At 43.6% G+C, this 288,358-nt stretch overlaps 4 protein-coding genes and 1 non-coding gene across 8 annotated transcripts; 3 read left to right on the top strand and 2 right to left on the bottom strand.

Annotated features, from left to right (window-relative positions):
• The first annotated feature begins 122,610 nt into the window (after positions 1–122,610).
• Positions 122,611–155,727, top strand: KRAS (KRas proto-oncogene, GTPase). Of its 2 annotated transcripts, XM_089663598.1 has the most exons (6): positions 122,611–122,740; positions 138,814–138,936; positions 140,707–140,885; positions 142,764–142,923; positions 148,364–148,486; positions 150,244–150,419. In XM_089663598.1, exons 2-5 carry the CDS (start codon positions 138,826–138,828, stop codon positions 148,481–148,483), a joined length of 570 nt encoding a protein of 189 aa, XP_089519724.1. In that variant the 5' UTR covers positions 122,611–122,740; positions 138,814–138,825; the 3' UTR covers positions 148,484–148,486; positions 150,244–150,419. The 2 variants fall into 2 exon arrangements, with proteins under 2 accessions (XP_089519724.1, XP_089519725.1); XM_089663599.1 differs by lacking the exon at positions 148,364–148,486 and having other exon boundaries at positions 150,244–155,727.
• A 9,385-nt stretch (positions 155,728–165,112) lies between these two features.
• ETFRF1 (electron transfer flavoprotein regulatory factor 1) lies at positions 165,113–170,304 on the bottom strand. The gene is made up of 3 exons (XM_089663597.1): positions 170,236–170,304; positions 165,718–165,817; positions 165,113–165,641 (listed from the first exon to the last, which is right to left on the bottom strand). The coding sequence occupies exons 2-3, from the start codon at positions 165,760–165,762 to the stop codon at positions 165,426–165,428; spliced, it is 261 nt and encodes an 86-aa protein (XP_089519723.1). The 5' UTR covers positions 165,763–165,817; positions 170,236–170,304; the 3' UTR covers positions 165,113–165,425.
• A 13-nt stretch (positions 170,305–170,317) lies between these two features.
• On the top strand, positions 170,318–204,767 carry DNAI7 (dynein axonemal intermediate chain 7). Of its 3 annotated transcripts, none has more exons than XM_089663594.1 (15): positions 170,318–170,362; positions 179,421–179,526; positions 180,134–180,225; positions 180,860–180,964; positions 183,832–183,969; positions 184,674–184,820; positions 185,457–185,560; positions 186,422–186,713; positions 189,867–189,984; positions 192,596–192,759; positions 196,163–196,349; positions 197,222–197,436; positions 198,758–198,922; positions 201,094–201,207; positions 204,454–204,767. In XM_089663594.1, exons 1-15 carry the CDS (start codon positions 170,321–170,323, stop codon positions 204,721–204,723), a joined length of 2,259 nt encoding a protein of 752 aa, XP_089519720.1. In that variant the 5' UTR covers positions 170,318–170,320; the 3' UTR covers positions 204,724–204,767. The 3 variants fall into 3 exon arrangements, with proteins under 3 accessions (XP_089519720.1, XP_089519722.1, XP_089519721.1); XM_089663595.1 differs by lacking the exon at positions 170,318–170,362 and adding an exon at positions 176,235–176,343; XM_089663596.1 differs by lacking the exon at positions 180,860–180,964.
• On the top strand, positions 202,376–202,672 carry LOC149434602 (signal recognition particle RNA). The gene has a single exon (XR_016308649.1).
• Positions 204,715–273,311, bottom strand: IRAG2 (inositol 1,4,5-triphosphate receptor associated 2; the record flags this gene model as incomplete). Its single annotated transcript, XM_089663592.1, has 21 exons — positions 204,715–205,285; positions 208,145–208,240; positions 211,948–212,049; positions 215,002–215,057; positions 215,473–215,538; positions 215,636–215,673; positions 217,356–217,500; positions 220,286–220,420; positions 224,664–224,804; positions 226,171–226,198; positions 226,321–226,375; positions 228,942–228,993; positions 231,393–231,451; positions 233,528–233,632; positions 240,264–240,292; positions 240,382–240,422; positions 252,993–253,071; positions 264,108–264,264; positions 271,832–271,934; positions 272,196–272,285; positions 273,271–273,311. Coding segments are annotated over 21 exons (1,862 nt in total), but the record flags the coding sequence as incomplete, so codon positions are not given.
• Between the last annotated feature and the right edge of the window lie 15,047 nt (positions 273,312–288,358).

Below are 288,358 nucleotides of genomic sequence, written 5' to 3'. Positions count from 1 at the left end.
AATTTTAAAATTTTTTTTTTACATTTTTATTTTATTTTTTGATATTATTATTTATGTTTTTTTTACATGCTGTCACCCTAGCTGTACAGTGCCACCATGGTGACACTGTACTACTTGGGGGTGATGAAGATTTTTTTTTTTAACACTAATTGCTTTTACACCCAGAAATGCTGTAAAAGCAATCATTTCTCCTTCTCTCTGGCTGCATTCTTGCAGCCATTGAGAAATACTGTGTGAGCTGTGATTGGTCACAGTTTGTCACATGGTACAAGACTGTCATGAATAGCCTTGTACCATGTGACCTCTGTGATCATTCACAGATTTCACACGTAGTAAGCAATGATGTCAGAAGTGACATCTTGCTTACTACTCTGCATGTGATCACTGATTGGCCAATCAGTGATCACATGTTCGGGACCTCGCACAGAGGTCCCGTATGATGATCGGTGTTCCACTGTGTCCAGAGGACACAGCGGGCACTGGATCACGATGCTGCGCGTTCCCAGGGAGCATGCACAGTCCAAAATGGCGGGCACCATTTATAAACGGCAACGCACCCCTGGACTGCCACCGTCCGGCCATTTATATACAGCGGCCAGACGGCAAGTGGTTAAAATCATTTTTATCACAAAATAAATTTTATTACAAAAATGAAAAATGGCATGCAAGAAGGAATGTCAATATACATACATGTTAATAAAGATTTTATAGATTAAATTGATTATTATTATATATGATGGCACAGTGTAAAACTGGCTATATTCTGAGCAAATTGTGCCGGTTCCTGATGAACTGGTAATAATTCGCTCAGTGAGTGGCCCTGCCAGCTCCACTCCATTCAACAAAAGTTAATTGTTGAATCGACTTTTGTCAAAAGAGTCTGCTGGAAAACTTTCAAATGAACAGTGCTGTATAACATGTATGAAGGAATACGTTAGATTTCTTTTGTTTAAAGAATATGTAAACACAACACTTCAAAATCCTGATATGTGCCTGCTGTACCATGTACTTGTATGAAAAAGTATCCTTTTCTCTTTGTTTTGCTTCCTTTGTGTGAAATCCCTGGTGTTCCTACCAGTCCCTCTGCTTTCCTATTAGAAAATGATCACACTAGGCATAAGAGCAAAGCATGGTCGGTTGCATAGCTGTGCTGGGAATCTCAGTCTGCTCTTCTCCAATGATCAGGTCTGTTCTGACACCAGCTTCTCCCCTGCACAACCATTCACTGGGAAGATCAGTGTGCTGCTGCTTCTCCACCCTTACCTCTCTATGCAGATGAGAACAGAAGTTATGTGAGGACTTTAACTTATGAAAAAGGGGGAAAGGTATTTATATTGTTATTTATATCTATACACAAATGTTTTACCTTTAATTTCTAGTTTAAACTGAATGGGTTGTAGTATAAAGGTGAGGGTTCACATATACCTTAACTAGCAGACTGAACAGAATAACTTTAACAGTGTATGACAAGCGTAAAGTAGAAATAAAGGCAAATAGTTTTTTTTATTTTGGATAGAGTAAGGGAGGGTTATAACCCTGTCAGTTTTATGCTTGCCATCTGTGTTCTATTGGGGAAATTTCCCTTCACTTCCTTTCCCATAGCCAAAAGAGGAATTGAGAAGAAAATCGTCCAAATTGAAGGAACCACAGGCTCTCACCAGGGTCACTGAAACTAGAGTCCCCATTGGAAGGTTTCCCCTCTGTTCCTGTTCTGGGGACAACAGAAAATTTAGGTTTTCCTATTACTTTCACTTTTGATGATAACAGTATAGATAACAAATAGAGAGGGGGAATCTCCCTAATCAGGACACAGAGCAATAAAACCTGACTGATGTTCTAATTCCTCTCCACTATATCCAAAAAGGTTATGCCTTTAGTTACATTTTAAGTAATTCATTTGGATATGCTCTTTATACGGAGCATATTCATATACTATATACTAGGGGGTATATTTAAAAAAAATTTTCAGTGAACCTGCATGAACATTCTTTTTCTATGATTTTGGCAAAAACAAAGTTTTTTGAACTATTTTCTTTTCTGAACTAATGTTTTTTTTTTAAGTGATACTAAACATACACAGTTTCATTTACATTATCCCTTCTCTGTCTGTATATGGATGATGGAACTGTAATTGTTTTAATTAAAAAAAAAATCAAATTACCTTTTTTCCTAATCGATATACAGATGTCACAAGACCCATAACTAAAGTCAAAACTTTTTTTGTCCTTTTTTTTTGACAGAGTGGAGAGGAATTAGGACAACTGTCAGTTTTGTATTGCTGTCTGTGACCCCCCATCAGGGAGATTCACCCTCTCTGTTTGTCCAGTTTATCATTATCATTGAAAGTAAAAGAAAATCCCAAATTTTGAATTGTCCCAGAACAGTAATAAAGATAGAGAGGAAAAGGGGATACTAGTTCTGGTGAAAACCAGGGACTCCCTCATTTTGAAGAGATTTCCTTTCACTTCCTGTTTTGGTTAGGGGACAGGAAAATCTTCCCAATGGGACACAGATTCAAACTGAAAAATGAAAAAAAAATTTTGCTCTTAGTTCTAGTTTAACTCATTATTATGAAAACTGTTATCTAGAGTTCTCAATAATCAAAATATCCCATCCATGTGGGCAAGTGCAATGGGTAAATCCAGCATGTACTATGTGCTCACAACACATGAATGATTTTTCAGATGTAGCACCCAGACGGGATTGGTTTAGCGATTTAATCCCAGGTTCTGATCTCTTAAGTGTACAAGCAGCCAGGCACAAAGTATTTTTGTCTAGGGGTATCAAATTCCATTCAATTCTCAGACAGTGACCAGGAAGGATCTGTTCTTTTTTTTTTTTGTTTTATTTTATTGGCAGAACTGGGATGGGGATTGGAAAAAGCTTTGGGATGCCCAGAACTAGAGAACTTGCTGAGTACACTACTTTAAAACAAAGGGGACACTATTTTGAAACAAAGGAGCAACGCAAGGCAGTGTTTTCCACCACAAAAGGGTCACAACAGCTTTCAGAACAGGGGGGATTCCCCTAAGGCGCAGCCCTGGCAGCTAGGTCTGGAACAGTCCCTCTATCCAGAGGGGTGCACAAGCAACAGTCAATGTCTCAGGATTCTCTGTGGCCTACTCACTATGATCCTTGTCACAAGATATCCCATAAAGATCCTCTCTGAATGCTGCTTTGATGTTCCTGAAACTTCAAAAGATGAATCTTCTGCTTCTTGATGAGCTAGAGACGTGGGGTTTCTTTAGGTCTCTCCTAAGTCTAAGAAGGTTTGACAGTACTTTTAGGCTAGGTCAAGCTGGTAAAGGACCCTACTGCTCTCTGCTCTCACCCTTATATACCACTCTGAGCCCTCTAGTGGCCACTTTCCTCAACCAGGTATTGGCTGAGTCTGTATACAGGGCCAGCTCAGACTCTGAAAGACAGGGAGAGACAGGCTAGCCTGCAGCTGCAGAACTCAGAGTAAGCAAAACACAATTATGTCTCTACTTCTAACAGCAGAGCAAAAAACTAAATTTGCCTCACTTCTAGCACCTAAACTAAGAGGGTGCTACACAGATACAGGGTGACACTTTTCTTGATGTTATGGCAGTCTAAAACTAGCATATAATGTTGTCAGGGCTGGGCTCCTGCTACTTAACGAGCAGCTCTTTTCTTTCAGTGCTCAGAAGCTGCTCAGCTGTCATTTAATTACTAGCACTCGTTGTCTTCACAGTGACTCACCTGGATGCCATTACCTGCCTCATTAGTCCAGCCTACAGCCAGCCCTTTTTGTTATTTTAGCAGCTTAACTTATTTCCTCCTTGCCCTTGCATGGTCTGTGATCTCCAGCGTGTTCCTGCATTTGTTCCTGTGTACAACTCGGTCTGGCTGACTCCTCTTCTGATTCCTGTTCCTGACTTTTGCTCCTAAATACACTGAATTCTAATTTCCTGACCCTAGCTCATCTGATTACCCGCTCTGGCATTGAAACCTTGGCTTCTCTTTTGACTACGTTCCTGAGCTGTGTTATTTTTGCTGTTTCATTAAAGGTGTGATTTTAACTGCACTGTCTCCACCTGGTTTATGGTTCCTGATAAATGTGCATTCACATCACATGGGCAGTTAGAAGAATACAAAAAAGCACTACTTTGAATGTAATGTTCTGATGTATCACATATGTCCACAGTACATTGCTGGAATGTAAAGCAGCACCTTTCTTAAAAACTCTTTTTGCAATGTGAACAAAATCACCATATGGCAGGCACTCCTACTATGTCATAGAAAACAGCCTGCCAGTATTATTTATTTATTTATTTCAGATACTTATATAGCGCCGTCAATTTATGCAGTGCTTTACATATATATTGTACATTCACATCAGTCCCTAACCCTCAAGGGGTGTGCAATCTAAGGTCCCTAACTCACATACATACACATACTAGTATGGTATACTTTATTCAAATTACAATATTATAATTATTGAGTGTCTACTAAAGAGATTAGAATTCTTAGTCTCACACCCTGTGCCACACACCCATCCAGTGCAACACAGTAAAATCTCAACTGACCAATAATTAATCATCATTCACAGGATAGATATAAACACATTCCAGTGAGCTCATAAGGCATCTCTCTTGGGTATGATGTGTGACAACTACAGATACACATCCACAGTATGTAATTAGTCAAAAACACACATACCATTCTATCCACAGGCACAAACCTATACTCTGTCAGGAGTTTTGCTTTCACAATATATACAGTTATATAGACCTTGTATGGGAAGCAGATGATAATCTCCTACCATGGAGAGAAATACTAATATGTCTATGCCAAAACAAAGGGGTAGATTTACTTAAACTGGTGCACTCAGAATCTGGTGCAGCTGTGCATGGTAGGCAATTAGCTTCTAACTTCAGCTTGTTCAATTAATCTTTGGTTTCTCTGCAGAGTTGCACCAGAATTTGCACTCTCCAGTTTTAGTAAATAACCCCCAAAGTCTCACAGTTAGTTTCTCTAGACCATCCTTTTCCAACCTTTTCAACACAGAGGAACCCTTAAAATAACTTTCCGGTCTCAGGGAACTCCTGATAAAATCACTATATCTACAATTTAGGAAGCATTAGTGATATGGTCAGTGGGAAGGATGCTTCTTAGACGTGTGGTCACTGGGAAGAATTAACCTCTTATGCGTAGCTAAAAAGATCAATGGTGTCTGTGGGAATTTATCTGAGAGGCAGAAATTGCCATAAATTTATGACCGCTGACAGGTTAAGTGACTAACATTGATTATCTTGTTATTCTGAAAGTCATGAGTAATATTAGGCAGTAAACATGTTGTTCCTGAAGTTGATGTGTTGAAAGCAGAAAAAATGGGTACTGCAGTTTGTTGTGTGGGGCTGTGTATGGGGTTGTGTAACACAAAAGTGTCTACAATGGGCACTTGAGCATTAGAACTGGACCACAGAGCAATGGAAGAAGGTAGCTTGTTCTGATGAATCACTTTTTCTTCTACATCATGTGGATGGCTGGGTGCATGTGCATCACTTACCTGGGGAAGAGATGGCATCAGGATGTGATATGGGAAGAAGGCAAGCCAGGCTTTGCTTTGGGCAATGTCCTGCTGGGAAACCTTGGTCCTGCCATTCATGTGAGTGTTACTTTGACATATACCACCTACCTAAACATTGTTGCTGACTGTAATGGACCGCCTGGCACTCCAACTGGGTGCCTCCATCAAACAGTGCCTCCAGCCCTCCAAATCCTTCCAGCAGACTCTGTTTACACACTTCTAAAATTGGGGCAGTCACCACATGAACAATAAAAACAAATATTACACATTGGGGGGTAAACATCCCACAATGGTTAGGTAACCAGGTAAAGTTGACATAAGACTAATCACATCCTTTAGGAATCTCCAGGAGGATTAGCAAACAGACTGAAGCAATAGGCTACTCAATTAACAATGGTAATTCACACCCAGGAGGCACACAATGGAGAAATTACTTGTAGCACCCTCCTAGATAGGTGCTAGGATGTAGATAGTTGAGTATTGCATAATATGGTCTTCTGTTTAACAGGAGATTGTTGGTGAAATTTAGTGGCTCTCCCTGTTTAACAGAAAAGCTACAATTGTTTCGCTAGTTCATCCTGTGTGGCTCACAGTGCTGCCGCATCTGGATAAAAGTTAATATGTATCCAGGTAACCAAAGAAGGTTCTGGGTGGATAGCATGAACCATGCAGATGAGCAGTATGAATATGGATGTAGCTCCAGCCAATTACAGGGAGTAGTGTCTGTAACAGGGAGTAGTGCCTCTATGCATGCTGGGTGCTGGTATTTGCATTCAGTGAACACATGGGATCAGGGTTCTTCTTCCTCTTCTCCTGAGAAGAAAGTTCCAGCCAGGGTTGAAGTGGTTGCCTCCCTGGCTCATGCTGCCAGGAGGCCTCAGGTGGGTGACCTGAGGGTCCAAACGCTGATACCCAGGGTGCTTCTGAGATCTGACTGAGTGGGATGTCTACAGATCCTGTTTGGTATCTCAAAGGGAGGTGACCTGCAGCAGGGACCTTGTGAGTACAGACCGTTCAAAATGGATCCTGGGACTTAGGCCGTCTAACTCCCCTCGGGACCTATATAGCCAGCTGCTGGGTGTAAGCTAGAGGGAACACTGGCTGGTGTCCCGAAGAGCAACTACCACTTAGTTTCTATGTTGCTACAGAAGAACTTTGCTCCATTCTTGTAAAGTCTGCTACACTGTTATACTAAGAGAATCCACAGATCCACTTAGAGAAAGCTGTCCTCAATTGTGAATAGTTCAATTCGGAGTATCCCACTATATCCCTTCTCTATCCCAGTTCAACAAAATAAAAACAACAAAAACTACAACCCCTAGGCTGATCATTGGAGTAACAAGTAGTGCACACCCTGCTACAGGAAATACTGTGTGTTTGGCTGTGGGTGATGATTTGTGGAAAGCCTGGGCCTGGGCAAATTACCAGTGGCTCCTGCAGGGGTAGCACTACATACACAATGGGAACAAGACACTTCACACCCAGACAGGATAGGCAAACACAGGTACACATTATAACAGTAAACACATAATACCTTAAGGCCCCGGTCACATCGGGTGTGACTTGGCATGCGATTTGCATGCCCTGCGACTTGCAAATTGTATGCCAAGTTGCAACCTATTGTCCGCTATCAGAGAAGTCATATTGGTGCGGTTCCGACTTGGTTGGAGCCGCAGCGATTTCTAAAGTAGTGCATGCACTGCTTTTGTTGCGATTTGTATAGACATCTGTGTCAGATGTCTTACAAATTGCAATGAAATCGGCAGGCCACCTGATTTTGCGACTTCACTGTATTTCAAAATAAGCTTTGACGTGACCGTGGTGTTATAAACAGATTACACATAACAGCAGGAAACCTCAGCATCAGGTTGTTTTTAGCCAATTATAATCTTCTGCTTTGAATCTAGAAGGGGGTTGAAACAGTCAATGCTGGTTTGGGCTGTTGATTCTATACACCAACATATCACAAAGGCCCCAAATCTGCATCGGGGTCCTCCAGTTCTCATAGTTTGTAGGTTTCGGGGAGACTTGGACTTGAAGCCAAAGTAAAACTACTTAAAAGTTTTCCCCAGGCACACACCTCCTAAAGAGCAGTGCACCCTCAAATGCCAGGGCCCATAGTCAGTAGGCAAGAGGCTACCCTGCAGTCCCCTCCAAAAGCCCCTGTCCCTTTGGGTCTGTCACACTGACCAAGTACACCCGGTATTCTCTAATGGACTTGGCCTCTTTCAGAAAAATAATGTGCCCTGCCATACTGCAAAAATGGTTCAAGAATGATTTGAGGAACACAATAATGAGTTCAAGATGTTGACTTGACCTCCAAATTCTACACAACTCAATCCAATCGAGCATCTGTGGAATGTTCTGGAAAAACAAGTCTGATCCATGGAGGCCCCACCTTGCAACTTACAGGACTTAAAGGATCTGCTACTGATTGCTTGGTGCCAGATACCACAACATGCCTTCAGAGGTCTAGCGGAGTCCATGCCTTGATGGGTCAGGGTTGTTTTGGCAGCAAATGGCGGCTTTACTCAATATTAGTTAGTGGTCATAAAGTTATGGCTGATCGGTGTATATTTTAATGTATACAAAAACTATTTTTTGTAATCTAAACTTCCTCTCCAGTCCCACCCAGGGGTGTATTTACCACAAGGCAAACAAGGCATTTGCCTAGGGCGGCATTTTTCAGGGGGGGCAGCACTGCCCCTTGGAAGAAGGGATGGAAGAAGGGACTCACGTGGCATGGGGACCTGCTAGGTTCCGAGAGAGGCTGCGGGTTCATGACGGTGTATGCACAGCCCGACTCTCGTTCCCGGGGATTTCCGGAGCTGTGAAGGTGAGTGTCTTTCTCTCTCTCTCGCCATGGGGAATGGTGGCTGGTGCATGGGAGGCAGTGTTAGTGGGAGGCAGGAGTGTTGTTGGTCAATGTCAGGCTCTCTCTGCGGGGGGTGACGATTTTTGTGTTGCCTAGGGCAGCACAAAACCTAAATACACCACTGGCCCCATCATGGAACAACTATTCATACCCCAATACTAAACAGGGTTCAAAATAAACTGACCATATCAGTCTGCTTTCATTCTACAAGAGCAACTTACAATATCAATTGGTCCTCCCCGTCACAGTGGGGGATGTAATTGAAATCCATAAATTATGTATTACCTTAAATACAAAATTAAAAGCTATGAGAGACCACAAATTATAGGTATTGATGTTATATAGACGTTGATATAACCTCTGCCGAACCATTACTTGGGTCTAGCGCACGTAGTAGGCCCCACACTCCCATTAAATGATATAGATAACTTGTTGGGTATTATATGTGACAGGCATCCTATTCTGCAGATAACTTTATATGTGCCCCCTTTTGCATGAAAGAGCAATAATCACAGCAACCACATTTCTTACCACCTCTACGGGTTGTTTTCCCATCATCCATCATCACGCTTCACTCACTTGGCTTTTTTTAGGCGAATAGGTGCAGATACTCCACTCTTCCTCCAAGTAACCCCTTGTCTCTGCCCCATACCCACCGCTGAACACTATCTCATGTCTCTGCCCCTACCCACCTCCCAGTGCCACCTTCTTTAGAAAATACACAGCCAAGTATCATTTTGTGTTGCTAGATAATTTGTATGGAATTTGTTAATGATAACCATATATTTAGTAAAAATAGATCCCATACAACCAAGAATAATAGATCCCCAAAGCAACAAATGATCCTCAGAAGCAACAACAGATCCTCCACAGCAATAATAGACACCACCAGAAACAACACTCCCTCCTGCCAGCAATAATTGACCCCCAAAAAACAAAAAAAAAACACCTAGTAATAAGCCCCCCCCACCACCAGCAACAATAGATCCCCAGCAGCCAGCGTCAATAGATCCTGAATCAGCCAGCAACAAAAGAACCTCCTCAACAGTAAATCCCCAGCAGCAATACTACATACCCCAGCAACAATAGACCCCCCAGTAGCCAGCATCAACAGACTCTCCAGCATACCCAAGCAGCCCCTTTTAAACATGTGCATTTAGTGCTGGAGGTGCTGGAACTGCATACAACTGTGTTCCCACTAAAAAAAAGACCTGCTTTTAACTAAAAGATCCTTCCAAGTGGTGACACATACATGTTACCTTGGGGTGCCTATCTACAAATATCCCTGCCTCACGTTTGCAGTGGCACATACTGTATATGCATGATATTCAATCTCAGAATCTAATCCTTCTGCTTCATTTTATTTTCAAAAAATAATGTTTCATGTGGGTTTTCTTTGGTTTTATTATAGGCCTTAGCCAGACTCTTCTTGTTGTGTCTTCGAGATATAAGCTTTTTACATAGGCTTTGAGCCTCATGTTCAAAATTTCTATAATCCGAACAGCTTCTAGCAGCCCATAGGTACTGTTAGACTAGTATTCACTCTATCAGAGGATGAAAACTATCTACCGCTAAAAGACTATTAAAGGTAGTAGGTTTTCTGTACAGCGTTGTCTTAACTATACCCTGTTCAGTGATTTTGATAGCCAAAGCTAAAAAAAACAGCTTATGGGCATTCATTGTACACAAGTTCTGATCATTTTCATTTGGGATCTGGACAAATTGTTTCAGCTACCCTTCTGAACCAGTTCAAAAGGCAAATAAATCATCGCTGTATCTGTGCCAGGTAAGAACCAGACACAGATATTACACCAGTCTATCATCAGGAAAAATATTCCATTTCTAGTCCTCTAGTTATAGGTTCACATAAGAAGGGGCACACTTAGTGCCCATTGCTAAACCCTGTATCTGCAGGCAATGGGAGCAAAAAAAGTTATTAGAAATAGATCTATTATCTGTGGTACTTTTCATGGAAGAACTGTATTTGCAGAGTTTATAGTGAAAGGTACAGTACATCAATCACAAAGAGTCAGCATGCGGTGGTGGGTAGATTGTTAATTGTATTTAAATTTACATGCTTTTAGTAATGTAAGAAATATACTCTTTTATACCATTCCCACAGTTTTCTTTTTCCAGTAATTGGTAGGATAAGTGAAAAATTATATTGATAGAGTTTCAAGCTAAGATAAATTATCTTTCCTAACAGACTCCATGGCAATATATGTATGGGTTAGTCCCGCCCTCTCTTTTCCTATAGGACTCCACTCCCATAAATCTTTGCTCCTCGCCAGAGGCCTTGTTCCTTTTTTGTCCTCCTATGGACCTAGTGCAAGTCTTACCTGGTTCCCGCATACAAGATGGTCCGCGACCAAGGTCTGGCTAGCCTCTCCGGGAGATGTGAGGTGACATACCACTTGTCAGTTCCACGGGTTCCCAGCTAAAGGAGGGGTATTGCACGCGGCGGATGGGTACTGTGCCTGGAGTAGCGGGGCAGGCGTCCCCTCATCAAATTCCAGTGTTCCCCAGCTAATAGCGGGGTGGAAATAGACAAGCTGGAGTCGGTGACTGGAAAAGCTCAGGTGTGTCAATGCCAGGCGAGCGGCAATTGGGCTGGATAGCCTGCTAATAGCGGGTGGCCATGTAGCGCCCTGATCGGACGAAGTGGTCTCCAAGTCAGGCGGTCATGGCTGTGTGCATTTGGTAAGCAGTGCCCTTGCCCATGTTCGGGTCTCATTTTTGCTCTTTTTTGTCTTTATCTTTCCCTGGTACCAGTGGGTGCCTGGAGCGCAATGCTGTGCTTCCTGGTCCAGAGCGGTCTCCGGCATACTGTGCATGTGCAAGTCAGCCTCGGAACGGGGTTTGGCGCATGCGCAGTACGGTGGCGGCGACGTCACAGCTTTGGCAGCAAATTTAAACAGCTGTCAGAGCTGTTTTGTTTGGGAAATCCTGTGGCTGAATGCAGCAGCTTCCCCAAGTGCTGTGGTCCACTGTGAAGATCCATACCTGTCCCGCCTGCCCTCCCTGGTGGTCTGCTGGGATTTTGCAGGTCACTGTTTTTTGTTTTTTTTTACAGCTTGGTTGCCTTCGCAGCTGACCTGGCATGAATGTGTCACCGCCACCTTGTGGCCAGCTCTGATCCCTCACTGGCGCTTTTCTGTGGCTTTTTTAACTATCCCTCGTTCTGTGTCTTTTGTTTTCTATCTTTCTCTCAGCCCTTCTAGGTCTAATCGCCACTATACAGCACATGATGACGGAAGTGCGTTCAGGTCTTGGCGCCATCATTCGAACTCTAAATCTGGACACCACAGGTCTCCTTCCAGCTCCAGGCGTCATCAGAGAACCTCTCGCTCCTCCTCCTCCAGGCATCACGTTAAGAAGCACTGCAGCTGCTCCAATAGGAAAATTTGCTGGGGGTGCGATTCTCAGGTTCCTGACGATAGGTCATTATGTGACTCCTGTTTTGCACGGGTGACCGGCAAGAGAGAAAGCGCCAACCAACAGGTAGAGGCTTTGGTCAGACAGGTCGTTCAAGAGTCCCTGAAAGAAATTGGGATCAGTCACACCCGCAGCCCATCGGTCGAGGTGTGCTCCCCTTCCAAAGATCCCCAAGAGGAATTGGAGCCTTCACAACCTAGCCACCTGTCAGCTGGAGCCTCAGATAGTGAGGCGGAGAGTGAAGATCCATGTGTGGGCTTCGCTTTTTGCCTTGGTCTCGCCCTTAGTCAAAGCGATCAAAGATGCCCTGAAGTGGGAAGAAGCCGTGGAGTCTCCCCCTAAACACAGGAAATTCTCTAAACATCTAAGGAAGGATCGTCCAAACTTTCCATTCTTGGAGTGGAGCAATGTCGATAAGAGGGCATCCTTGCTGAATAAAACAGCCAAGCTTTATCCGTTCAAATCAGAGGATGTCAAACATCTAGAATTGGCCCCTCTGGTAGATGCAGCCTTGATGAGACTAGCCAAGCACGTTACCCTCCCTCTTGAAGATTAGGTGTCCTTCAATGACAACCTGGAAAGGAGAATCAATTCTGATCTCAAGCGAATCTACACTATGGCTGGGATGGCTTGCCTTAGCAGCCTTGCCTAAAGCTATGGAAGTGTGGTCGGATAACGTGGATGCAGTCCTCAGAGGACTTCTGGAAGAGGTGGCCAGGAATTCAGGTATTCGGGATCTGAGGTTGGCAGCTGCCTTTCAGGGGGAGGCCTCGTTCGACCTTACCCATCTGCTGGCTTGTGTTATGCTGTCCTCGGTGACAGCCAATCGTACATTGTGGCTTCAGCCCTGGTTGGCTAATTCAGCCTCTAAGCAGGCATGGTGCAAGATCCCCTTTGAGGGTTCCTCCCTGTTTGAGAACAAACTGCACAGCACTATAGCACGGGGTATAGGCGGGAGGTCCGGTTTCCTGCCCCAGGATCGGCGTCTGCTAGGCCAGAAGAGTGCTCAGCCCGGAAGTTAACGAGCTAGGGATGCACACCTCTACAAGCTCTACAAGCGTGAATTCAAGAGAAGCTGGAGGAGAAGCTGATCACCTTTTCAGAAATCCTCCAAGGGCTCGACCTCTGGAAGTCATGAGGCCACCACATCCTTTTCAAATTGGGCCCACTCAGGCAGGCCAGGTGGGGGCATGCCTTCGCCACTTTCGGCATGTCTGGGTGGCTTCAATCCAGGATGCCTGGGCTGTCAACATGGTATCTTTACGGCATGCTTGGGCGTTCAAGAGCCCTCCTCATTTCAGGTTCACCCCTTCCACATTCTGAAGAAATGAGGGAAATTCTGCTGTCTTATGTGGACTCTCTGCTTGCGCAGGGAGCTATTGTGCTGGTTCCGGAGGGTGAAGAATTTCACGGCATGTACTCGCCCCTTTTTGGTCCAAAAAAGAAACGGGGCCTTGAGGCTGGTCATTTATCTCCCACATCTAAATTCATTTAGCAGGAAGTCAAAATTCAAGATGGAGACGCTGTTCACAATTCAACAAGCAATTCAGCCAGGTGACTGGCTCCTGTCTATAGATCTGAAAGACGCCTACTTTCATGTGCCCATTGCAAGAGATTTTCAGAGATTCCTCTGTGGACCATCGACATCTCCAGTTCGTGTGTCTCCCTTTTGGGCTTTCGACGTCGCCTCGGGTGTTTTCAAAAGTCTTGTTGGCGGTCGTGGCCCTGATCACAACCAGAGGCATTTGCCTGCACCACTACCTAGACGACCTGCTACTACTATCCCAGGACAGAATACAGCAACTACAGCACAGGGCCCACGTCATCTTGACCCTTCTCGAGTTCGGGTGCTTGCTGAGTATGGAGTAGAGCCCACACAGACTCTAATATCCTTGGGGCTCATTTCCCTGCCCGTGGACAAGATTCCGGTGATCCAGAGCTGAATACTACCTGCCCTGTCTTCCTCACACCTTCAGGCCATCCAATGCCTGAAGATCATTGGCACCATGGTGTCCACAGCGCCGATGGTGAAGTGGACACAGTGGAGAATGCGACCCTTCCAGAATGGCTTTCTTCAACAATTGATTCCAGGCAGCATGGGCCAAGTAATTTACAGTACATATCTCCCTCCATGAAGGAGAGCCTTCCTTGGTGGCTGCAGCGGAAGAACCTGCTCAATTGCCATTCAATTGCCCCATCTCCTGGGCCACAATCACTACAGATGCCAGCAACTACGGATGGGGTGCTCTCTGCCAGTCAGAGATAGCTCAGGGCAGATGGAGCTTTCCCTCTCACAGGTTGGGGTCGAACGTCCTGGAATTACGAGCTGCGCACTGTGCCCTACAGGACTTCCAGCACCTAACACAGGGAAAATCTGTCCTCCTGAGGTCTGACAATACGACGGCAGTGTTCTACATAAGGAGACAAGGAGGGACCCACAGTCTGTCCCTCTTGCGAGAGGTAGAGCCAATCATGGTTCGGGCTCAGATAAACCTGTCAAACATATCAGCAGTATACGTCCCCGGAGTCCAAAACTCGCAAGCAGCCTTCCTTTTCAGGGTTCAATTGAACACCAACAAGTGGTCTCTCAACACAGAAGTTTTCAAGTGGATATTGACCCTTGGGATCAGTCCGGAAGTTGACTTGTTTGCCTCCACATGCAACAGCAAAGTGGAGATGTTCTACACCAGGAATCACTGTCCCCAGGCCTTTTGGGTAGATGCTCTGACAGATCAGTGGGGGTTTTGCACAGCCTATGCATTTCCCCTGGCCCCTGCCATCTTCAGGTTTCTTCAGAGGTTCAGAGCAGAAGCAGTGGAGGTAGTGGCTGTAATTCTATACTGGCCAAACAGGCCATGGTTTCTGGCGCAGTTCAGCTCTCGGGATCTGGTTCCTCTCCCTCTCAGGCCAGACCTGCTGTTGCAGGGGGCCATTTTTCACCCTTGCCCAGCTTCTTCTAATGGTCTGGTTCTTGAGAGGGGAAGGTTGGAGGCCTTAGGCTGTCCTACTGAAGTTTTCCCTACCCTGAGGAATGCCAGAAGACCAAGTACCAACAGGGTCTATGGAAGAGTCTGGTCTAAGTTCGTAGACTATATCTCGACCGTGGATGGATCCTTTTGTAATCCGAGGGTTCAGGATGTCCTGGGATTCCTGCAGTTAGGCCTGGACCTGCCCCTGTTGGTCAGCACCCTCAGGGTTCAAGTGTCAGCCATTTTGACCTTCACTGGAGTATCATGGGCCGACCATTCTCTGGTTTAGCAATTCTTCAAAGGGGTAGTAAGGTTGAGGGCCCATAGTTCCAAAAATGGGTCTTGCCGCTTGTCCTCGACTTCTTCTCTGGAGGTGTGCCAGAGTCAACTGGGCCTCCCATACTGAGGGAGCTCTCCATGAAGGTGGCTTTTCTGGTGGCAGTTACATTGACAAAAAGAGTCTCCGAAATCTGGAACCTTGGCTGTTTTTGACATTCTTCCCGGATCGAGTGGTCCTCATCCCTATGCTAGGTTCTAATCCTAAAGTGACCTCAGTCTTCCACGAGAACCAAGAGATTATCCTGTCAGCATTTGGAGCCTCGGGAGTCAATGACGCTCACCACCTGGATGTAGGTGAGACCTTAAGGCTATACTTGCGGGTCACAGCATCCTTCTGCAGGTTAGACTGTCTATTCATCCTTTTCCATGGGAAGAGTAAAGGAGAGTAGAGGTCAATCGTGGCCTGGATCGTCCAGGCAATTCAAATGGCCTACAGAGCTAAGGACTTGGTGCCTCCAGAGGTGGTGACGCACACTCAACCAGAAGTGTGGCTATGTCCTTTGCAGCTTCCCGGCATGTCGCCCCTGAGATGATCTGCAGAGCTGCCTCATAGTCCTCAATCAACACTTTTATGGCTCATTACTGTGTAGAGCCTGCCTCCTTATCCTCTGTTAATTTTGGTTTGAAAGTCCTGTCAGTTGACAGGGGAAATGAAAGTCTTTGTTTGAGTATCTGCCCACCTGTGTGTGTATGGCTAGTTATTTCCCATACGTATGCTACCATGGAGTCTTGTCAGGAAAACTGAAAATTTCCTATCAAATACTCACCATAATTTTCCTTAGCTGATGAACTCCATGGCAGCAAGAGTACCCTCCCAATGCCATGAGTAGGCTAGTTTTTGAACACGGCCACTGGCGAGGAGCAAAGATTTATGGGAGTGGGGTCCTATAGGAGCAGAGAGGGTGGGACTAACCCATATGTTTGGGTACCATTCATTTCTGAATGCCATGGAGTCCATCAGGAAAGGAAAATTATGGTAAGTATTTGATAGCCAATTTTCCATTGTTGTAGTCACATAAGTATTTTTTTAAATATAAAACATATATAAAGGTTAGATAGAAACATGTATAAAGGTTAGAAAAAACAAATATAATGCTTCAATAAAAAACCGCAAAGGTTTGGTTTCCTTTATCGGCATAGCTTTTATCATGGCACCACCTGCTGAGATCCCCCATTTAGTACACATTTGCTGTGCTACCCTATATGTACTTATCAGAAAAATAAACAAACCCCCCAAGACAAAGTTCATCCACACAAACATACTTTATAGTGGAGTTCATCCCATCAACATCACAGACTGTGCATAACAGACTTTACCCTGGTAAATTCTCAGCTCATACATAGAAGTGCTAACTAGCATTACTGCTCCGCCCTGCTAACATGTCTTGACAATTTCTGTTGCATCGGTGACACCCTTTATTTAATTTTATGGGTGGACAAAGCCTCTATAGCAGAATAATGCAACCACGTCCACTGCTGTGAATTTTTGACTGTCAGCCATTCAGCAGAGATAATTGTATTCTGCGGGTGGGGAAGGCTTCCCACACTCCCCGCCGGCAGAACAGAATAGTGCTGCAGGAGGTATTCCCCAATCAATATTGAGGCTCCATACATACTACCTTTTTTTTATGCAAAGAAATGCTGTATAAAAACACTGGTAATAGCAGCGTTTTATTAGTAATAGTAGCGTTTTATCAGCGTTTTTACAGTACATGTAGAGGGGAAAAAAAGCTAGAAAAAAGCTGTTAAAATCATTTTAGTACCATTTAGGAGCGTTTTAGCATTTTTTCTGCTGTAAAAACGCTCCACAAAACTCTGAAGCCTGAATTTATTGATGAGAGAATCAAGCAATGTTCTTTCCTTCAACCAGGGCCGTCTTTAATATTGACGGGACCCTGCGCAAACATTTTCTTGAGCCACCCCCCATGAAATTTTGCTCTCCACCTGCTCTGAGACATACAATAAATAGCAGCTAAATTCAAAATCAGTTTATTCCAGCAGATCAGGCCAGTACTGATTGCCAGACGTTACAACATATTATTGCGGCTGACTCGTTGATAGAGGTTACAGCACACATTACAGCTAACTGATTAGTTGCTAGAGGTTACAGCACATGATTTCTGCTTGCTGATTGGTTGCTAGAGGTTATTGCACATCCTTACTGCTCACTGATTGGTTGCTAGAGGTTACTGCACATCATTACTGGTCACTGATTGGTTGCTAAACATTACTGCACATTACTACTGCTCACTGATTTGTTGTTAGAGGTTGCTGCACATCATTACTGCTCACCCATTGGTTGCTAGAGGTTGCTGTACATCATTACTGCTCACCTATTGGTTGCTAGTGGTTACTGCACATCCTTACCATTCACTGATTGTTTACTAGAGGTTACAGCACTTAATAACATCCCACTGATTATTTGCTGAAGGTTACAGCACATCATCTCCTCACTGCCTGCACACCATGGACCGAGAAGATTAGGGGACCTACCAATAGACAGAAAACTCCTAGGACTCCTGGGATCAGTAGCACTGCTGGGGGAGAGTTGATGGGATTAGCAACAGTGGTGGGGAGGATGGGTTAATTGGCAGTGCTGAGGGGATGGGATAAGTGACAGTGCTGATGAGGGGATGAGATCAATGGCAGTGGTTGGGAGGACAGGATCAATGGCATTGCTTGGGGTGGATGGGATCAGTGGCAGTGCTGGATGGGGATGGGAGGTGACATTTCTACACTGATGACCAATGTTAGGGAGGATTAAAACTGATGACCAATGTAATGGGGAATTTGCACTGACCACCAATGTAAGGAAGAATTTACACTGACATCCAATGTAATGGGGGGTTTTACACCAACAACCAATAAATTTCTACATTGGCCACCAATGTAAGGGGGAATTTACACTGACCACCAGCAGAGGCATTGGTGAGATGGAACCTTTGGGGGGGGGGCATAATATACATATAAATGGTGTTGCTGTTTACATACCAATGCCCCATTGTGGCCACTATTTACATATGAATGCTGCTGTTATTTACATGTGAATGCTATCACTGTCTGCACATGTGAGCCATCTTTCCATGGCAATAGGACAGAGGAGGGCAGCATAAATGATTGGGATATCGGACACAGCCTGCGACAAAGACGTCCAGGGACAATGGAATGTAAACCAGTACAATTGGCAAGTATGGGACAGCTGCTCATGGTAGCTGCCACTTTTGCCCCTCCTTAAAGACGGTCCTGCCTTCAACCTGGGGGTTAAAGTGTTACTAAACCCAGGACCCTGTATTTACTAAATCAGGTCTACCACAGTACATAGAACCCAGAAATGCAATTACTGTAGCAAATATAAACTGCTAAATACCTTTTCTCATCAGCAGTATATAGCATTCCCCAGTCTTGTGATTTCTATCAGTGTCCAGTTAAGCACTAGTTAAAGCCTGTAGGAGGAGTTTTCATTCTGCCCTGACTGTGACAGTGCTCATTGACCCTGTGGTGATTACATGCACCCTCCCAAAGAAAAAAAAACTACTTAGCAATGCACACTAAGCTGAGCATGTGCAGAGTGACTCCTAGAGCTCTGTACTATCAGCAGATGGATTGAGGACAGTAGAAGAAGGGAAGGATCAGAGAAATCAGGATCAAACAGCCTTTTTTTTTTTACAAAATACAGAGGATTAACCCCTTAGGTTCCACAGTAAGTATAATAGGCAGGCTTTACTGTATATACAGACTGATTTTTACTTTTGGGGGTTTATTAACACTCTAGGGACAGAAAATTGCAAAATATATGGCCTACCTTAGCCAAGTTAGGTCTAATCGGTAGCTCCATAGCTTAACTGCCTGCAAATACATCGAGTTTGCAGAACTCAGATGGCTAAACCTCTCTCCTGTTATGAAGTATGTGTCAATTCCAGAGTTGATCATTCCTGCACATCACTGCCACCTACTGGATCTTTGTTTTGTTTGTACTGCAGCAAGACTATGCAGCAAGTGAGGTCAAATCTCTAAGGCTATGCATGATCAGGTTCTGTCTGATTCTGGTCTGTTGTACCAGCCTGTCCTATCCTCCTGACTTTCTGGGTTTGTACACAGAACTCATACCTGTCTGAACCATTCAATTTGCCTGCCCCTGTCTGGTCATCTGTCTGCTGCCTGTAATGCTCAGAGCACCCGTCTGGAAATCACATCACTTTGAGGTCTGCCTGTTTGTTGGCTGTTTCTGCTGGACCTTTCAGGAGTTGAACTTTAGGACATGGAGTTAGCGGCATAACATATGCACCAGGATAGCAGTTCTGACGAAGCTCTGGGGTGCACTTAAGAGTAAGGTCCCTTTCAGATGGGGCAGACCCATTAGCGGATCCACCTGCTCAGTGGGGAATCTCTCCGCTGATTCCTGCTGAGCAGGCAGATGACAGGTCCGTGTCCACTCCGCTGCTGCAAAGTGGACACAGACACTGCCTGCTGTCTTCTATGGGGCGGTCGGATGGAAACGGACCGCCTGTCCATTTCCACCCAACTGCCATCTGATCCGATCCACCAGACAGATGGGGAACGGATCCCCATCCATCTGTTTTTGGCATACAGGATCGGATCAGATGCCGTCTGTTGTCAGCGGACACTTGTCCACTGACACCCATAGGTCCATAGAAGTCTACGGATGGTCCGATCGGGTCCGCCTGAAAAACGGACCATCAGTGTGAAATGGGCCTAAGGCGGCCCATAGATGCTTTGATTTTCTTCTCTTCCACCACAGGTGAAAGGAAAGAGAATTGCTCGATCCCCCCAATAACACAGTCAGCACGGGGAGCCTTCCCGGGCCGGCAAAACATGATTATTGTTAGCAGCTATCTAATTTGACAGGCTGGTTGTACCTAGGTCAACTGATGGATCGATGTGGTTACAATCAGCCTGCCCATACATGGATTGAATCTCGGGCAGTGCCTGCTGAACCAGCCAAATTTCGATCCATGTATGGCCGGCTTAAGACTTCACCCACAATCAAAGAGTCCACGAATCATGACACGCCCAATGCAGTAAAAGGCTGCCTAGCTATTCAAGAGGTGCGTTGTGTCTGTAAAGCCCCATCTATCATTCCTCTTAATGACCAGTGAGCTAAACAAAATAATGCTGACCACACACAGGCAGACTGTGGCTCCAAATGCCTCAGTGCGGACAATAGTGATGGATAATTGTAAAAGTTAGTGGAATCAGGCATGGACACTAAGGGGTTTATTTACTAAAGCTGGAGAGTGCAAAATCAGACTCACTTCTGCATAGAAACCAATCAGCTTCCAGGTTTCATTGCCAAAGCTTCACTGAACAAGCTGAGGTTAGAAGCTGATTGGTTTCTATGCAGAAGGGAGTCTGATTTTGGACTCTCCAGCTTTAGTAAATAAACCCCCAAGCATCAGGCTCCATTCACACTAGGGCAGTTCAAATTGCAGGTGGAATCACCGCAATTCTGCTTGTGATTTGAAAATGCGCTGTGAAAGTGTAAAAACGGACGATCCTGTGCTCGGGTGGCATTCATTTTTGAATGAAAATGAATGGCTTGCATTTCCTAAAGACACAGGACATTTTTGCCATGATCATGGCGAGTTTTTCCACGTGGCAAGCGTGCCGCAATCACGGAAAGTCGCGGGACGTGAGACGCCTAAAAACGGTTCCGGAACCTTTTTTGGGCATGGCGCATAGTGTGAATGGAGCCTTAGTATAAAGTGGGGCACAACATGGGGTCGAGGGGAGCCACAAAAACACCAACATCAGATACACATGAACGTGTACTTACTTATTTTTTTTACTTTTAGATGGAGGAGCAAAGGGTAAGAATTTGACAAGTTCTATAGCTAGTTGCCTCAGGCTTCTCAAAAGTGGTGAACTACTTGATTTCAATGTTTGGGAAAAAATAGTGTCTGGAGGGGGAGAGGTATGACTGACCTGTTGTTTGGTCACAAAGTATTCTTGGTAGCATTATGTGGAAGACATTTAAAAAAAAGAAGTCCTTTTACAATCACTTTCTTCACCTTCTGGGGACCCATTCATGACAGAGAGTAAATACCACCATGTGTTCTCTGCATGACTCTGCAGTGTTATTCAGATGACACTCTATAGGACACTTCAGACTGCTTTTTTTTAATGAGTCATACAAAACAGGTACAGTTTGGAGTGTTTACTACACAGGGCACTGCATTGTATGGCTCATTTATAAATGCAGACTGTGGTGTGGAGCCTGTGGTGTCCTATAGAGTGTCTTCTGCATAACACTGCAGAGTCATGCAGAGAACACATGGTGATATTTACTCCCCATTATGAATGGGTCCCTAGGATTAAAGTGATTGTAGAGGAAACTTTTAGCACAGAGTGGTTTTAGCACAGAGCAGCCTCAATCCTCCTCTTCTGGGGTCCTCCACCTGAACTTCTGGCTTCTCCCTCTTTCCAGGTGTCCCCATAGCAAGCCGCTTGCTATAGGGGCACTTATGCTGGCTCAATCCTGAGCCAGCTGTGTGTGTCCACTGACACACACAGCATGGCTCAGCCACACTCCCTCCTTGCAGGCTGTGACTGACAGCAACGGGTGCCAATGGCTCCCACTGCTGCCTCCATGTCCAACAAGGAGGGAGAGAGATGAGAGAGCTGCTGCTCTTGGGCACAGTGCTGGATTGAGATTGGGCTCAGGTAAGTATAAGGGGGGCTGGGGGAGAGGGAGCTGATCACAGAAGGTTTTTACCTTAAAGTGGTTGTAAAGGCTCAAGGTTTTTTTACCTTCATGCATTCTATGCATGAAGGTAATAAACCTTCTGTGCGCAGAGGTGCCCCCAGCCCCCTCAATACTTACCTGAGCCCCATCGCGATCCATCAATGTGCATAACAGCTTCGGCTGTCACAGGTCTGTGCCTCCTCATTGGCTGAGACAGCAAGTGAGAGCCATTGGCTCCCGCTGCTGTCAATAACAGCCAGTCAGCCAATGAAGAGAGAGGGGGGTGGGGCCAAGCTATGGCTCCATGTGCGAATGGACACATGGAGCAGCGGGTGCCCCTATAGCAAGCTGCTTGCTGTGGGGGCACCCGACAAACAGGAGGAGCCAGGAGAGCCTGTGGGGGACCCGAGAAGAGGAGGATCCAGGTTGCTCTGTGCAAAACCACTACACACAGCAGGTAAGTATAACATGTTTTTTATTTAAAAAAAAAAAAACCTTTAACCACTTACTGCCCGGCTATAGCAGAAATACTGCTACAGGGCGGCACAGGTGCGCAAAATCACGTATAGATTTGACTTTGCAATTCCGGGTAGGGGCATGCGTAAGCTGCGTGCATGCTCTACCCGCGCTGCCGATCGCAGCCCCAGGTGTCAATCACCGGGTCTCGAATGGTGATTGCCGAGGATCACCAACGAGGAGGAGGGCTGCTTTATTTACCAACAGTCCTCCTCCCTGTCAGTTTGGGCACACTGCTCTGGATGGCTGAGCAGAGCCATCCAGAGCAGTGTGCTTATAGTGAAGCACACACCTCCGCCCCTTAGTAAACCACTCCCAGCACACAGTTAACCCTTTGAAGAAAAAAATTCCAGTATCTATACCGCCATTTGTAAATGCTATAAATTTTTTTATATTTTTTTATTGGACATGTTTAACCACTTCCGCGCCACCCTATAGTAGCAATACTGCTACAGGGAGGCACGGGTGAGCGAAATCACGTATATATACGTGATTCGCGCCCCTCCCAGATAGCGTCAGATTGCCCATCAGTACACCAGTAATCACATATAACCCCTTGATTGCCAGGAACATGCTCACATACACAATAAACCTCCATTACTAGTATAGTGTCTGAACTGATCAATATCTTTGATCAGATCAGCACTATACCAGCATTCACATTAGTATAGTGTCCCCAAAAACACAGCATTAGCGGGGTCAGCCAGCACCTGCGTTTAGCCCCTATGCTTACCCCCCCCTTCTCCCCCAGCAAGTGCAGTGCCAGTAGGTCACTGTCACTTGATACATTGCTCACAAAACCGCAATGTTCACAGAATCAGGCCTGATCTCTGTTAGCAGTTCCTGGTAAATGTTTTTGTAGCGGTTCAAGCAAGGTTCAAGTAGCGGTTCAAGCCAGGTGCTCCGTGGCAAGTCCCACAAGTGCAGTACAAGCTGGTGTGGTAGTGAACACAAGTATTCTCCCACAGCCACCAAGAATTCGCACACAGGCCCGTTGAGCCCCTAGTATCCTTCCAGATGTGCTTGCAAATCCCGATTGGTAGCCCACAAATTGTGCAGCACTCGTACTTCCCCCATTCACTACCCAACCCGGAATTCAGGTGGAAATAGCAAATTTAACTACTCCCCTTGATTTTGTGGAGCTGTTTTTCACGGAAGATCTGTACGCATTGATTTTGGATCAAAGAAATTTATATGCACAACAGTTTATCACCGCCAACCCAAATTCAAACCTTGCCAGACAATTTGCATAGAAACCCATTATGGTTTCCGAATTTAAAGTTTTTTTGGGCCTAACCCTCAACATGGGCATTACTAAAAATAAGAATTGCTGTTTTATTGGTCCACAGACCCGATTCATCCTATGCCCGTGTTCTCTGCTGCCATGGCCAGGTAAAAAAGAATAAGATACAGAAGATATGAAGAATAAAAGCGCTAAAGGAAGTGGGCTTAAAGGGTCCCAAACGGGTACGATTAAAAAATATACGTCCCAGGGAAATGTGACTCCAGAAAGGTCCCAAGGTGGAAGTGAAAAAGGGGAGATGGAAATTAGCCTGGAAAACAGCCCTAGACTATCGTTGGGACTGAACAGTAGCAGCCAACAAATGATTGAAAACATAGAGAGGAAAGATATGGAAAGTGATTTACAAGTACCGAATTAAAAAAAAATGGCAGAAATGTTTAAAAATCTGGAAAAAGCTATAAAGCAAGAAATGACAAATATACGGAAGGATTTGGAGCATTTGTTACTGGGAATGGAGGATACGGAGGGAAAAGTTAAAAATCAGGTTCAAAATATTTCAGATTTAGAAAAAAAGATAATTACTATTGGGAAAACTCAGAAAAAAATGCTGTATAAGATGGAAGTACAAGAGAACAGGGATAGGAGAAGCAACCTTAGGATACGAGGAATCCCAGAAATCTTTAAAGGGGAAGAACTGCATGAATTCGTTTGTATAATTTTAAACTCCATAATGGACAGACCTGAAACAGAGTTAGTTAAATTGGATGGAGTTTTTAGAACAGGAAAGTTTTACCAAGGAAACGAGAAGGAAAAACCAAGAGATATAATTGTTCAATTGTACAAGTATGGGGATAAGGAAGAGATTTGGAGAAAGATCAAAGGAAGAACAATTATTAAGTATGGAGAAGTAAACATTCAGATTTTTGTGGATCTATCACCTGAGACTATGTGGAGAAGGAGATCTTTGAAACCCTTGTTAGAATAGATGAGAGAACGGAATGTACACTATAGATGGGGCACTCCAGCGTGTCTAATTGGATGGAAGAATGGAGTTACAGCTTATTTGAGATATCCTGAGGACTTGTGAGACTTCTGTGATAGACTAGATTTGCATAGAATAGAGATTACTGGGTGGGAAGAAGAGGGAGCAATAGGAGTTGAGGGAAAGGAGGATTGGCAGACTGTTAGGAGGGGGAAGTAAGGAGGAGTGGGGGATGTGAGTGTTTTTTTTTTCTCTCTCTCCCCTCTCTACCTCTTCCTTCCTATGGCGTTTCCTTTGGAGATCCGTTTTTAAGGGCACTGTGAAAATTTATAGGGCTAAATAGATAGATGGAGGGTAATTGGGGAGGTTGGAAGGAGGGAGAGCCGTTCATGGGCGGAGTTGAGCCCTAAGGTTTAAATCAAAAGTGGGTATGGGACCACAAATGATTAGTAGGCAAATTAGAGGCCTAAAAATGGGTTGTGTAGTAAAAGAGCAGGTATTGGGAGGGGGGTGGGAGGGAATGGTCTGGGAAATGAGTAGCAGGGTAATGAGGGGGTGGATATTGGGAGGGGGATGGGAAGGGAGTAACAGGGGAGGGTGGGTAGGAGGGAATGGGGAGGGAGTATTAAAGTTAACACTCTGCATATGGAAGGGAAGTATAAGGGAATTGAGGGTGGAAAAGAGGAAATTGAGTAGAAAAAAAGAGATACAAGAAGTATGGAAGATTTACGGTTTATAACATATAATGTAAATAAGTTGAATTGTCCTGGGAAGAGATTTAAGCTATTCAAAGAGTTGCAACATAGAGAAGCTTCGGTGGTCTTTTTGCAGGAGACATATCTTGAGATTAAGTCAAATATCAAGTTGAATTCTAGAAACTACCCAACATGGTTTTACACAGATTCCCCAATTAAGAGAGCTAAGGGAGTAGCAATAGGGTTTGCAAAAAACATAAGGCTGGAGCTGGAGGAGAGAGAAATAGATCCTGAGGGGAGATTTTTGTTTTTGAAAGGTAGATTGCAAGAGATGGAATGTACAATTGCGAATATTTATTGCCCAAATAAGAGAACGGAGTTATATCTGAAAGGTGTTTTGAGAAAACTGATGGCTTTCAAAAAGAGACGTTTGATAGTGGCAGGGGACTTGAATTTCTGTATGGATCCACAAATGGATACAACCTCTTCTGTACAGCAAGAGGGAGGTAGGTCTCTGAGAACTTTAAAGAAGGTGATGCATGAGTGCCAACTGGTGGATATTTGGAGAATAATACATGGAAAAGAAAGAGACTATACCTTCTGCTCTAATGTACATGAGATGTACTCAAGATTGGACTATATATTGGTTGACCATCAACTTATTGAGCTGGTGGCTAAAGTAGAAATAGAGGCAATGTCTCTTTCAGATCTTGCCCCTGTTACAATGAAATTGGGGTGGGGGAGGCGGATGACAAGTGGTATAGCATGGAAGTTGAATGAGGCTCTTCTCCTGGATCAGGAGATTGATCAGAAGATTAGGGAAGAGATTGAAAGATTTTTTCAGGAGAATGAGACAGGGGAAGTGTCGGTGGCTACAGTATGGGAGTCCCATAAGGCCTACACAAGAGGTATATTGATTGCATCTGGGGCAAAAAAGAAAAGGGAGAGAAGAGGGAAACTTACTGGGCTGTTAAAAGAAATATTTGACCTGGAGCAGATACATAAAAATAGAATAACAAAAGAGACAAGACAGAAGATAACAAAAAAGAAAGAAGAACTAGAGATACTGATGGAAGAGGAGAGGAGAAGAGTTTTTAATAAAGTGGCAAGTGAGAGGTATAGATGGGGAGATAGACCAGGAAAATATTTAATGAGAACCTTGAGGAAAAAGAAAAACAGGAATTATATAGAAAAAATAAGAAACTCCAAGGGAGAAACAGTTTATTCTACTAAAGAGATTGCCAAGGTGTTTAAAGAATATTATAGCAAGCTGTATAATATTATTTCTCAGGATTCAGTAAATAAAAGTGGAAATGCGAGTAGAGAAAAAAGAAGGGTATATCTAAAAAATACAGGACTATCGATGCTAAGTGAAGATCAATTGAATTCCCTTGATTTAGAAATTACGCAAGAGAAAATAAAAATAGCATTAAAAAGTACAGAGACGGGGAAAAGCCCAGGCCCAGATGGTTATACTGTGAGTCTGTGAGGTACTATAAAAAATATAGTGAATTGTTAATACCTAAATTGAAGAAATATATGAATGCCCTGGGTGGGGAGATGGAGATGAGGTGAGAATCTTTGAAGGCCCATGTGGTGCTTATTCAAAAGGAAAGGAAAGATGCTTCTCAGTGCTCTAGTTATAGACCAATCTCACTTTTGAACATAGACACTAAGTTATATGCAAAGGTTTTATCAAATAGGTTGAAAAATTTAATGCCAGAATGGATCCAGGGGGACCAGGTGGGATTTGTACCAGGGAGGGAGGGTAGAGACAATGGGTTGAGAACTCTGTTGCTTATCCAGAAAGCTAGGAAGGGAAAACTCCGGCGGTGGTGCTTTCAATCGATGCTGAAAAGGCATTCGATACAGTAGATTGGAGCTTTATGATGGACACCCTGGAGACTCTAGGATTGGGAGTTAGAATGAGAGAGTGGATAGGAAAATTGTATTGAGAGCCCTCCGCAGTTATTTTGATTAATGGAGAGAGGTCGGAACCTATTGGGATGTCAAATGGAACAAGACAGGGATGCCCACTGTCCCCATTGTAGTATGTATTATCATTGAAACCTTTACTGGCAACAATTAGGAAATATATGGACATAAAAGGAATACAGATAGGAGGAATTGAACATAAAGTGGCAGCCTTTGCGGACGACCTGCTGTTCTATGTGGGAAATCCTAGGATAACACTCCCAAATTTAATGAAGAGCTTAAAGGATTATGGGGAGCTATCAAATTTGAAAATCAACCCAACAAAAACTGAGATCTTAAATGTAAATCTCCCAAATAGTGAAAAAGAAAAGATACAAAAAGAATTCCCTTTTATATGGAAAGATAGAGAGATAAAATATCTAGGGGTTAAACTCACTGCTTCATAATCGAACTTGTATAAATCAAATTATATCTCACTTTTAAACGAGATTAAGGAGGAACTAAAGAAATTGGGAGGAGGTAACCTGTCTTGGATAGGGCGCATAAACCTAATAAAAATGGTAATTGTACCTAAAATCCTATATAAATTCCAGATGATCCCAATGAAACTCCCGGCGGTCTTTTTCAAGGTAATTAAAAAGATGTTAACAAGATATATATGGAAAAATAAAAAACCTAGAGTATCTTATGATTTGATGAGTAGAAATAAAGAGAAGGGAGGATTGGGAGTGCCAGATTTTAAGAGGTATTATAGAGCAGTAGTTCTAGCAAGAATTTATGACTGGACACACAATCCAGAGGGGAAAAGATGGGTCAAGATTGAAAATGAATTAAGCGGAGATAACTTGAGTAAAATCATATGGGTACCAGCACTATATATTGGATTAAAAGATACCATGAGTGTTTATACATTAATGTTTTAAAGGTTTGGGATAAACTGCACAAGCTTATGAAATGGGATTTTAATTCACAATTAATGTCACTGAGGAACACGGAGTATTTCCCTCCAGGTAGGGAGGAGAGCACAGGAAAATGGTTTAAAAAGGAGGATATTCAACTGAGGGATATTATGGAAGGGCAGGAATTGAGAACACTTAAGGATTTGAAAAAGGACAAAACGGAGCTTTTCATTATGATAGACGAGTGGAAATATCACCAATTGAAACACTTTGTTGGGAGTCTTCCGAAACCGTTGAGATTGAGAAAGGATTGGAATTTGTTTGAGAGGTTGTTGGAATCACGTGGAGATGGGAAACGGGGCACGGCAAACGTTTATAAGATTCTCACTGAGTTAGACACACACACACAAAGCCAATGTACATAGTAAAATGGGAAAGGGATTTGGGAATAGAGATAGATGAAGACAAACAGAGGAAATATATAGACTAACACATTAGAATGTAAGCATGAGAGAGGTGGAGGTAAACTATGTGTTTAACAAGATGGCACATTGTGCCGAATGTTGAATACAAGATGAGTGGGGAGAATACACCAGAGTGTTGGCGGGGGTGTGGAAAGATAGGTACATTATATCACATATGGTGGGAGTGCTCAAAGATTCAAGGTTTTTGGGAGATAATGGTTCATTTAATTGGGATAATCTCTGGGATAAAGATAGGATTGGATCCAGAGTTGTGTCTATTACATAGTACAGAGCTATCAGTGAACAAATACAAGGATTTGGGTATATGGTACTATCTGAATGCGGCAAAGGGTCTGATACCTAAGTTTTGGCATAGCTCAGAGGTGCCGAGAGAAGTGGATTGGGTGGAAAGAGTGAACCAGATATGTAGGATGGAGAAGACAAGATGGGGTTATATTACAGGAGGTGGGGAAAATGGGAAGATTTTGCGCCCAAGGTGAAATATATGAAGTAGTAGAGTGGGATATGTGAATGTAACCCTTACATAGGATAAGATGTAATGGAGAAATGCAGAGTTGGTGGTTTTAGTTGTGGGGGGGGGGTGGGTTTTCAGGGTGGGTGGGGGTATTAGATAGGTGGGGGGGGTAATGGGAATAAAGATAGAAAGGGATATAATTGATGGTTTTGTATGTTATATGAGAGTAATGATGGAAAATGTATTTTATATGGAAAATGAATAAATATTTAGATTAAAAAAAAAAAGAAAGGGGAAAAAAGCCTGCTTAAGAATTGAGGATGTAATTCAGGTGGAGCACCGACTTTTTTATTCTGACAGCAACAGGGTCTTGCTCTCAGAATGTACATAAGTCAGTGTGGGCAACGCTGTTGGATGAGATTTTTCATACGCCGTTAACAAAAGAGCATATATGCTGAAGCATGGGGGCCTGGGGTGGCCAGTGGGTGGATGGCCCCTATGCTTCGGCATATATATTTTATAAAAATTTTTGGCACATTAGAAGTGGGTGGATGTGGGCATACCACACACTTTTTCTGGCAGAGATTTCTTCTCTTTTTTTCATTCAGCCCACATAAAAAAAAAGAACACAGCATATACACCCAACAAGGACCAGCGATGTACTGGTACATCACTGGACTGGCACCATTAGAAGTGGGTGGATGCAGGACGGTATATTCTAACGGTGGACATACCACACACTTCTTCCGGCAGAGATTCCTTCTCTTTTTTTCATTCAGCCCACATAAAAAAAAGAACATAGCATATACACCCAACAAGGGCCAGCGACGTACTGGTACATCACTGGACTTTGAGTGGTTATACCAGGATGATGCCTGCAGCTGCAGGCATCATCCTGGAATCCTTTTTTTTAGCCATCGATCGGCTTTCATGTAAAAGCAATCCTAGTAGCTAATTAGCTGCACGATTGCTTTTGCAGATAGCAGGAGAAGATGCCCCCCTCCTCCACTGCCTTCCACGGCCTTCTCGGGCAGTCCCATGCCATCGGGGGAACCTGAGAATGCAGCCGGTGTTTCTGCCAGCTGACCATAGAGCTGATTGGAGACCAATCATCTCTATAGTTTAAGAAATCGGAAGCTAGGAGCATTTAATCACTTCAGTTTTGCAGGATATAAACAGCGCCATTTGTAAATAGTGAATCTCACACCTGTAGCAAATATGGACGTGGACGTCCATGTTGCTAAAGATCCTCCATCTTGTGTCATTCTCACTCCAAATCAGTCCCCCCCTCCCTTCCTGTTGAATGGCATGTGGTCTGGTGTGGCTGAGTTCAGGAGTGCATCGGGCACAGCTGGATGGATACACTTCATGGTTGTAAACCCAATTAGTTGATTCCAGTGTGTATGGCAGACTCTTGCTCTGAGCTGCTCGTAAAGCTATAAACCCGTCAGTCACTGGACTTGAAAGCATTCCGGAATAGCAGTAAAACCTTACATCCCATTTGAAACCACTTTTTCATACACTTTCATAATTTCCCGTAGGAAAAACGTACATTGAAACAAAACATATATTCAGACAGATCAGTTTAATGCGAGTCACCTGATACCTTACATCCCTAGAATACGTCTACCCGAGAGCAGAAAGAGATATCTCCTTAATCGTCCCAAGCAAATATGTCATATTTGGTGTCTGGACATTCAGAATATCATTCTGCATATTATCCTACCAGTGGATAGGATGCTACATGTACCTATGGAAGGTGATTGACCATGGTATAACTTGGGAGGGATTTTTGATACTAGCCTGGGTATCCGCCTAAATCTCCCTCCCCAAATGAGGCAATTGGCCCTTGGCTTCCGTAGACACCCCCTGCTGGTGGACTAGAAAAGAGGCTGTCAGGCCTGAGAGAGATAAGATGATAAGACTCTCCCTTGTAACATCAGGAACCAACTTTGGGAGAAAAGGCACCCTTTTGTTCAGGACACTTGAATCTGCTTAAACCAGGACTTCTGGCAAGTACTCTACCTAAACTTATTTCTGTTATCTCTCTGTTGTGTTATTGCTCTCTGTATTTATATATATACTGTATATATTGGCTACATCTTTTTCTGTAAATATTTTTATTGCACCATTTTGACCTTTTTAGTAATAAATTCTATTTTCTGAAAAGCGTTGAACTGTTTCTAAAGCTCTTTAAAACTAAGAATCCCTGTCACTGAAGAGCGCTACTGTGTGTTTTAAACTTCTGCATACATCTGCCTGCGGTGACAGTGTGTATACAGACGCTTACGCAAACATCATAGTGTTACTGCTAAGATTGGCGAGTTTCCTCCTTCTCCGCACAAAAAGACGGTGGTGGCAGTGTGAAGGGTTAATTGCGTAATTAACCTGACCCAGTAAGAATCGCTCTCAGGCTGCGGCACATAGATTGTGGTCCAGTGAGCTGGAAAATCTTTGTGCAGGGTGCAGCTGAACGTGGCATTGTTACGCACGTGACAGCGCGGTTTTAGATTGGCTAGTCCTTCGGTCACAAGTTGGTGAGAAGGGCTGGGGTCTGACGCTGCGCCCGTCACAACACAGATCTTGGTGAGATTAGATAATGTAAGGGCAGAGGAGATATCTAGAGTCTGATAGACCCCAGATTTAAAAAAAAGGACTATGACAATGCCGATTGAAGTTATAGGGGATATTTGCATTCCTTGTGATAGCATTAAAAGTGATTAAAAAAAAATTAAATTAAAGTTGACCCTGTGCCAGTATGTAAACAGCGGTTGCACGATGCATGTGAGGTATCGCCACAAACGTCAGATCAAGGGCAGTAATTCTAACACTAGACCTCCTCTGTAAATCTAAAATGGTAGCTTGTAAAGACTTTTAAAGCGTTGCCTATGGATATTAAAAATGTATGCAGTTTGTTGCCATTGCACGGGGCATGTGCAGTTTTAAAGCATGTCATGTTTGGTATCTATTTCGTCAGCATACCGTCATCTTTTATATTGTACCAAATAATTGGCCAATATATTGTGTTTTGTACATTAAAAGTAAAAAAAGTGTATTTTTTGCAAAATATTTGTGTTTGAAAAATCGTTGCGCGAGTACTATGTGACATAAAAAATTACAGAACCCACCAGTTTATTCACTAGGGTGTTCTTTAAAAAAATATATAATGTTTGGGGGTTCAAAGTAATTTTCTAGCAAAAAATACAGATTTTTTTCATGTGAACAAAAAGTGTCAGAAAAAGCTTGGTTTTCAGATGGTTAGAAGAATGAGTGATGTGTGGCATAAACTACTAATGCTGGGCATAAAATGACCCCACCCACCCCTTCAAAATTACCCCTTTTTGGAAAGTAGACACCCCTAACTATTTGCTGAGAGGCAAGTTGAGTCAATAGAAGAATTTATTTTTTTATCACAGGTTTTTGGAAAATGACAAAAAAATATATTTTTTTTTACACAAAATCGTCACTTAAATAATTTATTGCTCACACATGCCATGGGTGTATGTGGAAATACTCCCCAAAATACATTCTGCTACTTCTCCCGAGTATGGGGGTACCACATGTGAGAGACGTTTTGGCAGTCTAGCCAAGTACAGGACCCCAAAATCCAATAAGCATCTTCAGGCTTTTAAAGGGCTTTATTTCCTCATTAATTACACTTCCTGACTACCTATCACAGTTTCAGAGGCCCTGAAATGCCAGGATAGCACCAAACCCCCCAATGTGACCCCTTTTTGGAAAGTAGACACCCCAAGGAATTTGATAAGAAGCATGGTGAGTATTTTGCAGATCTCATTTGTTTCCACGTTTTTTAAAATTAAGAAAGAAAACAAGAACATATTTTTTCTTTTCTTTTTTTATATTTCAAAGCCTTGTGAGAAAAAAATTAGATCTGCAAAATACTCGCCATGCCTCTTCTTAAATTCCTTGGGGTGTCTACTTTCCAAAAAGGGGTCATTTGGGGGGGTTTGGTGCTATCCTGGCATTTCCGGGCCTCTGAAACTGTGATAGGAAGTGAAATGAGGAAGTTACGCACCTTCAGGCTTTCAAAGTGGTCATTAGATTTCAGGCTCCTGTATGTGGCTAGGCTACCAAAAAGCCTTACACATGTGGTATCCCCATACTCAGTAGAAGTAGCAGAATGTATTTTGGGGTGTAATTCCACATATACCTATGGCTTGTGTGAGCAATATATTATTTAAGTGACAACTTAGTGTAAAAAAAATGTTTTTGTCATTTTCCAGAAATGTGTGGAAAAAAAAAATCTTCCATGTAATCTATATGCCTCTCAGCAGATAGCTTAGGGTGTCTACATTCCAAAAAGGGGTCATTTGGGGGTGTTTGTACTATCCTGGTATTTTAGCACCTCAAGAAATGTGATGGACAGTCAGAAAGTAAAAGCTGCGTAAATCCATTATCTATACCATAGTTTGTAGACGCTATAACTTTCACATTAAGCAATCAATATACACTTATTGGGAGTTTTATTACCAAAAACATGAAGCAAGAATACATTCTGGCCTAAATTTATGACGAAAGTTGAGTTTTTGGGATATTTTTATGACAGAGATGAGAAAATATTGTTTTTTTTTTCAAAATTTCAGTCTTTTATTGTTTATAACGAATAAAATAAAAAATGCACAGGTGATCAAATACCACCAAAAAAAAGCTCTATTTGTGTGAAAAAAGGACATAAATTTCATTTGGGTACAGCATTGCATGACCACGCAGTTGCCAATTAAACTAGCGCAGCGCTGTATAGCAAAAAATGGTGTAAATTGCAGTATCTATACCATAGTTTGTAGACGCTATAACTTTCACACAAAGCAATAAATATACACTTATTGGGATTTTTTCTACCAAAAAAAGGTAGCAGAATACATTTTGGCCTAAATTTCTGACTAACTTTAAGTTTACTATATATTTTTTATATTAAGTAAAAAATATCTTTGTTTTCAACATTTTTGGTCTTTTTTGTTTATAGCGCAAAAAATAAAAAGCACACAGGTGATCAAATACCACCAAAAGAAAGGTTTGTGTGAAAAAAGGACATAAATTTTGTTTGGGTACAGCATTGCATGACCGCCCAATTACCAGTTGAAATAGTGCAGTGCTGAATAGAAATGTACTTGCCAAAATAAAAAAATGACATATATAATGCAGTCTGTCCGTTGTATTAATACAATAGACTTTGTTTTTCCAAGTCCCCCTGTGACATAGTGTTATTACCTGTTGATCCTGTCAGTAGATCCATTATTTTTTCGCTTCCTGTAAGAGAGTGACAGCGCTGTTTTTCTGTGGTTAGTGCACAGCAGCGTTTTCAATCTGCGGAAAAAGTAGTCCTACATGGACATTTACTGTTAAATGGGCTTGAAGTAAGAAACCAATTAAAGCCCAAATCTAACTATCACTTTTTACGCTGTTAGAGCAACAGTTTGTTTTAGAAAAAACATTAAAACCACATGAATAAAAGCTGACCATTGTAAGACCCTAGGCAGTGTTATATGGTTTTTCCCTACCCCTGTAATTGTTGTTTTTGCCAGATAGCTTAGCCAGCATGTACAAGTGGAGAAATATAAAGGTAAAGACATTCATATACTGTACTGAATACTACATTCAGCAGTAAAAATTCTGTACAGGTTCAAGAATAATTTTTCTTCCCTATAGTGGACATTTTAGATGGATGAGGAGAGATGGTTGGTAAGAGACTCAGCCTGGGTTCACACTGATGCGGTGCAGAATTTCGATTTCCGCACCGCATCATAATCGCACCCTGTTCATATGAACCACTGTGTGTGTGTCTTTAAGGTTAACAGTTAACATCGTGTGATGTGCAGAATCGGATTAAAAAAGGGTGCGGATATGGTTTGCGATTTAAGCCATACAAAATGTATGGCTCAAAGTGCACCACACAGAAATCGCATGTGTTTTGCACAGGAATATGGTGCGGTTCATGTATGAATCACAAAAGTCCTTGATACTACAGCTAATGATATCCACACATAACAGAACCCAGAGCCTATGAGATCCTGTGAATGACAAGGGACCAGGACAGACAAAGAAGCAGGGAGCAGGATGGCGGCTGCAGAGGATGACTCTGCCAAGCAGCTGCTGACTGATTTCTAGCGGTCTTATGAGTGGCCCCTAGAAGTGATTTCCCCTAACAAGTGTTTGGTTGCATTATTTTACCTCCTTTTACAGCTGTACAATAAACTCAGTTTGCAGTGTTCAAATGGTTAAAGGTTCAAAACAGAACCATTTCTTTTTAACATAGGTTGTCATTTTTCTTGCGTTGGATGTGAGTTTTTAGCAGGCCTTTTCCAACATCGTTGGACCCTGTGTTACACTGAACATTCAAATGCACACATACAAGACAAACACACATATACGCATAGCAATAGAGAAGGAAATATTAATCAATAAAGGTGAGAGCTTGAAGTACTACATGAAGGTGTTTATTTATTAGTTTATTCATTTATTTAAATGAAGCTGTTCTTTATGCTTTGTGCCTTGTTTATATTCGTCTCATTCTTTCAGAACATTCTTTCCTTTCCTGCTCTCACTTGTCTGTACATGGAAAGATAAATAAAGATGAAAAATTAGTAATTGGGAAGATAAGGCACATCCCCTTTGTCACCAAATGCCTCCCAGGTCCAGACAGCCCAAGTGCTAGTGCAACCTACTACCTCCCAGCCCCTAACCACTATTGTCACCTATAACCACCCAGCACCCAACCACTATTGTTACTAGAGATGAGCGAATTATTCAAAAATTCGATTCGGCTGATTCGCCGAATTCGCGGAATAAATTCAATTCGAGGCGAATATATTCGCTGCGAATTTAACTTATAAAAAGGGTGTTTCTAGGCTTCAGAGAGCCTTTATATTAGTGCAGAACACTGTACCTTTAATTTAAATGCCCTTGGAGTCTGCTGGGGAAGAGAACTAATACTGTCAGTCAGTATGACATGCAGATGAGTGCCGTCGATCTTAGAATCACCGCACACTTCACTCATTTGGGCAGTCACGGCGCCAAAACCAGAGTGTGGAGCCACAGTGTGGCGGTGGAGGCAGCAGCAATGTGAGGCCATACAGCACCCTATGACAAAATGGAACCCACCAGCAGTGTGAGGAGACCTGAAAGTGGCACATGGCAGAGTGTGGCGATGGAGACAGTAGCAATGGGAGGCCGTACAGGGACCCATGACACACTCTGGACCTGGCAGCAGCATGAGGAGGCGGTACAGGGGCCCATGACAAATTACAGGCCTGGCAGCAGCAGTGGGCGGGCGGTGGATGCAGCAGTATTCGGAAGCCAAACACAGGCCTCGGTTAAAAAGCGGAAGCCGTCAGCAGCGTGAGCAGACGACAGAGACACATGGCGCAGGGTGGCGGTGGAGGCAGCAGTATTCGGAAGCCATACACAGGCCTAGGTTAAAAAGCGGAAGCCGTCAGCAGCGTGAGCAGACGACAGAGACACATGGCGCAGGGTGGCGGTGGAGGCAGCAGTATTCGGAAGCCATACACAGGCCTCGGTTAAAAAGCGGAAGCCGTCAGCAGCGTGAGCAGACGACAGAGGCACATGGCGCAGGGTGGCGGTGGAGGCAGCAGCAATGGAAGGCCATACAGCACCCTATGACAAAATGGAACCCACCAGCAGTGTGAGGAGACCTGAAAGTGGCACATGGCAGAGTGTGGCGATGGAGACAGCAGCAATGGGAGGCCGTACAGGGACCCATGACACACTCTGGACCTGGCAGCAGCATGAGGAGGCGGTACAGGGGCCCATGACAGATTACGGGCCTGGCAGCAGTAGTGGGCGGGCGGTGGATGCAGCAGTATTCCGTCAGCAGCGTGAGCAGACGACAGAGGCACATGGCGCAGGGTGGCGGTGGAGGCAGCAGTATTCGGAAGCCATACACAGGCCTAGGTTAAAAAGCGGAAGCCGTCAGCAGCGTGAGCAGACGACAGAGACACATGGCGCAGGGTGGCGGTGGAGGCAGCAGTATTCGGAAGCCATACACAGGCCTAGGTTAAAAAGCGGAAGCCGTCAGCAGCGTGAGCAGACGACAGAGACACATGGCGCAGGGTGGCGGTGGAGGCAGCAGTATTCGGAAGCCATACACAGGCATAGGTTAAAAAGCGGAAGCCGTCAGCAGCGTGAGCAGACGACAGAGACACATGGCGCAGGGTGGCGGTGGATGCAACAGTATTCGGAAGCCAAACACAGGCCTCGGTTAAAAAGCGGAAGCCGTCAGCAGCGTGAGCAGACGACAGAGGCACATGGCGCAGGGTGGCGGTGGAGGCAGCAGCAATGGAAGGCCATACAGCACCCTATGACAAAATGGAACCCACCAGCAGTGTGAGGAGACCTGAAAGTGGCACATGGCAGAGTGTGGCGATGGAGACAGCAGCAATGGGAGGCCGTACAGGGACCCATGACACACTCTGGACCTGGCAGCAGCATGAGGAGGCGGTACAGGGGCCCATGACAGATTACGGGCCTGGCAGCAGCAGTGGGCGGGCGGTGGATGCAGCAGTATTCCGTCAGCAGCGTGAGCAGACGACAGAGGCACATGGCGCAGGGTGGCGGTGGAGGCAGCAGTATTCGGAAGCCATACACAGGCCTAGGTTAAAAAGCGGAAGCCGTCAGCAGCGTGAGCAGACGACAGAGACACATGGCGCAGGGTGGCGGTGGAGGCAGCAGTATTCGGAAGCCATACACAGGCCTAGGTTAAAAAGCGGAAGCCGTCAGCAGCGTGAGCAGACGATAGAGACACATGGCGCAGGGTGGCGGTGGATGCAGCAGTATTCGGAAGCCAAACACAGGCCTCGGTTAAAAAGCGGAAGCCGTCAGCAGCGTGAGCAGACGACAGAGACACATGGCGCAGGGTGGCGGTGGAGGCAGCAGTATTCGGAAGCCATACACAGGCCTAGGTTAAAAAGCGGAAGCCGTCAGCAGCGTGAGCAGACGATAGAGACACATGGCGCAGGGTGGCGGTGGATGCAGCAGTATTCGGAAGCCAAACACAGGCCTCGGTTAAAAAGCGGAAGCCGTCAGCAGCGTGAGCAGACGACAGAGGCATATGGCGCAGGGTGGCGGTGGAGGCAGCAGTATTCGGAAGCCATACACAGGCCTAGGTTAAAAAGCGGAAGCCGTCAGCAGCGTGAGCAGACAACAGAGACACATGGCGCAGGGTGGCGGTGGATGCATCAGTATTCGGAAGCCAAACACAGGCCTCGGTTAAAAAGCGGAAGCCGTCAGCAGCGTGAGCAGACGACAGAGGCACATGGCGCAGGGTGGCGGTGGAGGCAGCAGCAATGGAAGGCCATACAGCACCCTATGACAAAATGGAACCCACCAGCAGTGTGAGGAGACCTGAAAGTGGCACATGGCAGAGTGTGGCGATGGAGACAGCAGCAATGGGAGGCCGTACAGGGACCCATGACACACTCTGGACCTGGCAGCAGCATGAGGAGGCGGTACAGGGGCCCATGACAGATTACGGGCCTGGCAGCAGCAGTGGGCGGGCAGTGGATGCAGCAGTATTCGGAAGCCAAACACAGGCCTCGGTTAAAAAGCGGAAGCCGTCAGCAGCGTGAGCAGACGACAGAGGCACATGGCGCAGGGTGGCGGTGGAGGCAGCAGTATTCGGAAGCCATACACAGGCCTAGGTTAAAAAGCGGAAGCCGTCAGCAGCGTGAGCAGACGACAGAGACACATGGCGCAGGGTGGCGGTGGAGGCAGCAGTATTCGGAAGCCATACACAGGCCTAGGTTAAAAAGCGGAAGCCGTCAGCAGCGTGAGCAGACGACAGAGACACATGGCGCAGGGTGGCGGTGGAGGCAGCAGTATTCGGAAGCCATACACAGGCCTAGGTTAAAAAGCGGAAGCCGTCAGCAGCGTGAGCAGACGACAGAGACACATGGCGCAGGGTGGCGGTGGAGGCAGCAGTATTCGGAAGCCATACACAGGCCTAGGTTAAAAAGCGGAAGCCGTCAGCAGCGTGAGCAGATGACAGAGACACATGGCGCAGGGTGGCGGTGGAGGCAGCATTATTCGGAAGCCAAACACAGGCCTCGGTTAAAAAGCGGAAGCCGTCAGCAGCGTGAGCAGACAACAGAGACACATGGCGCAGGGTGGCGGTGGATGCAGCAGTATTCGGAAGCCAAACACAGGCCTCGGTTAAAAAGCGGAAGCCGTCAGCAGCGTGAGCAGACGACAGAGGCATATGGCGCAGAGTGGCGGTGGAGGCAGCAGTATTCGGAAGCCATACACAGGCCTAGGTTAAAAAGCGGAAGCCGTCAGCAGCGTGAGCAGACGATAGAGACACATGGCGCAGGGTGGCAGTGGATGCAGCAGTATTCGGAAGCCAAACACAGGCCTCGGTTAAAAAGCGGAAGCCGTCAGCAGCGTGAGCAGACGACAGAGACACATGGCGCAGGGTGGCGGTGGAGGCAGCAGTATTCGGAAGCCATACACAGGCCTAGGTTAAAAAGCGGAAGCCGTCAGCAGCGTGAGCAGACGATAGAGACACATGGCGCAGGGTGGCGGTGGATGCAGCAGTATTCGGAAGCCAAACACAGGCCTCGGTTAAAAAGCGGAAGCCGTCAGCAGCGTGAGCAGACGACAGAGGCATATGGCGCAGGGTGGCGGTGGAGGCAGCAGTATTCGGAAGCCATACACAGGCCTAGGTTAAAAAGCGGAAGCCGTCAGCAGCGTGAGCAGACAACAGAGACACATGGCGCAGGGTGGCGGTGGATGCAGCAGTATTCGGAAGCCAAACACAGGCCTCGGTTAAAAAGCGGAAGCCGTCAGCAGCGTGAGCAGACGACAGAGGCACATGGCGCAGGGTGGCGGTGGAGGCAGCAGCAATGGAAGGCCATACAGCACCCTATGACAAAATGGAACCCACCAGCAGTGTGAGGAGACCTGAAAGTGGCACATGGCAGAGTGTGGCGATGGAGACAGCAGCAATGGGAGGCCGTACAGGGACCCATGACACACTCTGGACCTGGCAGCAGCATGAGGAGGCGGTACAGGGGCCCATGACAGATTACGGGCCTGGCAGCAGCAGTGGGCGGGCGGTGGATGCAGCAGTATTCGGAAGCCAAACACAGGCCTCGGTTAAAAAGCGGAAGCCGTCAGCAGCGTGAGCAGACGACAGAGGCACATGGCGCAGGGTGGCGGTGGAGGCAGCAGTATTCGGAAGCCATACACAGGCCTAGGTTAAAAAGCGGAAGCCGTCAGCAGCGTGAGCAGACGACAGAGACACATGGCGCAGGGTGGCGGTGGAGGCAGCAGTATTCGGAAGCCATACACAGGCCTAGGTTAAAAAGCGGAAGCCGTCAGCAGCGTGAGCAGACGACAGAGACACATGGCGCAGGGTGGCGGTGGAGGCAGCAGTATTCGGAAGCCATACACAGGCCTAGGTTAAAAAGCGGAAGCCGTCAGCAGCGTGAGCAGACGACAGAGACACATGGCGCAGGGTGGCGGTGGAGGCAGCAGTATTCGGAAGCCAAACACAGGCCTCGGTTAAAAAGCGGAAGCCGTCAGCAGCGTGAGCAGACAACAGAGACACATGGCGCAGGGTGGCGGTGGATGCAGCAGTATTCGGAAGCCAAACACAGGCCTCGGTTAAAAAGCGGAAGCCGCCAGCAGCGTGAGCAGACGACAGAGGCATATGGCGCAGGGTGGCGGTGGAGGCAGCAGTATTCGGAAGCCATACACAGGCCTAGGTTAAAAAGCGGAAGCCGTCAGCAGCGTGAGCAGACGATAGAGACACATGGCGCAGGGTGGCGGTGGATGCAGCAGTATTCGGAAGCCATACACAGGCCTAGGTTAAAAAGCGGAAGCCGTCAGCAGCGTGAGCAGACGATAGAGACACATGGCGCAGGGTGGCGGTGGATGCAGCAGTATTCGGAAGCCAAACACAGGCCTCGGTTAAAAAGCGGAAGCCGTCAGCAGCGTGAGCAGACGACAGAGGCACATGGCGCAGGGTGGCGGTGGAGGCAGCAGCAATGGAAGGCCATACAGCACCCTATCACAAAATGGAACCCACCAACAGTGTAAGGAGACCTGAAAGTGGCACATGGCGCAGGGTGGCGGTGGAGGCAGCAGTATTCGGAAGCCATACACAGGCCTAGGTTAAAAAGCGGAAGCCGTCAGCAGCGTGAGCAGACGACAGAGACACATGGCGCAGGGTGGCGGTGGAGGCAGCAGTATTCGGAAGCCATACACAGGCCTAGGTTAAAAAGCGGAAGCCGTCAGCAGCGTGAGCAGACGACAGAGACACATGGCGCAGGGTGGCGGTGGAGGCAGCAGTATTCGGAAGCCATACACAGGCCTAGGTTAAAAAGCGGAAGCCGTCAGCAGCGTGAGCAGACGACAGAGACACATGGCGCAGGGTGGCGGTGGAGGCAGCAGTATTCGGAAGCCAAACACAGGCCTCGGTTAAAAAGCGGAAGCCGTCAGCAGCGTGAACAGACGACAGAGGCATATGGCGCAGGGTGGCGGTGGAGGCAGCAGTATTCGGAAGCCATACACAGGCCTAGGTTAAAAAGCGGAAGCCGTCAGTAGCGTGAGCAGACGATAGAGACACATGGCGCAGGGTGGCGGTGGATGCAGCAGTATTCGGAAGCCAAACACAGGCCTCGGTTAAAAAGCGGAAGCCGTCAGCAGCGTGAGCAGACGACAGAGGCACATGGCGCAGGGTGGCGGTGGAGGCAGCAGCAATGGAAGGCCATACAGCACCCTATCACAAAATGGAACCCACCAACAGTGTAAGGAGACCTGAAAGTGGCACATGGCGCAGGGTGGCGGTGGAGGCAGCAGTATTCGGAAGACATACACAGGACTAGGTTAAAAAGCGGAAGCCGTCAGCAGCGTGAGCAGACGACAGAGGCACATGGCGCAGGGTGGCGGTGGATGCAGCAGTATTCGGAAGCCAAACACAGGCCTCGGTTAAAAAGCGGAAGCTGTCAGCAGCGTGAGCAGACGACAGGCACATGGCGCAGGGTGGCGGTGGAGGCAGCAGCAATGGGAGGCCATACAGCACCCTATGACAAAATGGAACCCACCAGCAGTGTGAGGAGACCTGAAAGTGGCACATGGCAGAGTGTGGCGATGGAGACAGCAGCAATGGGAGGCCGTACAGGGACCCATGACACACTCTGGACCTGGCAGCAGCATGAGGAGGCGGTACAGGGGCCCATGACAGATTACGGGCCTGGCAGCAGCATGAGGAGTCGGTACGGGGGCCCATGGCAGATTACGGGCCTGGCAGCAGCATGAGGAGGCGGTACAGGGGCCCATGGCAGAGTGGCGGAGCGTAAGCAGCTAAAATTGAAGGCCATACAGAGGCCTATGTTAAAAAGTCCCCCCAGCAGCAGCGTGGGGAGACGACTATCAAGAGTCCAAAGGCAGAGTGGCGGAGCAGAAGCAGCTTCACTTGAAGGCCATACACAGGCCTAGGTTTAAAAGTCCCTCACAGTCAATTCCAATAACGAACTCTACTCCTCCGTGCAATCTACTTACGAGACCCTGGGCAGGTCTGGGTCCAAGTTGTGGTAGAGACTGGTGTTGTTCAGCCATGCTTGAGCGAGTAATAACAGGTCTGTGCTGCCCTTTGGTGTCTGGCTTAATGCGCACAACACTGAACGTCCCAGCGTTTGTCAACGATTTGCCGTTAAGTGATGCAAACCCGCTAAACCACGTTCATGAGGAGCCGGTACAGGGGGCCATGAATCAGTATGGACCTGGCAGCAGCGTGAGCAGACGACAGAGGCACATGGTGCAGGGTGGCGGTGTAGGCAGCATTATTCTGAAGCCATACACAGGCCTAGGTTAAAAAGCGGAAGCCGTCAGCAGCGTGAGCAGACGACAGAGACACATGGCGCAGGGTGGCGGTGGATGCAGCAGTATTCGGAAGCCAAACACAGGCCTCGGTTAAAAAGCGGAAGCCGTCAGCAGCGTGAGCAGACGACAGAGGCACATGGCGCAGGGTGGCGGTGGAGGCAGCAGCAATGGAAGGCCATACAGCACCCTATCACAAAATGGAACCCACAAACAGTGTAAGGAGACCTGAAAGTGGCACATGGCAGAGTCTGGCGATGAAGTCAGCAGCAATGGGAGGCCGTACAGGGACCCATGACACACTCTGGACCTGGCAGCAGCAAGAGGAGGCGGTACAGCATTTGTTCCAGGACGTGCAACAGAGGAATGACGTCGTTCATCCCATAGTCCTGCCGACTCACGAATAGCGTGGCCTCCTCAAAGGGCCTGAGCAAGCGGCAGGTGTCACGCATGAGCTGCCAATGGCTGACATCTAAGTTACACAGGGGAGTACCTTTATCCGCTTGTAACATCAGGAAATCGGTGATGGCCTTTCGCTGTTCGTAAAGGCGGTCTAACATATGTAGGGTTGAATTCCACCTTGTTGCAACGTCGCAGATCAGGCGATGCTGTGGAATTCCGTTCTGCCGCTGCAGCTCAAGGAGGGTGTGCTTTGCGGTGTAGGAATGGCTGAAATGCATGCAAAGTTTACGTGACATTTTAAGGATGTCTTGCAGTGGGATGGTGGATTTTAGGAACCGCTTGACAACCAGATTGAACATGGCGCATGGCACAACCTTCCTTGACGCAGAGCAGACACCATGTTCTTTCCGTTGTCGGTCAACATGGTTCCGATTTTCAGTTTGCGCGGAGACAGCCATCTGTCGATTTCTCTGTTCATTACACTCAGAAGTTCCTCCCCTGTGTGACTACGTTCGCCAAGGCATACCAGGTGCAGCACAGCGTGACACCGTTGCGCCCTGCACATGTGATATGCCGGTCGGGTAATGGGACTTGGCACGGGGGTGGCGGCTGAGGACACGGCGGAAGAAGAGGTGGTAGAGGCGGACATCTTTGCTGGACCAAGGACGTGCAAACGTGGATGCAAAAGGGGCGTGACCTGTCCAAGTTGCTGGTGCGGCCGTGCCGGCACCACGTTCACCCAGTGGGCCGTAAATGACATGTACTGTCCCTGACCGTAGTTACAGCTCCACACGTCGGCGCTGCCGTGCACTTTGGCAGAGACCGACATGCTCAAAGACTGGCCCACCATCTCTTCTACATGTGAATGCAGGGCTGGCACTGCCTTTTTGGCAAAGAAATGCCGGCTTGGCACTCTCCACCGCGGCTCGGCACAAGCCATCATTTCTCGGAAAGGTGCTGAGTCCACCACTTGGAAAGGGAGGGACTGCAGCACCAGCAACTTGGACAGGAGGACGTTCAGCTTTTGCACCGTCGGGTGCGTGCTCGCAAACTGTTGTCTCTTGGAAACGGATTCCAAGAAAGACTGCTGACGGAATCCGTGAAGAGGAGTAGCAGGAGAAGGAGCATCTGAACGAGCGGAAGATGCCAACAAGCGACAACTCCCCTCAGCAGAGGTGTTGGAGCCTTGACTGGCTGATAGAGGGCGATTGATGTCGGGTGACGGAGCAAGTAACGGAGCGGGTGATGGAGCGGGGGCTGGGGCAGGCAGAACCGCCGTATCTTTATCACGGTTTTCCCAGGCCACCGAATGGCGACACTGCATATGCTGACGCAACGCTGTAGTCCCAACATGGGCCCCCTGGCCAAGCTTGACTTTCTGGCCACATAGTCGACATACGGCTACGTTTACTTCCTCGGGCGGCTTGACGAAAAATTGCCACACCGCCGAGTAGGAAACTTTGCCCCCGCTACTCCTCACTGGCTGACTGCTACTTCCTCCGTGCACACCGGCACCACTACTGGCGGTGGTGGTAGGCTGCAGTGGAGCTGGTGCTCTACTCCGTGGCCGTTTGCCTCCACTGACACTGCTGCGACCCTGCTGCCTCCTGGGCAACCCACCGACTGTTTTGCTCGCTGGCAAGCTGGCACCCTCTTCTCCTGATGATGCGGAAGCAATAGCCTGATGACGACGAGGCTGCCAAGTGCGATCAGCCTCATCATCATCAATTAGGGTCTCCGCGTCACTACTAGCCCCCTCGGCTGCGTGTGGGTCAGGAGACAGACCTGTCTCTAGACCGGCTACCGAGCCACTCTCCTCGCCAGTACTTCTTCGCCTGGCTGCTGAAGAGGCGGATGTCTCCCCCCGTTCCTGACCGCCCTCTGTTAGCTCTTCCTCACTGTACAGTGGGGCTGAGCCCACAGCATGCGATACTTCGCTTGGTGAGGGAACACCAAAGGACAGGGGCAGGTAGAGGACACGTGATTTCAGTGGGCTTGCTCCCGGGCCATGCCAACTAACGGTTGTGTCTGACGTACCCACCGACCGTTGGCTGTAGGTGTCAGAGGTGACCTGGGAAGAGGAAGATGACCGAGTCAACCAATCGATGACGGCAGGGTTGTCGGTGGAGACACGACCGCTGGATGACACCGGGAGCACTGGCCTCTGGCTGCGACTAGTGCTGCCTCGACCCCTTCCTCTGCTGCCACGTCTGCTCGCTCCTAAAACATTGCCTCCTCTGCCACTCCTCTGCGTGTTGTCTGACATACTCTTTAATTCAATAGTGGTTGTGAAGCAGAAAGTAACGATTCTGTGTCCCTGAGTAACAATTCTGTGTCCCCGAGTAATGATTCTGTGTCCCTGAGTAACGATTCTGTGTCCCCGAGTAACGATTCTGTGTCCCCGAGTAACGATTCTGTGTCCCCGAGTAACGATTCTGTGTCCCTGAGTAACGATTCTGTGTCCCTCAGTAACGATTCTGTGTCCCCGAGTAACGATTCTGTGTCCCTGAGTAACAATTCTGTGTCCCTGAGTAACGATTCTGTGTCCCTGAGTAACGATTCTGTGTCCCTCAGTAACGATTCTGTGTCCCTGAGTAACGATTCTGTGTCCCTGAGTAACGATTCTGTGTCCCTCAGTAACGATTCTGTGTCCCTGAGTAACGATTCTGTGTCCCTCAGTAACGATTCTGTGTCCCTGAGTAACGATTCTGTGTCCCTGAGTAACGATTCTGTGTCCCTGAGTAACGATTCTGTGTCTCTGAGTAATGATTCTGTGTCCCTGAGTAACGATTCTGTGTCCCTGAGTAACGATTCTGTGTCCCTGAGTAACAATTCTGTGTCTGTCCCTGAGTAACAATTCTGTGTCCCTGAGTAACGATTCTGTGTCCCTGAGTAACGATTCTGTGTCCCTCAGTAACGATTCTGTGTCCCTCAGTAACGATTCTGTGTCCCTGAGTAACGATTCTGTGTCCCTGAGTAACAATTCTGTGTCCCTGAGTAACGATTCTGTGTCCCTGAGTAACGATTCTGTGTCCCTCAGTAACGATTCTGTGTCCCTGAGTAACGATTCTGTGTCCCTGAGTAACGATTCTGTGTCTCTGAGTAACGATTCTGTGTCCCTGAGTAACGATTCTGTGTCCCTGAGTAACGATTCTGTGTCTGTCCCTGAGTAACGATTCTGTGTCCCTGAGTAACAATTCTGTGTCCCTGAGTAATGATTCTGTGTCCCTCAGTAACGATTCTGTGTCCCTCAATAACGATTCTGTGTCCCTGAGTAACGATTCTGTGTCCCTGAGTAACGATTCTGTATCCCTGAGTAACGATTCTGTGTCCCTGAGTAACGATTCTGTGTCCCTCAGTAACGATTCTGTGTCCCTGAGTAACGATTCTGTGTCCCTGAGTAACGATTCTGTGTCCCTGAGTAACGATTCTGTGTCCCTCAGTAACGATTCTGTGTCCCTGAGTAACAATTCTGTGTCCCTGAGTAACGATTCTGTGTCCCTGAGTAACGATTCTGTGTCCCTGAGTAACAATTTTGTGTCCCTGAGTAACAATTTTGTGTCCCTGAGTAACGATTCTGTGTCCCTGAGTAACAATTCTGTGTCCCTGAGTAACGATTCTGTGTCCCTGAGTAACGATTCTGTGTCCCTGAGTAACAATTCTGTGTCCCTGAGTAACGATTCTGTGTCCCTGAGTAACGATTCTGTGTCCCTGAGTAACAATTCTGTGTTCCTGAGTAACAATTCTGTGTCTGTCCCTGAGTAACGATTCTGTGTCCCTGAGTAACAATTCTGTGTCCCTGAGTAACGATTCTGTGTCCCTGAGTAACGATTCTGTGTCCCTGAGTAACAATTCTGTGTCCCTGAGTAACAATTCTGTGTCCCTCAGTAACAATTCTGTGTCCCTGAGTAACGATTCTGTGTCCCTGAGTAACGATTCTGTGTCCCTGAGTAACGATTCTGTGTCCCTCAGTAACAATTCTGTGTCCCTGAGTAACGATTCTGTGTCCCTGAGTAACGATTCTGTGTCCCTGAGTAACGATTCTGTGTCCCTGAGTAACAATTCTGTGTCCCTGAGTAACAATTCTGTGTCCCTGAGTAACAATTCTGTGTCTGTCCCTGAGTAACGATTCTGTGTCCCTGAGTAACAATTCTGTGTCCCTGAGTAACGATTCTGTGTCCCTGAGTAACGATTCTGTGTCCCTCAGTAACAATTCTGTGTCCCTCAGTAACAATTCTGTGTCCCTGAGTAACAATTCTGTGTCCCTGAGTAACGATTCTGTGTCCCTGAGTAACGATTCTGTGTCCCTGAGTAACAATTCTGTGTCCCTGAGTAACAATTCTGTGTCTGTCCCTGAGTAACGATTCTGTGTCCCTGAGTAACAATTCTGTGTCCCTGAGTAACAATTCTGTGTCCCTGAGTAACGATTCTGTGTCCCTGAGTAACGATTCTGTGGCCCTAAAGTCTCTGTGGCCGTAACTCTGTCCCTAATACAGACAGTTCTGTCTCTCTTGAATGACCGGAGGCTAATGGAGAATTCTAAGATGGCCGCGATTTATAGCTCCACCATTACACAGTGCTGGCTGGCTGGCTGCTGATTGGCTAATGCGATCACATGTCATGAATGAATGCATTATAGGTCAGCGCGCCTTGTCTGCGCGCCTTCCCAGAGATCCCCGCTCCGTCGCCACACATGTCGCCGCCATTTTTGGGAAAATTCGATTCGTGCATCCGAAGTTTGCTAATTTTCGGATTCGGCGCGAATCGAATTTTTCCTAATCTTCGAAACGAATTCCACTTCGCCATGTTCGATTCGCTCATCTCTAATTGTTACCTTTTACTTTCCAGCCTCCTACCACTATTTTTATTTAGTGGTTCAGAACCTCCAAGCTCTTTTGTAGAAAAATTACCTTCCAGCCTCCCACCAGTATTGTATCCTATCACCTCCCACTATACCTTCATAATTGTCATCTTCCCTTTCAGCCTCCGACTGCTATCACTATCTATTTCTTCCCTGCTTCCAACCACTATTGTCACCTATTACCTCCCAGTCCTCACAGTCATATTAGTTAATTATTACCTCCCAGCAGAGCTGTTGTTAGAAACCATGGGGCCCCATACATCCAACCTGACAGGCCCCCTCCTAAAATGTTTACTATGTCTCAGTTATGAATGAACACAGGGAGTGATCATTACTGATCACTCATTGTGTTCATTCAGGAAAGAGGGGCTGGTAAATGTGCCATATTTCCCCCACTCTCTATTCTGAAGGATCCTATTGTGTGCTTGCAGCTGCCAGTGGGAAGGAGAGGATGTAAGCCAGCAGCACTGTGGGAGTGGGGGCACACAGGGGGATCTAGTCAGGAGGGGGAAATGTATGGTGCACAGGGAGGGTGATGGGTGCAGCAGAGGGAGCAATTACTGGAACCAATCCCGTATATGGCTCTCCCTGCAGCAGCTGAAAGCCAGCGGGAGAGAGAACAAAGCCAGTTTTCAGCTGTTGCAGAGAGAGCTATACAGGAGATCTGTTCAAGTAATTTGATTCACCCAGGCAGGGTGATGGCCTGGGTCCCGTACAGGAGGACTGGTGATACCCCCTTATTCACAGCCCTGCCTTCCAGATTCTGACCACCATTGTCATCTATTACTGCCTAGTCTTTGACTGCTATTGTTATCTGTTACTTTCCAAGTTCTAACCACCATTGTCATCTATTATCCAAAAGCCTCCGACCACTCTTGCCAACTAGGAACACTTTACTTTTGTATACACCATCTCTTAAAGGGACACTATCAAGAGCACTCCAAGGCAAGGTTTTGTCCCCCAACGAGCTGATCAGCAGAGGGTTTAGTACATGGGGACTACTGACTGTAGAATGTTGCTGAGCTAACCACCTATAGGTTCTCAAGGGTGCTAAGAACAGACGTCCAGCAGCAGGTATGGTCAAATACTCATAGCTACATTTAGGAAACTGAGACTAGACTATATATGATTTGAACAAGTTTAATATATGATTTGAGCAGTGAAATATTACCAACCCAATCACCAGTAAAAAGAATACACAGCAAACATGAAAATATAAGAGAATCATAAACCCAGTGACAAATTACCTAACTAGCAATGTGAATAACAGCCTAACTAGCAAACTGCACACACTATATTGCCAAAGGTATTTGGGTGCCTGCCTTTACATGCACATGAACTTTAATGGCATCCCAGTCTTAGTCTGTAGGATTCAATATTGAGTTGGCCCACCCTTTGCAGCTATAACAGCTTCAACTCTTCTGGGAAGGCTGTCCACAAGGTTTAGGAGTGTGTCTATGGGAATGTTTGACCATTCTTCCAGAAGCACATTTGTGAGGTCAGGCACTGATGTTGGATGAGAAGGCCTGGCTCACAGTCTTCGCTCTAATTCATCCCAAAGGTGTTCTATCGGGTTGAGGTCAGGACTCTGTGCAGGACAGTCAAGTTCCTCCACCCCAAACTCGCTCATCCATGTCTTTATGTACCTTGCTTTGTGCACTGTTCTGCAGTCATTTTGGAACAGGAAGGGGCCATCCCCAAACTGTTCCCCATAACTGAAAGCATGAAATTGTCCAAAATGTCTTGGTATGCTGACGCCTTAAGAGCTCCCTTCACTGAAACTAAGGGGCCAAGCCCAACCCCTGAAAAACAACCCCACACCATAATCCCCCTCCACCAAACTTTACACTTGTCACAATGCAGTCAGGCAAGTACCGTTCTCCTGGCAACTGCCAAACCCAGACACGTCCATCAGATTGCCAGACAGAGGTGTGATTTGTCACTCCAGAGAAGGCGTCTCCACTGCTCTAGAGTTCAGTGGTGGCGTGCTTTACACCACTGCATCTGATGCTTTGCATTGCACTTAGTGATGTAAGGCTTGGATGCAGCTGCTCGGCCATGGAAACCTATTCCATGAAGCTCTCTACACACTGTTGTTGTGCTAATCTGAAGGCCACATGAAGTTTGGAGGTGTTTAGCTGTTGACTCTGCAGACAGTTGTCGATTTCTCGGCACTGTGCACTTCAGCATGCTCTGTCATTTTACGTGGCCTATTAGTGGCTGGGTTGCTGTTATTCCCAGTTGCTTCCACTTTGTTATAATACCGCTAACGGTGGAATATTTAGTAGTATGGAAATTTCATGGATGGACTTATTGCACAGGTGCCTAGGTGCTTGATTTTATACACCTGTGGCCATGGAGGTGATTGTAACACCTAAATCCATTGATTTGGAGGGGTGTCCCAATACTTTTGGCAATACAGTATATATACAAAATAGAGAACATGGATCAAAAGTGCAAAACTGCAGGTGTAAGGAACAGTTAAGAAGGGGGAACCAAGACTGGGATCAGGAACAAGGGGAACAGGTAAGGGATAAAAGTACAAGGCAAGAGCAGGTTCAGGCAAGAATCAAGTATCTGGCTGGCAGGGAAAACATTGAAGCACAAGGGAATAGTAGAGGAAGAACTAAACACCCACTGGTGGACACTGGAACTACAGCCTTCTGCTCTGGGAACCACAGTGCCACCAGCAGGTAATCCAGGTTCTCGCATAGGTCCTCTTCACCTCTCCCTTAGTTAGGTTACCCTGTGTGTATGTTTTGCTGTGTATGGCGGTATATATACATCCAGGTGTCTGCATATATATCCTCAGTCCAGCCAGGTGTGTCAGAGAGTACAGAGCTCTTAGCAGGGCTTTGGACACAAGAACAGAGGACCTGACACATCAATTGGCTCCGTCAGGGGTACCTACTGTGCAATATCTCACCTTATTTGGTGTCCATACTAAGGGAGAAGGAGGGGAAATCAAACGCAAACAACATACTGTATATATTAAAAAAGAAAATCAGCGCAACTATGTATACAAATTCATACCAATGCAAATGATAGTGAATAAATAAATACATTTTAAACACCAATATTATAATGCAAGCTGAACACTTGTTAGTGAATTGCACCTCACCCTAACATAAACTAATAAAAATAAAATTGCAGCGCAACATAAGCACGTCTACCTCAATTAGTGCAAAAAAAAATATATAACCAAAGTCCAAAATGTGAACATCCAATTGAATCTCTGTGACACATGCACATCCATGTGTCACTTTGGTGTGTTCACTTCTTCAGTTTTTCCTTACGCAATCAGTGCACCTCCACCACACCAGGTGAAAAACCTGCTCACCTCCAATATCTCATTTTGAGCCCATCTCATTCAAAATAAAGCAGCACATCTGGTCCCAAAATCCACTTCTTATCCAGGTGATATCCCTCTACTGAAGAAGCCCATATGTGGGGGCAATGCGTCTAGGGAGGAGGAGCCGATCTCTGTCACGATAGTCCGCTGCCATCTTGCTAGCAGATTGGTGAGCAATTGGATCATTGGAGTTATATGCTGATTTTACATGAGGATTATGTAAATGTGATTAACTCTGGGGATAAAACAAAGTTTCAAACGGAGAGCACCATGTTCTGGCCTTTTCATTACATGGTACACACATCCATCAATCTCTGAGCATAAGCTGAGGAGAAGAGGGATATCATCTGACTAAGAAGTGGATTTTGGGACCAGACGAACTGTTGTGGTGGAGGTGCACTGATTGTGTAAGGAAGAAGTGAACACATCTGTTACACGTGGATGTGCATGTGTCACGGAGATTCAATTGGATGTTCACATTTTGGACTTTGGTTATATATTTTTTTGCACTAATTCAGTTGATATGTTGTTTTTAGGTAGATGTGCTTATGTTGCACTGCACTTTTATTTTTATTAACATTCTGTATATCGTGGTTCTCATATTTTTAATTTCTGAATACAAGTTTTGTGTAATTTACAGTGATTCTAAAGGCTTTTTTAAAAATAACAAACAGTTTGCTAGCCTCGGTCCTGGTCAATGATTGCCGGCCAAGACTCGCTGATCGTCAAAGAGCATGACAGGACAGAGCTCTGAATGTAAACAACACAGAGCTCTGTCCTGTCAGTGGGGATGTGCCTGTTTTTGATTCCCTGAAAAGCAGGGAATAAACACCGGCACATCCCTTAGTGAAATCAAAACACAGTAAATGCACCAAGCACTGCTAGGCACACAGTTAACCCCTTTGATTCCACCTAGATGTTAACCCCTTCAAAGCCAGTGTCATCAGTACAGTGTCAGTATATATTACAGTATTAGCTTTGATCACTGTATTAGTGTCACTGGTTCCCACAAAGGGTCAAAAGTGTCAGTTAGTGTCAGATTGCCTGCCATACTATAACAGTCCTGCTAAAGGTTGCTAATCAGCGCCATTACTAGTATAAAAAAAAATAACAATTCCAGTATATATACCATAGTTTGTAGATGCTATAACTTTGGTGCAAACTAGAGATGAGCGAAGTATTCAAAAATTCGATTCGGCTGATTCGGCGAATTCGAGGAATAAATTCGATTCAAGGCGAATATATTCGCTGCGAATTTAACTTATAAAAAGGGTGTTTCTAGGCTTCAGAGAGCCTTTATATTAGTGCAGAACACTGTACCTTTAATTGAAATGCCCTTGGAGTCTGCTGGGGAAGAGAAATAATACTGTCAGTCAGTATGACATGCAGATGAGTGCCGTCGATCTTAGAATCACCGCACACTTCACTCATTTGGGCAGTCACGGGGCCAAAACCAGAGTGTGGAGCCACAGTGTGGCGGTGGAGGCAGCAGCAATGGGAGGCCATACAGCACCCTATGACAAAATGGAACCCACCAGCAGTGTGAGGAGACCTGAAAGTGGCACATGGCAGAGTGTGGCGATGGAGACAGCAGCAATGGGAGGCCGTACAGGGACCCATGACACACTCTGGACCTGGCAGCAGCATGAGGAGGCGGTACAGGGGCCCATGACAGATTATGGGCCTGGCAGCAGCATGAGGAGTCGGTACGGGGGCCCATGGCAATTACGGGCCTGGCAGCAGCAATGGGAGGCCCGTAATCTGCCAGCACCCTATGACAAAATGGAACCCACCAGCAGTGTGAGGAGACCTGAAAGTGGCACATGGCAGAGTGTGGCGATGGAGACAGCAGCAATGGGAGGCCGTACAGGGACCCATGAGACACTCTGGACCTGGCAGCAGCATGAGGAGTTGGTACGGGGGCCCATGGCAGATTACGGGCCTGGCAGCAGCAATGGGAGGCCCGTAATCTGCCAGCCCCCTATGACAAAATGGAACCCACCAGCAGTGTGAGGAGACCTGAAAGTGGCACATGGCAGAGTGTGGCGATGGAGACAGCAGCAATGGGAGGCCGTACAGGGACCCATGAGACACTCTGGACCTGGCAGCAGCATGAGGAGGCGGTACGGGGGCCCATGGCAGATTACGGGCCTGGCAGCAGCAATGGGAGGCCCGTAATCTGCCAGCACCCTATGACAAAATGGAACCCACCAGCAGTGTGAGGAGACCTGAAAGTGGCACATGGCAGAGTGTGGCGATGGAGACAGCAGCAATGGGAGGCCGTACAGGGACCCATGAGACACTCTGGACCTGGCAGCAGCATGAGGAGGCGGTACGGGGGCCCATGGCAGATTACGGGCCTGGCAGCAGCAATGGGAGGCCCGTAATCTGCCAGCACCCTATGACAAAATGGAACCCACCAGCAGTGTGAGGAGACCTGAAAGTGGCACATGGCAGAGTGTGGCGATGGAGACAGCAGCAATGGGAGGCCGTACAGGGACCCATGAGACACTCTGGACCTGGCAGCAGCATGAGGAGTCGGTACGGGGGCCCATGGCAGATTACGGGCCTGGCAGCAGCAATGGGAGGCCCGTAATCTGCCAGCACCCTATGACAAAATGGAACCCACCAGCAGTGTGAGGAGACCTGAAAGTGGCACATGGCAGAGTGTGGCGATGGAGACAGCAGCAATGGGAGGCCGTACAGGGACCCATGACACACTTTGGACCTGGCAGCAGCATGAGGAGGCGGTACAGGGGCCCATGACAGATTAGGGGCCTGGCAGCAGCATGAGGAGGCGGTACGGGGGCCCATGGCAGATTACGGGCCTGGCAGCAGCATTGGGAGGCCATACAGCACCCTATGACAAAATGGAACCCACCAGCAGTGTGAGGAGACCTAAAAGTGGCATATGGCAGAGTGTGGCAATGGAGACAGCAGCAATTGGAGGCCGTACAGGGACCCATGACACACTCTGGACCTGGCAGCAGTAAGAGGAGGCGGTACAGGGGCCCATGGCAGAGTGGCGAAGCGTAAGCAGCTTAAATTGAAGGCCATACAGAAGCCTATGTTAAAAATAATAACATGTTTGGGGCATGATTCATGGCGGATTTAGTCAGTTGTGTCAGGAACTGGTGGTTTGAAATCCAGACTAATCCACGCCTGATTCATTTTCACAAACGTGAGTCTCTCCACACTTTGGGTGGACAGTCGTGTCCTCCGCGGAGTTACAATACCTCCTGCCGCACTAAACACGCGCTCCGATGCCACGCTACTGGCCGGGCATGACAGCCTTTCAAGGGCAAATTCAGCTAGTTGGGGCCAAAGGTCAAGTTTCGTTGCCCAGTAGTCAAGGGGATTGTCTACCTCGGTTGGCAGGGTGCTGTCCAAGTAGGCCCAAGCCTGTTGTTTGAGGTCCTGCTCCAGGTCCACCTGATGCTGCTGCTGCTGCGGCTGGTTAGTAGTTTCCTCACTGCGCTGGTGAAGAAAGCTACTCATCATCGACTGCAGACTGAGGCAGCCGCTGTTGGTGGAGCTGCCACTGCTCCTACCACCCCACCCCTCCCCTGCTGCCATGGCAGCGGAACGCGAGCAACAGGGCCCACAGTGTCTGAGGATGGACGTTGGCGCAGAAAGGCAGAGACCAACTGACTACATAGGTGGTTTTTATAGTACTTTATTTTGGCCTCCCTCTCAGCAGGTGTGAAAAAGGCCACCATTTTTGAACGGTAGCGAGGGTCCAACAAGGTGGACAGCCAAAAGTCATCCCTCTGTCTGATGGTTATTATTCGGCTGTCGCTACGCAAGCAACCGAGCATGCTATGGGCCATTTGTGCAAAGGAATGCGAGGGACTCCCTGCCTCCATCTCCACAGCATACTGCCACGGTGCGTCTGGGTCCTCTGTCTCCTCCTCCTCCTCTACCAGATGCTCCTGCTCCTCCACTCCTGTCCGCTGAGTGGAAAAACCACCCATTTCACTCAATAATTCCTGAGCACCAATGTCCTCCTCTACCTCCTCCTCTTCTTCCTGTCCTGCCCCCACAGGGGTCATGTGGCGTTGAGATCTGTGCGCCACGTCTACCGCACCCTGACCAGCCATTGTTAACAGCATTTGTTCCAGGACGTGCAACAGAGGAATGACGTCGTTCATCCCATAGTCCTGCCGACTCACGAATAGCGTGGCCTCCTCAAAGGGCCTGAGCAAGCAGCAGGTGTCACGCATGAGCTGCCAATGGCTGACATCTAAGTTACACAGGGGAGTACCTTTATCCGCTTGTAACATCAGGAAATCGGTGATGGCCTTTCGCTGTTCGTAAAGGCGGTTAAAATATGTAGGGTTGAATTCCACCTTGTTGCAACGTCACAGCATGAGGAGTCGGTACGGGGGCCCATGGCAGATTACGGGCCTGGCAGCAGCAATGGGAGGCCCGTAATCTGCCAGCACCCTATGACAAAATGGAACCCACCAGCAGTGTGAGGAGACCTGAAAGTGGCACATGGCAGAGTGTGGCGATGGAGACAGCAGCAATGGGAGGCCGTACAGGGACCCATGACAGATTACGGGCCTGGCAGCAGCATGAGGAGGCGGTACAGGGGCCCATGACAGATTACGGGCCTGGCAGCAGCAATGGGAGGCCCGTAATCTGCCAGCACCCTATGACAAAATGGAACCCACCAGCAGTGTGAGGAGACCTGAAAGTGGCACATGGCAGAGTGTGGCGATGGAGACAGCAGCAATGGGAGGCCGTACAGGGACCCATGACAGATTACGGGCCTGGCAGCAGCATGAGGAGGCGGTACAGGGGCCCATGACAGATTACGGGCCTGGCAGCAGCAATGGGAGGCCCGTAATCTGCCAGCCCCCTATGACAAAATGGAACCCACCAGCAGTGTGAGGAGACCTGAAAGTGGCACATGGCAGAGTGTGGCGATGGAGACAGCAGCAATGGGAGGCCGTACAGGGACCCATGACACACTCTGGACCTGGCAGCAGCATAAGGAGGCGGTACAGGGGCCCATGGCAGATTACGGGCCTGGCAGCAGCAATGGGAGGCCTGTAATCTGCCAGCACCCTATGACAAAATGGAACCCACCAGCAGTGTGAGGAGACCTGAAAGTGGCACATGGCAGAGTGTGGCGATGGAGACAGCAGCAATGGGAGGCCGTACAGGGACCCATGACAGATTACGGGCCTGGTAGCAGCATGAGGAGGCGGTACAGGGGCCCATGACAGATTACGGGCCTGGCAGCAGCAATGGGAGGCCCGTAATCTGCCAGCACCCTATGACAAAATGGAACCCACCAGCAGTGTGAGGAGACCTGAAAGTGGCACATGGCAGAGTGTGGCGATGGAGACAGCAGCAATGGGAGGCCGTACAGGGACCCATGACACACTCTGGACCTGGCAGCAGCATAAGGAGGCGGTACAGGGGCCCATGGCAGATTACGGGCCTGGCAGCAGCAATGGGAGGCCTGTAATCTGCCAGCACCCTATGACAAAATGGAACCCACCAGCAGTGTGAGGAGACCTGAAAGTGGCACATGGCAGAGTGTGGCGATGGAGACAGCAGCAATGGGAGGCCGTACAGGGACCCATGACAGATTACGGGCCTGGTAGCAGCATGAGGAGGCGGTACGGGGGCCCATGGCAGATTACGGGCCTGGCAGCAGCAATGGGAGGCCCGTAATCTGCCAGCACCCTATGACAAAATGGAACCCACCAGCAGTGTGAGGAGACCTGAAAGTGGCACATGGCAGAGTGTGGCGATGGAGACAGCAGCAATGGGAGGCCGTACAGGGACCCATGAGACACTCTGGACCTGGCAGCAGCATGAGGAGTCGGTACGGGGGCCATGGCAGATTACGGGCCTGGCAGCAGCAATGGGAGGCCCGTAATCTGCCAGCACCCTATGACAAAATGGAACCCACCAGCAGTGTGAGGAGACCTGAAAGTGGCACATTGCAGAGTGTGGCGATGGAGACAGCAGCAATGGGAGGCCGTACAGGGACCCATGACAGATTACGGGCCTGGCAGCAGCATGAGGAGGCAGTACAGGGGCCCATGACAGATTACGGGCCTGGCAGCAGCAATGGGAGGCGCGTAATCTGCCAGCACCCTATGACAAAATGGAACCCACCAGCAGTGTGAGACCTGAAAGTGGCACATGGCAGAGTGTGGCGATGAAGACAGCAGCAATGGGAGGCCGTACAGGGACCCATGACACACTCTGGACCAGGCAGCAGCATGAGGAGGCGGTACAGGGGCCCATGGCAGATTACGGGCCTGGCAGCAGCAATGGGGGGCCCGTAACCTGCCAGCACCCTATGACAAAATGGAACCCACCAGCAGTGTGAGGAGACCTGAAAGTGGCACATTGCAGAGTGTGGCGATGGAGACAGCAGCAATGGGAGGCCGTACAGGGACCCATGACAGATTACGGGCCTGGCAGCAGCATGAGGAGGCGGTACAGGGGCCCATGACAGATTACGGGCCTGGCAGCAGCAATGGGAGGCCCGTAATCTGCCAGCCCCCTATGACAAAATGGAACCCACCAGCAGTGTGAGGAGACCTGAAAGTGGCACATGGCAGAGTGTGGCGATGGAGACAGCAGCAATGGGAGGCCGTACAGGGACCCATGAGACACTCTGGACCTGGCAGCAGCATGAGGAGTCGGTACAGGGGCCCATGGCAGATTACGGGCCTGGCAGCAGCAATGGGAGGCCCGTAATCTTCCAGCACCCTATGACAAAATGGAACCCACCAGCAGTGTGAGGAGACCTGAAAGTGGCACATGGCAGAGTGTGGCGATGGAGACAGCAGCAATGGGAGGCCGTACAGGGACCCATGACACACTCTGGACCTGGCAGCAGCATGAGGAGGCGGTACTGGGGCCCATGGCAGATTACGGGCCTGGCAGCAGCAATGGGAGGCCCGTAATCTGCCAGCACCCTATGACAAAATGGAACCCACCAGCAGTGTGAGGAGACCTGAAAGTGGCACATGGCAGAGTGTGGCGATGGAGACAGCAGCAATGGGAGGCCGTACAGGGACCCATGAGACACTCTGGACCTGGCAGCAGCATGAGGAGTCGGTACGGGGGCCCATGGCAGATTACGGGCCTGGCAGCAGCAATGGGAGGCCCGTAATCTGCCAGCACCCTATGACAAAATGGAACCCACCAGCAGTGTGAGGAGACCTGAAAGTGGCACATGGCAGAGTGTGGCGATGGAGACAGCAGCAATGGGAGGCCGTACAGGGACCCATGACAGATTACGGGCCTGGCAGCAGCATGAGGAGGCGGTACAGGGGCCCATGACAGATTACGGGCCTGGCAGCAGCAATGGGAGGCCCGTAATCTGCCAGCACCCTATGACAAAATGGAACCCACCAGCAGTGTGAGGAGACCTGAAAGTGGCACATGGCAGAGTGTGGCGATGGAGACAGCAGCAATGGGAGGCCGTACAGGGACCCATGACAGATTACGGGCCTGGCAGCAGCATGAGGAGGCGGTACAGGGGCCCATGACAGATTACGGGCCTGGCAGCAGCAATGGGAGGCCCGTAATCTGCCAGCACCCTATGACAAAATGGAACCCACCAGCAGTGTGAGGAGACCTGAAAGTGGCACATGGCAGAGTGTGGCGATGGAGACAGCAGCAATGGGAGGCCGTACAGGGACCCATGAGACACTCTGGACCTGGCAGCAGCATGAGGAGGCGGTACAGGGGCCCATGGCAGATTACGGGCCTGGCAGATGACGACGAGGCTGCCAAGTGCGATCAGCCTCATCATCATCAATTAGGGTCTCCGCCTCACTACTAGCCCCCTCGGCTGCGTGTGGGTCAGGAGACAGACCTGTCTCTAGACCGGCAACCGAGCCACTCTCCTCGCCAGTACTTCTTCGCCTGGCTGCTGAAGAGGCGGATGTCTCCCCCCGTTCCTGACCGCCCTCTGTTAGCTCTTCCTCACTGTACAGTGGGGATGAGCCCACAGCATGTGATACTTCGCTTGGTGAGGGAACACCAAAGGACAGGGGCAGGTAGAGGACACGTGATTTCAGTGGGCTTGCTCCCGGGCCATGCCAACTAACGGTTGTGTCTGACAAACCCACCGACCGTTGGCTGTAGGTGTCAGAGGTGACCTGGGAAGAGGAAGACGACCGAGCCAACCAATCGATGACGGCAGGGTTGTCGGTGGAGACACGACCGCTGGATGACACCGGGAGCACTGGCCTCTGGCTGCGACTAGTGCTGCCTCGACCCCTTCCACTGCTGCCACGTCTGCTCGCTCCTGAAACATTGCCTCCTCTGCCACTCCTCTGCGTGTTGTCTGACCTACTCTTTAATTCAACGATTCTGTGTCCCTGAGTAACGATTCTGTGTCCCTGAGTAACAATTCTGTGTCTGTCCCTGAGTAACAATTCTGTGTCCCTGAGTAACAGTTCTGTGTCCCTGAGTAACAATTCTGTGTCCCTGAGTAACAGTTCTGTGTCCCTGAGTAACAATTCTGTGTCCCTGAGTAACAATTCTGTGTCCCTCAGTAACAATTCTGTGTCCATGAGTAACAATTCTGTGTCTGTCCCTGAGTAACAATTCTGTGTCCCTGAGTAACAGTTCTGTGTCCCTGAGTAACAATTCTGTGTCCCTGAGTAACAATTCTGTGTCCCTCAGTAACAATTCTGTGTCCCTCAGTAACAATTCTGTGTCTGTCCCTGAGTAACAATTCTGTGTCCCTCAGTAACAATTCTGTGTCCCTCAGTAACAATTCTGTGTCTGTCCCTGAGTAACAATTCTGTGTCCCCGAGTAACAGTTCTGTGTCCCTGAGTAACAATTCTGTGTCCCTGAGTAACAGTTCTGTGTCCCTGAGTAACAATTCTGTGTCCCTGAGTAACAATTCTGTGTCCCTCAGTAACAATTCTGTGTCCCTCAGTAACAATTCTGTGTCCCTCAGTAACAATTCTGTGTCTGTCCCTGAGTAACAATTCTGTGTCCCTGAGTAACAGTTCTGTGTCCCTGAGTAACAATTCTGTGTCCCTGAGTAACAGTTCTGTGTCCCTCAGTAACAATTATGTGTCCCTCAGTAACAATTCTGTGTCCCTGAGTAACAATTCTGTGTCCCTCAGTAACAATTCTGTGTCCCTCAGTAACAATTCTGTGTCTGTCCCTGAGTAACAATTCTGTGTCCCTCAGTAACAATTCTGTGTCCCTCAGTAACAATTCTGTGTCCCTCAGTAACAATTCTGTGTCTGTCCCTGAGTAACAATTCTGTGTCCCTGAGTAACAGTTCTGTGTCCCTGAGTAACAATTCTGTGTCCCTGAGTAACAATTCTGTGTCCCTCAGTAACAATTCTGTGTCCCTCAGTAACAATTATGTGTCTTTCCCTGAGTAACAATTCTGTGTCCCTGAGTAACAGTTCTGTGTCCCTGAGTAACAATTCTGTGTCCCTGAGTAACAGTTCTGTGTCCCTGAGTAACAATTCTGTGTCCCTCAGTAACAATTCTGTGTCCCTCAGTAACAATTCTGTGTCTGTCCCTGAGTAACAATTCTGTGTTCCTCAGTAACAATTCTGTGTCCCTCAGTAACAATTCTGTGTCTGTCCCTGAGTAACAATTCTGTGTCCCTGAGTAACAGTTCTGTGTCCCTGAGTAACAATTCTGTGTCCCTGAGAAACAGTTCTGTATCCCTGAGTAACAATTCCGTGTCCCTGAGTAACAATTCTGTGTCCCTCAGTAACAATTCTGTGTCCCTCAGTAACAATTCTGTGTCTGTCCCTGAGTAACAATTCTGTGTCCCTGAGTATCAGTTCTGTGTCCCTGAGTAACAATTCTGTGTCACTGAGTAACAGTTCTGTGTCCCTGAGTAACAATTCTGTGTCCCTCAGTAACAATTCTGTGTCCCTGAGTAACAATTCTGTGTCCCTCAGTAACAATTCTGTGTCCCTCAGTAACAATTCTGTGTCTGTCCCTGAGTAACAATTCTGTGTCCCTCAGTAACAATTCTGTGTCCCTGAGTAACAGTTCTGTGTCCCTGAGTAACAATTCTGTGCCCCTGAGTAACAATTCTGTGTCCCTCAGTAACAATTCTGTGTCCCTCAGTAACAATTCTGTGTCTGTCTCTGAGTAACAATTCTGTGTCCCTCAGTAACAATTCTGTGTCCCTGAGTAACAGTTCTGTGTCCCTGAGTAACAATTCTGTGTCCCTGAGTAACAATTCTGTGTCCCTCAGTAACAATTCTGTGTCCCTCAGTAACAATTCTGTGTCCCTCAGTAACAATTCTGTGTCTGTCCCTGAGTAACAATTCTGTGTCCCTCAGTAACAATTCTGTGTCCCTCAGTAACAATTCTGTGTCCCTCAGTAACAATTCTGTGTCTGTCCCTGAGTAACAATTCTGTGTCCCTGAGTAACAGTTCTGTGTCCCTGAGTAACAATTCTGTTTCCCTCAGTAACAATTCTGTGTCCCTCAGTAACAATTCTGTGTCTTTCCCTGAGTAACAATTCTGTGTCCCTCAGTAACAATTCTGTGTCCCTCAGTAACAATTCTGTGTCTGTCCCTGAGTAACAATTCTGTGTCCCTGAGTAACAGTTCTGTGTCCCTGAGTAACAATTCTGTGTCCCTCAGTAACAGTTCTGTGTCCCTGAGTAACAATTCTGTGTCCCTGAGTAACAATTCTGCGTCCCTCAGTAACAATTCTGTGTCCCTCAGTAACAATTCTGTGTCTGTTCCTGAGTAACAATTCTGTGTTCCTCAGTAACAATTCTGTGTCCCTCAGTAACAATTCTGTGTCCCTCAGTAACAATTCTGTGTCTGTCCCTGAGTAACAATTCTGTGTCCCTCAGTAACAATTCTGTGTCCCTCAGTAACAATTCTGTGTCCCTCAGTAACAATTCTGTGTCTGTCCCTGAGTAACAATTCTGTGTCCCTGAGTAACAGTTCTGTGTCCCTGAGTAACAATTCTGTGTCCCTGAGTAACAGTTCTGTGTCCCTGAGTAACAATTCTGTGTCCCTCAGTAACAATTCTGTGTCCCTCAGTAACAATTCTGTGTCCCTCAGTAACAATTCTGTGTCCCTCAGTAACAATTCTGTGTCCCTCAGTAACAATTCTGTGTCTGTCCCTGAGTAACAGTTCTGTGTCCCTGAGTAACAATTCTGTGTCCCTGAGTAACAGTTCTGTGTCCCTGAGTAACAATTCTGTGTCCCTCAGTAACAATTCTGTGTCCCTCAGTAACAATTCTGTGTCTGTCCCTGAGTAACAATTCTGTGTCCCTGAGTAACAATTCTGTGTCCCTCAGTAACAATTCTGTGTCTGTCCCTGAGTAACAATTCTGTGTCCCTGAGTAACAGTTCTGTGTCCCTGAGTAAGAATTCTGTGTCCCTGAGTAACAATTCTGTGTCCCTAAGTAACGATTCTGTGGCCCTAAAGTCTCTTTGGCCCTAACTCTGTCCCTAATACAGAGAGGTCTGTCTCTCTTGAATGACCGGAGGCTAATGGAGAATTCTAAGATGGCCGCAATTTATAGCTCGACCATTACACAGTGCTGGCTGGCTGGCTGCTGATTGGCTAATGAGATCACATGTCATGAATTAATGCATTATGGGTCAGCGCGCCTTGTCTGCGCGCCTTCCCAGAGATCCCCGCTCCGTCGCCACACATGTCGCCGCCATTTTTGGAAAATTTCAATTCGCGCATCCGAAGTCTGCTAATTTTCGGATTCGGCCGAATCGAATTTTTCCTAATCTTCGAAATGAATTCCACTTCGCCAAGTTCGATTCGCTCATCTCTAGTGCAAACCAATCAATATACACTTATTGGGATCTTTTGTAACCAAAAATATGTAGCAGAATACATTTTGTCCTAAATTTATGAAGAAATTTGTTTTTTTTTTAAAACTTTTTATTGGATATATTTTACAGCAGAAAGTAAAAAATATTGGTGTTTTTTTCAAAATTTTGGGTCTTTTTTTCATTGATATAAAATATAAAAAACCCAGTGGTGATCAAATACCACCAAAAGAAAGCTCTTTGTGTGAAAAAAAGTTACATAAATTTCATTTGGGTACAGTGTTGCATGACCACGCAATTGTCAGTAAAGTATAGCAGTACCGAATAGCAAAAAATGGCCTGGTCAGGAAGGGGGTAAAATCATCCGGAGGGCAAGTGTTTAAGGGGGGATCTATTGGGAGCTTCAATGGAAAGGTGTTGCATTAAGAGAATGCATTATGATAAAAAAAAAAAAAAAGAAAACCTTTACTTTTAGGACCCCTTTAAATATGTTTATTATGGCATTTTTGTCCTTGTCACAGCTGGTGGTTATCCCCTTTGCAGGCTTAGCTGGAAGGTGGCTGCTGGAGTGAGTGTAAAGTCTGTAACTAGAGATGGTGCAATCTTATGTTGGAGCATTTACCTTGTCAGGTACTAAGTCAAGAATAGAACTGGTGGCAGGAACTCAAGTAACTCCTGGGACTGACCTTGGCAGTCGGGGGCTGAATTGGCTCCTGATCAAAATTGGCCACCCAGCAGCGCAAACGTGATTCTGGATTTGGTCATGTTCTTCTTTGTTTACTTGTTCATTATTTACATGTTGTTTCAAGCTGTGGCCGATACCTAATATAAGTATCAATCCAGTCGAAAATAAATATTTTTATTGTTTTTGTTATTAAAAATGGAAATGTTTATGTAAAGTGAACACTGGATCAGTTGTGAAGTCTTAAATTATTGCTAAACCCAGGACCCTGCATTCACTTGGTTTCACACAGTACACAGAAGGTGGAAGTGCAATTTATTTTAATAAACATAAACTGCTAAATACCTTTTCTCATCAGCAGTTAGAGCAGTCTTGTGACTTCTATCAGTGCTCAGCCAAGCCCTGAGTAAAGCTTGTAGGAGGAATTTTCATTTTGCTCTAGGTGGATGCAGAACCCCTGACCTCTGTCTGGAAAGTGCTGATTGGTCCAGTGCTGATCACATGCACTCTCCTAAGAAAAAAAACCTCTCTACCAATACACACCAAACTGAGCATATGCAGAGTGACTCCACACGATATGTCTTATCAGGAGATAAGAGACGGATACTGGAAGAAGCGGAGGATCAGAGAAGTCGGGATCAAACAGCGGTTTTACACAATGCAGAGGATTAACCTCTTAGGTTCCACAGTGAGTATAATAAGCATGATTTACTGCATATACAGACTGATTTTACTGTTGTGGGTTTAGTAACATTTTAATTCATATTCTCTATATCCTCCATGGCATTACATTTGACTGGAAGAGTCTGTAAGCAGGAGTAGAAAGAGTTATGTTTTGTTCCTGTAGTGGTATTTACCTGTGTCCTCCCCTCCTGATTTGGTTCCTCCCTCTTCATGTCCTATGTTGTACTGATACTGTATAATGTAGGTGCAGGTGGGAGTGCAGATGTGAAGAAATGACAACAGGACAATTTAGATGTAGCTGGGCTGTTCTGTGCATGTTCTCCATCATAAGTCAAGAGATGTACCATGGATTTATATACTAGTCGGTTAAATGGTAGTTTCAAACCCTTAATGTTTAACCATAGTTTCCCCCTCTTGGGTACTAGAAATTTGAACTATTCTGTTTTGCCAGTGTTTGAAATAGTAAAGTACATTTATTTTACATTGTCTCATTATTGTGCGGTGTGAAGATGCACAAGTAAGGGCCCTATGGGCACAACTGATGAAGAATTAAGAAAAGGAAATAGGAATTGAAGCTGTGGTGGCTCGGTAATGGATGGGCAGGTAAGAGATGGTTGCAATCATGGGGTAGTCCACATGGTTCCGGGTGCATCCTCTTGTGTGGCTGGGCTACTGTAACTTAGTCACAGCATAGTGCTAGTCCCAGCATGTAACCCTGGAGTAGCAAAGTCTTGCAATTGTAGTTGTGTCAGTTCCTGTTCTTGCCCTAGGGATCTTGCTTGTGGATCTATTTGTGTCAGAGCTGGTGGAAGGTGTCAAAATTTAACCTGCAGTTTCCTGCTTGTGAAATCTTACCTCCTTGTTGCAGTGCTTTTTCTAGTCTGATTCCCTCTACATGTGTAGGTAGGTGTACTTACCTTTTGGGCGTTGCCTGCTCTTCTGTGGGCTTTTATTTTCTTCCCTTCCATCACTTCGTGGCCTGCCTCCTAGTTTGCTTTCCTATATAAGACATGCTCATTGTAGGTCGCATTGCCTTAGCATCTTCACAGTTGTGTGAGCTCCCATTCACTTGTTATGTGTGTATCCTGTGCCTGACTACCCGTGTATTGACCCCGGCTTCGTTTACCTTCTGTGCTTGTTCGCTGCCTGCCCTGACCTTGGTTTGTCTCCTGGATATCCTTTTGTCTCCTGCCTTTTGTACTCTGTACATGCATATGATTTACGAATCCTCAACTGGACGTACCTGGGGGGCCACAACCCTTTTGGGGCTCTTGTGAAGAATCAGGCTGGGGTTTAGACTCCGCACTCTGCGGAACCCTGAGTTGGCAATCTACAAGGGCTCACTACCACAGACTCTTGACAGTTTGCCCAGGTCCTGAGCTCCTCAGACACCACAGCATCTTCTGGTACAACTTCAGTGTTTGGCGCAGAGAGTTGATGTCCAGCAGGCCTTTCAAGGATGGATTACACAGTGTCTGCAGGAGCTTTCCTGCCATTTGAATCAGTTGCAGGTGGTGTCCACATCCTCATCCTCTGTTCTGGCTCCTGTTCCGGTTCCTGCCACTCCGACTTTTCTCGTGATCCTAAAGCTTGTCGGGGCTTCATCAATCAGTTCACTTTGAGTTAGCGGGCCAACATTTTCCTACTATCATTCCAAAGTGGCGTATATGATATCACTCCTTTCTGGAGATGCGCTGGCATGGGCCTCGCCACTGTGGGAGCATCAGGATCCTACTGTTTCCAGTCTCTCTACCTCCATGCAAGCTTTCCACAAAACCTTTGATGATCCAGGCAGGTCCTCATCCTTCTGGAGCTCTTCTTCGGCTTTGTCAAGGAAACATGACTGTTGGTCAATATGCAGTTCAGTTTTACACCTTGGCTTCAGATCTGGCATGGAATAATGAGGCCCTTACTGCAACTTTTTGGCAGGGTCTAGCAGATCGTATTAAGGATGTACTAGCTGGCAGAACCATACCCACCACCCTGGTTAACTTGATCACCCCTAGTGTCCAAATTCGATGTCCGCTTCTAGGAATGGGATCTGGAAAGAGCTGGTTCACTTCTAGGTCGTTTAGCTTCTGTTGTCCAGAAAGTTCCTGAACAACCCAGTCTCTACATTTTTATCAGTATCTGAAGAACATATGCAATTAGGCCAGACATGCCTCACACCAGAAGAGTGGTCGCGGCGCCTGAGACTTGGCCTATGTCTTTACTGCAGTTCTGATGGTCAAATAATAAAGTCCTGTCCTGTCTGTCCGGGAAAATCTTGGGTCTAGGTTGCTCGATTTATCATGCCCTTCTCCCTTCTTTGGGCCCTGAACTCGTATCAAGTGTCTGCATATGTGGACTCTGGGGCTGCTGGGAACTTCATGGAGCAGTCTTTGGCAGCTGAATTGGGCACTGCTCTCATTTCCTTGGCAATGCCTCTATCAGTATCTGCAGCTGATCTATCTTGGCCCCGGGACCCCTATGGTTACGAGCTACCTCCATCATTATGCATGTTGGTGTTCTCCATCAGGAGAAAATCTCCTTCCTGGTCCTCCCTTAGCCTTTTAGTCCCATTACTCTTAGACTTCCATGGTTGCAGAACACTCACCCTATCTGGATTGGAACTCTGGCCAAGTGTTGTCTTGGGGGTCGCAGTGCCACCAGACTTGTCTCCATAAGGTTTGCCATCAGACATGTCTCTATAAGGCTGTCAAAGACATTTCTGTGTACCTGTGGCAGAAGTCAGCACCTCTCCAATGCTTCCTTGACATTATCAGGCTTTCAAAGACATTTTTTTTGTAAAAAAGCTGCTGACAGTTTGCCTCCACAGCACTCGCTACGATTGCGCAATTGACCTCCAACCTGGAACTACAATGTCCCAAGGTCGAGTCTATTCTCTTTCCATCCCTGAGACTCAAGCCATGTCTGAGTATGTCTGGGAAAATCTGCAGAAAGGATTTATCCGTAAGTCCAATTCTACTGCTAGGGCTGGCTTCTTTGTGGAGAAAATGGATGATAAGCTCCGGCCCTGCATTGATTATAGAGGTCTCAATGCCATCACCATTAAGAATTGGTACCTGTTACTCTTGATTTCTGAATTTTTTGACAGGCTACAATTTTCTCCAACTTTCACAAAGTTAGACCTCCGAGGAGCATACAATCTGATTAGGATCCAAGAGGGTAATGAATGAAAAACAGCTTTTAACACCAGAGACGGGCATTAGGAATACCTTGTAATGCCCTTTGACTTGTGGAATGCCCCAGTCGTCTTTCAGAACTTTGTTCATGCCATTTTTTTCTCATTTCTTATACGTATGTGTCATTGTGTATCTGGATGACATACTCATCTTTTCTCAGATTTGGACTCTCATCATCAGCATGCATGTACAGTTCCTCTACATCTTCAGGGACCACTGCCTGTATGCAAAGTTGGAGAAGTGAGTCTTCGAGCAAACCCAGGTTCCTTTCCTAGGTTACATTGTCATGGATAAAGGCCTGCTTACGGATCCAGCCAAACTTCTGGCCATCTCAAGCTGGCCCCAGTCTTCTGGCCTAAGAGCTACGCAGCACTTCTTGGGGTTCACCAATGTCTATCACCAGTTCATTCCTGATTATTCCTCTTTGGTGACCCCAATCACTTATTTGACCCACAAGGGTGCTAATGCCAGAACCTGGCCTCCTGAGGCAGTTGAGGCTTTTCAGAAGCTCAAAATGGCCTTTTTGTCTGCATCTATTCTCATACGTCCAGACATTCTCCAGCCTTTCTTCTTGGCAGTAGATGCTTCATCCTTGGGAATGGGGGCCATTCTTCCCCAAATTCATGATAGTAAGCTCTGTCCTTGTGCCTTCTTCTCTAAGAAGTTTTCAGATATGAAAAGAAATTACACCATCAGGGATTGGTAACTCTTGGCTATCAAACTGCATCCTGATCATAAGAACCTCCAGTATCTGCAATCCGCCCAATGTTTGAATCCCAGACAAGCACAATGGGGTCTCTCCTTTGCCAGGTTTAATGTTTACATCACATTCCAGCCGGTTCTAAAAATGCCTGTGCTAATGCCTTGTCCAGATCTTTTGACACTGCTGACTGAGTGGCCGATTTACTAAGAATAAGGTGAAGCAACAGACGCTAAACATTCAAGCTCACCCAATTAAAACAATTAAGACCTTGCAGTGACGAACGGAAAAGTGTCATTGCCTAGGCGAAGTTCTATTAAGAAATGTTAGATCAGAATGGTCGTGGTTGCAGAATCAATGACGGACATAGTTTCTAGGTGGCGCACAGGCTTTGATCGCGTTTATTTGAATGCAAGAATAAAGGTTTTGCAGGCTCTTTTTTAATGTGTTTTTGTGTGTATATTTTGCTGCTATTATTGTTTCCTCTATTAATTATCTTTCCTTTAAAAAAAAATATGATCTGCAAACTAATGCATTTCCCAATGAATGTTACGAGTAATACATACTATTTTCTAATGTCAAAAATCTTCCAAATTATATGCCATATAATTTTAATGTCTAATTAGAATTTCAAATTTTAATTATATATCTTCATTCTTTAATCATGGTACTGCTGTACATTCCAGCTAAAACTCTGGTTGTTACAGTAGCTTAGTGTTTTGCACTCCTGCCTGTAGCATTTGGGTTATGAGATCTAATCCCAGCCATGGCAGCACCTTTATGGAGTTTGCATGCTTTCTCTGTGCATGTGTCGGTTTCTGCTAACACTCCAAAGACATGTTGGTATGTTAATTGGCCCTAATATATGTATGAATGTCAGTTTGTGGCCTTAGACTGTAAACTCCTTGAGGTTACAGACTGGGCTCTATAAGTGCCAGGAATAATTATTATTAAATTAAGAATTTGGCTACTTATTAGAAAGTGGAGAGGGAGTAGAATAGCTTACTGGTGTATGCTTGTTTCTGTGCCACCTGTGTAGTTAGGAATAACAATAACTTCTTCTATGGAATACCTTGAACCTCTGCTAAGTACCTCAATGCGTATAGTAATCGGACACGTTTTCTACTGATAATACACTAATTATTAGTAATGCTTTGATTGAAGCAAGCATACAATAACCCATTATTTCTATAAGTTTAGTATTATAAAGCATCACTAATTCTCATTTTATGAATATACCCAACTATTCAGTTTCCAGATCTGTGTGCCCAGATGGGACAATCAGAGTGGCTATTCCATGGACAAGGTACAAATTTTATTTATGGCTAAGCTATGCTGAGCTGCATTAGTAAATACATTGTAATGGGCAGATGTATCTTTACACAAACCAAATGAGCTCAGGTATCCAAAAGTGAATTTTCCTTCATATCAAACCTAAATTATGTACTGTACGGGCCTGGCCCATTCTAAATGAATGCACTATTCGGGTAGGTCTTCCTATTACAGAGTTTAGCTACATGTTGAGGAAATTGCACAGAGCATTGAACAGATTGTATAGTTCATGACCATCTTAAGTCTAGGAAATAGAATAAAGAGGTGACATGACACTTTTTTGGGGGGGTGAAAATGTCTTAGACAAATCACAGGCAAATACAGGGCCTGATATGAAGACAAGATTTTGAGGGAGTCTGCAAGTTCACAATTGCTTGAAAACCAAAAAAAAAAAAGGCTCCACTCTTCGTCGGAACACACAGCTCAACGACATTTGAAAAATACGGAGACTCCAATATCCGTTGCAAGTTCTTTCAGAAATGAGAAGCAATTATGCACCTCCACCAGCAGCATATACTAGAGGGATGGAAAAGTTGCATTGCTACTTCCAAACCATCTCTGGCATGCCAGAGTGTTTATGCAGGTCCTTGATGCCAGTTCTTGCCCGATGCCACAAAATATTCACTTTTCACAAACAAAGGCGAGTAGAGGACATGAAGGTGGCTTTCTACCAGCTTAAACCGCAAGCAGAAACACTCCTGTAAAATGAGAGCAAAGAATAAGTGACATTTCATCATGACAATCACTTCTGTGATGCCAGACAGCTCATCACAACAGGCTTCCCAGAGTACGTGCCCTGCCTTACACCCAAGATGTTAGTTGGCTGAAAAAATACATAGCAGAGGTTCTTTTTCTTCTTAAATATACAGGTGGCACAGACAACAGCAAATAATAGCCAGCTGTTCTACTCTGTAAGGGATTTCCGGCAAGACAAATCGCGATCGGAAATACGCATAGGAATTCCCGGAGAAGAATTACGGGTTGTGCGCATGCGCGCAGAAATGCGTGATCGAGCACACGCACGCGCATGGCGAAGATTGGCACCAGATGGCCTATTTAAAGAGTGTCTCTGCCCATGTTGAGTGCTGACTGGTCTTCAGCTCCCACGTGTCCTGCTTGTTCCTGTGTGATTCCTTTGTTGCTGACCTGGCTTGTTCCTCACCTGACTCTGATTGCTCTACTGATTGATACTGGTTCCTGACTTCGGCTCTGCTCCTGACCTTGGCTTTCCTTCTGATTCTGTAACGTGCTGCCCGACTGTTGATGAGCCTGGCTATTCCCATGACACTGCTCCTGTCTCTTACCCTCACGACCTGCCTTGCTCTGGTGCACGCCTGGCAATCTACAAGACCCGCTCTGCTTGTTACTACTGTGCCTGAATCAGAAGATCATCAGTCTTCCAGAGTCATCATCTGCAAGAGCTGCAAACAACAACTACTGGCGCTCTTGTCCCCCTGGTCCCAAGACTCCCTCTGTTCCTACTCCAGTGGGGTCAGGGCTAGTGACACAAGTGAGGCTGACCTCGTCATTTCAGTCTCCCATCAGGTACGTGACATACTCCCTCTCCACTCTCTTGCAAAAAGCCACAGCAGTTAGTCATTTAATGTGTTATTGGCATGGCCAACTTGTCATTTTGACTACACACTGGATAGAAGGCCAACCACACCTGTTAGATCTTTCTTAACATCTGTGTCCATGTGAGGGAGAGCCCTCAAAGTTGACATTTAGTACTGTTGGAAAGCAATTATGTTCTTCAGACATTTATGGATTTTTACTGTCTAATTATCAAAGAGCCATCTGGCCTGCATCTTGAAACACCAAGCAAATCAGTTGACATAGCAGGGTGTTGCAAATGGGAAGTCATCTCCGGAAGGATGTTCTCACATAGGCCCCCCAGTGCAATTTCTGGAGGTAGAGGAGCATGAGCCCACACCTCCTAGTGGTGTACAAATTCAAAATGGCTGATTTCCTGACTTCTAACAACATCAAAGGCAGGCAGATGTGGGCTGTGATGCTGACCTGGGTCAAGAAGATTCATGGCAATATAGTGGTGCACCCTAGTGGAGACAATGACACACTTTCTGGAGGGTTCAGGGTAGCACATTACTTGCTGGGGATTGGAAATTACGCCACCTTATAATTTATGGATAGTAACTCATTGGACAGAGAACAATATGGGCTGAGTCAAGAGCATTGAATGTGTGTTGCTTTTGAGTGGTATAAATGTAATTGCCAGTCATGGCTCCTTCCCCTTTTCCATCCAGAGACCAGCCAGACACTTACCTTAGAGGACAAACTTACGTAACGTATAAGCTTTGCTCTATTATTTCTATATGCTCTGTAATATTTTTGACTTTCTTTGTAAATAAATAAGACCTTAATTCCTTGATCATTGTGTTTATTTTTATTATTATTATAGCTAATATTGTGCTATCTAACTGTCAGAGCTCAGATACTAGCTAATTATAGGGACCGACAAGATAGTACAGCTGAGAACAGAGGAAATGTGATCACATATAGAATATCGAACCTAAATTTATTTCTAATGTTTATTTCTATCTAGACACAACTGATTTCCTTTTCCTTTATATTTACACTGAACAGCATTTGTACAATGTGAATATAAAAGCGCTTTAGGGCATTAAGTCAGTGTTGGAATAGAGGGACCTTACTTGTCTCTTTTCACCATTTTCTGATGATGTGTTGCATATATGTGTCCTCTTGATTTTGTTTTAGGGCCTAGAGTACGCATATCTGTGGCCTTATTTAAACATTTGGCAATGCTGAGAGGGCGCTCCCAGCACAGTCCCCAGTGGGGCATGGAAAGCGCTAGATATATGCGTGCAAATGGGAGCTTTATGATCATGTGATTGCTGTGACAGCCAAGCACAGCAAGTCAAGAATGGCATTTATGACCTGTATAAACACCCTGGACACAGTTGGTTGACTTATACCCACAATAATGCCAGAGGTGGTTTGGAAGCTGCCCCAACCCCAAGTTATACAGTTGTCAGCAATTTTACCATCCCATGCCTGCGGCCTGTGGTGGGAGCAATTTTTGCCTCTATGAGCTCATAGAGGTGCATAATTGCTGCTTGTCCTAAATGAAACCTGCAATGGACATTAAAGTCCTGCATATTTTCCAAGTGTGCACGTGGTACAAAAAGCCGTGGCTGGCGGGAGCGGGCAATAGGAGCAGCAGCAGCAGCTTGGTTATATATATATATTATATATGCCTCCTCTTCTTGCTCTGCCACTTCACAAAAGGCTTAAATAAACACAGTGAGCCCCAAAAAGAGTGCCTCCGCCTCATCAGATATGTTTTCCAGAAGTGCGGGTGCAAACACAAATATATACATCTCGCAATCACGCACGCATGAATGCCAATGGCGATTTAAATATAAATAGGACGCATATGGCTTCCCCACAAATTTTCCCTCCTAGAACAAATCTTACCCGTATCACCCTAGAATCCCCCCTCCCAGCACAAATCTTCCCTCATCTTCCCTTCCAGCAGAAGTCCCCCATCCTCATTTCCAGCACAATTCCCCACAACCCCCCCCCCAGTACATATCACCCCCCATCATCCCTTATAACCCCCCTCAAATAACCCTTTCCCCTCCTAGAACAAATGCTCCCCTCTCAAAATCAACCCCCCACGAAAAAAGCCCACCTCCCAGCTCAAGTCTCCCCTCCTAGCTCCCCCCCACAATCTCCCCACAGGATAAATACCCCCCCCAAAAAATTTTTTTTAATTTTTACTTCTAGAACAAATCTCCCCCCCCTCCACATATCACCTCCCCCCAACCCTCCTCCTACCACTAAGCCACTTCTCCCTCCCCCTCCTAGCACAAATACTGTCCTCTCCAGCACAAACATATGCTTCTCCGCCTCCCTCCCCCCTCCAGTTGTGTACCCAGTTAAATCCCCCCTCCCTCACACACAGACCTCACATACAATGCTGCTGCAGATGTCTGTGGGATGTCAAAAGCATATTCCCCCAGGCTCCTCCTCAACTGTGAGGTGACAAGAAGAGGAGGAGCCTTGGGGAAGCTGCTTTTAAAATTTGACAGTCAGGCGGCAGGGAGAGGTGCGGGGGTGTGAGATAGCGGCCATGGAGACTCACAACAGAGATGTAGTGCCTGTCAATCTCCCCTCGGGTTCTTCCTCCTGTCACTGCCGCACTCCTTGACCTGAATTTTCACATCAGACTGAGCAGGATTTGCTTACTGGGCCCCATCACCTCCCAGCAAAGAATGTGGGTAGGGGGTGGGTAAGCAATCCCTGCTCAGTCCGATATGACAATCAGGATCGAGGAGCACGGCAGTAACAGGAGGAAGAACCAGGAGGGGAGATAGAGTCCAGCACCCAGACTGTATCAGCAGCAGCTCTTCACGGGTGCCCCCACCCTTCACATATTTATTTCTGAAGACATCTTGTGACACAAGAGGTTCTTGCAAATTGTGTGTCAGGGGCTCCTGACTGAAGTTCTTATAGTTCTAACTTGTTGCTAGAGAGCAAACCCTATATTCTCCAATTTCCCTTCCCCTTCTATTCTTGCAAATTGAAGAGGTATGCATCTGGGGATTGTTGCTATCTTTAGGAGAAAAGGACTTCCAGTATGTAGACCTCTCCTATCCAACACCCAGATCTACAACCTGGAGGGGGTAAACCCCTGATGCTTAGAGGACTCTTTGTTTTTTGACCTCCAGTCAAGTTTATGTGGGCTGCTGTTGTGGTGAAAGGACAGCTGCTCCCTTCTGTTCTACTCAAGTGCAGCAGAAAAGACTTCATATTGAAAGCTCTCCAGTTGTTTCATGTTTCAAGCTCAAGTGTTAAAGGAACTGCAACCTAAAGGGGTAACTCTGTAGTTCTAAATCCCTTCCTTTACTTTCCTGTGACAAGGAGGAAGGGTACTTTGGTTCATGCCTGGACATGCCATACTAAAGTGAGTTCTAAGGTGAGTCATTGCTGTGAAGCCGGGCAATGGCTCACCACAAGAAGAAATTGTGCTCAAAGGAAAAGAAACCATTGTGAAGTCCTGGATCTTCAACTAGCAAACTGAACTGTTGCCCAGTGTAGGGGATAGCCTTTGTTCCTCTTTAGGAGATTTCTCTTGAATTGTTGCCTTTGGGCCAGGTGATGGCTCATCAGCAGAGACTCCTACAGAAAGTCACTTCCAAACAGCAGGGGAAGGATCTCTTGCCAAGTTCTTCATTTGAAAGGACACTTTGTGAAGATTTTTGTTATGGAAGATCTTTGATGTGAAGTTATTGTGCCCAGTCGGGGGTGGGGAGATCCCTTGCTGAGCGTGGGCGGTTATTCCTGGTACCACATGAAAACGTGTTCTGCATGAAGGGAGACCTCAGCTCCCAATCTTCTGTGTGAGGGCAATGGACTTTGGTCCTTTGAAAAAGGACTTTAAAGTGGATAAGTCTATTTTTCAAGACATGCCTAGATAGCTAAGATTAGTTACGATGTCTACTTCTGTTTTCTATCAGGGATTTGGGAGACCACGTGTCAAGAGTTGCCCTTAAGGGGCAATCATTGGTACTGTCAGCTACGGGAATGTTAGAGCAGATTTGATAGGTGCATTATAGGTGGGAAGCTCGCCTCTTAGTGAAAGGATGTTCCCACACTTAGCCTGTAGGATAGGATGTGTAATGTGTACATATCTTTTCTCTTTTCTCTTCCTGCAGGACTGCAAGGAACTACTCTGCCTTGGCTGAGGCTTTTCACTGTAACACATTGTACATTGCTGATACTAAATATATTAGATACTGTAGGATATACCTATATTTTGGCGGGGGGTGCACATAAAAGATGCAATCAGTAGGGTTCTACCTAAAGACACTTGTGAATATGTTTTAAACTATGTATATACTTGTACAGCAGATATTTTATTTTCGCACTGCTAATTTATTTGCCCTTATTGGGTTTGTACATATGTTACTTCCCTTTTCCACCTCCAAGTTTGTGGGATATCCCACCTAGATTTTTGTACAAAAGTTTTGTAGGGACGGCTGCCCAGGCCAGTGCAGAAATGGCCTGTTTTGGCAAGGGGTGAGTGCAGTACCCTCCTAGTTAGGTGCTAGAATGTGTATAGTTAGGTTAAGCATAGCTGTGTTTCTCTGCTTACCAGAGAGGCTGCCAGGTAAATTCAGTGTGGTATTCTGCTTAACACAGTGCTTTGATTTATTAGTTAGGTCTGGTCATGCTGCTCCTGGGTTGTTGGAGTTTGTCTGAGTTCTGCCCACCTTCAGGAAGCTATGAGAGCCTTCTAGAACATATGTAGGGGCTAGGAAAATGAACAGCATGAATATGGATACAGCCCTGGCCAATTGCAGGGGAAAGCATTGCATAGTAGGAGTGGTATTTATATTCTGGGAGCACATGGGTTCAGCATCTTTACCGGGAGTGGATTGCACTAGCCAGGCTGGAGGCAGGCTGCCTTGCCTGGCACATGCTGCCATGAGGCCTCAAGTGGGTCAACCTGAGGGCCTGATGCTAGAGAGAGACCCTGGTTTTGTAGGAAGCTGACTAAGGGGAGTTGTCTGCCAAGGCTCTGTCTGGTAACACTGGAGGGTTTTGCTTGAAAGATTGGAAGGAGCCAAGTACTCTATCCTTGGGCCTTGTATTGACATTGAGGAACTTGGGGATGCTGTGCACTTGCTACCTCCCCTGGGGTCTGGAAAAAGGGAACACTGGCTAGTGTTCTGAAGAGATTGTCCAAGTGCTACTACTGCAAAGAACTTTGCTCAGCTATGTTACCTTTAAGCTGTCGCAGTCTGTCGTAACTGGCTTATACTTGAGGAGCTCAGCCCTGTAACTGCTACTACTGCTAAAGGGACATTGCTCACTCATAAACTACTTGATGCTATATGTGACAAAGGGAAGTCGGCAATCTACTGTCAGCCAAGACAGTAGATAGCCGACAGGGTCTGACAATGGGTCCAAGGATTTCATCCCGATACCTAATGGCAGTCAGGGCCTCAGGTCACCCTCATGAAGTCTGTTTCTTATTGGTCAGAGACATTCACACCAGTGGCCTGCTGGAGGTCATTTTGTAGGGCTCTGGCAGTGCTCATCCTGTTCCTCCTTGCACAAAGGAGCAGATACTGTTCCTGTTGATGGGTTAAGGACCTACTATGGCCCTGTCCAGCTCTCCTAGAGTAACTGCCTGTCTCCTGGAATCTCCTCCATGCTCTTGAGACTGTGCTGGGAGACACAGCAAACCTTCTGGCAATGGCATGTATTAATGTGCCATCCTAGAGAAGTTGGACTGCGTGTGCAATGTCTGCAGGGTCCAGGTATCGCCTCATGCTACTAGTAGTAGCACTGACCCTAGCCAAATGCAAAACTAGTGAAAAACAGTCAGAAAAGATGAGTAGGGAAAAAATGTCAGTAGCCTCCACCTGTAAAACCATTCCTGTTTTGGGGGTCATCTTATTGTTACCCATCTAGTGCACCTGTTGTTAATTTCATTAACACTAAAGCAACTGAAACTGATTAACAACCCCCTCTGTTACATAACTAACCAGATCAATATCCCAGGAGTTTAATTGACTTGATGTTATACTCTGATTAAAAATTGTTCCTTTAATTTTGTTTGAGCAGCGTATTTTACAGCTGTACTTATCGATATTTTCTTTATTTTGTTTTTACTTTATTTTATATAGTACAGACACTTTTCCACAGTGCTCTATCAGTTCATATCAGTATCTGCACCAGCCAAGCTTACACTCTAATGTCCCACCACAGTCACACTATTATTATTACACATTTTTATAGCTCTAGAAACATTTATAATCTGCAGTGTTGTATTGAGGATGCTGAGCCAGTCACACTAGTCTCTGCACCAGAGGAGCAGAGAAGAGGGATGACGGCATAGTGGTTATTGAGGGGGTGCAGGCACCAATATTGGTTGGAAAAGGGGTGGTGCAGTGGGATAATGTGAGATAAGAGGTGCTGGCAGGCTCAGGAGGCTGCCAGAAGGGGGGCTGCAGGTTTAGTAGGTTACGAGAGAAGAAGGCTACAGGAACAGTCAGTGGTGAGAGAAGGGGGTGAAGGTGCAGTAGGTGGTGAGAGGATGACTTTAGGTGCTGCAGATATTGAGAAAACGGGTTGCAAGCATGTTGGGTGCTTATAAAACAAATGCTGCAGTAGCAACGTGTGGTGAGAGAAGTGTGGTTACAGGAATGGGTGGGGTGTGGTGGTGAGAAAAGAGGGTACAGACACGGTGAGTGGTGACAGAAGTGGGGCTGCAGATGCAATTTGTGGAGAGAAAAGGGGGTGTAGGTGCATTAGATGGTGAGAGAAGTGAGGCTGCAGGTGCAGTAGGTGTTGAGAGGAGGGTTGTACTAATCATACACCAATATCAAACACTTATAACCACCACAAAAACATGAATATTGCCTGACTCTAACTGTTTGCAATAATGAGTGCTTCAGTGTTAAAATAATCTGGTAAACAATGAAAAATAATGTGATAAACAGTAAAAACTGTGTAAATAAATATGTACTTCAAACAATGTCCATTTCATTAAAATCTTTCGAAAATCCAGTGCTCTTAAAATAGTGCTCTTTCAAAAAAAAAAAAGTGCTCCGGACTACAAGACACCTCCTCCAAGCACCACTTTGTGCTCCCACATGCTCACATCCAAATTTTGCACTCCCCAGAACTCTGTGGGCCCCTTAAATTAATAAGCACTGCTGAATCACCAAATAGGCAAAGTAGGCCTATGGGCCCTACGCCTTTTAACCACCTCCCGTCTGGCCACTGTCTGGCCACCCTTCTGGCCACTATATTTATATATACATCCAGACAGAAGCAGCACCAATGCGGGTGGACGTACTCATATGTCCTCCCACATTGGCTGCTCTTGTGCACTTGTGCAAGTGATCATAGTGTAAAAAATCCTAATTACCTCACTATAATAACACTGTACTGCTCTGGTGATGGTATGTAAAAATTGTTAAAAACATTTGCCCAATTATAATTTTTATTTATTTATTATTACATACTGTCACCAGTCAGTGTCCTAAATTACCACCACACTAGTCCCAGTGTTCCTGATCACTGCCACAACAGTTGCAGTGTCCCTGATCCCCGCTACACCAGTCGCAGTGACCCTGATCACTGCCATACCAGTTACAATGTCCCTGATCACCACTACACCAGTCCTAGTGCCCCTGATCACTGCCATACCAATACCAGTATCCCTGATCACTGACACACCAGCACCAGTGTCTCGGATCCCTGCCACACCAGTTACAGTGTCCCTGATCATTATTAGATGCATAATTTATGCCCCTAGATAGCCTGAAAGTGCTTCTTTGATTCTCTCTATGTTGCTAGGCTGTGAAAAAGTCTCACACATATGGTATTGCCATACTCAGGAGGAGTAACAGAATGTTTTTTGGTTGTATTTCTAAGCATACCTGTGCTGTGTGTTAGAAAATCATATTAATTGACAACTTGTGGAAAAAAAATACATGTTCATTTTCTTTCTGGCATTTTCCAAAAACTTGTGGCAAAAAATGATATAATCAAAAGGCTCACAATGCCTTTCCGAAAATACCTTGGAGGGTTTGCTTTCCGAGATGGGGTAATTTTGTGGGTGCTTCTACTATCCTGGTGCTCCAGAGCATCAGTAAATGTGATAGGTAGTCAGAAAATGAGATGTGCAATTTATGCCACTAGAATGCCTGAAGATGCTTCTTGGATCTTGGGACCCTTTATACGGCTAGGCTGTGAAAAAGTCTCACGCATGTAGTATCCCCATACTCAGGAGGTGTAGCAGAGTATGTTTCGGGGTATCATTGTAAGTATGCCTATGCTCTGTGTGAAAAATAACTTGTTAAATTGACGACTTTGTGAAAACAAATATTTCACTTCTTAATTTTCAAAAAAAGTGTGAGAAAAAAAATTATGTGTTCCAACCATGTTCATGTTGTCCCAGGTTTAAGTCCAGGCTCCTTCTGGGGGATTCCACTGACTGAGATGGTTGTGTGTGCAGGGAGGGGGTCTACCATCTGAATGGCATGGAGGTGTCCACTAGAAGGACCTAGCTATGTTTATTGAATGTGCCATCTTTTATTAACAATTGCTATATGGGGATGTCTCTTTGCTATATGGGGCAGTCTCTTTTCTGGATTGGGGTGTCTCTTTGCTGAATATATGGGGTGTCTCTTAGCTGGATCAGTCTTTTTGCTGAATATATATGGGAATATCTCTTTACTAGATTGGGACATCTGTTTGCTGGATTGGGCAATCTCTTTGCTGAATATATGCAGCAGTCTCTTTGCTGAATATATGGGGATGTCTCTTTGCCGGATTGGGTTGTGTCTTTGCTGCATTGGGATGTCTCTATGCTAATTATATGGGTATGTCTCTTTTCTGAATTGGGATGTCTCTTTGTTGAATATATGGGTATGTCTCTTTGCTGAATATATTGTTTTGTGCCTTTGCTGGATTGGAATGTCTGTTTGCTGAATATACAGTATGGGCTGTCTCTTTGCTGAATATATGGGGGTGTCTCTTAGCTGGATTGGGCAGTCTCTTTGCTGAATATATGGGTATGTATCTTTTCTGGATTGGGATGTCTCTTTGCTGAATATTTGGGGATGTCCCTTTGCTGGATTGGAATGTCTGTTTGCTGAATATATAGGGTTGCTCTTTGCTGGACTGGGATGTCTCTTTGCTGAATATATGGGGATGTCTCTTTGCTGGATTGGGCTATCTCTTTGCTGAATATATGGGGATGTCTCTTTGCTAAATTGGGTAATCTCTTGCTGGAATGGGTGATCTCTTTGCTGAATATATGGGTTAGTCTCTTTTGCTGAATATATGGGGATGTCTCTTTGCTGGATTGGGCCATATCTTTGCTGGATATATGGGGATGCAAGAATTGATGACTTGGAATACATTTTTTATTTTCATATATTTAGTTGTAAGAGTGTTAAAATAAAAGTGGATGCACTGAAGGCCCAGGCCTAAAGCTGTGTAAGGGGCCCCAAAATTTCTGATGGCTGCCCTGCCAGTGTTGAAGTGGTTAAGGGCTCTTCGACAACAGATCAAAATAGTATTGATTTGATCTTGAAAACAAATTCCAAAATAGTTATCTTAAAGTGTTTACAAAAGTTAGAAAAAAATGAAACAATTAAAAAAAATGAAGACTTTACATTAAAGACTCTCTAGACACTTAGGCAATCCTTTAGCATAAAGAACGCTTATGCAAGTGCACTTATGCCATTTTAAGGCTGGTACTGCTGAGCCTGTACCGGGCTCCACCCATCCAGCAGTTTATGAAAGGAAAAAACAAACCACCACAGTGCACAACAAGACTCAGCAATGGTAATTTGTCCCAGGATAATAGAGAAAATAGTAGAATGGAGTAAGTTTTAGGGTCCTGCAGCTTCCTATTGACAGGTCCGGGTCAATCCAAACCAGAAGGGATAGGAGTGTGGGAGCCCAATTAAAACTCACAATAGTAGTTTCCCTCCTTTCTCAAACCTGCCCCATACAGTAGCAAGGGATTAATATAGGATCGGAAGCGGTCTGTGTCCAACCGATATCGGGAGTCTACAGTGACACAGCTGCTTGATAGAATATAACCACAGCTAATTTCAAAATGTCCTAACTGGAGTACTGTTAACATTCTGGGCTAAACTGAAAAAAGAGTGTACAGAACAAGCAGAAGGATTAATCCTTTGTAGTACAGTATATGCACATGAATAGACTTGTTGATTTTCCCATTCATCATATCTGGAGTACCAGTGAGAAAAAATAAATGGTTAATGAATAGACAATTGACTAATAATAAAATAGAAGACAAAGGATATATTAACACCATAGTATTGAGTTGCAACTCTGTACATAAAATACATAATTTCATATGTGTAATTCATTAACTTCCCAAAAGTTGTTAGTATGTTAAAAAAACATGAAATTGATCAACAAATAATTGTTCATGAACTATTAAATATCATAGGAATAAATAACCCTATTTCAAAATGTGTATATCTCAGTTTACCTATATATGTATAAATAATTTAATTCAATAAAAATATACATATATCAATGTTTCTCTTTTCTTATTAAATAGAAGATGTATTATTTTAAAAACATATATTTTACTGGGTTCATATATATTTCACCAAATTTATGAAATAACACACCTTTTTATCAACCTGCATGGATCTACCTGATTTATGTGTAATGTCCAATTTGTTGTATACTAACCCTGCAACATGTATATCCTAACTAGATGATTAAGACATTTATTATCTAAATATTCAATATTCATTTAGTGGCTGATGCAATTCTATTCTATTCTCCAGAATCTTCCTAAAATCAATGAAGGTTGTATAACAGGAGTGGACTGACCATTTGAGCACTCGGGCACTGGCCGAGGGCTCAGGGTCAGTAGGGGGCCCCATGAAGTGCCCCTGGCACCTTTTTTTTATAGGCTTTTTTAGGTGTGCTTTGAGTGTGGGCAAGGACACGGGACCCATGATCCCCTATTGCCCGGGGACCCCATGAGTTGTCAGTTCGCCCCTGTTGTATAAGCAAATGAAATGTGTGTTGTAGTACCTTATTATTCCTTATTATACACTAGGGTGGGTAATATTCATATACTACTGTCCCTTAATACAGCAACCCACTGTGTGTACATGTGTATATTCATATACACATGTACACAGAGGTCCACATAAACACGCAATGCAAATAGTATATCAAATGGTGTCTGCAAGCCACATAGACTAAGGATTCCATTTTTTCACCTGCTTTCTGGTAAAATCTCTTCTTCTTCCTGTTTTTCATTGTTCTTCCTATTCTTCGCTGTGCTGTGTCGTGTTTTGTGTTCTGCAAAAATGAGTGGTGATGAGACAGCATGTTTTGTAGCAGCAGGCACTGTTACGTCATATTTCCTTTATCAAAAAGAGAGGAAAGTAGGCTACGGAGATACTGGATCCATCCGTTAATCGCTAAACGAAAAAAGAGAGGCCAGTTCTGGTTTATGTACAGTGACCTACGTGCTCACGAAGAAAACTTTTTTTGAGTACACCAGAATGTCCATGAAAAGGTAAGTCCATCTTTTGAGTATTACTTTTGAATCGTGATTGTTATCTTTGTTGTTTTTTTTATGTCCACTGAACCCCCCCCCCTTTTTTTTTCTCACAGTTTGTTACTGGGTTTAGTCAGTAGTCATTTGGAGTGAATGGATATATAGTTCTGTAATATTATACCTTCTGTCGAATGACTAATCATCACACTAAGGTAATTCATATTTTTTTTTTTGTTTGTTTTTTTGTTAGAAGTTGCTCATTTTGTATAGCCATAAAATAAACACCAAACACACTTCTCCAACATAATACAAAACTTTACTTTTGTAACTTTGCAAAGTTCTCAAAAGAGATAAATCTCCTCTTTTTCAATTAAGCTCAGTGGTAGATGCATTTGCCAGTGAGTTCACACCAGTCAGGAACTATTTTTCAGGGCTTGGTAGCCCACTTTTATTAAAAGGAAAACAGGAAAAGTTCATACAATATAGGTTTCCCACACAGGGGTATCCACCATCAATGCAAAAGAAAAAGATTCAGCCTCCTGGCTGTCTTTAGCAGCACCGCTGCTCAGGCTTTATGCCTCAGTCCTCTTGACCATTCACATACAAAACGCTATACCTTGGTTAGCACCCTTTCACAGCATTCCTGCTTCTCCAGCCCACAGGCTTGGGCCTTCTGTCTGCTCTGTCAGACTACTCTGTGCCACCATGCACACTTGTGGCTGCTCCCTTGCACCCACATGGACTCCTCGGGAGGGTGGAGCCCAGAACCCTGGTCCTGACTCTAGAAGAGACACACACACACCTGCCCAATCAGTCTCCTGGCCATTCCCAAAACCTGGTGCCAGGATTAGAGATTTCCTCCCACCCAGATCATTATGAAATCTCCAAGCTCCAGGCCCCAAACAGAGTTTTGCAAAGAAACGAGAAAACTAAAAACAGTCTCCTCCCACTTAAACAAGCACCCTGGTGTCCCTCAATCTGCCTTGTTGAGAATCCTGGTGAAATATCCTTTTTACATCATGACAGATCACCACACTGTCACAATACATATATATATATACAAAAATATATATTTTTTTTAACTAATAAAAAATATTGGGCTCAGCATTTGCAATACATGTTAAACTTCTCCTTTATGAAAACAGTAAGCATGGATTTAAGAGTATGCCTTCCAGTCCTGTTCACACTATAAATAATGAGCCATCACATGTGGGCACAATGTGGTGCTGACAGATGAGGAGGGGGCAGAATGCAGTGTTGGCAGATGAGATGGGTTGAAAGAATGACGTGGTTGGAGGAATAGAAGTGCCGATGTATCTGATGGTACCTACTGTCACGACCCGCGGTCGCCGCCACCAACAGGCGACAATCGCACAGCCGCGACTAACAGTAATACGTCACGCCCACGGCGTCAGACCCCAGACCTTCTCACCAAACTCGTGACCGAAGGGCCGGCCGATCCAAAACCGCGGTGTGACGCGCGTAACAAGGCCCCACCCAGCTGCACCCTACACAGCGATTGCCCAGCTAATGGACTACAATCGGTGCCTGCAGCCTGGATGCGCTTGTTACTGGGTCAGGTTAGTTACGCAACTAACCCTTCTACTGCCACCACCACTTTTATTGGAGACTGGGAAACTCCCGTTATCAAATATACACTATAATGATTGAAATATTGATCTCTATAGCACGGCCCGCAGACCTGCTATACAGAAATATAACCACAGTAGCGTCTCTTCAAAGGCAGGGATTCGTGAATTGCAAGTAAGCGCTTAGAAACAGTTTAACACTTTCAGAAAGAAAGATTTATTACTAAAAGCGTTGGATGCAAAATAAATATGTACAAAGAGATATCACAAAAATATATATATATGTATATATAGACACAGCAAACATAGAATAGCGAGAAAATACAGGGTAAGTTACTTGCCTTGCCTGGTTTTAGCAAATTCAAGTTGTGAGCAGAAAGCTTCTTTGATCTCCCCTTGTTACGATGTTGCTCGGAGATCCCTGTGTGTGTGTGACAAACTCTAACTCTCTTAAAAGGGTTCCTCTCAGGGGCAGGGAGGGGGCTCTGACTACACGTTTTGGGAGTAGTCATTGGGGAACTCTAAACTAACTACAACTCATCCCCCATGATATGAAACATACAGTGCAGTTTTCTTATCTTGATTAAGATGGGGGAGGAAATACACTTACAACCTTTATGACTGCTGGACGCAGGATGTCTTAACCTGGTTGACCCACACCATTTGCCAGGAGATAAAGTCTGCCTACAGGAATGCAGGGGGGATGTGAGGATTCCAGGAAGACCTCAAATACACAGACAGAACACGAAAACGAGGGTTGAGGGGGAACTCCGCTCCAATTCTGATGAGCAAGTTTGCCACACCTCCCCCTTAAGTGGTTGCCAAGGAGTGAGCTACAAGTTCTCTCCTGACGCAACCGACATCTGTCCAGAGGTTCCTCTTGGGACGTCGTGGTACTGCTGTACGGCGGGAGAACCGAAGTCCGTCTGAACCGGAAGCCGTTCTCCCCAGCAGCACTGCTGGGCCGACCAAGTGAGTGGTCACGGGTGGGTACCAGTCGGCTGTGGACATCCGAATCCCGTGGCAACTGCCGGGGTGCCCACCTGTCCACAAAACACTTTGGCTCAGGGGTGTCCTTTGCTAACATATTAATATGTAGCTTCTTATCAAGGTAGAGAAGAAGATTTCCCTCTCCTACCTTCTTCCTCAGGCTTAGGACTACATCTGGCCTGAAGGTAGTAGCGTCCGTGTGTACCGGAACCGGACAGGCGAATTCTGGGCCTCGCCTCCCAGTGGTGTCCACAGGTACCTTCATCCAAGATGGACAGTCCTTGTTACCTGCTAGCATCCAGGACACCGGTTCCTCCAGTTTCCTGTCTGCCAGGTCAGTCACAGGCCCAGCTGAGCCATGATCATCGCATCCAGGCGTCTTACCGTAGCCAGCTGTACCTGCGACTGACGTAACCTGCTTCTTGGCCTGGGGAGCAGACCAGGCCTCAACTGCCTCGGTCTCCCCATGCCCAGACCTCTGGGGGTCTCTTCTTACTGATGGGTTCCTAAACTGAACCACTGACATGCCCCTCTGACAGTTACCCTTCTGGGCTGTCGGACTGGGCACAGGCGGTTTGTTCCCGCCTAGTGACAGGGGCGCAAGTGGCTCTTCCCAGACAGGGCTGAGCACCGCGAGGCCCCTACAGTGGACAACGGCACCCAGGTCCACTGTGCATTGCGGGCCACTCCTGACCGCAGGAGTGGCTGTCAGTGCCTTCTCAACCCCAACTAGCTTTCCCAAGAATTCAGGCAAGCCACATGGGGTAGTGAAGGCTGGCTCGTCTGGAGCTTGCTGGGTTAGAGATGGTGGCCCAGGCTCCTTGCTCAGGCCCATGATGGCAAAACAGTAGGCACCTTCCGGATGCTCCATTGCCTCATGGCTCCTGGGCATGGGGTAGGCCACAAACCCAGGGCTGGTGTTCAGTTTCCCAAGGCTCTCAGAAAGCCTGGTCATCGTATCCTGCCGGAGGACCGCGACCACTAGGACTGCCCAGACTCTAGCTGATCCCTGGATTCCTGACTGTGCCATTCCCTTTGCCTCTGTGGCCCAATCAGCCGGCACCTTCTGAATCCAGACACCATCTATCAGAGGCCTGGGGAGCTGCTCCGGCCCCCGAGTGCTAGGGGAGGGTGATTGGGTCTGGGCCCGGAGGCCCTCTCTCTGTAACCCAAGCATCAACCTTCCTTCCACTCGTAATCCAGACCTGCTGCCTCTGACGTCTGTCTGTCTGCCTGTGAACACACCTTGACCAGTGAGATTAACTGACAGGCTTTCAGACTCCCAGCCCCCACTGACTAGGCCAGTCATTCTAGCCTCTTTGCTCTTTTGTTTACTCTCCCCAGCAGGGGGGCTCACACCTAGCCCTGGACTAAAATTTCCATCTGAATGGCTTTCCAGAGCAGTCTTCCCTGTGGGACTACAAAGCTCATTTAGCTTATCTCTGAAGGTCCTTTGAAACTCACTTTTCAGGGCTGCCTGAAGTGTGAAACTGCAAGTCCCAGCCAGCTTACCTCTGAAGGTCCTTTGGGACTCACTTTTCAGGGCTGCCTGAAGTGGGGAACTACAAGTCCCAGCCAGCTGTGGTGTGCCTTCTTTAGCAGGGCAACTCACAGCTGGCGGGCCTCTGAAGCTCCGCTGGGAGTCGCTTTTCAGTGCTGCCTGAGGCGTGGGACTACAAGTCTCAGCCAGCTGCCTAGTCCTATGCAAGGCCAACGGCTGGGCACTTATCAAGGCACAATCTTCTGAGCCTGGGCAAGGGACAGACCTATCCAGACAATCCCCTTGCTCAGCCTCCAGAGACTGTACCTCAGCCCCCAACACTGAAAACGCATCCTTTGTTTCACCACAAATCTCATTGTTAGCATTACCAACATTGCCGTCAACAATACAAACATTATCAATGACATTACCATCAATGCTACTGATATTATCCATGACATTCCTATCAATGCTACTGATATTATCCATGACATTCCTATCAATGCTACTGATATTATCCATGACATTCCTATCAATGCTACTGATATTATCCATGACATTCCTATCAATGCTACTGATATTATTACTGACATTCCAGACTGTATTCCCAATGTTACTAACATTAGTAAGATCACCCTCAGTGTCACCACAACGATCCTCAACAGTCATGTTCATAATATCAGGGACACATGAGTCCAATACCTCCCCAGGCCAGGGGATTTCTTCTGGTTCTCCAGCTAATGGAGACTCCTGCAGCCCCACACCATTCCCAGCCCCCTCCCTCTGTCCATCCACCGGTGGCCCAGACATTACCCCAATATCTGTCCACAGTTCCTTGGCTTGTCCAGAGAGTTCCAGGGGGCCCTTCCGGGTCTTCTCGGCAGGGGCGTAATATGAAACAAGAGTGCCTAGGTCAGCACCCAACAAAACAGGGGTGGGCAGTTTATCCGAGACCCCCACCTCCCTCATCCCCCTCCCCGCACCCCAATCTAGGAATACCTTTGCACAGGGTGTGCGTGAACGGGTCCCCCCAACTCCTGTGAGGGTCAGGAACTTTCCTGGGATGAGGTTCTGTGGCTCAATCAGCTCTGGTCGGATCAAAGTGACGTCTGCCCCGGTGTCCCGGAAACCAGTTGCAGACCGGTTGCCCACGGTAACGGGCTGCAAGTTGGCGGGGTTTACCCGCATCTTCCTGCGAACGAACAGCACAGAAGAAGAGTTGCTGGCCGGCTGGCCAGATGATGTCATCTGCTTCTGCTCAGGACACTGCGTCCTGAGATGTCCGGCTTTCCCACAGGTGAAACATCTGCGGGTGTCAGGCAGGAATGGCTTGGCTCCAAGCGCTGCAGGGTTGGGCGGAGGTGAAGCTTGACTCACCGAAGTAGGAGAGGTTGCTAGGGACGACTTCCCCCCTTTCCAGCTGTTTGGAGGAGCCTTGCGAGGTTCAGGCACTCGCGTGTGGACGAAGGTATCTGCCAGGTCTGCTGCAGCTGTAGTAGATGCTGGCTCCCTCTCCAAGACGAACTGTCTGACGTCTGCTGGACAAAGGTGCAGGAGTTGATCTCTGATCATGAGATCCTCCAAAGATTCATAAGAATCAACTTTCAGTCCCTTAGTCCACTGTCGGAATGTGGTGCGTAAGCGACTTGCCACATCCGTGTAAGAGTCCCCAGGTCCTTTCTGCATGGACCTGAACCGCTTGCGGTACACTTCCGGGGTCATCTGGTACTTCCGGATAATGGCATCTTTTAAACGTTCATAGTCATCATCTTGCCCCTCTGGCAATTCAACAAACGCTTCCAGGGCCTTGCCTTGTAGCCCTGGTGTCAGGTACCGAACCCATTGAGCTTGGGGCACATGGTACTGACGGCACGTTTTTTCAAAGGACAGTAAGTATGTATCAATGTCACTATCCTTTTCCATCACTGGAAACTTGGCTGCGCCCACGGAAAGAGTGGCATCCCTGTGATCTAGGGACCCGAGGTTCTGACCCGATCGCTGCTGGAGCCTTGCCATCTCCAACTCATGCCGACGATCAGCTTCCCTCTGCACCGCCTCTCTCTCAGCTTGCCGTTCCGCAGTTTCTCTGTCAGCCGCTGCTTGGCGCTCTGCAGTTTCTCTGTCAGCCTGGCGTTCCATGAACCGCAGGTATGCCTCCAGATCTGTCTCCATGAGGCGTTTCAAGGCCTCCTGCATCTGAGAAGAGTCTCTGCTAGTTCCAGGCACCACGGTGTTAGCGCTCTCAGGCGGTGGTGTGACGTTAACCTTTGGTGATCCTCCAGTGTCAGTCTCTGTATGCCCATCCTGTGAGGCTGTCTCTGAGCCACTGGCAATGTGGGTAACGGGAACCCCTCCATGTTCAGGTTCCCCCGAGTTCTGATTTGCTCGGATATCATACTCCACAAGATCACTAACCAAATCTTCACGAGTTTTGCGACCGACGTCCAATCCTCGTGAGGCACATTCAACTTTCAAATCAGCTTTGCTCATTTTCTCGTAATCTGCTTCACCAGGCATAATTGCAAGCAAAGATAGAAGAGAAAGTAGGAAAAGAAAATAGCTGTTGCTATGTGTCTCTCTATACACACATATATAATAAAATATGCACCGCTTGTTTTCTAAGGACTGTTTCCACAAAGGTTACAATCCTTCAGTGCAGAGCCAATTTTTAACACTGCACTGAAGCTCTTACTGCAATTATCCCACGTACGCTGCCAACAATATGTCACGACCCGCGGTCGCCGCCACCAACAGGCGACAATCGCACAGCCGCGACTAACAGTAATACGTCACGCCCACGGCGTCAGACCCCAGACCTTCTCACCAAACTCGTGACCGAAGGGCCGGCCGATCCAAAACCGCGGTGTGACGCGCGTAACAAGGCCCCACCCAGCTGCACCCTACACAGCGATTGCCCAGCTAATGGACTACAATCGGTGCCTGCAGCCTGGATGCGCTTGTTACTGGGTCAGGTTAGTTACGCAACTAACCCTTCTACTGCCACCACCACTTTTATTGGAGACTGGGAAACTCCCGTTATCAAATATACACTATAATGATTGAAATATTGATCTCTATAGCACGGCCCGCAGACCTGCTATACAGAAATATAACCACAGTAGCGTCTCTTCAAAGGCAGGGATTCGTGAATTGCAAGTAAGCGCTTAGAAACAGTTTAACACTTTCAGAAAGAAAGATTTATTACTAAAAGCGTTGGATGCAAAATAAATATGTACAAAGAGATATCACAAAAATATATATATATGTATATATAGACACAGCAAACATAGAATAGCGAGAAAATACAGGGTAAGTTACTTGCCTTGCCTGGTTTTAGCAAATTCAAGTTGTGAGCAGAAAGCTTCTTTGATCTCCCCTTGTTAAGATGTTGCTCGGAGATCCCTGTGTGTGTGTGACAAACTCTAACTCTCTTAAAAGGGTTCCTCTCAGGGGCAGGGAGGGGGCTCTGACTACACGTTTTGGGAGTAGTCATTGGGGAACTCTAAACTAACTACAACTCATCCCCCATGATATGAAACATACAGTGCAGTTTTCTTATCTTGATTAAGATGGGGGAGGAAATACACTTACAACCTTTATGACTGCTGGACGCAGGATGTCTTAACCTGGTTGACCCACACCATTTGCCAGGAGATAAAGTCTGCCTACAGGAATGCAGGGGGGATGTGAGGATTCCAGGAAGACCTCAAATACACAGACAGAACACGAAAACGAGGGTTGAGGGGGAACTCCGCTCCAATTCTGATGAGCAAGTTTGCCACACCTACCAACATATATGTCTATATGTCCATAAAACCTTCCAGACACCTTGCATTTGGGACTGCACTTGGGACCTGTTAGTGTCCATAATGTCTGGCATACGGTTAAATTCCGGGTCAGAGGTCCTCGTTGCACATGTGCTTTCACTAAGAGATACATGGTGATGAATGGGTGGTGTGGACTCTTTGTCTGCTACAGGTGTCACAGAAGTAGAGCTGGCTGGAGTCAGCATTTGGCTCTCATGAGGTTCTTGGATTCGAATTTTCATTTTCAGTAGGATCCTCGCAGCAGCTTTCCATACTGAGGTTAAAAGCGGATTGGTTTCTATGCAGAAGTGATTTTGCACACTCCAGTTTTGATAAATAAACACCAGGGAGTCTAATTATAGCCATGTAAATGTTGCCCATGGCCTAGTGGTAGTAAACTATTCTCAACCCTTTCATTATTCCACAAAGATAGTTTTTATGTACTTTCTGTAATCCTGACATCACATGTGTTATTGGACTGTGCTAAAAACGCTCCTGCTGCAGCAGACCAGCAAATTTTTTGCTACCAGCAGGTTAGGCAACAACTGTAGAGCTTACATCTAAGCTGAAGTATTGGAGAGAAAACAATTAAATAACGAGACAAATAATTGTACTTGACCAGTGAAATTATTCAGGTGTTTTTTTGTTTTTTTTAAAGTTATCTTTATTCATATTTTAAAATTTTTGCACAAATTAACAAAAGAATATTAAATACAAATTCTGATGGAGAGGAAGCAGGCAGTAAGCATACCATACAGCACTTGCAATTTACATATTGAGAGAGAAAGAAAACCTCATTTGTGAGTGGTCATATTTCCCATCAAAAAAAAAAAGAAAAACAAGGAAACAAAAAAGAAACAAACAACTCAGAAAAAAAAATTGACAGATTAACAAAGAAAGTTGCACATCATATCATATAGTCAATGGGAGGCCTACAATCCCAATTTGAGACATAGCATACAGGGATATGTATAAAGGAAGGCCAAACTCGAGACTGGAAACCTCAACTCCATCCCAGATTAGCACATATCGGGCTCATGATAATAGAAGTGAACTTCGCATGTTCAAGGGTCTATCTGAGTCTCCTAGATTGTAAGCTCGAAGGAGCAGGGCCCTCGAACCCTCGTGTATCACATTGTATTGTTATTGTACTGTCGCATGTACTGTCTCCCATTGTAATGTACAGCGCTGAGCGAACTATTGGCGCTTTATAAATACTGTATAATAATAATAATAATAATAATACTGTGAATATAAATTTTTTTGTAAGAACTTACTATTTTCATTAATTTAATGACATATGTACAGATGATAGCTTACCTCCCCAAAGCCACAACTGGCCGAAGTAACTCTAACTCTTTAGCATGGACATAATGTGCTGGTGCACATGTTGCAGATCAACTCCAAAACTCTTTCAGTAGACGTTGTTGTCGAGTGTAGGCATCCCAAAGACTCTTCCACTTGCTTTTCAGAAGCTTCACTGATGAAAAACAAAAAATAAAAGTTTTTCGTAGTACCTTGCAACTGGACAATCATTGGTCAATCTACACTACGCCTTTTGAGTAGGAAAATCTACAGAAAGTTACATAGTGCATGACACCTGCTCTGCTTTTTGGTATGTGTTGAAGGATGTTGTTATGAAAAAATCTACAACAGATGAATGGTCACAGATCTCTGAGGTTTTCTGGCAAAGCTGCAATTTCCCAAATTGTGTTGGAGAGATTGATGGGAAACACATCAGGATCATAAAGCCAATGGCAAGCATAAACCAATACTTCAATTACAAGGAAAATTTGTTTTAATGGCAGTGGCTGATGATACTTATTGCTTTTGTTATATTGATATTGGATCATATGGCAGCAGCTCTGACTGAAGAATTTTTGGCCATTCTTCATTTGAACAGGTGCTGTGTACAATTAGGCTGGACCTTCCTGAAAACTGTCCACTCCCAGGAATGAATGGACTTCCTCTACCCAGTGTATTTGTAGAGAATGAGGCTTTAGCCTTGGGTGCGCACCTGCTACGACCCTATTCTGATCACAATCTAAATGTACAGCAGAGAGTGTTCAATTTTTGGCTAACAAGAGTTTATGAATATGCATTTGGAAGTTTGTCTAACAAATGGTGGCTTCTGCACACTCCCATCATCTTGAAAATGCAAAATACAATCTGTGCTGTTAAAGTTGCATGTGCCCTGCACAACTTTGTAAGGCGGTGCAATAGATTCCTGTGTTGTGTGTTAATACACAATATGGAAAGAGCTCATTAGACTGGGATTTGGGGAAGCAGACAAGGTACACATATCAGGGATCAATTTGCTTCCTACTTTCTGTCTCCAACAGGACAGGCCTCATGGCAGCTTGAAGCAATAGAATAATTGTACATTTTTACAAACACGTAAAGTTTTACCCTGTATTTTCTGGTTAATTAAACTATATTCTAAGCTGTATTTAATAATTTAAAAGAATTTATTGATAACAAGTCTCAAATTTTTAGATCATCCATATAATATCCAGTGCAAGGGGTCACAGAGTGCCCTCCTGTATTTGTGACATGCTGACACCTATCAGCTAGTGTCCCCCCATGTAACCTTGCTATCCCTCTTACTGGCAGCTGCTTCAGGGCACAGCAGGAGGAGAGGGATGGTGGGTATTGTACATAAGTGATAATATATATATATATATATATATATATATATATATATGTATATTCTTATATACAGTGGATATAAAAAGCCTACACACCCCTGTTAAAATGTCATGATTCTATGTACAAAAATGAAACTAAGATAAATCATTTCAGAACTTTTCCCATCTTTAATGTAACCTATAAGCTGTACAACTCAATTGAAAAACAAACTGAAGTCTTTTAGGGGGGGAAGTAAACATAAAAAACTAAAATAATGTGGTTGCATAAAGGTGCACACACCTTCCTATCGCTGGGGATGTAGCTGTGTTCAGAATTAAGCAATCACATTCAAAATCATGTTAAATAGGAGTCAGTACACACCTGCTATCATTTAAAGTAACTCTGAGAGGGGCGCATGCGCGGCCGGCTTCAGTGACGGATACGCACTAGCCCTGCTCCGTCCTGCCGCCAGATATCACACCGGCACACACAAACCCCGGGAGATTCGAAGAGTACCAGTGTACTCATGAAGGGCACCCGATCCTCCAGCACGATGACCCGGCGCCGAAAAACCCCGGGAATACCGGGAAAACTTACCCACTTCTTCCCTGCAGTGAATGCAGGGATCCAAGATCAGCAGCAGACATAGAGGGACAGGAGACAGCACAAGCACATAAGGATCCGAGGCTGCAGTATCCCTTATACCCAGGGGACCCTGGTGAGCAATCTCCCCCTCTATCACCCACAACTAGCAGCCCAGCAAAATCCAAGCCTAGGCTAGACTCAGGCCACCAATCTCCTAGTTCCCAGACCTATATACAAACAGGGGCCCTCATAAACCCTGATGTACCTGTGATAGAGGCCTTCCCGGCTACAGACCAACCGCTAACGGAGCTATGCATGAAGAGTATGCTAATGTCACTCCGCCAGACCCTTCATAATGATATGGCATCCTCATTAGCACAAATTTCCACTGCAATGCATCAGCAAGAAAATAGAATACAACATATTGAAACCAATATTAGTGATATCATTTCAGCCCATAATGATCTGATTGACGCTCATACAGAACATTCCACAGAGATTGATCAAATTAAACTGAAACTAGCTGATCTAGAAGACCACTCGAGGCGGAATAATATCAAATTTAGAGGCATTCCCGAAAACGTCAGCAATGAGGAACTAATACCATATATACACCAATATATGAGAATCGCGATACCCACAATATCTGAAGGAGAATTGGCTATTGACAGAGCACACCGACTCCCTAAACCCTCCTTTCTACCTGCCTCTGTCCCACGAGACGTCCTAGCTCGAATACATTTTTACCACGTTAAGGAGAAAGTCATGATGCAGTCCAGGAGCATGTCTAATCTCCCGCCATCTCATGCTAACCTTCGTCTATATGCAGATCTCTCCAAGCTTACACTGCTTAATCGCAAAAAATTGATCAATATAACCAAAGCCCTAAGAAACCATGGCATAGCGTATCAGTGGGGATTCCCCACAAAATTGACCATAAGACAACATGGCAAAATTCATACAATTAAAAATATGGAAGAAGGCCTAGAACTACTCAAAAGCTGGAAAATAATTCCCGAGGTTTCACAACAATACCAACCAACTCATGCTCAACCTATGGAACAAACATGAATATCCAAAATACACAGCAAATCACAACTCCAAACCAAAGTTGTGAATCTATTCTTCAATAATCTGGCATTCGGCCACAGATGAGAAGATTGTTCTTTCATACGTTCTCCAGGTTTGGCCTATGTTCCGGTCTAAACCTGAATAAGTCCTCTAGTTCGGCAGTAGCAGGTCCGGCTACTCAGGTTTCTTGCTTTCCTTGCAAGGCTATTTTTTACCTTTCCACCCCACATCCTCTTTCCTCCTCCATGTCACCAGTCGACATACAACAACCTCCAAAGCACAATCAATCGCTGCCTACTAATACAGCTTCAAGAATATATCCTGGATCTATTATAAATACCTTCACAACTTTAAACATCACACAGATCAAGAATGACAAACCAACTGACCTACCACCATGATTAACATTACATCTCTAAACGCCCGCGGTCTGAACTCTCCATTCAAACGATCGATGCTCCACAAAGAACTCAAAAAACTTCATCCAGATATCATCTTTGTTCAAGAATCCCACTTCGCTACAAATAAGGCCCCCAAGCTTCAACTTACTCACTTTCTCACTTTCCACATATTTTTATGGCCACCAACCCCAAAAAAAAAAACGGAGTAATTACGGCTATAAAAGACTCTATCCAATTTCGTTTTATCTCAGAATCTGTGGACCCCCTGGGCCGTTTCCACATACTTGTTTGCCAACTTAATGACCTTTACTACACCTTGGTGAATGTGTACGGTCCTAACAAACGCCAGATTAATTTTTTCAACAAAATAATAAAGAACATCAACTCTATAAAGAAAGGAAGACTCATAATGGGAGGAGACTTCAATATAATTGGAAACCCGAAATTAGACTCTTCATCTTCCAATAAATCTCTCAAACCAGCCTTCAACCAATTTCTACACAACAATGGCTTTTACGACATATGGCGGTGCCAACACAGCATGGAAAAGGACTACTCATACTACTCCCCAGCCCACCGATCATACTCTCGGATCGACTACTTCCTGACAGATAAATGGTCACTGCAGCACGTAACCTTCTCAAGTATTGGAACTATAACCTGGTCTGACCATGCTCCTGTCACCATATCACTGGACGACAATCAACGATCGATACTCCCACCCATATGGAGGCTGAACTCAATGATACTAAAGACCCCAGAACACCAAAAATTTTTATTAGATGCACACAAAGTATTTTTTGACACCAATAATACCCCAGATGTATCTATGACCACAATTTGGTTAGCATACAAAGCTTATATGAGAGGTATTCTCATTCAATTAAATTCCCGAATTAAAAAGCAGAGATCACAACAAATCGACCAACTACTCACATCCATCAAAAGAAATGAGGAGATAAACAAAAAAAACCCGACACCCTCCGTAACCGATAAAATATCATCAGACAGAGGTAAGCTCCGTACAATTTTACTCCACCACTACGATCTAAACCTACAACGATCGAAAGCCAAATTTTATGCATCTAGTAACAAAGCGAGCTCACTACTATCTAAAACAATTAAACAAAAAAGACTCAAAAATAAGATCCCCACACTCCAGCACCCACACACACATACACTCCTTACAAACCCACGAGATATGGCTGACGCCTTCGCGTCATACTACCAATCCTTATATAATCTTAAAGACGACTCCAAGATTACACAACCCACAATAGAAACAATCCAACAGTTTCTAGACTCTACTAATTTACCACGTCTAAATGAAACTCAACTTACTGCATTATCAATGCCAATTTGCCACACAGAAATAGAAAAGACCATTAAAACACTTCCGTTAAACAAATCACCAGGCTCGGACGGCTTCACTAATGAATTTTATAGAACATTTGCCACAAGCCTTTCACCTCATCTATCTAACATATACAACCAGGCTGCCTTAACAGGATCATTCCCTGATGAAATGTTACAATCAATTATCACAACAATACCTAAACCACAAAAAGACACTCAGTTGGTCCAAAATTATAGACCAATCTCTCTATTAAATACAGACATTAAACTCTATGCTAAAATACTTGCCCAAAGACTATTACCATACCTCCCCATACTAATCAACCCTGATCAAGTAGGTTTCGTCCCTAATAGACAAGCACCAGACGCAACAAGACGCTTAATATCTCTGCTTCATAATCTCGAGTTAGATACACAGCCATCACTTCTACTTTCATTAGACGCAGAAAAAGCATTCGACCGCATTCATTGGTTATTTATGAAATTAGCCCTCCAAAAATTTGGGATCACAGGCTGGATATTATCTGCAATTCTTTCCTTATACTCCAACCCTTCTGCCAAAGTATTAACTAATGGTATATTATCTTCCCCTTTTTCAATATCTAATGGCACTAGACAAGGTTGTCCATTATCCCCATTATCTTTATATTAACCATAGAACCCCTAGCATCTAAACTAAGAGATGACAAAAGGTTTACTGGGATCACCCATCTAAGTACAGAACACAAAATCAGCCTTTACGCAGACGATATCATACTGATGATCACTAACCCCCTCTTATCACTTCAAACAATATATAACCACCTCAACGAATTTTCACAAGTCTCCTACTATAAACTCAATGCAAACAAATCCTCCATTTTAAATCTTTATTCATCTCCACAGACCAAAAAAAAGATAACCGAACAATACCCCTTTATATGGGAAGACCACAACATTCCTTACCTAGGCATAAAACTCACATCTACCACCTCACACCTATTTGAAGCTAATTACACCCCATTATTGGAATCAATTCCTCAAGAACTAAAACACCTACGTACCTCCACCTTATCAACGCTAGGAAGAATAGCGTCGTTAAAAATGTGCATTCTACCTAAAATACTATACCTATTCCGGACTCTTCCCATCCCAATTCCTGATTCCTTCCTCTCTAAACTCCAATCCATATTCACAAAATTCACATGGAACTCCAAGAAACCGAGATGCACAACAACCCTTCTAATCAGACCCCCATCTAAAGGAGGAGCAGGCCTTCAACACCTAAAATCTTACTACCACGCAACGCTTCTAGACCAAACTTTTTTCTGGTGGCATCCCACGAGCGAAAAAATATGGTCCAACATGGAAACTCTCACACACCCACCATACTCATTTAGCACGTTCCTTTTCTTACCTAATAAAACCCGACCACACACAGAATCTAACCACCCTTGCATTAAAGCTTCTTTACAAGCCTGGTCTACTCTCCTATCCTACGAATACCCCAACAATGAAACTAACACAATATCTACACCTATCTCCATACTACAACTCTTCACCCCTGAATTAAACCTTAAAACATGGACAGACCGACACATCACACATATACACCAATTATATACGAACCTAACACTACACCACTTTTCCACTCTTCAAAGACAGTTCTCTCTCCCTGACAATGAAATATACACCTATATTAGAATTACACACCTTCTGCGAAAGACAACACTCCCTCTGAAGATTAGACTACCAATCCCTATATACATTTTTTACGATAAACAAGCCTATCCTAAAAAAGGAATCTCACTGTTCTATGAGGCCCTTACCAATTCACAGTTCACTCCGTCTACTTCCTCTCTTCATAACTGGGAAAAAATTTTACAACAATCTACATCACAGTCTACATGGTTAAAAACGTTTGTTATTACATATAAAGCTTCCAAATGCACTACCCATTGGGAGACATATTTAAAAGTACTACATCAATGGTATTTAACGCCTACCAAATTAGCCCTCTATTACCCCCAAAGCTCTCCCTTATGCTGGAGACAATGCGGGGAACTTGGTACCACTTTTCATGTGTTGTGGTCATGCAAATCTCTCAGATCCTATTGGATCAAAGTTTTCAAACTTATATCCACAATAGCAGAATACCCAGTGACACCAGTTCCCTCTTTGGCTCTCCTCCATTTAGGAATTGATAGCCTCCCATACAATTCACGTACCATTATCATCCATATCCTCACAATAGCTAAAAATAACATCACTAAACTATGGAAATCTAATACAGCTCCCTCTTTTTCAAACCTCATCACTGAACTTAACTGGCATGGAGAGATGGAAAAAAGAACATCGATCCAAAATTTTTCACCCTATAAATTTCAAAATCATTGGTCCAGATGGCTCAAAAATCCTAACTGCTCAATATCTTGCTGACAAGATACCCCCACATTATTCTTACAAAGCGAGACTGGCATTTTCCTTCCTTTCCCCTTCTCCCCTCCCCCTCATACTTTCAATACCCTACTACCCTCCAATTTACTTGTTCAATCAACTGATTCACATAGAATGAGAATACCTCGTAAGATACCTTCATTAACTATATTTTCTACCGTTTTTTTTTTTTGGAATATACACACGTATTACCCTATAGAGGGGTGAATAGACATCTTATGACGAATGTAATACTCTGCTATCTCTCTATGTGAATGCTCATATATGTCTAAACAGTTTGTAATTGTCTTGAAAATGTTTCAATAAAAATATTTGAACATAAAGTAACTCTGATTCACCCCAAATAAAATTCAGCTGTTCTAGTAGGTCTTTCCTGACATTTTCTTAGTCACATCCTACAGCTAAAGCCATGGTCCACAGAGAGCTTCCAAAGCATCAGAGGGATCTCATTGTTAGTAGGTATCAGTGAGGAGAAGGATACAAAAGAATTTCCAAGGCATTAGATATACCATGGAACACAGTGAAGACAGTCATCATCAAGTGGAGAAAATATGGCGTAACAGTGACATTACCAAGAACTGGACGTTTCTCCAAAATTGATGTAAAGACGAGAAGAAAACTGGTCTGGGAGGCTGCCAAGAGGCCTACAGCAACATTAAAGTACTTCAGGAATATCTGGCAAGTACTAGCTGTGTGGTATATGTGACAACAATCTCCCGTATTATTCATTTGTCTGGGCTATGGGGTAGAGTGGCAAGATGGAAGCCTTTTCTTACAAAGAAAAACATCCAAGCCCGGCTAAATTTTGCAAAAAAAATCTGAAGTCTCCCAAAAGCCTGTGGGAAAACGTGTTATGGTCTGATGAAACCAAGGTTGCACTTTTTGGCCATAATTCCAAAAGATATGTTTGGAGCAAAAACAACACTGCACATCACCAAAAGAACACCATACCCACAGTGAAGCATGGTGGTGGCATTATGCTGTGGGGCTGTTTTTCTTCAGCTGGAACTGGGGCCTTAGTCAAGGTAGAGGGAATTATGAACAGTTCCAAATACCAGTCAATATTGGCACAAAACCTTCAGGCTTCTGCAAGAAAGCTGAACATGAAGAGGAACTTCATCTTCCAGCATAACAATGACCCAAAGCATACATCCAAATCAACAAAGGAATGGTTTCACCTGAAGAAGAATAAAGTTTTCAAATGACCCAGCCAGAGTCCAGACCTGAATCTGATCGAAAATCTGTGGGGTGATCTGAAGAGTGCTGTGCACAGGAGATGCCCTCGTAATCTGACAGATTTGGACTGTTTTTGCAAGGAAGAGTGGGCAAATATTGCCAAGTCAAGATATGCCATGCTGATAGACTCATCCCCAAAAAGACTGAGTGATGGAATAAAATCAAAAGGTGCTTCAACAAAGTATTAGTTTAAGGGTGTGCACACTTACCGTATTTTTTGCCGTATAAGACGCACCTGACCATAAGACGCACCTAGGTTTTAGAGGCAGAAAACAGGGGAAAAAAAATTCTGAACTAATGGACTGCAGACACAGTACAGGAGATGACCAGAGACTGCGGACAGCACAGGGATGACCAGAGACTGCGGATAGCACAGGGATGATCAGAGACTGCGGACAGTACAGGAGATGACCAGAGACTGTGGACAGCACAGGGATGACCAGAGACTGCGCACAGCACAGGGATGACCAGAGACTGCGGACAGTACAGGAGATGACCAGAGACTGCGGACAGCACAGGGATGACCAGAGACTGCGGACAGCACAGGGATGACCAGAGACTGCGGACAGCACAGGGATGACCAGAGACTGCGGACAGTACAGATGACTGCTGACCTTTGGGGAGGTAGGGAGCGGGTACCTGAATTTGACAGGTACCCGCTCTTACTTCCGCAGAGTTTTTGTTTGATCTTACCTGTTCCTCGATCCAGCCGCGCGCTGTCTTCCCGGCTTCTGTAATGGCGCTCGGCATGACAGCCGGGTGCCCAGTGCGCATGAGCGAGAAGCACTTGCGCTTTGTGATTGGTCCGGCGGCTTCTGGGATCTGAGCGGCCGGCCCGGTATTCTGACACGGCTGCGGTGGAAATACCGGACCGGCAGCTCCATATTCGCCCCATAAGACGCACTGACATTTCCCCCCCAGTTTTGGGGAAGAAAAAGTGCGTCTTATACGGCGAAAAATACGGTATGCAACCATATTATTTTAGTTTTTTATTTTTACTTTCCTCCACCTAAAATATTTCAGTTTGTTTTTCAACTGAGTTGTACAGTTTATAGGTTACACTAAAGGTGGAAAAAGTTCTGAAATGATTTATCTTTATCTCATTTTTTTACATCACAGAAACCTGACATTTTAACAGGGGTGTGTAGACTTTTTATATTCACTGTATATGCACACTGCTGAAAAAAATTAAAGGAATACTTTGAAAACACTTCAGATCTCAATAGGGAAAAATAGAATGCTGGATATCTATACTAATATGGACTGGGTAATGTGTTAGGAATGTAACGATGCCCCATCGTTTGATGGAAATGAAAATTATCAACCTACAGAGGACTGAATTCAAAGACCCTGAAAATCAAAGTGAAAAACTGATGCAGCAGGCGAGTCCATTTTGCTGAAATTTCATTGCAGCAACTCAAAATGGTATTTAGTAGTTTGTATGGCCCCCAAGTGCTAGTATGCATGCCTGACAACATCGGGGCATGCTCCTAATGAGACGACGGATGGTGTCCAGGGGTATTTCCTCACAAATCTAGACCAGGGCATCATAAGCTCCTGGACAATCTGCTTCCCCAGACCATCACTGACCCACCACCAAAACAGTCATGCTGAACAATGTTACAGGGAGCATAACGTTCTCCATGGCTTCTCCAGACCCTTTCACATCTGTCACATGTGCTCAGGGTGAACCTGCTCTCATCTGTAAAAAGCACAGGGCACCAGTGGCGGACCTGCCAATTCTGGTGTTCAATGGCATATGCCAGTTTAGCTCTATATTGCGTGCGGGGCAGTAAGCACAGGGCCCACTAGAAGGAGTCGAGCCCTCAGGCCACCCTCATGAAGTCTGTTTCTGATTGATTGGTCAGAGACATTCACACCAGTGGCCTGCTGGAGGTCATATTGTAGGGCTCTGGCAGTGCTGTGAAAAAGTATTTGCCCCCTTCCTGATTTTTTTTTGCATGTCACACTTAAATGACTCAGCTCATCAAATTTTAATATTACACAAAGATAACCTAAGTAAATCCAAAATGTAGTTGTTAAATGATGATTTCATTTATTTAGGGAAAAAAGCTGTCCAAACTTGCCTGCCCCATCTGAAAAAAGTAATTGCCCCTTAAACTTAATAACTGGTTGTGTCACCTTTAGTGGCGGCAACAACTGCAATCAAGCATTTGCGATAACTGGCAGTGAGTCTTTCATATCTCTGTTAAGGAATTTTGGCCCACTCTAAAGCTAATTGTTTTAATTCAGCCACATTGGAGGGTTTTCGAGCATGAACGGCCTTGTTTAAGGTCATGCTACAGTATCTCAATTGGATTTAAGTCTGGAACTTCGACTAGGCCTCTCCAAAACTTTAATTTTGTTTTTGTTGAGCCATTCAGAAGTGGACATTCTGGGGTTTTTTTTTCGGATCATTGTCCTGTTGAATAACCCAAGTGTGCTTGAGCTTGAGGTCACGAACTGATGACAGGAAATTCTTCAGGATTTTCTGGTACAATGCAGAATTCATGGTTCCATCAATTATAGCAAGTCATCAAACTAATATTTTATTTATATTAGAGTTGAAGGTGAGCATGGTAAAGAAGCACAAAGTAATAGGTGTGCATTTAATAACAGTTATCACTCTTAGTAACTATAAGCAAAGGTCTACACATACAGTAAAAATCTCAATCAGTTCTGGATGTCCTGCTATGTCCTTCTATTCAGAATTTAACCAAGGGCCTCAACTCTGAGATGATTCTGTCCTCTGTGAGCATAGGAAAACTAATAATAGTTAGGCTAGCTCACTTGGGCTCTCAGAAGCGGATGCCAAAATTCAAGCCTGAGGTAAGGAAAGAGCTCTTTAGTTAAGAAGGCTAATGTCCCTTTACTGCCGTGAAAGATCTTCTGTGCGCTCGTTGGGGACCAGTTGGTGCACTATAGGAACTCAGATCGCGTTGCTTGCAATAGGTGGAAGTCCCTCAAGGGATTGATGCAAGCACAAGTACTTCCCCTTTAAGCAGTATTTAACTTGTGCAATGCTCCTTTAAAGTGGTAATAAACTCTTTTTTAATACTTTTACCAACAGGTAAGCTTATAATTAAGCCTACCTGTAGGTAAAATTAATATGCCAGCTCTCAAAAGGGTGAATATCCAAAACAGTGCACGTTTAGGAGATATTTTCTCTTTTTGAGAGAGCATGAACTCTGAAGGACCGCCATACCCGTTCCTTCAGAGCACTGTGCCCTAGCCTAGGACTCCCGCACACGAGCAGGAGTGACGTAATCATAGCTTGAGCACTCAGATGACTGGAGCTCGCAAATCCCGAAGACTGGGTGAAGATGGAAGCCCTGTCAGCAGTGACAGCGTGCTGCTGGAGGGCTTCATTTTAAGGTAAGTCCTTCACAATGTGCTAGTATGCGAGTCATACTAGCACATTATGACATTACCTTGCAGGGGATTTTTTTTTTTTTTTTTTACCCGGTTTACTACCCTTTAACACACAAAAGGATATGCAGGTTTTAAGCAAGAGGTTTAATGGGTGGGCAGAGGCACTTGTTGGTAATGGTTAATTCCTCTCCAGGCTGCAGTAGCAAATAGCAACAGTGACAAGTGTCCCTTGATGAATATGAGTCAATTACACATGAAGCAGTGGTGTGGCTTGGCCTGCAGAGGGCAAACACTGCAGTAGGCTCTGATGAGTGGATTATGCTGAAGATATGTTTGCTAATAGGCCGGGTGAACTGGGCCTCAACATATGTAAGCTGTGAACAATGTCAGTAACTAGATAAAGAATGACTGATTTGAGAAAATGTCTGGGTCACTTACTGTATTTGGCTGGAGCATGGGAGTCTCTCACTCCACATGGTCCTGGGCGGTCTATCTGTGGATGGGGGCCCCTAGCGGTCCGTCGGTCCTTCCTACAGAGCTCAGTCCTGACACAGCGCTCCGTATCACCGGCCAACAGAGGAGTTCTCCAGACGGGCTGGCGATGTCAGCGGTCAGCTATTCCTCTCCTTTTCTCCACTCTCACACTCTGTGCTCCAGTATTCCGCACAGCACTCTCCTCACACCTGCCACCCAACTCTCCCAGCACTTCCTGTCCTCCCGGTTCCCAGACTTCTGTATATATGTGCCTCCGCCCACACACCAGCTCCTCTGGGAACTGTTCTTTAATTCTCCCAGCAAAGTCCTGCGGTTCAGCATACAAAATCCATCAAGCTTTTCACCAGAGTGTGTGCCACTGAGTTGCAGGACACTGCCACCTTGTGTCTCTTTTAACATCCTGTAATCTGAATTATAGCACGGTTTTACATTTTGTCTCATCAATCCACAGAATATTTGCCCAAAAGTCTTGGGTATAATCAAGATGTTTTTTGGCAAATGTGAGACAAGCCTTTGTGCTCTTTTTGGTCAGCAGTGTTTTTTGCCATTTTTACCTAGTCTCTTTCTTTTTGTTGTATCATGAACACTGACCCTAAGGGCTCAATTACACTTGCTTTGACTTCAACACACATTAAAGCACCTACCACTTCAACATGCTTTTTTATGTGTTTTTGATGCTTTGGCGATGCTTTGATGATGCTTTTTTGAAGTTTTAATACAGCTTGGCAAATGCCCTGTGCGTGTGTTGATTTTCTATTTGTTTTAAAGGGGCCCAGCAGAACCCCAGCTCATTAGTACCCCCAGTCAGCAGATCACCCGCTCATTAGTACCTCTGTTCAGCAGTCTCCAGCTCATTGATACCCTCATTCAGCAGATCCCCAGCTTATTAGTACCCTTGTTCAGCAGATCACCTGCTCAGTAGTACTCTCGGCTCTGTTGATCCCCCGTTCAGTAGTAACCTCCAGCTCTGCTGATCCCCCATTCAGTAGTAACCCTCAGCTATGCTGATTCTCTCGTTTGCTGTTCCTCCTCCCTCTTTGGCCCCTACTCAGCTCCCGATATATTGCTCCCATGCTGCACAGCACATGTGACATTGTTAGTTTCTCCTGCTCCAGTCCTCCAGCTCTGCTGATTCTCTGCCGCTCAGTCCTCTCTCTCTGGTCCCCACTCACCTTCTGCTATAGCATTCCCATGTTGCACATCATGTGTGCTGTCTGCTCCTCTTTGGTCCAGACCCTGCTCACCTTCCTGCTGCACATCAGATGTGACATCGACATCAGCCACTTCCAGAATATATAAACATGAACTGTAAGTGACTGCCAATGATGTCTTTCTGAGAGCTAGCTATTGTCGTTCAATATCAGAAACACTCTAAAATCTCAAGGAAAGCCTTCCCAGAAATGGAGGCTGTTATAGCCACAAAGCAGGGGGTAGGGATCAGTGGCTACATGCCTCTGATTTGAAAAGAGATGTCTAAAAAGCTCATCTAGGTATTATGGTCAGGTGTCTACAAACCTTTAACTATATAGTGTATGAGCAAGAAATATATGTTAAGTTGCTTCTGAAAGCATAACCAGTGAAAAGGGAGGCAGAATATACAGACAAAATAGCCCTTTATATAATATATATATAAATTGCATTTACAGTGAAGGAAATAAGTATTTGATCCCCTGCTGATTTTGAATGTTTGCCCACTCACAAAGAAATGATCAGTCTAAAAATCGAATGTTAGGTGTATTGTAACACTGAGAGAATAGCAACAATAGGGAGTGCGCATGCGCGGCCGGCGGGACGGACATGTCCTGTTGAGGCTTCGTCTCCCCGTCGGGTGACAGCGCCGCCAAGCAGTGGGTCCCGGCCCGCAACATACCCCAGGGGGACCCGAACACAGCGGCAACCATCCCAGGGTCCGATCCGCCCTGGTCTGCGGCGGATCTCCTGCAGCGGGTCGGAGATATCCGACGGGACACGTGCCCCTGCGGCGAGCTCCGTACGGGCCCGCCCACCGCACTGAACCTGGGCAGCAGAGAGTAAGAAAAGGGGGGCTGAGAATACTATAACAGCCCCCCCCCCCTGACTGACGAGCAGCAAAATGGTTAAGGGGCACCCCGGCACCAGGTCCCCCCTTCTACCAAGTCAATCAAGGAGGCCCTGGCAAAGGCCTCCACAAAGATGGCCACCGCCTCAGCACATGGAAGCAAGAAGGTGACAAATACATATGCAGCCCTACAGGATCCGCAGCCCAGCCATCCCTGCACGTCTGAGGGTGAGTCTGACACTGAAACTGATGTCCCTGCACAAGCCCTGACGCCTGACCTTACACCCCCAGACCTGCTGACCCGCTTTGAAATAATGCTACACAAAGCTTTGAAGCAAACCTCGGACCGCATCACTGCTACACTTTCTAAGGAAATCCGTGAACTAGGGCAACGCACTGCAGACCTAGAGCAGAGAATAGATGGTCTTGATGCCACGCTTCAGACACATACGGATGACCTTGACCTTCTGCGCGACGAAAACGCAACACTATTAACACGACTGGAGGACTTTGAAAACAGGGCACGACGCTCCAATCTGCGTATTCGTGGCCTCCCAGAAACGATAGTCGATCTCCAATCAACAGTAACAGCTCTGTTCCAAGAGCTTGCCCCAGCTATCCCAATCGAAAGATTAGAATTGGATAGAGTACACAGGGCGTTAGCATTGCGACGCACGGATGGTCCACCACGTGACATTATAGCCAAGCTCCACTTTTTTCGCACCAAGGAGCAACTCCTACAAGCCGCCCGTAACGCAGAATCTCTACAGTTCTAAGGTCATTCATACCAGCTATTCCAGGATCTATGCCCCACAACAATCACCGAGCGCAGGGCTATGAAACCTCACCTACAAGTGCTCCAACAACACGCTATACCATATAGGTGGAGCTTCCCCTTTGCAGTGCGATTGAGATATCAATCCCGGGATTACACTTGTAAGACTCCAGAAGACCTACTAGACACCCTGCGGATCTTACAACTGCATTCCTCAGCGACACCTTCAGAAAGTGCCAAGCGGAGGTCCACATCCTGCTCGCCGCGGAAGTCCCTTCCCACACGTGCCACTGAAGGCCCACTCAACCTCCACAAACGAGGCCGTTTTTCATCTCCGGGTCTATCTACACAAGATACCATGGACTGAACGGTGTCTCATGTCTATCCTTCTTCTCTCCACTTTATTGTGGCCATATACACCAAACGGTGTACTCCTTTGACTGTCATTACTGTTATTGAGATTAATACCGTTGATATCCTCTCTCCCTCTACCTGTTAAATTTTGGTTGCCCCATTACCTGGGAATTGTTCGGCTCCCCCCCCCCCCTTGGGGCCCCACTTTAGGTTAGTTTGTTTGAGAGCCTAAGCTCTGACGGCATGCGACGCCACACTCCTTCCCCTGTGATGTCTCACTGATACTGCTTATGCCGTCTGAGTTCGGGATAGCGTGATCTTCATGAATGTATTTTCTTTATGTACCTGTTTTTTTTCTACCGGGACCTCGCCACCTTTTATCAATCAAGTTGCTGTCATCCTCACGGACCGTGTACCTGCACACTCCAACCTAGCCCCTGTGTTATTGGTTATTTAATAACGCTTGGGCTACTATTGTTCCCTAGCCCACCCTGACTCAGGGTGTCCTTGGGAACCCATCTTTTAGGCCTTAAATGGCCTCTTACACCCCTTCTTTCCTGTTTCCTCTCCTGTATCGTACCCCTCCTCCCTCCCTCCAACATGACTTCAAGACTCTGCACAACGCACTCCACAATGCCCTCATCCCCCATCAGGCTCCACCTTGGGAGGTAGTGACATACTATCCTAACCATTATGCGCTTTCCTCATGGGTTCGTTAAATATCCTTACCCTGAACGTGCAGGGCCTCAATATTCCACAGAAACGTACTAAGGCCTTCCGAACCTTTGCTACGCTTAAAGCTCACGTGGTTTTTCTACAGGAAACACACTTCACTCCTAACTCCACTCCTAAGTTTTTTGGCCCCCGATATCCTCAGGTCTATACAGCCTCTGCCGCCACCAAACGCAGGGGGGTACTGATAGCCTTTCATCGCACAACACCCTTCACACTAGGCACCGAAATTAAAGACCCAGAGGGTCGTTACCTCCTGTTAGTTGGGCAACTCTTAGATATAGATGTCACCATTGCTGCATACTATGCCCCAAACCAAGACCCTTTACCATTCCTTTCCCACATACTCTCGACTATAGACCACCATAAGCGCGGAACTTTAATTGTTAGCGGAGACTGTAATAGTGTAGTATATCCCTTCCTCGATAAATCCCCTCAACCATCTTCTGCCCCTGCCTCTAAACAAACTTTCCAAGCAATTCTACACCGTTACTCCTTGATAGATACATGGCGAGAACTCAACCCGGTGAAACGCCAATACACCTTTTATTCTCACCCCCACCAGTCATTCTCCAGGATAGATCATATTTTCCTTACCACCGCCTCTACCCCCCGGCTCCTGACTTCTGAAATAATTCCGATACCTTGGTCTGATCATTGTGCTGTATTCACGGCTATGACCTCCTTGGCCCCATCCCCCGCTGAGCCCTCTTGGATTATTAATGATAACCTGCTTGCAAACCCAGCTCACTGTCTAGAAATCGAAGCAGCCCTTAAAGACTACTTTTCTCTTAACCAATCACCTGATATTTCTCCTCTCCTGTTATGGGAAGCGCATAAACCGGTTCTGCGAGGGTTTTGCATTAGCAAAGCATCCTTCTTAAATAAAAGCAAAAGGCAGCAACGTCTCACACTAGAGCAAACCTATGATCGTTCCCATCAATCCTTCCAGGCGGCTCCAACGCCTGCCAATCGTGAGACCCTGGAGCGTTCTAGATTGGCTCTAGATCTTTTTCTCACAGATCAAGCTGAACTCTCGCTCCGACGATCTAGACACAAATATTACACCAAGGCGAATAAACCCAATACATTCCTGGCCCTCTCACTTCGTAGGCTTGACCAACTCACTAGACCTGTCCGGTTACGCACCTCTTCTGGCAACCTCACTAGTAACCCAGAACGCATTCTACAGATTTTCCATAAACACCTGTCACAGCTTTATTCCTCTTCTACACCTTTTGACCCCACGCAAGCAGATGCCCTTCTAACCCCCATTTCCTTCCCGAAACTTTCTGAGTGCCAGTTGGAGGCACTTGAGCGACCCATTTCCCTAGCCGAAACCTTAGATGCTATTAAAAATTTAAAACTACGTAAGCGCCCGGGACCAGATGGCTTCTCAGCCACGTATTACAAAAAATTTGCTCACCTCCTTACACCTATCCTCACTAATGCCTTTAACGCTCTACTGTCTGGCCACGTTTTTACTCATGATACAGTACAAGCGAACATTTCAATGATCCCAAAGCCGAATTCTGATGATACGCAGTGGTCCAATTATAGGCCAATCTCTCTCCTCAACATTGACGTTAAACTGTTAGCTAAAATCCTCTCTTCACGTCTTAACCTATGTATTGGCTCTCTAATTCTTAACGATCAAGTGGGCTTTATTCCAACTAGGCAAGCGGGAGATAACATCAGACGTGCATCTCTTTTGGCTAACTTAGCTAGGTCTCTCAATATTCCCGCCTGTTTCCTGTCCCTAGATATCCGGAAGGCATTTGATACAGTCTCATGGCCATATCTCAGCTATATATTGAGTCGTTGGGGTTTTGGCCCACATTTCTTAACCTGGATCTTCTCGTTATATCGAGAGCCCTCGGCCAGAATTAGGTATCTGGGACACAGGTCGGCTCAGTTCCCGATTTCCAGAGGCACGAGACAAGGCTGCCCTCTGTCCCCTTTGCTCTTTGCCCTGGCTATAGAGCCTCTGGCCCTCTTAATTAGAGCTAACCCGGATATTAGGGGACTTGAGATAGGAGGCACGCATCATAAGTTATGTCTCTTCGCGGATGACGTCTTGCTCTTTCTCTCATCCCCATTGACTTCCACTCCTTCTCTACTCCGGCTTCTCGAGGCGTTTGGCTCGCTCTCTGGCTTACTAATAAACCCTAATAAATCAACAGCACTCAATATCTCTCTCCCCCCTTTAGAGTTGACGCACCTAAAGCAGATTCTACCATTCCCTTGGTCGCGCTGTCATATCCCATTCTTGGGTATTAAACTGACCCCTAAGTTATCAGACCTTTACGCAGCTAACTATCTTCCGATGCTAAACCATCTTTCTGCCCTTTTGACCAAATGGTCTTCCTTACCCCTCGCTTGGCTAGGCAGAATAGCAGTTATCAAGATGTCAATCCTCCCAAAAATTCTATATCTATTTAGAGTCCTTCCAGTCCCCCCTCACTACCTCCGTACACTACAGTGTCGCATTTTTTCCTATGTATGGGGTAATACTCGTCCTCGTATACCTCGCTCCACCCTATACCGTCCTAAGCTCAAAGGTGGTCTAGGCCTACCTGACATCAGCAAATACTATCAAGCAGCGCATTTAGCCCAATTACCTAAGTACCATGCAACCTTTGAAATCCCTCAATGGGTTGCACTTGAATCGATAGAATGTGACCCCTTATCTACAGCTAACTTACTCTGGTTGAGGCCTATAGACCGCCGCTCTATAACCAACCCCATCACCTCTCACTTTTTATCCCTATGGGATAAACTGAAAACCCGATATCCCCTCCAATCGCTACAAAATCCTCTGCTCTCGTTTTTACGAAACCCAGCTTTTCCCCCGACTTGGCAGATGCCCCTTTTATTCAAAGCCTGGTCCTCTTCTAATTTGCTCCGCACGCATCATTTCTTGCAGAGGAATAAGTTTAAAACCTTTGCCTCGCTGCGGGAAACACATGGCCTCCCAGCTTCCAAGATATTCCGATACTTACAGCTACAACACTTTTATGCTCCCTACGCTACCACAACAAATCGGTCAGATGCTATGTTTGTCTTCGAACGAGCATGCTACAAAGACCCCCATAGACGTGGGCTTATTTCTTGCTTATATTCACTCTTCACTACTTCGATTACCACGTCCCCCCCTCTGTATACCCATAAGTGGGAAGTGGATTTGGGCAGGAAACTCGACCCATCTGACTGGGATCACATTTGGGCTAACACAAAATCATCTTCGCAGAACATTGTAGCATTGGAAACGAATTATAAAGTTTTAACCTGCTGGTACAATAAATTCAAAAGAAATGCATGTCTAACAAATTGTGCACTGGTTTGCATGTTCATGAGGGAAATAAGTATTTGATCCCGTATCATTCAGCAGGATTTCTGGCTACCAGGTGTCTTTCATACAGGTAACAAGCTGAGATTAGAAGCAGTCTCTTAAAGGGAGTGCTGCTAATCTCATTTTGTTACCTCTATAAAAGACACCTGTCCACAGCAGCAATCAAACAATCAGATTCCAAACTCTCCACCATGGCAAAGACCAAAGAGCTGTCCAAGGATGTCAGGGACAAGATTGTAGACCTACAGAAGGCTGGACTGGGCTACCAAACTAGCTTGATGAGAAGGTGATAACAGTTGGTGCAATCATTCGCAAATGGAAGAAACACAAAACAACTGTCAGTCTCCCTAGGTCTGGTGCCCCATCTCACCTCGTGGAGTGTCAATGATCATGACAACAGTGAGGAATCATCCCAGAACTACACGTGAGGATCTTGTTAATGATCTCCAGGCAGCTGGGACCACAGTCACCAAGAAAACAATTGGTAAGACACTACGCAGACAAGGATTGAAATCCTGCAGTGCCCGCAAGGTCCCTCTGCTTCAGAAAGCACATGTCCAGGCCCATCTGAAGTTTGCCACTGAACATCTGAATGATGCAGTGGAGGACTGGTTGAAAGTGTTGTGGTCAGATGAGACCAAAATCGAGCTCTTTGGCATCAACTCAACTCGTTGTGTTTGGAGGAAGAATTCTGCTTATGACCCCAAGAGCACCATCCCAACTGTCAAACATGGTGGTGGAAGCATTCTGCTTTGGGGGTGTTTTTCTGCTAAGAGGACAGGACAACTACACCGCATCAAAGGGACGATGGACAGGGCAATGTACCATCAAATCTTGGGTGAGAACCTTCTTCCCTCAACCAGGGCATTGAAAATGGGTCGTGGATGGGTGTTCCAGCATGACAATGACCTAAAACACATGGCCAAGGCAACAAAGGTGTCAGGAATGGACTCACCAATAGTGGTGGGACTCACCTGCCTTGTGGGTTGCAGTACCAGGACTGGCCAGCGGGTGCTCTCAGAAACCAGAGGCTCACTCCTGCAGTCAGCCAAAACACCTGAGGCTGATTGCAGGAGGTGCATATAAGGAATGGCCAGACTTGCAATTAGGGCCTTGGTGTAATGTTTTCCCAAGAGCCCCTGTACCTGCATCCTGTCGGCTTCCTGTCTGATCCTGCTTGATCCCTGACTCTGATTGAACTCTGCCTGTCCTGACCTCTACTATTCCTGACCACTCTCCAGTCTGCTCCTTTGGTACCTTGTCTGCCTGATTGTTCCTGACCCGGCCTGTCTGACTACGCTCTGCCTGCTCCTTTGTACCTCGCCTGCCCGTTTGCTACCTACCCGGCCTGCACGACTAAGCTTAGTATTTTTCTTTTGTTATCTGTTGGGGGTTTTGGTTTGGTTTGTTTGCACTGTATTTATGTTTAGTCTTGCACTGCATTTATGTATTGTTTAGTCTTAAATAAATTATATTGTTTATACTATATCTGAAGCCTGCGTTTCCCTGTGTCAGTCCACACACCTCTGGTCATACCCGGAGCCCTGACAAAAGGAGTGGCTTTAGAAGAAGCACATTAATGTCCTGGAGTGGCCTAGCCATGTCTCCAGACCTTAATCCGATTGAAAATCTGTGGAGGAAGCTGAAAGTTTGAGTTGCCAAATGTCAGCCACCAAACCTTAATGACTTGGAAAGGATCTGCCAAGATGAGTGGGCCAAAATCCCTCCTGAGATGTGTGCAAACCTGGCGGCCAACTACAGGAAACGTCTGACCTCTGTGATTGCCAACAAGGGATTTGTCAGCAAGTACTAAGTCATGTTTTGTGAGGGGGATCAAATATTTATTTCCCTCATGAACATGAAAATCAGTGCATAACTTGTTAGACATGCATTTCTTTTGAATTTGTTGTTGCTATTCTGTCTCTCAGTGTTACAATACACCCACCATTCAATTTTTAGACTGATCATTTCTTTGTGAGTGGGCAAACATTCAAAATCAGCAGGGGATCAAATACTTATTTCCTTCACTGTAAATACAATATATTATTTTCCTCAGTAGTACATATATTTTAAAATGAAAACTCCATCAGTGGCTCCATTAGCTTTAAATCTGGATGGAAAGGTACCCTTTTTTGTTTCCCAGTGCTTCCTGGAATATCTCATACCTGCAATACCTTCCAAAAAAAAAGCAAAAGCTAACGCTAAATAAAAGCCTCTCAAAAGCTGCAGGTGCTGCAAGGGAGCTTTGTCATAGACTTCTATGAAGGCTTTGGAGATGCTTTGAAGCACCAAGAAAGTGACATAGGGTATAATTTTTGAAGCAAAGCAAAAGACACGTGTAAACAGGATTGTAAGTTAACCATTTTATTTAGTGACAGGCAGGGCCGGTGCTAGACTATTTTGCGCCCTAGGCAAGACCAGCTACTTGCACCCCCCAAAATCAAAACTTCACCTGTAGTTCTACTTCACCCCTGCTAGCACACATCCCCTTTCCGCTCAAATTTTCCACCCTAGCACAAATCCTCTCCCCAAAATCCCCCCTCCTAGCATAAAGCCCCCTAAATCCCTCCTAGCACAACTCCCTCCAAATTATCTTTGCCAGCACAAATCCTTCCTCCCCACCCAAATCCCCCCTCCTAGCACAACCCCTTCCAATCCCATCTCTTAGCACAACTCCCCAATCCCCCCAACACAAATTCTTCCCAATCCCACTCTCCTAGCACAAATTCCGCCCAATCCCCGCTCCTAGCACAAATTTCCCCCTCAAATCCCCCTCCTACTAGCACCACCCACCCCAATCTTCTCTCCTAGCACAAATCCATCCCCCATTCCTTCCTCCTAGCACAACCCCCCAATCCCCTCTCCTAGCAAAAATGCCCCCAATCCCCTCTCCTAGTGCAAAGCCCCCCTTCCAACACAAATCCCCCCATCCCCTCTCCTAAAACAAATCCCCTCAATCTCCCCTTCTAGCACAAATCCCCCCCCAATCGCCCCTCCTAGTACAAATCCCCCCCAATCCCCCCTCCCAGCACCAATTCTCTTCCTTCGATCCCCCCACCTAGAGCAAATTCCCCCAAATATCTCCTTTAGCTAAACCCACTCCCAGCATAAAATCCTCTCAACCTACCCCCCCCCCAAATCTCCCTCTTACTCCTAGCACATATCCCCCTATTCCTTCTCCTCGCACAAATCCCCCTCACCATCATTCCCATTACCTGTCCCAGAACAATTAGCCTCCATCCCCCTCCTGCACAGACCACTCATCTCAGCACAAATGATTGTTGCCCCCGTCTTCATTGTGTACCCCTGGCCTGTAAGCTCCACCCCAGCACCCCCCTAGATCCGGCCATGGTGGAGAGTAGGGAAACCAGTAGCCTACCAGTGGCTCTCACCATGATTTGCTGGAGTCACAAAGCCTTTGTAACGCTTTCCAGATCTGATGCATGTCAATTGCTTAATTTCTCATCTGTTCTTAAACAATTGAGTACTGTCCGTGATACTTTTTTTATTTGCACTAACATACAATTTTGAGGATAAGCTTTCGGGGAATGTCCCCTTCTTCAAGGTCCAAGCAGTACTATACAAATACAAATCACAAAGTTTCAGCAGAATATTAGAAGGGATAAAAAAAAAAAAAAAAAAAAAGAGGCTAGAGATAAGAGACAGCAAAACCAAGGGGGGAGGGAATACTACATTCACACAGAGGCAGTCATGCTTGAGGTGATAAAACTGTTGGATAATGATTGTGGAATCCCATGTCCAAATTCAGGCCGTTATCTCTTGTGTCAAATAGAATTATCATTCTTAGTTCAAAAGTTTTATTTCCTGAAAGGATTTGAAATTTCCTTTAAGAACTAAAATATTGAAGTCTCCCATTGTGTGGCCTGGTTGTGCGAAATGGTGTACCACAGGTGTGCAGAGGTCATCTTCTTTATGTTCCTTGATGGTATGTCTGTGCAAATTCATCCTTGTTTGCAACCTCTGTCCTGTTTCGCCAACATAAGATCCTTTGCTGCATTTTCTGCACTGGATAAGGTACACAACATTACTGGAGGTGCAGCTGTATGATCCGGAGATATTGAAGATCCCTTTTGAGTGTCTGACACTTTTTGATGGATTGATTTGGTTGCACAGCTTGCAGCGTTTTCTATTGCAGGGTTTGCTTCCATTATTTGTGACATAATCAGAAGGAAGTTTCCTACTGATTAGTTTATTTCTGAGGTTGGGGGGTTGTCTGAAGGCTAGTATTGGTGGTTGCTGGAATATTTCTTTCAGAGTTCCATCCTCTGTTATGATGGGTTGTAAATCTTTGATTATTTTCCTTATCCCTTCTAGTGCTGGGTTGTATGCAGTGGTGTATTTAGGTTTTGTTCTGCCCTAGGCAACACAAAAATTGGTGCCCCCCCCCCTGCAGAAAGAGCCTGACATTGACCAAGAGCACTCCTGCCCTCCACCCGAGCCTTCTACTACCACTGCCCCCCATACACCAGCCACCATCCTCCATGGTGAGAGAGAGAAAGACACTCACCTTCATAGCTCCGAACATCCCCAGGAACGAGAGTCAGGCTGTGCATATACCATCATGAAACCCTCAGCATCTCTCGGAACCCACCAGGTCCCCATGCTGCATGTGTCCCTTCTTCCAAGGGGCAGTGCTGCCCCCCCCTGAAAAATGTCACCCTAGGCAAATGCCTTGTTTGCCTTGTGGTAAATACACCCCTGGTTGTATGTGGTTACTAGAGGTACACAGTTGTTTGTTTTTTTCTCTTTATACTGAAGTAGGTTTTCCCTTCATGTTCTCAAGGCTGTGTGTATGCTGGTGTTGATAGTTTTGTCCTTGTAACCTTTCTTATGGAAGGCGTCTGCTAGTGTCATCATGTGTCATCATGTGGACAGAAGGTGAAGAAAACCTAAAACAATTTTACTCATTTCATCCATCAATCAAACTAAAAATGGAATACTCAAACACACACGTCAACTTCCTAGACACCACAGTATACATCAGGGATGATATGCTTCACAACTCAATATACAGGAAACCTACTGACAGATGCAACTACCTCCACAGTTCCAGCTTCCACCCCCAACACACGAAACGTGTCATCATACACAGTCAGGCCATTAGATACCACCAAATATGTTCTGACCCAAGAGACAGAGATAAACATCTCGGGACACTAGCAGACTCCTTCCATAAGAAAGGTTACAAGGACAAAACTATCAACACCAGCATAAACACAGCCTTGAGAACACGAAGGGAAAACCTACTTCAGTACAAAGAGAAAAAAAACAAACAACCGTGTACCTCTAGTAACCACACACAACCCAGCACTAGAAGGGATAAGAAACATAATCAAAGATTTACAACCCATCATAACAGAGGATGGAACTCTGAAAGAAATATTCCAGCAACCACCAATACTAGCTTTCAGACAACCCCCCGAACTCAGAAATAAACTAATCAGTAGGAAACTTCCTTCTGATCAAGATGTCACAAATAATGGAAGCACACCCTGCAATAAGAACGCTGCAAACTGTGCAACCAAATCAATCCATCAAAAAGTGTCAGACACTCAAAAGGGATCTTCAATATCTCTGGATCATACAGCTCCACCTCCAGTAATGTTGTGTACCTTATCCAGTGCAGAAAATGCAGCAAAGGATCTTATGTTGGCGAAACAGGACAGAAGTTGCAAACAAGGATGAATTTGCGCAGACATACCATCAAGAAACATAAAGAAGATGACCTTTGCACACCTGTGGGACACTATTTCGCACAACCAGGCCACACAATGGGAGACCTCAATATTTTAGTTCTTAAAGGAAATTTCAAATCCATTCAGGAAAGAAAAACTTCTGAACTAAGAATGATAATTCTTTTTGACACAAGAGATAATGACCTGAATTTGGACATGGGATTCCTCAATCACTATCCAACAGTTTTATCACCTCAAGCATGACTGCCTCTGTGTGAGTGTAGTATCCCCCCCTCCCCCCTCGCTTTTGCTGTCTCTTTTCTCTAGCCTCTTTTTTCATCCCTTCTAATATTCTGCTGAAACTTTGTGATTTGTATTTGTATAGTACTGCTTGGACCTTGAAGAAGGGGACATACCCCGAAAGCTTGTCCTCGAAATTGTATGTTAGTGCAAATAAAAAAAGTATCATGGACAGTACTCAATTGTTTCTGTCGCAAGTGCACTAATAAGGCTACAATCACCTCATCTGTTCTTGAAATTCTTTAGCTCGCAGCATGATGTATTCCTTTTTGAGATTTTTTAGCATGCTTCATTTTGTCAGACAGCTTCTATTTAGGTGATATCTTGATTCAACGTCCCATCATTCTGCTGTTTTCAGAAAAAGAAATGAGGCCTTTAAAGAACAGAATACAGTCCCTACAGTCAAACATGGTGGAGGTTCACTGATGTTTTGGGGTTGCTCTGCTGCTTCAGGCACTGGATGTCTTGATCGTGTACATAGCATTATAAAATCTGAAGACTACCAAAGAATTTTGGGGTGCAATTAAGGGCCCAGTGTCAGAAAGTTGGGTCTCTGTCAGAGGTCAAGGGTTATACAGCAGGACAATGACCCAAAGCACTTTTCAAAAAGCACCCAGAAATGGTTCCAGACAAAGTGCTTGAGAGTACTGGATCGGCCAGCAATGAGTACAGATCTCAACCCCATAGAGTGTCTGTGGAGAGATCTCAAAACAGCAGTTTGGAAAAGGAACCCTTCCAATCCGAGAGACCTGGAGCAGTTGGCGAAAGATGAGTGGTACAAAATTCCAGTAGAGATGTTTAAGAAACTCATTAATGGTTACAGGAAGCGACTGATTTCAGTTCAGGGGAGTAAGCTACCAAATAATAAATTGAGGGTGCCAATAATTTTGTCCAGTCCATTTCTGGGAGTTTTGCAAGAAATGTGTCAGCTTTGGCTTTTTGTTTCTCCACTTTTTTGTCATATCATTACAAACAAAAGAAATAAACATGAGAATACATAAACATTTGTAATTGCAACAATTTTTTGGGTGAAGTGGAGCATTACCTGACAGAAATGCAGGGGTGCCAATAATTTTGGCCGGGTTCCACCTCCTCTTGGGTCCCCTGCTAGTGCTCCAGGTCCCTCCCCCCCACGCTCAGTTCCCTTTAGAGCCAGAACAAGCTGCTTGCTCTGGCGGCACTCGTGTGTGCTCACTCACGAGCCACCTCTTTGTGTCTATGAGACACAGAAAGCATGGCTTGACCCCACCCTCTGCTCCCTCCTATCTGGCTGTGATTGACAGCAGCTCCCACTGCTGTGTCTCAGCCAATGAGGAGGCAGAGACCCAGGAGAGCTTCTGCTAAAAACCTCATTGTGTTATGTTTTCCTGAATTACATTTCGCCCTATTGTGCTGCCCAATGGGAGGTAAATTGTTAAGACAATCTAGCTTTACTTTTTATTCAAATCCACCTCATTATATCTGTTATTCTTAAACTTTTGAATGAGAACCTTACACTGGTTAAGATAATCTTCCTCCTTGGAATAGATATTTTTGAGTTGATGGAATTGGCTCTTGGGTATGTTGCATACACAATTAGGATGATGACAGCTGTTGGCATGAATATATGAATTGCCAGCAGATTGTTTAAAATGTTTTTTTAGGAGTAATAATGGGATCAGTGCGACCCAATCCAGATCTAATAATACTAGAGACTCCAGGTCATGAACATTACTAAATGATAAACACAAGGGATTATTGTTGTAATAGTCCACAAAGGATGACATAGAAGAGGAACTGTCCTACATGACTATAATGTAATATAACCATAAAAAAATTATACGAATATGGGCTATTGTTCCAAATGAATGATTGCTCCCAAAAACCCATAGTTATATTTGCGTAGCACATCACAAAACTTGCACCCATAGCTGTATCCCGGGTTTGAAGATAATATTCCCCAACAAACATGAAATATTTGTGTTCCAGGCAAAACCAGGTTGCGTCCAGAACAAACCGAGCCTTTGTGTGATGTAATCAACTATCTGAATTTAGGAAATATTCTAACGCTCTGAGGCTCAGTTTTTGGAGGATGGATGTGTATAATTAATTTACATCCAGTGATAACCTGCTTTATCCATCTACCCAGGAGTAATATTTGAGGGTGTCCAGCAAATGGAGCGAGTCTCTGATGTAGGCTGCTGGACAACCAACGGTTGTAAAAAAACATCAATATATTGGGAAAGAACAGGTTGGGAGGACCTGGAGGTGGCACCCATTCTGCCCATGGCTGCCTCTACGCACTCACTCAGGAGTCATCAACCAGCTTCCCAGGATGGACCTGTTGAAATCTACATTCTGATCCAGCAGGATTCCGACCTCATACAGCTACAGTGTTACCTGTCATGATGGCACAGGCCATCCTGTGAGAATGCCAGAAGCTGTCCGACACAGTAAGCGCAATCTTGAGGCAGTGGGATTGTCTCATCCTGGGACAATATACTGTACTGACAGGCACGTATCACCACTGAACAGAGGGACATTCTGCAAGTTGTGGTCCCCTAGTCACATATCCTCAAGGTATGTCAAGTGCTACATGCCTCATGAGGGCACTTTTGGCCAATCGAACCAAAGCTTTGGTCAGAAGGTATTTTTTTTTGCCCACAACTCACAGAGTAGGTGCAACGGGCTTGACAGGAGTGTGCAGTCTGGGCCGTGCATAAAGATTCTCCCAAAAAGACTACCCCAATAGCTATGACTCCAAAGTTCAGAACCCTTTGAACTGGTATGATAGTCTTTCTGATGGTACTAGTTCCTCTTCCAGGTTCTGCTATGCTCAGTCTTTGTGGACCATTTCACTAAGTTCACTGTGGTAGTGCCCACCATAGGCAAGACAGCCCCAACTACGGCCAAACTGTTTTGGAAGCATATGGTCAAGTTGCATGCCGCTTAAGTGGTATTCGAAAGTTGCATACCACACCGTACCACCCTCAGGGCAATGGGGCCTGTGAGCGCTTCAACTGCACCTTGCTGGGAATGTTACGGACTCTCAAAAAGGGCCACAGAGACCGCTGGCATCAGCATGTAGGGGCTATGGTTTGAACCTACAACATGGTACATAAAGCCATGGGCCATACTCTGTGCTTCTTAATGTTCTGATGTTAGGGCCAGTTACCTGTAGATCTCCTGCTGATCTCCCCAGAAGACCCCACTTCCTCCATGTCCAGTATGTGGGTGTAAGAGCATTGGGACCAGCTACAGCAAGCCAAGCAGTTGATTCTGGGCTGACATAAGGACCTAACTGATGATGCTGTCATAGATGAACTGCTGTTGCAACCGGGGGACCAGGTGGCCGCAGACAGAAAGGTCAATGACCCTGCGGATATTCCTCCTGTACTGGAAGTCCTGTTTGAATGGTACCTGCTTCCCATTGAACCTGGGCCTCCATCAATTGTTGACTCTGGAGGGAAGAACACCTTTGACTGACCTACGGACATTCCTGAGACTCTGGTCCTAGTGACTGCTAGTCCTGCTGACTCCTTGGACTCTTAAGAGGACTCAGCTGCCTTCTCGAGTGAAGGGGGTGTAGCTGACCTGGTGGACCCCCAACCACCCAAAGCTCTGGAGTCACAAGCAGAACATGAATGTTCCAAAGGTGATCCCATGGACGACGAGGTCTGCAGCCCAGTGTGATCCAACCATGGACAACTCCCTGCCAAATACTCTGATTATGCTGTTTGAAATGCTACTGTTATTACTGTAATTATGTTTCATGCAGTTATGTGTTTTTCTTTACTATGTTGCAATGTTGAAGACAGCATCTGTCAAAGAAGGAGGAATGTAGGCAGCTGTAGTCTGTATTCTCCACTGCAGGTGGTGCTTGCCTGCAGTTGCAATGCAGTTGGGGGAGGAAATTGAGGGGAACTTGGTTTTTCTCTGATTTCCTTGGTCACAGGAGAGCCGCTACTGATTGGATGCAGATGCTCCATGTGACTTTGGCAGCCATCTTGGGTCAGGCACAGTCTACGTAAGACTCTGGCTCACATGTTTGGAATGCTTTTGGTGAGTGGCTAGTGAAGGGATCTCAGGGACAGTGTTTAGAAACAGGGAAAGGTTCCAGAGTAGGGACAGTGCAGGGACTAAGTCTACCTCTCCAGGAAGCCCACCGATTTGGGTGTGGACTGGCCAGGCCGCATTCTGCTGCTCCTGGCAGACGCATCTTCCATTCTTCATTCTGCTGCTCAGAGTTGTGACTCCAGATGGGTGTGCCCCCCCCATGGGTGTGCCCCCCCCCTTCCGGGAATGTTTATACTTGCTGAACTGTTCTACACTAGACTGCTATTGTGGACTCAGTGTTCACAACGCTGCACCCAGCTCACAGGCCGATCACCTGTTCTGTCATACTCTCACTGGTTACAGGTCCTCTTTACATTTCAATGTATCCTCAACTCCAAGTCAGCTCCTTTCTTCACTACAAAGTATTTTTACTGGTGACATGTTCGTTTTAGGTCCCCTGAGAAGTGACACTGTAATTGGTTACTATCAGGGGCGAACTATTTGCAAACTCGGGGTCAGTAGGGGGCCCCATGAGACGCCCCTGGTACCTTTTTCATAGGCTTTTTTGAGTTTGGCCAAAGACACAGGGGCCCCATGATCCCCTATTGCCCAGGGGCCCCATGAGTTGTCAGTCCGCCCCTAGTTACTATGGCCAATACCAGCTCTTCCCACAGGCGGTTTTCGTCCCTTTCAGTTCTTAGTGCTCGCGCCCGCCTCACCTCGCAAACGCCCTCGGCGCGCTCTCGTACCTGGTAGAGTGCAAGTGCACGCTCCCTCCCGGCACTACTAGAAGGCGTGGCTCGCAGCTCAGCAGGAGGGGACGCCGAAGCGGAGAGGAGTGGCATTCGGAGCAGAGCGCACTCCCGTCGGCCAATGGCCGGATCGGATTGGCAGTGACGTCAGGCAGAGCAGCCGGAGTATTTATAGATCGTATTTAAAGAGCCCCTGGGAGTCTCCGGAGCGGCCTGAGTGCGGCCTGCAGCGGAGAGGAATGCAGCTGTGACTGGCTGGGCCGGAGAAGTAGACGGTGAGTGGCCGGTGTAGGGGACTTATCCGGGGAAAACAGTGTGTCGGGTCACTGGGGTGCTTCATTACTGTAGTGCGAGGGGCCCCTGTGTTACTGCAGGGTATGCTCGGAGGCTTCGTGGCCCCCCTGAAGAGTACAGAGATCTGTTTGTGTGGGGGGCGCACAGGTTTATGAAGGCAGGTATGGGGACCCTTACGTGTTCTCTGCTTTGGAGTCTGTGAATGGAGGGGGGTATTGGATTTCTGAATTCCAACAGGGTTCCCTGTGGACTGCTTAGCTCCCATGGGAGCATGGTATGGGGGTGGATTGGGGGCCCCTGGGAGCATGGTGTGGTGGTGAAATGGGGCTCCTGGGAGCCTGGTGTGGAAGGTGGAGCCTCTGGGAGTACAGTGTGGGGTGGGAAGGGAACCCAGTAAATCATGAGTTGCCTAGAAGTCTCCTGTGGAATTGGCAGTTCTGTTTGGGACCCTCTTTTCTGTTTGGGGGGGTGGGTCCTAGAGGATCCCAGAAAGGCTTCTGGTGTTGCAGTGGGTGGAACCCTCTAGGGCCCATGATGTGAGGGTAATAAGGGCCTGATGGCTTGTGCTATCTGGCCCCTGGCTTTGAGGGGCCCTGATATTTTCCTGGAGGATCCTTATGTTGGTCCTGTGCTACATGGAGTCAGTGTGAGGATGATGTGGGAGGATGGGGGCCCCTGTAGCTAGCTGCTAACCTTTCCAGTGAGGGCAATAATTTGGGGTTAACCACCCAACTTCAGGCACTGGTTGTTCTGTATGGGCAAATCTGGCTCGTTGCACTGTGTACAAATCTGATAAATGGGCCAATGGTCAGTCAGACTGGTAGGGAGATTATTACGAAACTGTATGGGGGATGTTTTCAATAATGTCGTAGCTGACCCATGGAAACAGTTGCCATCAAATCGGCAGTTAACATTGGGATTGGAAATTGATTGTGTTTAGACTGGAGACACTCCTCCAGTCATCACCAGTAATGGTTGAAACTGATTTTCCTTTGTGATTCAGTTTTCTGCTATAGAAAGGTGGAGGTTGACTCGCTTACCCCTGACAGCTGAATGTAAACAAGTATTGTCTACTTAACCCCTACCACCCCCCAATCCATACAAGGTCCTTCGGACTTGCTATAGATTTTAATAGAAACCCAATGCCAAAATTTGCAAAAAAAAAAAAATGGAGTGGGGTCCCCCTTTTAAAATCCATACCAGACCCTTATCTGAGCAGGCCTCCCCCCCCCCCCCCCCCACCATCCAGCATTCAGTCATGTTGATGAGGAGGGGACCAATTCCCTACAATCCTGGCCAGTGCTGGTGCGAGGGAATGACTTATCAGGATCTGGAAGCCCCCTTTTTTTCCTGCCCCCTTCCATGTAAATGAGTATGGGGTATAGTCACAAAAAGTGGTAAAAGGGGGTTTAAACACCAGTTTTTGACAAGTCCTTTTATTAAACAACAAATAAACTCCCCCCCCCCCCCCCCCCCCAAAGAGGCAATGTCAATCATGGTGAATGCCGGTCGCTTGCCTCCAATAAAAGAGCTCCGTGTCTGATGGAGGTGCGTCCAGCTGACAGCTCTTAAAGCAGAGTTCTACTTGCCCTGTCAAAAATTAAGTCCACAGCTTCAAAAACTAGCTGCTAACTTTGAAAAAACAGCCACTTACCTGTCCCTTGGTCCTGCGGTGTTCCCCGCAGCCCGTTTCACTGGCTGTCCTGTATTCCAAGAGGCTGGCATCTTCAGTGTGGGCACCTGGCTGTGACAGCTTGTGGCTTCACAGCCGGGTACCAACTATGCATGCGTGAGTAGCGCTGCACTTCATGAATGGTCCTGTAGTCTTCTCGGACCTGTCACATGTCCCAAAAGACTACAGGGATGGACGGAGGATACCTTCTTATCACCTAGGCAATCAAAGTGGGAGCGGGTACCTGTCAAATTTGGGTACCCGTTTCCCCTGCCCCCCAAAGGTGCCAATCCTTAATGGGGAGCAGTCCTTAAATCGGAACGTCCCCTTTTGGGTTGAGCTCTGCTTTAAATAACTAAGGGGTGGGGCTACACCCTGCCCCCTTGTGATGTCATCAACTGAGGCATGCTGGGTCAATGACGTCACCAGGGTGCGGCCTTCTGGTCTGGGCTGCATGCTCCGATAAGGGTCTGGTATGAATTTTGGGCTGGACCCCACGCCACTTTTTAGTTTTTTGGTATGGGGTTCTCCTAAAATCCATACTAGAACCAAAGGTCCTGGTATGAATTAGAGGGTACCCCCCCTTTCACCTCTTGTCTTTAGCTGGCAGTTTGTTTACATTCAATTGTCAGTGGGGAACCCTGCTGGCAGCTGATGACTCCTCTGTTAATGGTGAGGCAGCTGGGTTGTCAACGTGCTCCTTGACAACCAGCTATTCACTGGTCAAGGACTCCTGTGGCCTCTGCTTTAAAAAATAAAAAAAAAACTGTTTGGGTTTAGGGGCATTCAAAGTCTTTTTCCTCTGGCAAAACTCTCCCAAAAACTATACAAAAACCAATATATTTATATTTTTTTCTGTTCTAAACGCTTAGGCTTGAAAAAACGCTTCTAGCCTAAAATGGTGTGCATGAACATGTAGGATAACACTCCTTAACTTCTATAAGCAGAAAAGTAAATGCCAATAACAGTTTCTAGGAGCAGAGTATAATGCTAGTGTGCATGGAGCCTCAGGCTGCATTCACGCTTGAGCCATTTGTAGCTTGAAGCTCAATGCTCCATAAATGCTCTATCCTACAAAAAAAATTGTTCTCTGTGGTGCCTGTTCGTTCAATCAGGTGTGAACAGGTACCATAGAGAACAATATATTTTTTTTTTTTCCCAAGTTTGAGCATCTTTGGAGCTTCAAGCTACAGTTTGCTCAAGTGTGAATGCAGCCATAACATCAAGATTCTCAGACCTTGCCCAGGCATGACAAAACTTCTGATGTGTATTGTCCAAAGTCTGCTGAGTGCTGGTCTTGGTGGCTCCATTAATTCTTTAAATCCTTTTGTATTGTTTGGTATTAAATATTTATTTTTTAATAGGTTTAAAAATAACTTTTGTTATCTGCATACCATTGTCCACAATGATTCCATTACTAAAGCTTCACAGGACTGCTGGGACCTGTTCACACTCATGTGCCATAATGCTAGTGGACACATGTTAAGGAGCGCATTGAAATCGATGGAAACACATGGTATGAGGCATACTGGTGCATGTAAACACAAGTGCTGCAATTCACTTTAACCACTTGCCCTCCTGAAGATTTACCCTCCTTCATGACCAGGCCACTTTTTGCATTACGGAGCTGTTACTTTGATAATTGCGCGGTCATGCAATTATCTTTTTGGGTTTTTTTTGGTGGTATTTGATCGCCTCTGCGGTTTTATTTTTTACGCTATAAGCAAAAAAGACCGACAATTTTGAGATTAACAATATTTTGGACTTTTGCTATTATACATGTCCAGTAAAAAAAATTTAAATCAAATTTCATCATAAATTTAGGCCAAAATGTATTCTGCAACATGTCTTTGCTATAAAAAAATTCCAAAACGTGTAAATTAATTGGTTTATGTGAAAATGATAGCGTTTACCAATGGCAGTATAGATAATGGGATTTTTTTTTTTGTCTACTAGTAATGGCAGCCATCAGCGACTTTTAGTGGGATTGTGGGGGGCATTCCGGCCCTTGGGGGGGAACTAACTTGGTGTCTGACATCCTCAGTGACACCAATACAGTGATCAGTGCTAAAAATAAAGTGCTGACACTGTACTAATGGCACTGGGCAGGAAGGGGTTAATGTGAGGTGCAATCAAAGGGTTTACTGTGTGCTGTTTTACTAGGGGTGTGTTCTTCACTGTAAGCACACTGCTTGGGATGGCTGTACTGTGCAGTCATCTCAAGCAGTGTGCTCAAGCTGACAGGGAGGAAGATTGTTTGTAAACAAAACCATCTTCCTCTCCATTGGAGATGTTCGGTAATCACCGGGCACTGGTGGGTAATTACCGGCCGGGACCTGGTGATTGATATCCATGGCGGCGCGGGTAGGGTTCGCGTGCCCCTAACTGGAAATGCAAAATCACGTGTGTGTGTGTATACATGTGATTTTGTGCACAGGTGCTGCCCTGTAGCTGTATATCTGCTATAGGGTGGTCCTTAAGTGGTTAAAGGTGTAGCTCATCTTTGTGACCATGTTTCACGTAATGCACAAATTTAGGGTGTTGCATGAAACCTGGTATTGTTGCCCCATTGAGTTCACCTGTTAGACAAATAATAAATGCACTTTTTATTTTTTACAGTGCATTTATTTTGTCTACAGGAGCCTGGAAAGCATTGTACCAGCAATCAGATAACTGATGCTATGCAGGTCTTCTGCAGACCTGTCCGAATGTTAGCCGTATGGGATTTACAAGCAAGCAGATATTCTGACTGATATTCAGCAAACTACCAGTGTTGGCTTTGGGATACTGATTCATGGGACAATCCAGTTGCTTACCCACTTGCATGAAGAAAATGCAAGCAATTTGCAGAGTGTAGGGTTTTCTATGCACTGATTATTTGGGATTTTTTTTCTCCCCCTTAAGTGTGTGGCTATTATTGGAGGATATTTGCACTACTAGAGTGCTACATTGACAGATTGGGGAAATGATGCTTTCTTCCAGGGGATCTCAGGTTATTTCCACATCTACTGCAATTTTATAATTTGACCTATTCACCAGATGTTCAATCATGTCCTAATGTGTACGGCATTCCCAGCAATTGTAAGCTTCACTAATCAAAGTTCTTGAGTCTTAGGCTGGCTATACATTATACTGTTTTCTTCAGATTTTTGCTTTAGATTTACCAAAAACCATATAATAGGAGGTCAAACCTAAAAAACACTTTCAGTTGTATCCAATTAGTCAGGCCCTTGCACTACACAGTTGAAGGTAAATCTAAAGGAAATTGGACAGAAAATTGTATAGTGTATGGCCAGTCCACAATGACCCATATAAACTGGTAATCTTCAGAACTAGACAGGGGGGAAAAAAATGAACCATTCCCTCTGTATGAGGTTTGGCTTTAGAAATGGACAGTACTTTGGCAATACCGCTAGAATTCTGTGACCAGTGCTGCAGTATTCAGATTCCAATTGGCTGCTGTCTCCTCATTAAGCTCGGATTCATCAGATTTTTGTGGTGTTCAGGAACCAGTCAGTCCATTGTGAGAATCGGCAAATGCTTCCTAGTTATTAAGGAAAATATTGCGTCTATGCAAACTGTTATATACGGTTATACTATATTTTCCCCTAAAAAAGGGGGGGGTTGAGGAAATGTCTGTGCGTCTTATGGACCTGCTGCTCAGCTCTTTGTACACAGGAACCTGCTCCTCCGTCCTACCTGTTCCGCGGTCCAGCGGTGTCCTGCTTCCATGGGCTGTCTTCTCTCCTTGGCACTGGCATCTTCAATGTAAGCTCCTGGCTGTGACAGCTTGTGGCTTCACAACTTGGTGCCCACTGTGCATGCGCGAGAAGCACTTTGCTTTGTGAATGGCCCCGCAGTCTTTTGGGATTTGTCACGTGTTCCACAAGACTATGGGGAGGGGGGGGGATAGAGGACAACTCCACAGAAGTGGGAGTGGGTTCAGGTACCTACCCCCAAAGGTCCACACTCTCTGGTTGTCTTCTCCTGTAGTGTGTCCGCAATCATTGCTTCAGAACTTTTTTTTTTTTCCTGGTTTTCCTCCTCAGGTGCGTCTTATGGAGCAAAAAATACGGTATTAGATGCATTGGCTGCCTTTAGTTTGAGATTTGTCCACTCCTGCTTTAGTTTTCCAAAAGAGCATGTATCTTTCATTTAGGAAAGATTAAGGGAACTCTTGGTTTGATGGCTGAAGTTATGAAATGTGTTGTAGAAGACGTTCAAGGAAAACCAGTTGCAATACCTTTTTGGAATTGGGCTTTGTGGAAAAATTGGCTTCTATCAGATCTTCCCACAATTCTCTACCTGTTCATGTAATTAGCTGATTTTCCTAGAGCATGACATCTAATAGCCTTTAATACCATCCAATAACGTAGCATAATATGCTGTGCACCCAAAGATATGCTGAGGGAGCATAAACTCAGACTAATAGCATGATTATATGAATGCTGACCCTCCTCCTTGGCTCTGGCTTAGATTGCAGCACGTGCACTCAGCATCTGCAGGCAAGAACTTGCAGTAAAGTTTGCTAAAATCCCTGCTATGTAGAAGTGTGACCCAACAGGGCTTTTTCACAAGAAAACTGAAGTTTTTTTTTGTTTTTTTGTGTATATGGGTTTTGCCTAAAGGCTTTGTAGTACTGATTGTTTGCAGTCTGATGTAGGCTGCTTATGTACATAGGCCTGTTTCACTCTTTCCACTCTGTAGAATGCATCAGTGAGCCGGTGTAACAGGTTACCACACCCTGTGCACCTGTCTGGCACTGCTCTGTAGTAAGCTGGAGGTGCATGTGTCTTGCCTATTGGTGGGCCAGGCTGTTCCACTCTCTCCTTGTGTCTGCTGCAACAAGGCAATCTGACTTAATGCTCATGAATTACAGGCTTGTATTTTGCATAGCAATGCTTCATGAGTCGGGTCAGTCTTGGGGATTAGTATGTATAGAATCCAAAAACGTGGTCAGTATTTGGTACCAAAAGGGGCCGGACAGCAAAGTAATGGTAGCAAAGGTAGTCTGTCAGTCCCTTTAAATCCCAGGCCCTTTAAATCAGCAGGAAGGTGCACAAATCATAAACTTGTGTGCTTGGATGTACCAGGTAATAGACATTGCACTTCCACCAGTGGCAGGGGCTCTCCCCTTTTGTATGGTGTGTGTGACAATGTCGTCAACCATGAGCTGCTTCCTGGAAATTATGTTAAACTTTTGGTGTGGTGGTGTGTTTTTTTTTTTTTTTTTTTTCCTCTCTCCTTCAGCTGTCGTAAGATCTCCAGTCACCCCCTCTGCACACTGTCATCCCGTAATGCACATGTTTCCTAAACTGTTAAAGCTGTGGAAATTGTAAATGTTTGCACAGGGATCTCTGGCGTGTTGAGTAATCTCAGCAGACTAGCTTACACTGGTCTGTGTATACATTGTGGTCGTGACAGTGTAACTGACTCTCCACATTCCTCTGAACTGCACATGACCCTATGGGTGGAAAATGTATCTTGTGCATTGTTTGTTGGGGAATCCTGGAGGTGGATGTTGCGTAGACTGCAAGTAATGTGTATGGTTTTGTTTGTTGTGCAAAATTCTGTTTTTAATAGGAGTTTGGCTTCACGGTATGCAGTGCTAAGTTGTCTGGGGTTTTTTTTTGTGTTCATTAACCTAAAGGAGTATATTTATAAAGTGGTGATTGTCGCCATCGCCAAACTTTCACTGTAGGTGAGCGAAGCCCTGTAATTAAACATGTGTGCATGAGGAAGATTCACCTATAGTAAATGTTTGGCAAATGTCACAACCACTGTATACTCGTGTGTCTCTGTCCCAACGCACTTTGCCAAAGTACGTTAGAACCATGAGATTCATGTTAACATGTGCTTCAGAGCAATTTGGGTATGGTAGGTTAACAAAGCATAGCAATGCACTGTACATTGCACAGATATGAACCTAGACTTAGTGTAACTATTTATATTCAATATAAAACTATGGTATATTTGTACACTGATTCTCAGCCAGTGGTGTGGTCCCCCCCCCCCCCCTTCCCCCGGATATGAAGAAATACTTGTATGTCAATACGGTGTTTAAAGTGTTTCTAAACCACACCAGTAAAATCAGTCTGTATATGCAGTAAAGCATGCTTGTTATACTTACTGTGGAACCTAAGAGGTTAATCGTCTGCATTGTGTAAAAAGGATGTCTGATGCTTCCCTTCCACATTCCAGAGTCTCCAATCTATCTGCTGATAGAACAGAGCCTTGGGGTTAAGCTGCACATGCTCCATTTGGTGTGTATTGCTAGGTTTTTTGTTTTTTTTTCCCATTGGTTGAGTGCATGTGATCAGCAATGTCCAGACAGGGCTGGAGTGTTTGTAAAGGCATGAATGTTTACCTTCATCCATTCTATGCATGAAGATTTACAAACCTTTTAGTGTGTAGTTCCCCTCTCAGCTTCTCAATACTTACCCTATCCAGATCCAGCAGCAGTAGCTGCTGGATTCTGATAGAGCAGCAGTTCTCCCAGGTCTTTCCATCCTAGTTGGCTGCGACAATCAATCACAGCCAGCAAGGAGGAGGTGGGGGGAGCAGAGCTGGACTCCAGACACGGCTGCTTGGGAGCAAGCACACATTGCCCCCAGAGTAAGCAGCTTGCTCTGGGGGTACTCTGCAGGGGGTAGGGGCCAGAAGTGCCAGCAGGGACCTGAGAATAGAATTAAGGCTGCTCTGTGTAAAATCATTGCACAGAGTTGGCAAGTATGACATCACGTTATGTGTTTTTGTAATTAAAAAAACCCCCCAAAAACCATTTTAGTATCCCTTTTTTAAGTTGACCATATTTGTGTGGTGGAGGAATAGCATCCTAACCCAACACCTCACCCCTGCTAGGACGTTGTTTTCTGATAGCAGGCCTCTTTGCTTTCAGAATACATTCTAGTGGTCAGCTTCCTCTGAATTGATATGGCCAAAAACACGCAGTTTGGTCTTCTATGGCCAGTTTAGTGAATGCATGAAGCGGGTCTGTTATCTATTTTCAGCATTTGAAGAAAACACTGGATTAGTGTAGTAGTGGTACAGTACATGCAAAGGGTTACTTGAGAGAAAAGGGATTCTCATGAGCTGGTTCTAAATCTACGTAGTCTTATCAGCTTAAAGCCAAAATGTATCGACGTGTCCCTCTCCTGTACCCATGCAAGGCAAAGGGGTGCATAAAGTATATGTAAATCCTGACAAAGAGCAATCCTGTTTGCTCCCCTTTAGGTCTGTTTAAATATACCTTGTGTAGAAGGGTTTTGGTAGATCTGTTCAATACGTGCAAAAATACCTGTTCTTTTTAGAAGTCTTGTGAGCTGATAACCCTGAAGAAAATGTAGATCTCAAACATTTTTAACTCTGATTTGTTGACCTTCCCCCTAGATTATTAGGTAGTATAGATTGTAAGAATTATTTAGACATAATTGTCTAATCTGTACCCTAATTAATCTTCAATTTTTTACCTTATTTCTTGAATTTCTCCTGAAGAAAAAAATAGCCGTGCACTTTCTGGTATGTGAAGGTGCCTAGGCATTCCTGTTCTTGTAGCCAAAATCAAAGTAAAATTTGTCAGGACAGTACAGATTCTCTTCCCCCCGTGACCCTTTTTGGAAAGTAGACAGTGCAAGGTATTTAAAGGCATAGTGAGGGGTTTTTTGTTTTTAACACGTTGATTGTTTATAGCAGTAATTTCAACTGCTATAAGCAAGTTTTTTACTAAATGAAATCGATTCATTCAGTTTGGTTAGCTGTGATTGGCCAAAACTAATCGCATGGTACAGATGGGTTTTGATTGGCCCTGTCTATACCATGTGATCACAGCTAACACAATTGTAACAATGAATGGCATGAATAAAAGCCCCTTGTTTTACAATTATCATGTGAACTGCTGTGATTGGTCACAATAGCTGTTCGGCCATGGAAACCCATTCCATGAAGCTTTCTGCGCACTGCTGTGCTAATCTGAAGGCCACACGAAGTTTAAAGGTCTTTAACTATTGACTCCACAGACAGTTGGTGACTTCTGTGTGCTTCAGCATGCACGCTGACCCCGCTCTGTCATTTTACGTGGCCTACCACTTCGTGGCTGAGTTGCTGTTCCCAGTTGCTTCCACTTTGTTATAATACCACTACCAGTTGACCGTGGAATATTTAGTAGCAAGGAGATTTCATTGATGGACTTATTACACAGGTGGCAACCTATCACAGTACCACGCTTGTATTCACTGAACTCCTGAGAGCGACCCATTCTTTCATAAATGTTAGGCTGGCCATACATTATACAATTATCTTCCAATTTTCTGCCCAATTTCCTTTAGATTTACCTTCAACTGTGTAGTGCAAGGGCCTGCCTAACTGGATACAACTGAAAGTGTTTAGGTTTGTCCTATTATATGGTTTTTGGTCAATCTAAACCAAAAATCTGCAGATAATTGTATAATGTATGGCCAGCCTTAGAAGCAGTCTGCATGCCTAGGGGCTTGATTTTATACACCTGTAGCAATGGAGGTGATTGGAACACCAGAATCCAATGAACTGGAGGGCTGTCCCAATACTTTTGGCAATACAGTGTATGCATCTCCTATCTCAAATTAAAAAAATAAATAAAATACATTTTTTTCTTCACCTATACATATTAACTACATTATACACCGAACTTTGAGGGGTTTTTTTTAAACGGAATAATTAAAACAATTGGCCAACTAACCGATTATGAAAATAATTAATTTCAGCTCTTAGCCACAGCTACTGTAAAGATTTTCTCCACAAATCTCATCCTTCTATTGACACTTTTGTAGGTTACACTTTTTGAGCTCCAAGTTTGTTGGGTGGTTGCAGATTGAATAGCTGCAGATCCCTAGAATTATGTGTTGCTATATCTAGCATTGAGACTGGTTGTACAGAGTAAAATTATGCTTCTGGTGCCAATAATCTGCCAAGCCCCCCTCCCATAGGCCTGTGATGTGCCAAGCACATAAGACCTAAAAGGTTCTATACCAAAAGGATTAAAAAGCCAATAGCCAGGTCTATATTCAGCATCTGCTGGCATTCAGCTACATGATTCGAGGTCACAAGGTGTCTGCTAGGGTAGAGGAGTTTACAGAATTGGGGGGGGGGGGGGGGGGGACGATGACTTATAAGGCAGCTCTCCATGGTCATCTGAGGTCAGTCCTTGTCAATCCTCCTGCAAAGGTTAAGTGATTGGCTTACAGCCAGTGTAGTCTTTATATCTATTCTGTCAATACATGTTGCATTTTGATTTTTGCCTTGATTGGGTGAATGGGCAGAAACATTTAGTTGACAGTGCTGCATAACTTCATGCTATGTTTTACTGAAGTGCAGAGAAAGCAATAGTGACTGAGCAGGCTGCATGAACCCTCTGTATTCTCATTTGTGTGTGGGTTTTTTTGTTAGAGGAGCTCCACCCATAAGGAAAGTTCTGCTTTAAGCCTTTGTCCCCTGCTCCCCATTAAGGATTGCTACCTTTGAGTAGCGGGTACCTGAGTTTGACAGGTACCCGCTTCAACTTCCGCTGCAATCGCTTATACCAGAAGCAGAAGTTGTCTGCCCTCCCTCCCCGTAGTCTTCTGGGACACCACAGGTCCCTGAAGACTGTGGGGCCATTCAAAAAGTGCAGCGCTTCTCACGCATGCGGAGTGGGCACCCGGCTGTGAAGCCGCAAGATGTCACAGCTGGGTGCCCACACTGAAGATGCTGGTGAGGACACAGCTGAACCGAGGGACCGGTGAGTGTCTGTATTTTAAAAGTCTGCAGCTACAGTTTAAGTTGGAACTCTTCTTTTAAAGAAGAGAAAATGGGGGTGAGAACATGGTAATGGTATAGTGTGGAAACTAGTACTATGCAGTAAACTTCAGTCTTCTGTAAAATGTGGTTTTGGTTTCTGTTAAAGTTGCTCTTCAGAGGAAAAAAAAGTTCTGAGCTGATGCAAAATTTTATAGGTGAATTTTTTTATATGAGCAGACTTTTTAATATGAAAGATTTGGATTTGCCTCCTGACTTGGGTTTACTTTTTAGCTGGCTCCATGGACTTTCTCAAAAAATACCTGACCTCTTACTTTGTTTTGTTTACAATTACATTGTTCCCAGCTATCCATTTGGATAACAGGGGTCCCCCTCTTTCCTGGTCGGTTATGCAGATCAGGCAAAAAGTGGTCTGTTATCTAGTCCTAGGGTGATAATGCCACTTGCCCCATACAGTACAGCGAGTCAGCTGTCCCACTAGGGTGGGAAGTGTTACTGGAAGGTTCATCAGGTTAAAGGGAAAGCCTGAGAAGAAAACTAATGTAGCCACTGCATCTTGGTACTAAAAGATTAAATTCCATTTAAAGCATATCTAAACATAAGAATGTGTAAAGTCTGGGAGGCATCCAGCTGTGTTCTACAGAGAGGAAGCTCTGAACAGGAGCAATGAGATGGATCTGGGGAGAGATTTATTATAATGTAGAATTATTCATAAATTCCTCCCTCCTTTGCTCTAAAGCAGCACAGTGACTAAACCTGTCCCTAACCACTTGTGTGGAGTGAAAATTGTTCTCGTTTCAAGTGTAAATCTGCTGCAGACTTGTGTCTGCAGTCTTGCGCGGTCAATTGAGACAAGTCTGCACAAGGGTCTCAAATGTACAAAACAAAGTTGAATAGACTTTGCTGACTGAGGCATATTTTATTACTGAGAGGCATAGCATCTCATTTTCTCACTAATTTACTTCATACAAGTCCCCTTGGGTCTAGTTTGTTGTGACCACTCAAGAGCTGGTAGACAACATGTAGAGGCCTTTTCTGTTTTGGCTGCCATGCCATCCTCCCATAAGATTTGTGGAAATGAAAATGCAAGGTCAGCTTACCTAACACTATTGTGTGTTCCCAAGGGGTATGGTGGAGCACCCTTTTAGTTGATAAAATTTTGGTCCAATTTTTTTTTTTTTTTTTGTATGGGTTGACCGTAAAGAGCTTGCATTTTCATTCCTGTTTGTCTTCAGCTTACACAATTGCAATCTTTTGGATTGCATTCTTGTGTGGTTTTCTGCTAAACTTAAAATGGTTTAACCTGTAAAACAAGTGACTGCTCACATGCTGCAATGTGACAGCGAATAACCTCCTGAGACTTGGAGTCCCATTCGCAGGCTGGACTCAGGTGGAGTGACACTCGCAAGGTGACAGCCTTCTCAGGCATTCAGTTAATCTTTTATTAATGCTTAAACTCTTCTGGTCAGAGGTCAGACAAGAGCCTTGAAATCTGACCTGGGACTTGACTTTGGTTTTCTCCCTTCACATAACAACCAACCCCCCCTTCCCCAAAGACTGCTGGTTGCAAAAGTACAAACTGGTACAGAGACTCAGCGGCTGTTGTGATCTCAGGATATGTTTCGGTACATTTTAAGAATGCTTTTCTGGAGTTCAGGTGTCCTGTAAAATGTGGCCTGATGAGTTGTCTGCAGAAGCTAGAGAGCTCAAGGTTAAAGGAGAAGTTCCTTTTGTAACCTGTTACACCCATATTCAGGGTGTAACATGTTACAAACAGACTGGCCCCCACAAGCACTCTTCCCCCTCCAGCTGTCACAATTTTAAAGAACACAGGCTGTTCAGTCACTCCCAGCATTCTGTGAATGAGAACACTGCAAGTTCCAACAGCCTTTGCGGCTGTCGGTTTGTAGTTCTCAGTGATACTAAAAATCTTAAACAACGCAGTCGCACGCTGGAACGATTATGGCGCAAAACCAAATCTCAAACGTTCTCCTTCAAATCCGCCTTCCTCACCTACTCCTCCTCCCTCCACGCCGCCAAACAATCCTACTTCGTAACCCTCAACACCCTCTCCACCTGTCCTCGCCGGCTCTTCTCCACTTTAAACTCCCTACTCTCTTTCCCCCCACCTCCAAGTACCTCACTCACCGCCAATCACTTCCAAAATAAGATCGACGCAATCCGTAAGGACATCGCCAATGCTCAACCTACCTCCCCACCTAACCTCCCTCCCACTATAACAGCATCAACTCTCCCCTCCTCTGACCTCGCAAACGCCCTACCCCCCACCACACCTAACATCCCGCACACTATAACCTCCCCAACACTCCGCTCCTTCAGCCTTGCTACCACTGAGGTCACTAAGGTCCTCTCAGAAGCCCACCTCACCACTTGACCCCTTGACCCTGTCCCCACACGACTCCTCCAGTCACCCTCCTCCATCCTACGCTCCCTCACCCACATCTTCAATCTCTCCCTCTCTACTGGTGCATTCCCCTCCCCCCTAAAGCACACGCACATCACCCCCATACTCAAAAAAAAAAAAAAAAAAAAAAAAAAAAAAACCCTCCCTGGACCCCACCAACCTGAACAACCTTAGACCCATCTCCCTGCTGCCATTTACTTCCAAGCTCCTTGAGCGCTTGGTCTACAATCGCCTAAATGCCCACCTCACTGACAACCTCCTCGATCCACTACAAAGCTAATGGCCCCTACTCAGTCTTTCTCCTCGACCTTTCCGCGGCCTTCGACACAGTTGACCACCCCCTCCTCCATAAACTACTCCCCCAGCATCAGAGACTCCGCTCTCTCCTCCTATATATCCCAACACTCCTTCAGTGTTACCTATCACGCTACCATCTCCCCCTCTCTGTTGGGATCCCCCAAGGCTCTGTCTTCGGGCCCCTTCTCTTCTCCATCTACACCTCCTCCCTCAGCAAACTGATACACTCCCATGGCTTCAACCATCACCTCTACGCCAATGACACACAAGTTTACCTCCACCCCTCACCTCACCCCTTCAGTCTCTGCCCATATCGCCCAGCTACTGAACGACCTATCAGACTGGATGTCGCTCCATTTCCTCAAATTGAACCTTTCCAAAACCGAGCTCCTGATTTTCCCCCCACCCTCTCAATCATGACCAACAATGCCACAATCAGTCCCACCCTGCAAGCCAAAGTCCTAGGTGTCACTCTAGACTCAAACCTGTCCTTCCAACCCCATGTCCAATTGTTGGCAAACTCATGCAGGCTCCACCTCCACAACATCTCCAAAATACATTCGTTCCTAACCCCAGACACTACTAAACAACTCATTCACTCCCTTATCTCACATCTGGACTACTGCAACTCCCTTCTCACCGGTTTACCTCATCAGACTATCCCCGCTTCAGTCTATCCTGAACTCAGCAGCCAGACTCATCCACTGTACCAACCGCTCCACTTCTGGCACCCCCCCCTCTCATTCCCTCCACTGGCTCCCGATTGCCCAACACATTAAATTCAAACTACTGACATACAAAGCCATTCATAACACTGCTCCGAACTACCTCACCAACCTGATACCCAAATACTGCCCAACCCATACTCTTCGAGACTCGCAAGACCTCCTACTTTCTAGCTCCCTGGTCTCCACCTCCCACACCCGGCTGCAGGACTTCCCCCATCCTCTGGAACTCACTACCCCAATCCATCAGACTCTCACCTACCCTCCTAACCTTCAGGTGCACCCTGAAAACCCATCTCTTCAGGGAAGCCTACCCCGCCCTCACAGCCGATCTCCTCCACTCCATCCCCCACAGCCACTTCCTCCTGTACCATTATCCCCTCCCTCCTAGATTGTAAGCTCGACAGAGCAGGGCCCTTGACCCCCTCGTGTTTTGTTACTGTATTGTCTCATGTTCTGTCCCCCACTATAATGTACAGCACTGAGCAAACCTTTTTAGCACTATATAAATACTGGCACTGGAGCGCTGTGGTAGTTCATTGAGTCTTCCTGTCAGTATCTGCTTGCCTGTATGGGATGTATGAGCCAGCAGATACACTGACAGGTCAGATGGAGACTTGCATGGCACCAGCGATTAGCTGATCACTGGTGCAATGCTTTAGAGGCTCCAGAAACCAAATTAAATGCGCTTTTTTTTTTTTTTTTTTTACTTAAACTAACTTTTCCTTTTTAAAATGGAGCTCCACCCAAAAAGGACGTTCTGCTTTAAGGACTCTTCCCCTGATCTCTGTTTTAAAGATTGGCACCTTGAGCGCGGGAACCCGATTTTGACAGGTACCTGCTCTAACAGTGACATTGTGTTCTTCCTTGGTTTACACAGTGGTGTTTTTTTACATGGTTTTAATAACTATAATCATCCTCTAGTGTATTTACAGGTTGTGAATAGAGCAGGGAGTAGTGGGCTATTTCTTGGTCCTCTAGATCCACCTCTGTCCCTCTGGGTGGGAGGTTTGTTTACTGTGAGGGTGTGAAAGGCTTCCTTATGCAGTCTTGCTCAAGGCTACACTGCCATTTGTGTTGGTATTAATAGAACCCCTCTTCCTGTTTGCTTGTCCTAAAATAACTGCTAAACGTTAATGGTTTTTTTAATTTTTTTTTTCCTTCTAGTTATTTTGAAAAATGACTGAATATAAGCTAGTGGTGGTCGGTGCTGGAGGCGTTGGGAAGAGTGCTTTGACAATACAACTAATCCAGAATCATTTTGTCGATGAATATGATCCCACTATAGAGGTGAGTTTCATACCTGTATCATGAAAGTCCCTGTCTGAGACTAGGCCCTAGTTCACACTGAATATGACTTTGAAACCGCACTAGACTTGAAATAACACTGACCTGTGATGTGCAGCTTGCCTTACTTCATGCACAGATGTCTGTGCAAGTTACACATGAAATCACAAAAAAATAGTGCAGGAACCCTTTTCACATCAATGTGGCGCCACAAAATCTGAATTGCACTGCTTTAGAACAGTTCCATGTGCAAAAATAGGGTGCAACATGTCATGTGATTTAAAAGTTCCAAATCACATGACCAGTTGCACCAGCATGAACCAGGGCTTATCCTGGCATTCAGATAAATATTTACGGTCCTCAGGTGGTGGCTTTGCTCAGTGTAATGGGAGCAACCATTCTGGCCCAAGAACAGCAGACTGAGGTTAACTCTAGATTAAAGGATGGTACTGATTTTACAATGTAGCAGCACACATTTTGCTAAATATGAAGGTGTATAAGATTCTGATAACATACAGAATATTGCTAAAGATTCTCTCCACTAAATCTAATTCAAAGAAAACAAGCTTTTCCTCCATATTGCTTTGTATTTTTGGTCTGGGGGATAGGGAGTTGAGATTATGTTGTGGTTTGTTCCCCCTCTAACTATGGAATGTGAATTCTATGCAATATTGAAATGAAGAGGAGATGACCACAGATATTTGGCGAAATGAAAACAAAATTCCCCCTACCTTCCCACCTTGTAGACAGTCTTCCTTCTGCAACACCCTTACAGCAAACTCAAACTATCTTGAGCTTACGATGTCAAATGATTGTCAAAAACTTCAGTTAAGTATACCTACAGATACTGGCTTGACACAATCCGTTTCCAGCTTGGTTAGAATCTGTGCATGGGGAAATGGTTCATAGCCGCTTCATGTATAGGGGAAACTGTACAACTACGTTTGCCATGAATAAAAAGCAGAATATGGATGACCTTTTATGAAGGGGCTCTAGTTTTATTTTCTATAAAACATCACTGAAACTTTGCCATATAGTGGAGCTCTTTTTCAATTTCACTTTACAGTAAAACTAAACCAAGTATCTACCCCTTACATCACACCTGTAAGCTTGTTGTGACGTCTCATTTCGAACCCATTGCTATTAATGTGAAGTTGCCACTTTCTTTTTGGCTTGCACTCCTGTTGGGAAGGCTTTCCACAAAATTTTGTAGTATTGGTGGAAATTTATGCCCATATGTGAGGTCAGGTATTTGTGTTGAAGACCTGGCCTACAGTTTTGAGTTGTTCATCCCAAAGGTGTTCAGTAGTGTTGAGGTCAGGGCTCCATTTTTCTCCAGTTCTTTAAACCAGACTGGTAAACCATCACTTTGAGCTTTAGGGACTTTGTTCTTCCAGCATGACTGTCCCTGTGTACAAAGGGACGTCGCTAAACTGTTTACCACAAAGCTGGAAGAGCACAGTTTATTTAAAATGGCTTTTATTTTTTTATATGCTGTGGCAAGAATAGAACCCTTCCCTGGTAACATCTGAAATCCATCATTTGTAGGAGGCCCCATATACTTTTTGGCTATAAAATGCATAATATGTTTGAGAGGGTTTTGATAGTAGGTATGATACTTTCCTTTTATTTCTTGATGGACATTGAGGATGTTATCTAAATATGTTCTTTTTGCAGGACTGCAAGATGCTGCTTGACTTTCTCTGTAAAGTGCATGTCCAAGTCTTAGATTTCTTACCTTCCTTTATTTTTTGGGGGGGTTTTCTCTTCCAGGACTCTTATAGAAAACAAGTAGTCATTGATGGGGAGACCTGCCTACTGGACATCCTGGACACAGCAGGTCAAGAAGAATATAGTGCCATGAGAGACCAGTACATGCGGACGGGAGAGGGTTTCCTCTGTGTATTTGCAATTAATAACACTAAATCGTTTGAGGACATTCATCATTATAGGTACAGTGTGATCCTTCTGTCTGCAAAAAAATCTATCCTTTAGTCACCTGCAAAACCCCTTATAATCCACTTGCCTGCCATAATTTCTCAATCTTGGCTCTATTGCCAAGCACCAGCCCTGTCACACTTGTGTGCATCTGATTCCTCATTACCCACTAAGTATGTGTTTCCTAGTTGTACAGATGATCAGTGTGTTCAGCAGAGGCGACTTCTGGTGGTTTGTAGTATAAGCTTTCTGTGTCTTTCTAGATCAGTTTAGCTTTGGTTTGTTTGCTCCCAGCTCCTCCATTTTGTTAATGTAATGAGCATATTTGTTGACCAGTTGCAAGGCAGGGAAGGACAGTTTAAATGCTTAACCTCCAGCCTGTCTATTATCCTGTGGATCCAGCTGACCTATATATCCTTTAGTGTTCCTAAACCCCCAACCGTAAAATCAGTATGTATATGCAGTAAAGCATTCTTGATACTCTGTAGAACTGAAGGTGTTGATCCTCTGCGTTGTGTAAAAAGGCTGTTTGGAAGGAGGAGGATCAGATGTCAGGACAGTGCATCCTCCTTGAGCAGAGAGAACTCCTCCTACAAGCTTCAACCAGTGCTTTGCTGAACACTGATAGAAGTAAACTGCTGATAAGGTATTTAGCAGTTTAGATTTACTAAAATAATTGCACTTCCATGTTCTGTGTACGTTGGGAGACCGGATGGCATGAATGCGGGGTCCTGGGTTTAGTAACCCTTTAATTGACTGACAGGTCTGTTATCTTCCACCATGAGAGCATGCACAAACCTGTAGTCTGTGACCCCCCCCCCCCCCGCCTCAACAAAGAACAGATCCTAGTTACAGCAAGTATGTGTAGAGCAGAAGAGCTAACCCAAGTCCCAGTAATGTCTGAACTGCCTTTGATTCAACCTTATGCCCTGCGCCACAACATAACAAATAGAGGAAAGGATTACCACAGCAGGACCAGTGCCATGTTGGCAGAAGCTACCACCTTTACTGGTTTCTCCCTGTCCATCCTGGAAAAGCCAGACCCACTTGCCTGCAGCTCATATTACTTGGGAAGACATTGCCCCATTTCCTCAAATGCTCCTCCTGTGCAGCACCATCCAGTTCTGGTATTTGCTTCCAATACTGGAAGCTGTGACCTACCTCATCAGTTTAGATCTTGTGCTGCCAAGGAATACAATGCTACCTGAAATAGCATTACACCTTAACTTCTTCCTATATCCATGCACCCCCATGTCATGCCACCCTGCTAGCCAGCTGCCTGGGGAACAAGGAGGAACTGGAGACAAAGACCAGCTGCTGGCTAGCCTGCTCACTCTACTGCAGCAAAAGACAAGTCTGGGCTTCCTGCCCACATTGCCATGCAACCCTTGTCGATGAATGTGCCTTACCCTGAGCACCAGAGTCAGTCTCCCCAAGGTGTAAGTTTAGTACAAGCCCCACAGGTTGCAGATAGGAGGAGACTATGTAACTTGCCACGAACCGCCAGATATTCGCTCTGCATTCTCTCCCACTACTAGCCAACAAGCTGCCTCACTTGCAGCGGAGCTAGGATTAGAGGGATTCCCAAACTTTATGGGCACCAAGGGAAAGCCAAGCAAGAATGGGAAGCTGCTGTGCACATGCCTGCAGGTGTGCAGGAAATTCAAGAGCTGGTGGCCAGGAGCAGAGGGAACTTAACCTATGTTTTTCCTTTAGGTAGGTGGGAGTCTACCATCCTGGAGTATTGCTTAGTAAAGCCAAGATTTTCTTATAACTTGGCTGCATATTACTCTGGATTTATTGATGGTTTGTGGTGTGGGTGCTGTGGGGTGTTTTTTGTGGTGTCTGTGTGGTTTTAGATTGGTTGAGCTTACTGTCTGCCTTCCCTGCAGAGAACAGATAAAAAGAGTAAAAGATTCGGAGGACGTACCGATGGTTTTAGTCGGCAACAAATGTGACTTACCTTCTAGAACGGTAGACACGAAGCAAGCTCAAGACTTAGCGCGGAGTTATGGAATTCCTTTTATTGAGACATCTGCAAAAACCAGACAGGTAACCTACAGCATGGATCACCGAGACCTCACAATATGCGGGGTGTTGGCTAGTTTAAATAAAAGCCTGTAAACTGTCATTCTCCTTTCTTCATCCACTTTATAAAGCTTTAACCTGCAACATCGGCTTAAGCTTTAAATCCTGTTTGACGTCTTTCTTTTTAACCATTAATGGGAAACACATTCAAAGACTTGATGGCTGCTGACAGTCCAAAAACTTAGTCTGAATTGAACACACAAGTCTGATTAAATTGAATCCTTGTCCTGTGTCTCTTGCTGTGTGCTCCTTCTTTTTTTTTTTTTTTTTTTTTTTTTTTTTTCCCCTCCCCTAAAAAATGTTATTTCTTTGTTAGGATTGTTTAGTTTAGAGGCAGATGGTCTACCCAGTAGTCTAAGCCTGCACAATTTTGGGTTAGGCATTGGTACCATAAAAGCTGAACTCCAGGAATTGCTGATGTTGTACGGTTAACATTGGTCCTGCTTTCTGCTAATTTTAAAGCAGAACTCCAGGCAAAAACTTCTTTAAATGTCCTTGTTGCTGATTTCCTATCTTCACTGAATGTCTTCTGGCTCACTCGGTTGCTCTGAAATGGCCTATTCATTTTCATATCTAACCATTTCTCTTTGGTTGCCTTTCTGTAATATTGGTGGCTATATCTCCTATTCCCCCAGCCACTGGTCTTGGCACATCCCATCTGTAGTTTTTGTAGGTCAGACCCAAGAATATCAGATGCCTAGTGTACCTGTCCACATCCACCTGTGGTTGATGGGAACTGTAGTTTCATTTACTGCAGAGAAGAGAGGATATGATGTAATCTCTGCTTTTGTACCTCCTCCTTGGCAGAGCAGATGCTGTTATCTTTTGAATTGCATAGATGAGGTCTTGGAAATTAAACTCGTAAATGGTAAGGATTTTAACAACTAGTGTTTTGTGTAGGGGGATGTACTAATGGGTTATTTTCCTATCCCGGAGTTCTTCTTTAGGCATCAACTTTCACAGCAGTTCCACAGGTATGGTAGAGAGTAGGCACAGCTTCTGTAGTGTTTGCCACGGTCTTCTGGGTCATGTGCTCAGCGGCTGCCCTGCTGCTCAGTGTCCAGGGGCTAGCTTGGGACAGGTGACATTCATAGAATACCAGCTCCTTACACAGTATGTGCAAGGAATCCTCTGAACAGAGGGGAAAGGTAGTGGTGGTGACCTTCTCCTCCATTTTTGTCCAGAGAATGTGTTAACAAAAATAAAAGTATTCTGTAAATACCACCTGTGCTGCGCCGTCTTCCCCCTATAGTTACTATGCAGAAGGCAAATCACTCTTCAAAAGATGCAGCAGACAGTGGTGATTACTGTAATAGCAGCACCTACTACAGTGATTCTGCTTCCATAGCAATCCAACAGGAATAGGATTTGCGTTTAGTCCTACTGCTCTGTAGTATTCCTCTTCTAGTAGTAGTAAGATCGCTTCCTGTCCAAGGGTGATAAATGTTCCTTTGAAAGTGATTCTGGAAGAACAGACAACGCTGCTCCTGCTTAGGAAGAGCATTCAGAGGAAAATTGCACCCCCCCCCCCCCTTCAGAGAGTTGACTGCTGTTTTGAAGAGTGCATGACAGTGTTAACGATTTGAGCCCTTGAAGACTTTTGCAGAGAATATGCTGGCTTCCCCTGCAAAAACTCTGAAATGCTTGTCTGATTCTGAGAAACTGCAAAGTTCTGGTTTCATGTCCTGCATCTTCAGTGTATTGAAGCCAGGCAGTTGGCATAGAAGGCAACTAGAGATAATGGCATTGGGTCAGCAGTGGCAGCTGTATTGGCACCTGATCCAGTGGGCAATCTTTGGTGGTTCATATGATTGCATGGAAACATGGTTTCCTTTTGGAGACAGTCCTGTCTGTATCTGTGAGTAATTCTTACAGTAGCAGTACGATACAAGCTGGCTGCCTCTGTATGTTTGGGAATTTTTCTGACTATGCCTGCACATACTCTCTTGTCTATGGCCAGTCTGAGTTTTCTTTCTTGCATATTGTTTGGTCTCTTCTGATAAGATTAAGTTGAAGATTTTCTTAAAATGGTGGTAAAGGTTGAAGGTAAAAACTTGTGCAGCAGCCCCCCTCAATACCTGCCTGAGCCCCATCATGATTCAGTGATGTGCACAAGAGCCTAGGCTTTCTGGGTACTCTGCCTCATTGGCTGAGACACAATTGGCTCCCACTACTGTCAGTCACAGCCAGTGAGCCAAAAGGGGTGAGAGGGGACAGGGCCAAACCACAATGCGCCCCGTAGCAAGCTACTTGCTCAGCAGGAAGGTAGGGCCAGGAGCGCTGACAGGGGACCCGAGAAGAGTAGGATCAGGGCTGCTCTGCAAAACCACTGTACAGAGCAGATAAAATATTAACAACTTTCACCTCCTGAGGGTTTACCCCCCCCCCCCCCCCCCCTTCCTGACTAGGCCATTTTTTTGCGTTACGGCACTGCATTACTTTAACTGACAATTGCACAGTCATGCAATGCTGCACCCAAATTAAATTTACGGCCTTTTTTCCCCCAAATTGAGGTGTGTCCTAGTAATGGTGGCGATCAGCGACTTCTAGCAGGACTGCAGCAGACGTTCTGACACTGGGGGGGAACTAACTGTGTCCCTGACATCCCCAGTGACGCCAATACAGTGATCGGTGCTAAAAAAAAAAAAGCACTGACGCTGTGCAAATGGTACTAGGCAGGAGGGTGTTAATGTGAGGGGCAATCAAAGGGTTAACTATGTGCTGGGAGTGTCTGTAATTACCGACCAGGACCCGGTGATTGACATCCACGGCTGCCTGGAGATGCAAAAAAGTTAGATTTTGCACACAGGTGCTGCCCTGTAGTATATGTGCTATAGGGTGGTCCTTTAAGCAGTGTTTTGTTTTTTTTTGGTTTTTTTTTTTTTTTTTTTGTTCTTTCTCATACCCATGTTAAACTGCCTTTTTTTTTAATTTAGGACTCCATGCTGTTCTGGCTCTGTCCACCTTTACTCCAGTGTGTTCTGTACAAAGGTTGACCCATCTGATAGCTAATCCTGCTTGTACAGTCTTTATCACATTCTGCTCTGGCCAAAAGGCAATCCTGATATGCTTGTGTGGAGTTTACCTTTTTTTTAAAAAAAAGTGCATTTATTGTCCAAAGGAGCCTGGAAAGCATTCTACCAGCAATCAGTAGATCACTGATGTCATGCAGACCTGTCAGAATATCAGCTTGCTGTACGGGCTTGTACAGCCAAGCAGATATTCTGATGGGAAGCTTGAATGAACTACCACATTGCTCCACAGCACCGTGGTAGTTCATTGAGAACTACAAGCCAACAGCCATGAAGGCTATCAGGATTTGCAGTTAATTCACGGAGCCCCATGTAGTTTTCAAATCTGACAGTATGGGGAACTTCTCCCTGTATTATATCTGTCGGGGGAGGATGCAAGGCACAGCTATGGGAACATGTTCCCAAATGTGAACTTGTTCCTGAGTTCTTTCTCTAAATAAGCATACTACAAGTTGGCCTGCGTTCACACCTAAGCTGAGTAGCCTGCTGGATTTTTTTTTTTTTTTTTTTCATGGGCTAGGCAAGGGGAGGAGAGCAGTTCTAGGAAAGGAATTGATCAGGATGCAAAAATCCATGTTTAAGGTGCTCCCATTGAAGTCTTTGGGGCCAAGAAAACCTCCCATGTACATATACTGTACACAGGGCCAGTTGGAATGGGATTCTGCATGTGAGTGTAGTCGGAACACAACAAATGGTACAGTTCTAAATGTGTGACTTTAATGTAATGTGGAAACTGTCTAATGGTATGGTATCACTCAAGGTGGGTTTTGTGGAACTCTGCCTGTGTGGGGTTTTTTTTTTTTTTCTTATAAAACCTAAGCACGGAATGATAACCTCTTTAGTGCCCCTTGTTAATGTCACTCCAACATTTTAACAGTAGAAAATGTTAAAGGAAAAACAATTGAATGGCTTAAACTATTTTTACCAGATTTCTCAAGACCAAAATAAAAATTTCACAAAAATGAATAAAGTGAAACTTCCACATTAAATTTTTCTTGGGGGTCTTATCTTTGGTGTTTGGTCTCTTCTTCTCCTCCTCTCTGCATTGATAAAAACAATCCTGACTTCTCTGTATAATGGAAACAATCAATTTTTAAATCTGCAAGTTTTTTTGTCTTTTTTGAGAGTGATTTTTTTTTCCTTTTTTAATCTGAGACCTAATTTAATCTACATTAATCCTGCCATCTCTCTCCACAATTCTGATTTTCCTGTCTAATCTAAGTGGAGTACAGCGATTTTTCTTAGATCTTTTTATTTCATCTACTTTTCTGTAGATCCTTTTTTCAAAGCAGGAAAAAATGGCTGTCTTGTTAGAATTGAATTGAACAATTTTATACTTGCTGGTGAAATCAAACTATAGTTTAAGTAAAATGGTTAAACAACCTGATCTAAATGTGTATAAAATCAGAATCTGAGAACATTCTGATTCTGAATAATTCTTTAAAAGTCTACATTTTAAGACCTTTGGGCAGGTTGATAATTACATTGTAAACTGTATTAGTCTGTCTTGTTTTCATGTACAGTGTTCATTGTCTGGTAGCAGTGTCTGCTTCTTCTCCCTTCTCCCGCAGGCTCTGTATAGCAGAGCTCAGACTAGGGGAATTAGAAGCCGCACAAGTAGCCAATCCTAAGGCTGTAGTGCTAACAAGTCTTTCTGATGAGAAAGAAATGAGATGACTAATTTGCAGAGGGAAAAGACCTGTAGGCAGACTAAATCTCATTTGTCACTTGTCTGCGAGTGCAGGCACTTACTGAATTACTATAGCAAAAAATCAAGCCTCTGCCAAACAGGGCTGTATAAATTTTAGCACTGGATTGATGTAAAAGGCTTTTTGAAAGATAAAATGTTCTTGTAATTAGCAGTTTCTCTAGAATGCAATGTTAAGCTAACAAGGGAGTAATGGGATGCAAATTGCAGTGGACCAGGACTAGTTGACTTCCAGTGAGAGCAGTCCTAATGCAATATGTTTCCTTTTTTTTGTTTGTTTTTCATCTGGAAATGCAGCATGTCATCTTTCCTGCCCTTAATACAGAAGAGAGCAAAATACAAAAGTCTCATGTTAACATAGTGTTCTAATGGGAATGCCGCGTGGATTTGGTGTTCAGTAAGGCTTCAAGCAGTATGAATTGGAGACAAAACTGCTACCAGCAAAACCTGCACATGCTTAGGCGATGTACAGACATGGCAAACATACAGTTTACTTTGTTACTGCATTAAAACCCTATAATTTACTCCAGCAACTTTTTACTAGTATTGCAGAGCTGGGAGAGAGCCTTTGCAATCTCTTTATCGGATCCACCACAGTGGTCCCTCTTTAGTCTTATCACTGTCCCATCAGTATTTTTAAAGGGGGTTGTGTTTTACAATGCAGAGAGTGGAGGATGCCTTTTATACATTGGTGAGAGAGATCCGCCAGTACAGATTGAAAAAACTGAGCAAAGAGGAGAAGACCCCTGGCTGTGTGAGAATTAAAAAGTGCCGTGTCATGTGATTGGTAAGTGCATTCGACCATGCTGACTGGGGGTCCAAACAGCTGAGAGCTCCCTCTTTTAGGGCTGCTAAATCTTCTTTAGAACTGTTGACTCGACTAACACTGGGCCAAGTCTGATTGCACCATACTATAGCAAAATCTCAAGTGGTTATAAAAAAGGTTTCACAATACTGACGCCAAATCCCATACATCAACATAATTTTGGTGTTAAGTGGATTTTTTTTTTTTTTTGGGGGGGGGGGGGGTGGGTTTTGAGCCAACAGCGGCTCCAATTGCTCTTGCGTAAGAGCAGACCCAACTAGCCACTGGATTGCTTTGTTTTTACACTCACAAAGGCGAATGCACACGTTTGTCCCACACGTGAGGTAGCGCCATGAACGTCAGCTCATGGGCAGGAATTCTAGCACCAGATCTCCTCCTGTAAACTTGTAACCTGTAAAGATTTTTAAGGCATTGCCAGGATAGTAAAGTTTTCGTCGTTTGGTGCCGTTGCATGGGTGTGTAGGGTGATCAAAGGGTTGAGTGCCTAGCTATGTGCTTGGTGTACACTAGATGGCACTGGTACAAGAGGAAGTGATGGATCATGTTCCCAGCTCTGCAGATAACATAATGATCACTCCCTCCTATCACAACAGAGCTGTGCCTGTGTAAACATAGGTACAGTACTGTTCTTCCTCCCTAATAGATAATCTACGGGTGCAGGCAAATATCCATTCACCGAAACTCAGTTCAGCTTCTGCTGTGACTGGTCACACCAGAAGTGATCTGCTGGCACCACACCACAAGCGCCACCACTGACCCCCTACCCATACAAAATGTAATTTTGCCCAGAAGAGCTGCCCTGTAGCAGTAAAACTGCTATAGGGTGGAGGTAAAGTGGATACATTTGGATGAAAAGTTGACTCATTTGGTGTGGGGGGGGGGGGGTTTGGGTTTTGTTTTTTTTTTGTTTTTCCTCCCCTCTTCCCCTTTTGAACTTTGTCACAAGTGGTAGGAAATACAAACTTGCATATGTCACTAGAGAGAACAAGCTGTATATTCTTGGATAGCTGAACATTTTTAAAAGGATGACCTCGGTAGTAATCTGTTGCTGGTTTTGTCCAGTCACAGGCTGGGGCAGGTCCTAGACCAGGCCCTATGGCTTTTCAACGGTGTAGACTTTGAGTTCAGGATCTGGCAGGGTTGCCTGGTTCACAAGACTAGTGTAACAGTTTAAAGATACTTTTACAAGGTATGATATGGGAGCTGCAACTGATATCCTTCTGACAGCACTCTGTGCTTTAAACTGTTGACCAGAGAACAGTCAACCGGAGTTGCTGTAAACCATTGTGGGATTATCTGAACTTGCTAGTTGCCTATCAAGCTAACAGCCACCTCAACCTATTTACCCATATTGAAATCTTAAAAAAAAAAAAAAAAAAATATATAAAGTATGCTAAAAGCAAAGTCTTTTGGGCTCCTCCCCTAGTGCCCATTGGCACAAGGACTGAAAGGGTGTATGTATTTTCGGTTTGGGAGGAGGGGGAATTTGACTTTTGTTTTAGTGACAAACTTAAAGGGAAATTTTCCAATAGGGACACCTGTTTCAGCTAAAATGGTTTTAGGAGGGAATATTTCCTACTTTGTCTAATTTGGGAGACCTTTCCCTTAAGCTGTCCTGTAAAAGACTACCTCCACAGATTGTGCAAGAGGGAAGAAAAAATATTTTTACTTTTCTGAACGCTTGTTTTATATTGACTTTCTTCCCTCCTTTCCTCTAGGGAGTTGATGACGCTTTCTACACTTTAGTACGAGAAATCCGAAAGCACAAAGAGAAGATGAGCAAGGAGGGCAAAAAGAAGAAGAAAAAGTCCAAGTCAAAGTGTGTCATTCTGTGAATACATGCCAGAGGAAAATCCTATTGTACATTTTACACTAAATTATTAGCATTTTTAAATTTTTTTTCTGGTTTTATTTTATGGGACTTGTGGCTACTGCTTAAACTGTTTGCATCTCCACCTCTTGTGCCAGTACTTGTGGTGGAAGCGCCCGTGAGACTCCAGGAGCCGGCTTTTGTGCATGTAGCAATCGATGTTTCATGATGTGCGCCGATCAATCTCCACATCCTGTTGTCTTGCTACCTTCCTTTCTTGAAAACCCTACTGCATGACAGGCATGCACAAATAAGGATTGACTCTTTCCTGGCACTTTTTTTTTAATTTTTTTTATTTTTTTCCCCCTTGGAACAGTTGTACCACTAGATGGAGGAATATCAGCCACAGCAGATACTCCAGCCTCTGGTAACTTCACCATATCTACTTCTTAAAGCCACATCCCTATAACTTCTTCTGAACTATTTTGAGCGCTTTCAATGTAACTTAACCTGTGCCGCTAAAACTTTCTACCCACAATGTGACAAAATGGTGCTAACAGCCGTCTTTTGAAGCGATGTGGTTTGTGCATAACATGTTCACCACCAAATTGGAGGTGAAGAATCTCTGTATTCCTGGAAGGTTGGACATTCTTTTCCATAATTGGGACAATGCTGTGTTAGATTAAATAAATTGCAGCATTTTTTTTTTTTTTTTTTTCTAGCCAAAATAAAATAACTCCAGCACGTTTTCCAATAAACCAGCATTGCTGGAAGGTCTGGGTCTAGACAAAGCCATTTGATTACAAGTTGAGGCAATTCAGTGGTACCTGGAGGAGATTCAGGAAATCTGACATGACCTCTCATTTTGCATCTGCTAGCAATGGTTGTTACTCCCAACAGTCATGTTGTATTCATTACAACCTGAGCCAATTTATGGTCTAAGAACTTTCCCGTGACCATAAGTACATGATGAAATTTTGGGGTGTTCTACACTTGCAAACACCCCTTCACCACAAACATCTGGTTTTGTTTTTGTTTTTTTTTCCCCAAGAGGACTTGGTCTTGAAATTCCCTGTGTCTAAAGCAGTCTGAAATTTGCTCTTCTTGGGCTTAATGGTCCAGTATGAGTTCTGGGGTGACCTAAGGTGAAACCAAATTGCAGTTTGTGGTCTGGCCTTAAGGTGGGCTTGCACTTTGCTAAATGTGTTTTTTTTTTTTTTTGGTTTTTTTTTTCCCCACAAGCAGAATAAAAATTCCAATTCCTCCATCCATGTTAAACAGTGCAGATGGACCAATATTCCCAGCCAGCTATTGTAATCCTGGCAGCTGACTCCAGTGGTGGGATATCTCAACAGTGCTTGCATCTGATTGGATGCAGGTGCTGTTTGGCTAACAACTTTTACACCTGCCTTGACAGGTACCCACAGCTTGAGTTTCGGCTGGTCTAGCAAGAGTTGGCTGACATTTGAGCTGTGTATTGTAGTCTTTTTAGTATGTGTCCTTGTGGTCAGAATAAGGGTCTTCCATCAATGTTAGTCTGAGTTATCTGTCTCAGAATCTCAAGATCCAGTGGTTGTGGATGCTGGGGAACCTGTGGAATTGAGGGAAGAGCAGAATTAATTTAGAGTTGGAGCCACAGCCTGTGTAATTGGGTTCAGGAGCACTCTGGGTACATAGATGTTTTGCTGCCTGTACTGTACCTGGTAGATGTCTATATCTTTAAAGGGTTGAGCATACCTGGGCTTGCTGCTGTTCTCTGCTTCTGCCAGTGCACTGACTTAAAGGAAAAGCTGTATAACATTTCAGTAACACTTGGTTTCAGCATCTCCCTCCCTATGAAATTCTGATTGCAAGATTTGTATTTCCTTTCTTGTACAAAGCCCTCTTGTGCATGGTGTCTAGGCAATACTTACCTGTTACTCACAAAGGTAGACCTTGCTCAACTATGAATAATTTACATGAATACCCCACCCCCCACCATTTTACATATGTTAGGTTTGGTTAACTTGTGGGGGTGCTAAATATTTTCACTTCTGCAATGCTCCCTGCAGTCTTTCTATTAATTGTACTTTATTTTCATTGATATGCAAGTGGTAGGAAGTAGAGGGACACTAGTTATATTATGTTGTACAATGCAAGAGAACAAGATGCTGCTTTACATGTGCATCGTAAATATTTCCTACCTCCACTTTTTTTTTTTTTTTGTAACTTCCTTTGTCAGGGCAAAGAATAAAACTGGGACACTGCAGTTTAATTCAGAATATAAAAAACACCCAGTAGAATTTGCAATCCTATTCAGCAAAAGGGGACATTAGTTGGGTCCTAGACTTCCCTGCTGACCACACTACAGTTAAGTAATGCAGTCTGGTTTTGGACCAGCATCTGGGATGATGGGAGCAACAAGTCTAGTGAGCCTGAAGGAGAGGCAACACTGCAAACAATCAGTCCTGCTGTGCAGGAATTGCAGAACTCTTACAGTACTAATAAACTGGTAGTAAAGTCTTTCTTTGTTTTTTACTTGTACCTACAGGTAAGCCTATGAGGCTTAACTGTATGTTAGGTAAATGGGAAGCAATACAAAACAGGATACTTTCATACACTGTACATGGTACAACAGGTACAGATCAGGAATATGAAATATTTGAACATTTTTTTTTTATTTGGATTGGCATCCCAGTGCACAACTACAGGAAGTGTCAATACATTTATAGGTCATTGACTTTTTGTCCTTTGCTGTGTATTGGTAGCTCCTCATTGTAAATAATTGCACTATAGCAATTACTATACATTATAGTACTTTGGTGTTGCAAAGTGTATGCCAAGGCACCAAAAAACAAACCTGTTGATGTACAACAAATAGTGTGCGAATACCTTCCTCTTTGATATAACACAATTGAGGGGGAATTTTGTAAAACTAGTTGCTGTACACAGCTGCTCCAGTTTGTCTGCTCCAATCAGATTTTAGCATTAGTTAAGATTTGAGAAGAGAATTCCAAAATACAATCAAGTGTCTCGCATGTGTTTTTAAAAATGGCACAGCATGCACTGAATTCCTGTACCTGTCTGGCACAGCATAGGCCAAATTGAAGTAAAGTTCTCCTTTTAGAAATGCACACGACACTTTCACAAAATCTGTCTGCACTAGGGTCTTCTGTATGCCATGTGACATGGCTCCAATTTTTTGTAAGATACGATCTGTCTGTTTTTTAATTCTGAATTTGGTGCAGGCATTGCACCACAATCTAAAAGTGGAGCACTTTGGAACTACGTCAATATGGTGCACAAGTTGCTGTCAGAACAAAAGTGTTCCAAGATGCTTCATGAATTTGGCACAACACAATAACATAGGTGACACAGCAGCTATATTGAATTTGCACCCCATAGTAAATCCTGCCTTCCCAATGTCTGGTGGACTACAGAACACACAAACTCCTTGTCTTTATAAAGTACAGCAAGCTATTGGCACATAAAATGTAAGGCAGGATCAACAGGTTTTGTTTTTTCTCCTTTGTATACAGGTATAAACAGAACCTTTTTTTTTTTTTTTTTTTTTTTGTATATTTTAACAGACGAAAGGGGGAAGCAAATGAGAAGTTCATATATTCTGGGGGGGAGGAATCTTACATTACAGATTCTTACCTGACTCTGTAGATCGAGATGACATACCATCTCTGAAGTTACTCCAGGTTGACCAGCTGTGTACACACTTGAAATTTGTAGTTCACAAGAAGCTGAACAAAAATGTCAGATTCTGTAGTGATTTTACATAACCAGGACAATCCTCCACATTTTGTGGTTCAGATTTTCCTGGAGCACCATCCTGCCAATTGGTCACAAATGATGATGCAGATTGTCCAATGAACAATCTGGAGGTGTCTCAGAACATGTGGTTGGGATGTATAAATCAGAAGACTGATACTTTTGATAGGTAAAAGTGTGTATTTTGCTGTTTTTCCTGGAGTACAGCTTTAAGTAAATGCCTGAGCTCTTCAGATTGTATTTACAATCTTCAGGCTCAAGAAGGAGAGGCCAGAGCAACAATTGCCAATAGTGCTCAATTAATGTAATGAAGCTGTCTGTCTGATTTTGTATTTGCAGTAGTATGATCACTTGAGATATTTGGCTGCTTTATGTCCTTTCATTGTTATCATGGTGGTTCCAGAATGCTTGCACAAACTTAATGTGCATTTCAAATACATGAAAACCATACATTAAGGACCCTTTTCACACTGGTGCTTAAATGCAGTATTCATGTTGGATGTGTTCTCTGGATTCCTGACTCCCAGCAATCCACCTGTAGGTGTGTGTGGGTTTTTTTTTTTTTTTTTTTTCTTAACCCCAAAAGTGCATCAAATGCTGATCAGTGTGAAAGGGCCACAAAGCAGCCCATTGATTTTTTGATGGGGCAGGCAATGCATGAAACCCCACTAAAGCAGCACACCACAATGGACAGATTAACATATTTTTTTGTTCTGTGTTAAACATATGGCTAGCAGCATTGGGGAGCTATAAGATTTTACAGTAACATGGTAAAATGTGAATCTTGTTGCAATACTTATGTAAATGGGCCCTTTAAAGTGGGACTGTAGTGTAGGCAACTCTTCCCATAATACTCAATTCTTGCATATTATGGCAGACTTTCCTCTTGCATTTGCCTTCCTCCATCATACCTGTACACCTTTTTGACCAGTTGCTGTATAGGTTTGCCTAAGGCTATGTTATTTTACATGCACTTGATAGAGCTCTAACGAACTGTTAAACATTGCTGAAACTTTTTAGGAGGCATAACCTCTTTAACAGTCAAGGCAACCCAGTGTGAACCAGCACCAATCCTCTCAAGATATGAAAACAATTTTCCATTTTATACTTTATAAGTTTGATATTCAGGGTGTTCAGCAGCCTGAGCCTGGCAGGCATCCTTTCTATAATTACCCTCTCCTCTTCCCCCTAGCCATGGTCTTACCGTGTTCAATTTTCACTTTCTCTGGCAATGTGCTTTTACACCATGCCTCACACTCCTTCCTCATGTGTGAATGGAGAAAATAGACTTTGTTTACCTGGAATGTATTTGAACTATTTTTGTAAAAACATGCACATTTTGTATGTTGTGCTTTTTTTTTTTTTTTTTTTTTTCTCCCCCTCCAAAGTCTTTCATAGATGGTGGTTGCACCAACCACATGACACAATTTAACTACAGAATAAAATGACCACTGTCTTTATGAATTTCATTTTTAGTATTTTATAGTAATGTCTCTGTGCTAGTAATTTTTTTTTTTTTAGGTTTTAACTGTAATGCACCTATTTATTGTAATGACCTGGTGACTGTAATGATGTATGTTTGTTTATAATGAGAATTAATCACCCTTTTATCATAAACAAAATTTGTCTCCCATGATTGTCCATTATGACTTTTTTTTTTTTTTTTTTTTTTTCTCCCTCCCCCCCACATCCAGTATATTATGCAGGTTGAGACAAAAATGCTCTGTAGGGAACAAATGCTGTCCTGTGGGCTCTTATACAGATCATAGCTTATGCATATTAGCAGATGGGAACAGCCATATTTTGGCTCATTATATAGGCTGTTCTGCTTTTGTGGGGCTGCACAATAGCTTTACTTTACTGCTGCTCCCAATGCAAGTCTGAGAAGGTAGGCAAACTGAAAATGGAGCACTCCCTGTGTGGCTGATATTTTGTTTCCACAATATAGGTGGAACTGTAGGCTACCATAAAACATTCACCTCACTATATTCTGTACATGGTTGGAAGTTGCTGTAAAACCTTCCATCAATATCAATGAGCAAGTGTGTGTGGGGTGTTTTTTTTTTTTTTTTGTTTTTTTTTTTTTTTTTTTTTTTTTTTACGTGGTGTGCATGCTCAGCCTAGGTTGTGTTCTTGGCCTACTAGGAATGCCAAGATAAATTTCACACATGGGGTAATGTCATTTTCCTAAGGCAGTTGTTACTGTTATGGTTGCAGTAGGAAGGTTTCCTGCTACATGACCAATTTTTCTGTTTCTTCTAGTTTTAGCAGTGGCATTGCAGCACTATCATCCACTGTATCGGCAATTATTACAGACAGTGCTGGCTTTGGCATGCTAAAAGCTTATTATAAAATTGTACAGTGCAGAACACAGGGGTTAATCATTACTACATGGGTTATACTGGCACATTTGGGGCAATAAATGCTTGCCAGAGTCAATGCCCACATATAACTCTTAAAGTCTCAGTTTTGTCCTTGTCTGAAGATGATGGATGTTTCCCAGAGCCTCTGACAATCTCTTTATCTGAATTGTACAATACGGGACATTGGATATTTATGGACCTTGGGTTATAGACTGCTATCTTCAAGTGATTGGACAATGGAGAAGCTTTTGGACACATCCCCTGGGTGTAGCCCTAAAAACCCTAACCCACTCTGAGACTTAACCTTTTTTGTTTTTACTGGTCCTCAGAGCCCTTGTGGGTATGCCTACCATGATGGGTGAAGCCTGGACTTAACCAGAGATGTGAACTGGTAATACTGGCTCCTCCTGTTATTGGACCAAGACTGTAGTCTTAAAGCAGGTATTAGACTTGGAAGGGGGGGGGGGGAGGGAGAGAAGAGATTTACTAAAATGGGAAAACTCAATCTGGTGCAGCTGTGCATGGTAGCCAGTTGGCTTCTAATGTCAGCTTGTTCAGTTAAGCTTTGACAATAAAACCTGGAAGCTGGTTTCTATGCAGAGCTGCACCAGATTTTGCATGCTCCTGGTTTATTAAATCTCTAATATCTTCACTACTTGCAGTACACTTGCGAAGTGCCTCCTGAATAATATGCATTTTAAAAGGGAAGTTTGGGAATTTATAATAAAAAACAAACTACATGCTCACCTCTATGGCTCCAGTATCACTATGATGCAGCTGTCTCCTGCTGCCTCTAAAACTGAGAATTGAATGCTCAGAATGAGCTGAGAACTGAGTGAGCAGTGGTCATATGATCAGAGCAATAACTGTCAGTCACCTCCCTCTGCTCTACTCCAGTACTGACTTGAGTGTGGGGCTGAGGTTCTCAATGGTATAGGGAGGGGTTGAGCTAGGTGCCTGTTTGGCATGTGGCTGGAACCTGAGATTATTCTCAGGATCCTTCCAGAGCCTGCAGCGACCCTGTGACCTCAGCTGATTTTTGTGTTAAAGAGAATATGGCCAAAGTAAGTGTACTCCTAAGTACAAACCATAACCCAATGTGTGTGACATTTATTCACTTATTGAATGTTCAAACTTTGCAGTATTAACAAAATTCAGAGCTTAGCCTCAGGTTGATGACTAGGTGTTACATCACACTACAGGTTTCACCACTTCTACCCAGCACCCTTGTAAGGTACTCAGGCACTCCCACTAACCCTCTTGCCATGAGGACTTCTCTTCAAGATGTACATCTGGGTTGCTGTGTAACTTCTACTGTCACTTACGCCTCTTTTTTTTTTTTGGAGTACATCATGGGAAACTAGTGTTCCTCTTTCTGGAATGTCAGTGCTTCCTGCAAAAATTTAAGTAATTCCTGTGTAGGGGAGGGTTTCTCTGATTGGTTGGCTAGTGTCCACTTACCTATAGGTGACATATAACCCACATAGTCATGAAAAGCCTGCTCTGTGTTCTGTAATGTACTCTAAGAATGGGTTTTACACATAAGTATGTAAAAAAAAAAAAATAATAATTTTCACAGGCAATGGTGGAAACCAGGACATGAGCCCTACAGCAAAAACTCAGGCAAATACTTATGCTGCCGATGGCTTGCAAAACTATCAAAATGCTCAGTGTTGATCCATCCTTCCTTCCACTGGAGCAGGACCCTATTTTAACACCCTGCATCTGATTCTAGCTCTCTCAGGCACACAACAATCCATCTACCTAACCAAGACAGATTATTTTGCAACTACTGTACACCAAAATTTCTCATACATCTAACAGTACAACATTTGTTTTACCTTAGGGCTCATTTACACTTGCTTGATTTCAACACACAGTGTTTTTGATAATGCGTTAATGAAGCTTGGCAAATACCTGCTGTGTTTTGATTTTCTATTTTTTTTTTTCCCCAAGGGGCCCAGTAGAACCCCAGCTAAGTAGTAGTCTGCTGATTCTCTGCCGCTTAGTCCTCTCTCACCTTCTGCTATAGATTTCCCATGTTGCACACAATGTGCTGTTTAGTCCCCACTCACCTCCCTACTGCTCCACACCAGATGTGATATCTGCACCAGACACTCCCAGCATACAGTGACTTAAAGTATTCCTACCCCTTGAAATTTTCCTAATTTTGTCATGTTACAACCAAAAATGTAGATGTATTTTATGTGATAGACCAACACAAAGTGGTACATAATTGTGAAGTGGAAGGAAAATGATAAATGATCTGCAAACGGTTTACAAATAAACTTAAAGTGTGGTGTGCACTTGTATTCAGCCCCGAGTCAATACTTTGTAGAACCACTGCTCGCTGCAATTACAGCTGCGAGTCTTGTTGGGGGATGTCTCTACCAGCTTTGCACATCTAAAGAGTGAAAATTTTGCCCATTCTTCTTTACAAAATAGCTCAAGCTGTCAGATTGGATGGAGAGCGTCTATGAACAGCAATTTTCAAGTCTTGCCTCAGATTCTCAATTGGATTTAGGTCTGGACTTTTATTGGGCCATTCTAACACATGAATATGCTTTGATCTAAACCATTTATTGTAGCTCTGGCTGTATGTTTAGGGTCATTGTCTGCCTGGCAGGTGAACCTCTGCCCCAGTCGCAAAGTCATTTGCAGATCCTAACAGGTTTTCTTCTAAGATTGCTCTGTATTTGTATATTCCCATTAATTATGACCAGCTTCCTTGTCCCTGCTGAAGAAAAGCATCCCCACAACATAATGCTGCCACCACCATGTTTCACAGTGGGGATGGTGTGCAGTGTTAGTTTTTCGTCACATATAGTGTTTTGCTTTTAGGCCAAAAAGTTCAATATTGGCCTCATCTGACCAGAACACCTTCCACATGTTTGCTGTGTCCCCCACTTGACTTCTTGCAAACTGGACTTCTTATGGTTTTCTTTTAACAATAGCTTTCTTCTTGCCCCTCTTTCATAAAGGCCAGTCTGACTAATAGCTGTGGATCTCTGCAGCTCCTCCAGAGTTACCATGGGCCTCTTGGCTGCTTCTCTGATTAATTCTCTCCTTGCCCAGCCTTGCAGTTTAGGAGGACGGCCAAGTCTTGGTAAGTTTGCAGTTGTGCCATCTTCTTTCTATTTTTGAATGATGGATTGAACAGTGCTCCTTGCGATGCTCAAAGCTTGGGATATTTGTTTTTTTTTGTTATAACCTAACCCTGCTTTAAACTTCTCCACAACTTACCCCTGACCTGTCTGGTGTGTTCCTTGGCCTTCATGATGCTGTTTGTTCACTAATGTTTGACAAACCTCTGAGGGCTTCACAGAACAGCTGTATTTATACTGAGATAAAAATACAAATAGGTGGACTCTACTAATTAGGTGACTTGGTTCCTCTAGATTTTAGTTAGGGGTATCAGAGTAAAAGAGGTGGAATACAAATGCACGCCACACTTTTCAGATATTTTATTTGTAAAAAATTTTGAAAACTATTTACAGTATGTGCCACTTTGTGTTGGTCTATCACATAAAATCCCAATAACATAAATTTACATTTTTGGTTAGAACGTGACAAAATGTGGAAAACTTCAAGAGGTATGAATACGTTTTCAAGGCTCTGTATATACACATAAACCATAAGTGACTGCTGATTATGTCTGAGAGCCAGCTGTTGTCTTTCAATATCAGAAACACTCTAAATATCTCACAGAAAACCTTCCCAGAAACATGGAGGCTCTTATAGCTACAATGTAAGGGGGGGCGGTTACTGATAACATGACTGATTTGGAATGGGATGTCTAAAAAGCTCATCTAGATATTATGGTCAGGTGTCCATAAACCTTTCACTATCTAGTGTATGAGCTGGAAATATACAGAGGGTAGAGAAAAGAATCACCCCTCCTTTAAAATAATCACATTTTTTTGCTTTGCAGCCTGACATGAAGACACAGATTGTTTTATCCAGCTGTATTTATTCAGTGCAACTTAGAACAGTTGCCCACTCTTCTTTGTAAAACTGCTCAAGTTCAGTTAAATTTGATGGTGACTGTTTGAGGAATGCAGTCTTGTAGTCATTCCACAGATTTTCAATGGGGTTTAAGTCCGGGCTCTGGCTAGGCAATGCAAGGACATTCATTTTTTTTTTTTCCTGCAACCACTGTGTGGTCAGTTTTGCTGGGTGCTTTGGGTCATTGTCAAGTTGGAAGCTGCCTGTATAAGACATCTCACTCATATGCACTTTGAAGGAGGATGTCTCTTTGGCGATGCACTTGACAAGTTCATAAAATATGTCACAGTAGGAAAAGTCCTTCTTCCACAGTGGAAGGCTCCAAAATTCATTTCTTCAGTGGCTTCTACCTCCTCAAAACACTGAGCCTATCATACTCATTAGGCTTTATCTACAAGGCCAAAATATAGCTTCTTGAAAGCAACACAAGACTTCAAACAACACAAAACCCCCCAAGTTTACCCCAAAGCCTTCTTCACAACGCGGAAGTGCCCTCACTTCTAAGAATCAGGAAATGTCTGTCACAGTTTGCATTCCTATAGTTCACAGGCATCTCAGAACTATGGGTTTACACAGGGAAGCAAAGCTCCCAATCAACATCTTGGAACTCAGAGCAATAAAATTGGTTTTGCAACACTGGACTCCCCTTCTTCAGGAACATCCAATGAGGGTGCAAAGAATGCCACTGCAGTGCCCTATATCAATCATCAGGGGGTACCAGGAATCAAGCAGTCTTGAAGGAAGTAAGTCTGCTCATCTGAGCAGAAAAATACTGCTGTTCACATTTTCAGCAACTTGGATTCAGGAGATCACAGACTACTGGGTCCTAAGTATGGTGTCCTTCATGCTTTTTGCACTCAAAAGTGCCTTCAGATCCACAAAAGAAAGTAGTTTTCCTTATGTCCCTGGAAATACTACTGTCCCAAGAGGTCATTGCACCTGTGCCAATATAGAAGACATTTCAAGACTTTTACTCCAACCTGTTCAGAGTTCCCATGCCAAAGGGAGACATCCAGCCTATTCTCTACCTCAAGAGTCTCAACAAGTTCCTGAAAATAGAAAAATTCACAATGGAATCTTCTCGGTTGGCGTCAGCCAACATCAAGGATGCCTATAATGATGTTCTGATTTTTGAGCCCTACCAGTGATTTCTGTGTTTTGCAGTGGAAGATTGTCGCAACCAGTGTGTGGTATTACCCTTCAGTTTGTCCATGGCCCCACGGGTGTTTACCAAGGTGTTGGCTGCAGTTTTGAGTTGTTGAGAACGCGAGGGATCGCACTGTGGGATACCTGGACGTCTTGCTCATATGTGAGCAATCGCATCTAATTCTGACACACCCCCAAAGGTACTGCTTCTGCAGAAAAAATGCCTGTATGAGCCAGGTGGAGTCCCTACAGACACTGTAAGGTCCCTCAATCCAGACATGCATGAGAGTTCTAGGTAAGATGTTATCCACTTTTGAGGTGGTCCCTTATGCACAGATTTACTCCAGAGTTCTGCAGCTCTATATCCTGCATGGAACAAGTGTCGGGAGTCTTTGGATCAGCCAATGCATTTGACTGTCAAGACCCGAGTGGCTATGGAATGGTTGATACCCGCATTGATGCTGGATGCTTCCTTCCAATCAAGTGGAACATCTTGGGAATAGATGCCAGCCTGTCAGGATAGGGAGATGTTCTACAGATAGTGTTGATTCAGAGAATGTCAGAGCATTGGATGTTACCAATCAATATCCTGGAACTTCGGGTCATTTGGCTGTCCCTCGTACACTGGTCTTCTTGTGTTCAGGGTCTCCCATAGAGGGTACAGTCAGACAATGCCACTGCATACCATCAAGGATGGTTTATACCATCAAGAATTAAGAAGTTATGCTGCTCAAGAAGAAGCTTACCTAAACTTGTCTTGGGCAGAACTTTACATTCCCCTCATCTCCGCTGTTCACATTCCCAGCGTGGAAAATTGGCAGGCAGGTTTTCTCATCCTAAAGAGAAGGTGCTTCACATTTGTTATTCAGATTGTTTGAATTTATCTAAAATCTACAACTATGTTTCAACAGTCTGATTACATGTTTGTTCTACCTGAAAGATCTCGTAAGGGTCAGGCTGCTTCTAAATTCACTATTTCTAGGTGGATTTTTCAGCTCATTCCTCAGGCCTATGTGACCAAAGGAAAGGTTCCTCCCTTTTCGGTCAAGAGAAGTAGAACTTTCCAAGAGAAGTAGAACTTCTTTTTTATAACTTTTTTTTTTATTTAATGGTTGAACTGGATGGACTTTTGTCTTTTTTCAGCCAGACTAACTATGTAACTAAGTGACAGTGCTTCTTGGGTTATTCAGCTTCTGTGGCACAATGTTATAGCTTGAGTCTTTTTATCACACGTTTACAAAGTTCTACCAGGTTGTTTTTGCCTCTGCTAATGCCAGTTTCAGGATGAAGGACTTGCACACAGCTTTATAAGGGGGTACCCCTTTTTTGTTTTAAGATTGGGCTTGATGGCCTTGTTGCATCTTATAGCAATGACTGTTCAGAACATCCCAAAATAGTAGTAATGACTATCCCATATACAGTGGCAGGAAAAAAGGATGTGAACCCCTTGAAATTAACTAGTTTTCTGCAATAATTTGCTGTAAAATTGATCTGATCCTCATCTAAATCACAACAATAGACAAACACAATGAGCTTAAGCTGCTAACACACTACTCTAATTTCTTGTATATTTATTGAACACATCCATTAAATATTCACAGTGCTGGAGGAAAAAGTAAGTGATCCCATAGAATAATTACTTCAACGAAAGCTCATTTGAGTCAGCAGTTTGCACACCTGGAGTCCAATTAATGAAATGAGTTTGGGGGTGTGGTTTAGAACTACTTTGATAAAAAGACATTCAAACATTTTAGGATTGCTATCCATAAGAAGCATCAGCTGATGTGAACCATGCCTCACACAAAGTAGCTCTCTGAGGAAATATGATCAAGAGTAGTTGATCTGCATAAGGCTGGAAAAAAATACAAAGGAATCTCAAAGTCTCTGGGCATCCAACAGTTAGACAAACCGTTAATACATGGAGACAGTTTAGTACTGTGGCTACTCTTCCTAGAAGTGGATGCCCAACCAAAATGACTCCCAAGAATCCTCAATGAGGTACCGAATAACCCATGAGTAGAAGCTATAGAACTGGCAAACCGAGAAAACAAGTGAAATCCTTTTCTTGAAGTACATCACAGGCCACAGAGATCCATCCCCTCTGGCATGAGTTTCCTCATTGCTTTCTACAAAACTGAGGCTTAGCTAAGCTGGGAGGAGTTATGCCTTGGTGGGGACTGCCTATTTTCTGACTGTGTTCATTCACTTGACAGTTTCAGCATAACCCAGTAGTAATGACTATTAACTCCACTGTGTACTCCAAGGAAAAGATTTTACAGATAAACCAAAAATCCTCATTTCTTTTTACTAGTACCAGTACATTCTGCCCAGGAACACCCACTCCTCCAAGCTGACACAAACCCATTAAGGCATTTTGATATTTGGATAATTCCTCCCAAGTGCCAGGCCACAGCTTGCATCAGGACTGAGGGCTCTTGAGAGGAGTACAGAGGCGGGTGTTCTGTTTTCAGGAACCCTGCTGGCTCCTCCCTAGAGCCATGATCTGCCTGCATTGCAGAGAGAAGCACAAAGACTCAATGATGATGACATTGGGTATAAAATAAGGTATGTCATGAAAATGGAAATGTTTATTTAAAAATGTCATTAGCATGTTGATGGGGCTGTGGAAGGAACCAGGGAAGTTAAAATATAAGCAGATTAAGCTTCATCTTCAATGTAAGCTGACTGAAGTTTGTGGTTTCCTTAAATCATTATTTGCCATTAATAATATAGATGGCTTTTCTTTGTCACTTTATTATACAGTATTGTCAAATTAGATTTTTTAAATATAAAAACAGATATTTCCAAATATAAAAACTGGTGTGAAAGGCACTTGTGATCACAGATTTCCACATCCAGATGTGTCCCCTACACACAGAACACCTGGAAGAGGGTTATATCTGTTCAGCTCTAACTGGAAGAGTGTTATATCTATTCAGCTCTCTGTCTACCCCTAAGTACTCTTCCAGTTATAGATAGAATCTGATGGGCTAAGTCTATATCTTCTAATATTTCTTGGGAAATTCAGTATTACGATCTCCCTGCCATAATTCTTGGCTTTTTTCCTGCTCATTTTGGGCTGTCCCCACTCCTGTTACATGCTATGTAATGTAAACAAAACTCATCAGGGATAGTGGCAGGAACCCCTCATAATGGGCATATCAATTGTACAAACCCGGTAACTCATTGCACACAGATGGTGGGAACCCATTATAATGGACACAGCAGGTGGTCAGGCCTGTCTCAGACTTCATCTTAGTGCCGTTGATCTCCTGCAGCCTCTTTACAGCCACTTCCTGTCCACATTCACTTTGGTGGTGGCTACTTGGCATTTCTCAGAGCAGGTTTTCTGATGGTGATAAGAGTGGACCATGCTTGTGTATTGCATGGAAATTGTCACTTGTCACTGGAGGTCTGTGTGACAGGGTAACAATGCAGGAGCACAACTGGGAGACGGAGACAGAGCACTGTCACTCTATAACACAAAATGCCATAACAAGAACCTTCATTTCAGGATCACCAGGGATTATTTTAATAAAAGCTGCAGATTTTAAAAGATTGACAATGACTTCTGAAATGACAATAGTATGTTAAAGCTTATACAGGAATTTACAGATTGGGTTTACATCTATTTTCAATCTCCTGCATCCACCAAACACTGAAATATTTAGTAAGGTCAGACAGATGGTTTAAAAAATTCTTGGTGTCATGTCTTCCTCAGGTAAAAATCAACTTGCAAAATGTTAATAGAGATTGAGAGGAATCCTCCTTTGCTATGTTGTGTTTTGCCAGTGATAATCTGGACATAAAGAAGCAGTCACTTGGGGCTGTCCTCGTAGTAGCGCTGTTTCATGGCTCGATACTTTCTCAGATAATATAGAGCTTCGATCTCTTTAACAACAAATTCACCTCTGGCAATTAGTTCTTTAATCTGCTCGGGGTCGGTGACATCTTTATTCTTTATGAAGGCCCTTTTCAGGCGCTCCTTGAAGTAGATTTCCCCCTTTGGATACTCTCGTCCGAGGTATAAAAGCTGCATAGTAATAAAGAATATGATGAAGAGACAACAGCCAACTCCATTATAGAGGCAGAAGAGCAGCTATACTTACATTCTTATAGAGCTTCACTACCTCTCCCCTCAGAGGATTGGCCATGACCTCAGCCAAGGATGACCACGGCACTCAATGCATGGTCCAGAAGGCACCTTTACTGAAATTATAAACAGAGAGATGCATCTGTATGAATACTAGCATGGATGCACACACAGTAGGGAGACAGAAGGAATCACCACTCACAAGCTTACACAGCATGCCGGTGTCCAAGGAGAACAGGTGCAGGCAGGATGAATCTCATCCACACTTCCCTTAAAAGACTAAATCACAGAGATGAGTCAGCATTTTCACAAAACATTATTGCTTCATATGTGCACACTGAAAGCCCTGCAGGGACATGTAGAGATGCACTTAGATCAAGAGAACATTTTAGTGGGGGAGGTCCCATGCAGTTCTTCCAGTGTGCACATCCAGATCAATAAAATGTTATGAAAATGCAGAAATCATCAGTGTGGCCTGTGTTTGTAATTCACCATGCCTTCACACAGTTTATTTTCTTTTACATAATCCTCACTGGACAAGACACCAAACTTCTGAGAATTCTGATCGTCTGAGTTTCACCTGCTGACCTTCCCAACAGTACAAAAACCAGTAGTGAGATGGAGGTCAGCTGAAGACACCAGAGATCAACATTCCTGGAAGTGCTTATTTCCCAATAAGGGAGCAACATTCAATGACATGGGCAGCAGGAGAGGTAGGAATTCTCTACTTTGCAGGCACATATGTTAATTTGGAATTTGTTTTCGTTCTCAGAGATATCACTTCCTTTCTCTATGACATGCTATCATCGGGGCAGGAAGTGAAGATACACCTCTCCTATGGGGACACACATACAATACAAAATTGGTTGAAGTCGTTCTAAGGGATGAAGGTTTGCACTCTATGCATGGAGGTAAAAACCTTCAGTGTGTAGCTCTCCACCTAATACTTACTCAAGTCCAATCACGATCCAATGATGTGCACAAGAGCTCTGCCTCGTCATTGGCTGAGCAACGGGCTCCCGCTGCTGTCAATCACAGAATGTGAGAAGGGAGCAGGGGGTGGGGCTCTGTTTGCACACACAGAGAGGGGCTCAGGAGCAAGCACGCTCAAGTGCCTCCATAGCAAGCGGTTTGCTATGGGGGCACTCAGTGAAGAAGAGTCAGGAGCGCCAGTGGGAGATCCAAGAAGAGGAGAATCGGGGCTGCTCTGTGCAAAGCCATCACACAGAGCAGGTAAGTATGACATGTTTATCATTTTGTTAAAAATACCTTTAATATCACTTTAAGGTTCTAAGCCTTCTACGCTATATAAGGTCCAGTTCACACCAGAACGTGGTGTGGGAAACCCACGTTCCTTACATGTTTCTGGCACCACGGTCAAAATGCACTGCAGTTGTGATCTGCAGCGGGTGTCAATGTTAAATTAATGACACCCCAAATGCAGGCCGCAAACACAGTGCGTCTGCCTGCACCAGATTGCATTGAACAGTTGCTTTCATACTGCTCCAACGCAAAAACAAAGTAAAAACGCATATGCATTTTTGCTGTCTTTCTGGTGTGTTTTCTGGGTGGCTTCTACCCAGCATGCACCTGTAAAACCTGGATATCTGATTTAAAAAAACAAAAATGCAACACAGGTGTGTTTTTGATGCGTTATTTATACATTTTCTATTCATTTGAATGGGAACCTGCATTTTAGCGCAGTTTTGAGAACTGCACCAAATATGCAGCAAGGACTTTTCAAAACACACTGCACCCAAAAGCGCAGTGGTGTCCAGAGTCCCACAGGATTTAAAGGATTGCGTTTTTGCTAAATTCTTAGCATGGTAAAAACGCAGCAAAAATGCATCAGTGTGAAAGCAGCCACAGTACCATGTGATCCAGTTACTGTGCATAAAGCAGCATGTGCACTACTTTTGCTGTTGTCTGGTGCAATTTCAGCCCATTCATGAGAATGGGCTGAAATCACACTGCACTTGGATGGCATATGAATCTATAGATAAAAGTTTACCCTAAGCAATCTCCAGTTCATAAGGGTGATCTATGTATTATATAGGTACAGGACAGAAACCTATGTAATCCATGGGTACAAAAGGGTGATCTACAGGGGTTGGACAAAATTATGGAAACAAGTAACATAACAAATGTGTTATCTAATATGGTGTAGGACTGCCTTTGGCATCCAAGACAACCTGAATTCTCCCAGGAAATGACAAATAAAAGTCTTTGATGGTGGATAATGGAATCTGATACCACTCTTCATGCAAAAATCATTCCAGTTTGCGCAGAGATGCTGGAGGCAGAAAATGAGCCTGAACCTTGTTCTTCAAAATTGACCATAGTGGCTCTGTGATATTGAGGTCTGGCGACTGCGGAGCCCTAGAAAGGTGTGAGACTTCATCTGCTTGCTCATCAAACCATGTTTTGACAACACCAGCCGCATGAATCGGAGCATTATCGTCTTGGTAAATGGTGCTGTCTTCGGGAAACAATGTCTGCAACATAGGTTGCACGATTGGCCAAAATTTGCACACAGTCGCTAGCAGTGACTCTACCTTTCAAGGTGATGATGAGGCCTTCAGAATACCAAGATATGGCTGCCCAACCATGATTGAACCGCCACCATGTTTTACCTTTGGCACAAGACAGTTGTGGTCGTAAGCTTGGGATGGTGTTTGCCACATAAACACGGTGGTTTTGAACAGTGGTATTCATGATTCATCGGACCATACTACTGTCTTCCATTGATCTATAGTCCATGATTTATGCGTGTTGTACCACTCTCTCCTTTTCCTGAGCATTAATATCAGTCACTAGTGGTTTGGCAATTGCAGCTCACCTGTGAATGTTTTGCTTATGGAGTTCCCTCCACACAGTTTTTATGGACCTGGGCTTTGGAAGACTGAGACTGAGCTCTGCAGTCACTTTTGCAGCACTTGTTCTCTTATTCCGGGTCACAATCCTGCGCAATTTCCTTTTGTCTCTTTCAGTCAACCGACCACGCATATGCTTATCAGATGACGGTTTCCTGGAAACTATATGACGTCATAACCTCTGATACTGTACCTTGCGACACGGCAAATAAACTGGTAACTTCAGTCACAGAGGCACCAGCTAAGCGGCACCAACAATTTGCCCTCTTTGAAGCTCAGTACGCTCTGACATGACTCCATATTACTAGCAGTGAATGATGAAAGTGAGTCTTCCCACCTGTTAGTTTAGAGTCTCATCACACAGTGGAAGCAAAACAATGTTACATCACTTCTACTTTAATGTGAAACATGGCGTCACTTTCACACCTGTAAATCATGTAGTGTTTCCATATTTTTGTCCAACCCCTGTATGTATTCTATAGGTACAGGAAAGAAACTTATGAAATCTATGGGTACAAAAGGGTGATCTATGTATTCTATGGGTACATACAGGTGGCCTGTTTGGTCTATAGGTAAATAAAGTTGCCCTGTGTATTCTAAAAGTACATAAAGGTGACCTCTGTATTCTATAGGTGCAGGAGGGTTAATCATGTATTATATAAGTACATAAAGGTGACCTCTGTATTCTATAGGTGCAGGAGGGTTAATCATGTATTATATAAGTACATAAAGGTGACCTCTGTATTCTATAGGTGCAGGAGGGTTAATTATGTATTCTATAAGTACATAAAGGTGACCTCTGTATTCTATAGGTGCAGGAGGGTTAATTATGTATTCTATAAGTACATAAGGGTGACCTCTGTACTCTATAGGTGCAGGGGGGTTAATTATGTATTCTATAGGTGCAGGAGGGTTAATTATGTATTCTATAAGTTCATGAGTAAACTATACATCCAGAAGGGTAGCCAGTGTTATTTATAAGGGTAGAAGGCTGGCCTATGCATTCTATAGGGCAGGAGAGTGACCCATGTATTCTAAAGTACAGGAGGGAAGGGTGTCTCATGTACTCTAGAGGTACCTATGTATTCTATAGGTACAGGAGGGAGGGTGTCTCATGTACTCTAGATGTCACCATGTATTCTATAGGTACAGCAGGGAGGGTGTCTCATGTACTCTAGATGTCACTATGTATTCTATAGGTACAGCAGGGAGGGTGTCTCATGTACTCTAGATGTCACCATGTATTCTATAGGTACAGCAGGGAGGGTGTCTCATGTACTCTAGATGTCACCATGTATTCTATAGGTACAGCAGGGAGGGTGTCTCATGTACTCTAGATGTCACTATGTATTCTATAGGTACAGCAGGGAGGGTGTCTCATGTACTCTAGATGTCACCATGTATTCTATAGGTACAGCAGGGAGGGTGTCTCATGTACTCTAGATGTCACTATGTATTCTATAGGTACAGGAGGGCTAGTAAAGATTGTACACAGCAAGTAGGTTGGTCTATACATCACAGCAGAGACAGGAGGGTGTTCTATGCATAGTACGAGGTCAGGGTTCAGCTATGTATTGCAGAGGGTCCACTACGGCGGCTATAGACTGTGTAGCCCCGGGTAGGGCGGTATACAGAGAGGAATATATCAGGATTTCACTCACCCCTCTCTCCTGTGACCTCCACTCAACACTTCCGGCAACAACACGGCGCTGCGTGATGACATCGTCAGCCCGCCCCCGCGTCTCCATGACAGCCAGAGACGCCGCGCCGGCAGAAAGAAGCAGAATGGTGAGAGATCCCCGGAATGAATCGTGTGTGATATTTACCGTAACGATCATTAACGGCAGCTCTGATTGACTGGCACTGCTGAAAATACCGATCGTTATGGAAAATAATCGTTATAGGTGACAGTATGGGGACCAGCGTGTGACCTCCACCCCAACTACACCGACCCCCACATCACTTCCATCCCGACCACCATACAGGACCTTCTCAACCCCAAAACCTCACCCCCCACCTCCTCCATCAACACCACCTTATTTTTCCTTGCATCTCAGTGTTGCTGTTCTCCTGCAGCCTCTTTACAGCCACTTCCTGTGTAGATGCACTTCAGCAATGGCTGCATGGCATTTCTCAGGGTAGGTTTCCTGATGGCAACAGTGGTAGACCATGTCTGTGTAATGTTTGTTGAAGCAGCCATTTGCAGTCTTAAATCAGACGCCTGTGTGGCAGGGTGACAACGCAGGACCACAATTTGGAGACTAGGATAAAGTGTTGTCACCCCATAACAGGAAGTGCCTGTACAAGGATCTTTAGGACAGGATCACCAGGGATTATTTTAATAGACAAAGAAAAAAAAAAGAAAAAACTGGTCACCTACCCAGGTCTATAATTGGCTTTATAAACAGTGAACATGGAAGGCGTCACAAAGTAAAAAATAGGACTATCCAGTTCAACTTGCCAGCCTACCCCAGTCTAATAATGGCTATTGTCGGCAAGGAACATGGATAAGTATAATTTATCAAAAGAGGGGGATAAGAAAGCCAGTTCAAACTGCCAGCCAGTTAGCCAACTATCAAAAACCAAATTATTATTTTAATAGAGGCTGAGGTTTTTTACAGGTTGAAAATGACATTAGCAAGTTAAAGCAGAACTGAACCCATCGCTTTAACGGCTTCCTAAAACAGACATGCAGTGACAGTTGCTTGTGCTCCTAACCAAACTGCCAAACCGTCAAATGGCTGGAGCCATAACTGATCACATGTGCAGCACAATGGCAGCTGCAGATCAGAGGCCAGGATGGCAGCCTTCTTGGCGGGAAAGGTTTGGAGGGTTTTGTTCTGTATTAAAGATGATATGAGATTTTAGTGATCAGATGTACTTCTACCTGGTGTATGGCGGCTCCCTATACCATGGTGTGTATTCTATTCCATAGCAAACTTCAGTGACATTTGTTCATGACCTCCATACCATGTCCTCCAGGATTTCATCAGTTTCCTCTTTTTTTCATTGTAGAGACGCAGGAAAGGGAAGAAGAAGGTAGGAAAGGATTCTTTATGTAGAACAGTAGATCTATTATATAGCAGATGTAATCTATAGATCCTACACACACCAGTCCCAGGCAAGAGTGACTGAAAGGTGGCAAACAGGAGATAGCTGCATTAAAGAGCCCAGCGGAGTCACCCCATAAAGATCCATCACCTACCAATCAAAGACACCGCAGGGTCAGGCACATGTGACATTAGAGACCCATTTATCCCTGTCTCATCCCTGTTCCATGTTATATGTGTTTCCATGACATTCATTTGGAACAACACCCTAACCCACCAAGGCACTGCACATGTGTTTCAGCATGCCAAAACGCATTGCAATGCACCATAGTTATAATGCAAAAAGTTATTAATGTGTTACTAAACCCACAATAGTAAAATCAGTCTGTTTATGCAGTAAATCATGCTTGTTATACGCACTGTGGAACCTAAGGGGTTAATCCTCCACATTGTGTAAAAAAAGATGTTTGATCCTGACTTCTCTGATCCTCCCCTTTTTCCAAGGTCCCCAATCCATCTGCTGATAGAACAGAGCCTTAGGGGCAAGCTTACACATGCTCAGTTTGGTGTGTATTGCTAGAGAGTTTTTTTTTCTTGGGAGTGTGAATGTGATCAGCACAGGGCCAATCAGCACTATCCAGAGAGAGGTCAGGGGTCCTGCAGCCTCATTGGACATCAGGGGAGAATGAAAACTCCTCCTACAAGCTAGACACTGATAGAAGTCACAAGACTGCTCTAACCGCTGATGAGAAAAGGTATTTAGCAGTTTATATTTACTAAAATAATTGCATTTCCATGTTGTGTGTACTGTGGGAGACCAGATATAGTGAATGCAGGGTCTGGGGTTTAGTAACACTTTAAGGCGTACATTAACACACTGCACAAATGTAATTGGGCCTCAAAGCTTATGCCAATCCAAAAATGTTTTTTGGTGGTTTTTAGAACTCTGGTTTCTGGGATTCCATTAGAGAGATTTCCTCCAACTTCTAGTTCTACAGACAGTGATTTCACCAGATAGGAAGTAAGAGGAACTCTACAACAGGGACACAGTCAGAACTAAAAATCTGATGGGGGTTCTAGACTGTTTAATTTTGTTACTGAATAAGAACGTTTTCTGCTTTTGACCGGCACTGAAGAGTTGAAGTCTGAACTGTCTGCTTTGATCACTAAAGGCACCCTGTTTCTCCAGGACAACGCAGGAGCTCATACCACTCACCACACTACATGCACATTACAGCAACTTGGCGTGCGCTAACTTTTCAAAAATGCAAATGTTCGTGAATTATTGTGTTCACCATGGCTACAGAAAGAATCGTCTCTTGTGCAATTTCACAACAGGTTATGCATCTATTATCCAGGATCAGGCATTCCACACACTGAATGTTCACAGGAATGACTGCTGTGGGCTGAGAACCACCATGGCTGGGATCGTTACTGATGGCCGTACAGCCATCTTTGAAACATTTACACCATTCAGATGTCTTACTGCGGCTGAGTTTCTCATCCCCGTTCTTTGGGTTTTACGCCTTTACGCCAAAGGGTTTTACGCCTTTGCTCAGAAACTTCATCATCACATGCTGTTCCATGCACACACTAACACTGTTGTCTGTCATCTTGATTACTGGTCTCTGGACTGGCCTGTGTCATGTGCACCACCTGTCAGTAATAGGACACACTTGCCACTTACTACTAAGTGTAGTATCCTTTTTATACCTGAAAGATAAAAAGTCCCAGTTTGACTTGAACGCCCCTCGTATATGTCCATCCAAGACTGCTCTGCCCACTGAGTGACCTAAGTGCTATGCGATTTCAATGCAGTACAGACGGCGTCGTCACCCTCTTACACCTCTAGATCTGTTCCTTAACTCCTGTTCAGTTGCGGAATCATTTAAAATTATGCAAAATCTGGAGGCACCCCAGTCTAAAATGTAAAATTTATATATTAGCCTGGGATGATGCAAACAACCACCTTGATGAAATTAAAGTGGAACTACACTGTATCTGAGCACCACAAACCAAAAGCACTATTTCATTCATTTTTAATATTCAAAGCAGACTCCCCCATCCATCCATGTCTCCATGCTTTATTTTGCTGAGAAATCGCCCAGAAAAACACCCCCTAGCATTTCTAGCCATGACCATCTTGAGTGAGGACAGATGATTCATGTAGCATTTCCTTCCTGGAATCCATTTGCCTTTAGCTCAGGCATGCAGACAGGAGGGTGTGCTTAGCTGAGAAAACCCCTCCTCCCCTCCTGAAGACTTCTGGGACGTATGACATCATTTGCCTAAGCCTGGGAATTAGGAAGTAACTAAAGAAATGTAAAATAAAAAAACCCTCCTTCCCTCCTGAAGACTCCTGGGAAGTATGACATCATTTGCCTAAGCCTGGGAATTAGAAAGTAACGAAAGAAATGTAAAAAAAAAACCCCTCCTGAAGACTCCTGGGACGTATGACATCATTTGCCTAAGCCTGGGAATTAGGGTGTAACTAAAGAAATGTAAAAAAAAAACCCTCCTCCCCTCCCGAAGACTCCTGGGAAGTATAACATCATTTGCCTAAGCCTGGGAATTAGGAAGTAACTAAAGAAATGTAAAAAAAAACGATTTAAAACAAGTAAATATGGCATACTTTCCTATCTATTTAGAAAGTTTATCAGCATAAGGATTAAAACTAGTCCATGTTGATTGAGAGAGTGAAGTTCCGCTTTAACTTCATATAAGAAGCCCCTTCATATCAGAAGCCCCCTATCACATCAGAGTCCTGCTGTATATGAGAGCCCCCATCACATCAGAGTACCCCTATGATAGAGTTTCCCCATCACATCAGAGTCCGGTCATCCGTCTCTGTTCCAGGGCAAACTGGGTCTTGTGCTTGTAGCACCCTCTGGGAACCCAAATGGCACCCTAGTTGAGAAACATTGCTCTAGATAGCCCCACCCTCCAATATCAACTGGACTAACCAACTCCCATCTCTCACTTACCTCCATGGCTAGGTCTGGTTATTAAACCCTTTTCAATGAAATTCTGCACCTGTGCACTGATTCCCCTTTGACTTGAATGAGGTCAAACCCTGCAAATGGAGATGCTCAATATCCACTTCACATCTGGCAATGTACCCATACATTACTGGACTTCAAGTGGTTATAAAAGGATGATGCCCACAGCTGCAGGCTTCATCCCCGTACCGTTTTTTTAAAGCTGACAGCTTGCTCTCTTGTTAAAGCAATCCTAGCAACTAACTGGCCGCTGGATTGCTTTTACAAGCAGCAGGAGAGGACATGCCCCCCACTGCCTTTCGCTGCTTTAAGGGGCTATCCAGTCCCAGCAGGACACCCGATCGATCAGCTGGCACTTCTGCTGGCTGATCATAGAAGCAAAGAAAGCCCGGAACCACGCTGTTCACCTCTATAATATGGGGAACCAGTAGCAATGATCTTACATCACTTCCAGTTTACTCGGCACCATTTTTAAACATGGAAAGCATTTGATCACACGATCTTTATGTAATCAAGTGCTTTTAAGAGCAGAGGAAGGATCTGGGGTCTTATAGACCCCAGATATCTCCATAAAGAGTACCTGTCACTGCCTATTGATATCACAAGGGATGTTTACATTCCTTGTGACAGCAATAAAAGTGATCAAAAACATTTTTTTAAAATATACAGTGTAAAAAAAAATTTGTTTAAGGTGCCCCCATGCTCGCGTGCAAAAGCAAACGTACACGTCAATCCTGCACGCACGCAAGCAGCTATCATCCCACACATGTGAGGTATCACCGCAAACGTCAGATCACATTCAGTAATTCTAGCGCCAGACCCTCTTTGTAAATCTAAAGTGGAAACCTGTAAAGGCTTTTAAAGTGTTACCTATGGATAGTAAAATTTATGTCGTTTGTCACCGTTGCACGGGTGCATGCATTTTTAAAGCATGATATGTTTGGTATCTATTTACTCAGCGTAACATTATCTTTTATATTTTACCAAGAAATTGGGTTATGTATTGTGTTTTTTGGATTATAGGCAAAAAAATAGCAAAAGGGCTGTTCAAATACTGCGTGACATCAAAAATTGCCACACCCACCAATTTATTCTCTGCTTAAATAAAATATATAATGTTTGGGGGTTCTAGGAAATTTTCTAGCAATAAAAAAAAAGATTGTTACATGTAAACAAGAAGTGCTCGAAAAGGATTTTTTCTTCAAGAGGACATTTGGCTCCTTTCAAGTCAAGCAGCCAGTGCTTAAGAGAATTTCACCACCTGGGGATGTAAACCGTGGACTGGATCGTGACTGTGCGGCAGAGGTGGGTATGGGGCTGTGGTAGGTTCAGTTTAGCTCAAGAGGCCTGAGGGGTAAGTTAACCTTAGTTTAGGTTAACCTGGACTTGTACAATGATTAAGGAGAGGAATGCACTCAGGACAGCTGAGACTGCACACTGTACTTTGTATGTATGGCTCTGATACACCTTCCCTACGTATCATATCTCCATCTTGTGGTGAGAATAGATACTGCAGATTGTGGATTGGGTTTCACAGTTCTATTTATAAAGAAAACCTCCTACAGATACACAGAATATAACTGGATACTAACATTTATAGGTAAAGTTGATCCACGGAATATCTGATTGCCTCTCGGGGGATCAGGAAGGAATTGTTTTCCCAGCAGGAGCAAATTGGATCATGCTTTGCTGGGTTTTTTTGCCTACCTCTGGATCAATTGTGGGTATAGGATTATAACTTTTCTTTTTCTCTTTATGGTTGAACTGGATGGACTTTTTTCAGCCAGACTAACTGTTACTATGTAACTAACTGTAACTTTAAGAGATGCATGTAAGCTGCCATTGTTGATACTCTTACTACTTGACCTCTCTGCGGCTTTTGATACTGTTGACCATCTGCTCCTCCTCAAAAAACTCCACTCTCTTGGCCTCTGAGACTCTGCTCTCTTCTGGTTCTCCTCCTACCTATCGCAGCGTCCCTTCAGTGTTACCTATAACTCTGGCTCCTCCTCTCCACTCCCTCTTTCTGTAGGGGTCCCTCAAGGTTCTGTCCTTGGACCCCTACTCTTCTCCATCTACACCTCCTACCTTGGTCACTTGATAAACTCCAATGGCTTTAAGTACCATCTCTATGCTGATGACACAGAAATCTATCTTTCTACTCCTCACCCCTTCAGTCTCCTCTCACATTACTAACCTACTGAGTGACATATTGGCATGGATGTCACTCCACTTCCTCAAACTCAATCTTTCAGAAACTGAGTTCCTAGTATTCCCCACAGCCCGTGCCCCCTCCCCTGACTTTTCCATCAAGATCAATAATACAACCATCAGTTCCTCCCCTCATGCCAGGGTACTAGGTGTAATCCTAGACTCCCATCTGTCCTTTCAGCCCCAAATCCAATCGCTGTCCAAATCTTGTAGACTTCACCTCCACAACATCTCCAATATACACCCGTTCCTAATCTCGGAAACCACTAAGCAACTTATTCACTCCCTTGTTATATCTCGCTTTGACTATTATAACTCCCTCCTCATTGGCCAACTCATCACAGGCTATCCCCTCTTCAGTCTATTATGAATGCTGCTGCCAGACTTATCCACCTTACTAACCATTCTGTATCTGCCACCCCTCTCTGCCAATCCCTCCACTGGCTTCCCATTGCCCAACGGATAAAATTCAAAACATTAACAATAACATATAAAGCCATTTATAACTCTGCCCCAAATTACATCAATGATCTTGTCTCTAAATATCACCCAAACCTTACTCTCCGTTCCTCGCACAACCTCCTGCTCTCTAGTTCCCTTGTCTCCTCCTCACATGTTCATCTCCAGGACTTCTCCAGAGCTTCCCCCATCCTCTGGAACTCTCTACCCCAATTTATCAGACTATCGCCTACTCTGCTCACTTTTAGGCGATCTCTGAAAACCTATCTCTTCAGGGAAGCCTATCCTGCCCTCAGCTAATAATGGAATCTTCTACTCCTCCTACCAGTCCACCCCCCAGAGTTATTACCTTTTGTACCACTATCCCCTCCCTCTTAGATTGTAAGCTCCAAGGAGCAGGGCCCTCAAATCCCTCTTGTATTGAACTGTATTGTTGCTGTATTGTCTCCCATTATATTGTAAAGTGCTGAGCAAACTATTGCCGCTATATAAATTCTGTATAATAATAATAATAATATTAATAATTATCTCTCTTATACCTTATGTATTATAATGTACATTTACAAGCACAGTTCTCTGTGTGTGCAAATTGGATATTTAAACAGATCACCACTTACCGTATTTTTCGCTCCATAAGACGCACTTTTTTCCCCCCAAAAAAGGGGGGAAAATGTCAGTGCGTCTTATGGAGCGAATATGGAGCGGCCGGTCCGGTATTTCCACCGGCGCCGTGTCAGAATACCGGGCCGGCCGCTCAGCTCTACAGCGGGACCTTATAGAGATAACTGCTGACCTTTGGGGAGGGAGGGGGAGCGGGTACCTGAATTTGACAGGTACCCGCTCCCACTTCCGTGGAGTTGTTCTTTCATCTTACCTGTTCCTCTATCCAGCGGCGCGCTGTCTTCCCGGCTTCTGTAGTGTGGGCATGACAGTCGGGTGCCAAGTGCGCATGCGCAAGAAGCGGTGCTTTTTGTGAATGGTAAGGCGGCACCTGGGACACATGACAGATCCCAGAAGCCGCCGGACCAATCACAAAGCGCAAGTGCTTCTCGCTCATGCGCACTGGGCACCCGGCTGTCATGCCGAGCGCCATTACAGAAACCGGGAAGACAGCGCGCGGCTGGATAGAGGAACAGGTAAGATGAAAGAACAACTCCGCGGAAGTGGGAGCGGGTACCTGTCAAATTCAGGTACCCGCTCCCCACCTCCCCAAAGGTCAGCAGTCATCTCCTGTACTATCCACAGTCTCTGGTCATCCCTGTGCTGTCCGCAGTCTCTGGTCATCCCTGTGCTGTCCGCAGTCTCTGGTCATCTCCTGTGCTGTCCGCAGTCTCTGGTCATCCCTGTGCTGTCCACAGTCTCTGGTCATCCCTGTGCTGTCCGCACTCTCTGGTCATCCCTGTGCTGTCCGCACTCTCTGGTCATCCCTGTGCTGTCCGCAGTCTCTGGTCATCCCTTTGCTGTCCGTAGTCTCTGGTCATCCCTGTGCTGTCCGCAGTCTCTGGACATCCCTGTGCTGTCCGCAGTCTCTGGTCATCTCCTGTACTGTCCGCAGTCTCTGGTCATCCCTGTACTGTGTCCACAGTCTCTGGTCATCCATGTACTGTGTCCGCAGTCTCTGGTCATCTCCTGTACTATGTCCGCAGTCTCTGGTCATCCCCTGTACTATGTCCGCAGTCTCTGGTCATCCCCTGTACTATGTCCGCAGTCTCTGGTCATCCCCTGTACTATGTCCACAGTCTCTGGTCATCTCCTGTACTATGTCCGCAGTCTCTGGTCATCTCCTGTACTATGTCTGCAGTCTCTGGTCATCTCCTGTACTGTGTCCGCAGTCTCTGGTCATCTCCTGTACTATGTCTGCAGTCCATTAGTTCAGAATTTTTTTTTTCCTGTTTTCTGCCTCTAAAACCTAGGTGCGTCTTATGGTCAGGTGCATCTTATGGAGCGAAAAATACGGTATATGTTGTTCAGATATGAAACAGAATATCGATCTATCTATCTATCTATCTATCTATCTATCTATCTATCTATCTATCTATCTATCTATCTATCTTCTAACTTCCTCCTGTCCGATATTATTCTTGCATAGTTATTATTTTGGGTTTAAAACTTGCTTTTTTCATTTAGTCATCAAAAGGGACTTCAGCCACCTCCCAGAAGAAAGGAAAGCCGAGCAAGGCAGAGAAACTGAGGCTACAAAAAGAAGAGGAAGAGCGGAAACAGAGGGAGGAAGGTTGTTATAACACAATCCAATGTTCTTTGCACAGTGTCCTCATTTCAGAGACGTCTTTGAAAGCCAAGACCTATTTTTTTTTTTTTAGCTCAGCTAGAATAATTACCCAGAATTTGTCTTGTTGTTGAAATACCATACACCAGTTTAAATATCAAATCAGACTTGCATTGGTAGCAATCAATCTGTAAACCGGTAGGTGGGAAGGGGAGTGTTTTGGAATTACAGAAAGGAGAGCTTAGGGTGGGTTCACCTGTCTTGTTGTTATTACTTATTAATCCAGAAGGTGGGGTTGGAGCTTGGAGTCTGCCTCTGTTGTCACCCTTCTCTCATTATGAAGCAGTAATGTTGGGATCATGTACAATTTGGTAGGTAAAGCAATTTCTGTATCTGTGTTTCAGGTGTGTATTTAGCTATCTGTCTGACACCTTTATAAAAGTATTTTTATGTGAAGTGACTCCTTTGCAGAGTTCACCCTATTTATATTCACAATAGAGTTTCTACAGCCAAAGTTTCTAAAACCATTAGGAAAATGTTGGGGTCTTGTCTATGTGAAGAATTAAATGGATGAAAATGCAGCTATCTTAAATGCAATCATTCCTCCCTCCAGAAGAAGCTCGATTACTGGCAGAGCAGATTGAGGCCGCTCGCCTGGAGAAAGAACGTCTGGAGAGGGAAGCGATTGAGCTCCTAGAGGCGAAGGTAATCTGAGCTTGGTGATCCTCTGAGTCCATACCCAAGATGTAGAGGTGCATGTGGTTGTAGACATAAAGGTTTGTGTATGATGTGAATCCACCCTGAGCAATGTACAAACTTTAGTAAGTCATAGCAACCAATCAGAAGTTATCTTTTGATGAGCTAACCTCAGCAGACACTACATGATGATTATGATTATGGTTATGATTTACAGTCCGTCAGTTTTCCTTGCAGTTTTTTAATGAATACACAGAAACATAGAAGAGTGACGGCAGAAAAAAAGAGTGGTCCATCGAATCTGCCTGTTTTTTTCTGTTTGTTTTTGTTTTTTTTGTTTTGTTAACTTTTTTGTCTGAGTATAGATCTATGCTTTGTCTCAAGCATGTTTGAAGCTATTTACTGTTGACTGACTCACTACCTCTGCTGCAAGTTTATTCCAAGCATCAACTACTCTTTCAGTAAAATAGTACTTTCTGAGATTAGTTTTGAACTTTTCTCCAGTTAGGTTAAGGTCACGTCCCGTGTTCTTGATTTTGGTTTCATATTGAAAATACTGCCCTCTTGAACCTTATTCACCCCCTTCACTGTGTCTGTGTGCCATGTAAAACCCAAATAAATTACTGCTAATCTCTCCCGAAAGCAACTAGAGCACCGCGAGGAGGAACTAGGAGAATATCGTCTGCTGATTGATGAGAAGCTGGAGGCCGCAGCTCACTGGAAGAGGGACCTGCGCACACGAGCTAAGGTTCTTATCAAAGCATATAAAGTTGGCTATACTCAGTAACATTTTGATTGGTTGGTTCACTCAGTTATTAACACCCTTTTAAATGCTATCCAGCTGCATTTTTAAAGAGAGTATTATTGAAGCCTAACCGCAGTGAATATACAGTGTGTATATATATATATCTCCAAAAAATTAAAGGAACAGTTTGAAAACACATCAGATCTCAATGGGGAAAAATATCATGCTGGATACCTATACTGATATGGACTGGGTAACGTGTTAGGAACGGAAGTATTCCCCATCGTTTGATGGAAATGAAAATGATCAATCTACAGAGGACTGAATTCAAAGACACCCCGAAAATAAAACTGAAAAAATGATGCAGCAGGCTAGTCCATTTTGCTGAAATTTCATTGCAGCAATTCAAAATGGTACTCGGTAGTTTGTATGGCCCCAAGTGCTTGTATGCATACCTGACAACATCAGGGCATGCTCCTAATGACATGACGGATGGTGTCCTGGGGTATTTCCTCCCAGATCTGGACCAGGGCATCAGTGAGCTCCTGGACAGTCTGAGGTGCAACCTGGTGGCATCGGATGGACCGAAACATGATATCCCAGAGGTGTTCTATTGGATTTAGGGCAGGCAAGCATGGGAGCCACTCAATGGTATCAATTCCTTCATTCTCCTGGAAATGCCTGCATACTTTCTCCACATGAGGCCGGGCATTGTCGTGCACCAGGAGGAACCCAGGACCCACTGCACCAGCGTAGGGTCTGACAATGGGTCCAAGGATTGCATCCCGATACCTAATGGCAGTCAGGGTGCCATTGTCTAGCCTGTAGAGGTCTGTGCGTCCCTCCATGGATATGCCTCCCCAGACCATCACTGACCCACCACCAAAACAGTCATGCTGAACAATGTTACAGGCAGCTTAACATCCTCCACGGCTTCTCCAGACCCTTTCACGTCTGTCACATGTGTTCAGGGTGAACCTGCTCTCATCTGTGAAAAGCACAGGGTGCTAGTGGCGAACCTACCAATTCTGGTGTTCAATGGCAAAAGCCAAGCGAGCTCTATGGTGCCGGACAGTGAGCACAGGGCCCACTAGAGGACGTGGGGCCCTCGGGCCACCCTCATGAAATCTGTTTGATTCTTTGGTCAGAAACATTCACACCAGTGGCCGGCTGCAGGTAATTTTGTCGGGCTCTGGCAGTGCTTATCCTGTTCCTCCTTGCATAAAGGAGCAGATATCGGTCCTGCTGATGGGTTAAGAACCTTCTACAGCCCTGTCCAGCTCTCCTAGAGTAACCGCCTGTCTCCTGGAATCTCCTCCATGCTCTTGAGACTTTGCTGGGAGACACAGCAAACCTTCTGGCAATTGGACTGCCTGTGCAACCTCTCTAAGGTCCAGGTATCACCTCATGCTACCAGTAGTGACACTGACCCTAGCTAAATGCAAAACTAGTGAAAAACAGTCAGAAAAGATGAGTAACGAAAAAGTGTTTGTGGCCTCCACCTGTAAAGCCATTCCTGTTTTGGGGGTCATCTCACTTTTGCCCATCTAGTGCACCTGTTGTTAATTTCATTAGCACCAAAGCAGCTGAAACTGATTAACAACCCCCTCTGCTACTTAACTGACCAGATTAATAGTCCAGGAGTTTAATTGACTTGATGCTTTACTCTGATTAAAATGTGTATATATAAAATGTTTGGATTCCGTGAAAAAAAATCAAAAATTCTCTAAGATTTTTGTTTCTTGTCTGTGCCCCCACTGTGGGGATTTCCTTTTACTTCCTGTCTCTGTGACACCCACATAGGAAATAGATGGTGCGGGATTTGACTGGGACATGGACAGCAATAAAAAAATGAATGTTAGAGGTTCTAATCCTCTCCACTCTGTTAAAATGTTTTTTTTTTTGTTACTGTGTCTTCATAGAGAATTCCATCACATCCTCTCCTAACAGGAAGTGAAAGGAAACCATCCCCAAAAATTGATACTGATGGCAATGTAAACCTAACACTGACTTAGCCCTTCCCCACTCTACCTAAAAGAAAGTAGTTGCTGGAATTGGGCTTTTTCCCTTTTGCTGCAGATGCTGAAACTATAACAGTGGCATCAGCTCTGGTATGTAAACATACTTTTTACTCCTAACTACCCAGGTATGTAGGAGAAGTGATTTAGCCAGCCCCCCTCTTTCCTTTCTGGGTGCCTGAGAGCATTATGGCTGGTGTAAGAATGGATCTCCCCTGCTTAGTATGAACCTGGAAGCGCTCATCTCTGAGTATTTCTAGGTTCAGAGTTCTCAGTATCTGGTCACTCTGTGCTCAAACAGCCTCAGCAGGGTACAGAGGTGACATTAGTGTACTAATAGAGGATACCAGCATCAGCGTTGGTATGTAAACAGATTTTTACTCCTAACTGCCCAGGTATGTAGGAGAAGTGATTCAGGCAGCCCCCCTCTTTCCTTTCTGGGTGCCTGAGAGCATTATGGATGGTGTCAGAATGGATCTCTCCTGCTTTGTATGAACCCGGATGCGCTCAGCTCTGAGCACTTCTAGGTTCAGATCTGTCAGTATCTGGTCACTCTGTGCTCAACCATCCTCACCAGGGTACAGAGGTAACATTAGCTGACTAACAAAGGATGCAAACAGTATTAAAAATCTAAGGTACTTCTCCTTTTTTTACTTTATCTAAATGTTTTAGTTGAATTTAGACTTGAACACAGCACATAACAGATATATGTAGTCATCATCTAGATAAAAGAGAGGTTGAAAGAAGATTCTTTTTTGCAAAGGACAAAAGCAAATATATTCAGTGGACCACTTACATTTTATTGTAATTGCTGGGACAACTCATTGTTACTTAATGTGTTTCCTTTTACAGTGGGATCGCTACATGCTCTGTGACGGTAGTCCAGATCCTTCTGTATGCCAGGAAATCAACAGCTTCATGAGCCTATGGAGTAAAGAGACAAAAGAAGACTTCCAGTCAGTGCTGAACAAGAGCAATCTGATCCTCAGTGTGAGTGTTCAGTTGTCCCAGTCTCGTATGTTGAATCTGGCCTGACCGGTATACAGAGCTTCACTATATGATACAGTGTGAAACCTTCATTAAACACACACAATTTGCATGCCTTGCTACCATTTAGAAAACAATCTAAAAATGCAGGGTTTCTCACCTTTTTTCACTTCAGCAAATCAGTTTTAGTTTTCAAACTTTTACATTTACTATATTTGTGAGTAGATTATAGCAGGAAAAACAGGCAAAGTGTTTTAAAATGAAAAGCCATTATTTGGCTGGTTGTTTTAAATAGAGGGCATTGGGAGGAATTTATCAAAACTGGAGCGGACAGAATTCGGAGCAGTTGTGTATGGCAACCAATCAGCTTCTATCTTTGGCTTGTTCAGGTAAGCTTTGAAAATGAAGCATAGAAGCAGATCGATTGCAATGCACAGCTGCTACAGATCCTCTCCAGTTTTGATCAATTCCCCTCATTATGTCTTTTAAGCATTGTAGCTCTCTTAGTGATGTGTGTTGAAAATGGTTGCTATTTGGCTATAGCAACATGTGACCTCAGATTTAGGTTTCAATGAATGGGGGTGTTATTACTAACTCTGTGTCTGTGCTGGACTGTGGGATTCAGACAGTAGAAGAAGCTCATTTGGAGGGTATAAAAATGAACAGACCCTTATGAAGTGTGAGTAATGATCTTGTCCTTTTTTTAGTTGATTGAAGAGTTGGAGTTCCTCCTTCATGACACTCCTACTGAGGATCTGGCAGAGAGTGATGCTGCACAGTACACCCAGACAGTCCAGGAGCTGCAGAGTCTATTGCAACAAAAATTTGATGATGCCACTGAGCATCTCCTGAAGGTGTGGATTGAAGTAGACATATTAATAACATTTGTGTGTGTGTGTATTAGGCCTCCCTAGTGTTTATGGTGTTAGAGTTGTGACACAGAGGCTAAAAATTCTCACTAGAGTGCAAAACATACCAATACAATGTAAAATACAAAAAGGGGAATTATATCTATCGAGTTCTTGCATTTTTATAGTACCAATATTTTTTTTCTTTCTCTTTTCCTTTCTCTCCACCCCCCTTTCTTTCTCTCCTCTCTTCTTTCCCTCCTTTCTTTCTCTATCTCCCTCCCCCTTTGCTCTCTCTCTATTCCCCCCTCTCTCTCTTCCCCTACATACACACTTACACACCCACCCTCCTCTCCCTTCTTTCTTCTTTTCTCTCTTCCCTCCTTTCTTACTTTTTTCTTTAGCTCTTTCCCCCCTTTTCTCTTTTTCTATCCCAACTTCCACTCTCTCCTGATTTCAGGGATATAGGCAGCTTTTAAAACTTCACAATGTACCTAATACTTCCCGTTTATAGCATTACTTATAAAAAAGCTCTATCTCCATGAAACATGAAGCTTCCTGACTCCAGGCAAGCAGCAAGGAGCAGTTCACAGCCATAGCTCTGTTGACTTTCCAACTGATCTTTTTGTATTTTGCTTCCAGAATGCAGCATCTCTGTCTGACATCGACACGGGAAATATGCAGAAGGTCATAACAAATAAAAATGTCAAACTATGTATTTGGGCTAATCTTAACAAGAACCCAAGGTATGACAATCACACACTGTCACACTTACAGCATACAATTTCATACTCCTGACCGGGCGTCAGTGCTGTAGGCTGAATGGCAAACTGGTGCATATAAGTCATGTGCTGGAATTATGGCAGCCAGTTAGATATCAGCAGACTTTGCTTGGGGAACAGTATGGTTCTCCAGAAGTACTCTACAACATCAAACTGCTCCTCCCTATCTGAGGACGTCAGCTTCCTCCAGCCCCAACTATATATCCACTTATTAGAACAGAATGGCTAGCTTTGCAGTTGGTCAAAAATTGCTTTGTAGATATATTACAAACCTTCTCCCTCTCTGACTCTCCAGGACACGCCTGTTCTGCACACCACCGTAATCTTGAAATAGCTCTCGGGTCCCAGGTTTCCAAGGATTTATCTATAGTTCAATTTATGGATACCTCAGACCCAAGAGCCATTGTGAGCTTCCAGCGAAGGTGTTCAGATATGATCATCATCAGCACTGGAGGGTGTTTTGTAGATTTACATGCCCTTTTGGGCAGACACAACCCACATAAAACTCTGCAGGGTGCTATGCATTAAGGCTTAGCAAGGTGATGGGATATTTCACTGATAACCTTCTACCATAAACATTCTGCCCTGTAGTCTTGCACCACTGGATTTAAGGGGCGTTCAGTTGTGACAACAAATGTCCTGTGGTAACCAAAATAATCTCACTACCATATTAGCCACCGATACAGATCCTGTACATCAGATCATTTTTTCAGAGCTGTGCTAATACATGAAAATGTAGCACACTCCAACAAATTGAAAGTGAAGTGCTACAAAGTTTCCAGATGTATGATGAGCATAGCACTGAGCCTCCTCTCATCCTTGTAGGTTCAGAGGTTACAAATTTGAGGAAGAAGGCATCTCTTTTGACTTGCCAAAACCACTAGCATTAAGCAACATCGCGGTCCGTATCCTGCACACCAGCTACGACCACCTGTCCTGTCAGAGTCCTACCTTTCTGCCGCACATTAAGGAGACCGAGGAGAACAAGGCTGCTGAGACCATGAGACCAGACAGTGGGGTTGAGGAATGGAAACCAACTGATGAGGAGGTGGAGGAAAAATCAGAGCCAGGAAATGTTGCTACAATGGAGGACGAAGTGCAGTCTGAGGGGAGAAAGGTGAGTTAGGTATTGGATTGGCACTGTATGACTTGTATATTAGGAACAACTACTACCTGCTGCAAAACTCATCTCATGTTGCTCTTGCCTGTCAATCAGCATTCCAAACCTAATACATACCAATATTCAGGGCTGGGCCGAGGGGTAGGCAGAAGGCTGGCTACCTCGGATGCTTCAGCAGGAGGAGTGGAGGCAAAAAGGTCAGGTCCTGCAACCTTTGCTTCAGAGGTTGCCCTCTGTTCATGGGGTAACACACTTTGGCCTTTATGTCTGGGTGCCATAGGACCTTTTTCCAGCACTGCCTGTGTCCCTCACTGAAGATTTTCATACGTGGCGTTCTGCTCATAAACTATTTTCTAGCTTATGGTTTTCATATACAGCTCCAGTCTTCTCAAAGCCAAACATTACCTAAAACAGTTTGATGGGGGGTTGGCAAATGCAATTATTAGCATGTTTTGTTTCTCAAAAAGGACATATACTGTACATGAAACCCCAGATTCATCGTTCATTGCATCGTTAGATACAAAAAAAAGCATTTGATTCTGTGGAATGGGCATATTTTTTCCCACTCCTGGACAAATATGATTTTGGATCCACATTCACCTCCTGGGTGAAACCTATGGTTCGAGAAAGGGTCAACTTATTTTAGACCCATTTCAGATTTATCGTGGAACCAGGCAGGGTTGCCTTTACCCCCCCCCCCCCCCCCCCCCCTTTATTTGCACTTGCCATTGAGCCATTGGCTGTGAAATTGAGAAAGGATGTTAATTTTAAAGGCCTATGTATAGGGGAATTTAAGGAGCGTGTATCACTGTATGCAGATGATATGCTATTATACCTAAATGATCCAGACTCTGCTGTCTGCAGCCTTCTCGCTTATCCAGGAATTTGGAGATTATTTCAGATTCCGCATTAACTGGGCTAAATTGACGCTATTTAACCTTGATAAACAACCAAATTTGCTATCTCCTTCTCTATGTCCTATTTCTGTATTGGATAACTTTAAATACCTTGGGGTTAATATTCAGCTCCCACTAGCCTCATTCTCGGATGATAATCTTTCGCCTGTTATTAGATCATTCAAAGAAAGGCCTCTAAAGTGGAGGGATCTTCTTTTAACACTGTTGGGCAGGATAAACTTTTTCAAGATGATTTATTTGCTGAAGTTTCTCTAAAATCTTTCCAACACCAATACACATTCCTAAACAGCTTTTTAAGTACATTCATTCTTTGATCAGTTCCTTTTTGTAGGGTTCAAAGTGCCTAGAGTCTCCCTGGAAATTTTGCAACTCCTCATTAGTAGAGGTGGTTTCGCATTACCAGATCTTCGCATTTATTATTTTGCATCTCAAACCATGTATACACATTGGCGAATGTTCCTCCAGTTGAATAATGGTTGAAGCAGAAGTGGCTTCCTCTTACGAAGTGTTGCCGAACTTTTTCTACAGAGGTGAGGTCCCCACTACTGAGGGTATGACCATATTAAAAGTTTCTAGGAGTATACTAAAGCTGCGCATTAAACACATCTCTGACATATCTCTAGGCCTCTGTCCAAATGCCCCACTTTTGGTATAATCCGTGCTTAGGTGAATTTTTAAAATTAGACGAAGGTCTATGTGCATATTCTGGAGTTAAGTACCTTCATTCCTTATATGAGTCTGGAGTGTTTAAATCCTTTCAACAAATGCAGAATGAGTGGGGTAAACCTTCTTCAAGGAGATTTCAATATGTACAGCTCCAGCATGCCGCATTGCGACAATTTGGTGCGCATATGGTATCTCTCTCTAACACTAAATTGGAAACTCTCCTATTAAGACCAGAACATAATAAATTGGTATCTAGTTCCTATTCCGCACTGACTTTGATAGATGATAGACGATGTCAAAGGACTAGGAAATGGTGGAGTGCACTTATACCAGACCTGACAGGGGAGATTTGGTTGGAGGTACTCAGTTCATATGTGGATACTGTCACCTCCTCCATGAATAAAATGATATAGCTACACTATTTACACCATTTGTATTATACACCATTGTGTTTATTCAAGATGGGAAAATGAGACACTGCAACCCGTCATAAGTGTTTATAGTAGCAACTGAGGGATCCTTCCTTCGTATGATGTGGGACTTTGGTAAGGTTCAGCCACTCTGGTCACAAGTTACTCAGTTTATAGCTGACACTTGATCTTCCAAATATATGTAGTCCTTTAGTTGGCCTTCTGGGGGTAATTGAAGATGGTATTTTGGATAATGCCACAAAAACTTTTTTGAGACTACTGTTTGTTTATGTACATAATCTGATTGTGTTAAACTAGATACGAACAGATGTGCTTGGCTTGGCAGCCTGAAAAAAAAAAAGTTCATTTTAATGGCCCCTTTTATACAAGATGATCTATGAGGCTAGGGGATGCCCGACAAAATGTATGTGAATATGGTCTAGATGGGTAGAGTCTTCAGACACGGTAGAGGAATGCCCTTGAGGGATAGAATTGGTATAATGCGTGGGATATTACCGTTGGTCTATTATGTAACTGTACTTCTTTGTTGTACTGGGAGAAAGTAAAGTACTGATGCTAGTACAATGACATGAAGCAGGGGGTAGTGGTTCACTTTGAAAGGTTTAGTTTTACTTTTCTTTCTTTTCTTTGTATGTTGGTGAGATTCTTTTCAGATGGCTAAGCACAGCCCCTTTCTTTTTCCTTACATAACAAAAAAAACTGTATGTAATTGTGTTGGCCATCAATGCTATATACTGTATATATGAAGTGGTTCTGCTGATTCCATCTCTCTGGGAACCCAGTTAAACTGCACTGTGGAATGTCATATTGCAACTGGATATTGATTATTGATTGTAGATGTAGCTTTGTATTGAGATTCATATATTATGGAACATGTTTTATGTACTTTTATGCTGTACATTTTGTGCAAATAGCAAAAAAACCTCGTAAAAAAAGATAATAATTAGACGTGCATATCATTATGCAACATAAAACATACAAGACACAAAGTGAATTCTTACATGATGATTTGATGATGGATGTATGATCCAGAAAGGAAAATTGATATTGTTTGGATTTCTATATGAATGTATTCTGTCTGCTGTGTGATGACAGCTCCTCACAGACTAATATGATTTATTCTTTGTGTGGTCTAGAGTACCCTCAGCTCCATGTCTCAGAGAGAAAACACTGAGAATGGAGCTGAGCTCCAGGAGAACAACGTCATTGAGGCTGACCAGACAACAGAGAGCCAGCTTGGGGACCTAACAGAAGGTCAGTGCATTGTAGCAATAAATATTTAAAGAGTCAGGCTGTTCTGGAAGATGACCACTACACCTCTGCTGTTATTATGGATCAGTACCATTAATTACATCATACCGATGGGGGAACTCTTAGCATTTAACAATGACAAACTAAATCTCTTTCATATGCAGTGGGCGGTATGGCCCCACATTTCCATCTCCCCCTCAATAAAGAATATAATATACATTATATTGCCAAAAAGTATTGGGACACCCCTCCAAATCATTGGATTGAGGTGTTCTCATCCCCTTCATGGCCACAGGTGTATAAAATCAAGCACCTAGGAATGCAACTGGGAACAACAGCAACTCAGCCATGAAGTGGTAGGCCACGTAAAATGACAAAGCGGTGTCAGCGCATGCTGAAGCGCACAGTGCGCAGAAGTTGCTAGTTGTCTGCAGAATCAATAGCTAAAGACGTCCAAACTTTGTGTGACCTTCAGATTAGCACAACAACAGAGCATAGAGAGCTTCATAGAACGGGTTTCCATGGCCAAGGAGCTGCATCCAAGCCTTACATCACCAAGTGCAATGCAAAACATTGTATACAGTGGAGTAAAGCACGTCGCCACTGGACTCTAGAGCAGTGAAGACGTGTTCTCTGGAGTGACCAATCACGCTTCTCTATCTGGCAATCCAATGGACGTGTTTGGGTTTGGCGGTTGCCAGGAGAACGTTACTTGCCTGACTGCATTGTGCCAAGTGTAAAGTTTGGTGGAGGGGGATTTTGGTGTGGGGTTGTTTTCCAGGGGTTGGGCTTGACCCCTTAGTTCCAGTGAAGGGAACTCTTAAAGTGTCAGCATACCAAGACATTTTGGACAATTTCATGCTCCCAACTTTGTGGGAACAGTTTGGGGATGGCCCCTTCCTGTTCCAACATGACTGCGCACCAGTGCACAAAGCAAGGCCTATAAAGACATAGATGAATAAGTTTGATGTGGAGGAACTTGACTGGCCTGCACAGAGTCCTGACCTCAACCCAATAGAACACCTTTGGGATGAATTAGAGCGGAGACTGCGAGCCAGGCCTTCTCATCCCACATCAGTGCCTGACCTCACAAATGCGCTTCTGGAAGAATGGTCAAACCTTCCCATAGACACACTCCTAAACCTTGTGGACAGCCTTCCCAGAAGAGTTGAAGCTGTTATAGCTACAAAGGGTGGGCCAACTCGATATTGAACCCTACGGACTAAGACTGGGATGCCATTCAAGTTTATGTGCGTGTAAAGGCAGGCGCCCCAATACTTTTGATAATATAGTGTATTACACATCCTTTACCACTACCCCCATTCAATCAGCCAACTGTGAGTAATATCCTACAATGCAATGAGTCTTGTCCCAGGTTGGATACACTCCATTCACCCCACCTGAACTTATTACCCTCATGCCCCTCATCTTTACATGTTCACAACATGACACACCACCCCCTTAGTTAATGGGACCATCACTGAATACCTGAACCTCTCACCTTCAATTCAGACACACATACTCTCTATGCACAGAACCTTAATGGATCACTACACAGAAATTTTAAAGCCCAGCTGTAACCAGCTCATATCCCATATCATATATGTATCATCATAAGAAATATTGAAACTGTGCTATGTTTTTTTTTTTTCCTTTCTTCTTTTTATATGTACCCTTTAAAATGCAATAAACAAAGATTTACCCATAAGAGGGTCTGACCATCCAAAACTGATCTTCACTTACATTTGGATGCAAAGGTACACAGGTAGATTTTAGATATTTTTTTTTATATATTCCTACAAATAGGAGTACCACATCACCCCAATTTGCAGATAACATGGAAAGTCTTTTTATTTTCTCAAAAACTATCTGAAGATTTTTTTGAATGTTGTTTTCCCTCTATTGAACTACACTATGGGGTTGATTTATTAAAGGCAAATAGGCTTTGCACGGTAAGTGTACTAAAAGTGCAGTTGCTCTAGATCTGAGGGGAACATGCAAGGAAAATAACAAAAAACACATTTTTGCTTGTACATGATTGAATGAAAGAAATTAACAGAGCTTCGCCTCATTTGAGAGTTTCCCCTCGGATCTAAAGCAACTGCACTTGCAGTGCACAGTATATTTGCCTTTAGTAAATCAACCCCTATATGTCTGTGTAGACTGCTGGTCATACAGTATAGTGTACCACAATACAAAAGAAAACTATTCAGCAAAATCCGTTCTTTAGATAGTTTTTGGGAAATTAAAAAAGACTGTCCATGTTAACTGCAAATCATATATTTTCAAGCAAGCTATGACTCTTCTGTATGTACAGTATGCTCTAACTCCCCTAATCTGCACCAAATTATGAAATTTCTGAATCCCTGCAATAATAATTCATCAAGTGCTAAATCTGTGTTGTTCAACAAATATGTAGGTGGGATGGTCAGTCTTTGGATTCAATGTACGTAGCCTGTAGTGGGTGAAAACTGCTGGGTCGCACCAACAGCTCTGCTCTCTGCCCAGGTTATGTGTGGCACGTCTCTTATACTTAGACAATGCTCACTGTTCATTGAGTTCAGCTTTAAATGCCATTTGGAAGCCTCCCTTAAATAAATCCTCTACTGTGTAGGTCAGTCACCATCGCCTGTCCAAAACCAGCTGACCCCCGACGACATACTGGAGGATGATGTAGTGGATCTCCGTCAGTTCCTGAGTTTGGGTGGAGTTTACTATTTTGATGTCCTGGTGCTGCCCCCTCAGTGTAAGCAAGTGAATGGCTGGAGCATGGTACAGGTGAGAGGGTAATTCTACCAGTGATGGCATTTGTGTAGTCTGCAGTTCTGATAGAGAGGAGATCTGTGTGTGGAAAGCAAATGCTCTATGTATGTTATGGAAAGAATTTATATTTTTCACATTTTCCCTACTATTTTATTATGGTCAACACACATCTTTCTTATTACATTAAAATGATCCACAACTTTGCAGAACATAGCAGGAGTTAGCTAGTCAAAGGGAAATTCCCCTTCATTCTACATCTGACTTAAAGTGATTGTAATGGCTAAAGGTTTTTTACTCTGCATTAAGGTAAAAAACTTTCCCTGATCAGCTTCCCCAGCCCCCCTAAATACTTACCTGATCCCGATCTCAATCCAGCGCTGTGCCCTAAAGCAGTGGTGCTGCTCTCTCTCTCCTCACAGGACTCATAGGTAGCAGCAGAAGCCATTGGCTCCTGCTGTCCATTAAATTCTGTGAGGATGGAGTTGGGGGTGCAGCAAAGCCATACTGTTTGTCTCAATAGACGCACACAGCCTGGCTCGAAATCGAGCCTGCACAAGTGTCCCCTTGCTAGTGGTTTGCTATGGGGGCACACGGCGAAGAGGAGGAGCCGAGAGCTCCAGCTCGGGGCCCCAGAAGAGGAGCTTCAGAGCTGCTCTGTGCAATACTGTTACACAGAGCAGGCAAGTATAACATGGTTGCTATTGAAAAAAATTGAGCCTTTACAATGACTTTAAACTTACCTCCATTTTCTCCAAATCTTTTTTATTTATTTAAATAACAGCTAAAGGCTTCAATATGACAATCTTAAAAAGTATCAAATCCAATTGCTGTATGGTACACAAACCTCAAAAAATAAACAAAAAAACTTCCTTTACCTTTCCTGACTGAGGAAAATCCTCCTTCATTTGTGTCTCCTATGCTCCCTCCCAGACACTGCAGCTCACAGCGGGAAGGTTTCAGCAAAAGAAGCAGTGCTGTCAATCCAGAAAGTATTAGGACTAGGTGTGACTAGGTGCAGACTGACAAGCTACAGGTTTGTGAATCAGTAGTGACAATGCTGATAGCCACACCCCCTACAACATCTTCTCATCCCACAGCCTACAGAGTAGTGACAACTCTGCACTTAATTCAGGGTCAGTGCAGCAGTGTTGTCACCCCATCACAGGAAGCTGCATAGGGTGGACCTTGCTGGCAGGATCAACAGGTATATGTTCAACAAAGACAAAACTGTAGTGCAAATGTACTAAGTGCTGTAGCACATATTTTATTTTTTAAAGGGAGTCCATAATTCCGCTTACACAGTAAGATGTGGATGTATGAATAAAGGACCATTGTGCAGCCAGATATAAGGAGCTGCCACTGCTGAAGTCCTTTGGAAAACGCCAATTTCCTAGCTGTCTCTAGCTTTGATGCTTATTAAGAAACTGACCCAGAGAAAGCATGCAGGAAGAAAAGTAAGTGTGCACTCAAATTCATTATTCCAGATTTGCATAATTCCTGCAGGTGTGGAATTTATTGAAGCCACAGGATCAGTATGACTCCAGGCAACTAAGATTTTCAGAACAAGAGATCAGCATTGGAAGCCTATATTCTTATCTGAGTAGAGCTTTCCTTTAAGAGTAAAAGTGCGTGTTGTAGAAAAAAAAGTTTTAAAGTCAGGAGGGGCCAGCAGTCTTAGTTCACAGTGGCCCTGGTCCTATCACTGTTTTGGTATCTGCGAATATTCTATCCTATTGCGCTCATTACAAGAGTTCAGTGCAACTCACAGGTCTGCTGCACTCCATAAACAGACCAGGTAGCTGTTGGTACTGTCAGAGGAGTGTAGCAGGCCAGGCATCTGCTAAGCACACTGGAGACACAGAAGTCACGGAGTCGCACAGGGGGCACTGGAGGCGTAGCTCATGGAGACATGGAGGTGGGCTGGTGGCACAGGTGTACACAGAGATACACTAGAGGGACAGGGGAACACAAGGAGACACAGGGGTACACTGGAGCAGACTGAGGGGACCTGAGGATTGGAGGAACACTGAAACACGGAAGGCACAGTGAAAACAGAAACTTAGAAGCACAGGGCTCAGCTAGGCGTAGCAACCTGCTGCTCATACAGCAAGCATAGCTCTTTCAATTAAGCCAGCACCAATCATGTATAGGTATGAATGTGGGTTAGGGGCCTGATATTGAAAGCTCCTGGAGGGCAGGGACTGATGCAAATGTATTATATAGATATATTGCTGGATATCTATACTGATATGGACTGAGTAATATGTTAGGAACGTAAGGATGCCCCATCATTTGATGGAAATGAAAATTATCAACCTACAAAGGACTGAATTCAGACACCCCAAAAATCAAAGTGAAAACAATTATGCAGCAGGCTAGTCCATTTTGCTGAAATTGCATTGCATTTCCTCCATGCTCTTGAGACTGTGCTGGGAGACACAGCAAACCTGGTAATGGCAAGTACTGATGTGCCACCCTGGAGGAGTTGGACTGCCTGTGCAACCTCTGTACTGTCCAGGTATCACCTCATGCTACCAGTACTGACACTGATCCTAGCCAAATGCAAAACTAAAAACAGCCAGAAAAGATGAGTAGGGAAAAAAATGTCAGTGGCCTTCCACTTGTAAAACCATTCCTGTTTTGGGGGTCGTCTCATTGTTGCCCATGTAGTGCACATGTTGTTAATCTCATTAACACCAAAGCAGCTGAAACTGATTAACAACCCCCTCTATTACTTAACTGACCAGATCAATATCCCAGGAGTTTAACTGTCTTAATGCTATATGCTGATTAAAAAGTGTTTCTTTAATTTTTTTTGAGTAGTATATGTGTCTATGTATGTGTGTGTGTATATATATATATATATATACGTAAATTGACAGCATTATATAAGTACTTGTAATAAATAAATAAATAAGAGGGCTGCCTCCTGTTTGGCCACAGAATCAGCACTCTAAGTGAAATCCAGAGGTGCCAGCGACTGCACACTGGAGAGGTCCTAGCTCTGGATCCCAGGAGGGGTGAGTATAACAGTCAGCCCTGAAGAGGGGGGGGGGGGGGGTTGTGACCTACAAAACATGTTGGCTTTTTAGGCAGCAGACCTTTAATTTTGACTTTAGGCTTCTCTAATTCTTCTATCGGTGTCCCATCACACAAATGCATACATTACTGCACACATTGGACCACTCATCAAAGGTAGGTAGTAGGAGATTCAGAGAGGCTACAGTGACAGGCAACTAAATTTATAAATAGGCTAAGAGGTCTCAGTGGAAGGCGAACATTAAGATTTGGCTGATAAACTTCTAAGAACAAAGTACAATCAGAAAAGATGATCCATACATGAGTGGAGGACAGGATTCTTTACAGTAAATGATTTTTCTTTTTGTTGATGAAATGTCTATTGGTTCTCTCCCTGCAGTTGATGGAAGGGGGTCTTCAAAAGCAGCCCTACCCCCAGGAGTCCTTACTCAGCACCAGCCTCGGTGTATCACTCCAAGAGAAGGACATGGAGGGACTCAGCTCGCCCCCAGTTGGCGTCTCCATTACAGTCCCAAATGATGTGATATTCTTTGAAGAGCCTCAAGTGGCGAGATGGGACCCAGAAAGTAATGTATAATTTAATAACTAACATTTTGTTGGTTTCTCGAAGTAGGAAAGCTACATCTAATTCCTTCTGTATTCAAATCAGACTCCAGCCAAACCTTTTTATATCATTTTGGATGGTATGGAAGGGTTAGAACCTCTGACAGGTTTTTAATGGTCTTTGCCACCGAGTACATTTAACCTCATTTCCTGTCAGGAGAGGATGTGATGGAAACATTTTTGTTTAATGGGGTTATTAAAAAAAAAAACCCTTGCCATGCGTTGTACCAGAAACATCATTCATTTTAAATGGGACAAAAACTACAAAACCAAAACTACACATGCACTTTATGTCTCAAAATATTTTTTACAAAACAATATTGCGAAAAGAAAGCCTAGCCCCCCCCCCCCCTCTTCCTCTCCATTACCATAAAAATGTTTTAGGTGCATGGTGACGCTGCTTGCATCAGGGCAGAGGGCTGTCAGTGTTGGTGTTTTTAGGAAGCTATATACACTACCCTGTCAGCCCCTCCTACTGGCCATTATCTGCCTGCATTGCATAGAGAAGCATAGTGACCTAGTGATGACCTTACTGGCTTTAAAATAAGATATGTCCTGAAAACAAAAATGTTTTATTTGAAAACTTCACTACCACATTGATGAGGGGGGAGGGAGGATTAAACTTCAGCTCAAAAAAAGTCCTTTTTGATGAAAATGCAACAAAATAATAATAATAAAATTCCCCTTAAATGCTGAATATAAGATGTTGCCAATCTTGGTTTGCACTGTCTCTCTTTTCCAGTAGATTTATGTTGCTGTTGAATTAGGTAAAGTGGGGACTTTTACTAAACCTGCCGTTATGATAAATTACATTTCTATTTTTTGTCCTCTTCAGGTAAAAACTGGAAAACTGATGTGATCATGAGCAGAATCTACAACACGGAGCAGAGACAGCTGTCCTTTAAGATGGATGCCTTCCATACATTCACACTAATCCAGGAAGCCTACCTTAATATGCCGTACGAGTCATGGGAGCTGAGGCCTAATGGCCTGAATGAAGTGTCACTAATGATCAGCTCTGCTTTCACTTATATCCACATCGATATCAAGGTAAAGCTCCCATAGGCTGTGCTATGGTATAACTGTGATACCTAGTGTGGCAATGTCATTAGTAGTGGGTCTTAGAATAGATGGTGTTTTCCCAATGAGGGGAAAGTAACAGGTCCTCTTAACACACACACACACCTACTGATTTTCCTGCACTTCCTGATGTCCTGCGCATCTGTTGAATCCCTGGGTATCACCAGGTACGGAGGATGTGACCTTCTCTCCTTCCTTCTAGGATGCATCTTGGGCCTCAACAGCTGACCACCAGACCTGAACACTTTTACATGGGGGAGGGGAGGTGGTCATTAACTCTGTGTGAGCTATAGCCATAGATCACCACAGAGCTTATAAAGGAATTAGACTCAGGACTCCGAATGGAGCGTCCCACCACATCACAGGCACAACATGCAGGAGGTACCAGCCTGGCTGTAGACAGTGGTGGGAGGGAGTGGCGGGAGGAATGGGGGGGTGGGCAGCGAAATAAACCTTCACTGGTGTAGACAAAAATCCTTGCATCAGCTCTGAATATGAGTATTAGTGGGAGGGAGAAGTCTATCCAGAGAATCTGTCAGTTTGTACTAAAGGCCTGACACTAGGCTATTCCTTGTATACATATGTCAGTTCATACATACACTAGATTGCCAAAAGTATTGGGCCGCCTACTTTTACATGAACTTTAATGGCATCCCAGCCTTAGTCCGTAGGGTTCAATATTGAGTTGGCCCACCCTTTGCAGCTATAACAGCTAAAACTCTTCTGGGAAGGCTGTCCACAAGGTTTAGGAGGGTGTCTATGGGAATGTTTGACTCTGCAGACAGTTGGCGACTTCTGTGCACTTCAGAATGCGCTGACCCCGCTCTGTCATTTTACGTGGCTGAGTTGCTGTTGTTCCCAGTTGCTTCCACTTTGTTATAATACCACTAACAGCTGAACGTGGAATATTTAGTAGCACGGATGGACTTATTGCACAGGTGGCAACCTATCACAGTACCACGCTTGAATTCACTGAGCTCCTGAGAGCGACCCATTCTTTCACAAATGTTTGTAGAAGCAGTCTGCATGCCTAGGTGCTTGATTTTATACACCTGTGGCCATGGAGGTGATTGGAACACCTGAATCAAATGATTTAGAGGGCTGGCCCAGTACTTTTGGTAGTATAGTGTAGATACACCTAGGAAAAAGACTGCAGCTGCTTTTACTGTGTATAAAATATAAGAACAGCATCAGCATTGCTTTTTATAAGTAACATAAAACTTTCTGATTGTATAGAAGATGATTGGGTTTTGGTGGCAGTAGTGACACTGATCTGCCATATTCAATTTAGGATGATCAGTGCAGACTGACTGTGGTGTCCAGTACCGATGGTGATCTCTCCACTCTACTTGGGAAGTGGATGAGCCCCCTATGTCTGAGAGATTCCATGAAAAGAGTTGGACTGAACTTCTTTCCTGCTGAAGACTCCACTAAATATGTCAGCGTGAATAAAAAGGTACGGATATCTTTACTTGTTCAATTTCATGCAGTCCAATGTGAAGAGTTACTGCGCTAATTGCCTGTTAATTTTGCTGCAGTTTGTCTTATTTCAACAATAAATATCGCTCCAGTTAACAGCTGCAATGTCTAAGCAGATTGAGGGGAAAAAGAGACAAAAATATGCAAAGTTTTGACAAATATTAAATGAAATAACCCACCTTACAACCAGCAGTGGCAACCCTTTAATAGATTTTCAACACCCAGGGGGCAGGAGGGATCAGCAATCACATGACCACTATGATAGGCTGTCACAGTGGGCACAAGTTTGGGAGCCAGACCTGCAAACTTCTGAGGATTTGTACAGACCATGAGCTGTCTAACAGCTCTGCCACCCATAGATGCATATGTGCGGCGCATGGGCATTAAAATCCACCCTCTTTACAGCCACACATATGCATTAGGTGGGTGGAAGGAAGACAAACATTGACATTTTTAAAGCTGATTTCTAATTCGCTTATATTTTTGCCTTCTGTGACTTCTTTCCCACCTCAACATGCTAATGACATTTTTAGAGAAAACCTTCCCATTTTAATTACATACCCTGTTTTAGAGGCATGGCATACCTAAGCCAGCTGTATTTGTATGCAGACTGCCAAAGGTAATGCACAGAAATGATGCTGAGCCTCTAAGATTGAAACAAGTGAAATCCAAAATGGACAGGCCAAGGACAGTCATGCTGTAGAGCAGTGGTCTCCAAACTGCCCAGTGGCCAGATGTGACCCTTTGCCTGCCTTTATCTGGCATATTTCATCAACTGATACAAATGATGGGGAACAATTTCCCCCGACTGACACCATCAATGGGACACTATTCCTCCCATTCATACCAACACTATGGGGCATTATTCTTCCCATCCATACAAACAATGGGGCACTATTCCTTCCATTAAAACCAATGACGGGGCATTTTCTACTCCCACTGGCAAGATTCTGGTCCCCTTGAAGCCTCAAGGACAGTAAACTGGCTCCTTGCTTAGAAGTGGAGTGGCCCCAACCTGTAGCCCTCTGATGTGGACCTTGACCTCAAACCAGGGAAGTGCACTGCAGCCTCTCTGTCACATTCTGTTTTATCCTTGGACAGGAGGGGCAACGGGGTCAGCATATACAGGAACCGATCCTCTCCATTTTCCTCCTGCAGCCGCTGAAATCTGGCTTCTCCTCTTCCTCCCGCAAGCATTCAGCAGCTGGAGGAGGAAAATGTTCATTATGCTATTCTAAATTATGAACTATTTAATTTCATTGTAACCTGTGTGTGTGTTTACTAAATCACTTAAGTGGCCCTTATTCCTCAAACAAAAGGCCACATCCAGCAATCGGCCACTGTTCTAGACCAGGGGTCTCCAAACTGTGGACTGAGGGCTGGATGCAACCCTTTGTTTACTTTTATCCGGTACTTGAGCACTATTTCATCCACTGACACCAAAGAAGGGGCACAATTCCCACAAATGACACCAACAATGGGACACAATTCCCTCCAATGACACAAAGAATGGGGCACAGTTCCTCACAATGACACCAAGATTGGGGCACAGTTCCTCACAATGACACCAAGATTGGGGCACAGTTCCTCACAATGACACCAAGATTGGGGCACAGTTCCTCACAATGACACCACGATTATGGGCACAGTTCCTCCCAATGAAACCTAAGGTGGGGCATGTTTACTCTCAATGTCAGGACCTTTTCTACTCCCAATGGCCTTGGTCTGGCCCTCCTAAAGTCAGGACAGTAAACTGGCCCTTTGCTTAGAAAGTTTGGAGACCCCTGCTATAGAGGAAAGAGCTAGATGATGCAGGACATCCTCCATCCAGGAAATGACATGGGCTCTGACTTGCAGCTTCTAATGCACATTTTGAGACGCTCACAGTGCACAGTGAAGTCAAAGTAAGCTACTTCAGTACAGGAGGAAAGCCTGTACAACTGTGCAAATGTGAAGGGAAGGTTGGAGTTCAGCTTTATTGATACGGCCTTTGCGTAGTTGCAGGAGATACATACACAGTCCAATACAGATCATATGAGTCTGAGATTCATATTGCAAAGTGGGGAAGAATATTAAAAAGAAGCAAATAAAAACCAAACTGTGACAGTACAAACATGTAATCAATTGTCAACATTAATTTTCTTCCAGAGTGAACAAATAGAGAAAATGGCATACAGGGAAATGGCACTTCTGTCACCATCCTTCGCATTTGGCTGGAGTAAATGGAACCACAATTGTAGTCATGAACAGATCATAGTGAAGGTGGGTATTAGACAGAGGAGTTAATTGGAAGTGCCTCCTTTCCTTGCAGATATCAGCAAAGAGGAGGTAGACAGGTGTACCCTCACCCTTCCTCATATATACTACACAGGGGACATAGTTGGGAGTGCCTAAATTCCTCACAGGCAGCAATCTAGTGGCTGTAGTTAGTGCCCCTCTTCCTCACAGATACTACACAGGGGCCATAGTAGGGACCAGAGACCTCTACAACATGAGCATATAACTCAGCTTTTGAACTTTGTCAGCTGTCCTAAAAAGTCTCAGCATGCCTTGGGAAGCAAAGGCTAGAAAACAGACCAGAAAGCTTAAAGGATAGGCAGCCTCATAGAAAGCAATAGAAGACTGTCAGCTCCTGCAGACATGTAGCAATTACATGCAAGAGATTGGCTCTGGACATGCATCCAGGGACGATCACTCAAAGGTAATTGCTGCGTAACAATTACATGTTAGTGGCTTCAATGAGCTGTGGGAGCTGGCATCCTCCATATTGCTTTCAATAGGTTGCCTCCTGCAGCTAATCACTGCTGATCTTCTCGCATATAAATCGGTGTAGTGGAAACCACAGGTATAAATGTGGCATTAATAAGCTTGTCCATATGCCAGGTTGCAGCCAGTGAGTTAACCTGCCAGATAACCTGCCATGTGAGCGTAGCCTTAACCTGGCCATAGATGGAACAATATTCTTTCCTGCAACCAGTCAGTGTTGATGGGGAGAATTCCTCCTGCGGAGCCATTGTATTCTCCTGGCAGGAGATCAACTTGGGCACATTCAGCCTGCCCATACATAGTTCAAATTTTGGCCAGTCCCTGGTGAACCGACTGGGATTCAAACGGTCTATGGCCGGCTTTACAGGGTCAGCCATTATCACATACCTTGATGGGAAGCCTGAGATGGCAAATGCAGCCTCTCTCTTACTACTCCTGTAGGTAGAATAGAGTGTGCAGGGAAGAAGGAGAGGCACAAGTGCCAATGGATGGTGGGGTCAGTGGAACTTCATGAGTGCTATTGTCAAGCAACTAGAAGTGACAGGAGATGGTCAGCAACAGCCAGGCAAGATGGTACCAATATAGCAGGCAGAGACAGAGTTCAAGGACAGGCCAGGTCAACAACTTTCGGGCATCAATGTACTAGATTGTCAGGCAAGAATGAGTCAGAGGCATGCATCTGTAATCCCTACTCAGGAGGCTGAGGCTGTCAGGATTACTTAAGTCCAGGAGTTCTGGTCTACCCTGCGCTATGTCGATTGGGTGTCTGCACTAAGTTCAGTATCAATACGGTGGCTCTAGGGGAGCCAGGGACTACCAGGTTGGTTTAAGGAGGGTGAACTGGCCCAGGTTGGAAATGGAGAAGGTCAAAATGCCCATTCTCTGTTCCGATCAGTAGTGGGATCATGCCTGTGAATAACCAGTGTAGAGAAGTCTAGACAATGCAAGGAGACAGTCTCTACAAAAAAAAAAAAAAAATCAGTCTGAGAACACTCAATGTCAACGCTGGAGCAGGCAGAGGAGAGCCACAGAAGAGTCAGGTCAGGTAAAAGACTGGTTTGGTAACTGGAACCAGAATTAATGGCGTGCCTGGTGCCAACTGTCTAAAAAAAGCGCAGACACAATTCTAGTAGCAGAACTAAGCACACGCACATGTGCTTGTGCTAGAATCCAGTGATGCAGGTTGGTGTCCTGTTCCTGACAGCCATAGATTGTACTCAAAAGAAGATTCCAGAGAATAGGTCAGACAAAAAAACAGGTATTAAGAGGAACATGTCTACAATCAGTACATCAATATGAGGGGAAAAGCCACCTGTGATTGGTCATGAAGGAGTAGCAGCCATCTGATAAACTCATCCCTGGGCTCTCCTCTCTGCTTAGCATGTTCAGAGTATCAATAAGTTTATTGATCACACTAAGCAGTTGCTTTACAACTCAAAGTTCACAGTCTGTAGATCAGGGTTCTTCAAACTGTGGCCCTTTGATAGCCTTTATCCGGCCCTTGGGGCACTATTTCTCCCAATGATAAGAGGCACTATTCCTCCCACTGACACCAAAAATGGGGGACTACTTCTTCCATTGATATCAATGACTGGGTTCTATTCCTCCCACCAAGACCAATGATATGTCACTATTCCTCCTACTGACACCAATTATGGGGACCTACACTTTCTCCTACTGACCATGAACCCTGAGGCCATGTTCATTTTCACTGAAGCTGGGCCCAGTAAATTTTCTAAGCCCACTGGCCACAACTGGCCCTCCTAAAGTATGAAGGACAATAAGCTGGCTCTTTGTTTGAAACGTTTGGACACCCCTGCTGTAGGTGCATGGCACTTGGTATGATCCTCTATGAAGGAACAATCAATTTCTCATTTTAGAACTAGAAGCTTACAGCAATATGGGCTTCCCTTCGGAGACTGCACAGTCGCTGACAGTACTGGTCTCACACTAATGGTCAGGAAACTGTACTGACTGGTTCCCAATTCTTTAACCATTATGACAGTTGATATCTGCAATCACATGGGTTTGTTTACAAAACAAAGCTACTGCATCAGCTTACATTGCACTTTACACAAAATAAATGATAAACTGCTCGCTACCAAAATACTTTAAAAAAAATTATAAGCTCTCAAATTAAATTTAATTTATAACAAAAAACTTTGTCCATTTGTAGGCTTCTAATTAAAAAAAAAAAAAAAAAAAAAAAAGCATAATTAGTCAGTAAATTAACTTCCTGTAGTGTGAGCTGACAAAGCTGCCTTTTGTCTACTCCAGTGCATTTTTCATTCATTTCCAACTGTGCACATCAACACAGAAAGCCCTGAAGCCTAGTATGGCAAGTCACTCCTCCAAGATAATGGACAGGTGCTTAACACTGCATTGTCCTTTGTGATCTGTTCAAATGACCTACTCAGTGTGCCCGCTCCCTGACTGGAAGTTTGGAGAAGCAGCACTGAGAGAGCTGGTACAAACAGCTTTGAAACTGAGAAACTGATAAGAGCTTGGGCACATACATAACAAAAGATAATTATTGAGGAATGTTTATTGAGTTTACCTGATGTTTTAATATTAAAAATGGCATTCAACACTCGGCATTTTATTATAAGTGAATTATTCAGTTTTAGTCAAGTTAAAAAAAAGGTGTACCGATGCTGCTTTATTTAGTCTGGGCACCTCTGGTCATTAAAAGGTTGCTATAAGACAGTTCCTTGACTTAACTCTTTTTTCTGGTGCTCATAGGTGAGAGAATGCCGTGACTCTTCCAATGAGGATGATTGGTCCCTTTACCTGTTGAGCACTCTGAGGACCCAACGTCTAAAGATCTCTGAATCAGATGACACATTCTCAGAAGATCTTTATGATGGCAGCGAGTTCCACTCCACGCTCTATCACATGATCAAAGATTGCTCCAGTCCTGATGCCATCGACAGACTGAAACACTCTCATCACTTGTTTGTGGACTGTGTCTACCAGCTGCTGAGCATGACCAAAGTGCTGACATATTCATAAACATGTTACTTTATTAACACAATAAATATCAGGCAGTAAAAACAGTGCAGTGCACGCCAGTCCATAAAATCACACGCCATACCGTCTCCAAATTATTCTATATTACACATCAATAAGTCGTCGGCGGTCTCCTGTAGAAAACATATCATGATACCTTCATAGCCTCTTGATGGCTTATAATAAAATATAATATATACACACATAAATTATTTTAAAGCGCAATTGTCCAGAATATTGTACAGGGGTAAAGGGGGGGGGGGTCAAGTGTTGTAAACACTACAAAAAAAACTGCTAAAATATTGGAAATCCTCATTGCCATCATACTGGAGGGGGCCCATTGTGCCGGAGCCCGGTGTATGGCCACAGTAACTGCTGGATGGAAGTCCACGAGACACCAGGACCAACAGGGGCTCCTTCTACCGGTCTGTGGAAGGACAGGCCTGTCAGGAAACCAGCAAGTGTCACAAATAAAAATGCAGCTACAATACAGATCACCAGTGGTTTGTTGATGTTGGTTATCGATTGCCTCATGTTAGACGTCCAGGACCAAACGCGGCTGTATCTAGAAAGACAATGGACATTGGATAAAGCTGAATTTCCTGTAGTTCAGACAGTTTTATGAAAATGTTTGAAATAATTTGTAAAGCTTGTGAGGCTGCTCAATGCTGACATGTAAAATTTGAAATATTTGTCTGTTGAGAGGTTGTTTTGCAAAGACCTGTACAATGGGGAAACAAAACAACCTCAACAAATGAATGGCCCAACATAGAACAGCAAAATCTACAGGTCAAGACTCAGCAGATTTTCTACACCTTTAGGAAAAGGGACATTCTTTTGAAGATAGTGATGTGTGAAAGAGGCCATTTGTGTCATACATCCCTGAACAGGTGTGATGGCCACCATTTGTTTTCCACATACAATGCCAGTTAAAACATGTCTACTCCAGTGGATTGACAAGTCACAACTTCAACTATATGGATTGAGGAATTAGCACCTATGCAGACTTCCTGACACCAAGGATGGGGTTACGTAGCTAAAACAGGGTGGTTCCACAACTTTCATCCTCCTATCCTGTTCTTGGACAATCAACATCTGACTTAACACATTCAATGGTGAGCGGGCTAAGGTGTCTGTGGTATCTTCCCAACACTCATTAGAACTGAAGTGGCTTGGATATGCTATGAAACATCTTGAACATTACAGAACAAGTCCAGCTGAACGTGACCAATTACTAGTAGCTATACCGTGACCCAGATAAATGAGAACTCTCACAGACATACTGTATTTAACTAATTTGACTGCACAGGAAGTACCATGAAGAGAATTAGATTTACTGCATATATCCTACCCCCCCAGGACAATTGTCTTGAGCCCCCCACACAAGTTAACTGGTGACCTTAGTATGTACAGTATCAGTTCTACCATTCACACAAAAGGCTGGGGGCAGAGAGGCTGAATGACAATACAAAAGTCAGTATGACCTTGTTCACACAGACTTCAGCTTATAGACAGCAGTGTGTACAACAAGAACACTAAAGGAGGGGCGGAGACAAGACCAGTCATTTTGCACAAGGAGAGAAAGCAGCAGTGACTGGTCTTTATTATAGGGAGCTCCTGCACAGAGGTAAATTTCACACTGGATTACTGCACAGATCTGGAAAAATATACAAAGCACACCAAGATTTAAGAATACAAATGATTCTTGTATTTAGACAATATTTGCTTTGTTCAGCTTCAAACCACCTTTAATCTCCAGTTTGTGGAGGTTAAACGCAGCATTGGAATGTTGAGTGTCACTGTAGACAAACTACTAGCAGGTTTCAACGCTATTTAAAATTTGTTAGCAGCTTAAGAAGAAAGAAAAAAAAACAAAAAAAAAAAAAGATTCTCCCATTCCAATTTGTGTTTAACATCCAAAAACTGGAAGTTAGCCAAAGCTTACTGTAAATATGACACTTATGAATATAGCAATTTTCCAGCATTTTACCCACACATAAAACACTGCTCAGCACATTGCTGTCCTCTTAAGAAGTGCAGTATGGGTGACAGTTTTGGGGTTGCATGTAATCTGCTTCACTTCGCATTACTTTTGATGCAGCACATCCTATTGAGGTGCATCTGCATTACAGGCAAAGCAGGTTAAATGCGGCCTCACTGTGCACTTTGCACCCAAACATATACATTTGAATGCATAAGGCAGTTTTGGAGACCACCCCCCGTGTGCACATGCACAAACCTGTCTCTGCTAGAACTTGAGTTAGATGGGTATGGACCAGGACTGGGGGATCCGTAGGTGCACAGAACAATGTTTCACCAACAACAATGCACAAACCATGCAGGAAAGGGAACCAAAAGGTCCCAGCTGGATGGCACTGGTAGGTAGCGGGGTAATCTGCAACTTTTATTGCACACAAAAATATATGTCACTGGTAGTAACAATGTATGCATGGCTACTACTGTCTTTCACCTTCCCTGAGTTACATGAACCCCATCCTCAGCCATGTCCTGTGTTGGTTATACGGAAATCCATGCAGGACAAAGAACAGTGTCTGCAGATATTCCACCCCCCCACACTAGAGATGTTAGCCCACCTGGCTCCCCACAATGCCAGAACAGTTACTAACGAAACGGGGCTTCCAAATGTGATGGAACACATGACCTACCCAATGCGACAGTGCTCACGCCGAGTGGCCAATCACCCCGTCTAAGCTCGGACACAAAAGGTCTGCAGTACGGAGATGGTGAGGGAGCATAGCCAGGCAAGTATAAAAGCTTGGGTGCAGCAGGGGGTGGGTGCTGTCCATTTAAAGTATTTTAAAAGATGTATTGCGCTCTACGCATCCAGAAATTTAAACTCCCCTCTATGCAGACTACATAGCAGCTCTGGGTGTCCAGGGATTAAAAGGGTCAGAGGATATCGGAATTACGGTTATGAGTAGCTGAAGGGAAGAATCTAGGAGGGCGAGACCATGCTGAACAATGGGGAGCAAAATATTTTCTTCCATCAGTTTCCTTTTTGCAGCATTATCTTTATCTTAGAATAACAGCTGTGCTCATCACACTTAATTCTACTACAACCTAACCGTCCACTCCATGGTAACAAGGAAACAGTATTCGAGAAGGCTTTACAGGCTCCAGCCTCTACCGTGTCAGAAAAGAGATCCACGGTGGATTGCTTTCCAGAGGGTGGTAGAACAGCCACTATCGGGCACTCAGGAGGTGATCCTGTCACCTGAATACATTTTTTAGTCATTAGTTACATTTATTTCTAATTCCATTGTAAATTGCTTCTGTTCTTACAAAGACATTCTCCTCAGCTACTTTTAGTGGCCATAATGCAATATATTACTACTGCCCATAATAATAGGATGAATGCAATTTTTTTATTTTCTATAACTGTTAATGGACAGGATTCACTTACTTGGATTCAGGCTTGGTGGGGCATGGCGTTTTTAAGCTGAATTTCCGGACTCTCTCTTCTTTTATTTCTTCCACTAATTCAGTGTTGGGCTCATCCCTGTTTGCATAAAACAACCTTTATATTGTAATTAAAGTGTTTAAAGCCGTATGCTTTCTCCAGTCTAGACACAACAATTCTAACAGTGGAGCTGTATAGATCTCCATCTAGAACCCAGTAACAATTTTAACTCCTTTCCTGAAGCTTGAAGGGGCTGCTACAATGGAAATCAAAAGGAAAACTCATACAAATGAGCGCAGAGAGGCCACTCCAGGTGGAAACATGTGAACAGTTAATCATGAGCTCACCACTGCTGCCTTGTTAATCATATGCATGATAAAGAGAACTGGAAAAAAAGGCGCTGTGGAAAATGCTCTCAGACAAGCACCTTAGTGGAGGTGCATCTTTATTGGGTGAGATAAAGTAGCAAGTATAATAAAATTAACCAGCCTGAAGTGGACAGTGTGATTCCAATGGACGGCCCGTCCGCTCTGAGGGGAGCTGAGATCAAAGAATGCTCCTGTCGACTTCAAATCACGTGGTGTCAGCGTACCAGCGTCCTGGGTGGTGTCACCATGGCAAACGAAGGCAGTGTCCGGCGTTGGCTTCAGCTGGGAGCATATGTGGGGTTACCAAGACGACATGTTTCGCGCAGTTGCGCTTTGTCAAGTCACTGGTAACCATGGCCGGCGGCCATTATATAGAAGACCATTAAAGGGAAGGCTGGCTGAGTGTAATTAGCAGGGGATGGGGTGTCAATCAGAGCGGACGGCTCGTCCTGAAGCAATGCTGAATACAAATTTAAAGGTACAGATTGCAAGTTATAAAAAATGATATGTATAAAAACAATAGCATTGGAAAGCATGATATACTTTCATCTTTAGTGAAATAAAGGTAATACAATAACAAAAAAAAAACAAAAAAAAAAAAAAACACAAGTTAAAAATGACATCGCTGGTTCATGGAAGCTATGTCAAAAATTGCGTTTACAGTGAGGTAATTATGGGTATATGGGCAAAGAAGGGAGTAGGGAGAAGTGAATGCTAGGCATATGAAAATGACTGTATCAAAGGTATATGAAAATGACTGTATAAAAGGTATGACTAAAAGGAATATAATAAAATCAATCCTGGTATCAAATTAGGTAGCTCATATGTTCATAATTAAATAAATATAATAGATGCGTAATAACATGTATTCGTAATTGAGTGCACAGAATATATACATGGTGACAGTGCAGATTAAAAAACAAGGATTAAAAGAAGACAATACTGTATGTAATAAAAAAAAAAAAAAAAAAAAAAAACCACACTGGAGGATCCTAGTTCCGGGGACTAGAAGTCAAACTTGTTAAATAATGCTATGGATTTCAAGATCCTCATTGAGACCATTGGGGGTCATAGAACCTAATTTGTAGATCCAGAACGTCTCTCTCTTACACAAACGGGCTAGTCTTTCATTGTCAGTAAATGTACCCTTTGGAATATGTTCGATTGCTAAGACCTCAAGAAGACTGAAATTATTTTGATGGGATTGCAAAAAGTGCCTAGGGACACTATGCTTATCGCATCCATCTCTTATAAGTCTTCTGTGCTCCCCTATGCGTTTGCGTAGAGGGCGTGTGGTTCGGCCTACATATAGGAGCTTACACGGGCATGTGAGAACGTATATGACGTGGTCAGTTGCACACGTTATAAACTGACGAATGTGGTAGCTGTTGCCCTGGGAGTCCAAAAACTGTGATCTACCATGGGTGATGGACTGACAGGTGAGACAACCTCTTTTGTTGCATCTGTAGATACCAATTCTGTCGTCAAATGTAGGAAGGGGGCCGTTGTCTATGTAGGTGGACAGTGACATTTTGCTTGGGGCTAGAATGTTTTTCAAACAACGGGCTCTCTTGAAAGTTACTTGTGGGGCGCGTGGGAGATTAGGCGCTAATCTAGGATCTAATTGTAAAATGTGCCAGTGTTTGCGAATGATGTTTGTAATATCACGATGTGATGTGTTGAAACCAGTGATGAACCTAACCGAGTTAGACTGGTCACGGGCCTGAGTGTATGTTCGGTCTATCAATACGCTATGTTTGGTATATGCGTTTTTTATAAGGGAAGGGGGATAGCCTTTCTCAGAAAACTTTTTTGAAAGGAGAGAACCTTGTTCTTGGTAATCACATAATTTTGAACAGTTCTTCCTTAGTCTTTGGAATTGGCCACTGGGAATATTATTTTTCCAGGCTGGATGGTGACAGCTAGAATAGTGTAGATATGGGTTCCCACTAGTGGGTTTGGTGTAATTTGTACTACAAATTTCATTATCTGTGACTGACAAAACCAAGTCTAAAAAGATTATATCTTGAGAGTTAAAAACATGAGTAAAAGAAAGTCCAAGGTAGTTTGAATTGCAATATGCAACAAAAGATAAAAATTCGTTCAAATCACCATCCCAGATTAATAAAATGTCATCAATATAGCGCCCAAAAAAAATGATATATTTGGCAAAGGGGTTGTTTATTTGTATATATTGTTTCTCCCAAAAGCCCATTGTGAGATTGGCATAACAAGGGGCGAAATTCGCTCCCATCGCAGTCCCTTTAGTTTGCAAGTAAAATTGGTCAAGGAATGTAAAATAATTATGGGTAAGGCAAAATTCTGTACATTCAATAATAAATTTGGCTTGGGTGGAGTTGATAGAACTTTCAGAAGATAAGAAATATTGAAGAGCCTGTAGGCCTATGTGGTGGGGGATTGATGTTGATACAATGGAAATCAGGCCACTCAAACTACAGATATATCGGTTCCCACTCAGGAAGTCAACCACAATGTGTTTTTGCTCGTCACCAGCATTCATGGCCAGTTGTGGAGGAGTGGCCACATGGAGCTCTTCATGTTTTGAACTTTCTCACATGTGCCTGGCTATTGAGAACCCAAAAACTGAAAATGTTCTGTTCTACATGAGGTCCTTATTCTGACACTAAATTATGCTATGTGGTCAGATCAGATGCAAATGGTACTTAGCAAAGACCCCCTTTAAACCACACCACTCAAGATGAAACAGAAACAAAACCTCCTGCGCTCTAGGACTCAAAACAAGGGTGGAAAGGTGGAAGGAATCCTTGAAACAGTTCCACAAATGCATGGAAGATTGTGCAGCTCTAAAACAAGGCTGAGGAAGCCTAACCAAAACTGTGAAGTGAAGCGAAAAGATAGAGCGCACCAACCTTGCGCATTACCTTAGTATACTATGATTTTATTGAATAAAAAATATATATGCTCACAAACAAGGAAGTATAACAAGCATAAATAGATACTCAAAGGAAATTGAGGTGTAGAGCCAGTGTGAGTCACATCATGAGGGTAGACTCTCAAAGTGAGGTTGACGCGTTTCGAAGGGGGACTCTTCATCAGAGCTTCTGATGAAGAAGGGTCCCCCTTTGAAAGGCATTAGTCTCACTTTGAGTTGGTTGCGCTCTCTTTGCTTCACTTCACCCCACTCAAGAGCCAGCCTTCATTGCAGGGAACCCCATGACATCTGGACACACAGCTGTGGCTTTGAAATTACAATCTGAACACACAGCTGTAGCTGCAAAATGCCATCTGAATAGACAGCTGTAGCTTTGTGCTGACATCTGAACACATATAGAAAACTGATCATTTCACAGCCTTTCAGTACTTTTTGACCAGAGTGGATTTGGCCCTCGCCCTCTGACCCTTGTAGCCTGACATACTCTGTGCTGCTATGGGAACTGAGGAAGGTTTGTCACTCACTCTTTAATCGAATTCTCCTCCGCTTGCTCTGGGCGTGTATAATTATCCATAAACCTCTGCAGAGTGGGGCGACCGTCGTTCTGTCGGGAACCCACCAACTTCCTGTGAAAGAAACCCTCAAAACATCAAATACCATACATGCAATACAGAACCAACAATCAATGAAGACTATAGTGGCCAACGTCACACGATGGCTTTTCATACCTGAGCATTTTTAAAGGGAAACTCTAAACAATGAAACTTTTTTATTATATGCCTCCTTGCCTTAAAGAGTAACTCCACTTTTTTGGAAAAAAAAAAAAGAAAAAAAAAACACTCCTCTGTGTGATCTACACTCACCAGCCACTTTATTAGGTACACATGTTCAATTGCTTGGTAACACAAACTGCTAATCAGCCAATCACATGGCAGAAACTCAATGCATTTAGGCATCTGGACATGGTGAAGATGACTTGCTGAAGTTCAAACCGAGCATCAGAATGGGGAAGAAAGGGGATTTAGGCGACTTTGAACATGGCATGGTTGTTGGTGCCAGATGGGCTGGTCTGAGTATTTCAAAAACCACTGATCTACTGGGATTTTCATGCACAATCATCTCTAGGACTTATAGAGAATGGTCCAAAAAAAGAGAAAATATCCAGTGAGTGTCAGTTGTGCGAACGAAAACGCCTTGTTGATGTCAGAGGAGAATGGGCAGACTGGTTCAAGATGACAGAAAGTCAACAGTAACTCATGACAATATGGACCAAAATCTCAGGAATGTTTCCAACACCTTGTTGAATCTATGCCAGGAAGAATTAAGGCAGTTCTGAAGGCAAACGTGGGTCCTACCCAGTACTAAGGTGTACCTAATAAAGTGGCCCATGAGTGTATGTATATTGCCAAGATTTTAACAAACTGTTGCAGATTCCTACCTTTTGTTATTCTGAAGAGAGAGCTGTTTGTTTGTGCCCACATTCAGAATGAATCTGTATGGAAGTGACTTCATAATTATCAATCAGCTGTTGCACCTGCAGGGCCCTAATGAAGAGAATCACAGGGTCTGCATCCCTTGAGACCGGATTGCCCTTTTGGGAGTATCTCACCAAAAATGACAATTTTGTTGCAGGGGATGCCTGAAATCTGACTTGTATCTTAGTGCAGACTTCTGGGAAAATCGGTCGCCAATCACACAAGCAGGAAATAATGTTTCTGGGGGCATTCTGTAAACCATCTATGTACAGAATGCCTCCAGGTAGCCATATTGCATTTTACAGAAAGTTACAGTGCTGAAGATTGAAAAGGAAAAGTCATTATTAATAACATTCAATTGCAATATGATTTGTGTCGTAATTGTATATACTATATTATTTTTATTTCCCCATGAAAGTGGAGTCACCCTTTACATTGTATTTTTTATTTGCATAAGATGTGCTTTGATCATGTAGTTTCATGGTGTTTGTTGCCCTGTATGCTCAGCCTATAGTAGAATAAATCTTCACATTCCTTTGTCATCAATTCCTGCTTATGTTCAAACATGAGGCATATGGCATGGCATGCTAATACAGGACCTCTGTCTGTAGTTTAACTGACACTTCTAGTGAAGCAACTACATATCTCACAATCCCTGGGTCTCTCAGTCTAGTGCTTTGCAGTTGAAACTACGAATTAGATCTGAAACAGGCAAGCAGAGCAACGAAGGGAAGAGTTTCATCATATTAGCACTTGTACATTTGTGAAGCAACACAGAAATGGCAAGGCACTGATTGGATGCTGAGTGACCCAGAACAAGAAGTTGCTTTTTCCCTTGGCGAGTAGGGACAAGCTAGGTGACTGAATACATGGACACAGGGGGATCAATCTTCCGTGACACTACAAACTGCAGAAGCAACATGTGAACCCATCATTACAGGGTAAGGCCAAAAAACAACACAGGCAATATAACTACACTAATACCGATTTAAAACACGAAAAACATTTCAAAGTGTACAGAGCATTTAAACTAAATGGTCTCAATAATAAATATTGACAGTGATATCAATAATATTGATATTGGTGAAGACTGAAACTAGCTCCAGAGGCTCCTGAGACAGAGTGGGAACCAATGATTTTGCTGGCCAGATCACCTACAGCACGGGAGGAAAACCAGGTCTGTCAAGGTACTTAAAGGTTTTTGGGCTTTAATTAAGCAACACTGCCACTACCAGGTATGCGTCCTCCCGGGAGCCCCAGGTGGCTGCTCAAATTGCCCCAGTGTGATTCCACCATTTGTTGCCCTGACACGTACTCTTGTAAACCATAAAAGTACCCAATTGAGGTGATTATGACAGATTCCTTTCAATGTTAAGTGAATGCAAAGTGTTTTTATCCTGTCATAAGAACTCCCTATAATAACCGCATCCTTGTTTAAGATGAGAAAAAGGATTTTCTGCCAACTTCCACACTGGAAGTTGCTACAGCCATTGGCTCAGTTGACATCAAAATGCCAATGGCATGTAAAGCTCTGGTATCACCCTGTTGGAACACTCAGCGGGTATTAAATAGGGTTAGGTGTAGATGGTCGTTTACACCCCACCATCATTGATTAGTGCTCAAAAGGTCACAGGTTATAGACTACATCTTGAGACAGGACTGAGCTAAGCAAAGAGACAGGACTAAGACAATCTTTACACCACTGCTGCCCAACCTGGGGTCCCTTTGGTGTTTCCCATGCAGCTATTTGGTGCTTCCTATATGGCCCTGAATGTCAGTAGTCATTAGCGAGAGTGTTGATTTTGTAAATAGGCTGTAATGACCGATGTCTTGCAGTCTCATGTAACATGTTTCCTGTTTCTCACCGTCTCCTGCAGCATCTATCCAATCTTCAAGCACACCTGTAGCATGTCTATAGTTTGTCTCTTCAACCACTTTCTGTAACATTACATATACTGAATGTTATGTATGGCTCCTTGGTGACATCATGGGCCGCAGTTGAGGCCCCTTATACCTCATTAGTTGAAAACTACTGTCCTACACCTTCCCTGAGTCAAGGATGTGCCATACAGAAAAGAGTATGGAGCGCCAAGCTTCTCTCACCAGCTGTTTGATCTCCTGTGCATCTTGTTATCCAGCTTGTCTCCTCCAAAGATGTCCTGTACAAGGCAGAAAGACCAATCAGGACTTATGACTTCACACAGAAAACATATGCAAATTATTTTAAATGCTATATATAAATAATTTTTAGAGTTGTACAAAGTTTGTTCATGTGTATAGCTTGTTATTTTCCATATTTGATTATAATAAATAATAATTATATGCAATATCGGCTTCCAGCCAAGTACAAAACAATTGCCGTGTACATTTTTCTCCCCTTTAGTGGGAGTTCTGACTGCTCTGCTTCATTTACAAACAGCCGCTACTTGAAGAATCGACGCAATTTTATATGAAATACAATTATGCACATATTGGAAGAGCAAGCAAGTAAAAATGGGAACGTCTGAATAAATTCATTTCAGATGAATGTTACAGAATGTGTGCACCAGGATATTATCCACATTCAGATCTCACCATGGCAGAGGTGGTGCCAATTCCTCTTGTGTATGCTGGCATACTGACCCTCCTGGCAGGGGAGACCTGGAAAAATTAAAGCCAAGTTTATTGCTGAAAAAATAAGATGAAAATACCGAAAGAAGACCAATTAGTGCAGCACCACACAGGAAGCCGCACTTACCTTACTAGCAAGCGATGATGCTAACTTTAAGGAATCATCTGCAAGGACAAAAAAAATAGTTAAGTGAGAACAGGTGGATAAAAGAAAAAAAACTTTTACGCCCCATACACATGATGAGAATATTGAAATGATCGTCCATTTTTTTTTTTTGCATGCTAGTCTCATATCGAAAGTGTAGAGGTTACTAAAGTTACGAAAATTCTTCTACGACAGAATAAAAATTCAGAAGTGATGTAATGTATTGTATTTTCAGATGAAAACTGTACTGATTAAACAAAAAAATTGTACAATCTAGTATCGTACAAGAAAACTTTTTGTGCTTGTCCCTTTGATCAATTTTGGGTGAAAGCTGTGTACTAATGATCAGATTATTGTACAATCGCTTTGAAAGCTGTATTTTTTGTACAATTTTCATGTGTGCTAGGCTTTAATGTGAGACATACTCTGCCAAATCACAACATCAACCTAATTTACAAGGTGCTGGTGTGAAGTACCGGCATGGTGTCCTCTTATTTCGAGGTACCCCCCGGCAGCATCCCTGATACAGGCAATGCCCAAAAACAACAGAGTACTGTCACAACTGCCCATGTACCCCTGTGTTTGTTTTGGGGATAATATTGCCACAATTTGAACCCAATGGAATGAGAATATCCATAATAAATTATGACCCTTACGCCCAAATTCAGACTAGTGGACAGAGCATGCTGCTCTTGTCTTGCTGCAATTTGCCGATTGCACATTATTGGGATGTGTTCTGGTCATTACTCAACAATCCATGGGAAGCAACAATAACCAATGGACGGCAGGATTGTTGTAGCATGTTAGCTGTTAAAGCAGAAGAGATGGAATTTAAGTTGTTTTGGCGAACTCTAGTTGATATAAGCTTTCACTTTATGTTATCAGATTATACGATAATTGTTGAAAGAAGATAACATCATTAAAAACTTAAGTTAGTCACTAAAGACACCCAGATTCTACTTTTCTGTAGAACAGCAGGCTGAAGTGGCGAGAATGCTGAACTTGGCCTCTTGTGTTGACTGTACTATTCAGCTCTGTGCTCTGCTCCCAACCACCTACTGGAGGGGTGTGCACTGTGCCAATGTGGAATTTGCAGAGTGCCCCCTCTTTAAATACTGCTTAATGCATAAAAATATTAATTATGACAAATTTATATCAAGAGTACCTAAACTATGTACAACTAAAGGCAAAACTTTTTTTTTTTTTTTTTTTTGGATAGAGCAAAGATCATTTAGAACACCTGTCAGTTTATATTGCTGTCTGTGCCCCCATTAGGAAGATTCACCCTCTATTTGTCCTGTTTACCATTATCATTGAAAGTAAAAGTAACAGAAAATCTCAAATTTTGCATTGTCTTTCAATGAGGACACTAGTTCTGGTGCCCTGGGGGGTCCCCATGGAATTCCTTTAATTTTCAGGGATTTCCTTTAATTTCCTGTTTTGGCTGTGTGACAGAAAGTGAAGGTAAATCTTCCCAATGGGACACAGATGGCAAAAAATAAACTAACAGGGGTTATAACCCTCCCTTACTCTATCCAAAATGAAAATAAACTGTTTTGCCTATAGTTCTATTTAAAGAAAACACTCAGAGCTAAAATTTGTGAAAATAAAGGTCATATAGGAAGAGGGAACAAATCAACAAGTTGTGGAGGTAATGGCTGTAAATACACATGCAGTTTCTATGGAGGCATTTGGCTCTAACCTCTGTCTGTAGTACAGCTGCTGCGGTCGCTCTGTTGCATGGCCTCCCGGAGCTCCTCCAGTTCAGCGTGTTCCGTGGCATACATGCGTTTTAGGTTTTCAACATGCTGAATCATCACCTCTACCGCTTTACTAACCCGACTTTCCTGAATCAAATACACAGTTACTATAACCTTGTATGACATGGGCCAAAATACAGGGAACAAAAACAAATGAACATTGGTTAAAAAGGTGGGCTATGACATTTTGTTGAGCTTGCTACATTTTATGAACAAGTCTTGGGGACCTTTAGACCTTGACATTGCGTGTCAATCATTTTAAACACAGGACCGACTGAATACAGTTCATACTGGTTAAATAGGAGATAGAAGCACCACACCCAGATATAAAATTTTAATATGAGACTAGAAATCTTTATTCATTGGGAGCTGAGGAAAAGTGTGTACTGGACTGAATTAAAAATAGAAATTATGCTGTATTTTATTACTGAACAAGCGTTGGGGGGCACAAGGCCGCCGAGAACAAGCGCTGGGGGGCACAAGGCCGCCGAGAACAAGCGCTGGGGGGCACAAGGCCGCCGAGAACAAGCGCTGGAGGGCACAAGGCCGCCGAGAACAAGCGTTGGGGGGCACAAGGCCGCCGAGAACAAGCGTTGGGGGGCACAAGGCCGCCGAGAACAAGCGTTGGGGGGCACAAGGCCGCCGAGAACAAGCGTTGGGGGGCACAAGGCCGCCGAGAACAAGCGCTGGAGGGCACAAGGCCGCCGAGAACAAGCGCTGGGGGGCACAAGGTCGCCGAGAACAAGCGCTGGGGGGCACAAGGCCGCCGAGAACAAGCGCTGGGGGGCACAAGGCCGCCGAGAACAAGCGCTGGGGGGCACAAGGCCGCCGAGAACAAGCGCTGGGGGGCACAAGGCCGCCGAGAACAAGCGCTGGGGGGCACAAGGCCGCCGAGAACAAGCGCTGGGGGGCACAAGGCCGCCGAGAACAAGCGCTGGGGGGCACAAGGCCGCCGAGAACAAGCGCTGGGGGGCACAAGGCCGCCGAGAACAAGCGTTGGGGGGCACAAGGCCGCCGAGAACAAGCGTTGGGGGGCACAAGGCCGCCGAGAACAAGCGTTGGGGGGCACAAGGCCGCCGAGAACAAGCGTTGGGGGGCACAAGGCCGCCGAGAACAAGCGTTGGGGGGCTACAAGGCCGCCGAGAACAAGCGTTGGGGCACAAGGCCGCCGAGTACAAGCGTTGGGGCACAAGGCCGCCAAGAACAAGCGTTGGGGCACAAGGCCGCCGAGAACAAGCGTTGGGGTACAGGGCTTTTCCAGCCAGCTGCTGATTAACTCTGTATCCCAACACTTGTTCCGCAAAAACACAGCATAATTTAAATTTTAAATATGTGAAAGACCTCCTGCGCTCCTAAGTCCCTAAGAGCACTTTTTGAGTTTAGTCCCAATTTGGACTTTTTGTTTAGTGTTTCTATCACTATTAGATCCGTTTAGGATCATTTGGGGCACTAAATATATTTGTTGGTCCCATTTAGGACCTGTTATATGGCACTTTGTTGCACGTGTATTGTGTGAGTGAGATAGACACTTATGTGCATCACTACTTATATGTTTTTTTATGTATTATTTATGTGCATATTGATTTATTTACATTTATAGATGTGCATTTTTTCACTTATATGCATCACCTCTTATATGTTTTTTTGCTATTACTTATGTGCATATTGGTATATTTATGTTGATTTAATTTATTTTATTATTATTGTCACTTTTGGTATTAGTAATATATGTGGTGGGGTTTATATGGTATTAGCACTATATAATTTTCTGTTTTTTCATAATTTAAATTTGAAATTCACTCCCGTACACATTCTGGGAAATGCATAAAAGGGCATCACAGACATCTATTTTAATTCCCTCAGGGCGCAGCTCTGAAAGTGACAGTCACACAGACAGGTACATGCATTTGTTGAGGCCAGCGTCCATACTGGACGCTCCTTCCCAGGGGCAGACTAACAACTCATGGGGCCCCCGGGCAATAGGGGATCATGGGGCCCCTGTGTCCTTGCCCAAACGCAAAGCCTATGAAAAAGGTACCAGGGGCATCTCATGGGGCCCCCTACTGACCCCGGGCCCTCGGGCAGTACCCGAGTTTCTAAATGGTCAGTCCTCCCCTGCTCCTTCCTCGGTGCACTCCTTCCTACCATGACCTCTGTGCCATCACACTGACTGGCACATGGTCTAGGAGACTAGTTCCCCATCAGGCCCACTTTACATTGATTGACAGCAGATGTCAGTGGACAGATCCATAGCCGTTATTCAGTCTAATGGTGGCTTTGGAATCGGCCCACTGCTGTGCACTGTCAATTACAGACAAGGTTAACCTGATGGGGAACTAGTCTTAGTGTACCCCATCAGGCTCTGCCCACCCAACAGGCGCAGCAGCCGTGAATTTGAGCTGTCAGGTTGCATTTGTCAGGGCAGGTTACCTGATAGTACAACAGTAGACCATGACCATGTGTGCTGAAACGGCCACTTGTAGTCTCCATCAGAAGTCCATGTAACAGGGTGAGAACACAGGAAAGCAATTGGAAAACAGGGGCAGAGCACTGTCACCTTATAACAGGAAATGCCTGAACAATGGCCTTAATAACAGGATCACCATGAATTTTTTCAAATAAAAAAAATATTGAAAATTACTTTTGAAATGACAAAAACATTGTAAATTTTAAAATGGATTTTAGTGATTGGGTTTAGATCTACTTTTTCATTTGAAAATTTCACAAATTTGCTGTTTCTTTACTTACATTAGCAAAACAATTTTATATACATTTTTTTCTACTTTAGAATAGTTACAGGTTAGGTATAAGTTACATTTATTTGGAATATTAATCTTGGTGAACTCTGTATTGAGTACAATCATTCATTCACCTGGTGAATGGCCCCCAACATCTCTGCTCGGCTGGCCACACGTGCCGTGTGCTGACTCAGAAATTGCAAACTCTTCTCCAGCTTCTTGACAATCTCATTTGTCTGGTTATCGTCCTCGCACAGTGGAATCAAGGCCTGCAGAAATATCAAAGTATTTCAATCTTTCACAGCTGTACTCCCCAATTATTGGTTTATTCTTCATTAGAGGACCCCAAATGACCACAAAAATTAGTGTGGAAATGGAAATTCTGTTCAGAACGCTTGACTACTGGAGCGATTTAAGGATATAAGTAGCAAAGACAGAATTTTTATTGCTACTGGCCATGCAAAATCTATTTTGGACGGAAATGTTTTATTTTTTTTTAAAGTGTACAGTGGGGCAAAAAAGTATTTAGTCAGCCACCAATTGTGCAAGTTCTCCCACTTAAAAAGATGAGAGAGGCCTCTAATTGGCATCATAGGTAGACCTCAACTATGAGAGACAAAATGAGAAAAAAAAATCCAGACAATCACAGGAGTGCAAACCTCCTTCCATCAGCAAGGGCATTGAAGATGAAACGTGGCTGGGTCTTCCAACATGACAATGATCCCAAACATAGCGCCCGGGCAACAAAGGAGTGGCTTCATAAGAAGCATTTCAAGGTCCTGGAGTGGCCTAGCCAGTCTCCAGATCTCAACCCCATAGGAAACCTTTGGAGGGAGTTGAAAGTCCGTGTTGCCCAGCGACAGCCCCAAAACATCACTGCTCTAGAGGAGATCTGCATGGAGGAATGGGCCAACATACCAGCAACAGTGTATGCCAACCTTGTGAAGACTTACAGGAAACGTTTGACCTCTGTCATTGCCAACAAAGGATATATAACAAAGTATTGAGATGAACTTTTGATATTGACCAAAAACTTATTTTCCACCATAATTTGCAAATAAATTCTTTCCAAATCAGCCAATGTGATTGTCTGGATTTTTTTTTCTCATTTTGTCTCTCATAGTTGAGGTCTACCTATGATGCCAATTACAGGCCTCTCTCATCTTTTTTAGTGGGAGAACTTGCACAATTGGTGGCTGAATAAATACTTTTTTGTCCTACTGTATATATGACAAACTTTTAATTTAAGTTCTGAATAGGATAAGGAAGGTTTCAAGCCTCTGACAGGTTTTTATAGCTCAATTACACAAGAAGCAGTGTTAGATAATCAATAGGAAAAAAAGCCAACAGTTTGCGTCCAGGGCCAATCATCCACGGGTAATCGGTCAATTTCCAATTACATGAGAATATATGCCGCCAGCCTTTCACTGCTTTGTATGGGATTTGCTGCCCATAGCTATTCACACAAAGCCCACTGAATCTCCTGCAGGATATCATAGAATGTCTGTAAACACAAGTGTGAACGAGGCCTAACACGTGATTCTCAAAACGTTATAACACACAATGCTTTTAAAAAAAGAACCCAATATTATTAACCAAAACAAATAGGATGAATAAGAATCTATAATTATAGGATTCGTTATGTGCAGAACCATAAGTGATTACATTTACATAGAGTGCGTCATAACAAAAGAAAATAGTTTGAAACAATATAACCAATTATACCATACACACAACAATAACAGTTTGAAGCTATATGACTTCTGTGTATTGTGCGCACAGCTTCAGACAGATTTTATTATACTGTTCTAGTGACATGGACTATTTTGTTTTGTATATGACACACTACATAAATGTGTTCGATATAGTTCTGCTATGAATAAAACCTATAATTACGAATGTTTGATCATCCCATTTTATTATTCTCTCACTTGTGTTGCAGCCCTGATGAAGGAGGAGTGTCTGAACCCCAAAACATGTTGGATTTCTTACTACGGTTTATCTAATGGAACACCATTTTGGACTCTTTACCCATTAGTGAGGCGCACTTACTGTTCATTTGGGATAATTCTGAAGACCCCCTCCCCCACCTTCTGCATTTGTCTGGTTGACCATTGTCATTGGAAAATAATATTATGGAAAGGAAGGAGGGAAAAAACTTCCAGTGAGGAATGGATATTAGTATTGCTGGCACCTGTATATTAGTAGAGATTTGTGTTTGTAGAGATTTCATCTAACTCAATGTTTCTTAACCTTTTTCCAATCAGGGCACACTTTTCAGTCTTGAGGTACCCCAGTCCAAGTCTTGTGTTCCCGACAAACATGCCGCTATTTAGCAGATGAACAGGGGTGCCATTAATTCTCAATGGTACCCCCACACAAAGGCAAGGCATTTTCAGTTCGGTGCGATTTAAAAAAAAAAAAAAATGGTCAGGGACTGCTTTTCCGTGGGTAGGGCAGCTCATTGAAATTAATGGGTTGCCCTATACAGAGCATGCAGCCACACAGATGTGAACCAATAGCTTGTTCACATGTGATGTTATTGGAAGATAAAACTACATGGTTAAGCCACATTTTTACTACCCTCATCTACTCTCCCTTTAGATGCAGGAGGCAGCAGCCAGAGTCCTATGCATGCTGTGGCCACAGCAGGAAGTGTACCCTCAGGTGAATGGGGGCAAACCAGCCTGCAACTGTGTGCATTGCACGCAGCTGAGGCACTGTGATACTGCATTTAAGAGATGAAAACAGGCATTGAGGAGGCAACATATCCCCTCTTCACCACGTCAAATTCCTCTGAAAAGAGATTCAAGCATGGATTGCTTTTCAGAGCACCGGCAGTCCTTGCTGACACTGTGAACAAGCACTAAAAAAAAGCAGTTGTTATCATACAGGATTAGGGGTCAAGATTAAAACTAATGTACACACACACACACACACACATATACACAAACACATTGCTGAGTGGCACTAGACAGTTGTCTTAGGAAGTGGGGCAAAAGCATAAATCTGGCCTTGTCAGTAGGCAAACACAAAGCTTTCCTGCAATTATCACCACTATCATGCAAGCCTGGGCACGGTCATATGACCAGCATCATCTATTCACCAACATGCTTGCTAGCAACAACTGGGCACCGCCATGTCGCCAGCAACACCTAGGTACCAACATACTTGCCAGCAACACCTTGGCACCGCCATGCTGCCAGTAACACCTGGGCACCTCCATGCTGCCAGTAACACCTGGGCACCACTATGTCACCAGTAACACCTAGGCACCACTATGTCACCAGTAACACCTGGGCACCACTATGTCACCAGTAACACCTGGGCACCACTATGTCACCAGTAACACCTGGGCACCACTATGTCACCAGTAACACCTGGGCACCAGTATAACCCACCTGTCAGATCCAAAGACACCAATGTATTATCATAGCAATGGCAACCTGCATGCAACAGGGTTAAGACCAAGCTGTCCTGGGCACTGTCCCTGCATGTCACCTCTACGCTGTGCAGTCTTGTCAGCCTCACATGGTACACAGCTCTGATGCCATCTGTTTTGGTGCTGACAGTTATCTTCCCCTCTTCCAGTAGAACTCCCCCTTCCCCCTGCACATACAGCCAGAAAATCCCCCCCCCCCCCCCATACTGGCAAGAATCTTACAGCGTGTCCAGCATCCCCATGCTCCCTGACTTCCTGCTCGTGCAGACACCTCCTCCGTTGCTGCCAGTGAGGTTCAACCACCTTGGTTGGTGCAGGACTTGACCCACTGGTGGAGCTGCTCCTTCTGCCTGCCCTGATCAACCTCCCACTGTGCTGATCTACAGTTCAACAGAACAGTGGGGGCTCAGTCTTAACTGAATGCCATGGCACCTCTGACAACCTCATGCCACACCCAATCAAAATGAAGGGGCAGCACAATGGCTAAATGGTTAGCACTTCTGCCTGGCAGTCCTAGGGTCGTTGGTTCAAATCCCAACCACGGCATCACCTGCTTGGAGTTTGCATGTTCTCCTTGTGCCTGCATGGGTTTCCTCCTGGGTTTCCTCCCACACTCCAAAGACATGCTGCTAAATGACTGTCTAAATTGGCCCTAATATGTGTATGTATGAATGTAAGTTAGGGACCTTAGATTTAATGCCCCTCGAGGATTAGGAACTGATGTGAATGTACAATATGTATGTAAAAGTGCTGTGTAAATTGACGGCGCTATACAAGTACCTGTAATAAATAAAATAAATGGGCTGTAATGTACAAAAAAAGGTCATTCTGTGTCATGCTAGAATGAGGTGCTGCACAATGCTGCTGTATTTTGTACATGTGTTAGTACAATGCAGAGCTGGAACCCTTAAGCATGCATGGTGCACTAATACAGTAGTATTAACAACTGGAATTCTTTGTTGATTGACAGGTCCTTGTCTAATAAAAACTAGTCTAGAAACTACAACCAGTATTTAATTCACAAGTCCAGGAAAATAAAGTATAAACATTGCTTTCAGGAATAACCATACCTCCAGGAGCTTTTTACAGCTGGCAAGCTCCTTCCTCAGATTCTCCTCCGCCAAATCGCGAGATCTTTCCTCCAAACGCAGGCGTTTATCCAGAGTGAAAATGTCACACTTGAACCCCAGAGACAGATGCAGGAATTCAGTCTGACCAAAAAAGGAAAAAAAACCCAGGAAATTTCCTTTAGCTGGAATTCTTTGATAAAATTCAGTTTCACTGCAGAAGTTTGCTGTTGTTCCTCAATTACAGGACTTTTTGGCTGCTTATGCCATTCTCACCAAAGCACGACAAAGCTTATCATAACTTTAAATGTGTAGTATATCTTTGTATCCCGTAGATGGTAGTGCTGGTATAACAAATAGATCGTAAAATATTTTTGTTTTAGACAGCATGGGCAAGGGTTGGAACCCCTGTCATGTTTTATTGCCCAATGATTGAAGGAGAGCACCAAGATAATATTTGCAGTTCAGATAATATATTGGTCACAATAATTGTACGGCCAAGCCAGGGACTGGAGCAGATCTCATGCTGTTTACACAATTTTAATACTAGGATTCCCAAACTGAATTGATATAACACCTCTGACGCATAAGTGTAGTGGACTAGGACTAGGGGCAATTTGTACATGCTTCCTTTTAAAACAACGCCAAGGGAAGTGCCAGGCCTTGCTGCCCTCTAACTGGAGAAGTTCGGTAACAACTGCAAGGAAACAAACAATCAGCCTAGTGCATTATCCCAGGGGTAATTTATTATATGAACGTTAAAAACATACAAACTGTGAAGATATACAGCAGGACAAGCCACCATCTGGTGGCACAGTGGATAGTGGAACCCAGAGTAATCAACACCAAGACCACGCCATCCGGGATCTAAAAATGTCTTACGTGTTTCGAAGGTAAACCCTATTAATCAAAGCCCAAACTATTGCACAGACCTGCAGTACTGTCAAGGCCCCCCAAAATTGTTTTTTTTTTTTTTTTTTAATTACGGTGAGAAATAAACTTTATCTGGACTGCCAATAATATCTTGGTGCTTTATTTATCTACAAAAGAAGTCATACTTGTGTGCTAGTTGTAGAATGTTGATGTACAGTAGAGCAACGCAAGGTGGCTACATTCATTTTCATTGAAACTACAATGTGCATATAACCACAAAACAAACGCACCTGCCCCTCAGAAAAAAAGGATGCACTTTTATTGTATGCACTGCCTTGTGGTGCATTTTTTTGTCTGTTGATTAATTATAGAGTTCTTTGAAACAAAATGGGCTCAATCAATGAAACATGCTTGGACATGTTAAAAAAACATTTGTCAACGTGCACACAAGTCTGAACAAGTCCATGGGGTTCCATTAATTAAGGGAGATAACAGGGCAGAAACAAGTCCACAAAATACTGCAGAACAAACCAGCCAGATCGTGAATACTGCTACTACAGCTTTTCAACATTTGCAGTCCTATTCTTCTGTGTGAAATTATAGAAAACCTCTAAAAGGAGAAGGTCTGTGGACTCACCTCCAACTCTTTGTTGTTGTTAGAAGTGCTACAAAAGAAATTACAAAAATCAGTCGTTAGCCATTATTCTCCGGAAAAAAGATTAAAACTCTTACTAAAAAAAAAAAAAAAAAAAAAAAAAAAAAACCAAAAAAAACCCACAACACTTACTGGTTGTCTTCTGCACATTGTGAGTTCATTTTAATGGATGGTGAAGTTTCAACCACTACAGAAAAAAAATTAAAAGTTTCTAAATGCATATGCAATTAAACATAATTCATGGAAGCTTTCAATGTGCCACATCAAAAAATACATACAGAATATAGAAAAATATATAGGAAAACTAGAAGGTATAAAGGCAGACATTATAGGCACCACATGAGACCACACATCATTGTAATAAAAAATACATATACTTTATTGTGACAAACATAAAACTGGACACATAGGATTATATGCCCTATTATAAAGACCATGGGGAGTACAACCAAATGTATAAACTCCTCATAGCATATCATTTTTATGAGTACGTAAAACATGTTTAGATCTCATCCATCTTCAACGGTCAATGCGTTTCGCATTTAGCTTCTTCAGGACCGTGTGTTTGAGGAGATAAAACACTAATACTGTAGAAAACATAGGATATATTAATCTCCAACACATAATAGATAATATAAAAATATTTGATAAACAAAAGAGAAAATAAGGCTCACATGGGTGGAGCACATTGCTGAAGGATCCAAAAGTAAGGTCTTACAGGCAAACATAGGGGGAGTAAAAGGGACCACCAGTTACTGGACAGGCAAGCAACAATCGTGAGGCCAATCACCATTACTATAAAGATAATCCAACAATACTATAATATATACCAATCATACTTAATCTCAAGGTTCAGATAAAAAAAAACCCCCAAAAAAAAAACAACACATTATTATGTTCCAATGGTACTTACAAAAGGAGTCACATCAGTAATTTGAATATTTTTCCACATTCAATAGACCAACATTCCTTTTAGGACGTAAATCATTTCATCCATGTTGTAAGCACTGTACGCCTATAAATAATTCATAAAGGAGAAAATTCCTTCTAGTGACTCCTCTTAGAACTCCTCTTTACCCTTTATTCAATGAGGAGTCACTAGAAGGAATTTTCTCCTTTATGAATTATATACAGGCGTTCAGTGCTTACAACATGGATGAAATGATTTATGTCCTAAAAGGAATGTTGGTCTATTGAAAGTAAAAAAATATTCAAATTTCTGATGTGAATCCTTTGCAAGTACCCTTGGATCATAATAATGTGTGCTTTTTATCTGAACCTTGAGATTAAGTATGATTGGTATATATTATAGTATTGTTGGATTATCTTTATAGTAATGTGCCCCACCCACGTGAGCCTCTCTTATTTTCTGTTTTATTAAATGTGTTTAAATTTTCTATTATGTACTGGAGATTAACATATTCTATGTTTTCTACAGTATTAGTGCTTTATCTCCTCAAACACGCGGTCCTGAAGAAGCTAAATGAGAAACACGTTGATCGTTAAAGATGGATGAGATGTGAGCATGCTTTATGTACTCATGCACATTATATGCTATGAGGAGTTTATACATTTGGGGGTACTCCCCATGGTCTTTTTAATAGGGCATACAGTATATTCATATGTGTCCAGTTTTATATTTGTCAAAATAAAGTTTATATATTTTTTTATTACAATGTGCGGTCTCGTGTGGTGCCTATAAAGTCCACCTTTGTACCTTCTAGTTTTCTTAGAGGTAATTCTATTTTCTATTCATATGCAATTCGTTTATTTTTCTAGTAAAAAAAAATCTTATACTATCTACTAAAAAAAAAAAAAAAAAAAGGGGGGGGGGGGCAAATATTAAATGCATTTGCTCAGCCATCATAAATTCTGACCATATTTTGCTGAATACCTTGATATCCTGGGATCATTGGCTCCATCTAGTGGCCTAGTTGTGGTATTTTTTCCAAATACCTCAAACAGGAGAGTAATGCAATATGGCCACTAGATGGAGCTGACGTTCATAGGAAATCACTGTATTAAGCAAAATATGATCAGAATTTGTGAGAGCTGGACAAATGCTTGTGAAGATCATCCACGTTTTTTTATTTTTATAAGTAGATCCCTTGGTGTTTAGGATTTTCACCCAATGTCACAATATTTTGTATATGATGCAATGCTTTCCAGTTGCGGTAGTAACATTACATTATTTCACACATGGACTCCTCAAGCAGACGTACTCTGACATTCCTGTAGTTTTCCCAACTATCACACTGCATGCCATCATGAACACTCTACAGCTAAAGCACCTAACCCAACAGACATCGCTGCTGAGTTGTGGATTCAAATTGTCCACAGGTGGGCTGATCATCAGCCCCTATACACACTTCATGCAAGTGTAGCCTGGTGATTTAGAGGGCTTCTTTTGCATGTACAAAATGAAAAAAAAAAGTCTCTAAATCACCTTGCTATGTGTGAAAGACTGACAATCCATTTTTACTTGCAACTTGTAGTAGAGGGGAAGAATTGAGCATTTTTGGCTAAATGGGGCCCTCCAAAAAGCGTCTTAAATGTGTGCTTTTCCAAGTGCTCCCATTAAAGTCTGTAAAGCCAAAAACATAGATTTTGCCCCAAAGAAGCTTGTGTACTTCTTTGAGCTTCATGCAATGGGCCATAAATGACAACACAGTGTAAATTGTGGCTCATCAGTTTTTTAATATTGTATTTAGCAGAATAATATAATAAATCATCCAGACATATAAAGCACTCACCTTCTGAAGAGGACATTTTACACTCTCCGGCCGATTCTTTTTCTGGCTGGGGCTGTGAAATAGAAAATGTCAAATTTAACAAATGTGTCACACTGGATGACAAACCTTTTAAATTGTCCTAAACATATCATTATGGAGATTTAATATGTACACTGTGGGCAACACAAAGGTTTCCCCACAATTAGCAAGTAAAATAATTAGCGTAATTTAAAGAAAACCTGAAGATTTTGGTGAAATAGTGGAGGTTGTACATTTCTGTCCATGTTTCAGGCACATCGCATTGCCAGCACCAGGATTGGTTAGGGTGTATTCATTCTCACATTTAGTAACACAATAATAATGTGTCAACCAAACATTTCATGTTCCTGATGTGTCTGTTTGTTTGTTATACCATGTACTTGTACTCCTGCTCTCTCTGTATTACTTACTTTGTGTGAAATCACTGGTGTTTCTGCCAGTCTCTCTGCTTTCCTATTAAAAGCTGACCACACAAGCAGAACACAGTGTGGTCAGTTTTCTAGCTGTGCCAAGAACTCAGATTGCTCTCTTCCAAAGAAGAGATTTCTAGCTCACATGCTTCCCCTCCACCATGCGCAGCATTTCACTAGGAAGCCCAGTGTATTGCTGTTTCTCCTCCCCCAGCTCCTTGAGCTCCTTATGCATCTGAGAACAGATGGTATGTTTTTACATAAAAAAAGGTGTATATAATTTTTTTTATCTATACACATATTTTTACCTTTTAAAGTGAGGGTTTACATATAATTTAAAGAAGTATATGTCGTCTGAGTTACTAATCTCAATGTTCACCGAAGTTACTTTCATAACCTGATTAACTCGCATCAGAATTGTGCTTTTTTGATAACGCCTCCTCAAACACACTGTGGTTGGTTTACTTAAAGCAGTAGTAAACCACAAGAAAAAAAAACTAAATAATGGACCCCCTGCAGGTTTAGGTGATAATGAACTATGCACCGCATACTAGTTCATTATGACAGACTTACCTGCACATGGAGTCTTCCAGTGCAGCGCTGTCACAGCTCCCTGGTGCCGCCATCTTCACCCAGTTTTCCATTCCTGGTTCACAGGCTCCGGAAGTATGAATGCCTGGCACGATGACGTCACTCCTGCGCAATCATGCGGGAGTCCTCTGCTGCGACACGGAGCAGTGACATCACTGGCTGCATGCTCTGTGATTATCTGCTAAGCAAGTTTAGGAGGTATTCGCTGTACCTACAGGTAAGCATTATTGAAGGCTTACCTGTAAGTACTACAACTTACAATGTGGACTTTATGTCCACTATAAAGGGTTAGTTCACCTTTTCAGAAAAAATGAAAAAGTTGAGTACTGTACGCCCTTCCTACACCCTGGTTCCCACTGCACTTCCCTCCATGGGTGATAAGCTGTCTGTGTCCATGCTGCCTGTGTAGTGGTCCAGGGATCTGAAATCTCCACTCCCCTATCTCTTTTCTTTGCAGCACTTCTGGGAGTGATGCTCTATGCTGGCGCTGAGCAATCAGAATCACTCTGACCAATCTGCAGAAAAAAATGGGGGAGTGGGGAATGCAAATCCATGGAATGCTACACCGGCTGCATGGGCACTGACAGCTCATCACTCACAGAGGTAAGTACAGGTGGGAAGAGTGTATGGTGTTCATTCACCTTTACATTCCTTCTGAAAAGGTGAACACTAACTGCAGCAGAGAACATTCAGGTCACCAACTTGGCTCCAGAGGAATCCACTGCTGACACTGTTTGCCAAAACTCAACTGAGGAAGCCAAAATCCTTTTGGGAGAATGTAGTGTGGACAGATGAAACCAAATTACAGTTTTTTGGTAAAGCCCATCATTCTACTGTTTTAAAAAAAAAAGCAATGAGGCCTTTAAAGAAAAAAATACAGTCCGTACAGTCAAACATGGTGGAGCTTCAGGCACTGGATGTCTTGACCGTGTGCATGGCATTATGAAATCTGAAGACTACCAAAAGAGTTCTGGGGTGCAATGTAGGGCCCAGTGTCAGAAAGTTGGGCCTCCATCAGAGGTCATGGGTATTACAGAAGAACAATGCCCCAAAGCACACATCAAAAAGCACCTAGAAATGGTTTCAGACAAAGCGCTGGAGAGTAATGGACTGACCAGCAAGGAGTCCAGATCTCAATCCCATAGAGGACTTGTGAGGAGATCTCAAAAGGTGAACTAACACTTTAACTGCAGCAGAGAACATTCAGGTCACCAACCTGGCTCTGTTTTCTGGAAAGGCTTTGTAAAGTGAAATTTCACTGAGCTCATTAAAACAGTGAATCTGTGTTCACTTGGAATGCCCAATCACATGCAAAAATCAAAATAAAATGTTTCTTGACCGGGATCGAACGGTTGAACACAAGTGTATCTGATTCAATATGTTAATTTAACAGTTTCTACCATGTAAATGATAATCTACTAAGCACACGTACCAATTTTCCATCCTTGGGGTTACCCGAATCTTGTGGCGAATCAGACTGGATGACTGCAGCTGGAAGACAAAAAGGCAAAGGACCTCAAATGTTAACCAAAAAAATATGTGTACCCAAATAGTAGAGCCCCTTCAAAGGTCATACCACATCCCTAGACTCCAATCTTTTTGGCTCACCAGACAGCATGAGACATTCAAGGAGTTACGAATACCATAGTGGTGTATAAAAGTTCCTCTAATACAATACGATCCCACTGGGTATTGGTATAGTATTTTGTGCAGTGCTTAGATAATATATACAGCAACTACTCAGGAATACAATAGATGGATAGGGTAGCGTATACAGGCATATATCTTACCTAAATACTGTACATCAGTTTATAATAATACCTAATGGGAGCACTGTTGCTTTTTTTTGAGTAATTTATTATTTATTTATTACAGGTACTTCTATAGCGCTGTCAATGTACGCAGCGCTAGCTATATATATATAAAATATATATATTGTACATTCACTCCAGTTCCTAACCCTCAAGAGGCGTACAATCTAAGGTCCCTAACTTACATTCATACACATACTAGGACCAATTTATGCAGGATCCAATTAACCTACCAGCATGTCTTTGGAGTGTGGGAGGACAGTGGAGAACCCGGAGGAAACCTACGAGCCACAGGGAGAACATGCAAACTCCAGGCAGGAGGTGCCATGGTTGGGATTCGAACCAACGACCCTAGTACTGCCAGGTGGAAGTGCTAACTTAGCCACTGTGCTTCCTTTATTAAATAAAGTGATTTTTTTTAAATAAACTTTTATGGTATTCGTGGCACTTTGAAAGTCTCATGTTGTGTGGTGCTACAAAAAGATTAAAACTCTTTATGTCTGGAGGAAAATAAATGTAATCTCCAAACATGGAAAGGTTTCTTCACAGTGAGAGCTGTGAAAATATGAAATAGACTCCCTCAAGAGGTGGTTCTGGCCAGCTCAGTGGATTGCGTTAAAAAAGGCCTGGATTATTTCTTAGATACACAATATAACTGGATACTAACATTTATAGATAAAGTTGATTCAGGGAATATCCGAGCGCCTCTCAGGGTTCAGAAAGGACTTTTTTTTCCTGCAGGAGCAAATTGGATTGTGCTTTGCTGGATTTTTATGCCTTCCTCTGGATCAACTGTGGGTATAGGATTATAACTTTTTTTTTTTGTAATGGTTGAACTGGATGGACTTTAGTTTTTTTTCAGCCAGACTAACTATGTAACATGAAGCAATATTACCCTTCTTATGGTAGTTTATAAGTAATAGATGGTTACCTACCTTCCCTGGGAAAATACTGCTCCAGGTTACCTCTGGTGCTGACCACATGACCAAAAAGCCTAGGCATCAAGTGGCTCATGAGATTTCTGCTGAAGGAAAGAATCAGCCACTCTGGATATTGACTCTTAGGCCTCATGCATGCTTTTGGTGTTTTTTTGCCAAAGCCCCTGAACTCAACTCAAAAGCCTATGGTGGACATTTGCAAAAAATGGTGCAGACAGAATCTGGTGCAGCTGTGCATAGTAACCAATCATCTTCCATGTTTTAGCCCTGGTTCACACCAGGTCAACTTTGAAATCATGTGACTTAAAGTGAAGTTGCACAATTTCAAAGTTGGATGACAGTGCGACTTGGGGTCCTACTTCATGCACAGATGTCTATGCAAGTCGCAACCCAAATCAGGAAAAGTAGTGCAGGAACTAAGGATTAGAACAGTTCCATTGCTGATCATTACATGTGATTGGTCATGGGGTCTGAACAGTCAAATCGCATGACAAGTCACATCAGTGTGAACCAAGGCTTGTCAAAGCTTAATTGAACTGTTGCTAGTAAAATAAACATTCCAGTGCACATGAGGCCTTATAGCAGAGATCACATGACAAATGCCAAGGTTTTTGGTCAGGTGGCCAACACTAAAAGCAGCTTGGAGCAGAATATTCCTCCAAAACTGTGTTGCATGTTTTGATTGTATCTGTCCATTGTGGGCAGCCTTAGCAAAGAGCTAAAATTTGGGGCACGTTCGTAAAGACAAAATCCGACCACCAGGCATTTAGATCACACATAGTCACTCGAGCATTACACTCAGAATTTTGTTCCTTTACCCTCAATGGCAGTTTCGCTGGGATTTTCCACCATGTTGTCCTTCTCTCCCGAATCTTTACACCCCGATTTATCTGGCTCCATTATCAATGATTCCATTTCTGCTCCTGTCACATTAGAAAGCATTAAAAAGATTGTCAGGGTGTACAGTCATATCCAAATATATTGGCACCCCTGCATTTCTGTCGGATAATGCACTACTTTGCCCAGAACATTGTTGCAATTACAAATGTTTAGACATTCTCATGTTTATTTCTCTTGTTTGTATTAGAGTAACAAAAAGCCAAATCTGACACATTACACACAAAACCCCCAAAATGGAATGGACAAAATTATTGGCACCTTCTCAAAATTGTAAGAAATAATTGCATTCCCAGTTTGTGATGCTCCTGTAATTTGTAATTTAACTCACCTGTATCAATTAACAGGTGCTGACAATATAGAAATCACCCTGGCAACCAGATAAAATGGGGAAAAATTGACTCAAACTTTCTGTTGTGTGTCTATGTGTGCCACATTGAGCATGGAGAAGAGAAAGAGCAGCAAAGAATTGTCTGAAAATTTGAGAACAAAAATTGTGGAAAAGCATGGACAATCTCAAGGTTACAAGTCCTTCTCCAGAGATCTTAATGTTCCTGTGTCCACCGTGCGCAATATTGCCAAGAAGTTTACAGCCCATGACACTGTAGCTAATGTCCCCGGACGTGGGTGAAAAATTGATCAAAGATTGCAACTTCCAGACAAATTCAAGCTGGCCTACAGGCACAGGGTACCACTGTGTCAGCTCACACTATATGTTGCCATCTGAATGAAAGGGACACTATGGAAGGAGACCCAGGAGGAAGCCACCGCTGACACAAACATAAAAAAGCCAGAATAGAGTTTGCCAAAACTCAACTGAGGAAGCCAAAATCCAGTCAAACATGGTGGAGCTTCAGGCACTGGATGTCTTGACCATGTGCATGGCATGAAATCTGAAAACTACCAAAAGAATTCTGGGGTGCAATGTAGGGCCCAGTGTCAGAAAGTTGGGTCTCCATCAGAGGTCATGGGTATTACAGAAGAACAATGCCCCAAAGCACACGTCAAAAAGCACCTAGAAATGGTTTCAGACAAAGCGCTGGAGAGTACTGGACTGGACAGCAATGAGTCCAGATCTCAATCCCATAGAGGACCTGTGAGGAGATCTCAAAACAGCAGTTGAAAAAAGGAACCCTTACAAACAGAGACCTGGAGCAGTTGGCAAAAGACGAGTGGTCCAAAATTCCAGTAGAGAGGTGGAAGAAACTCAATGATGGCTACAGAAAGCGATTAAATTATTTTTCCCAAGGGATGTGCTACCAAATATTAAAGTGAGGGTGCCAATAATTGTTTCCAGTCCATTTTTGGGGTTTTCCATGTAGTGTGTCAGACTTGGCTATTTGTTTCTCCACTTTTTTGTGTCATACCAATACAAACAAAAGAAATAAACATGAGAATGCCTAAACATTTGTAACTGCAACATTTTTCTGGGTGAAGTTTCCAATGGATTCAAAGTATTCAAATCAAATTTTCCAAAATATCACACTGATCTGAATTCATTGTGAACAGGTGGTTCTATGCTATTTGAAATTGGGAAGATGACTATATTCTCTCTTTTCTATTCTGATCTATTCTATTTTTTCTATTCTCTTTTTTATTTTGTTCCTTTTTCTATTATATTCTTTTTTATTCTATTGTTTTATTCTTTTCTACTCTATTTTTTTTCTAATTTAAATTTTGGAAGACGACTATATTCTATTCTTTCTATATTATTCTATTGTAATTTATTATATTCTGTTTTTTTTCTATTATTTTCTATTCTATTTTATGAAATTCAAAAGACAGCTGTATTCTTTCTATAGTATTCTATTCTAATTTATTATATTCAAATCTTTTCTATTCTTTGGTTTTCTATTCAGTTTTATTCTATTCTTTTTGAAATCTGAATTTCAGAAGACAACCATATTCTATTTTATTCCATTCTTCTTGAAATTTGAACGTTGGAAGACAGCTATATTCCTTCTATTTTTTTCTATTCCATTTGAAATTCAAATTTCAAAAGAAGACTATGTTCTATTTTATTCCATTCCATTTGAACTTTTCAAGATGGCTATATTCTGTTTTATTCAAATCTATTCTATTCAAAATTCAAATTTCAGAAGATGGCTATATTCTAATAATAATACACACAGTCTCTAAAGGAAATCAGCAATAGTCAGCAATATGTTTACAGTTAGAATGGTTTTCAAATTTGATTTGAATTTCAGACGAAATTTAGCTTTGTAGTTTAGGATTCATTTAAATTCGTTATTACTGTAATTCGGAAAGTAGGATTCATCCAAATCTCCGAATAATGAAAATTTTGTCCGAATTTCGACTCAAAATGAAATGAACCGCACAAGTTTAGGTGAGAGGGGCACACTAGAGAGGGCATGAGGCAAAAGAGGAAAGTGGGAAGGAAAGAGAGAAGGTGAAAAATAGTAAATAAACGCAAATAAGAAAGCCCTTATTTTAGGTTTACAGATCCTACTAACACCACCTGCTCCCCCACTTTATGGAGAACTTTAGAGACATAAAAGACTCCCTCGGAGCTGCTGGGTGGATGAGACCCATTCTACAGTGCAGGTTTAGATATGCCACCAGTTATTCAGAGAGCAGAGAACACAAGCAATCTCTTAATCACAGCATTATATGCTCAATGTTTTTTTATTGTGGCTTACGTGCCCCCAAAATATTTTGGAGTCAACACTGGCTGCAGAAAATCCTCTTTGCATTCATCAGGGAGAGTTCTCTAAATTATTTACACAAAACTCCACTTCCATCATTAACAGCTCCCTAAATGTTTGTGTCACATCTGTTTATAGGAAAACATTCAATAATCTCAATTTAATCTGCTATATTTTGCCTTACCTGGTCCCTCACCACCCCCTGCCTATCCGAATTGACGTGCAAATGAATTTTTGCACACTTTTTTTTTTTTTGCCCAGTGACATCTGAGTCTGATTCTCTATGCAATGCGGGAAGATAGTGGCTAGTGGGAGGGGCCATCAGGGTGCTGCACATTCCTGATGACATCACAACACCCTGCCTCAGTACTCCTCTCAAAAGCCCCCAGCTCTGATACAAGCATTGTGATGGCTCTCGGGAGGAGTTAAGCAAATATCAAAGTGTCTTGATAGGTGGATGTCAGTCTGGAGGAGTGAGTGTTCCTAGGCAGACTGTATTTGCATACAAACCACCCTAGGCAATGCCTACATATGATGCTGAGCCTCTGTGATCTAAAGAATTGAAAACCAATGAATGAAAGGGGCAGACAAGGGGTAGTAAGGATGGGCAGGAAAGTGTTAATTGATGCTGGGCATCCTCCAGCCAGGAAATGAGGCAGACACTTTGACTTGCTGCAGTTTCTAATGTAAATTGTGAGAAACTCACAGTGTGCAGTGAAATCAGAGTAAGCCATTTCAGTACAGGAGAGAAGCTCATACAACTGGAGAAGGCTGGAGTTAGGCTTCACATGTAATCTCAATGCCTTGAAGTACATAATAATGATGCACCTGAAAACTTTGTTGAAGAGTAAATCTAAAGCCAATTTATTTTAGGTTTGGATAGAGTGATGTGAACTTAGAACCCGTCAGGGTTTTGTTTGCTGTCTGTATCCCTGCTGGGGAAAATGATTCTCTCTTTGTCCTGGTGACTATCATCACCAGGAAATAAAATGATGGGAAATACAAAATGTTACAGTTGTCATCAGAACGGGAAATTAGAGGAAATCCTCCAATGAGGACACATTTTCTGTTGACAACTAAGAGGTAATTTCTCCTCAATTTAAAGAGCTAACTTCTTACTTCCGGTTGGGTCTCCGAACAGGAAAGGAAATTAAATTTCCGCTATGGTATACAGATAGCAAGAAACAAAAATTAAAGCAGAACTCCGGGCAAAAAACTTCTTTACATGTCCTTGTTGCCGATTTTCTACCTTCACTGAATATGTCATCCATCTTCTGGCTCACTCGGTAGTTGCTCTGAAATGGCCTATTCATTTTTAACACTAACCATCAGTGGTCTTTGGTTTCCTGTTTTTAAAAGACCAGTGGCTGCTATGCCTCCTATTCCCCCAGCCACTGGTCTTGGCACATCCCTTCTGTAGTTCTTTCTCCAGGAAGCAGTGATGTCATTCAGCCCCACTTGCAGTGGTTGGCGGACCAAGACTCTCAGACACATTCAACATGTAAAGGCCTAATGTACCCGCCCACATTCACTACAATTCCCTGCGGTTGATGGGAACTGTAGTTTTCTTTTACTGCAGAGAGAGGAGAGGAGAGGATATGATGTAATCCCAGCTGTTACACCTCCTCCTTGGCAGAGCAGATACGGTTATCTTTTGAACTACAGAGATGAGGTCATGAAAATTCAATTAGACTTTTCTCCTAAATGGTAAGGATTTTCAAAATGTTATTAACGGTTTAGTGTTTTGTGTAGGGGGGTGTACTAATGGCAGTTTTTTTTTATCCTATCCCAGAGTTCTCCTTTAACCATTCCCCACACCATCCAAAACAAAAAAAAAAAAAAAAAAACAATTTTTGGATTTACATCCATTTTACCCCCCTTCCTGACCTAGCCATTTTTTGCGTTACGGTGCTGCCTTAATTAAACTGACAATTGTGTGGTCATGCAATGCTGCACCCAAATTAAATTTACGTCCTTTTTTTCCCTATGAATTGAGCTTTCTTTTGGTGGTATTTGATCGCCTCTGCATGTTTTATTTTTGGCACTTTAAAAAAGAAACAAAACAATTTTGAGAAAAAAAAACCTATATTTTTTACTTTTTGCTATTAAACATGTCCAGTAAAAAATTTTAAAAACCAAACACTTCATCATAAATTTAGGGCAAAATGTATTCTGCTACATGTCTTTGCTAAAAAAAAATCCCAATATGTGTAAATTAAATTTGTGTCTACAAATGGCAGTATATATACTGGGATTTTTTTTATTTTTACTAGTAATGGCAGCAATCAGCAAATTCTAGTGGGACTGTGGCGGGCATTCTGGCACTGAGGGGAACTGACTTGGTGCTACTGACATCCCCAGTGACACCAATACAGTGATCAGTGCTTAAAAAAAAAAAAAAAAAAAAAAAAAAAAAAGCACTGACACTGTACTAATGGCACTGGGCAGGAAGGGGTTACCATGCGGGAAGATCAAAGGGTTATGTGTGCGCGGTTTCACTGTAAGCTGTGCCTGTGTGCTTCACTGTAAGCACACTGTTTTGCATGGCTGTGCTGTGCACAGCCATCCAAAGCAGCGTGCATGAGCTGACAGGGAGGAGAACTGTTTTGTTTACTTCTCCTCCCTGTCGGAGATGCTCGTGAATCACTTGCCGGGACCCGGTGATTGACAGCCACGGCCACGAATGGTGGTGCGGGGTGGGCACGCGCCCCCTACCCGGAAATGCAAAATCATGAAATCAGGTACATGATTTTGCACACCCCTGCTGCCCTGTAGCAGTAAATCTCCTACAGGGCAGTTGGGAAGCTGTTAACCACGTCCCCACTGCCCTATAGTAGAACTACTGCTACAGGGCGGCAGGGCTGCGCAAAAATCACATATGTATATACACACACGTGCGTCATCCTACCTGCACCGCCAATGGCAGCTATGGATGTCAATCACTGGGTCCCGGATGGAGATTCCCCACTGGCACCCAGCGATAGCCGAGTAAAATGGACAGGGGAGAGACCTGTGTGTAAACAACACAGGTCTCTTTCCTGCCAGCGTATATTTCTCTGCACAGCAGAAAGACACATAGCAGCATGTTTCCCTAGCAAAACACACACACAGCACATGATGTAAAACAGCACAGTTAACCCTTTGATCGCCCCAGATATTAACCCCTTCCTGCCAGTGCCAATAGTACAGTGTCTGTGCTTTTTATTAGAACTAATCACTGTATTAGTGTCATTGGAATGTCAGTGGCAGTTAGTCAGTTTCCACCCAGTGTCAGAATGCCCGCCGCAGTCCCGCTATAAGCCGCTGATCACCGTCATTACTAGTATAAAAAAATGGAAATAAAAAATCCAGTATATATACCGCCATTTGTAGACGCTATAACTTTCACATAAACTAATTTGGGATTTTTTTTTCGCCAAGACATGTAGCAGAATACATTTGGCATAAATTTATGATGAAATTAGATTTTTAAAACATTTTTTACTGGACATGTTTTATAGCAAAAAGTCAAAAATGTAGTTTTTTTCAAAATTGTCGTTTTTTTTGTTTATAGTGCAAAAAATAAAAAACCTACAGGCAATCAAATACCACCAAAAGAAAGCTCTATTTGTGGGGAAAAAGGGATGTAAATTTCATTTGTAAGCAGTTTTGCATGACCGTGCAATTGTCAGTTAAAGTAACACAGCTCCGTAACACAGAAAATGGCCTGGTCAGGAAGGAGGGTAAATCCTCTGGAGTGCAAGTGGTTAATAGGCTTCAGTAAGAAGAGCTATTGTAACATTGTAACCATGTCCCCAGTTATTGTAACATTTATCTGTAGAAGTATGGTTACACAAGGGATATTCTGGAGAGGGATGAGTAGACATAGCACAGTGTGAAGAGAACCATTACCAAGAATGAGAAAGATTTTCTAAATTTGAATCAGTAAAGCACCCCAGACACAGCACATCACAAGGGAACGGAGCTCAAAACAATTCACTGAATGTCTTACCAGGTGCTGGCGACATGTCATCTGAAGAGCTGTGATAGAAACACACAAGACCTTGAGTGATAGGGGAACAAGTGAGAACGACTACAATTGTATAAATGATATCAAGTATTTCTATAACCTTGTATTGCCCACAGCTGCTGGTTCATGTTCCCTGATCTCCTGAAACACAAAGCAGAATCACAATTTACTCAGTAGTTTTGTACAGAGTGCAACATTTTGCACATCACAGAATGCACTCTGGATGCGTTTCAGTGCATTTTGTACACATTCTAGAGGTGTTTTTTTTTTTTCAGGTTGAGCTGATACCATTTTTTTTATCTGCACATACAAGTACTGACACTTTCAATTAAGTACCAATACCTTTGCAGTGCAATTTGAGCCCATACAAAATGAATGGGCTCAAATCGCACTGCAAAGAATCGAATGCGATTTGAACAGGAATGTGGAGTGATTCCTGTCTAAACACATGCAATTTCCCCACCACTCCTCTGTGATCCATCCCACTTTAGAAAGACAGGGAAGCGACATGAAGTGTAGCAATGGGCATGCAAACAGGTTAAAAAGTTATCACATCTCGCACGTTAAAAGTTTTTAATATCTTGCATGTCAAATCCAAAACTGGCCACTTGTGATGCTCACAGGGCTGGAGGAGACCCCTGTGGGTATAGGGTGCAAGTGATGTCAGCTTGGGAGCGGGACAACTATACCTCTCCTCTCCCTGTGAGCAGAGCAAGCAGCTGGTTCTGGATTTGACATACAAGATATTAGGCACTTTTAACATGTGAGTTGTGATAACGACAACCTGTTTGCCCAGTACTGCACTTCATGTTGCTTCCCTGTCTTTCTATAGTGGTATGGACCATACAGGAGCGGGGGGGGGGGGGGGGGAAATCACATGCGATTTGGACAGGAATCGCACCACATTCCTGTTCAACTTGCATGCGGTTCTTCTCAGTGCAATTCACAGCCATTCATTTAGCATGGACTCAAATTGCACCGCATAGGTATTGGTTTCGGGTATTGGGAACATTTGCACAAGTATGACTACTCATGCAAGTACTTGGTACCTGCATCAATACCAACATCCGTAGTGGTGCAACCCTAGTTTTTTGGCTTTTTGTTTTTTTAAATTTTTCTTCATTTTCCATTTTCATTCATTTCACTTTCATTCTCTTTCATTTTCTTTTTTTCTTATGCATTCCAGTTCAGTTCTTTGCAGAAAAAAATACAGAATGTTCTACTTTTGTTGACTGTACTGGAATGCACTGCAATGGCATAAACATTGCCATTGGAATTCATATAAACTACTGCCTACTGTATATGCCTCCAGTAGACCTGATAGGCAGCCCAACATAGGAGGCTGACAACACTGCTGCTAATTAAGAGGCAGGGCTTACCATTGTCAGCCTGCAACAGGAAGTGCGGTTACTGGTAGGATCTCCAGTTAAAAAAAACTAAGACAATTGCACTTTATTTATTTTGTGAATCTGTTGCAAAGTGTAACTAAAGGCAAAACATTTTTTTTAAGTTTTGAATAGAGTGGAGATGGATTAGAATACCTGCCAGTTTTTATTTCTGGCTGTGCCCCCATTAGGAAGATTCACCCCATTTGTCCCGTTTACTGTGGTCAGTGAAAGCAAAAGAAAATCCCAAATTTTAGGTGACATCAGAACACTAATACAGGGAAAATCTTCCAATGCCAATACTAGTTCCGGTGATCCTGGTGACACACCAGAAATCCCTCACTTCCTATTTTGGCTATGGGACAGGAAGTGAAGGGAAATCTACCCAATGGGACACAGATGGCAAACACTGATGGGGATTATAGCCCCCCACCTTTACTCAGTGTAACTGAAAGGAAAACTTTTTTTTTTCCATTTTGGACAAAGAAAACTGTATACAGTGAAAGTTGATGCCAAATATACCAAAAAAAACCCCCAAACATTTAGGGTTTATACACAACTTCTGTTACTAGCCTGATGTGCTAATAAACACGTTTTTCTGCATTATGTAACTATAACAAGATTTTAGGGGACCAAAAAAAAAAAAAAAAAAAAAAAAAAAAAGAATAGAAATCTTTTTCTTTAACTGATTATATACAAAGTTATAAGTCTAATAGGGCAACATTTTGATTCTGAGAAATAAAGCAGCATTAAACCCAAAACCAGTATATTACAGCTTGCCATTATGTGGTGGTTGCATTAGTTTTCTTTTAGGCTTTTTTTTCCCCGTTTCCACCTAGCAATCTGACCAGTAACACGCCTCCCATATTAGAGTGCTTCCACTCTGGATGAATAAACACAGGGGTAACATTTGGACAGCAGCATTGTCGATCTGGGGGGGAAGGAAGTGTTAGTGTATCTAAATCTGCTAGTACATCTAACAAATATAAGCCAAACTCCAGCTCACACTTCATAATCAGTTACAGCAAACCTTTATTTTTCTTTTGGGATAAATGTTTTACATAAATAAAAGTTGATCATGTAAGCACACCTGCCAGTGTTAAATGGTATGTCTCGTCTGATACATCTGGAGGAGAGCTTGTTGTTTTGAAAAAACTTACTGTCTGGATCACCAGATGGAAATAGATGTGGTGGCTGAAATTATTTTCTTTTTTAGGCTTTCTTCTAAGAAATGGTAAGCTGCCCTTTAATAAATATTTGCTTTTGGGTTTAATACCGCTTTAATCCAAATCCCCACTGGAAGGACGGGGATCAGGAAGAAACCTTTTTTTGTGAAAGACTAAACATGATGGCCATCGGTCTTTTTTTTTCAGCCATATCAACTCTGCAGCTATGAGAGGAGTAAATCATCCCCTGATGCAAATCAATTCTATTTATTGTCAGCTAATTTGAATCCTTTCCTGTGAAAGTACAGAAGAGCCATTGTGTGTGAGGAGGCGCGAGGCACAGGAAGAGACTCCAATCAACGCTGAAAGGGACAAAAATGATAAACGGTATATCTATGAATAATGTATACAGAGACATACACACAGTCGTATGAAAAACCAACTACACCCCATGGAAATGGTTGAGTTTTTCAACATATAAGAACAGGCAAATGTTATCTAATATCTAATTCTAATAAGTACCTACAGGTGATGGCGATCTCCTCGAATAAGGACACAAAACTATTTTTTTTTAATGAATGTCCACAAAATTATTAATAGATGGTTTATATCCTTGGCATTAAAAAGCTGGCATTGCTCGCTTTATATATTTTTTATACCTATCCACCAGTAATTAAACGCTTCTAGATGCACAATTCCTTAAGTTTCAATATATTTGTAGGTTTTCCTTGCAGGAGCTACCCATTTGAAACCCCCCTATATCATTTCCATGGGGATCAAATTGGGGCTTTGACTAATCCAGTCTATAACTATTCACAAAAACATGGCAACCAGTCCAATTTATAACTAACCTTTGCAGTAAGGTGCACATGGAAGTGTTTGACACAAACAAAAAATTCTCAGTACAGTTACTAGCTAGCCTGAAAATAAACAAGTTGACCCTGTCTAACAATTTTCTTGCGGTAGATCGGCCCTCCTGTGCCAGATCAAGTATATGTAGGTGATCTGGCATTTCCGGGTAGGGGGCACGTACGCTGCCACCCCTTTCGTTCTGTCATTCACTACAGCATAAGCTGATCAACAGGTCCTGGCCAATGATTTATGGCCAGGACCTGCTGATCAGCTTAGCAAAAAACAGTTCATGGCCCTGTGTCTACCAACACAGGGCTTTGAATGGGGGGAGAGAGCAGCGGTGTGGACATTTTTTTCCCTGCAAAGCAGAGATAAAGCAGTCATGTAGTAGTAAAAGCAGCACATATTACACACCTTACACTTGTTAAGCACACAGTTAACCCTTTGATTGCCTCTAGATGTTAACCCCTTCCCAGCTAATGTCATTAGTACAGTGACGGTGTATAGTATCAGTGTCACTGGAGAGGTCAGTGTCATTTAGTTAGTTTGTACCCAGCATCAGTTAGTGTCAGATTGCTGGCTGCACTATCACTGTCCCACTGTAGGTCACTGATCACTCCCATTACTAGTATAAAAAATAAAACAGATAAAAATTCCAGTATATATATACCATCATTTGTAGACACTAACGCTCATACAAACCAATAAATATATTTTTTTATACCAAAGACATGTAGCAGAATACATTTTGGTCTACATTTATGAAGAAATTAGATTTTTTTAATCAGACATGATTTATAACAGAAAATATCAAATATTACCATAAACAAAGTCTATTTGTGTGAAAAAAAAAATGATAAAAATTGAATGCATGCACAGTGTTGCATGACTGCACAATTGCCAGTTAAAGTAGCGAAGTGCTGAATAGCAAAAAAAAAAAAATTCCTTGGTCATGAAGGGGGTAAAATCTTTCAGAGTTGAAGTGGTTTAAAAAAAAAATGGTGGGGTTACTAAATGTAAATGATTTATTTTTACCTTAATGCAGCAAATGCATTAGGTAAGAAACCTTTAGCCTTTACAATAACACAATAGCACAAGGGCATCGGAAAGCATCCAATGTGCCCCCACATCAAATCCAGCGAACAAGCTATACAAAAAGATGGCAACCACCCCAATTTACAACTATCCTTTGCAGTAAGGTGCAAATGGAAGGGCTTTGCACATCACAAACAAAATATTATTCAACATACATACCTGATAGCCTGCAAAAAAACCCCAAAAAAACAAAAAATGAAAAAACCCCCATAACAATTGACCCTAACAATTCACATTATTTACAGTTAGTTGCAGACATTTGCAGATATATATGGAATGCCTCAGTGCTCAGGCTCCTCCTGTGTATACTTTGGTCCCAACGCTATATTTGAGAGTCTCCAATTTGGAGCACATATAGCGGTGGATAAATTAAGGGGCAGGTTTGCCCAGAGGACAGTCTATAACCCTCCATTCCTTCTTCATGAACCGTTCCTTGGTGGATTTGCTAGGGTACTTTGGATCTGTACCTTTGATGTCACTTCCAGCTCAACTTCAACTTTTGGACAGATTGCCTCATATTGTCAACAGGCACACTGATATGATGCAGAATATTTAGTTGACCCAATTACAAGCTTCTGTGGCCCTGAAGCATCAAGGCAACCCAAAACATAACTATTCCACTACCATGCTTCACAGTTAGTATGAGGCTCGGTCTTTGGTTTGTGACAAACATGTCTACTGTTACTGTAACCAAACTCTTAACTCTGATTGCTCAGCCCACAGCACATTGTTTCAGAAGGACTATTCTTTGCCTAAATGTAATCTTGTTATAGCGTTCTTTTTTTAGACAACAGGGGCTTTTCTTAAAGGTTGAATTGATGCAGCCTCTTTCCAATGCAGGTGCATGGTCTTTGACCCCAACTGATGCAAGAGGTATCTGAACAACCCTCTATGAGATTTTGGCTTTTTGGAGACTTCTTTTAGCTCCAAAAGGGTCAATTCTTGTGCTGAATTTACAGCGAAAAGGATTTCAATTCATTTGGTGACCCTTTAAAATCCCTTGCCAAAATTGATTATAAAGATCTTTATGTTCATCCGTGTGACTAATTGTTACAAATAAGGTAACCTATTATATTGTTTAACTTTTGTGAATTGGGCCTATTGTGGCAAAGCCCTGTGACTACTTCTATCCTCTGGGCTGCTGATGGTAAATACCAGCAATCTGCAACTACATCATCAGAGTGGGGGCATCCACAGCAAGTTAGCTGGAAATAAATCTGGCACAAACCAAAGTTTTTTGATACCCTCATTAGACCTGTCAGTAGAGTTTGGGTCAAACCTCCCACAAATCAGATCATTATTTTCCTAAACACAAAAATACAAGTAACGGTGTAGCTGGTTTACACAGACTGTAAAGCGATCCATCTGCTTGCCTTCCGCAGCTCTGGAGGAATTTGTATATTTAATTTTCTCTCCTTTATGACTCCATTAAAGGCATACAACTGACAGCAAGATTTACCCTACTTAAATAAAGGCTGCATGTTCCATCGCTGCTTAAACTGTGTTTGTTTTAGACCTAATCTTCTAGAGGACACTTCAGATTATTACATTACGCAGAGATCTCAGAGAACGCATAATTCCCAACTTTGGGACACAAGATCTTCATTTAAAAAAAAACTTTGTCTGAAAAGGACCATAAATTAATCAACACAAATGCTCAATTTATCATTTCTGGGGTCATATCACCTTATAAGATTATACTCAACTTTTATAGGAGTGCAATGTGGGATTTAGTATTACTAGTATTTAGAATTACTTGCATACTGTATATTTAAAGGGAAATTAACATTTAGCACATATACACCAGAATATAATCTAATACTCAAATTTATGATACCTTATAACAGGTTTAAGAGAGCTTAAACTGAAGTTCAGTCTGATTATATTTTGACTTCCTTGGTTCCTTCTCATCAACATGCAAATTACATTTTTAAATAAAATAACTTTGCTTACTCTACAGACCGTATTTTAGATTCTGTGACAATCACTGGATCTCTGTGCTTCTCTATGCAATGGAGATTGTGGCTGGCTGGAGGGGCCATCAGGGTGCTGTACATAGCTTCCTGAAAAAAATCACAGCACTCCTATCCAGAACCATCAGACCTGATGCAAGCAGATGACTGTCCCTTGAGAACAATTATTTAATCATCAAAAAGTGGTGATGGGTGGGCATCAGTCTAGAGGAGTCGGTATTCCCAGGGAGGATGCAGACTTTGCTAGTTAATGCCCACATATGATTCTAAGTCTCAATGACTGAAAGGGGCCAGACAAGGTCAGGCAGGGGAGGAAAGAGCTAGTTAATGGTGGATATCTTCAATCCAGGAAACAAGGTGAGCTCTAATTCTTCAATGGTGCAAGTCCGAAGGCAAGACTAGTTTCTGTTCAGCTTCTAAGAGAATCTATAGTGGTTTGCGTAGTAATTGTGTATCTTTTCAAATTTATTTTTGTAAACACTAAAAAAAAAGTTTAAAAAGTATTACAAATGCAAAAATATTTTGTTTTGATCAGGTTAAGTGATAAATATTGCATATGAATATGTACTCTTATATTCAGCCTGCAGGAAAAGCTTTAAGCGTTTTACAATATTATCTGCAATGTGAACTCCTTTGTAAAAAAAAAAAAAAAAAAAAAAAAAAAAAACATTCCCAACAACAGAGCTCAATAGCGCAAGCCGAAGTTTACACATACAAATAAATGTGTAATGTAATGTAATGTAATGTCTTACACCTGCAGAATTGTGTTTAAACTTTCAGACGAGAAAGTATAAAAATTACTCGTCCAATTATTCAATGGTGCCTTCACAACTCGACTACTTTTGAGCGACGTTTGCTTGGAGTACCATTTCAATGTCTAAATTTTTTTGTAGAACCAATATTCTACCTCCAGATTAAATTTGACAAGTGCATGCACAGAAGACTAGTTATGATTTTTCTCGGCCTGGAGCAAATTCACCTATTACAAATTCAGTAGATCCTATTACATTCAACAAATATTTTCCATCTTTGTCCTTTGATTGATCCTTCCAAACGGATTGTTGAATCATCCCCTTTAACATTTAGATAATTGAATGACCTTCTAAAACAATTTTATAATGAAGATTAACTTTCTAATGGCTCTGAGATTAAATCAGCCTGAGTGAGCCTTAAGGCAGGCAGCTACCTCTGTGCTCTCTCTTTAGTTAATCCATAGTGCTCCGGGAATCCTTTTTGATAATGCAGGACTAAATGTTCCATAATGTGGCCCTGTCTAGTCCAATGGTCAATTGATTATCCCAATTTTACAACATAAGAGACACTAAAATCTCCAGTCTGTCTCCTCAGAGAATAGGGGTTGGCATGCCATTCTTGCTGACAGTACAGAAGCCCTGGAACATATCAATGTGTATACAACGTTCATGGAGTTGTGTAACAAAATGTGGAAGGTCATGTCTTCCTCCAGCTCCATGCCAACTTGTGAAAGCATTACAATCATTATTATCATTCCTGAGAGTACTGTACCTCCATAATTTTCACTGACAGGAACGTAAAGTTCAGAAACACAGTGGTCTAAAAACAGCCAAAGCACAAACTAAATCACACAGTGATAGAAGAATAAAATTCAATAATGTAGAAGGGACGGCGACAGACAACAATAATTCTCAGATACAGGAGATACTGTATGTATATATATATATATATATATATATATATATATATTTGTATAAACATACTAGAATTATCAACTACACAAGAAACCCATTACAGTCTCACCCCTAAGGAAAATGTTACGGTTGACAAAATTAGGTAGAAAAACTTATTTTTGTTAAGTCTCAAGTAGGAGAATCTAATTTCACATTTAAAATTGTTTTTGGTAACAATACATTTTTAGGAGTGCCAAATCATCTGATCACAGGGCCCATAATTAATTCTTAAAATGCATAACTGCATCATAATTATAATAATAGTATTATATTACATATTTCTAAAAACAAAGTTTGTTTCTTCTTTCTTTTTGGACACAATGAGGAATGCTTAATTTTTTCATTTTGTATAGTGTAAAAGGAGGGTTATAACCCCTGTCAAGTTATTTTTGCCATCGGTGTTCTATTGGGGAGATTTCCCTCCAGTTCCTGTCCAATAGCCAAAATAGGAAGCAAAAGAAGTCCCTTCAAAGTGGTTTAGTCACCAAAACTAGTGTAACCACTGGAAGGGTTTCTCTCTATTCCTCTGAACCCTCTCCACTCTATTTAACACTGAAAAAAAAAAAAAAGTTTGGCTTTAGTTATAATTTAAAACACATGCCATATTATTTCTCTTTCTGTGTCATGTTGGGAAGATTTCCTCCAACATTTTGTCCCAAAGATACAGCAAGAAGTGAAAAAAGGTCTCTTAAAACTTTGAGATTGTTGTAGCCAGAAAGGTGTCCCCATTGGAAGGTTCACAATCACCTCCTGGTCAGGCGACAGCCATAAAATGTAGGATTTTCCATCACTTTCTTTCTGCTGACACTGGGACAAATAGAGGTGGGGAATCTCCTGGGAACACAGAGCAATAAAAACCTATAAAGTAGAAAAGTGAGGCACTGGCTCTAGAGTTAGTGATATTTTTTAATTCTGAAAATACTATTCAATGTAAAGAGCCATGGGGAGGCTTGTGAAACAGGGGGCCCCTTCCAGCTGCAGGGTTCAGAAATAAAATATAAGGGATACAATCAGAGAGCCACACTGCAATGATAAAAGAGTCAAAACCTTTTTAATCAGATCACATTAATGTGAAAATGAACAGCCAACACATTTCTGGGGAATATGCTGTGCGAACACACACATAGCAATTACACATACAGATTGTCATTTGGGACCATTCATTCTAGGAATCTCTCTATTGAGCCCTCGCTTTTTAAGTTCATACAGTATCCATGCTGATTTCCTCCTCTGTTTGTAAGTGCAATACTCTTCTTAAATTCGGAATTGTTTTAAATACTACACAATGAGGTCTTGTTCTCTTTACATACATACTACTGGGTCCATTTGATTATCTCTGTGCTTCTATACTGGATCTATGCCATCGAGTCACTAGCGGTGGAATGGTGGAGAAGATATGTTGTGGATTCATTACCTCCATTGATTCCCCAGTTCCTGTTTTTGACCATATGACCTGTGGTCATATTCTCTGGTAAGAGGCTGTGAGTGGTGACGGTGGAGGATCCCTTGTCTTGTCTTTTGTGGAACAGTTTCTTCCCATGGCCATGGGTTTTATATAAATTATTGTCACATCTCACAGACTTACTTTGAGGACTCTATTTTGATTCCATTGTTTTATCATATTTTGTGTACATGTGGGGTGCATTAGCGCTCCATATTGGTCTTCTAATTACATTATATGCTGCCTGCATTTTGTGATAGCTGCTATCTCACTATATGTGTCGCATTTAGTGTAGGTTCTTACTATTATTATTACATACAGTATTCAATCCCTGATGGAGTGTTGGAGAGCAAAAAAAACACATGAGCTTTTCAACTTTAGCTTAACATGATCTTTAATCAGTGGTGCAGCTTTCTTTTTACATGACTTATCAATAGCAATACAAAAAACTGACAGGGGTGTAAACTCTTACCCACTCCAATCAAATTAAAATGAATAAAAATCTCTTTCCTATAGATACATGTTACTATGAAGGGGCTTTTGAAAGCATGTAAGTTTATCTATTTACCAAACTAGTTATCAATAAACTGATTAATATGAGGACTTTTTTTTTTTAAACATTTAATTTTGGATTTAATTTACATCACAGCTGCTCTCTGTATTCACTCTGTGCAGTGTGTATAGCAGGGCAATATTTATTAAACATGTAGCAAAAGTTTCAAGGCTCAACTCCATGTATTTCCTGAATGATTTAAAGTGTTTCCCCCTCCCAAATGATTAAGGATCTAGGATTTTTATTTTTTCTTTACATTTTTGTCTAATTATGTATAGGAGTTTGTTCCAAGCATGTCTTTTGGTAAGTGAGATCTCCAGAACTTCACTTACCAAAAGTATATGTGAGGATTAGGAGCTCCTGCTGGAGATCCTTCTAGTGATAGCTAAAGATCTATATAGAGGAATCAGGACTCTTTCTTCTTGTTGGCAATAGCTCTAGTGATAACTAAAGGTCTATATAGAGGAATCAAGACTCTTTCCTCCTCATGGCGATTCCTCCCGTGATCCCCCCACTCACTACCAGGCCACAGCTATCTGCAATAAGCAACTCCAAAGCATTTTCCTCTGTACTCTTGACCATAAATGTGTCCCCATATTAAGTGGCGTAACTAGAACCTTCAGGGCCCTTCACAAGTGCGACCTTTGTAACCCTGGTAGTTCAGCCACTGGTGTCAGTAGTTTTTAATGTAATTTTTTTTTATTTTTTTTGTACAATTTTTTTTAGAAGCCCAGTTGGGCGGCTTTGTTGAGATAGCAGGGGTCTTATCAGACCTCTGATGTTCCGCCTTTGGGACAGAGAAAGGAGATTAAGGACATAGCCCTCAATCTCCATCTCTGCAGCCTCAGCTGCACTGAATGAATGGATAGGAATAGCTCTGTACAAAGCTTCCCGTTCATTCACAAAGTGAAACATAGTAAATGCAGTTTACTATAGATACCGATCATCGATTCTGTCTGTTTTCCCCCAAGTGCATTATTATGGATTTAGAAACATTGAACTGCAGTTCCCATTGCTTTAACCAATATTCCAGCAATGTCAAATCACATCCCATATTACAATCACCTCTAAGAAAATCCTCCCCTGAGTCAATCAGATCTAATGTTAGCACAGTCTATAGAATGACCATTTGTTTGTGTCGAACTGCTTCTCAGTCAATACAAATCAGAATACAAAAGCAACTTGAAGCAGGTAATACAGCTTGGAAGAAAGTCAAATGCAACTTAGTTGCAGGTTAGGAGGTCAAACCCACCTGTCAATGATTGTGAAATGGTTTAATAAGTGTCTCAAACTGATCTCCAATGGAAAGAGCATGTACAAGGAACCAAGAGCCACTAGCCTGTTGATAATAGCCCTAAAGTTTCCAGCAGAATTTACATGGCTGAACCAACCACCCAGACCGATAAAATAATAGAATTTTAATTTATTCCATAAACATGCAAGTGTGCACTGGGTAATCCTTTATGTTTACATGTATAAAGATGTGAGAAGGAAGCCGCTTGGCAGCATTTTGTTGGTCAATTAGGACTTGCTGCCAGTTTTATAAATAAAAAGATAAGCTTGGTAGCTTTGCCCAGAAAAAATGCCAAACCTAGCTGCAGGTGTTGGCTGTCTCAAGGGAAAGAACAATTGTGCAGGCTCAGCCAGGGTCATGAAGGGGCTTACAAAAAAAAAAAAAAAAAAACATTGCCTAATCCAAATGCAAATAGGCAGATCAGGTCACAGCTAACATGTTGGTTTAAGAAAAAAAAATGCAATATTTTACAGAAGAGATTTTACTCAATTCTTTTACTAAAAAATTACACACACACACACATATATAGACATATATATATATCACACATACACACAGTATATTATATATGCACATACACAATACTATACTTTTATTTTGCTCTTTGAACACACTGTAAATTGACAGCTGCTGTTTTCAAGCTTGTTTTTTAATCCAACTATCTGTGTTCCCTATGATCAGATGGCAGCCATGGTAATCACAAGATCAAAACCTACATCAACGGATTCTAAAGTTTTGCTGTCCCGTGTGTTTGGTTCCTAGTCCAAGTCCACCTAAGCTATCCTGCCAGAAAGTGGTCACTGCACACTGCCAATCAAGAGGCCAAGGCATTTCCTGGCACACAACCATTTGCATGCACGCCGCTTGTATACATGTGACTGCAGGGTGGGGAATGCATTGGCTGCTTATGATAGGTGTGAGCAGTGACAGCTTTTTGGCATGATAGCTTTGGTGGACTAGGAACCAAACACACCCGAGCTCATCCTTAATGTAGACCAGGGACTATCAGGACTAAGAGCACAAACAGGTGTGCACCCCAACCTCCACAATGGAAAGCAGACATTCTTGGAATGGAAGAGGTACATATAATATAATATTTTGTATACATGGGGTTGTTTTTAAATTTGATTAAAGATCTATATGATTTACATGTTAAAAATTATATATATATATATATATATATATATATAATCTGTATCTCACTAAAAGCCAAGCCTTCTAAAATCCCCTTCAGCCCAGCACTTACCTTTGAGAACGTTTTTTCCATTGCAGGATGGTCAGGATCGTGATCATCAGTCTGAATACCCAGAGACACACGTGTCGACCTGTCAGGGGAATCAAAACCCGAAGGTGACTTTGTTTTATTTGAAAAGATTATAAATGTTATTAAATTTCAAACATCACTGCAGAGCTTCAACAGTGTCCAATATCTTGTTTTGTATTTTAGTAACTGTATGGAGTTATTACCTCCAATATTAAGTGTGTGAATTCCTTTTAATTAGTCTTTATTTATATTTTGTTTTGACACTTACATGCAGACCAAGCTGTCCAGCAAAGGTGACAGTTACAGAGGTTGGGATAAACAACAACAGTATTACACTGTTGGCGGTGATTGAAATAATCAGCTTTTATTCAAATGGTTTAGAGCTGGTTTACACTATAAAAGGTGTGTGTCTGAGGGTTTTTGCACATATTTTAAATCATGCCACACCAAACCACATGCTGTACTATGGTACCTGTGTGGTGGCTGCGAACGCACTTGTGTTTGATAGATGCATGGATGTCCAATTAAGGATTAATGGCACCGAATGCACCTGCAGAGTGGTGTGAAACAGCCTTTAGTGTTTTGTCCGCAAGAAAAAAAAACCAAAAAAACTTTCACTGCAACTACTTAAAATGTATGTAAACCTTAACAATGACCTCATATTTGCTCCCTTTTGATCTACTAAATATGTCCTTTAAAGTGTTTTGTTATATCTGCTTTAGAAATTAAATACCTGTGGATTTTGCAAAAAAGGAAGGTAAGGAAACATCACATTCCAAGCAGATCAACCAATATTTTTCTGTACTTGCAGTGCATTTACAAATGAAAAAGAAAACCATGGGGAAATGTATTCCACAAAAGTACTATTTCTTTTTTTTTTTTTAAGTATGTTTTGACATGCACGTTAAACTGAATTTTAATCTGATTATATTGTATAGGGCTAGAAGAAATGTATTAGTACAGGCGAGTAGCCTGTACTACTTTGCAAGACTGAAGGGAAAGTTGGAGTTCTACGTTAGGCTCCATCCACACTAGCAGGTTTTTTTTTTTATATAAATAAAAGCTGGATAAAAAATGCTGGTAATAGCAGTTTTTAGTAGCGTTTTAGTAGTGTTTAGGAGCATTAGTGGTTTATAAGCGTTTTTACAGTACATGTAGAAGAAGAAAAAAAGCCAAGAAAAAGCGGTTAGGAGCGTTTTAGTAGCGTTTAGTGTTTTTTTATGCTGGATAAACGCTCCAAAAAACTCTACAAACAACAATTTTTCTTTTGTGATCCTAGACACTGAAACTCGAAAAAACGCTTATAGCCTAAACTAGTGTGCATGGACACATAGGATAACACCATTTAGCTTCTAGGAGATTAAAAAACCGCTAGTGTGCATGGAGCCTTAATGATACGGACCTTGGGCAATTGTAGGACATACAGTACACCAAGCCCAATACAGATCAGACAAGTCTGAAGGGAAGGCTGGAGTTCAGCTATAAAAGGGTCAGCTGGAGTTGGGCTTTAATTTCTTTGCCTCTTACTTAAAAGAAAAAGTATGGGGTTAATTCTCCCCCCCATTATACTTACCTAGGTGGATGAAGCATTGGTCCGATGCTTCATCTGTCCCCCGCTTGCTCTTACCCTAGGTTCACATTTAAGCATTTTCTGCAGCATTTTGCAGAAACGTAGTACAGTCCATGTAACATGATTTCCTATGGGACATGTTCATACCTGTGTGTTTTCACCCAGTGCGTTTTTTGGAAAGGGTCAAGGACTTTTTTGAATGCAAAAAGTAGCATTTTTGTTTCTATAGACTTTAATAGAAACTCTGCAGAAAAGCATGTATTGAGCTTTTGCCACATTTTTGATGCGTTTTGCATTTTAAATCTGCCTAGTAAGAGAAAAGAAAAAGAAAAACAGAACACTTCAACCCGCAAAATGCAAGTGCAAAAACGCAATACGCAAAACAATGCATAAATGGCTCAAACGCAACCTGCATAGGTGTGAACCAAGCCTAAGGGTGAGAACTCAGCGATCACATGATCGCTGAGTTCTCTCTGCTCTTAGCAGAGAGCGGGACTGTCAGTCACCGCTGTCTGCTCTTCCCCCCCCAGCGCTCATTGGAGTTCTGGGCTGTGGAGGGGGTGGGAGCAGCTTGCTCAGTCTCTCAGTGCTTCTAGGTGCCGCTCCAGATTCTGGGGTGGATCCCTACTGTGAAGTAGGCATTTTTCCCCAATCTGGACTGGCTGAGTGACGTGAGCTGACAGCGGACTTCAGTCTGCTGGCAGCTGAAACGGGTCACAGGAGTGCAGAACGAACTGCACTTCTGTGATCCACATGAGGACAGCCAAATGAGCTTTGTATATACTTCTCCTTTAAAGCTGTAGTAAAGTGCAACCTTTAAAAAAAAAACAAAAAGAAAAAAACAACCTGCAAGACAATGTTATAATGTGCTAGTATGCATGGCATCCTAGCACATTATGTGAAACTTATCTTAAAACGAAACCCTCCAGCAGTACTTATATCTTCACCCGGTCCTCCTTCTGGGTTCGCGGGCTCTGGTGCCTTGAATGGCTGTGGTGCGATGACGTCACACCCCCACATGAACGCGGGAGTCACTTTTTATGGTACACAGCTCTGAAGGAACGGTACGGGCATGCTGTTTCTTCAGAGCGTATGCGCCAGTGTCTTTTACAAGTTAACAGCTCCTAAATGGTTGACGTTTAGGAGATATTTACAGGTAAACCTTATTATAGGCTTATCTGTAGGTACAAGTGAAAAAAAAAACTATTTTACTACCACTTTAAGGTCAATTTAAATTCACATGTTCATTTAAGACTTCCCTGACAACACTGTTTTACAATTTCTCTGCAGTACAATGAGAGTTGTCACCCTGTTACAAGAAGTGAAAATAACAGATCTATTTGCACAGGTTTCATGGGTGACTCAGAAAAGCAAAAAACTACTGTGCTACCATTACTGACAGACGGCGTCATATATGTCGGCGTCATATTTTTTTTATTTTTCCCATAGTTACACTTTAAAGGGGTTTGTAGTTAAAAACACACAGAATCATCATCACATGAAGCTATCAGGCAGTGTGCACACAATCACACAGACTCCTCTCCTGCTCTTATTAATACTGAACATATTTACTGAACATATTTGCTGAACAATCTGTCTTATTTACCAAAACAGACTTCATCACTGGCCGACCGTGGCAGGTGTTCAATTATACAGACAGCAAAAATGTAAACACCAAGAAACGTGGCTCTGAACATCAGCGATGACATAACGAAAGAATGACACACCCAGAAGTTTCACCAACTCCCTTTCTACGTGCTTCAACTATTCAAAGGACATTTTTCTGTGTTTCCAATTTATTATTATAAAATTACCCTGAAAGTAACTTTGGCACATTTTTATATAATTTTCTTCCTGCCTCTATATATTTACAAAAACGTTTTGCCAGCACATCATGGATCTCCAATATGGTCCAAATAGGTTTTTATTGCAAAAAGATGAGGATCTTCATCATCACATGCATGACAAAGGGGTCCTGCACGGCTCCAAAACGTTGCACTCTCTTTTGTGATTTGATCTTTTTGCAATAAAAACCCCTTTGGACCATATTGGAGATCCATGGTGTGCTGGCGAATATGTATGTTTTACTTTCATCTATGTGTCAGCTTACACGGGTGAATACCAGCTACTTATTACACAATAAGCATTGTATAGAAGGATCGGCAAAATAAAGACATGCTTAAAAAAGCACCACCCACATAGGCTGGGTACACACCACTGAAAACAATAACCTATAATCAAAGCCCCACCTACATATCCTGGGTGCACACCATTCAAAATAATAGAGATAAACCTACAATCAAAGCTCCATCTATGAATGCTATCAAGTGAATTCAGAGCATTTGCTGGGTGTCTACTAAGTAGCATTATATAATTAGTATTCTATTATTAGGTTTTAAGAATGTGAACTTTGAGGAATTGTGCTTTCTTGGATATTATTAGACAAAAAATAAATAGATTACAAATACAAAGAATACTAAATGACCTATACCACACTAAATACACCTAAAGAACCCCACATCCTCTGTCAAAGCAAATTTTGCCTAAGTAGCTCTCCAATTGAGAGATTCTATTTTAGAAATTGACAATTTTGCTGCAAAATAATTTCATATCTCCAGTCATTCCATTTTAGTACAGGACATCAGTCCTGCAATCCCAGTAGGACAACCAGCTAACTACAGACAGCATATCTATTGCCAACCAGTCACATACCTGGTACGTCATTGGACTTCAAGTGGTTGTACTAGGATGATGCCCGTACCTGGTACCAGTTTTTCTTTTAGAGCCGACTGTCAGCTTTCCTGTAATAGTAATTGGGATGGCTAGCAAGTTGATATCGAGTACAAGCAGCAGGAGGGGACGCTGCCCTCGCCACCTTCCTCATTTTTAATGGGATCTCCTACTTCCACTAGCTGATCATAGACCCCAACAAAGACTGGCTCTGCTTTGTGAGGCTCTATGATATAATAACCCGAAAGCGATGACCTTACATCCCTTTACTTGGCTACAAACAGCACCATTTTTCAAAAAGAAAAGCATATAATCACACCGATCTTGGTGCGATTAATTGCTTTTAAGGGCAGAGGAGGGATTTGGGGTCTTGTTGATCCCAGATCCATCCATAAAAAAAAGAGTACCTGTCAATGTCTATTGCTGTCATAAGGGATGCTTTTGTGACAGCAATAAAAGTGATTTAAAAAAAACAGTGTAAAAAAAAAAATAATAATTCTTAAAAGTGCCCCCGCCCCCTCCCCGTGCTTGCGTACAAAGGCGAACGCATGTTTCGGTCCCATGTGCATGAAAACAATCGTCCCACACATGAGAGGTATCGCCGTGAACATAAGATCATGGGCAGTAATTCTATCAGCAGACCTCCTCTGTAAATCTAAAGTAGTTTTAAATCATTGCCTATGGATAGTAAAATTTACATCCTTTGTCGCCGTGGCACGAGTGTGTGCAATTTGAAAGTGTTACACGTTTGGTATCTATTTATTTGGCATAACATCATCTTTTATATTTTACAAAAAAAGTGGGTTATGTATTGTGGTTTTTTTGCAATAAAATGTAAGCAAAAAACTGTATTTTTTCCTACAAAATTGCGTTACAATACCACTGCGCATATACCGTACGACCTAAAAAAAAAAAATGGCAAAATCCACCTATTTATTCTCCAGGTCCTTTGCTTTAGAAAAATATATGTTTAGGGGTTCTAAGAAATATTCTAACGTACAATACTGATTGTTACATGTAAACAAAAAGTGCTAGAAAAAGCCTGGTTTTCAAGTGGCTATAGACAAGATGCCACTGGAGGCCCACCAACAACTAGCTATGTTCATGGGTCTGACCAAACATGTAGCAAAAGCCTATGTTAATGGGTCTGACCAACATGTAAGAAAAGTCCATGTTCATGGGTCGGACCAAACATGTAGCAAAAGCCCATGTTCATGGGTCTGACCAAACATGTAGCAAAAGCCCATGTTCATGGGTCTGACCAAACATGTAGCAAAAGCCCATGTTCATGGGTCTGACCAAACATGTAGCAAAAGCCCATGTTCATGGGTCTGACCAAACATGTAGCAAAAGCCCATGTTCATGGGTCTGACCAAACATGTAGCAAAAGCCTATGTTAATGGGTCTGACCAACATGTAAGAAAAGTCCATGTTCATGGGTCGGACCAAACATGTAGCAAAAGCCCATGTTCATGGGTCTGACCAAACATGTAGCAAAAGCCCATGTTCATGGGTCTGACCAAACATGTAGCAAAAGCCCATGTTCATGGGTCTGACCAAACATGTAGCAAAAGCCCATGTTCATGGGTCTGACCAAACATGTAGCAAAAGCCCATGTTCATGGGTCTGACCAAACATGTAGCAAAAGCCCATGTTCATGGGTCTGACCAAACATGTAGCAAAAGCCCATGTTCATGGGTCTGACCAAACATGTAGCAAAAGCCCATGTTCATGGGTCTGACCAAACATGTAGCAAAAGCCCATGTTCATGGGTCTGACCAAACATGTAGCAAAAGCCCATGTTCATGGGTCTGACCAAACATGTAGCAAAAGCCCATGTTCATGGGTCTGACCAAACATGTAGCAAAAGCCCATGTTCATGGGTCTGACCAAACATGTAGCAAAAGCCCATGTTCATGGGTCTGACCAAACATGTAGCAAAAGCCCATGTTCATGGGTCTGACCAAACATGTAGCAAAAGCCCATGTTCATGGGTCTGACCAAACATGTAGCAAAAGCCCATGTTCATGGGTCTGACCAAACATGTAGCAAAAGCCCATGTTCATGGGTCTGACCAAACATGTAGCAAAAGCCCATGTTCATGGGTCTGACCAAACATGTAGCTAAAGCCTATGTACATGGGTCTGACTAAACATGTAGCTAAAGCCTATGTACATGGGTCTGACTAAACATGTAGCTAAAGCCTATGTACATGGGTCTGACTAAACATGTAGCTAAAGCCTATGTACATGGGTCTGACCGAACATGTAGCAAAAGCCTATGATCATGGGTCTGACCAAACATGTAGCTAAAGCCTATGATCATGGGTCTGACCAAACATGTAGCTAAAGCCTATGTTCATGGGTCTGACCAAACTTGTAGCTAAAGCCTATGTTTATGGGTCTGACCAAACCTGTAGCAAAAACCTGTTGTTGGAATGAAGCTGCTCAGTTTAAGGGGTAGGCAGAGCGGAGTCTTCCACCATTGCCAGACTGCCTGTGCAGGAACTGGGGATGCCAACCATTGGAGACTGGGGAGGAGCTGATTGATGCAAAATCGAGATAAAATTGCAATTGCAAGACAAACATGATCAAAATTGATATTTCCCTTCAAAACACTGATGATCACCTGACCTTTCAAAATCTTCGGGGTTTTGCAGTAATGATCAGGGAAGGGTGACAGGTGCCAAGGACCCAGCGGGCGCAATTTACATTCAGGGACAATTCACAAATGCTGAGCGTGGACGAGTGAGGTACATTCTACTTTGTTGTTTCATAGTTGCTGCAAACACTGAACACCACATGGCAGGACAATATTTTCTCAGGTTCTCAAGTGGAACCACACAAATAGAAACAGATGATTCTTACATCCTGTAACGGCTGAACTGAACTTTGTCGCCCTTGAAGCTTGGCCCTGTTAGTACAGGAAAGCACTAATTACCTGTTTGTTACTTGCTGACATATTTATGAAATTATCTCACCCACGTGGTGGGTCAATGACTTGTACCCATATACAACTTGCTAAAACAACAGACTTCTGTTTAGGTAAACTACTGTATCATTGTTGGGTCTTGTAGCAGTTTACATTTAAAGTGCTGCGCAAACTGTTGGCACTATAGAAATCCTGTAGAATAATAATAATAATTCCATTTGACCGGACAATGTATGCCCACACTGATGAGAATATCCAGGAAAACATTTGGAACTAGTATATGATGCATCAGACCAAGCAGCAGTGTAGGAGAGCAAAACACAGAATGGACAAAGTGCATATTCCATGAAAACAAAGTATTGGCTAGCCTTGCAGTTATTTCCTTGTTGGTGATGTAGACCATGGTGTTCAACTTGTAGCACTGGGTGGCCCTTTGCAGACCCCAATAGTGGAAGTATTGATTGCAGATGGACTGTAATGACAGTAATCTCTAACAGTCTAATGCTGGGTACACAAAAGGAAGTTTTTTTTCCGTTCAACCCAGCGGGCTGCATGAAAAGAAAAAAACAAAAAGAAAAAAAACTCAAACTTACAGACTGCCGTACTAACATGTCAGTAGGGCGATCTCCCGATTGAACTACTGTTTTCTGACAGGGGAACGCGCCCCCCCCCCCCCCCCCGCCAGGAAGCATTGATCAGCCTGACCGCCTTCGGCTGATTTTTGGCCCGTGTGTACTCAACATAACATAACAGGTCTCCTGTCTCTGACTGTCTTCTGCAGTAGTTTACACTCTTTAACAAACCCTGCAGCATGTCTGCATTGTCTCTAATACGCCTTCAATCTCTGACCATTTCCTCCAATAGGTCTGCAGTGTCTGACCATCTCCTCTAATACACCTGCAATCTTCAACCATCTCCTCCAACAGGGCTGCGGTGTCTGATCATCCCCTCCAATGCATCTGCATTCTCTGACCATTTCCTCCAACAGGGCTGCAGTGTCTGATCATCTCCTCCAATACACTTGCAATCTCCGACCATCTCCTCCAATAGGTCTGCAGTGTCTGATGATTATCTCCTCCAATACATTTGCAGTGTGTGACTATATGTCTGAGGTCTATGGCCATCTCTTCTAATACTTCTGAGGTAGGGTTGCCACCTCATCCCTTTAAAACCGTCTGCAGTCTCTGACCACCTCCTTTGATATGTCTATGTACTCTTACAGTTCTCTATAGTAATACATATACTGAATAATTCAAGTAGCCCTGTCGAGCCTTCAGGTCCCCTGTACCTCATAAGTTGACAACCACCAATATCTACCTCTAGCACGGAGCTGTGGCCTGTCCCCCCTTCTTTCCCCTTGCTTCTATTACACTATAGCATAGTCCAGCAGGTAACCCGATAAATGAGCAAACCGCTAATCCCCACACACTACTGATTGCCACTCGTCACAGTTTGACTCCTACTACTATGCTGAAGCCCCCTCCTATACTCTACACCATTGTCGGTGGCAGCACTGGCAGGAAAGGCAGCCAGTGTTGACACACATGGAGAACTAGGTTAGCAACTCTTTCAGGGATACCACTGAGAAAAACCCTCAGCTCTGTTTGTCTGGTAGAATTGTTGCTTTCATTCTGAGTCTTCAGGAGAGCAGTAGGCATGCCAACCTTTACCAGCCCTTAGAATCCCTCATAATGACTGTCATGCCCGTTTCTTGTGTCATTTTACAAACTCAAGCCTCCAGCAGCACCTAGAAAAGTGCAGCAGTTTTTAACATCACAGTGAGAGCCTGGAAAGTTTACTTGTGATTTGTTTATCTCATCATTCTTTCCACGCAGATGCATTGTCTGTTGAGTTTTGCATGTTCCGTTTAATACACTCAGGGGAAGATATTCAAATGTCCCCTTCTCCATCCTGGCAGGCTTGCCCAGAGCCTGATGGCCATCTAACCGGAGGGGACATTATGTCACGTGACTTATGAAAATTGAAGCCGTTTCTGGCTGCAATAACCCCTCTTCCTGTATCAAGAAAATCCTGTTTTGTTTCATCCCTTAAAAAAAAACGTCAAAACCATTTGCATCTAAACTAACCGCATAACCGCTCCAATGTCATTTTAGAAAACAGGTTATCGGCACAATAAATGTGGCTGGATTGGGTTCAGCCCTCTTCAGCAGCTTCACACAAGGTGAATCTAGGAATTGATATTTCCCCATTAATGGAAACTGCAAAATATCAGTTTTAAAACCCAACTAAACTTTCAGTTTAAAGTGTAACTGCACTCTCTCAGTCAACATTGACTATTTTAATCCTTACGCTGCTAGCATTAGCAGATAGGAAGGTATAGAATATTTACTAATAAACTTTTTTTTTTTTAACATTTCTTTAGTTACTTCCTGGTCTCCACGCCTAAGCATATGTCATCATACACCCCAGGAGTCTTCAGGAGTGGCTTAGCTAAAACACTCCTTCCTACCTGTATGCCTGAGGTAAGGGCAGATGGATTCCAGGAAGCAAATGCTACATGAATCATCTGCCCTTACTCAAGATGGCCATGGCCATAACAGCTAGGGGGATTTTTTTCTGGATGGAGCTATGGATGGAGTGAGTTTGCTTTGAATATTAAACATGAGTTAAAGTGATTCTAAAGGTTATGTTTTATTAAAAAAATAAAAACAGGTTATACTTACCTGCTCTGTGTAGTGGTTTTGCAGCTTGGATCCTCCTCTGCTCGGGTCCTCCGCAGGCTCTCCCGGTCCCTCCATTCTGTCAGGTGCCCCCACAGCAAGCAGCTTGCTATGGGGGCACCCACTGCTACGTGTGTTCATTCACGCATGGAGCTGTGGCTTGGTCCCACCCCCTCTCTCTTCTCATTGGCTGTGATTAACAGCAGTGGATGCCAATGGCTCCCGCTTCTGTCTCAGTCAGTGAAAAGAGAGGGTCCCAGGATTGTCGAGTCTCCAATGCACATAGCTGGATCGAGAGGGGGCTCAGGTAAAAAAACTTGAGCCTTTAGAACCACTTTAAATAGCATTTTTGGTTTGTGCTGCTCGGATGCAGTGTCGTTCCACTTTAAATCCGCTGAAAACATTCCAGGTGCAGAAAAAGCAGATGATGTGCAGTCTTACTATTCGTCTTCCTTCAGAAAGCAGCCACAGCCTGAGTAGCAAATCCTGTCTCAAGCCAGCATGTGGCAGAGAAGGACCCTTGTCTGTGTAGAAGCAGTGGCTTGAAAAGCCCCCTGTGGAGCTAGAGCTCTCCAATCAGCAAAGCTCATGCTCCTCTCCTGAGTGGAGCATTCTTAAGAGTGGGCATATTGGCCTTCTGCAGAGACACCACTGACCCACCAAGAGTGAGGTATCGAGGTATCTTCCCTGCTGTATGCTGGCAGGGGACTGCCTGTGTACTCTCCTCTCTGAGATATCCTGACTGTCCCCAGCCCATACTTCCCCGCTCACTTCCCTCCTCCAGTACCTACTGGAAAGGGGATGGCTCCATTCACAGTGTCTGCAGCCCAACTGAGCCTGTCACACCTGCACCAGACCACGGGCCGCCACGATCACTGCTTGGGATAGCGGTCATATAAAAAAAAAAAAAAAAACTCCTTACAGATAAAGGTTAGATTCCTAGAAGGGCGCCTGTAGGCACATGCCTGAAGGCCTATTGGGAAACCTGGCTGTAGTATTAGTGCAGCCTCTACATCTTATATGCATGCCAAACACTGGCTTAATATCCTTTGTAAAGAGCTACCAGTGTTCATGAATGAGAATTTACTGGCTGCAAAACACTTTGTGCCATCTATTTATGAAGAGAGTCAAATAATGGTTCCCACCTTCAGCCTAGTGACAATGCATGGTTTTGGGGACACTTACCTGATCTGGATTTGGATCTGTAGCTCTGCAGATGATTCACCAGCTTCACTCAGTGCTTTGTCTTGTTGGCTATTAAATCTCCTGAGACTTGGGAATGGCGTCCAATTTCTCGCTCTCAGGCAAACATATTTCACACCCAATTCCAGAGACAGTGCATCTGAAATAGACATTAATAAAACAGAAATGATCACCTACAGAGCTTAAAAAGCAGAAGTAGACCGCAGGCAAGCATGACAACTATTCATTTAAAACACGCAAAGAATATCTAAAGCAAACGGTTTTTAAAATAAAGAGTTAAAACCTATCATTTTGTGCAGATGTCTTCTTTCAACAATACTATACAAATATCTCCTAGTGCACTTATCAGTTAGTCAGCAAAAAAAAGAAAAAAAAAGTATGATTTCAACAATTAATGTTAGTGGCAGACATTTGCAAATATATGTGGAAGCCACACTGCTTTGTCATAGCCCCTCTGAAGTAACCCATAGCCTAATCTGTTAGATGTCTGGATCCCATTTTAAGACACGCAGTATATAAAAAAATAATAAAGTATAACTAAAAGCAAAACTTTTTTAGTTTTGATAGAGTGCAGATGGATTAGAGCATCTATCAGGTTTTTATTGCGGTCTGTGTCCCTGTTATAGAGGATCACCCTCTCTTACCATTATCATTCAAAGTGAATGTAAAAGAAATTTCCAAAAAAAAAAAAAAAAAGGAAATCTCTTAATTTGCAGGGATTTCCTCTCACTTGTTTTGGCTATAGGAAAGGAAGTGAATGGAAATCTCACCAATGGGACACAGATGGCAAAAAATATGGCTGGTTAAAACTCTCCCTACTCTATCCAAAATTAGAAGAAAAGTTTCTTTATCGTACATCACAAGACACAGAGCAGGTTATTCATGACTATGTGGGTTATATGTCACCTATAGGTGGAATGGACACTAGCCAAGCAATCAGAGAGGAAGTCCTCCCCTATATAACTCCTCCTACACAGGAAGTATTTCAGTTTTTTTCGACAGTGTCTGTAAGGTGGATGGTCACTGAACATGTGCCCCATGTGCTATCTGAGCATACTTGGAGGTCTGGAACATTTCTGCTGAGAATCAAGGCTTGGAAAAATCTGTATGTAAATGGATAGAAAACTGGCTAAAAGATCGTATTAATGACTGATACTCTGAATGGTCTAGGGTTGTCAGTGGTGTACCCCAAGGTTCAGTGTTTGGACCCTTACTTTTTAATATATTTATAAATGATATAGGGTCTGGGATTAAAAATCCCATTTCAGTCTTTGCAGATGACACCAAGCTGTGCAGTGGAATAACGTCCTTACAGGATGTCTCCAACTTACAAGCCGACCTCAATGCACTGTTTAATTGGGCAACTATGTGCCAAATGAGGTTTAATGTTCATAAATGTAAAGTTATGCACTTGGGAGCTAAGAATATGCATGCATCATACATACTAGGGGGAGTACAACTGGGGGAATCAATGGTGGGGAAGGATCTGGGGGTTCTGGTAGATCACAAGCTTAATAATGGCATGCAATGCCAAGCTGCAGCTTCTAAAGCGAGCAAAATCCTCTCTTGTATTAAAAGAGGTATAGACTCCAGAGAGAGATATCATATTACCCCGGTACAAATCATTAGTAAGACCTCATCTGGAATATGCAGTTCAGTTTTGGGCACCAATTCACAAAAAGAACATTGGGGAACTGGAGAAAGTACAGAGAAGGGCAACAAAACTGATAGGAGGCATGGAGGAGATCAGCTATGAGGAAAGATTAGAGGAACTGAATTTATTCTCTCTTGAGAAGAGGAGATTAAGGGGGGATATGATCAACATGTATAAATACATCAGTGGTTCATATAGTGAACTCGGTGTAGAGCTATTCACCCTGAGGACATCACAGAGGACAAGGGGGCACTCTCTACTTCTGGAGGAAAAGAAATGTAATCTCCAAACACGGAAAGGTTTCTTCACAGTGAGAGCTGTGAAAATGTGGAATAGACTCCCTCAAGAGTTTGTTCTGGCCAGCTCAGTGGATTGCTGTAAAAAAGCCCTGGATTGTTTCTTAGATACACAGAATATAACTGGATACTAACATTTATAGGTACGGTTGATCCAGGGAATATCCAATTGCCTCTCGGGGGATCAGGAAGGAATTTTTTTCCCCTGCAGGAGCAAATTTGATCATGCTTTGCTGGGTTTTTTTGCCTTCCTCTGGATCAACTGTGGGTGTAGGAGTATAATTTTGTTTTTTTTAATGGTTGAATTGGATGGACTTTTGTCTTTTTTCAGCCAGACTAGCTATGTAACTTTAAATTGGATCAATTCGAAAAGCTGTTAGGCAAAATGGATGGCACCTGAGCCTCGCTGGATAGGAGAAGAATCCTCTTGGTTTTTCCTGTAATACAGCCATATGGCTCTGGACCGTGCATAATGGAACCCACCCTGTGCAGAGTTTGTTCTGACCAAGGTGCTTTCTGGTAGGGTGCAGTTATGGGGACCAAGTCCTTGAAGGTCTGCATGACAGGGCCCGCTGTAATGGGTGAAGGTTGGACTCCTGTTATAAGTCAAAGTCTTGCAGCGGGCATGGTAAGTTTACATTTGAAGTACCGGTATTTCTTTAAAAGGAAATATGACTTCTGGTCTTTTCTCACTGTGTCCAATGGCAGCAGTGTGCCGTTTGGTTTGGCCAGGCCATGCTCTGTGGGTTTCAGAAGGACTGCAGTTTAGAGGGTTTGGGGCTGCTCTGAATAGCCTACTCTTGTGCAGTAGAGGCAGGAAGTAGAAGGGCGGCCATTTTGTTTATGACTGAAGTCAAACGTGGGCTGAAGGATTGGGCTCCTGTGAGAAGGCTGGGACTCTCAGCAGTTTATGGCTGGATAATGAGGTGCGAGTTCTACCTATGGGGGAGCTGCATAGCCAGACAGGACACGATTATACACTGCATTAGTCAATTAGTCTGTATATTCTCGGTGCGCTTGTACAGCGTTCTCTGATACACAGCTGCTCGGTTATCAGTGTACTTGTAGGAGTTGTGTCTCCAGAATAGCTTGCATCTGATCTACAGGAGCTTGCATTTAGACTGCAGTGAAGCAGCATAGAGGCTGCATTCAGACTTCGCTTGATGCCTAGGTGCTTGGCTAGTCCAGCAAAGCTAGTATGGGGCCAAGTGCAGCTGATTTTGACAGTTTACTGAAACTATACACTTCTAGAAAGTGGCGTGGGCAGGTGCAGCGTAGTATTACATTATTGCATGCATACCTGCATAATTATGGTATTTATATTTGCGTGAGCTGCATGCTTGTACATGCGTAAACTACATGCGTGTGCTTGCAGAAACTGCATGCTTGTGCTTGCATGAACGGCGTTTTTGTGCTTGTATGAACTGCATATTTGAATGCTCTGTATACTTACATTTATTTTAAATTTTTATTTATTACAGGTACTTATATAGTGCCATCAATTTACACAGCACTTTACATGTATATATTGTACATTCACATCAGTCCCTAACCCTCAAGGATAGTACAATCTAAGGTCCCTAACTTACATTCATACATACACATACTAGGGCCACTTTAGATCGGATCCAATTAACCCACCAGCATGTCTTTGGAGTGTGAGAGGAATCCGGGGTACCCAGAGGAAACCCACGCAGGCACAGGGAGAACATGCAAACTCCAAGCAGGTGGTGCCATGGATGGGATTTGAACCAACGACTCTAGTACTGTCAGGCGGAAGTGCTAACCATTTAGCCACTGTGCTGTCCACTTACATAAACTGCATACTTCAGCAGTTCTCTGCATGAGGAAATAGTATCTACATTGAAGCAGGTTTCCTACGTATGGTTCCACTCCAGGTCTTTTGCAGAGGAGCATTCTGTCTGGTTCATGAAGGTCCAAGCACTGGATTGCCAGAAAGCTTTGTCCCCGGGGTATTGTAGAGTCTGAACTGGTGGGTGGTTGTTCAGAATCTGAAGAAGGGGTAATTTTCCTTTAAGTGATATGAAAGATAGTAGCAACCGATGCCTGTCTCTCCGATTTAGGGGCTGGTTTGCAAGTGGCTACAGTTCAGGGGACTTGATCTCCACAGGAGGGAAGAGTGTCTATCTATATCTCGAAACTTTGGGCAGTACTCTTTACTCTGAATTATTGGACGAACCAGCTGCACAAGCTTTGGTCAGGGTTTGGTCTGACAATCCCAAGGCAGTGGCTTATATCAACCACCAGGCATCACCAAGGGTCGTGCGATTCAGAAAAGGTGCACGACATTCTGTCTGGGACAGAACACCATGTTCTGTCTCTGTCGGCAGTACATATTCCAGGTATAGGAAACTGGTAGGGGTTTTCCCTAGCCATCTGCGTCCGGCAGTGGTCCCTGAGTCCTGAGACATTCTTGGCAATCTGCAGGTGTTTCAGAACTCTATTTAGATCTAGAACAATTTAGACAGGTTGTATCCAGGTCAGGAGTCCCACTGATGGCCTAGCCTAGGAGGGCATGGTACAACAACATAGTGTGTCTGACAGGGGATGCTCCTTGGACACTTTTGGTCCACCCAAACCTATTGTCTTGGGCTCCATAACGTATCCTGCCTTACGATAGCTAGTATTGAAGGCTGAAGAGTATAAGCTGGTGGCTTTCATGTAGGAAGTCATTCTTGGTCTTGCAAATGTATGAGGTGATGCATCTTCATCCATCTTCTTGCCTAGAGTGGTTTTTAGTGTTCACTTAAATCAGAGCAGAATCTTGCATTTCTTATTTTCCTAGTCTACAGTCAGCAGGGGAAAGATTGCTGCATATTCTGAATGTACTTCATCCGGATGGTCAGGATTTACTTGAGTTTAGTGTCCTAAGTCAGGATTCCTGGTTTGTGCTGCAAGAAGGGCCCAGAAAGGGCAGGCGGCTTCCAGGTCAACTATTTTTAGTTGGATATGCCAGTTAATCAGTCAAGCCTATGGTTTGAAGGATAAGGTCCCATCCTTTCAGGTGAGAGCGCAGTCATTAGTGTAGGGACATCTTGGGCGATCCGCCATCAGACATCAATGCTCAGATTTGCAAGACAGCTACATGGACTTTGGGTCACACGTTCCCAAGGCTCTACCAGGTGGATGTGCGAGCTGCAGAGGACTCTGCCTTTGGCCTCAGCATCTTGCAAATGGCTAAAAAGGTCTTGTGGGATTGTTGGCGGCAGCTATCATGGTGTCACCCTCCCTTCAAAATTTCTTTATTGCTTTAGGACATACCACATGCTCATGAATAGCCAACTCTGTGTCCCATAATGTACGATAAAGAAAATTGGATTTTTTTTCTACATACTTACCAGTAAAATCCATTTCTTGGAGTACATCATGGGACACAGAGGTCACTCCCCTCTTTCTGGAATTTCATTGCTTGCTACAAAAACAGAAGTACTTCCTGTGTAGGAGGCGTTATATAGGGGAGGACAACCTATCTGGATGGTCGGCCAGTGTCCATTCCCCTATAGGCGGCATATAACCCACATAGTCATGAATAGCCTGCTCTGTATCCTGTGATTTACACCTAGAAATGGATTTTACAGGTTAGTATGTAGAAAAAAAACATTTTCTATTCTTCTACTTTAACAGTTGGTATGTCTCAAGATATCCAATTTCTCAAAGTAATATTGAATCCTTGAGAATAAAAGCTCATTCCCTTTAAATTTTAGCTACATATTGCAAAGTTTCAGAATGTATTTTCTTTATTGAAATATCTTGTAAAGTTTTATTTTGCCGTTTCAACACCATTTGCCTCTCACAATGCCTTCTTGAACTTTTAATTGGGGAACATGAGCACAAACATCATTCTAAAACCATGATATTGGGACTACATGACCCTTTGCCTGCGTTTATTGTACAGTCTTCTTTGTGTGTCCCCCAAGTAGTAGCATGCACATTGCCAAAACATTCTTCCACTTTTAACCTATGCTCACCTATGGAGCCCCAGTGCAACCACCAGAAAATCAGAACTTCGTTTTAACAATTCTTCAACTTGATCTTGAGTGACATAAATGGGACTGAAGAAAATAACTGAGCCTACAAGAAAATAACTAACTGACTCCAAGATTATGTGTTTAGTTTCTCATGATTAAAACTATACAGGTGTAGAGACACACCAGATGCCAAGCACAACGGCAGATGACATTCAGTGTGTCTCTCAACTTACCGGCCTATAGACAAAATCGGCAAGTTAGGCAGGCCTTACATGGCTAGATATTTTTCATTCAGCCTGTGGGCTGAATTAAAAAAAAAAAAAAAAAAAAAAAAAAAAAAAAGCTTCCATCCACACTATACAGCACAGATGGAGAAATCTCTTGCTGTGTCTTTGCATTCTGACAGTCGTTGCCAGCAATTCAATGAAGGTGAAAATGTTCCTGCCCTGCTGCTTTAGTTTTCCATTGAAGGATCTTGGGCAGGAGTAGCTGACAGGGTCACACACATAGTGAATTTTGACTGACTTGACAGCAACCTGCTGAAATGTTCATAGTGTACAGCCAGCTTTAAAGGAAATCTACCCAAACCTAAAAGGGAAAATTCCCCTCTTAGCTTGGAGTAATGGAGGATCTTCCATTACCGTTTTGATAAAGATTTTTTCACCCCTTTTATTTTCCCAATTACAATGGTGACTAGAGTACATACCTCCTAATGGGGGCAGGGTAAAATATCAGACAGGAAAAAAAAAAAAAAAAAAAAAAAAAAAAAAAAAACACAGATCCACTGGAAGTGCCAAAACTCACTTGTCCGTAGCAAGCTATTCCAGCACTGGAATCCGTAACACCCTACACAGCATGTGCCATATTTCAAATGGCAATAGTTGTTAATTACCTGAGCAGATTCTGCTTTTGCCCTGCAGGTACTCCAGGCAAGTCTACCAGACAGGGTCTGAAAACAGAAACCTTGCAGTTTTTTCTCTCATTCATTTATCTCAGGATACCATATGGGAAAGGGCTGTGGACATCTGCTCATCACAACTACTATATGGCCAAACGTATGTGGACACCCCTCCAAATAATGAAGTTAACATGTCTCCAGTGAAGGGTACTGTTAATACTACAGCATACAAAGGCATTTTAAACAATCGTAGTCCTCCAACCTTGTGGTAACAGTTTAGGGAAGGTCCTTTTTCTGTTCAAGCAATACTCTACCCGTGTACAAATCCAGCATGATAAAGACTTGGTTTGACCAGTTTGGTTTGAAAAAACACCAGTGACCTGCACAGAGCCCTTAACTCAAACCTACTGAACACCACTGGAATGAATTGGATCATCAAATGTGAGGCAGATCTTTTCATCCAATGTAAGTACCTGACCCCACAAAAAAATGAGCACAAATTCCCAAAGACACTCCAAAATCTTGTGGAAAGCTTTCTGAGAAGAATGGAAACTGCTATAGCCACATTAATATTAAGGCATTTTAAAAGGCAACAGTTTGGGAATGGGATGTTCAACAAGCTCATAGGTGTGATGGTCAGGTGTCTACACACTTTCTGCCATATGGCGTAGAATTGCAATTTGGTAATTCTGACATGGGCTCTAAGGATTCATATGTCATGTAAGTTTTAATGACAGGTCCACTTTAGTTTGCAACTACACCACAGCAAGAATGAGTAAAGCATATGTATAATACAAACATATCCAGATGGAATAAACCCCAAATCCTACATTCTCCAAACAGAAAGTGATGAATCATTGCCCTATTACCTAATAATGGCGAGAATTCACGCAGATCGTCTGCGCTGGTCTTGTGAGGTCCTGATAACCGGACGGCTTCTTGGCGACCAATCCCCTCGCAGATGCAATGTCTCTGTAAAGGAAGAGAAAATGTTTGTACATTGACAAATATTTATTCCTCTTTCACTGTGAGCCGCTTCACTCCCCTTTCAGTTATCTGATACCATCCCAGCTGCTCCTGGCTGTGCAAGTTACCAATTGCCTCTGAACCATGCCGGATCATCTGCAGAGACTTGCTTACTGAACATTTGACAGCAGTGAGAACTCTGTTTATATGTAGTGAAAACACAGACTGTGTGCAGCACCAGCCAGAGATCCTTCATGCTGCACCCACCTTGTCTTTGCCATGTACCAGCGGATGTTCAGTTGCGGTGTTCAGATCCGAAGCATCGTCCAAGGACCCCAAAAGTGATTTATCAAAGCACTACAAAGGAAACAAAAGTTTTAGGATCAAATTTTATTTTATAAGAAATAAAAGGAGTCTGTTATGTTGGTAAATGGCAAATTGTGCACAGATCCGAAACTCATAAAAAAAACTTTGGATTAAAAAATTGTGTTTTCCTGATCAACGACGGGCTGACACAGTCCACAGCTGTTCACATGTAAACTCACATGGAGAAATTATCTGCTGTTAGGCACAGATATGAGACCTTAGACACAGAATGTTTGCACCCAGGGGCACACATCCACTCCTAACTAAATGTAATTGGTCCATGTGCAATTACATGTGAATAGTTGTGGACAGGGTCAGCCTGTCATTGATTTGTATGTTGCAGAAATAGACAGATCGGAGTAGCATACATCTCTATTTCAGCTGTGTGCATGAGCCTCTTACCAGAATCCAGGCAATGTACCCCGTGTGCCTATTTGAAACTAGTTTCACTTTATTTATATCTATTAACAGGCCAGTGGCCAACTGAAGGAGCACACATGGCAGGCTGACTATACGGCTGCCAATTGCGAAGTAGTGGCTTAGTGCTGTCTGCCTACAAGAGAAAGTGTGGTTATTGGCAGGATCTCTAGGTAAGAACCTTGGCAACATATTCACAAAACAATTGTACTGTACATCGTGAGATATGATGCAAGAAATAGTAAAAAAATAAAAAAAAAATAAAAACAGATTTTCGGCTTACATATACTTTAAAAATAAGCTGAACCAATTATGTCCCCTCCCTACTAAAAATGCTACAGTGGCATGTAAGGTCACTTTCATTTGACAGGGGGTGGCAGTTAGAAAGACTTTGTCTTGAAGTCAGCCTTCATAATAGGTAATTTGAGGTTCCCATAGACAAGATTCTTAATGTTTAATATAGATTCATTTTAAGACTGATAAGGTTCATCATAACACACACACACACACACACACACACACACACAAATTCATCAAATTCTTATCGCTAGAGACTTACTTGATATTTCAGCAGTCTTCCTTCCAGTAAACTGATTGTATCTGCAAAAATTGGGGAAACAAATTAATTATTTTCTTGTATGTTTGCCCTCTACTTGTATGGAATGCTTTCAAAATGCCTTCTGTGCTTATCATCTAAGTATCTGTCCTTCAAACCAGGCCTACAAAATCCATCATCCACCCATGCCTGCCTGGAAAGAAGGGATACAATCCTTGTGGCTGAAGCTGACAAAATGAGGTTCTGGTGGGCCCACTTAACCCTTTGAGGACCGAGGGACGTATTTGTTTTTAATTGTCTATCATCTGATTAAGAACTTAAAATACTTTTTTTTTTTTTTTTGGTTTGAGTCAAAATATTAGTTCTTAACAAATGGATCTAGCTTTTTGCCAATTATTTTATGAAATGGCTTAGTTACAGCAACTGAAGTGTACGAACTTTAAAAACAAAAAATTGATTATTTTGGCGTTCCGTAATCTTATGGTCCTCAAAGGGTTAACCATGAAGACTCTACTAAAGTCTGGTGAGGAAGCCTGACAGAGTAGAAGGGCTTGTTTACTGCTTCACTTTAATCTTCACTTTTACAACTTTACTCACTTTGGTACAAACAGTGAACAGGCAGTGAAGAGGCATATTGTCTCCTCACCAATCAAACTCCTCTGTAAAATGATCCACTATATTATAACTTTTCTTAAGGGTTGCAAAAAGTTTGCTGAACATCTAAACTTAGTCTAACATATATCTATACACAAGAACAAAAAAATGTGATGTATTGCAGATTACCAGTGCTTAGATGTGGTGGCTGCACTTGTTTTCTTTATTCAGGGCAAGTATTTTGAGCAAGTAAAGAAAAATCCCTGCTAGAAAGCCAGTGGCCTTATAACTTCCAGTGCACCGAACTTATTCAAAAATCTCATTGTTTTCAACCTTCAACCCATTTTCTGTGATCTACAAAACACCCCTCCCCTGTCTGTAAAGCAGATGAGAAGAAGAGGATCATCTGTAGTCCAAATCAGAACAGTAGCATAGGGTGCCAATGTTACCCTAGGTTCAGAAGCATATTACTGGCAGGCTCACCAGGGGTGAAGAGCCTGCAACAAAGAAAACAAATGCATCCACTAAACCTAACCTGGCCATATACTATGTGAATTTCAGACAGTTCCTGGGGATTCAGGAAACATTTGCTCAGTCAATGGCGCTGCTGGCCTGCTCAACAAGTGTCGGTTGTTTAACAGACTATTAAAAGGAACCTGCTGGAAACGTTTTGCTGCATCCAATCAAATACAGCTGCTGTTCAGGTATTTTGACAGCTGGTGGAGCCAGCTGTCAAAGTACAATAAGCACAGAGGAAGGTTTATACATCTCTGCTGTACAGTGTGGATGGAGGATTCTCCTATTTCTTTTTTTTTTCAGCACACCAGCTAAATGAAAAAAAAAAAAAAGTGTGGGGCCAGCTTAAGGACTGGTACGCTGCCATATATCACATTTTTGCTCTTGGGTATAAATACACTTAAACATTTAAACAAAATGTCAGCTGTGGGCAAATGTATCCTCCCTGAATAACACAGAGAATCAGTCACCTTATTTCACCTATCGACCTACCAGAAGAAATTTTCCATCTCATAGCCTCCCTGCTGGGATACATTTCTAATAACATCCCTAAGCTCTCCTTTAGATCAAATACACAATCTCTTAGACTTTGCTCAAACTTCCAACAGAGTATCAAATCCAAATAAAGTTATGATCCACATATAATCACTGCCAGCAAACAGCTTCTGATAAGTCTGTATAGGATGAAACATGTTGGGGTTTTTACTATATAACATTTTAATAAATGGTTTTATAGCTTTCAATTGAGGGAACTGCTAAACACACACCATTTCTAGCGGTGTGATGGAAGAAGACTGAAGGCAAGGACCACCAGCAGGGGAACACGAGACATTGCTAGGAGGTGATGCAGTATTGGATCTCTGTGGAGAGTGGCAGTGTACAAGGCTGAGAAGAGGGCTAGGAGTCTTACCCTAAAGTCACACCTAAGTGTTGTCCGCAGCATTTTGCGTTTTGCAGAAACGCAGTACAGTCCATTTAACATGATTTCCTGTGGGACATGTTCACATCTGTGCATTTTCACTTGGGGCATTTTTTGGAAAGGGTCAGGGACTTTTTTGAAGTCAAAGAGTTGTGTTTTTTGGTTCTATAGACTTCAATGGAAACGCTGCAGAAAAGCATGTAGTGTGTCTTGATGCGTTTTAAATCTGCCTAGCAACAAGAAAAATGTAAAAAAAAAAAAAGTGGCAAAAATGAATGTGCAAAAACACAATGCAGAAACGGCTCAAGCAAAAGCTGCATAAGTGTGAACCTAGCCTTACATATGACCAAGCTGTGTGTGTGTGGTCATAGCAAATCAACAAGAACTCCAGCATGATGATGTTCATTGGAGGTCCTTTACAGTGCTGGGACTTGGTCTTTCAATACCCAGGATGAGGATGCCAAACTGTGCCCACTCCCCTGGTTTACAACACAGTGCATGTCACATCATCTTCTGTCACTGGGATCCTGTCACTGTCATCGCATTTGTCTCCATGTCACTGTGCAAATACAGGGTCCACCAGTTGGGCCCACATGGACCTGGAAGTGGCCAGTGATGTTGTTGGACTTTCCTGCTGTGTGTTCTCTACTGGTCTCCCTGTGCTGATTGTGACTGGTGTGATGGCTGTGTAGTACTGCCCCCCCCCATATGAAAACCCCATCCCTCATCCTGGCCCTGGTCAATTAAATATATTTCATACAAGTCCTCCACGTGGGGTTATCATAAAAGAATTAGACTCCTTAAAACATGCCAACCCTTTTCCACCACCTACCAGCAGAATGGTCTGACAACTTTAGAGCTCTGGATAAGACAGGTGCCTCATACATGAAGGAAATACTAAAACCATATCAATGCTTGCCCTCCATTCACACAGACAAAAAACCTGACTACTCAGGATCCCTATAAATATGGTTCATGGGTCCTCCCATGCCATTCTCTGGACACTGGAACCCACTGCTCACTTCAGACGTAAGAGGCTCCTTTACTTCTCCTTCACACCAATGCATTTTATTTAGTGCTTTTTGCGGAAACATGCTACAGTCCATTTAACATGGTTTCCTATGGGACATGTTCTATGCTTTTTTGAGCTGCTGCGTTTTTGGAAAGGGTCAGGGACTTTTTAAAAAAAAAAAATACAAAAAGCAGTGTTTTTGCTACACCAGTGTTCAATGGAGAAGTTGCTGAAACACGTAGTGCATTTTTGCCACATTTTTACCATGTTTCGCATTTATTTTCCACCCAGCAATAAAAAAAAAATTCCACTTTAACAAAAAAAAAATCTGAAAAAAAAGGCAAAATGCAAAATGTGGCAAAATTGCGAAAGCACAATGCAAAAAGCATTTAAAAACTGATCAAAAGCAAAAAAGCATAGGAGTGAAGCAAGCCTTGCAAACCTTCAAGACACTGACTCTGTACAACTATGCACTTCATGCTTGTTTTGGGTCAGTGATTAAACAGGACTGAAGCAAGAATGAGAACGATTGCTTGGATTGTACTTGAACAAACTTGCAAAATAAGTCAGCAGCAGCAGTATAGTTACATAGCTTGCAGGTTTAAAAAATACAAAACTCCATCTAGATCAACCAATAGAAAAAAAAAAAGACCTCAATTTACAGAACCCAAATACCTACTGTTGAAACACAGGAAAGCATAAAAACCTTATAAACACATGCTCCAGTAGGGTAAAAAATATTTCCTGATCCACTAAGACAATCAGATAATTCCCTGGATCAACAATCTCTGGTGTTATTACTTATAAATAGTAATATGCAGTTATATTTTGTATATATTTCAGGAATGCAGTTACAGGTTTTTTTTTTTTGTCTTTTTTATTAAAAACAATCTAGTTGGCCAGACCTAGTTCCTGAGGGAGTCTATTCCACATTTTCACAGCTCTTATGAGGAAGCCTTTCTGTATGCAAAATTAAACCTCTTTTCTTCTAGATACAATGAGTGCCCCCCTGTCCTTTGTGATGACCTTACAGTGGAACTTCATCCGAAAAGGGAAAGTGCTGTTTTATACCCTCCTCCCCTCCCTCTTTTTTTTTTTTGGGGGGGGGGGGGTCATTTAGATAGATACCCTCTTCCACTTCAGGTCAGATCACCTAGGCTAAGTTCCTCACCTAAGTCCCTCCCCCCCGCCTTCCCTGCCCACACCCTTCTGGGATACATCACAGGTCCCAGGAGGCTGTGGGACCATTCACAAAGCTCATGCGCAGTGTGAAGCCGCAAGAAGTCACAGCTGGCTCTCCACAGTTAAATGCTGCCGCAAGGAACCTGAAGACCTGCGAAGAACCGGCTTGGGTGAGTACAGCGCTGGATTCCTGGACAGGTGAGTGTCTTTTTATTAAAGGTCATCAGCTACAGTTCTAAGACTAAGTTCACTATATGGACCACTTGTGTATTCATACATGGTGATCATATCTACTCCCCTTAATCTCCACTGTCGAGAGAATAAATCAGTTCCTCTAATCTATACGCATAGCTGAGCTCCTTCATGCCCCTTATAAAGTTTGGCTTCCCTTCTCTGCACGGTCTCCAGTTCTCCAAAATCCTTTTAGTGAACTGGCACTCATTACCAGGGGCAGACTGACAACTCATGGGGCCCCCGGGCAATAGGGGATCATGAGGCCCCTGTGTCCTTGCCCAAACTCAAAAAAGCCTATGAAAAAGGTACCAGGGGCATCTCATGGGGCCCCCTACTGACCCTGGGCCCTCGGGCAGTGCCCAAGTTTCCAAATGGTCAGTCCACCCCTGCTCATAACTGAACTGTATATTCCAGAGGATAAAGTGGTTGTACAGGGTGAAGGTTTTTTACCTTGATGCATTTTTTACCTTCAGTGCTCAGCTCCCCCAAATGCTTACTTGAGCTTGATCATCATCCAGGGCTCTGCACGGGAGCCTCTGCTCTTCTGTGTCTCCCTCTTCTTATTGGCTGAGACACAGCAGCCAGAGCTATTGCTGTCAATCACAGCCAGTGAGGAGAGAGTGGGGGAACGGGACTGAGCCATGCCATAGACACACAGAGCTGAATCGGGAGCGAGCACGCACGAAGGGAGCCCAAGAAAATGAGGATCAGGGCTGCTCTGTGCACAGCTATTCCACAGAGCAGGTACACAGAACATATTATTTTAAAGGAAAAAAACAAACTAACCTTTGGAACCAATCTCGCTCTTTGGGCTCAATACTGTTACAATATATTTTTGCTTGTGTTTTGTAACCATATTGAAACAATGTATTTTTGTTTGTGTACAAAGTATTTTCCTTTGCTCTGCACATAAGGTCTTAAAATAAAGGTCTATTTACCCATCTTCCCTACTTGCTTTCTATAGTTTTTTTTTGTTTATGTTCTTTTAAGTATTTGTAAGTTAACCCTTTTAAGCTTTTTTCACACTTGGCATCTTCCCTTGGGTTGCCAGAGAGTCTTTAACCTGACAGGTAAACTTTATATAATGACCCTCTTGAGTTTTTCAGGCCCACAGACTGTATTATTGCTTGTTACAATATATTCTTTACGTTATCTCTGTTCCTCTCAGTACCTTAATATTTGGAGAGAACAGCATATATATATTGTAAAAAGCTTTAAAAAAAACTGAAAAAAAAAAAGATCTAAGTCCTCTTGAGGCTCCATGCACACTAGCATTTTTTTTCTCCACTCCTAGAAGTGGGTAGCATTTTTTTCTGCACCTATAAGCTAAATAATGTTATCCTTTGTGTCCTTGCACACTATTTTAGGCTAGAAACGTTTTTCAAGCTTCAGCGTTTAGAAGCAGAAAAAAATTTTTATTGTAGAGTTTCTGGGAGCGTTTTACTGGTGGAAAAAAACCTCTGAACTTTCCTAAACTCTCATAACAGCTCCTAAGCACTCCCAACATTTTTTTTTCTTTCTAAGTGTAGGCTGCCAGAGTCCTTAACAACCAGTGAAGAGCTGGTTGTCAAGGAGCAGGTCGGCTGCGTCCTTAACAACGGATGAGTCATCAGCTGTCAGCAGGCTTCCCTGCGGACAGATGAATGTGAACAAAATTACTCATCTGTTGTTAAGGACGTAGGGGGTGGCTATTCTCTGGTTGTTAAGGACAACGGGGGTGGCCTGTTATAAACTCTAGCACTCCTAACCAGCGATGCTTCTAAACACTGGAAGAACTCCATTTAAAAAAAAATGCTAATATTTAGCTTTTTTATCAAGAGTTTTTTGTCCAGCGGTTTTTGAGCAGCTAGTGTTCATGGAGCCTGTAAGCATGTCATTTTAATCCGCTTAGCTAATAAATGGCATCTCGCACAGCTACATTTCCCTGATCAGTTTAGACTAGAGACAGGAAATCAGCTGTGCATTGGAAATTCATTCCTTTGACATCAAAGCTTTTTTTTTTTTTTTTTTTAATTTAATTCAAGTGGAGTGAGCATCAGATTTGTTCCCCCCCCCATGTCAAGTTTAGCATTCTCAAAAATATGTCAGGGCCTAAACAAAGATGACACCATCCTTCTGGAGAGAAAAGCAGATGAAGGCATCGTCAGAGGGTTACTGTGATCTCTGTGAAAGGTATTAAACTACCCGAAAGGATTACACTGACACATTTCTTATTTTTATTGTTAAGTACATGCATATCTCACGAAAGGTCAACTTTAAACATTCTGTACACTTTGCAGATGCTTTGTGATGATTATCACCATTATCTTAATAAAAATTGAGCTGCAACTACATTTATTGTTGGCTTAGCAGTTTTCTTTATCATCTGCGGATGTTGCTTTAGAAATAGATAAGCAGTTTTTTATAATCTAAAAGTAGAGTGATTTTTCATGAAGTTCTATTGTGAACCATGAGAAGAGATGTATGGTGTTTTGTGGTCAATTTGCAGTGAAATATTAGTGCTGTGCGTCAGCAGGTCCACCAATAAGTGGTTAGTACCATCCACCCTGTATAGGTTTCAGGCCCCATCAGGGGGAAGGGAATCATGGACAGGAGGGCAGTGATCAGAGCAACAGGGGTGAGGAAGAGCAATCCAGGAAAGTGAGCCTCCCGTGGCTCCCCCTGCAGTGCAGTTGGCTGCTTCTCCTCTTCCTCCCACTCGCTGGATCAGTTTTGAGGATCCCTTCCCCCTGCCACTCTATTCACTCTCCTCCCCTTCAGTTCTGATTCCTCTGTGCTCCCCCTTCCTGCAGTCCTGCCATTTTCTCCTACCCTCCCTCCCACTGGCTGTCAGCTGCTGCAGGCAAAACAGGGAATTGAGTTTCAGAATGGAGTGGGGGGCCAGTAAACATGTCATTTTTACTAGCCCCTTCCTTTCCTGAATGAACACAGTGAGAGATTGGTAGCGATCGCTCCTTTGTTCATCCATAACCGAAGCATAGTAAAAAAAAAAAACTGTTTACTTGCTTCAGTTTGTGTTTTGCTTCCTGTTCATCCATTCTGCAGTGCAGCTTAGGCTGCAGAAAAAGGCTTGGGGATCTGTATCCTCAATTTCCTTTCTATGTCTCAAAATTTAGATATCTCCAAAGCTTCCCCCCTCTACAGGGCTGTTAAGAAAAATGTAAAAAAAAAATAAATAAAAAAAATTGTAAAAATATTATTTTAAAGAACAGAAGTAATTTATGTGAATAATAAACACTCAGGCCTCTGCAGGGGCGGACTGACAACTCATGGGGCCCCCGGACAATAGGGGATCATGGGGCCCCTGTATCCTTGCCCAAACACTAAAAAGCCAAGGTACCAGGGGCATCTCATGGGGCCCCCCTACTGACCCCAGGTCCTCGGGCAGTGCTGAGTTTCCAAATGGTCAGTCTGCCCCTGGGCCTGCCTCTGGCTCTAGAGCCTCCCGTTGCTCTTTGCGAATGCACGAACACAGCCACAGATACTATCTGGACAGGTGTGGGTGAGTGGCCCTGAATGCACATTGTCTCCAGACACGTAAGCAAAGTGTTGATTCACACTGTACAGGCCACAGCACCCATGTGAATGAGCCCAAAGACCTCACTCTTTAGGCCTCAGTGCTTTTATGTTAACTCAATACAAGTTTCTCTTTTAGATTTAGCAGGAATTTTGTATAATTATGTTGCATTTGTGTCCACTAATGATTTTAGTGTATTTTTAGCAAAAATATCTTGATTGGGGATGGGGTCCTATCAGGTAGGCTGTACAGACCATCTTTATTTTAAACAGCAGCCTTTTATTCTGACATACCAGGACTGTTCGTTGTACTAATAGATTTAGATGCAGTAACAAATTGGAGCTGAACTCAAGGAAACACTTTATAAGCGATTACAACAAACCATTTTTTTTACTTTTGGGACAAAGGTTACACATAAACAAAAGCTGTTTATTGTAAGCACCCCTGTTAGTAGTAAATGGTTTGTCTCAGCCTTGTAGATGCTGCATCTGCAGGACAGCTTATTCTATCGAGAAACAACAGGCTTACTGGCCAGATCATCAGGTGACAAAGGAAAGAAAGTATTAAAAAAAAAAAAAGAAAAAAAGAAGAATGCAGCCATTACATCTATGAATCGGTAAGTTTCAATATAATAATTGGGTCTAATACTACTTTAGATTTTCCATGGACACGCTTAGAAATCTTTACAAAGGGAATATGTGAAAAATTTTGAAAGTAAAAATCAAAAAGGGTCAATGTTTGCATTTCAGCTATTTGCCATAGCAAAAAAAAAATAAAAACATTAATAAATTTAGTGATTCCAAAGGTTCCTTATTTTAATGCGATACTAAAGGTTCATTTTTTTGTAAAATAAAAAATGTGTTATACTTACCTGCTGTGTGCAGTGGTTTTGCACAGAGCAGCCTGGATTCTCCTCTTCTCGGGTCCCTCCTGGCTCCTCCTTTCTATTGAATGCCCCCATAGCAAGCAACTTGCTATGGGGGCACCTGAGTGTGCATATTCAGGAGCTGCTGCTCCATGTGTCCATTTACACATCAAGCTGCAGCTGAGCCCCACCCCCTCTCATTTGCTGAATGGCTGTGATTGAAAGCAGCAGGAGCCAATGGCTCCCACTTGCTGTCTCAGCCAATAAGGAGGCGGCAACCCAGGACAGCGGAGGCTGTCATGCACACAGCTGAATCGTAATGGGGCTCAGGTAAGTATTGAGGAGGCTGAGGGGACTGCAGCACACAGAAGGTTTTTTACCTTCATGCATAAAATGCATGAAGTTAAAAAGCATTGAGCCTTTACAACCACTTTAAGATAATGTCTACCTCTTCTTTTTAATATAATTATTAACCCCAAAGTGACATAGTAACACATATAAGCAGCATCCAGGAGATGGGCTTTAAACCTGGGCACCGCATATATGTGTTCTCATGTTTGTGCTGGAAGCACACGACACAGCACACTCCCAGAGTCCAGGCTCTCACAGACAGCCCCGGTCATTTACTAAAAGTTGGGACCCGGGACTCATGGTTCCTGGTCACCTGATTAATGTAATAGCCTCTGATAGTACACACATGACTGATTAATGTGATAGTCCTCCTCTTCTGAATGGAGAGAAATATACATTGCATCTTTCCCACCTTGCAAGACAGAAAGATGTAAACAAACAAAAGTGTGTAAAAAAAAAAAAAAATATATATAGATTAAGGCTTGATCTAGGTCCATGGGAGGATTAGTGTTAAGATCAAGGCCAGGGTTAAAGGAAAGGGCCAGTATATTTTAGGTAGAATTTTAAAAAAATTTCCATTTCCATAATATTTTCAGTGTCATTGTCAGGGTGTTTTGAGGTAGGATACAAAAGCAAAATGCACACTATAGTTTCTTGGCCCTGCTACAGGTACAAACAATAAATAACATACACATTTAGTATTTTGGCAATCATCAGGAGAGTTTATTTTGGGTTGTTTTTTTGGTGGTAGGTTATTGTAGTAGTAGTAAGCAAAAGCATATTTTTTTAGCGATTTTAGGCCAGTTTTCCTTAGATTAAAAAATTGGGAGATATCCTTCACCATTTACCACCAAAAGAAAGCTCTTTTTTTTTTAGAACAAATTGAGCTTTCTTTTGGTGGTAAATGGTAAAGGATATCTCCTAATTTTATTTATTTTTTTCAGAACAAAGGAAAATAAGGTAAAAAAGAGGTATAATCCACCTGGATACATGTAGTTGTGATCATATATACAGTTTTATTAACACATGTCAAAGTTGCAACATTGGAAGTGGGCATTAAGGTTTGTCCTACCCTCCATCATGAAGGGGTTAATAGACAAAATGATGATAATTATTATTGAACCATTTAAACCTGAACTCAAAGCACGGGTTGGGGATAGAGCTAGAGCGGGGGTGGGCAAACTTTTTGACTTGAGGGCCGCAATGGGTTCATATATTGGACCCGAGGGCCGGACCAAGAGTAGATGAATGATGTGTATGTGTCATCCATAGTAAGTATAGTAATATTCCCCCATAGTAAGCATAGTAATTAATCCCCCATATAGTAATTCATCCCCCATAGTAATTCGTCCCCCATAGTAATTCATCCCCCATAGTAATTCATCCCCCATAGTAATTCATCCCCCATATAGTAATTCATCCCCCATATAGTAATTCATCCCCCATAGTAATTCATCCCCCATATAGTAATTCATCCCCCATAGTAATTCATCCCCCATATAGTAATTCATCCCCCATATTAATTCATCCCCCATATTAAGTCCCCAAGTCCCCCCTGTGTCAATTCACTTACCTTTGCTCCGCGCGTTCCCGCGCCGTTCCGGTGTAGCATGAAAATTTGTCTCCCATGAGGATCTGTCCCCCTCGACGTATCTGCGCATGTGCCAGTTTCAGGCATTAGCAGCCGATCGGCGATCTCCGGCACATGCGCAGATACGTCGAGGGGGACAGATCCTCATAGGAGACAGATTTTCATGCTACACCGGTCTTCAGGGCGGACTGTGAGAGGAGCCTAGCGGGAGCCTAGCTCCGCGGGCCGGATTAAAAGGTCCGCCGGGCCGTAGTTTGCCCATTGCTGAGCTAGAGGGTTCAGTGTTGAATCCAGAAGGTTCGGCAAAGCACTTGTGCGGGGTTATAACCTCTGTCAAATTGTTTTCCTGTCACTATTAGGAAGATTTTTTTTTAGAACATTTCCTGTATGGGTGACAACTATCAACATTTGGGCTACTCCTCTTTTTCTATCCTGTGAAAAGAACAGGAAGTGAAGGGAAATCACTCTAACAAGGGAAATAACAGCAAAAATACAAAACAAAACAAAGTTGTCTGTACTAAAGATAAGGAAATGTGAGAATTGCATTTGTAGAAATGTGTCAGTTCCAGGGGCGGACTGACCATTTGGAAACTCGGGCACTGCCCATGGGCCCGGGGTCAGTAGGGGGCCCCATGAGATGCCCCTGGTAGCTTTTTCATAGGCTTTTTTGAGTTTGGGCAAGGACACAGGGGCCCCATGATCCCCTATTGCCCGGGGGCCCCATGAGTTGTCAGTCCGCCCCTGGTCAGTTCTGCTCAAATTTTCAGTTTTCTGAGAGAGCCCCCCTCCTAAGAGAGAATATACACACACAGTATATACACGTACATTAAAAGTTCCTCAAACAAATAAGCAGAAGTGAAACTGCATAGCATAGCGGGGGAGCCCAGAAAACAGTCTCACCTGATTAGGCATTCTTTCAAAAGTCACACAATCATTTTTCAGTTTAGTGAAACCGGATAAAATGTGCCTTTATATGGTGTTACCGCACACCAGCTGAAAGACAAGATCAAGCTTGCAGTGGAAGCCACAGCTCAGTGAGCCGAGTGATGGGAATAGGGAGAGGAAGGCAAAGTGTTGTTCCTTTTTATAGGTTTTGCAGCCATATAGCATAACTGGGGTAGGGTTAAAAAATAATGCACCTAAAACAGTTTCTTTATATTCTTCACCTGTTTAGGTAACCTTAAAGTTGGAGCGGTCCCTTAATATATTAAGAACAGAAAGTTATTTACAAAATCCACGATATAAAATACAGATTAGAGGCTGTTTTGCCAGCCTGTCACTTCACTATTCACACATGGATAGGTCAATATATCCTAAAGCTGAACTCCAGGCAAGTGGCTAGAGACAAAAATTCTATTCATATATGAGAGCAATGTGTATAGATTACAATATATCTAAAATACTATTGGGAGCTTGCTTGCACAACGTGTGTTTCACACTCATTGCACAAATCTATCCACAAAACCACTGCAACAGTCACCTTCTTATGTGCCTTGTACTTTAATCCAATACATAAATAAAAATCCACCTCTGCATTAATAAAGTGATAATAAAGATCACAAGAATGATTAATAGTAGTGATCCAACATAAATGTGTGGTGAATCAATAGCTGTAATTCATAAAATAAATCTTCTCAGATTATTATTAGTCTTGAATGGTGGATAATGGAATTGGATACCACTCTTTATGTAAAAATTGTTCATACTTGCAGAGATGACGGAGGCGCAAAACAAGCCTTGTTCTCTAAAATTGACCACAGTGCCTCTATGATATCGAGGTCCAGAGATTGTGGCCCCCAGGGAAGGTGCAAGACTTCACCTGCTTGCTCGTCAAACCATGATTTGACAACACCAGCATGTGAATCAGAGCATTATCATCTTGGTAAATGAGGCGGTCTTCAGCAAACCATGTCTGCACCGTGGAGTGCATATGGTTGGCCAATTTGTACACAGTCACTGCCAGTGACTCTTCCTTTCAAGGTGATTATTATTATACAGGATTTATATAGCGCTAACAGTTTGTGCAGCACTTTACAAAATGAAGGTAGACATTACAGTTATAACAAAATTTGGTACAAGAGGAAACAGAGGGCCCTGCTCCTTAGAGCTTACGATCAAGGAGGAAGGGTTGAGTGATACAAAAGGTAATAGCTGTGGGGGAGATGAGCTGATGGAGGAAATAAAAAGCAGAATAGGCTTCTTTAAAGAGGTTTTCAGGAATTGTCTAAAGGTGGATAGATTAGGAGATAGCTTGACAGATTGGGGTAGGGAGTTCTATAGGATGGGAGAAGCCCTGGAGGAGAGCATGGGAGGAGGTGACAAGGGAAGTAGAAAGCAGCAGGTCTTGGGCGGATCAAAGAGCAGTTTGGTTGATATTTTGAGACCAGGTTGGTGATGTAGCTGGGGGCAAAGTTGTGGATGGCTTTGTAAGTTGTTAGTATTTTGAATTTTATTTGTTGGGCGAGTGGAAGCCAGTGGAGGGATTGGCAGAGAGGGGTAGCAGACACTGAATGGTTGGTAAGTTGGATGAGCCTGGCAGCATTATTCATGATGGACTGGAGGGGGGATAGCCTATGTAAAGGTAAGCCAATGAGGAGGGAGTTGCAGTAGTCGAGGCAAGAGATGACCAGGAAGTGAATTAGGAGCTTTGTGATATCATTGGTTAAAAAGGGGAGTATTCTGGAAATGTTGCAGAGGTTGAGATGGCATGATTTGGATAGGGATTGGATGTGGGCCTGAAAGGAAAGTTTAGAATCCAGGGTTACACCTAGCACCCTGGCATGCAGGGATGGGTTGATAGTGGTGCTATTGATCCTGACCGAGAAGTCAGGGGAAGGGGCACTTGGGGGAAATATTATGAGCCCAGTTTTTAATAGATTGAGTTTTAGGAAGTGGTGTGGCATCCAGTCTGATATGTCTGTTAGTAAATCAGTGATACGTGAGGAAACGGATGGGGTGAGCTGAGGAGTAGCGAGATAGATTTGTGTGTCATCCGCATAGACATGGTATTGGAAACCATGGGAAGCTATCAGCTGACCCAAAGAAGAGGTGTAGATTGACAATAGGAGAGGTCCAGAACAGAACCTTGGGGGACCCTGACGGTAAGAGGAGTAGGAGAGGAGGAAGTAGACTTGTAAGTGACACTGAAGGTGCGGTGAGATAGGCAAGACTCGAATCAACGCAGAGTACAGTCACAGAGACCAAGTAAATAATGTTTTTTGAGGTAGCAGAGAGGTCTAAGAGTACAAGTACGGAATAATGACCATTGGTTTTATCAGTTAGTAAGTCGTTTGTGAGTTTTAGGAGAGCAGTTTCTGTGGAGTGTTGTGGGCAAAATCCAGACTGAAGGGGATCGAGAAGGTTATTCTCAATGAGGTGTCAGCTCAGCCGGTTGTAGACTAGACGTTCAAGGAGTTTGGAGGCAAAAGGGAGTAAGGAGATGGGTCTTAGGTTGCCTAGATTGGTGGGGCCCAGTGAGGCCTTTTTAAGTATGGGAGTGACTAGCGCATGTTTTAGAGAGTTGGGGAAGATGCCAGTAGAAAGGGAGAGATTGAAGATAGGAGTTAAAGAGTGAAGGATAGAGCTAGAGGGTGACTGTAGTATTTGTGAAGGAACAGGGTCCAGGGGACAGGTGGTTAGGTGGGCTTTAGAAAAATGTTTACCAACCTTCTCTTTAGTAACTGAATTAAACAAGGAAAGTATAAATTGTGCAGGTGGACAAGGAGTGTAGGGTGAGGGAGATATCTGTACAGTGGAGATCTCGACACGAATTGTATCAATCTTATTTTTGAAGTGATTAGCAATCTCCTGGGCAGCAAGTGAGTTAGTGGGAAGAGGTAAAGAAGGACGAAGTAGAGAGTTAAAAGGTAGAAAAGGGTTGACGGGGATTGCGTGAAAGGGTGTTAATGAGAGTGATAAAATAGGTCTGTTTGGTAGTGTGGAGACAAGAATTTTATTTCTAAAGGGCAGATGTATATTGGTCAAAGTCTTGCTGGATCTTAGTCTTACGCCATAAACGCCCAAGAGCACAGCTACGTTTTTTGAGGCATCTGGTATTGTCGGTTTGCCAGGGCTGTAGTGGTTGGGGCCTTATTCTGTGTGTAGTGAGGAAGGCCAATGTGGCCACGGTGGATGACAGTGAACTGTGGTAGACAGAAGTGGCCAGGTTGGGGCAGGACAGGGTTGAGATTTTTGTCCTAGAGACATAAAGAATACAAAATAGCACTATATTTTAATCAATTACTTTTTTTAATTGAGAAGATTGTTTTATGAACTATGACTATTAATTCAAAAATTTTTATGTAGGATCA

The sequence above is a fragment of the Staurois parvus genome, unplaced genomic scaffold, assembly GCF_062004578.1.
Source record: "Staurois parvus isolate SC_StPar_1 unplaced genomic scaffold, SC_StPar_1.0 ptg001726l, whole genome shotgun sequence".
NCBI classification, from domain to species: domain Eukaryota; kingdom Metazoa; phylum Chordata; class Amphibia; order Anura; family Ranidae; genus Staurois; species Staurois parvus.
The sequence above is the reverse complement of the archived record's forward strand: the minus strand, read 5'-3'. Positions and strand labels throughout refer to the sequence as shown.

Coding starts and splice junctions, on each gene's coding strand:
- ETFRF1 (XM_089663597.1), bottom strand. CDS start 165,762: ATGGCCAATCCTCTGAGGGGAGAGGTAGTGAAGCTCTATAAGAAT. Junction 165,642..165,717: donor TAGTGAAGCTCTATAAGAAT/GTAAGTATAGCT, acceptor ATTACTATGCAG/CTTTTATACCTCGGACGAGA.
- DNAI7 (XM_089663594.1), top strand. CDS start 170,321: ATGACAGCCAGAGACGCCGCGCCGGCAGAAAGAAGCAGAATG. Junction 183,970..184,673: donor AGAGCAATCTGATCCTCAGT/GTGAGTGTTCAG, acceptor TCCTTTTTTTAG/TTGATTGAAGAGTTGGAGTT. Junction 201,208..204,453: donor ATGAACAGATCATAGTGAAG/GTGGGTATTAGA, acceptor TGGTGCTCATAG/GTGAGAGAATGCCGTGACTC.
- KRAS (XM_089663598.1), top strand. CDS start 138,826: ATGACTGAATATAAGCTAGTGGTGGTCGGTGCTGGAGGCGTTGGGAAG. Junction 140,886..142,763: donor GAGGACATTCATCATTATAG/GTACAGTGTGAT, acceptor CCTTCCCTGCAG/AGAACAGATAAAAAGAGTAA. Junction 142,924..148,363: donor CATCTGCAAAAACCAGACAG/GTAACCTACAGC, acceptor TTTACAATGCAG/AGAGTGGAGGATGCCTTTTA.